Source organism: Narcine bancroftii, chromosome 4, assembly GCF_036971445.1.
Source record: "Narcine bancroftii isolate sNarBan1 chromosome 4, sNarBan1.hap1, whole genome shotgun sequence".
Taxonomy (NCBI): domain Eukaryota; kingdom Metazoa; phylum Chordata; class Chondrichthyes; order Torpediniformes; family Narcinidae; genus Narcine; species Narcine bancroftii.
In genome coordinates, this window is record NC_091472.1 from 126,278,492 (window position 1) to 126,566,849 (window position 288,358).

General features: G+C 40.9%; 2 protein-coding genes across 5 annotated transcripts; both read left to right on the top strand.

Annotated features, from left to right (window-relative positions):
* Window positions 1-4,265: 4,265 nt before the first annotated feature.
* On the top strand, window positions 4,266-28,318 carry tmem119b (transmembrane protein 119b). 2 transcript variants are annotated; one of them, XM_069930425.1, is made up of 3 exons: window positions 4,266-4,573; window positions 24,835-25,786; window positions 27,842-28,318. In XM_069930425.1, the coding sequence occupies exons 2-3, from the start codon at window positions 24,848-24,850 to the stop codon at window positions 27,923-27,925; spliced, it is 1,023 nt and encodes a 340-aa protein (XP_069786526.1). In that variant the 5' UTR covers window positions 4,266-4,573; window positions 24,835-24,847; the 3' UTR covers window positions 27,926-28,318. The 2 variants fall into 2 exon arrangements, with proteins under 2 accessions (XP_069786526.1, XP_069786525.1); XM_069930424.1 differs by having other exon boundaries at window positions 24,835-28,318.
* Window positions 28,319-102,525: 74,207 nt separating this feature from the next.
* ptpn11a (protein tyrosine phosphatase non-receptor type 11a) lies at window positions 102,526-197,116 on the top strand. Of its 3 annotated transcripts, XM_069932767.1 has the most exons (19): window positions 102,526-102,750; window positions 106,726-106,949; window positions 107,298-107,488; window positions 107,578-107,765; window positions 111,577-111,699; window positions 115,013-115,207; window positions 128,758-128,950; window positions 153,980-154,096; window positions 160,772-160,885; window positions 163,859-163,955; window positions 166,595-166,674; window positions 168,398-168,556; window positions 171,591-171,722; window positions 171,838-171,992; window positions 182,377-182,444; window positions 182,838-182,989; window positions 191,176-191,291; window positions 193,524-193,632; window positions 195,925-197,116. In XM_069932767.1, the coding sequence occupies exons 4-18, from the start codon at window positions 107,755-107,757 to the stop codon at window positions 193,591-193,593; spliced, it is 1,782 nt and encodes a 593-aa protein (XP_069788868.1). In that variant the 5' UTR covers window positions 102,526-102,750; window positions 106,726-106,949; window positions 107,298-107,488; window positions 107,578-107,754; the 3' UTR covers window positions 193,594-193,632; window positions 195,925-197,116. The 3 variants fall into 3 exon arrangements, with proteins under 3 accessions (XP_069788868.1, XP_069788867.1, XP_069788866.1); XM_069932766.1 differs by lacking the exon at window positions 106,726-106,949; XM_069932765.1 differs by lacking the exons at window positions 106,726-106,949; window positions 107,298-107,488; window positions 107,578-107,765 and having other exon boundaries at window positions 102,527-102,750.
* The last annotated feature ends 91,242 nt before the right edge of the window (window positions 197,117-288,358 follow it).

Consider the following 288,358-nt stretch of genomic DNA (forward strand, 5'->3'; position numbering starts at 1 on the left):
ACCAAGTCTAGGTGCACATGCTGGAAATGGGAATCCAGAACAACAAAATTGTGTGTCTGGAGACTTTAAAGCATTGACATAGCAAGCCAGTGTTTGCCCATAATCCAGCACACCATTTAACATGAGACCAAGTAAAACATTCTGATTGATGTTCTTCTACCAGGATGCGATAGACTGTGAAGGGACTCAGAAATCTCCCACCTCATAGCCATTGGCACAAAAGGCCCTGTGCACACTAACTTTTCACCCAATTTATCCAGGGTCACATCTTAAAGATGGAGATCAGTGTTGATCCGGTGATACCAGATGAGATGGAGATCGGTGTGCTGTGTGGTGAAATCGATGGCAGTAGTTGTATGTAAGGCGTCAATGTCGCACCTGGAAAGGGCATCGGCTAAAGCATCCACTTTTCCTCAGATGTGCTATTTGTCTGATGAAAATTGTAAGATGAAGTCCAAGTGCCGAATCTCCCTAAGCAAGTAGAGATGTGCACTTGTATTCAGTATGATTTAGAGACTGGTTGTCTGTAAAAATGGTGAAATATTTCTTTCCAATAAAAAGTGGAAATGTTTCACAGCAAGATAGATGGCCAAGAGTTCTCTGAGCCGGTGACAGCTTGGCTGAAAAAAATGCCAGAGGTTCCAATTACCCACGAACTCGTTGTTCCAACATTGCTCCCACAACATTTATAAATGCATCTGTGGTAAGAGTGCAAGGCGTTGGGCTTTTGATGTACAAGCATCGCAGCATTCACAAGCGCAGTCTTCACATTGTTGAAAGGACACACAGCATCGTCTCCAAAAGCTCATGGACTTTTGGACGCGGACTTATCAGATCCATTTAGTAGCTCAGTAAGACTAATAGAGCTGCTGCAACATTTGGCAGGAATCAGCGATAAAAATTCATCATGCCTAAAATTGTCACAACCGGCCAAATACCATGTTCCATAACTCTATGTCCAAAAAATATAAGATTAGCAGCGGCAAAAACGCATTTACTGGGATTGATCACAATGCCAAACTCATCAAGCCTCTGAAACAATGAGATAAGGTGGCACTTGTGCTCCTCTTTATCCACTCTTGCATCCAGAATATTGTCGATGTAAACAAACACAAAATCAAGGCCAGAACCACTGGAATGTCTGATCTGCATTTGTAGATTGAATGGCATCCACAGAAACTAAAAACATGCCGAAAGGGGTAATTACTGCTGTCTTGGCGACACCAGAAGGCTCAGCTGGAATCTAAGCTCATACTGATCTATTTTCATAAATACATGTTTTCCGTGGAGGTTTGCTGTAAAGTCTTGTAAATCAGGGATGTTGTACTGGTCAAGCACGGTAGAATTGTTCAGGGCACAATAATTACCATAAGGACGCCAATTCCCTGGAGATTTTTTTGGAACCATGTGCAACGGTGAAGCCCAGCAACTGTCAGATCTGTGGACTATGCCCAACTCTTGCATGTGGTCGAATTCCGATTTCACGATTTTAAGATGGTCTATGGGTAATTTACTAGCCCGCGCTACTACTGGAGGACATGAGTCTCTATATGGTGGGTTATTCTATGTTTAACGTCTATGTGACAATACGATGGGGTCACTAGACAACACTTGACCAAGGCTTGAAAAGGGCAGGAGCCAGGTTGAAGGCTTGTCAGGCAGCTGACAACATTGGAGGGATGACAGATGCAACTCACTTGCATACAAGAGCTGCGATCCATGATGCAGTGATTTTTCAAATCCACTAACAAAGAATAATGTGACAAGAAATCAGCTCACAAGATGGAATTTGCCACGTTTCCAACTATGAAAACCCACTGAAAATGTTTATTGAGACCGAAATCCAGCGTGAGTCATATGTTTAATTATGAGAATCATTCGTGGCTGAAAGAACACATGACATATTAGGGTGTCTGTGTTCCTCCGTGGTTGTAGGGACCACTGAAATCTCTGGACCGGAATCGACAAGAAATTGAACACTCGAGAGACAATCTTTGAGGAAAAGACGGGAGCTGACCTACCCATCGGCAGCAGTTGCCTCTTCTGCTGGGCCTGGTCATTTCCCGCCTACCATTTGTAGACAGGACCAGGCATCAGCACCAGATCTCTGATGCCTCTAACAAATACACCATCTGTTGCCTCTACCATATCCTCAACCCCACGATTCCAACCAAGTCAACGGAAGGAATTCCATTTCGTGTCCAAAGCCTGGACCTGTGTCGTCAGTGCTGCCATTTGCTTCTCCATCTCAGTTATCTTCGATTGATAAGGCGCTAGTGTTTCACAAGGTGCAATAAGCAATTGTTCCAGTTCCATTTGCTTCTGTTGATTAGGATAAAAGCCAGCCCCTCTATCTTCAATGCAGAGGTCATGGACAGAACAAGGTCGGCATCATCTGCCAACAGATCGAAGGTGGACATTCAAAAGATACTCATACAATGCTTTTGAACATGGCGAGATAAATATCGCAGAACTTCAATTTCCAAAAATCACCTTTGTCAGGATCTGTCCCAGCCTATCTGCGCTACTTCCTCAATATCTGTGATGGTTGCATATCGTCTAGACTGTGCACCACAGTGCGCCACAGAATAGCTACCTTCAGCATGTCATATGGGAGATTACCATTCAGATCCACTAAGACATCCTTCACTTCACAGGCAATCTGCTCTGGATGACGCGCCACAAGTAAACCGTACTTTGTCTTCTGACTCGTCACCCTGAGGGCAGAGAAACACGTTCCGAGGATCATGAACCATGATGGTACATTATTAATAAAAAGGGGGAGAATCTTTAGTTTGACGTCCCCAACCTGCTCTGTAAAGAGTTTATCCTCATCACCATCCATTTTAAATGAGAAGGGTCTGTGAACTCTGGCTTTGGTGGGCTCTAACTCTCCTTGCCCCCACTGGGCATCCATGCTCTTCAGGTCAGACACCCTCCACTCCCCCTCACCTTGCATGTCCATTCCCGCTCTCTCCAGCTCCTAGCTGCCCTCCTGCTCCTTGGTCTCAGCCGTCTTGGTAAAGGAGCGAGGAGCGAAGGGGGAATGGGAAGAAGACATTTTCTGGTGGCAGGAGGGAGTCCTAACCCCAGCGCCAATTACCCTAGTGGTGTGTTATCGCCTGCCCCTGATCAGCCGCATTCAGCAATGTTGCCTTTTTGGAGTGAAGTGGAGCGACTCACTCCACCTATGAGACTACACCCTCCCCCCCCCCCCCACCCCCCCCCCCCACCCCAGACAGATCAGAGTCCACATCTAACATCCGCCGTTGGTGTTTTTATAAAGGTAGTAGAATCGATGTCTAGGTGGAGAATATCCACCTTTACATTTGCTTGTTTTCCGCTACAAAAAGGCCTTGTGTCTATCTGAGCATCATGTAATCATCTACGCTAATTCCATTACCAGCACTTGGTCCATAACCTTCTTTGGCTTGAAAAGACAAATGTTCATTGTTGTGCCCCAGGCAGTGTGTTCCAGACTCCAGCCATACTGAGGGTGAAACCATTCTTCATCAGATCCCTCCAAACCTCCTACCCCTCATGCTACATCCATGCTTTCTGGTTTTGGACACCTCTGCTGTATTCTGTTGACAGTTTAGGGAACTGCGATAAAGATCAGATCATCTGGATTTAGAAATGTTGATTGAGAGATGAATGTCGACCAGCACTTTGTGTGGAACATTTCTGTCCTTCCTTGAATCAGGATCATCTGATCCATCTTCTGAGAATACAGATTGACTTTGGGTCTTTAATCATTTCCGACAGAAATATGACACCTCTGACAATGCTGCTCAGGACCTCAATCTTCGATTATATGGTGAAGTCTGCGCAATGGTGCTTGTAAACTTTTGTTTTATTGGTGAGAGAGCTGCCACTGAAATCACAGTTATATTGACTGCCCCACATTTAAAATGAAGAACAAAACTTAGCACGAGGAATTGGACAAATCGGTTCATCCCCACTGAAATCACTCTATTAGTTTCATCCAATACATTTCATTGCTGAAAATAGTTATTTCTTTTTCACTTGTTTGTCGAACATTGAGACATAATTTCTTTCTTTTGAGGGCAAGTTGAAAAAATATTGATAGCAGAATTTGTTTCTGTTTATCTTTCTTTGTAACCAATTATTCAATTTGTGTGCAATCTTTGATTCTGCTAAAACACAGTCCTCACATCCCCTCCCTCCCTGCAGCTGCCTCAGCAGCACAAAGCAAACGTTTTGGTCTCAGTGCAACACACAGAGGTCTGACAGGAAGTCTGCTGCTGAAGAGTATTACATCCCCGCAGTGCACTCCCCACATTAAACCCCAGGCTAATGAAAACAATCTGGTGAGGAGAAAGAAAGCGAGCGAGAAAGAGAGAGAGAGGGTGAGAGAGGAGAATTTACAAGCTTTATTCCCATCAGATGGAAGGAGGGAATTAAAGACAAGAGGAAGCTTTTGCAGGACCAAAGACTGATACAAAGTTCAGCAACTCCTTCCAACTTTATCCTTTACATCCAAGAACTTCTTCACACCAGCCGCGTGGTGAGAGGACGCTTGTTTTTTTTCCCAAACCAATAGCTCAACAGGGTAAGTTTAAGTTTACATGCTTCTTGTTTGAACTGCCATGAATTACAGCAGATTTTTTTTCTCTATCACTATGCTTGTCTCCAGCTGCAACAAATTATCTTTCGAGGACTGCAATGGAATTCACTGCAAAGATAACCTGAGTATGATCTTGTAATGGTGTTTCGCAGAAGGAGGGAAATAATTATGCAGTTTTCTTCTTTCTTTTTTTACCAGCTCCACTCTTCAACCCACTCTCTTCATTTCTGTTTAGCTTTTGCACACTAAATATGTGGATTTTCAAGCTACTAATAAATATACTGGTGGAGACCCTCTCTTCTGCTCTGCTCAGCCACTCTCTGTGAAGTCAATTATGAGCCACTGTTTATGATTCTCCCGCCAATTAGAAGCCATCTTCACATATTGTTCTTCACTGAACTATCCTCAGCCTCAATCACCTTTTGAAGAGTAATGGGCAACAGTGATATTGCTTTCTACAGCGTGGGCTTCTCGAGGATTAGTGAACTACATAGAGACTGAATGATAAAAATCTGTAACAGCCAGAAGGAGGTGGAAAGAGAACAATCTACCAGCTTTGTGCTCGACTTCCTGCCCTGAGGACTTGTTGAATGTTGTTCCTTTCCTTAATTTCTTTATCCATTCCTTGCTATGTTTTCTTTCAATGTGTTTTGTTATCATCCACTTTTCTCTGCATTCACACTTTCCTATCTTTTTTTCCTCTCTCATTCGTTCTTTTTTGCCCTGCTGTCCTCGTTCATTATTTTGCTTCTGAAATGGAGTTTGCAGCTCAAGGTTTGCTTTTACTCATTTCCCTCATCTTCCCCAGTTCCCCCCCCCCCACCCCCACCACCCTTTCCTCTCCTCCAGTGCCGCTTTCTATTGGGTTCTGTTCTGACTGGAGTTTTGTGGCTATTCCACATAATGAAGTCCAGGCAATGAATATGACCAAGCTATTCCAGGAGAAGAACCATATTAAACCTGTCAAGGTGAGAGTGACTTCTTCTTTCCACTCCGAGGGAGTAGCAGAGGAAATATCATGTAGTTCATGAGTGAGCCCAATGGGAAAGATTATGGAAAATCAGAGTACTGTGTCTTAACTTATGGCCAATAAGTTAACCAAAAACCTCTCTCCTAATTGATCATTGCTTTAAGGACGTCGTACATAAAATAATACTTCCACATCGATTCAAGTATAAAGAGGCCAGTGAACTATGCTGGGAAAATCAGCCTTCACTTTGATGAATTAGGATATTGTCTGAGAACCAGTAATAATATTTCATGTGACTATTTCGGGGGTGATTTGTGGGCTGGAGGCTGATCCTGTCAGTTTCATAGTGCAACCATGTGAGGTTGTCTGAATGCTTTCAGGACATGGATTATTTTGGAAAATAGAAGATTTGTGCTGAGTCCAAATGACAAAGAGCTTTGCTGGTTTGGATTTCTTTCTGCCTGTGGTCGAGAGAAATGGGAACTGATTGCCATAAGGGGCTGGTGAATCCCTCGCTCAGCTCTGAACCTTCCTATGGAGAAAAACCTGACCTGCCACACCCTGACAACAACTGAAAGTTGTGTAGCTGGGGAGAGGAAGCCTGAAAAGGAATGTGGGGTCTCAATGGCTTGGTGTCCTTGGAAAGCACCATTCTTCCTCATTCCCCACTGTTGTCCTGGATTTTCCTGATACTATCATTAGCTCTCAGTGTGCCATCCAGAAGAGGGTGGGGTGAGGATGGAAGCAGGAACCCCTCCCTCCATCAGATGTGCCCCTTTACACGGCCAACAAATGGGTAACCCAGACTTATCCTATGAATATTCTGCTTCCCTCTGATTTTCACCTCTGCCTTCACCTCTACCCCTGCTCATATTTCCCCCCTTGCCTCTTCTCCATTCAGGACTGCAGCCCAGACACAAGTTCTATTACTGAACACCTATTCATTCTATTAAGCAACCAGATGATTGATTATAAAGACAATTATAGGTTAGTGAGTTTGAAAGCAAATGATTTGATCATATTACTTTGGACAAGTCTGGACAGTTCTTTGAATCTATTCCCCATTTTCCTCCAATTTATAACATTAAGAAGTAGAAAAAGGAACAGGCCATTCAGCCCCTCAATCCTGATCCACCATTCAATAGAATTGTTGTTGGTCCAACATTACTTAATCTACTTTCTTCCCTTCCCCCTATAATGCTTGATCTCCTTTACTAATTAGACATCTATCTCAGACTGGAATATACACGAGAACTCTGCTCCTCGCCCTCTGTGCCAAGGAGTTTCAAAGACTCACAACTGCCCAAGAGAAGCAACTCTTCCTCATCTGAGTATTAAATGATCACCTTATTTTGAGTCTATGCCCTCTAATCATTCCGTAGGAGTAACACTCTGTCAATACTAACCCTTACAAGCTTCCTAAGGATTTTACATGTTTCAAAGGACTTGCAGGGTGTGCATTGGGACAATTTGTTTTATGGGCAGGATGTAGTAGAGAGATGGAAGTCTTTTAAAGATCAGATTTTGAGAGTGCAAAAGCTTTATGTTCCTGTTAGGTTAAAAGGAGGGGCAAAAGGTTTGAGAGAGCCGTGGTTTTCAAGGAATATTGGAAACTTGGTTCGAAGAAAAAGGGAGGCGTACATTAGATATAAGAAGCATGGAGTTAAGGAGATGTTTGAAAGATACATTGAATGTAAGAGGAATCTTAAGAGAGGAATTAGGAAAGCTAAAAGAAGGTACGAGAAAACTATGGCAAGCAGGGTGAAAACTAATCCAAAAGAGTTCTACAAATATGTTAATGGTAAGAGGAAAGCTAGAGACAAAATTGGTCCCTTAGAAAATCAGAGTGGAAAACTGTGTGTGGAACCTAGAGAAATGAGGGAGATATTGAACAGTTTCTTTTCTTCGGTATTCACTAAGGAGAAGGATATTGGGAGATGTGGGATAAAAAAAGCAAATTGGGTAAATATGGGGAATATAGAGATTACAAAAGGTGTAGTTTTAAGGCTTTTGAAGAATATAAAGGTGGATAAGTCTCCGGGACCAGACGGGATCTTCCCCAGGACATTGAGAGAAGTGAAGGAGGAAATAGCAGAGGCTCTGGTGGTAATTTTCCAAATGTCATTAGATATGGGGATAGTGCCGGAGGATTGGCGCATTGCGCATGTGGTTCCGTTATTTAAAAAGGGTTCAAGGAGGAAGCCTGGCAACTACCGGCCTGTAAGTTTGACGTCTGTGGTAGGTAAATTAATGGAGAAAATTCTTAGAGATAGTACTTATAAACATCTGGATAGACAGGGTCTGATCAGGAGCACTCAACATGGATTTGTGGGAGGAAGGTCATGTTTGACCAATCTGATTGAATTTTTTGAAGAGGTGACTAGGAATGTGGATGAGGGTAGCGCAGTGGATGTTGTCTATATGGACTTCAGTAAGGCCTTCGATAAGGTACCACATGGAAGGTTAGTTAGGAAGGTGCAGTCTTTAGGTATAAATTTTGAGATAGTCAAATGGATTGAACATTGGCTGAAAGGGAGAGGCCAGAGAGTGGTAGTGGATAATTGTCTGTCAGGTTGGAGGCCGGTGACCAGTGGTGTGCCTCAAGGATCTGTATTGGGCCCATTGTTGTTCGTTATATACATTAATGATCTAGATGATGGGGTGGTGAATTGGATTAGTAAATATGCAGACGATACTAAGATAGGTGGAATAGTGGATAATGAAGAAGGTTTTCAAGGATTGCGAGGGATTTGGGCTGCTTAGAAAAGTGGGCTGAAAAATGGCAGATGGAATTTAATGCTGATAAGTGTGAGGTGCTTCATTTTGGTAAGAAGAATCAGAATAGGACATATGTGGTAAATGGGAGAGCATTGAGGAATACAGAAGAGCAGAAAGATTTAGGAGTGACGGTACATCGTTCCCTGAAGGTAGAAACTCACGTGAATAGGGTGGTGAAGAAGGCTTTTAGTATGCTGGCCTTTATCAATCATTGCATGGAATATAGGAGTTGGGAGGTGATGTTGAGATTGTATAAGACGTTGGTGCGGCCTAATTTGGAGTTCTGTGTGCAGTTCTGGTCGCCTAATTATAGGAAGGATATAAACAGAGTGGAGAGAGTGCAGAGAAGGTTTACCAGAATGTTGCCTGGGTTTAAGCATCTGGAGTATAGGGAGAGATTGGACAGATTAGGTCTTTATTCTTTGGAGCGTAGAAGGTTGAGAGGGGATTTGATAGAAGTATTTAAGATTATGAAAGGGATAGACAGAATGGATGTGGATAGACTATTTCCGTTAAGAGGAGGAAGGTTTAAAACAAGAGGACATGAGTTAAGAATTAAGGGGCAGAGGTTTAGAGGTAACATGAGGGGGAACTTCTTTACTCAGAGAGTGGTAGCTGTGTGGAATGATCTTCCGGGAGAAATAGTGGCGGCGGAGTCAATTGTATTATTTAAGAAAAGGTTGGACAGGTATATGGATGAGAGGAAGATGGAGGGTTATGGGCATTGTGCAGGGAGGTGGGATTAGAAAGGGGTGTTTGGTTCGGTGCGGACTAGAAGGGCCTAATGGCCTGTTTCCGTGCTGTAATTGTTATGTTATGTTATTAATAGGATTGATTCTCATTCTTCTAAATTGCAATAAGTAGAGTCCCAACCTGTTTAAATGTTCCCATTAAGACAATCATCCATACATGGACAATCAATCCCATCAAACCTTTTCTGAATAGAGGAGCCAGACTGTTTGGCATACCCTAGATAAGCTCTCACAAGTTCAGATGCAATAAGAATTCCAAACTTATACACTTCATTTCCTTGAAATAAGAGCCAACATTTCAACAGCTTTCTCTATTTCTGCTGCACCTATGTGCTAACTTTCTGTGTTTCATGCATAAATACTCCAGAATCTTCTTGTGCTGCAGCTTTCTGTAATTTTTCTCAATTTGAATAATGCTTTTCTTTCCCAGGAGAATCACTGTATTTTCCCAAGTAAGACTCCATTTGACAACATTTTGCTTTATCAATTAATCGTTGTAAATCCTTGGAATTCAGTCGCAGAAATCAACCAAAGACAAATCAGGATCCTGTGCATTAATTTACTTCCTCTGGAAAGGGTAATGCAGTCAAAGATGGTGTACATGGGTTTGAGGAAGGCTTTTGGTAAGGTATCACTTAATAGGCTTATTAATAGAGCATATGGCATAAAAGGGAAATTGGCTGGTCACCTTTTGAATTGCTGGAGGGTGAACAACATCAACTCAGAGAGATTGGTGCTAAGCAATTGTCTTTTTTTATTCAGATTTGGGTGAAATCCAAAACTTATAAAGTTGCGGATGGCAGAAAACTTGGCAGTACTGTGAACTCTGAAGTAGATAGTTATAGATAACAGCTGGATATAAACAGCAGTTGTGTAGATGATGTAAGGCATAAAAATATGAAGGTTGGAAGAATGAGGAGAGAGAATGTAGAATAAAGGATACAATTCTATACAGGATACATGGGGCAAAGGGATCGGGGGTATAAATAATTGAAAGTGGGCAGGGCAGGTTGAGAGAGGCATTAATAAGCTTTATATAAATCCAAAGAATATAAAAACTGGAAAGTCATTTTGAACCTTTAAAAATCATTGATCTGAACTCACCCAGAGTGTTGTGTTAAATTGTGGTCATCTCATTATAGGAAAGATGTGGAGCCATCAGAGAAGGTCCAGAAAGATGTAAAACACTGGTTCCTGGGTTGTGAGGCTGCAGTTGCAAAGTTTGTGAGAGTGAGAAAAATTGTGATAGTTACAAAGACTGAAGAGGCTGGGAATGTTTCCTTCATAGAAGAGAGTAAGGGGACATCTGATAGAAGTTTATAAAATGAAGAGGGTCTGGACAGAGTGGTCAGTAGGAGAATTCCCCGTTGGATTCTAGGGTTACGGATTCGAGATCATCGGTATAAGAAAAAAGGGAAGATAATTTATTAGGGCCACAGGGGAAAAAACTTCTTTAATAAATTGTGGCTCGAATCTGGAATGCAGTGTCTACCGATGTGGTGGGGGCTTTCAAGATTCCTTTATCATCATATAATAGTATAGAACATGTAGATTTACACAAAATCCCCTGCAAGCAGTAAGGCAGACAAAGAGTGGCTATCAGTGTTGCCTGACACCCCTTGCAATACGAGAGCAAGAGAAGAAAAGAGTGACTGTGTGTCCATGAATTCACCTCCAGTGCTCCCGCAAGCTCTGCAGCCAACAGAGTCCTCTTCGATCCATTGCAAACCAAACTTTAGATCCAAACCTTCAACACAATCAGGAAGGTTTCAGCGCTTGAAAGTTTCCCTCAAACCTGTCAAGAAGGATAAAGATAGTGAGGAAAAAGGTAAAAATTTATGGAGAAGCATCTGGGAATCAGACAATTGGTTGAGCAGGGAACTGGCACAGACACAACAAGCTGAATGGCCTCCTTTTGTTCTGTAACCCATTCTGTGATTCTGAGTCAATATTATTTAAAGACATGTCCTAACACTTCCCTGAAGCATTGCACTGACCATGGGTGGCCAACCTAGAAATTGCCCTTTAACCCTACTCACTGTTTCCTGTCTTTTAGCCAATCCTCTCTCAATGCTGATATGTGACCACAACCCCATGGACTTTTGTGACTTAACCTTTTGTGAGGCACCTTGTTGAATGCCCCTGAAGATCTGATTACAACGCATCTGCTTGTTCCTCTCTACCCACAAGTCATTTTATAAAAAAAATTGTAATATATGTTTTTTCAAGGTGATTTCCCTTTATGCAGCCATGCTATACTTTTTACATTTAAATTTAATTTAAAAAAATTTAAATAAAGTCATACAGCATGATAACAGATCCTTTAGGTTTATGTGCCTGTGCCATCCAATTACACTCAATTGACCTATACCCATGGTATGTTTTTAACAGTGGGAGGAAACCGGAGCACCCAGTGGAAACCTACATGGGGAGAAAGTACAGGTACACAATCCTTTATCTGGACATCTAAATTCTGGAAAGCTCCAAAAGCCGGCATTTTTTCCTGGTGCTGGTACAGCGGAGGGGGAGAGATAGAGCAGCACGACTAGGTTGGGCAGGGGGGAGAGAGACAGCAGTGCGACTCGGGTTGGCAAGGGGGGAGAGAGACAGCAGCGTGACTCGGGTGGGCGAGGGGGGGGAGAGGCGGCAGCACGACTCGGACGGGCCGGGAGGGGAGAGACAGCAGCGCGACTGGTAGGAGGTGGATACGACAGCACAATTCAGGTGGGCTTAAATCTGGGGCAGCTGGCTTTTGTTCTGAAATCCGAAAACATCCGAAATTCGGAACACACTGTCCCCCAAGGATTCCAGATAAAGGATTGTGTACATGTATTAATTCCTTACAGATAGCGCTGGATTCAAATCCCGATTGTTGGTGCTGTAATAGTGTTGTGCTAGCCACTATGCCAACTGTACCATCCTTGTCTGATTAGATTATGATTTTCCAAATGTGTGCTAGTTCTTTAATGACACTGGATAACACATTTTTTCCAAATGTTTTGAATTGGGGAAGATGAGAGACAATTTCAAGATGAGCATAAAAGTAATTTCAGATTTGCTGTATCACATAGGAAGTTGGAGAAACATTAAATTAACTTTTATTGAATTTAGCACGATTAATACCATAATGATGCTGACACATTGCATTAGTTCAACTGACTTAAAAATGTTTTACTGCTGATTTTCATTTGAACTCAGTGTCTGATTCCTTTTGTCCAACAGTAGTTAACCAGCATTGATGGATTCTAGTTGCCCTGATGAACATGGTCGCAAATCTTTCACCATGTTCATCGCTGACTGCGCCAAGATCAGCAGGGAACAAGTCCAAATGCAAAAGCAGAAAATTAATTACCAATGACATGTTGCAGATCAGGGTTTTGTTGGTTAAATTAGACAAAATACAACAGGAAATAACAAAAATAGATTATGATAGGAACATTTTAGTGACTTCAGTGTTCAGCAGCCCAAAATCCGTAAAATGCACCCAGAAGTGTCAGGAGCAAAATCTTCATTGACCAGTATAACTGTATTATCTAACCTTTTTTTTCTAACCATAGGTGTTAGGCTAATTAGATTTTTACCTCCTTACCTCCAAGGCTGTCACCTTGGCAGTCCTCTTGGCGACGCACCAGAAATTGACCTGCATCAAAGCATTGCTTTAGTCAGAGTGTGGGAGTTTGGTAAGTTACAGGAATTGGATGGAGGGAGAGTGGATGGAAGGGGTGTGTTGCACGGTTGGCACTAAAGGCATAATGTGCAGCTTTCTTTAACTGAGTCAGAGGTGACATCAGCATTTAAAATGTGGCACATAGCAGGGGAGAGAGCTGATTGGCAAGACACATCAGGTGGGTATTACCTTCATTTCTGCAGTTCATTAATTTAAGGGAAAGAACTTTCTTTCTAATAAGTAATGTTTGGGGGAAATGAGGTTGTGTGTGACTAATTAATAACACTTACTTTAAGGGTAATTAATGACAGGGAATCTCTGATCCATAGAGAGCTTTTTGCGGTGTCCGTGGCAATCATGTATGCTGGAAATGTCGCCAGCTGCAGCCAATAGCTCTCTGAGTTATGGTGCTGGAGCTACAGATGGATTCCCTGTGAGGCATCCATGATGCTGAGAACAACGGGGGTGACACTTCAGGGGAGGTAGGGAAGGTGTGACCCCCCCCCCCCCCACCCCAGACAGAGAGGAGAGGAAGGCAGGTAGTGCAGGAATTCCCCATTTACTATCCTCCATCTAACCGATATATTGCTTTGGATGCTGTTGGAGGGAGGGAGCTTCAAAGGGCAATGCACCAGCGGTAGAGAGGTGAGAGCTGATAGGAAGAGGTAGGTGATTTCATGACTCCTGGATAGTATGTTGCCTCCCTGGTGCTAGGGTCAAGGAGTAGCTGCAGGAGATTTTGGAGGAGGAAGGGGAGTTGACAGTGCTTGTCACTAGCGACAATGTAACTTTCACAGAGAGTATGTATAAACTCCCACAGACACCACCGAATTCAAACCCATGTCGCTGGCATTGTAATAGGGTTGCACTAACTGGTCTTGATAGTTCAACGGTAAGATGTAAATGTTTCCAAAATAATAGGTTTATTTTAATCCAGGATGACTGACATCACCTGATAATGCTGGAACTAACAATTTCTGAGAATTAACTTCATTAAGATTTTCCACTTTACAGGAAGAAGTGAATCTGTTGCATTGTTCAAGTGAACTGGCGTGGACATGAAGGGCCGACATGGCCTGTTTCCACGCCGTAAACAGTTATATGGTTATATGGTTAAACAAATTTAAGGAATTAGGGGATAAATTAAAAAACAGGACCTCAAAATATCTCAAACTAATCTTAGGATTAGTGTGAGAGTGACAATGGCGTCAGGGCAATGATGATTCTTGGGGAACCGGACCTGGTCCCTGCAAATCGGGGCGTATTTACCCAGACAGGAAGATGTCTGATGTCTACATGGCTGTGGTGCTAGGGAGAGCTTGATAGAATGGTTGGGGGATGGGAACCTGAGCAGGAAGACCATGGATGGAAGTGTAGAACGTAAAAGGAAAAGACAAGGAAATCAAGGGTGAGGAGCCACTAAAACCATTAGACAAAAAAAGTTATAATAATTAAAATGCCAAAAAGATAGGCTTAAAGGCTTTTTATCTTAATGCATGAGGCACATGTAATAACGTGGATAACTCATGGCATGACTGGGAATAAATTGGGTATGATCTAATAGTCATATTCAAGATGAGAACTAGACATTCCTGGATATTTGATTTTTGGGAAGGACATGTTGGAGGTAAAAGGTAGTGGGGTAACATTGTTAATATAAAGAGATTACCTGGGCTCTGAAGAATGGTGAAGTTAAAAACACCAAAAACAAAGACACTGGTCAGAGTAGTACATGGATGCCCACACAGAGGCTTCACTGAAAGAAAGGGCATAAATTAACAAATTATGGGAGTATGTAAAAAAAAATCACTGCAATAATAATGAAATTAGATATTTATCTCAATTAGGTTAACTAAGTTGGAAAGAGCAGTGAAAAGAATAAATTAATTGAGTGCATTTGAGATAGTCTGCTTGAGCCAATTTGGAACCACGTTATCCTGGGTCTGGCCATGGATAATGAGGCAGCTCTAATAACTTAAACTGAGAGCAAAAGATCTCCTAGAAATCGTGATTGTCACATGACAGAATTTTGGATTCAGTTTGCGAGCAAGAAACTTCTGTTGAAAACAATCATGTTTAACTTAAAACAAATGACAATGACGTAAGGGTAGAGCTGGTTGGAGTGAACTAGGCAGATAGAGTAGCAGAAAAGGCAATCAGCAAGCAGTGGCAAAAGTTTAAGGAGGTAATAGGGTGGCACGGTTAACTGTAGCAGGAAGGCACAGTTAATGTAATAGTTAGCAACACACACCATCAACCCAGGTTCGAATTCAGTGCTGTCTGTAAGGAATTTGTATGTTCTCCCCATGACTTGCATGGGTTTTCTCCTGGCACTCTGGTTTCCTCTCAAAAGGTATGGGGGTTGTAGGTTAATTGGGGTATTTGGGTGACATGGGCTTGTGGGCTTGAAGGGCCTGTTCAGTGCTGAAAAAAATTAAATAATTCATGACTCTCAGCAAAAAATTATCCCAGGAAGGAGGAAATATTTGAAGAGAGAGATGAACCAAAAAAGTTAAGTTAAAAGAGAAAGTTTTTAAGAGGCAAAAGTTGGCTGCGGATCTGAAGATTAGTATAATTTCAGAACTCGCAAAGAAACAAAATCAGAATTTATTGTCATGAACATGTGTCACGAAATTTGTTGTTTTGCAGCACATTAAACAAGGGTAAACATTCCTGTAAATTACATATTAAAAAATAATTCAATGAGGGCAAAAGAAGAGAAAAAGTGAGGTAGTGTCTGTGGTTCATCGTTCATTCCGAAATCTGATGGCAGAGGGAAAGAAGCTGTGTTTGTACTATTAGGGTGTAGCGGGCCGGATCGCTGGTCCAAGATGGTGTGGGCTCCCCTTCACCGGGAAGGAGCCCACGCCTAGCAACACATGCAGGCTAAGGAACCCTCCACTTCCACGTAGCAGCCCACTGGCCGGCCAGAGAGGGACGCGATGACGTCACTTCCGGAAGGCAGAGGGTACGTCACTGGAAGTGGGTGGGCCAGCATGGAGACACAGCAAATTCAAACCAATAAAGTCATTCTTTGCTTCACCCTCACGCTGTGTGACCATCTCTTTATTCAGTAGCACTGCAACAGCAGTCACTACAAGGCATTCATCTTCAGGCTCCTTTACCTCCTTCCTGATGGTAGCAATGAGAAGGGTGCAAGGCCTCGTGGTGAGGGTCATTGATGACAGAGGCTGCTTTCTTGAGACACTGCCTCTTGTCAATATCCTTAACAGAATTAAGGCTGGTGCCCATGATGGCGCTGGTTGTGTAGCCTTTTCCTGTCCTTTGCATTGGCACCTCCATACCAGACAGTGATGCCATCAGTCAGAATGCTCTCCACAGTACACCTGTAGAAATTTGGTGCATTACCAAATCTCCTCATACTTCTGACAAAGTATAGCTGCTGGTGAGCCTTCTTCATGATAGCATAGACATGAAGGCCCCACCCAGGATAGATCTTCAGAGATGTTGACACCCAAGGATTTGACATTCTTTACCCTTTCCACTGCTGACCCCTTGAAGAGAACTGGTTTGTATTCTCCTCATTTCCCCTTCCTGAAGTCAACAATCAGTTTTTTAGTTACGCTAATGTTAAGTGCAAGGTTGTTGTGACACCACTCAACGAGCTGATTGATCGCACTCCTGCATCTTTCCTCATTGCCGTCTGTGATTCTGGCAACAACCTTGGTGTCAATGGAAAATTTGTAGATGATGTTTGAATTGTCCCTGGCCACAGGGTCATGGGTGTAGATAGACTAAAGCAGTGGGCTAAGTGCATATCCTTGAGGTGTGCCTGTGTTGATTGTCAATGAGGAGTTACCAATTCGCACTGACTGTGGTCTTGAGATGAGGAAATCAAGGGTACAATTAGAGATGGAGGTGCAAAGGAAGACTAAATTGATCATAAGGAAATCAAAAATAAACTGAAGCCAAACTAGTGAGTAACATGAAACTGAAAATTGTGCTTCTTTAATTATACAAAAGGAAGAGGGAGGTTCGAGTGAATGTTGGCCCCCTAGAAAGTGACACAAGGGAATAGTTATGGGGAACAAAGATATGTCAGGATTTAAAAATATACCTTGTTTCAACTCTCTGGTAAAATATATCTGTGGTGCAGCAAGCAGACACAAAAACACAGAAAAGACAGGCTTTAAGCCACTAAAAGTCTGTACACCAGTTTCAGTTCCAATGGCTCCACGAGTGACTGGCTCAGGAGGGGCCAGCTCAGCTTTATATCCAAGTGGGTTGATTGACCACCTTAGGTGGTCTTCCTGCAGGTATAGAAGTTGCCCCCTGCAGTAGGCTGGTGGTCATATCACCACAAGCCAGTGGTGATACAGACTTGGTCCAAATTGCATTCCTGGATGCTGCTGAAACTCCTGTTGCATTGCTTGAAATCTTCCTGGAAATGAGGAGAATACAAACCAGTTCTCTTCAAGGGGTCAGCAGTGGAAAGGGTAAAGCGTGTCAAATCCCTGGGTGTCAACATCTCTGAAGATCTATCCTGGGTGGGGCCTTCATGTCTATGCTATCATGAAGAAGGCTCACCAGCAGCTATACTTGGTCAGGAGTATGAGGAGATTTGGTAATGCTCCAAATTTCTACAGGTGTACTGTGGAGAGCATTCTGACTGATGGCATCACTGTCTGGTATGGAGGTGCCAATGCAAAGGAAAGGAAAAGACTACACAACTGATTGAAATATCCCTGGATCCCACTGAAGGTTATAGTTTCCCCTCTGGATATATTGCCTAGCCACGGTACATAATATTGTGCATTCAAGGAGTTCATTCGGCCCACATTTCCAGTACTAGCTCTTTGAAGAGCAATGAACTTTCTCGATGGCAATACAATTGTGTCTTTTTTTCAGAATAGAGAATTGCCATGACTGAGGTGGTAGAATATATCTTCTGCATCAGAAAATTTAGGACTGCACCCATACTAAAGATCTGACCACAGAAAACTGGCCTGAACCTCTGTGGGAGAGTATCACTGTTATAGGTGCAGACCTTTGAAAGATATCAAACTGTGTCCATGTCTGTTCTTCAAGACAGGCATTAAATCTCCTATGGAAAAGGAAACGAAATTGCACTTGCATTTATCTCAGTTCAGCCTCAATAAAATGCTTTATCTAGCTGTTTTCAAATTGCGCAGCAAAGAATGTCTCTTTATTTTGCACTCTAAACATTCCAGATCAGTCAAGCTCACCCATTTGCCAGCATTCTTTTCTGATGAGATATTGAGCTCCAGCAATGATCATTAACAAGCTAACTGACCTCAGGAGGCACTCATGCCCAGACCTGAACATTGTCCGCAGTGGTCTGAATTTGCAATATGGCAAAAACATTGCAGTTCTGCCAATCCAAATAAGATCACAAGACCTCTTGTTTGGTATGAGAGTCCACAATTCTCAGAACTATTCCCTCCCAATCCACAGAATATTTATTTTTGACAGATTTTTTTCATCAGTCCTCTGTTCAGTTAGATTGACTGAACCCACCTCTGCTTGATCAATCTCTGAGGAATAGTTTTTAAGGCAACTTTTGTGGAACTCTGATAAATAAGTTAATTGGGGCTAATTTCATGAAGGCCCAGTTCATTTGTGATGGGCTGAATAGCCTACATGGAAAACTACTGCATAGTACCAGCCCTTTGGCCCTCCATGTCGGTCTCTTGAGTAACAGTATAATCAGTATGATTCAAATGACTCATTGAAAATGAATAATGAATCAGCTACTTTAACAAAAGTCCCTGATCCTCTCCAGCCCCTTTTAGATCTCTGTCCTCCATCCCCAAAGTGCAGATATCGAAAGGGAGACTGTTAAGTTTAAAGGCAGTTGTCCAACTCAGTGCCAATAGCAGCACAGGGGTTAAAATAGTTAAAGGAAATTACAAACTCTGTTCACTTATATTAGATTTTACAAAGCTTCTTTGAAGGTTAATAATGTCTGACAAAGCTTGCAGCTGCTCAATAAAAGTGGAGCTTGACTGCTAATGTGGCTAAGTATAGCATTATGGTTCAGAGTAACTGGTGAAGGACTGGTGTGCTGTGCGTACCTGCTTTCAATGTCTGGATAGCTGATGCCCTCACCTCAATGTACTTAATGGAAATTAATTTAAATGACAGAAAATAAATGTCACTTTTTTTGCTTGAAATTACATATTGCTTTCTGGACTCTTTTCCAAAGATGGGACAGTTCAGATAGATGTGTGGTTTTATAATTTGCTGCCATTATCCTTAGCATATCCTGTGAGGTTTGACAAGAGAATAATTGTTGCATGTAAATAATTTACTCCGTAAGTGCCCTGGCTGAAGCCTCTAAAATGGAAGCTGTGCTTTGCAGACCCGACCTTGTTTTGATCCAGGCACCCCCATTGCTCTCCTTTCCCCAATAACTTCCTGCCCCCACCCCCACTCCCCCATCACTGACTCATTAGAGTCCATAATTTTTTTTTCTTCATCATTGCATAAATTGGAAAAAAATGTATTTGAAAGTTTAGTCATGTACTTAGTGGGTTTAACTCTATTTATTTGCATCTGCTGTCTCTCAGTTAATTTTTGGTTTCTACTTTCCTAATTCCTCTATCAATTTTATTCTGCTGCCAGATCACTTTAATTAATATTCAGTCTCACTTCAGCACATTTGGCTGGTAAATTGTCCATTTCTTTGCTTTATTCTTATTTCTTCTACAGATTCCCATTCCCTTTCAGTGACACCTCTTACTAACCTATCAGAGATTTCATGCAAGTGCCCAATGGCCCAATTTCTTCATGATCTGAGATCACCCATTCATCTTTCGCGCTCTCCATCATGTCTTGAACACTTGTTCCCTGCTCATTTTCTCTCTTCCTTTTTATTTCGCTGTTCTCTTTCATTTGTACTCTCTCTCACTTCTGATCTCTTTCCCTCCCTCTTGTCTGTTTCCTTTATTCATCTCTTTCCTATTCTCTGCCTCACTTATTCTCACACATTCCTTTCTTCTCTCACTTTTGTGGCACTCTCTTTCTCTGTGTCACGTTTTCTTCTTGTGCTCTCTCACTCTCTGCTCCCTGATCTCTCTGTCATATGCTTTATCCTGCCTTTAATCTCTCTCCCCTAATCTAGCCAAATGAAAATAGTAACCAACAGGATCTTAAAACAAAACACGGAGACACTCTTGTACAACCATATTCCTACTGCGCAACCGCACTGTTGACCTCCTTTAATCTTTGGAATCTGCTAGAACTCCATCGATTCACAGAACAACAATGACAGTTCCTGCTCAATTAAACAAACCTTTGACCTGTTCCAACCTTCCTTTCTGGAGAGTTGCCTTTTTTAATTCCTGGTTCTTCAATGACAATTTATAACCGTGTGGGGGTTTTCAGTAAAATTATATTTCCAAACTTGGTGTGGTCTGTTATTTTCTATTTTTCTCAAGCTAAATAAGAAAGCAAAATCTTCAGATAGCCAAAAGAAACTGATTGAAATTGGAATCCAATTTATCTTTTTAAATGTCCTGGTCATTTGAAGTAACTCATGTGCTGTAATTTTCCCAGAAGTGTGTCCAAGAATATGAGAAATCTCATTTGATCCAATGTGTAAGATCTTCCTTCTTTTGGAGTTGCTAACTTATTGTGGTCTGGAATCACAGTCAGGGGGATCCCTTTAAACCTCATGACGCTTGCTAACTTACTGAAATGGCTATTCTTTATGTACACGGGAATATCCAGCACACCAAAGACTTCATCCCTTTTTGATTGACTATCAGGATTGAGAACCCAACCATTTATGCTGCACTGAAAATGAATGAGAATTTATTCTTAACCCAATATTACCTGGGGATTGAATTGACAGACGCTCAGACCTCTATAACTCTGATTTACAGAGTAAAATCCCTCTGAGTTACTGGTGAATTAACCTGTTAGGGTCCAAGCTATCAATGGAACTGAGGCATCTTTTCACCAAATAACCCGCGCAGCCCAATTTGCTTTGGTGTAGCATAAAATTACAGCAAGTTGACAATAGGAACATCAGACCACTCAGCCCAAGAGATCCATGCTGGCAGACAAACCTTCTCCCACCCTCATTCATCGGAAAATCCTTACATTCTTTCCCTTCTTCCTTTTATCTAACCGCTCTTTAAACGTTTGTTCTATTTACCTCAAACACTTCACCTGTCAGCTTCTCAGTGTCATGAAAACATTTTTAAAGTTGTAGCAATAATTTGTCAATGATTGATGAGGCTATTTTTAAAAATGGCACAACAAGGCATTAGAAATTACCATGGTAATTAGGTAAGGACAAGCAAGGCCCTGGTTTGAAGAAGTAAGGGACATGAGTAGATGTTCTATACTTAGATTTCTAGATGGCGTGAGGTAAAAGAGTCACATTAAAGGTGCAGCAAGTAGTTAGGGGACAATTAGAACATTATGCTTTATTATTGTGGAAACAAAATACAAACTGATAATTTTTATAAAGCATCCATGAGACCACATCAGGTGTTCGTATCTAGTAGTGGTCTCCTGGTTTAAGGAAGGGTGCTAATTCATTGGAAATAGATCAGAAAAGATTCACTGGTCTAATACATGTATCTACTGGAATTGCATAAAGTGACAGGCAACTTGATTTCAGATTATTTAAAAAAAGCTTTCAGGACATTGAGAGATCTTGCCAGGAGGGTGTGGAGTGTACATTTACTCCTGTGGAAGAGTCCAGAATCAGGGGTTCACCGTTTAAAAATAAGATGCTGTCCATTTAAAACCAGAGATGAAGCACAAGGGTCATAAGTCTTTGGGATGTTCTTCTTCATAAGACAGTGGTAGCAGAGCTTTTGAATAATTTTGAGTCCAGGATATTAAATACTTTCCTGATAAGTAAGTGCATGAAGACATACTGGGGATAGGTGGGAATGTGGATCAGAGGTTGAAATCAGATCAGCGGTGATCTTATTGAATAGCAGAACAGGCTCAATAGGCCAAATGGCCCTAATCTTTTCCTAAATACCCATAACTGTTCTCTACACCTTCAAACTTGCCAACATTTTTCTACACAAGTCGTGGACATACTGTCACCGACTTTATTCAAGCTGCGCAAAGCACAAACTTGCTGGAGGAATTCAGCAGTTAGGGCATCATCTATGGAGGCAGAGGAATTGTCAACCAGAAATATTTACTCACACTCTGCCTTCACTGATGCTGTCTACCTGCTGAGTTCCTCCAGTGGTTGGTTTTTTAAATTGTTTCTATGCATGTTCTGTCACAGATTCAATGGGCTGAATGGTCTGCTTTGTTTCATATTACTATACTTAAAGAAAAACAAGAGACAATCAATTCTGTTGTTTTGTCTTTGTAATTTGTAATTGGATTTTGTTCCCCTTTCAATTTTCTGCCTGTCATCAAGGGCAGGAGCTCTTCTTGATATCCACTTGTTATCACATTCACTGCACAGCAATCTGGATGTCAGGAACAAGAAACTACAGATATTGGAAATCTAAAATGCAGGGAAAGGTTGGCATCAGTGAGGAGAGAAATGGGGTGATGTTTCAAAGCCATTTTCCAGGCTGTGCATTTGATCTTCACTGTTTACATCTGAAAGTTTTACTTCACTTTTTTCACTTGGCATCCTTCGCTTTCCACTATTCATCCTCCACATTATTTTAAACACGACTGCTAAAAAGACCAGAGGGTTGTTTTGAATTCAGATTATTGATGGCGCGAGGCCTATCTAAGCAGTCAGGTGTTCATTGCAGAGAGCCAGTGCACAGTTTCCTGGTCTAAGGCAAGTTATCGCCTGCTCAAGTTTATATAAAGGCAAATTTACCTTTTATGCAGAGTTGGAAAAGGCAGATAGCACAGTCCTTTTACTTCGCCCAGTGCAGCGTGCCGGCTTCTCAGGGCAAAAGGGCTGCCCTGCAACAGCCTCACCACACCGGTGCCTGACAGCCCCTTCAGGAGTGGGCGGCATGAGAGAGCACAGTGGGGAAGAGCTTGAGAGAGCGGGGTGGTGTGAGGAGTGGGGGACCGTAAATGAATGCAGCATGATAGCTCCACCGGTCGCTCTGTAACAGCGAAGCAGGGCATCGGGGCTGTGAAAGTGACATCAATCGTCTTAACTTCCTGTTTGGAGCCGCTTTCAGGCGCAATCCTTTTATGCAGGAGATGGAGTGACCACTCCACCTCTAAGCATACCCCACTAGGCAGATGGAAGTTGGAGCGAGTTCGAGTAGTCAATCCGCCTTCGGACCTTTTATGGAGGTAAGTGCAGTGATGTAAATGCAGAGAACCTGTCTTTACAATCACTTTCTTTTCTCTATAAATGGGCCTAACGACTCCTGTCAATCCCTGGTTAACAGCAACACCTATAGTAAATGAATGAATGGGCCCAAGTGGCAAAATAAATGTGAGCAGATTATATCATCCACACCAGCTTGCCTTAGAATTATTCCCACATGCTCTGACTGGTATCTACACTGCAGTGCTGACTAGAGGAATCCAGGACACTTTTTAATTTACTGCCCTGTCAAATTTTGGCCCAACAGTTTGAGAAGTGATAATCATAATGGACATACACATTCTGAATCAGGCCTACCTGTGCAGAGATTTTATCTTTCCCATGGCCCCTGAGGTTCCATGTTGTGTCTCAGAGACCAAAGCTCAGATCCTGTTATTTTCCTATGGCTGTGAGGATCCTTTGTATCACCTCTCTTCCAATGTCCACTTGTCCACATCTAAGTTTCTCAACCTATGGGAGCAGTAGTTTTGACTGTTGAAAAATTGGAAATTGCCAGTAATAAGCAAATGCATTGCATGACTTTTTGGTGAATCCTTAAAATAATGCTTTAAACTGGGCACTTTCCTTTGTTCCTTTGCATCGACTTCATTGGAATAAAGCAAAGCGGAGAGAAAGACCACTGTGTCACCCATATCATATAAGGTCAAAGGAGGATCTGGACATTGCTGGCAAGGCCAGCATTTAATGTCCATTCCCAACTGCCATTTGGACTGGCTGCTTCAGAAGTCAGTTCAGCAACATCCCCATTGCTGTGGTCTGGAGTCACAGCAAGACCTGACCAAGTATAGGTAGCAAGTTTTCTTCTTCAAAAGAGACCTCATTCATAGAACATAAAACAGCACAGCACAGTATCAGGCCATTTGGTCCACAAGTTCTATGGTGAACATGATGGCAAATTAAACTAGAACTTGGTTTCCCTCTTTTCCCTGCATATCCATCTAGAAGCCTCTGATCTGCCACTATTGTATCTGCCTCCACTACTATTGTCAGCAGCCCATTCGAGGTACCTACCACTCTCTGTAAAAAGGAATTACCCGCACATCTCCTTCCTCATCTTAAATCCATGTCTTTTAGTGTGTGAAAGTCCTTACATAGAAACTTCAATAATGGACATTACTTAGTAACAAGGACCCAAAATACCCCCTCCCCCCTTTAACCCAGGACTACTGAAGGTACTAAGAGCAAACACGTATCCCAACTAATGCAGCACCTTACGCTGGAACATCCCTAAGGCCATACAGTGTTCCTTCCAAATGAGAATTAAGGCATTTCATTCTGAGAAATTTTGAATAATATTTCAAGCATGAAACAAAACTGGAAGATACTGTAAATACTCTGCAAGTATAGCAGCATCAGTGGAGATATTGTTTCAGGCTGTTGATCTTTCCTCAAAATATTGCCTAAACACTAATGACTGCCCCCACCTCCCCAACCATCCATCACCTTTCACCCTCCCTAGTTCACCAATCCTCTATTAGCCTTTGTCCAAATCCCCCCATCCTGTCCTCAATAGTCTTGTTATCTCTGTACTGCACTCTCAGTCTTGATGAAGGGCTCTGACCTGAAACATGTGACCATTGTTTTTCTCCTACTGATGCTGTTCGACCCACTGAGTTCTTCCAGCAGATTGTTCTTTGCTGCACACTCCAGCAACTGCAGTCTCTTGTGTGTCACCTAAACATAAATTCTGTTTCCCTCTCAAATGATGCTGGTGGTTGGGATTTTTGAGACATTTACCGGTTTTAGAGTCAAGGCCAATCTTGTTTAATTTTAATCAGTTGCTTTGTTCTTTTCTTATTTTAATAGATCTTGGACCCACATGTGGAAGTCAACAATGGCCATTTGGTTGTTCTTATGGCAGCTAGTCCTTGTATGCATATGCCTAAATATGGCCAAATCCCTCCCTATTCCAAATATAACAGCATTGTCTTCTGCAGAAGCATCTGGTAGTTCTGAAATTGAAGTCACAAGTACAGCAATGTTGTTTTCTACCATGAGAAACTCAACAAATGTTGACAGCATCAATGTTAATTTCACCTCCATCAGTATGGACTTCACTTCCACCCCTCACATCATCTCTTCAAAGCACCCCATCACTGGTACAGTCATAATGGCATTTATAAAGCAGTACATGGTCTTCGTCATCATTGGATTTGCTATGGTCCTGCTGCTTATCATTGGGTGCACTGTGGTAATTATGAAGCAAAGCAAGGGTTCATCTTATTATCCAGCCTCTTACCCTACAAGAAAGTATGTGGATGAGCAAGACAAAAAGGGTTCCAGCAAAAACTTTGAGGAAGTCACTGGGGTGGTCAGTGATGAGCCCAAGGAGGATACGGTCAACTCTTCTGAGCAGCTGCAAGTTGACATCCTCTCTGCGACCCACAACCTCAAAAAGAAGGCACCGTCCATAGGAGAGGAGAAGCAAGAGATTGATGCAGCAGGAAATGGAGGGTCCCACCAGATGGTAGGTCAGGAGGGAAGGAATAGTACAGCAACAAGGGAGGATGGCCCAGTGACCAACAACCTGGAGAATAATTTTGCAAAGGCACCTGAAGAAGATTGGAAGAGAAGGAAGGAAGGAAATGGAAACAGGAAAAATGAGGAGGAGGAGGAAAAGGATAAGGACCTGGAAACTGGAGTCCCAGGCATCAGCTTAAAGCAGGAACCTTCCAGTGATATGAGGAGCAAGTCTCTCCAGACTGCTTGTGAACCACAAGCGAATGCAGCTGAAGACCAGTCACAGGTTTTAGACAAGGTAGACAGAGCAAACAGCCAGGAGCAAAAGGAAGTTGGCATGACCCAACCAGATTTAAATGGAGCATTTTGTGTTGCTGAGCCCTGTGTGGATCATTCAAATGATTTAGAGGACATCCCACTGATAACAAAGCCCAATGGTGCACCCAGTGACAGGGCTTTTTAAATGACCCATCACAGATTGCCAAAGCAATCTTAGATTGATATGAGGATTACTTGAATGTTGACCAGGCAAAGAATTTGCTCAGTTTATACCAATGCCACTCATTTTAAATCAACGATTTTCAAAAACATAAGTTTGCAACAGTAGGATATGCAAGAGAACCATTTTCAGTAAATGATAAACTGAGACTGAAAGCAAGTTTTATTGTTTCTCTCCCTACAACAATAAATGTTACCCCATATGTGTAAGATTGATTTTAATTCCCTCCACATGAAGGAGGGAAACCAACCTAAAAGGGGAGAACCTTTAAAAAATTCAACTATTTGAGAGTGCTTGAATTTGCTCTTTGTTTAACCACTTTGAAAATCTCCAGGCCTGATCATCAGGGGTAAGGGTTTAAGTGGGAAGAGTGTCAGGCAGGTCACATCAAAATCCAAACTCCGGCCTCTGATTTGTTAGTTTAAATGTGGAAATATTTCATGTTGCCAGTTTGCTTCCCCAACTCAATTTCAGTCATCCAACTGGGTGTGTGAGATTCATACTGAACAAGAAGCCAACTTGCTTTGGGCCTACCCCACACCCAGGCTCAAGGAAAAGCATAACACCTTGATGGCTCCTATTAAAATTTCCTGCAAACTAGAATGTAGTGAATAAAGATCCTTCTCTCCAAAGTGTTAACACATCAGGGAACAGATCCATAGATTTTCCCTGTTCCATAAAAGCAGATGAAGGGCTCTGACCTGAAACATGTGACCATTGTATCATTGTTCAGCAATCAAAGAATTGCTGGATGTTTTAAGTATCCCATTGGCAGCACCCAAAAACTAAAATACTTGTTATGGTGAGGAATTATCTATCGACACATTGGATAATCGAGTCCTAACATAGTGCCCATTCATACAGAGTCTCAGCACAAAGTATTCCTTTTTAAAGAACTATTATTAACCATGGATTGTTCAGGCAGGATCTGAACAAAATTAGGCATATAGTGATTTTAATAGGGGTAAAGCTCCTAGAAGGAATCTTAAAGCTTGCCAGACTAAATTGCATTAGCCAATCGCTTCGCTAGAACATAACTCTTTCATTTTAGCAGTAACTTTAGCCATGAACTCTACTTTGCTTGTATCATTTTTTTAGTTAGACTAGACACTGTTGTCAAAAGTGCTTTGGAATCGACTGGAATCCAAAAAGCTAGATTACTTAAGTATGTTATTGATGAACATCGAGAGTCCCAGGGTGTTCCCAAAGACAGTGAAACTCAGTACCACTGGTGTGTGAGGTGGCAGGCCTAATCTGTAAGTACCACATACTCAGCAAACCGTAAATCTAGGGAATTATTAATGACCACAATCCAATGGTTTCGTGTTCAGGGAATCCTCTTTTAATTTTTATTTTGAAAGACTGACAAATTATTCCCAACTTCCAGAATGCAGGGCTCCCATTCTCACAAAGAGCTTGGAAGCCTGGAAGTGAGCAGTCTGTGGTTCAGAGTGATCTGGGGAGAATCTTTTTGTGCCTCACTCCTAACTGTGAGTGCTGGAGTCTCGGACTTATTCTCACTAGAACAGTGCATGCTGGAAAACAGAGTGTATATCTGGAATTTGCAAGGGTGGGTGGGGGGGGGGGGGGTTGTGCGTGGGATGGGGGATGGTAGCCAGGGATTGAACTGATAACATTAAAAGCATTGAGATTCACAGCAGGTCATGAGCACCAGGTTACAGTTGAAGTGAGAGTTAGCTGACAGCTTCACTAGGAGGGAAGGCTTCTGGCCAGACTCTTGACTGCTGCTTCTATAATTTTTGAGAAGATTCATGCTGAAAATTGGCAGGTTTTGCATGTTTTATTAACAGTTATAGTATTAGGTATCTTTGATCAGAATATGTCTTTTTCCAGTTCTGTTGGTGCCTCTACCAGCCTGACCTCCTACCTTTGCTGCCCATTCTGCAAGAGATCTCTGAACTGCACAATATTGCTTGAATAAACTGGTGGGAGACCGAAGGGGTTTCTGAGCGAGGATAAAGAATGAAGGTGCAGAAGGAGGCCCTCCAGTCCTTCCTTTAGCATTTTTCCTCCTTCCACTCCCCCTACCCCGCAACCTTTCAACTTTTACCATGCTCCACAGTGGGGTCAAGGGCCAACTGTGTGAGCTGTGGCATTGAACTTCCACTCAATGGTATGTGTCCATACACACACCCTCCCAGGACGTACGCCTTCATAATAACACTCCAATGTCCTGTACTGTGGATTTCGTACAACACCCAGAGCTGGCCAACATGAACCCTTCTGCTGAATGCTTTTTTTGTGTGTTCTGAGATTGCTGTAGTGGAATTTACTGTTGGCATTATACAATAATAAATACTTTTTGATAAACTAATGCCTTTTTCCTATTTTTTATATGTGTAGCATCTCAGCTCTCCAGGTTTCATTCCCATGCCTTTCTGCTTGCTCACCTGGGGAACCTGCCTCTTTTTAAATCCTTCTCCAATGACACCACATGCATGAGGCTGTAGTACCCCATCCTGGATGGTGAGAGGAGTGCGAACCTGAGTCGATAGACTTCTCCCCAATCTGACAAGCAAATGTGCTTTCTAACCAAGATCTCCCCAACAGCACGTGCCAGAGATTGAATCCACATTGGTCCCAACACCCATCTTCTTGTTCATCACTGAGCCATCAGAGAGTCGAACCCTTCTTCCCATTCAGATAACCAAGGCCCAACCCCCTTCCCAGAGGTGATGAATTACAGCACCCCACCATGGTCCTGGATCGTGACTGTTTACTGAGCAAAGAGGCCTGTGTGGGTAATTCACTTATTTTCATCTACTGCAAGACATCTGTGGCCTTCTGTTTCAAGCAGACTATTTCTGTGCACAGGAAGCTGAAGTTTCACAGTCCATGACCTCAGCATTGGTTAATGGGAAGAGGGGAGGTTCAAGCTAGGCTCCTCAATGTGAGCCATTATTATCAGAGAGTCCCGTGACTTCAAGCCAAGCATAAAACATAAAAATGCTGAAGCCACTCGGCAGGTCATGCAGCGTCCATAGGAGGTAAAGATATATAACAAACATTTTGGGCCTGATTCTTCTTCACAGTTTGGATGCTGAATTCCTTTAGCATTCAGATTTCAGGTTTCATCTCAGTATCTGCAGATGTTTGAGTTTCACTCCAGCCAAGCATAAAGCTCTCTGGGGTTGGATGCTGCCCTTTCATTGTGGACCTGGGTTCCAGTCCAGGGCAGATGGAGGGAATCCTCTTTACAAAGGTTTGGGATTCTGTATCAATTTCTCATGGTTCCATTTCTATGCAGCTAACTGCCTCTAATTCAACACAAATGAGCAATGGTCAGTCAACAGAACAAAGGATATTCAATTAGTGAGTTGTTGCAGAATTCAAAAGCGGGCCCTATCACTAAGGTCAGTTCTCTTGGGTTCTGGTGGAAAAATTCTGCCTTAAATAAAAGCTGAACCACTTTTCTGTCTCACCATATACAGTATGTGGAAATGCTAAGAGATCTAACCCTATATTTGTGATTCATTGAAAAGCACCAGGGAAAGTGGTTACTTCCTTCATTGCTGGGCAGAATTATATTCTTCAGGGAAATAGCACAAAGTTCCTAAAATGGACATGCAAAAACACAGCATTGTAATTAGCATCACTGAACGAAGCAAAATTCCTCTAATATTACTCTGGAAATATTTCAACCATTCTATTCACCGCGGTTCAAATATTCTATTTCCCCTACTCACCAGAGTGCAGAATTGAAACTGAAACCCAAATTGAACTGAGCTGAAAACTTCACGGACAGCCAGCACCAGGACCACCTGGTTCCCCTGATGCAGCACCACTTACCCTTGTCTCGGTCTCATTGCCCACTGATGAAATCCTCAGTCATTACTTTCTTATTTGCAGGCCCTCCCCAGCACTCTTCAACTCATTGAGAAGGCTGGGCTTCACACATCTCACTATACTCCTAAATCACACCCATCTCCCAAATCTTGATATCTAAATCCATGAATTTGTTGACAAGTCTTTCCAAAGACTTTCTATGGCTTATCTTTCTTTCCCCCCTTTTCCTGGTCTATGGCAAGGAGTTAGGGAGTACTGAGGAAAAGAGGGACCTTGATGTGCAAGTTCAAAGATCCATGAAGATGACAGCACAGGTAGATAGTGCTAAAGAAGATTAAGGAATGTCCTTACCTGGGACATAGACTATAAGAGCAGGGAAGTTATTGTACAACTTTGTAAAACATTGGCGAGGTCACATCTGGAATTTTGTATGCCATTTTGGCTATCACAGTATGAGAAAGATGTAAACAAGGAAATTGCAGATGTTAGAGAACTGGAACAATATACAAAGTGCTAGGAAAACTGAGCAGGTCACATAGCATCCATGGAAAACAAAAGGCAGTCAACAGTGTGGGAATCCCAGAGATTTTGGAGAGGAGATTCATCAGCATTAATTGCCTCAAATGGAGTGCCTCAGTTATGAGGAGAGATTTGGATTGATTCGGTTTGTTTTCTTCGAAGCACAGAAGTTGAAGGGTGGTGGGGGGGGGGGGGGTGGGTTGGACAGAAATGTAAAAGATTATGGCCCAGCCCAGTTAGACAGTGGTCAACCTTTCCTCATTGCAGCACTGTATGATCAGAGGATGTAGGTTAAAGGTAAGGAGTAAAAGACTGAAAGGGATATAAGAAAGAACATTTTCACCCAGTGGGTAGTTGGAGTTTGCATTGCATTGCCTGAGGGAATGGTGGAGACAGCCTCTCCCACGGTATTTAAGAAGTATCTTGGGAAGTACTTGAATCACCAGGAATTATAAAGATATGGACCAGGTATAAGTCAATGAGATTGGTATGGATGGATACTTGAAAGTTGTGCTGTGGAACCCTATCACTCCATATGACTTTGACTCCATAACTTATCATTTCAGATTTATTGTCAGAGTAGACACATTACATCACATACAACCCTGTTCCCTCTCCATTCCTATTATGAATCCTTGACCTTCAAACCTTCAATTCCAACTCAGACACTCGTTGCCTTTCCTGAAATGCTCTGAATTGTTGACAGTTGAAACCATTGCTGCATAGAAAAGTACACTGTCCATTGCTGTTTATAAGACCTGGGAAGTTACATTTCCCGCTGACAGAAAGATGTATGGCTCGATTTTAAAACTAACTCCTTGGATGAAACAGTCATAGCTCCTGACATTGCCAAACTCAGCACAGATCCTCTGACCGAAGAGTCTTGTGCAGCAGTGGGACAAAGTTTTATTCAAAAGGTCCTTGGTGGAACTACCAGTTGCCGTGCTGGTAACAGTGAAGCAGGCTGTTGGTGAATGATAGCTTGGTGGATGTAAGATCAGTGTGTCCTGGCAGCTTACTTTTTGAGATTACTCTCAGCTTGTTGCAAACCTGTAGTAACAAAACAACAGGGCTATTGTTTTTAAATCAAATCATTTCATTGCTGACCAAAATGTAACCTCTTTGTTCTGCCACTGTTCCTGCATTCTCAGCTACAAAAATCATACTTTGACCTGTCAGAGTCAGTGAACTCCTCAATTAAGCTTGAACAATTCAAATTCACCCTTCCTCAGACCTCTATTTACTTCTGTTTTCCCCAATCACTTAATTTATGCATGTGTTTTAGTAAATGCTTGTTTATAGCCGCACAATTTATTGCCTCTAAGTCCAATGTCATCATAGAGTCATAGAGTAATACATCATGGAAACAGACTCTCCAGCCCAACTCATCCATGCTAACTAAGGTGCCTTCTGAGCTCGTCTAATTTGCCTGCATTTGGCCCATATCCCTCTAAACCTTTCCTATCCATGTAACTGTTCAAATGTCTCTTAAAATTTGTAATTATACCTGGCTCTGCCATTTCTCCTAAAACCTCTAGTTTTAGTCACCGCTACCCGGGGAAAATCTATTTTATCCATGACTCTCGTGATGTTAAAAATAACCTCTATAAATTCACCCCTGAGCCTTGTTCACTCCAGGAAAAGCTGCCCCAACCTATTCCATCTCTCCTTATAATTCAAACCCTCTAGAATAGGCAACAGCTTGTGAATCTTTTCTGCACCTGCTCTAGCTTAATCATATCCTTCCTATAAACTGCATACAATATTCCAAGTGTGGCCTCACCAACAATTTGTATGACTATTACATGACGTTCCAACTCCTGAACACAATGGCTCAGCAGGCTTATCATTTCCCTTCTTCAACATCTTGTCTACCTGTGTCACTACTGTCAGGGAATTATGCACCTGCTCTCTTAGCTTCTCTATTCTATAACAATCTCCAGGGCCCTGCCACTCTGTGTGTTGTGCCCTGGTTTAGCTTTCTGAATTGCATCACTGAGCTAAATTCCATCTGCAATTCCCTTGCCCACTTTCCCAATTGATCTAACCTCTATTGTAACCTTAGGCAACCATCCACCAAATTACCTATTTTAATGTCATTTACAAATAACCTATTTTAATGTCAATTACCAATTTGCATTGTACATTCTCATCTAATTCATTGATGTAAATAACAAACAACAGTGGAACCAGCACCAATTCCTGTTCCACTCTGAACAATAAACCATTACTTCCATCCAGCCAATTTCGCATGCTAATGATTGGCTCACCCTGGATCTCATATGATCTCACCTTCCAGATCAGATGACCATATTGAATCTTGTCAAGACCCTTGCTAATATCCATGTAGAAAATCTCTACTGTTCTACCCTTATCAATTCCTGTAGTGATGTCTTCAAGACACTCAATCAAATTTGTAAGATGTGATTTTCCACACATAAATTCATTACAAGTCCTTGCCTTTCCAAGTACTATCTCTTACAACCCCCTGCAGTAACTTTCCTACCACAGCTGATAGACTCACATTTCTCTAGATTGTTCTTCCAGCAGCTCATCCATGGCCTGGGAAGACACAAAAGCTTCCTAGGGTGCCATCAATTTCTTCCCATACTTCTCACAACATCCTAAGATGCATCTGGTCAAGACCCTGAAATGTGTTCTCCTTTATGCACCTAAGCATCACCAACACCTCCTCTTCATAGTGCTGATGTGTTTCAGAACATCACCAGTCTTTTCCCTGAATGCCTCAACTTCCATGACCTTCTCCACAATAAATACAGACAAGAAATATTCAGTTAGGGCTCTGCTTTTCTTCCATGGCTCCCAGGGCCAGTGCCAGACTATTTGCGCCCTTGGCAAAGCTAACTACTTGCACCTGCAAAAAAAAATCAACTTCGATTTTCGAAAACAGGTGTTTTGTAGAAAAAAATGAAAAGCCTAAAACTTGAAACTCCTAAATGTATTTTAAGTTGCAAGAATAAGTAATACATCAATCTTTAATTATCTTTCTCAAATACAAAAAAAATATTTTGCCACACAAATCATTTTGAATTAAAAGGCACTCGATAAAATGCATATCTCCACCAAGGGCAACACAACATTAAAACCTTTTACTTCACACACCTGTAAGTCTATATACCTTCCAGTGTCCATTTTTTTTTACACAAGATTGATGCAGTATGAAAATGCCCCTTTGGCCCATCAAGTTTGCTCTGACTTTACTGTAACCAATGTAACAAATCTATGTTATTCCCATTTCTTTTTATTTTCCCACATTTCTATCATTCCCCCCCTCCCCCAGATTCTACAACTCACTTACACACTGCAGCAATAGCCAATAATTTACCTGCCCACATCTTTGAGATTTGAGAAGAAATTGAAGCATCCAGAGGAAGCTCACATGGTCACAGGGAGAATGTGCAAACTGCACACAGACAGGGCCAGAGTTCAGGGCAGAAGCCAGGTCGCTGGAGTTGTGAGGTAGTAGCTCTATTAATTGCACCATGTGATACTGCATCAACTACAGCAATAATAAAGCTGGTTACATGTCTCTTTAAGAACTGCCTGGAAGGAGAGTTTCTCCATATAACACAACAACAGCAGTGAGAACTTGCAATACATTGATAGAGAACCCTGAACAAAATGTAATTATATAATTTCAGCATAGCTTTACACACGGAAATTCAAGAATGCTTTTCTGTTCGTCTGCCTTTTGAGGTTCTCATGTTTTATGAAACTGTGACAACTAGGATAAACAAAATCATTGATATTACAACAAAAAATAGTATGGAGTAATTGTTGAGTTGGTTTCTTTTAAGAATTTATTTATTTTTATTTCTCATCTATGAATATTTATAATTATTCTGCTATTAGAAACTAGCTAGTACCTGTCCTGAGCTCCGGATGCCCAACTCCAAAAGCTGAACCCTCCCCTCAGCAGTCGGCCTATGGGCGTACACCAGAGGTCTGAACGCGGACTCTGAACCCTCCCCTTGGCAGCCGGCCTACAATCACACACCAGAGCTCTGAATGCCAACTCCAAACCCTCCCCTCTGCAGTCGGCCTACGGGCGTACACCAGAGGTCTGAACACCGACTCTGAACCCTCCCCTTGGCAGTCGGCCTACAATCACACATCAGAGCTCTGAATGCCAACTCCAAACCCTCTCCTCAGCAGTCGGCCTACAAGTATACACCAGAGCTCCGGACGCCTGCCTCCAAACCCTACCCTGGGCAGTAGGCATACAGACATATACTGTAGCTCCTGACATCGACTCTGAACTCTCCCCTTGAGAGCCAGCCTACAGGTGCATACCAGAGCTCACGATGCCAACTCTAAACCCTCCCCTCGCCAGACGGCCTACAAGTGCACACCAGAGCTCCCGATGCTGACTCAGAACCTTCCCCTGGGTAGTCAGGCTACAGGCGCACAGCAAAGTTCCTGACGCTGACTCTGATCCTCCCCTCGAAGTCGGCCAACAGGCGCACACCAAAGCTCTCAAAGACGACTCTAAACCTTCCCTTTAGCAGTCGGCCTACAGGCACACACCGGAGCTCCTTATGCTGACTCCGAACCCTCCCCTCGGCCTACACCAGAGCTCCCAAGGCCAACTCCGAAATCTCCCCTCAGCCTACCTGAATTGTGGGGCATAATTTGCTCTCTTCAATAGTGCCCCCCTGAGGTCTGCACCCTCAGTGGCTGCCTAGTTAGCTTAATGGCAGTGCCGGCTCTGCAGTACTTACTTGAAAAGTTTAGTGCTGCTTTTCTCCAATTGGTCATTTTGTGAAAGTTCTGCAGTTATTCAACACAGGGTTTGATGCTTGGTGGTGAAAGCATTTGAAAAGATGATTTAGGAAAAACTAAACTGCCTTCTTCCCTATCTTTGAGAGCTGAATCACTGCAAAAGAATCATAACTAGTTCCCAGGTGAAGAAAGGCATGAGTTGGACTTCATAACCATACAGAACATGTTCTGCTGCAATTTCACAAGTAGGAGCAGTCTTCCATGACTCTAGTTTCATCAGATAAAAAGCTGCTCATGGGATTGGAAATTCTAAAGCCAAGTAACTGAGAACATGTCTATTTTCTCCTCTCATTTTATGGGTCAAAGATCCCTTCCCCTCTACAATATCATTAGAAATTCACAAGTGCATGAGATGTTTGAAATCCTGAATCATCTTCTCCTCTTCACTACAGAGCAGCCTGAGAGGCTTTGCTATCTTATTCTGTGTTTGGAAATAGAAGAGGACAAATCAGGTTTCATCAAGACCAATGAAGTGTGAATTTGTTTAAGACAACTCAGCAGCTGTCATTGCAGTTGCAGTGTGAGAAATGCTCTTATAAAAATAAAAATGCATCTTTTGGGAAAATGGAATCTTCAATTCTGTTTCATCTTGGCTTTCTTGAGAAGCTCTACTCAGCTGTACCAGTGCAGTGAACTGGGATTCACTGGTAGTGTGTTGTGCTGATGGCTGGCTCCACCCCCATCTGCTCACATAAAACCCTGGTTTCCTGCCTAAACCCAGAACCCTTTTGAAGACTACTGTGAAACCCTACCCGTAATTATAAACTAATAAAATTGTTTGTTCTCCCTCCAGTTGTGAGAGCTTTTATTCACACTACAATTTTATTAGCTTATTCCCTAAACGATGGAAGCGCTACTCAGGCCTGATATGTTGCTTATAGACCCTCTGTCCCCCGATGTGGCTGAGGAGTTCACATACTGACTAGACTGCTTCCAGGCCTATGTGAACGTGACCAGAGACATCTTCCACACCGATGAATTCAGGAGGTCCGCCCTCGTTTCGAGGGTAGGAACAAAAGGGCACACAGTCATCAGGGACTCCTCTACATATGACGCTGCCATCGAGGCATTGAAGGCTTGGTACCTGAAGTCGCAAAACGAGGTTCTAATGAGGAACCAACTCGCTCTACATTGCCAATGGCCAGGAGAGACCATCGATGACTACCTGCTGAATCTGTGGACGCTTGCCAAGAAGTGCAGGTACATAGCAGCTACAGGCCGCGTTCACGAAGAAGAATAGATTCGGGACACTCTAGACATGGGGGTCCACTCGAGATACATGAGGCAATGACTACTCGAATTGGGAAAGAAGGACATAGCTAGGCACATTGAACTAGCCAAATCATTGGAACAGGCCATGCTTGAGAATGACGACCTTGAAGCCAGCAAACTCGGTCAACCAGGTGGCCCATTCCAAGGACTAGCTGTTCCCGCTATCCCTGCCCTTACGACTGCCACTTCCCATGCTAGGTAGTGCTCCAGTGCTAGGGAGAGCTTTTTCTGCGGCAAGAGCCAGCATCCCCGATCTCATTGGCCGGCTAAAGACTCAGGGTGTTCCAGCTGTGGCAAGAAAGGGCATTGGGCGAGGGGAAGCCCGGAGAAGTCCGCAGCCTACACTGCTCCCGGATCTGATTCCAGTCCCAAGCCATCTGCCCCAAATTCACCTGAACCCACTTGCTGCGCTACACGCCAACGGAAGGTGGCAGTGTCGCAGTGGCACTGAGGAAATGCTGCGAAAATGCTCAGCGGCCATCTTGCCGTGACCCAGATTTAAACACGGCGCCATCATCATCAGAGGAGGAGGAAGGAGGGCGTCCATCTTGCTGCACCACGAGGCCAATGCCATCTTACCCATGCAGGGCAACCCAGCACGGTGGGGGCCACTTGAGTGAGGAGCATGGAGTCTCCAGGATCGTAGCCTTGATGGTTCTAGATCAGGATAGACCTCACCAAATCAGCAACTCCATAGCAACAATGAAGGTAAATGGACATTCCACTAAATGCCTAATCAACACAGAGTCAACTGAAAGCTTCATAGACTCATGGACTGTGCAGAAGTACAACCTAAAGATGTATCCTTCCAATTATCGCATATAACTTGCGTCCCACTCACATTCTACGTGTATTCAACAACATTGTATAGTACATCTGTCATTTGAAGGGGGGGAGAATTCTGTAAATTTCACCTATATATACTTGACGAATTGTGTGCTCTAGTATTGTTAGATCTGGACTTCCTGTGTCACCTTAAAAGCGTGACCTTGGAGTATTCTGGTCCCCTCCCCCCCTGTAACGGTTCAGAATGGAGGGCCCTTAAAATCAGAACCCACATGCAACCTCTCCACACTGAATATCGACCCCCCCCCCCCCCACCTCTTTTCCCGAATCTGTCCTTGGACTGCAAAAGTATTGCTAGCAAGAGCAGGAAGTACAGCACAGCAGATCAAGATTTCATAAAGTCTGAGACACAATGTCAGCTCAACAAAGGTATAATCGAACCTAGCACCAGTCAGTGGAGAACGCAAGTGGTAGTGGTAAAAGGGGAAAACAAGTCTTGGCTAGTAATTGACTATAGCCAAACTATTAATTGGTACACACTCCTGGATGAATACCCTCCTCCCATCGAATTTTAGACATGGTGAATGATATTGCGCAGTGTCTGGTCTATTCGATCATCGACCTGAAAGCTGCTTATTACCAGCTGCCAATCTGAGAACCGTCCATATATTGCATTTAAAGCTAATGGTCATCTCTATCAATTCGGGAGCATCCCTTTCGGTATCACTATGGGGTTTTCATCTTCCAGAGGCAGATGGACAGAATGATGGATGAGTATGGGTTAAAGGCTACCTTCCCCTACCTTAATAATGTCACCATCTGTGTCCACACCTTGAAAGACCATGACACCAGCCTCCAGAGTTTTCTCCATGGGGTGAAAGCTCTGAACCTCACTTATAACTCTGACAAGTGCATGTTCAGGACTAAACGTCTGGCTATCCTTGGCTACGTGGTGGAGAATATATTGGCCCTGATCCCGATAGGATGCATCCCCTGTTAGAGCTCCCTGTTACCAGGATCACAAATGCTTTGAGGAGATGCCTAGGGTTTTTCTCACATTACACCCAGTGGATCCCTCAATACGCTGATAAGATTCGCCCCTCTTGGCTGAAGCCCAAACAGCTTTTAACTACCTCTGGAATCACAAACCAATAGCTGCCATGCACACGGTGGAAGAGAATTTACCTTTCCAAATGGAAAGCGGCACTTCAGATGTAGCCCTGGCCGCTACCCTCAACCAGGCGGGCAGACTGGTTGCATTTTTTTCTCAGACATTACAAGGCCATGAGCTCCGGAACCCATCTGTAGAAAAGGAGGCTCAAGCCATTGTAGAAGCCATGAGGCACTGGAGACACTACCTGGCTGGTAGAAAATTTACGCTCCTCACTGACCAGCGCTCCAAATAACTATATAACCATATAACAGTTTATGGCATGGAAACAAGCCATCTCGGCCCTACAAGTCCACGCCAGTTTATTCAAACAACTCCGCTAGCTCCCCCCGCCTATTCTCTGCCCATAACCCTCTAACTCCCTCTTATCCATGTATATATCCATTCTCCTCTTAAATGAATGATTGACTCTGCCTCAACTATTTCCTCTGGAAGATTATTCCATTCAGCCACCACTCTCTGAGTGAAGAAGCATCCTCTAATATTTCTCCTAAAATTTGGCCCCCTTACCCTCAACTTGTGTCCTCTTGTTTCAACCTCCCCTGCTCTCAGGGGAAAGAGTCTACTTCCATCTAGTCTATCTATTCCCTTCATAATTTTAAACAACTCTATCAAATCCCCTCTCAACCGTCTACATTCCAAGGAATAAAGTCCTAATCTCTTCCATCTTTCTCTGTACTCTCGGTATTTTAAGCCAGGCAACATCCTTGTAAATCTTCTCTGCACCCTTTCCACCTTATTTATATCCTTCCTATAATTTGGAGACCAGAACTGAATACAATACTCCAAACGTGGCCTCACCAATGCCTTAAACAGTCACAACATCACTTCCCAGATCCTATACTCTGTGCTATGATTTATGAAGGCCAGCATACAAAATGCCTTCTTAACCACCCTGTCAACATGGAAATCCACCTTCAAGGAAGGTGACAAGCAATGCCACACCTCCCCCTCGTACCCCGCCAATTCTGTCACGTCTAAAGCAGCAAACTCCTGGAATATTTAGCTGCCAGTCACAACTTTCCTTCAACCATGTCTCACTAATCGCTATCACATCATAATGCCACGTGTCAATCCACACCATTAGTTCATCCACCTTTTTTACCACACTCCTTGAATTGAAATAAATGCATCTCGGAGATCTTCCACCTTTAACTTTCTGCCTCTCACCCTCTCTACAATTGTTACTATGGCCACTATTCCACCTCCAGATTGTGTGAAAAAGCCTTTTTTCTTTGCCTAAAGACTCTGTTCTTGCTCTCCTCCCTGACATGAACCCTTGTCCCTAACCTTACTAGTTTAAAGCCCTAGCAAACACCCCTGCCAGGTGACTGGTACCTCTATGATTTTGATGTAAACCATCCTTACAGTATAGATTCCATCTCCCCCAGAAACAGACCCAGTGGTCCAAGAACTTGAAACCCTGTATTTTACTCCACCCCTTCAGCCACACATTCAGTCTCCACCTGACTCTATTTTTGCCCTCACTATCTCGTGGCACAGGAAGTAATCCGGAGATTAAACCCTTAGTGGTCCTTCTTCTGAGCTCCCTGCCTCACTCCTTATATTCATTTTGCAGAACCTCTTCTTCCTTCCTACCAATGTTGTTGGTACCAACCTGGACCCCGACCTCAGGCTCTTTCCCTTCCCTCTTTAGGATGTTCTGGACGCATGTAGCTACATCCCGGACCCTGGCACCAGGGAGCCAAACAACCATCCGGTTTTCTTTATCTCTTCCACAAAAATCTCTGTCCATCCGCCTCACCAACAAGTCCCCTGTAACTATTGCCATATTCTTCCTAATACTTTCTGGGCTATAGAGGCTGATCCTACACCTCTACCTGCCTTAGCCTCAGTAATCAAGGAGGAGTACCTACTTCTGAGGACTTCAGGCTCAGATGCTCTTTCTGGAGATGCGTTCGGTTGATGTTCAATGATTTCAAGAAGGGAAAAATCAAAAATGACAAGATTGCTATGTGGAGGGTCGAACTCTTCACCTACAATTATGACATTGCCTATCGGCCAGGAACCCTTAATGACCCTCCAGATGCCTTATCCAGAGGAAGCTGTGCCTCTGCACACACCAGCCAACTGTGGTCTCTGCATAATGAGCTCTGCCAACCTGGGGTTGCCCGTGTGGCTCATTTTGACAAGGTGCACAGTCTGCCCTGCTCCATCAAAGATGTCAGGGAAATGACCAAGTCTTGCCAGTTCTGTGTGGAGTGCAAGCCGCTCTTCTACCGCCCCACAAAGGTGTACCTGATCAAGTCATCCAGGCCCTTCAAACGGCTCAGTGTCAATTTTAAGGGCCCTCTCCCCTCCACGAATGGGAACACTTTCTTCCTCTATCATTGATGAGTACTCCCGCTTCCTGTTCACCAGTCCATGTCCAGACACGTCCACTACGTCAGTCATAAAGGCCCTAGATTCCATTTTTGCACTGTTTGGGTATCCCAGCTATATTCATAGCGACCGGGGATCATCCTTTATGAGTGACGAGCTACGTCACTACCTGCTGGTGAGGAGCATCGCATCCAGCGGGACTACTAGCTACGGGGGAACGGGCAGGTTGAGAAGGAGAACGCTACAGTCTGGAAAGTTGTCAAATTGGCCCTGAAGTCAATAGGCCTTCCAGACTCATGCTGGCAGGAAGTCCTCTCTATGGCACTCCATTCCATCTGGTCACTACTATGTACCATGACCAACGCTACTCCTCATGAGCTCCTATTCAATTTTGAAAGAAGGTCAGCATCAGGAACTACACTCCCAACCTGTCCTTCTCAGGAAGCATGTGAGGAGAAGCAAGACCAACTCCCTGGTGGAAAGGGTGAAACTGCTCCATGCCAATCTCACGTAATCCTATGTGGAGTACCCAGATGGCAGGGAGGACAGCATCTCCATCAGGGACCTGGCACCCAGAGGGTCCATTGCCTCAAGTGCCCTGCGAGCCATGGAGCTCATTCTCTCCACCCCCAGTCAGGGCCTCAGGAGATCCGGTTCAGGGGGAAAGCACATCCCCCTCCACTGTTGAGCAGGAGATCCAGCCTGCCTCTTCTCCCTCACAAGGGGACCAGGAGATCCAAGGAGTCCAAGGCCCTCTGGTGCTAAGGTGCTCCACCAAGATCTCCAGACTCCTGGACCAATTAAATCTGAAAATTTGTAAATAACTGTATATTTTTCAACTTTTTTATGAACCCATGTTCTCTGTCTTCATTCACAGACCCTAAATTCTACAGGAAGGGATGAATGCAGTGAACTGGGATTCACTGGTAGTGTTTTGTGCTGATGGCTGGCCCTGCCTCCTGGCTCCACCCCCTGGTTTCCCACCTAAACCCAAACCCTTTCGAAGACCACTGTGAAACCCTACCCTTAGTTATAAGCTAGTAAAAGCATTTGTTCTTCCTCCAGTTGTGAGTTTTTATTCGTGCTGCAATCAATAGATGGGGAATGACGTCATCGGGACAAATAGGGTCATGATTATTAAAATGGAGAACAGCAAACACAGGGGATATGAAAGATTTGAGATTATGAGGACTAGTGAACTCAGGGCTGATGGAAGATGAGATGATGTAAGTTTGGAGTTTCTATTCCGCCATACAGAAGGACATCAAGCACTTCCACAAGAGCTATGGTAGATATTGATATCAAGTAGGCACACACATTTCCTGACAGGAGATGCAAGAGTGGGACTTTGAATAAGAGCAGGAGTGTTTAAAAAGCACTGGAAAAGGGAGGTGCTTGTTAATTTCTACCATTGGCTAATTAGCTGTAACCAATAAAAGGAAGGGGATCTTAAGGGGAGTTGTCATTATAGGAGCAGGATTTTGAGGTATTGGCTTGAGAGGGTTCAGTGAGCTGAGGATGCAAGAGTTGAAATAAGATAAATTTCTTAAGGAGAAAGAGGATTCAGCAAGAAGGCACAGGTAAGAGCTTTTTTTTTGTGCATTTTATAGACAGTGGGAATTGCACCCAGGGCAGGGACATGCTCCTCTTGCTGTATGTGGATTGACATGGAAGCCAGCAGCATCCCTGGTGATTTCATCTGTGAGAAGTGCATCGAGTTGCAGCTCCTTACAAGCTATGTTAGGGAACTGGAGCGGCAAATGGATGAACTCTAGATCATTTGGGAAGCTCAGCAGGGGTAATAGACAGGAGTTACTGAGAAGCAGTCACACTTAGGAGGCAACGGGAAGGTAGCTGGGTGACAGTCAGGAGAGTAAAAGGGAACAGGCAGTCAGTGTAGGACACCCCTTGAAGCTATTCCCTTCAATAACATGTATACTGTTTTGGATACTGTTGAGGGACAAGCCATGGTGGTCAGGACTCTGGGACAGAGTCTGGCCTAGTGGTTAATAAGGGAAGGGAGGGAAAAGTGCTGAGCTGTAGTGATAGGGGATTGGATAGTTGGGGGAACAGATAGTGGTTCTGTGGAAGAATATAGAATTCTGGATGGTATGTGGCTTCCCACGTGCCAGGGTCTGGGATTATCTTTTTTTAAAATATTTTATTTAGATTTCCATACACGTATTAATGTCCAAATACAGAAAATATTAAATATACATCTCAAATCAATGATCCTTTTTTCTGTAACTCAAACCCTGAAACTCTGGCAACATTCTTGTAAACCTTCTCTGCACTCTCTCTATTCTGTTTATATCCTTCCTATAATTTGGTGACCAAAACTGCACACAATATTCCATATTTGGCCTCACCAATACCTTGTACAACTTTAACATAACATCCCAACACTTGTATTAAATAACCCCAAAATCTCACCCACCCCTTCCCCTAAATAATAATCCCAAGACCAGAAAGAAAAAGAAGAAAAGTAGAAGATAAAATAAAAGAAACAAAAAAACATACCTGGTTAGCAAAATATCAGTACACATTCAATCAACTTTTGCCTTTACAATATTAATCATATGTATCCTAAGGAATTGATAAGGTTCTATGAGGTTCGGGGGTACCTTTTAAATTAATACCTACAATATGTAAATATGGGCACCAAATTTTTGAAAAATCTCATATTTGTTCCTTAAATTATGTAATCTTCTTAAGAGGTATACAGCTATGTATTTCAGCATGCCATCTGTCCATTCCCAAATGCAAATCTGATTTTCAAATAACCATAAACATTTACAGCACAGAAAAAGGCTAGTTCGGCCCTTCTAGTCCATGCCGAACAATTTCTCTGACCTAGTCCCACTGGCCCGCATTCAGCCCATAACCCTCCATACTTCTCCCGTCCATATACCTATCCAACCTTTCCTTAAATATTAACATCAACTTCCCTTCTACCACCTTTGTCGGAAGTTCATTCCACACCCCCACCACCCTCTGCATGAGGAAATTCCCCCTCATGTTTCCCCTAAACTTTTCCCCTTTTACTCTCAATCCATTCCCGCTTGTTTGAATCTCCCCCACTCTCAGCAGAAAAAGCCTATCCACATTGATTCTATGTGTCCCCCTTATAAATTTGAATACCTATCAAATCACCCCTCAATCGTCTACACTCCAGGGAATAAAGTCCCAGCCTGCTCGACCTTTCCCTGTAACCCAAACCCTGAAACTCCAGCAACATTCTTGTAAACCTCCTCAGCACTCTCTCTATTCTGTTTATATCCTTCCTATAATTTGGTGACCAAAACTGCACACAATATTCCAAATTTGGCCTCACAAATGCCTGTACAACTTTAACATAACATCCCAATGCTTGAATTCAATACTCTGATTTATGAAAGCCAACATACCAAATGCTTTCTTCACCACCCTATCGACATGTGATTCAAATTTCAGGGAATTCTGTACCATGACTCCTAAATCCCTTTGTTCCTCTGCACTCAATTGCCTACCATTTAATGTGTATGACCTGTTTTGATTAGTCCTACCAAAATGTAGCACCTCACATTTATTAGTATTAAACTCTATCTGCCATCTTCCAGCCCACTCTTCTAGCTGTCCTATATATAATTGTCTGATAATTTTCCTCACTGTCCACAACACTGCCAACCTTTCTATAATCTGCAAATTTACTAATCCAATTTGTTACCCTTTCATCTCAATCGTGGACCCTGCACCAATCCCTGAGGCACTTCACAAGTCACTGGCCTCCAATTCGACAAACAATTTTCCACTACTACTATCTGGCATCTCCCATCCAACCATTGTTGAATCCATTTCACTACTTCATCATTAATAAATAATGCTTCCACCTTCCTTACTAACCTCTTATGGGGAACCTTTTCAAAAGCCTTACTAAAGTCCAAATAGACAACATCCACAGCCTTTCCCTCATCCACCTTTTTAGTAACCTCCTCGATAAGATTTATTATTGCTATGCATTTTCTTGTAACTGCTAATGCAATTTTCATGAATTCCTTTTGATACATATTCAATTTCAATTTTGGTCTTCTCCCTGTTATATCGCCTAATAAAAAGAGCATTGGATTTTAAGAAAATTTGTCTCCTGTAACCCATTATAAAAATGCTCCTAATTCTGTCCAAAATGGACTCACTTTTCGACATGACCATGTGGAATGTAAAAAGGTACCTATCTTTTGATTACACCTAAAACATTTATCTGATAAACCTGATTTTAGTTTGTTTAGTTTTGTGGGGAAAGATATAATTGATGTAAAGAGTTCTATTGAAACAATCTATATTTAATATTTATTGTATTTGTCATACTGTCATGACATAATTCCAACCAATTTTTCTCCCTAATACTAACATTTAAATCTGTTTCCCATCTCTATCTAGATCTATGAATTCCCAGCTTTTGTGTTCCCTTTTGCAGTAATGTATACATAGCTGAAATAAACTTCTTAATAGATCTATTACAAAACAAAGTTTCTATTTCATTCCTTTCAGGCAATAACATTGTTGGACCCAATTTATCTCATAAATATGGTTTTATTTGATAATAACAAAATATTGTATTATTTTGTATTCCATGTTTGTTTTTTAATTGATCAAATGACATTAAGTTTCCCTCTTCAGAGCAATCCACTATTTTCATAATGACTTTAGAAAACAAAATATGGGTAAATCTATTTTGGGTCAATGCCATTTCAGGTAACACAGAGTTCCTTATTCCCATTTCAACATTTACCTTGTTCCGCATATTAACCAAATGTTTCAACAATAGAGTATCCCTATTTCCGATTATTAAACTAGTATCTCATTTATATATATATAAAATCTTCAGATATTTCTCTCCTATTTTATCCATCTCCATCTTAATCCATGTCAGTTTCTCCTTCAAAAAAAAAAGAGATAAATCTCATTTACACTACTCTTAGAATATATATTTTTTTAATTTGGAAGTTGTAGACCTCCCAATTCAAATTTCTAAGTTAATTTTTCTAACAAAGCCCTCAACATCTTGCACTTCCAAAGAAACGTTCTTATATATTTATTTAATTCCTGAAAAAATTCTGTGGAATAAGATATAGGCAATGTTTGAAAAAGATATTACACTCTTGGAAAAATATTCATTTTTATACAATTAACACTTCCCAATTAAGTTATTAGTAATTCCATCCATTTTTAGGTTTTCATCAATTTTCTTGAGTAAATGGGTATAGTTCAATTTAAATATATTATATTATTATCTATTCATATCCCTAAATATTTTATTCCATTCATTGGCAATTTAAATTGGGTATCTCTTTTACACTGTGTATAGTCACCCCTAGCAAGAGGCATAATCTCACTTTTATCCCAATTTACTTTATAACCAGATACTATTCCATATTCTTCTAATCTTGAGAATAATTTATGTAATGAACTTTCCAGTTCTGTAAAATAAATTATTACATCAACTGCAAATAAATTAATATTGTATTCCTTCTACCAACTTTAAAACCTTTAATATCAGAGTCAGACCTAATCAGTTCTGCTTATGGTTCTATTGCTAAAGTAAATAAAGCTGGAGACAATGGTCATCCTTGTCTACTGGATCTTGTCAAATGAAAAGATTCAGACACTTGTCCATTTGTTACCACTTTATCTTTTGGCCCATTAAACAATCCTTTAATCCAATTTGCAAATTAAATAAAAATCCCATTCTAATCTATCAAATGCTTTTTCTGCATTTAAAGCCACTGCTACACTTGTATTTCCTCTCTTCTGAGCCAAATGTGTTATACTCAACAATCTAGTCACATTATCTGCTGACTTTATTTTTGAACAAATCTTATTTGATCCATATTTATTACTTTGGTAAATATTTTGCCAACCTATTTGCTTGTATCTTTGCTACTATTTTATAATATGCATTTAATAAAGATATAGGTTTATATGAAGATAGTTTTATTATTGGTGTATTAAAAGATTCCAGTAAGCTAAGTGTTTCAACCACCTGTCTTAATATCTCCATAAATGGGGGAATTAATAAATCCTTAAACTTCATACAATTCTGGTAGGAAACCATCCTCTTCCAGAAACCCATTACTTTGTAAAGAGCTCAGTGCTTCCCTAACCTCTATTGGTGTGAAAGGGGGAGCCAATTCTCTCTGATCTTCCAAATTTAGTTTAGGTAAGTTGAGTTGTGATAGAAAATTATCTATTTTATTATTTTTTAAAGACTCTGATTTATATAATTTCATAAAAAATTGTTTGCAATTTTCTTTAATTTCTTGAGTTTTGAGATTAAATTAAGATAATTCTTAGTTGCAATGATTTTTTTCGATGCTTGTTCTGTTTTTAATTGCCATACAAGAACTTTATGTGCTGTTTCACCTAATTCATAGTATCTCTGTTTCGTTCTCATTATCAATTTCTCTGTCTATATGTTTGTAAGGTATTATGCTGAAGCTTTTCATTAATAAGGCGTTGGTTGTTTATCCTCTCTGACCCGCCTCTGTAAATCTTTTTCTAAATTTGTTATCTCTATCTCCAATTGTTCTACTTCTTTCATATAATCCTTAATTTTAGAGGTATAATGTATTACTTGACCTCATAAATACACTTTAATCACATCCTTTAAAGTAAATTTATTTGTAACCGAATTAGAGTTAATCGCAAAGAACATTCTTGTATCTTCTAATAAATTCACAAAAATCCTTCCTTTTTAATAACATAGAGTTAAACCTCCATTTATAAACTGATTCTTCTGTATCCATCATTGTTATTACCAACAACAAAGGAGAATGATCAGATAAAATTCTTGCTTTATAACCAGCTTGTTGAATTCTACTCTGAAGTTGTGCAGATATTAAATCAATTCTCAAGTAAGAATCATGCTTATTTGATACTTGAATGAAGTATTCTCCAAGCATTTATTAAATTTAAATCATTCATTAATGATAATGTAGCTTTAGCTGCTTTTGTCCTTACTATAGCTCTTACTACCTATCTAAGACTATATCTAAACAAAAATTAATCACTACCTATTAGTATATTTTCATTTGTCAAATTCAAAAAAGTTTATTGTATACATTTTTCATCATCTACATTGAGTGCATATATATTTATAAGAGTCCAATACTTTGGTTAAAAAAATTTGACATTGTATTATGACATATCTCCCTGCAGGATCAATAATTACATCTTGTATTTTAACCAGAAGTTTCTTATTTATTAAAATAGCTACTCCCCTTGCCTTTGAATTAAATGAAGATGCTGCAACATATCCTACCCAATCCCTTATTAACTTCTGATGTCCTTTTTCAATTAAATGAGTTTCTTGAAAGAAAACTGTATCTACTTTCATTTTCTTAATATGTGCTAATATCCTTTTCCTTTTCACCAGACTGCTAAGGCTGTTAATATTAAACTTAAGACATTCATTGGTATATTTTTAAATTAACCATAAACAGCATCTCCCCATACACCTCTCTCCTCACAACTCCTTGCTATTTCAAATCTTTTATAATTCTTGCAGCAAGGCATATACATTTTATCAATCCAGGTTTTTTTAAAAAAGAAAGTAAAGAAACAAAGTTAAATAACCACAGAAAACCCCAATTAATGTTGTTAAAATAATACGCAACAACATTATCCTCCTCTACTTTATGGGTAGTGGCCAAACCCACAAAAACACACATAATTCAATAGATATCAGTCCATTTCCCTCTAACTCCCACAAATGTTCATTATTACTTCAATTTGTATCCATTAGACAGATTAAATTTATTTTAATTCACTCCTTATAAATCAAGAAGGACTTCAGACTCTTGTTTGCTGTACTTCCCTCAGATCAGCTTCCAGATGAATAATGGGAAGAACATCTGGATATTCTTACACACATCCAGGATCTATAAAGAACTTATTCAGCTCTCCTGCATGAAAATCTTGAGAGTCACAGGGTGGCGTAGAACAAATCTGTAAGCTTTCTTCCAAAGGTATTCTTTACCAGATTAAATTCTTTCTTTTCCTTCAACAACTCAAAATATCAGAATAAAAGATCTTATTTCCATGATATTCCAAAGGGCCTTTCTCTCTTTCACTTGCTTCGCTGCTAACTCTAACACTTTCTCTCTGACCTGATAATGAAGAAAATTTATCAATATAGGCAGTGGTTTTTGTTCTGGTAATAGCCATGGTTTGAAAGCCCTATGTGCCCTTTCTATTTCAATCTCTCCTTGAAGCTTATCCTGTCAAAAAACTCCAGGAATCAAGCGATGGAAAAAGGTTATGATATTTTCCCCTTCTTCACCTTCTTTAAAACCAACAATGTTGATATTGTTTCTTCTACTAAAATTCTCTAATAAATCTACTTTCTCACACAGTTGTTTATTCATAACAATAAGTGCATCGGTTGTGATTTAAACAGAATACCCTCCTTAATGATTTCTTCATATTCTTTCAATCTGCACATGCATGGCTTCTCGTGCATGCACAATGTCTCACTATTTTCTTCCTTGATGCCTCTCCTTAACTGCAGCTGTGATGGGGCTGCAGTTCGCTGCATGATTGCTTTAGGGGCTCTCATTAATCAACTAGGAGCCTTCACTTTCTTCAACTAGTGCCCGGATCCATCTGCGAGGTAGTTCTTAGTCTCGAACTTATTGTTTTCTTTGTTGTGTTCCCCACAAGCCAGTGATGTTTTTATCCTTTTTCGGTGACATCAATAAAATGTTCTCTTTTTGTTTATGAACAGTTTCTAATATTTAAAAAAAACTCCCAATCTGATTCTTAAACTATAAGTAATTTATTCTAATGGTATACAATATGCATTGCAGTATTCCATTTATATATTGTTACAGAATTCTTGTTTTCCACATTATTGCTACATATTTCTTTGCTGTTGCTATTTCTATACTCAGAAATTTTTATTGATATTTATCCAACTTCAATTTTGTATCTGCTTCATGTATATTTCCAAGTAGAAGTATTCTCAGATCTTTTTGTATCTTTATCTTCATTAATTTGTCCTAGCAATATACTCAAATCCTTCTAGAGCCCTTACACTTTTACACAGGATCAAACTGAATTTTAAAAGGTCCCTATTTCCTAATTACATCAGAAGCATCTATCAGAATAATTGGAATTAATTCCATTTAATTTATTTGGAGTGTAAAATAATTAATGTAGAAAACTATATTGAACCATTTGATATTTAACATTAATCATATTTGTCATACTCTCTTGACACAATCTTAATCATATTTCCTCTTGAATTCATATATTTAAATCTTTTTCCCATCATTTTTTTGATTTATACATCTTTTTTCCCCATAGTATCTTGCATTTTTATATACATATTAGTAATAATTTCTTAATAAATGTATCTATAATTAAATATTCAAATTGACTTTGTTCTGGAAGTCTAAAATTCACTCCCAATTTCTCTTTTAAATATGATTTAAGTTGATAATCTACAAAAATTGTATTATTTTATGTCATATTTCTCTTTCAATTGTTCAAAAGTAAAAGAAAATCTGAAAAAAAGAAAATCTGAAAAAAACAATCTTTTATCCTCTGTTTACCTTCACTGTATCAACTATCAAATAAAGAATTATTCAAGTTATTCTTTTATAAGCTGATTTTGTATTAACATCATTTTGGGTATTTGATCACTTTTAATTCCTCTCTCCACATGGATCCCATTCCATATCTTCAATAAATGCCTTGAAACCAGTACTTCTATTTTCCCTTTCAACAATTCACTATTCCACTTACACTAAAATTATTCTGGGATGATTTCTCCAATTTTATTCATTTCAATCTGAACCCAAGCTGTTTTCTCACCAACTTGATAATAGCAGGACCAAAATCTTAATTGAGTTGCTTTATAATAATTTTTGAAACTTGGCCCTCCTTGTTAAAATTTCCAAGTTAGTTTTTCCAAAACATTCTTGGCATTTTACCTTTCCAGGTAGATTCTCATGTACCTTTATTCAAACTCCAGAAAAAAGTTTCCAGTACAGAAATGAATAATGATTAAAACAAATATTGTATTCTTGGAAAAATATTCATCTTGATACAATTGACCTATCCTATTAAAGTTATTGCTAAATCTTTCCATTTCTTTACCTCCTCATTTATCTTTTTTAATAGCAGTAAATAATTTATCTTAAATAAATTGTTTAAATTTCTATCAATTTTTATTCCTGAATATTTGATTGCTTTTTTTTTGCCACTTAAATTTGGTCATTTTTTTTTACATTGCATATAATCCAAGTCAACCATAGGTATCACTTCTCTTTATCAATATTAACTTTATAACCAGATACTAATCCACACTCTGCTAATCTTACATTTAATTTATTCTATGATATTTCTGGTCTTGTTGAATACACTATAACATCATCCACAAAGAAACTAATTTTATAATCTTTATTATCTGTCTCAAAGCCTTTAATTTCTTTATCTCTTTAATAATTATTTCTGCCAAAAGTTCTATTACCAATGCAAACAAAAGTGGTGATAATGGACATTGTCTTGACGATCTTTCTAATAAAAAAGGTTTTGATATTTGTCTATTTGTAACCACTTTAGTTTTTGGTTGATTATATAATTCCTTTTATTCAATTTATAAAAGCATTTGGAATCCCAAATATATTTAATACTCTAAATAAAAAGTCCCATTCCTATCTATCAAATGCTTTTTCTGCATCTAATGCAACTGCTAGAGCTGGTTTCTTTCCATTCTGTGCTACTTTTATCAAACTCATAAATAAAACTATATTGTCTGCTGCTTGTCTATTTTTAATAAAATCAATTAGGTCCATATTTATTAATTTTTGTAAATATTTGGCTAATTAATTAGCTAGTAATTTAGATACAATTTTATAGTCTGCATTCAACAAAGATATAGGTCTATAAGAAGAAGGTTGTCAATTATCTTTTCCTTTTTTGGGGATAACAGTTATTAATGCTGTTTTAAAAGATTCTAGCAAGTCATGTACCTCTTTCATTTGATAAAATACACCCATTAATACAGGAATTGATAATTCCTTAAATTCTTTGTAAAGTTCCAGTGGAAAACCATCTTCTCCTAGAGCTTTGTTGTTCTGTAGTGTCATCAAAGTCTCATAAACCTCTACCTCAGAAAATGAGTTAGACAACTCTAATCTTTCATCTATATCTAATATATGCAATTGAACTTGTTGTAAATAACCATATAACCATATAACCACTTACAGCACAGAACAGGCCAGTTTGGCCCTACTAGTCCATGCCGTAACAAATCCCCACCCTCCTAGTCCCACTGACCAGCACCCGGTCCATACCCCTCCTGTCCTCTCCTATCCATGTAACTATCCAGTCTTAAATGTAACCAATGATCCCGCCTCGACCACGTCTGTCAGAAGCTCATTCCACATCCCTACCACCCTTTGCGTAAAGAAATTTCCCCTCATGTTCCCCTTATAATTTTCCCCCTTCAATCTTAAACCATGCCCTCTAGTTTGAATCTCCCCCACTTTTAATTGAAAAAGCCTATCCACGTTTACTCTGTCTGTTCCTTTTAAAATCTTAAACATCTCTATCAAGTCCCCTCTCAATCTTCTATGCTCCAGAGAAAAAAGCCCCAGTCTGCACAACCTTTCCCTGTAACTCAAACCTTGAAATCCTGTCAACATTCTCGTGAACCTTCTCTGCACTCTCTCTATTTTGTTTATATCTTTCCTATAATTTGGTGACCAAAACTGTACACAGGACTCCAAATTTGGCCTCACCGATGCCTTGTACAATTTCATCATAACCTCCCTACTCTTGAATTCAATACTCCGATTTATGAAGGCCAACATTCCAAATGCCTTCTTCACCACACCATCTACCTGAGTATCAGCCTCGAGGGTGCTATTTACCACAACTCTTAAATCCCTTTGTTGCTCTGCACATCTCAATAGCCTACCATTTAATGCATATGACCTATTTAGATTTGCCTTTCCAAAATGTAACACCTCACACTTATCTGTATTAAATTCCATCAGCCATTTCTCAGCCCACACCTCCAGCCTTCCTAAATCACCTTTTAATCTACGGTAATCTTCCTCACTGTCCACAACACCACCAATCTTTGTATCATCTGCAAACTTGCTTATCCAATTCTCCACCCCTACTTCCAGATCGTTAATATATATAACAAACCGATCCCTGAGGAACTCCACTAGTCACCGGACTCCAATTGGACAAACAATTTTCTACCACTACTCTCTGACACCTCCCATCCAACCATTCCTGAATCCATTTCACTACCTCCTCATTTATACCTAATGCCTCCACCTTTTTTCCTAACCTCCTGTGGGGAACTTTGTCAATTTTATTTTATTTTCAGCTTTCAAAGATTCTGATTGACATAATTTTGCATAAAAATTCTTAATTATCATTTATTTCCTGCATTTTATGTGACTTGACCAGTTTCTTTCTTCATTGCAATTATTGTTCTATAAATGAGCACAGCTTTTAATTGCCATGCTATTACTTTGAACTCTCTCACCTAATTCATAGTACTTCTGTCATGTCCTCATTATAGCCATTAAAAATGGCTTCATATAGACCAATATCTTTATTGAACATGGACTATAAGATTGTGGCAAAGGTATTAGCAAATAGATTGGCTAATTTTTTTTTAACCAAGCATGCTTTATCAAGGGTAGATATTCATCTGATAATATTACTAAATTGATCACAATAATTAATGCCTCAAGATGGCAGCTTAATCAAGCCATGATATTAGCATTAGATGCAGAAAAATATTTTGATAGTGTTGAGTGGAATTTTTATTTAAGAAGATGTTAGAAAAATTTAAATTTGGACCATTTTTTATTGGCTGGGTTAAGGCCTCGTATTCTAACCCTTTTGCAAGGGTGACAACAAATGGACAGATTTTGCCTGCATTTAATTAGACTAGATCAACTAGACAGGGTTGTCCATTGTCACCAGCTTTGTTTGCTTTAGTAATAGAACCCTTGGCTCAAGCGATAAGACAAGATATTAATATTAAGTGAATTACAAGAGGTGAACAAGAGTATAAAATTGATCTGTTTGCAGCCGATGTGTTGATATATCTATCTTATCCTAAGGATTCTTTAGAACCATTACAAACTTTGTTGAATCGATATGGGATGATTTCAGGTTATAAAGTCAATTGGGATAAAAGTGAGATATTATCAGATGAAGGTTATACAGATTGTAAACAGTTTACTAAGTTTAGATGGTCTAATAAAATTAAGTATTTAGGAGTAATAGTGGATAAAGAATACCAAAATTTATATAGTTTAAATTGCATGCCATTGTTAAATAAGATTAAATTTGATTTAAATAGATGGAAAGATTTGCCACTAACTTTGATTGGATGAGTTAATTCCATTAAAATGAATATATATCCTCGTATTCAATATCTTTTTCAGCCTATTCCAAGTGCAGTACCAAAGAAATTTTTAAAGTAATCTGTTTTTTTTATGGAAAGGTAAATTGTCAAGAGTTTCCATGCAGAAGTTGACATGAAGACATGATTTAGGTTACTACATTTTCAATTACTACATTTTCAGAATTACTATGAGGCGGCCCATTTAAAATTTATTAATAGGTTGTTTGATTTTGATCAACTGCCAATTGGGCAAAGATTGAATTGGACCATATTTTAAAAAATAAAATATATCAATTTATATATAAATGGAATCCTTCTCTATTGCTAAAGTATAAACTGCCAGTATTGAGACATTTAATGGACATTTGGTATAAGCAGAATCATATTATTGGAACTAAAGGTAAAATTTAAGCTAAATCACCATTATATCAGAATAAAATAATTAATTTTTCTTTAAATTATCCTTATTTGAAAGATTTGGAAATTAAAGGTGTAAAATTGATGGAAGATTTTTTTGAAGCATGTAGGTTTCTTTCTTTTAATAGATTTTGAGAGAAGTTTAGTATTTCACTAAATTCTTTTTTTGCTTATTATCAAGTTTGAGATTTATTATTATAAAATTTTGGATGAGAATTGATGTTACCGGGTCAAATGAAATTTGAGATATTAATTACTGATAAAGGAAAGAAAGGGTTTATTTTGGAAATCTTGTAATGAAAAAGGTTGTTGTATATAAAATGAAGGAAAAGTGGGAGAAAGATTTGTCTATCACTTTGTCCTGGGAGGAATGGTCGAATATATGTGTTGACAGTGTTACAAAATTAATTAACGTGTGATATAATTTGATTAATTATAACTTTTTACATCAATTGTATTTAACCCTTGAAAAGTTAAAGAAATACGGTTTTAGTTCATCCGACCTGTGTTTTAGATATGGAGAATGGATAGATACTTTTTTTACATTCAGTATGGCATGTAAAAAAGTTAAACCTTTCTGGTAAAAAATTATGAAGTTTTTGAGAGACTTATTTAAAATGGATTTTCAACTTGATCCGTTGGTTTCTTTATTGGGTTATATGAATACATTAATGACAGGACTGTGATTGTATAAATCTCAGTTTGCATTTATACATTTATGGTTTGCAGTAGCAAGAAAATGTATAGCTATTACGTGGACAAATGATGTTGAATTGAGTATACAAAGGTGGCATAATGAATTACAATTGTGTCTGTATTTGGAAAAGATAACTTATAATTTGCAAAATAATTATCCTTTTTTATTAAAATGTGGAGTTTATATTTGGAATGTATGGGTTTGTATATTAAGAGATTTTATGATGTAAAGGGTTGGCACACCAAGCAGTAACCATACAGTAACCCAGTATTAATTTTTTTTAGCTCCGAGGGGAGGTGGGTGGGATAGGATAATTTAGGTGGGAGGTGGGGGGAAGGAGGGGGTAGTAAGGGGTTGTTATTTTTGTTAAGAACATTTTGTATGTAGGTGTTTTGTGAAACTTTTAAATAAAATTTTCAAAAAATATATTTATATATCTAATATATGCAATTGAACTTGTTGTAAATATTCCTCTATTTTATTTTCATCTTTCAAAGATTCTGATTGATATAATTTTGCATAAAAATTCCTAAAATTATCATTTATTTCCTGAATTTTATGTGACTTGACCAGTTCCTTTCCTCATTGCAATTATTGTTCTATAAAATTGCTCAGCTTTTAATTGCCATGCTATTACTTTGAGCTCTCTCACCTAATTCATAGTACTTCTGTTGTGTCCTCATTATATCCCTTTCTTCAGTTATGGCCCAGAGGACCCCAAAACCCAGCAGCAATATAAATTCACCAAGACAAATGGTTACTTAAACAAAAGTTACTTTTAATTATCTTTAAAGTTGAAAACCAAATCACACTTTTACATCACTATTAACTTAACTAACCTAACTTAACCACCTTCTAATTCTAAGCGCATGTGTATGTAATATGTACGTAAGTTCAGAAATTTTTTAATTCACAGTCCAATCTCACTTATCACTCTTCCAAGTTCACTGGTATCTGGAAATTCTTATACTGTGCACAGAATTTAACATTTATGAATCTTCACCAGGCTTTGGTGCTTGACAGGTAAATGATTACTGCTCAGGAAGGTTCTTGCCAGTTTTCAGAGATTTGTTGCTTGTTGAACACAAACTGATTCCTTCTGATCAGCCACTTCAGTGTCTTACTGAAGAAACTTGCCCCATCAGGTTTTCCAGATGATTGTTTCCTTTATTTCAAGTCAAACATTATACAGCCAGCCATCTCTTCTTGTATGGACCTCAAGGGCTTTGACCAGGCTGAACTAAGAACTCACAACCCATCTTCAAAATGAGTTTTTTCTACAAGCTTGTCACATTCCAGTCCCAGCTTCTGTAGAACTGAATTCTAGTGCGCTCTCTGTAGTCCGCTCTCGCTCACACTCTTTCTCTGGAATCAATGCCCCATGAGTTAAAAATCCATTTCTCCTGCAGAAATTTTTGAATCATCATTCAACTCTAAGCTTGCTGACTCTGTGCCAAATTGTACAGAGTTGTGAGGTAGTAATCCAGAGATTATTACTTTTGTATCTCTGCCCTTTGTAATTTTGACCCTGGATTGTTCATTCTCCTGCTGCTGAACCTCCTTTGCCCTACCTATTTTATCGGTCTTTAGAAGGATTGCTTTTCCAATGCCTTATGGAAATCCTCCAACAATAGTGAAATTAATTCTTCTGCCAAAACTGTTCTTATTTAGCTCGCAAATTTAATCCCACCAGTGCCAGAAAGTTTGGCATTTGATATTGGTTAAACTAAGAATAGCATACAAGAAAGGGAATAGCTGATATCCAATTTCCACCTGTTGAGCACCATTCTATGTATCTCAAAAAATACTAATAAAATTACAACTCATTTGCTGATCTTTGAACATCTGTTTCCTTTTCTATTTTTACTTTTACAAGAAAGTTGCCATAACTCTAAAAATAGGAACTTTTAAGAAATATAATCTCTGGAGAAATATTTTTTAAAAGCAGACCTAACACAAGCCTTTCTTACAGGAACCTTTGTGTTCGAAACACGTATCATTGTCTTAAACTGCAACGAACTGTCTAAAATTATCTATTATACAATTGTACTGAGGCTCATTGCAAAGTTATGGTGTGCTGTCATTGTTATAAAAACAGTAGCCAATTTAATTACAGCAAGTTTCCATAAACAGCAGTTTGTTAATTGACAGATAAAATGCTTTTTTTTTTCAGTGTTGTTGACTGAGGGATAAATCTTGTTTATGTTATCAGAGAAATGCTGTCTTAAATTATCTTGATTTAAATTGTATTTATTTACCCATTACTTAAGATAAAGAGAGATTATTCTTCCAAAACCAAACCTCTAATTCTCTCATTCTGAACTGTGCCTATTGGCAGATTTTCCTAATTGTACAAAATATTTCTGTTTAATTCTAATAACCATAAATATTCATGTAATCGTCAAATTTTTTGGACCACCTTTTGTGTATAAAAAAAAGTGGGGGGGGTCAAACTTTTGAGGGGATAAAATTCACACAAGAATCCAAAGGTACCGTGTCTGCAGCAGAAGTCTAAATGATCTCTAAATGAATTAAGAACTAAAACACAATGAATTAAAGTGATAATACAGAGTCTGTGCTTTGAAACTAGCATAATACTCTGCCGCAACCAAACTGTACCTGCTGGCATCCCACAAGCTTTAACCACAATTTCATATTTGGGGCTATGGTATCATTTTCTTTACTGCATTTTTGTTTTTAATGCATTTGATGCATATTATATAAATAGATAATGATAATATAAATAAAAATAATTATCAGTACCAAGTTTTTATTCATGGTATGCATGAAAAGCATTTTTTTTTTTTATTAAATTTTTTATTTTTCACACCATAAATCACAATAGCCATGATATACACTTTTTCTTTTCCACACATTTACAGTGACTTTTTCTCCCTCCCCCCTCCCTCCTCCCAAGCCACCCCCCCACCCCCCCCTCTCATCCATTTTAGGTAAACAATCTAGGTTGCATTAATTCAGTCAGACAATGTTGTCATTCAACAAAAATACACCAGAAATTCTACTGAGTCCATTCTTTTCTTTTCTTCTCCTTCCATCAACTTAGGTAATGTTTGTTCCCGGTAGGTTTTCGCTATTGTATTTAATGTAAGGCTCCCATACTTGTTCGAATATTTCAATATTATTTCTTAAACTATATGTTATTTTTTCTAATGGAATACATTTATTCATTTCTATATACCATTGTTGTATTTTCAAATTATCTTCCAATTTCCAGGTTGACATAATACATTTTTTTGCTACGGCTAGGGCTATCTTGACAAATCTTTTTTGTGCATCTTCCAAGTCAATTCCAAATTCTTTATTTTTTATGTTACTTAGGAGAAAGATCTCTGGATTCTTTGGTATGTTGTTTTCTGTTATTTTATTTAATATCTGATTGAGATCATCCCAAAATTTTTCTACTCTCTCACATGTCCAGATTGCATGAATTGTTGTTCCCCTTTCTTTTTTACATCGAAAACATCTATCAGATACTGTTGGGTCCCATTTATTTAACTTTTGCGGTGTAACGTATAGTCTGTGTAACCAATTATATTGTATCATACGCAGCCTCGTATTTATTGTATTTCTCATCGTTCCAGAACATAATTTCTCCCATGTTTCCTTTTTTATCTTTATATTTAAATCTTGTTCCCATTTTTGTTTAGTTTTACCATTTGTTTCCTCATTCTCCTTTTCTTGCAGTTTGATATACATATTTGTTATAAATCTTTTGATTAACATTGTATCTGTAATCACATATTCAAGGTTACTTCCCTCTGGTAAACTCAAATTGCTTCCTAATTTATCTTTCAAGTAGGATCTCAGTTGGTAATATGCCAGCGCTGTGTCTCCAGTTATATTGTACTTATCTCTCATTTGTTCAAAGGATAAGAATCTACTTCCTGAAAAACAATTTTCTATTCTTTTAATCCCTTTTTTTTCCCATTTTCTAAAGGAAAGGTTGTCTATTGTAAAAGGGAGTAGCTTATTTTGCGTCAATATTAGTTTTGGTATTTGGTAATTTATTTTATTTCTTTCTACATGAATCTTCTTCCATATATTGAGGAGATGGTGTAATACTGGAGAAGTTCTATGTTGTACCAATTTTTCGTCCCATTTATATAATATGTGTTCAGGTATCTTTTCCCCTATTTTATCTAATTCTCGTCTCGTCCAGTCTGGTTTTTCCCTTGTTTGATAAAAATCTGATAGGTACCTTAATTGTGGGCTCTATAATAATTTTTGAAGTTTGGCAATTGTAAGCCTCCTTGTTTATATCATTCTGTTAATTTATCTAGTGCTATCCTCGGTTTCCCCCCTCTCCATAAAAATCTCCTTATTATTTTCTTTAACTCTTTGAAGAATTTTTCTGTCAGTTGTATTGGCAATGCCTGAAATAAGTATAGTATCCTTGGAAAAATGTTCATTTTAATACAGTTTATCCTTCCTATCAGTGTTAGTGGTAGCTCTTTCCAATGCTCTAAATCGTCCGGTAATTTTTTCATTAGTGGATTGTAATTGAGTTTATATAATTGGCCTAGATTTTTGTTTATTTGCACACCTAGGTATCTTATTGCCTGCATTTGCCATCTGAATGGGGATTCCTCCTTAAATTTTGAGAAATCCGCGTTATTCATAGGCATTGCTTCACTTTTATTTACGTTTATCTTGTATCCCGACACTTCTCCATATTCCTTCAATTTCTTATATAGTTCTTTTATTGATAGTTCTGGTTCTGTTAAGTACACTATCACATCATCCGCAAATAGACTGATTTTATATTCCCTGTCTTTTATTTTTATTCCTTTTATATTATTATCTATTCTTATCAATTCTGCTAGTGGTTCTATAGCTAGCGCAAACAATAATGGTGATAGTGGGCATCCCTGCCGCGTTGACCTGCTTAAGTTAAATTGCTTTGATACATGTCCATTTACTGTCACTTTCGCTAACGGTCCCTCATATAATGCTTTAATCCAATTAATAAACTTCTCCGGTAAACTGAATTTTTGCAATACTTTGAACAAGTAATTCCATTCTACTCTGTCGAAGGCCTTCTCTGCGTCTAAAGCAACTGCTACTGCCGGTGCTTTATTTCCTTCTACTGCATGAATTAAGTTAATAAATTTACAAATATTGTCTGTTGTGCGTCTTTTTTTGATAAATCCAGTTTGGTCTAAATTTACCATTTTCGGTACCTGTTCTGCTAATCTGTTTGCTAATAGTTTAGCTATTATCTTATAATCTGTGTTTAGCAGAGATATTGGTCTATATGACGCTGGTGAGAGTGGATCTTTCCCTTGTTTTAGTATCACTGTAATTATTGCTGTTTTACATGAATCTGGTAAGTTTTGTGTCTCATCAATCTGGTTGATTACATCCAGGTGGGGCGGTATTATTAGATCTTTAAATGTTTTGTAGAATTCTATTGGGAGTCCATCCTCTCCTGGTGTCTTATTATTTGGTAAATTTTTTATTATCTCTTGTATTTCTACTGTTCCAAATGGTTCTGTTAATTTATTTTGTTCCTCTATTTGTAGTTTTGGTAGTTCAATTTTAGTCAAAAATTCATCTATTTTCCCTTCTTTCCCTTCGTTTTCAGTTCGGTATAATTGTTCATAGAATTCTCTGAAGTTTTCCTTAATTTCTTTTGGATTATATGTAATTTGTTTGTCTTTTTTCCTTGTTGCCAATACCATTTTCTTAGTTTGCTCTGTCTTAAGCTGCCATGCTAAGATTTTGTGTGTTTTTTCACCTAGTTCATAATATTTCTGTTTTGTCTTAATTATATTCTTCTCCACCTTATATGTTTGTAATGTTTCATATTTTATTTTTTTATCCGCCAATTCTCTTCTTTTGGTTGTATCTTCCTTTATTGCTAATTTTTTTTCTATGTTTATTATTTCCCTTTCCAACTGCTCTGTTTCCTGATTATAGTCCTTCTTCATCTTGGTTGCATAACTTATTATTTGCCCTCTAATGAATGCTTTCATTGCGTCCCATAGTATAAACTTATCTTCCACTGATTCCGTATTTACTTCAAAGTACATTTTTAATTGTTTTTCAATAAATTCTCTAAAATCCTGTCTTTTAAGTAGCATGGGGTTTAATCTCCATCTATACATTCTTGGAGGGATGTCCTCTAGCTCTATTGCCAATAACAGGGGTGAGTGGTCCGATAATAGTCTAGCTTTATATTCCGTTTTCCTAACTCTCCCTTGAATGTGGGCTGATAACAGGAATAGGTCTATCCTTGAGTATGTTTTATGTCTAGTCGAGTAGTATGAGTATTCCTTTTCTTTTGGGTTTTGTTTCCTCCATATGTCCACAAGTTTCATTTCTTGCATTGATTTAATTATAAATTTGGTTACTTTGTTCTTCCTGTTAATTTTTTTCCCCGTTTTATCCATATTTGGATCCAAATTCAGATTGAAATCCCCTCCTATTAGTATGTTCCCTTGCGTATTAGCTACCTTCAAAAAGATATCTTGCATAAACTTTTGATCTTCTTCGTTAGGTGAATATATATTAAGTAGATTCCAAAGCTCCGAATATATCTGACATTTTATCATAACATATCTCCCTGCTGGGTCTATTATTTCCTCTTCTATTTTAAAGGGCAATTTTTTGCTAATTAATATAGCCACTCCTCTTGCTTTTGAATTATACGATGCTGCTGTTACATGTCCTACCCAATCTCTCTTTAATTTCTTGTGCTCCAATTCAGTTAAGTGTGTTTCTTGGACAAATGCTATATCTATTTTTTCCTTTTTCAGTAAATTTAGTAGTTTCTTCCTTTTAATTTGGTTATGTATTCCATTAATATTTAGTGTCATATAGTTCAGCGTAGCCATTTTATATTTTGTTTATCTTCTCTTTCCGTTTTTCCATCATTACCTTTCCTCCTTTTCCATTTCTGTTTTCTTATTTTCAACTCTTTACCAGACAACATTCCTACAACATCCAACATTTTCCTTATTCTCCTATTTCTATCTTCTTTATCCCCAATCTCCCCTTCCCCTCCTGAGTTGTCCTTTATCCCTTGTCGGACAACCACATCTCCCCTCTCCATTTGGATTTGCGAATCCACTCGCAAGCGTCAACTGATTTTGCAGTGACCGCTCTTTTCCCCCACCCAGCCCCCCCCAGAAAAGATTTCGCTTTTTATATGTCACAAAGGTCACTCTTTTAATTCCCTCCTTATTCTCTCTATTCCATTACCTTCCCTTATTAATTCTTGTCTATATTATCTATGTTTTCCTCTAATTACAGATACTTTCACATATGCCCATTGTCTCTATTCACTCTTATACCTCTTTACCCGCATACATATCAATCGTGGTCATTTTTACCCTCATTACCCGTCTTCATCCCTCAGTCTATTTTTGTCTTTACCCACATACATATCAATCGTGATCATTTTTGCTCTCATTACCCGTCTTCATCCCTCAGTCTATTTTTGTAATTGTTCTGCAAATTTTCGTGCTTCTTCTGGATCCGAGAATAGTCTGTTTTGTTGTCCTGGAATAAATATTTTCAATACCGCAGGATGCTTCAGTGTAAATTTATATCCTTTCTTCCATAAAATCGCTTTTGCTGTATTGAACTCTTTTCTCTTCTTTAGGAGTTCAAAGCTTATATCTGGATAAATGAAGATTTTTTGCCCTTTATACTCCAGTGGTTTGTTGCCCTCTCTTACTTTTTCCATTGTCTTCTCCAGTACCTTTTCTCTTGTAGTATATCTTAGGAATTTTACTACAATAGATCTTGGTTTTTGTTGTGGTTGTGGTTTAGGGGCCAATGCTCTATGTGCCCTTTCTATTTCCATTTCTTGCTGTAGTTCTGGACATCCTAGGGCCTTAGGGATCCATTCTTTTATAAACTCCCTCATATTCTTGCCTTCTTCATCTTCCTTAAGGCCCACTATCTTTATGTTATTTCTTCTGTTATAATTTTCCATTATATCTATTTTTTGGGCTAGTAATTCTTGTGTCTCTTTAGTTTTTTTATTAGATTCCTCCAATTTCTTTTTTAAGTCTTCTACCTCCATTTCTGCTGCTATTGCCCGTTCTTCCATCTTGTCCATTTTTTTCCCCATTTCTGTTAAGGTCATATCCATTTTATTTATTTTCTTTTCTGTGTTGTTTATTCTTCTTCTTAAATCATTGAATTCCTGTGTTTGCCATTCTTTAAATGACTCCATGTATCCTCTAACAAGAGCAAGTATGTCCTTTACCTTGCCTTTCCCTTTATCTATTTCACTGTATTCTTCCTCTTCTTCTTCCTCTAGGTTGGCCATCTGTTGTTTCTTTGATGCCCTTTCCTCCTCTTTTCTTGTTTCCATTGTCTTCTGTGGTCTCTTCTTGCTGCAGGTGTTCTGCAGCTGTCGTTGCCGGCTGTGGAGATCGACTCCCCAGCTGGTCCCCCCTCCCGTCGGTGTGTTTTTTTTCATGCGCATCGCGCATGCGCGACTCCTCGCGCATGCGCGGTTGCGCACTTTTACTCGGCTCTGTGAGCCATTGTTGTAGTTCTTTTTCTACCGACCTGAGGTAGTGGGGTCCTCTCTCCACAGCGGGCCTCTTCGGACAGGTAAGGCCTTCACCTTTTTCCTCCGTTGTCTTCTCTTCCTCTCTTCTTTCCGTTGATTTTGATTTTTCTCCTTTTGTCTCCATCTTCTTTCCACCTTTATACTCACTTTTCTTTAACTTGTATTTCTGTGCCTTTGTATTTTCTCTTGTTTTTCCCGACTTTTCTGGAGAGGGCTGGAGTTCACCGTTGGGCCACTACTCCATCACGTGACTCCCCCATGCATGAAAAGCATTGAAGTAAACATTTACTGTAACTTTCAAACACAAAAGTTCATTTAACATCTTCAGCACCAAATAAAGCATGTCATCAGAATGAATTATATCATTGTACAGATCCTCTTTATCTGTGTTGTTTGTAGTCTGCAAGTCTTCATCATCCCAGTACCATCCCATAGATAATTGTCTTCAAAATTCCACATTTGAATGATATGACCAAAATGTTGTTTTTCATTTCTTTCCGTGAATCAATGACCCATTCACAGATCTGACACAGTGATGAAGCCTGCAAACTGCCTCCTTTTGCATATGATTTTTTTTCTCCTTCATGCATCCAGTTACTCCTCGTCATTCTCAACATGTTTTTAAATGGCTTATTGATAATCCATTGGTTGCAAAACACTTGCAAGTCCGTAGGGAATGACAGCCATGTGAACCTTTTCTAATCAGAATTCATCAACAACATTCTTCACTAGATGTCCCCTAAACTGATGCCAGATGAGTAAACTCTTTTGCTTGGTCACCAGGACACAAGTTCCAAACTGCCTTTATCCATTTTCTACATCTGCCTTCATCTCACCAGCCTTGTGGATGTACATGCATGACAATTCCTTTTGGCAAAGTTTTCTCTTAAAAACGGCCATCAGCTTTAATTTAGCACCATTGGCTAGACAACAAAGAACTAAAGTAAGCCTATTGCTCTCGTAACTGTTGGTTCATTGTTTGATTCTCTGAAATGCTAAGTGTATTTGGTGTTTCATCCATGGTCCTTCCAATGTCTGATTACAAACTGGTGAAACTATGATATTTTATCATCCTGATCAATGAGCAGCTTTTGTGAAATCATAGTTCTCTGCTGAAGTGCAATGTCACACCGCCTCATGAACCTCTCGTGCATCATCCAGCACTTCCCATAAAATATGAAATTCTTTTCTTCCTTGCTACCTTTCGTGGATGGATTCAAATGGTACCACGAGTAACACATCTTCCATTTTTCCAATTTTTTTTTCTTCTTCTTCCCCCCCCCCCCCCACAAATCAATCAGTCAGCAACTTATTTTTCTAACTGTGGCTACTTGCTAGAATTACCTCTGTTAGCACACTTACTTTTTGGTGTGTAGTGTAAATAAAAGCTCTCACGACTGGAAGGCGAACCTATGCTTTTATTAGCTTATAACTGAGGGTAGGGGTCTTGTAGTGGTCTTCAGAAGGGCTCAGGGTTTAGGCAGGAAACAAGGGTTATAAATGGGTAGATGGGTGCAGAGCCAGCCATCAGTATAACACACCACCAACGAATCTCAGTTCACTGCATAGTGTTGTCTGAAGTTTGTTTGATATATTTCCCCAGTCTCACGTTTCTCTGATACACACATTGTTTTTGCTGCTTCAGTTATTTGTCTTTTCCGCAATTTTAATTATGTATAGTTTAAATTCTGATGCATATTTATATTTTCTGGTGTGCATTTTGAAACAAAATGGAGGCAAAGTTTTGAAACCATGAGTTTGAGATGTGACCCTTCCTCGCACTGATGCATTTTTACATATTCATGGCAAATGATGGGAAAGCTCCACAGGGCCCAACTGACTCTGTGATGCCAATGGCTCCATACAGGATTTAAATGCCTGTTAGAGGAGCCAATAGTATTTATTTTAAATCCTGCAACAGTGGAGGTCTCCATGCCCAAAAAGCAGTGCCTGTGTGGGGCAGTGTACCATGAGGGGTTGCATATGTCGGGGGAGCAGCGAACCAGCGCTGTACACCAAAAATGTGGAGAACAATCCCTATTGAGAAGAAGCAATGGAGATATAGATAGGTGATCATGGCAGTGGACCGACAAGAGGCTCAGTGACTGTAGGACCCACACGGGCTGCGGGCTGTTGGCAATTTGCAGTCAAAGAACTCACACAGGCTGCGGGCTGCTAGAGACTGGCTCATGGGAACCAGGTATCGGAACCGGGATTCAAGTGGGTACTGAGGGAAAGAAAGGCTCCTGAAGGGCCTCAAGTGCTGAAAGCACTCATATTGGATCATACTGGATTTGGATCTGGAGCTCTAGTTGTCAATGGTTTTGAATAAGAATCTGTGGGAGTTCCGGAGGATTTCCTTTTGCTTCTCTTTCACTTGTTGTTAGGGGTGCAAGGCAATGTTCATGGCAACTTTTTGCCTTGTGGCGGACAAAAGTTGAAGCATATCATGTATATTAGATTTTTTAAATATATTATGTGACAATAAAAGGAACCTTCATGGAAATCCCTGCCACATGACTGCTCCAGATCGACGAAGAAGCAGCAAGCGAAAATTCACTGAGTATGTTAAGTCTGTACTGCAGGAGCATGTAGAAACCATGCCATCCTGCAGCAGGAGAGCACAACATCCCAAGCAAACTCATCTAGAGGGTCAATGATAAAGAAAATCAAGAAAGATATGTAAAGAAGAGCTAAATCACTTTGTCTGCATTATAGCCATCCTTTAATATTCAAATTACTTTCAAAGACTCGATGACCAGCCAGAGCAAGTGCCCCTTGTCACTGCAATAGATAAAGGAGAGTGACAACAAAAGGAAAGGAGTAATGCTGGATTTTTACAAAACAAATGGCTAAGTCCCCAATGCAGTACAATTACAGAGCACCCCAATATCAAGAAGATACCAGGAAACTGAGCATCTTTCTTTATATATAGATAGAATCACGAAATCCTAGAAAGATACAGCAGGGGAACAGGCCCTTCTCACGTCCAGTCTGCACTGTCTTGTCTTATTCTAATTTTATCCATTTCACATGTCCTCCAGAATCAGAATCTATTGACATGAACAAATCATGAAATTCAGTGTTTTGCGGCAGCATCGTGGAGTGAACATTCATATTATAACCTTGCAACAATAATATAAAAAAACAAAAATAGTGCACAAAGAATAAGGCAGTCTTTGGTTATTCAGGAATCTGATGGTAGTGGGGAAGAAGCTGTCCTTATGCTGTTGTCTTTAGGCTCCTGTAACTTTTCCCCGATGGTAGCAGAGTGAAGAGGTCATGGCCTGGGTGGTGGGAGTCTGAGGATAGTGGCTACTTTTCTCATGTAGTTGTCCTCGATGGAGTGAAGTCTGGTGCCTGTGATGTCGCAGGCCAAGTTAACAACCCTCTGGAGTTTATTCTTGTCCTGAGATTTGGCGCCTCCAGTGATGCAACCAGCCAGAATGCTCTCTATGATACACCTGTAGATGTTTACGAGAGTCTTCGGTGACCTATCAAATCTCAACCATCTCAAAGTATAGCCCCTGGTGAGACTTCTTCGTGATTGCATCGACATGGAGGCTCTAGGACAGATCCTCAGAGATGTAATCACTCAAGAATTTGATGTTCTTGACCCTCTCCACTACTGGGCCTTTGAGGACTGAGCCCCATTTATTTTATTATCTCCACTCAACCTCCACCCAGATTCTACCACTCACCTACAAACTAGAGGGAATTTGCAGTGGTAAATTAACCTACTAATCTGTACATCTTTGGCATATGGGATGAAGCCCATGCAGGAGAGCATACAAATTCTGCATAAACAGCAAGATGTTCCGATAGCTCAGTGGTTAGAGCACTTGTTAACCAAAGGTTGCGAGTTAATTCCTTGCTGGGGCCTCATTTCTGTGAGAGGCACTTTACAAAGTGGTGACTCTCTATCTTCCTTATGGTAGACAAAGTTAAATAATTTCATGTATGTTACATTCTAAATATGGTATTATGTGACAATAATGGAACCTTTACTCAAGGGTGGGACTAAATCCCATTCTCAGGCACTATGAAGCAGCAGCTCAACTAGCTGTCCTTCAGTTTGCAATAGTTAGCCAAGAGCAAGAATGAAGGCGAGCTCTCACAGAAAATGGCCACGTTACCTGATTTCAGGAACATACACTAAATAATAAATAGTGCAATAAAAGTTTTGTGAAAACTTTTTATTTTTCTGGAAATGAGAGCATTAATGGAGATGGAACAGGCATCTTCAACATTTTAAAAGGAGATAATTAGTAGTAAATAGTTTCCACTAGTTAGCAAAGTGGTAATGAAGTTGCATACACAAAGGATTATTCCTGGAAGAATAAAAGGCACGAGAAAATTCCTTTTCAATCAGAGTCCTTGCAATTGGAATGTTTCACCATGTGTCTACTGAATTACTGTTATACACACACACAGAGTTGTGTGTGTGTGTGTGTGTGTGTGTGTGTGTGTGTGTGTGTGTGTGTGTGTGTGTGTGTGTGTGTGTGTGGTTCATGGTCTGCAGATGTGAAATTGGAAGCAAGTTTTCTTTTTGGCTTAATGCAGTGGAAATTCTCATTGCAGCTCATGTATTATGCTGAGCTTTTTATACTAGAATTTTGAGTGCCTTTGGCTGGCTTAGGAAGTTATTCTGAGATGTCAAAGAATAATATTACAGCATAATGTTGGCAGCCTTACTGAATTATAACAAATATGATATGTTGCCACCACAATTATTTGGCAGTGTGCATTTCCAACTTGAGATCTTAAGGCCAATTCAGTTTAGATTAGCTGTTTCCGAGCATGGTCTACATTAAAACAAAGCTTCCATTTTTCAACTTCATTTCACATTTTATATAGTTTCATCTGAAGTATCAACCATCACTCAGTAGGGAATAGTGCACAGATATTCCTGACTAACACTCCATTGCAGCAGCAGGAGTGCTGCACAGCTGGAAGTTCGAAGAGGCATTAAACTTAGACTACATCTTCTGAGGTGGGCAAAGATCTCATGATACAAAGTCAGCCACAACTGATATAAAATCCCTGAAAAACTAAGAGGTTATCTCTTATCTATGGGAGGTGTTACGAACTGTGCGTAACGAGCAGCAATAGACAATGAACCAGACGGTGTTTAATTTTAAAACACTAATTAGTCTTAACTCAAACTATCCTAACACTGTGTCTGTGTGTGTTATACCCAAACCATTACAGTCCAGGTCAAAATTGAGAAAGTTATTTCAAAGTTCAGTCTTTCAAATTCAGTGTTGAAGTGTAGGCCTTTGAAATTTGATGCCCAGAATTAATGTTGAACTGATAAAAGACTAGAATTGTGGCTGCTACAGACTCTCAATTCTTCTTGTGTTGCCTTTGAAGAAATGTCCATCCACATGAGCTGTGGTCACAACACTCCTGGTCCTTTTTGTAGGCAAGACTCAAACTGGGCAGCTTCCACAAAACTTCCAAGACCCTGGCATTGGTCTCTCCAAGTGACCTTCACTGTTAGCCACAATCAAAATGAAGCTTCCCAAAAGACCCTCCTGGCACAGGTCAATCCACCAAAAAGCCCCACTCATTCCCAGAGCAAGCTTTGCTCTGAATTCCACCAAATGGCTGGCCACCAGAGCTGCTTCAAAAAGGTATTTCCTCTCCAGCAGTCAGAATGGTTCTCCGTTGCAAAATCACCATGTCTTTGAAAATGTATCGAATCTGGAATGGACTGTGACAAACCTTTCCTCAGTTCTTACAATGAATAGAATTGTCACTGGGCTGTGACTTGTGATGGTGCTTGTGTTAAATGTTAACTGTAACCATTCAGTTCTTCCTATCCATACTATCCCTTACAGTGATAATCCCATTTTACTAAAACAGGAGCTCATAATAGAGGATGCTGAGTGTACATTTATGGCCAAACTTCCTTGTTGCAGCAATGTCTACATTTCATATTATTTCCTGTAGGTATTCATTTTCTTCATGTCAGAACTCAGCTCTCTGTGTACATTCTTCCTCTTAAAAAAAAGTAAATATAAGGACAGTGAAATTGCTCTACTTCCTCAGAATGTGGGATAGAATGTATTGTGGTACTATGGTGGCTGTGAAGGATGCTTTTTCTTCCTCTCTCAGACAGCAGATGAGAAGTTGATCTCTTCAATATCCTCTGTCAATATTAGTCTGAAATGGACCATCAGCAATTAAATGGCAATGAGCAACTGCTTGTCTCAGTGGAGTGACCACTTCTACAATATTGATGCAGTTCTGCATTGATAGTTATTGTGCTGTAGAGTATGAACTCTTCTACTGCTGGTAGAGCTGCTGTTTGACGATGCCACAAATCCAGGCGCAATCCTGATTTTTGAGTGCTGTTTGTGTCCTCCCTGTGACTGCATGGGTGACTTCTACTGGTGCTCCAGTTTCCTTCCACATCCCAATGGCATGCTGCATGCCAGGTTAAATGACCAGCATAAATTGCCTTTGATATGTTTATGATGGTAGAATCTGGAGGGAGGGGGCAGTTGATGGGAATGTGGGAGAATTAAAAAATAAGAATTTAGTAGGATGCATGGACTGAAGGCCTGTTTCCATACTAGATCTTTGTATGACTCTTGGCATCTGAACATGTTCTTTTAACCAGTTATGTACTTTTAAAATTTAGTCATGTGCAATATAGGATGCTCAGCAGTCAACTGATACATACAGTGCCTCCATAATGTTTGGGACAAAGACAGTTTATTTATTATTTATGACTTCACCCTGTTCTCCATGGTTTTAAATTTGTAACCAAACAATTCACAATTTAAAATGCACATTTCAGCTATTATTCAAGGTTATTTGTATACATTTTGGTTTGACCATGTAGAAATTACAGCACTTTTTAGACATAGTCCCCTCATTTTTAAACATAGTCCCCTCATAATGTTTGGGACATTTGGCATCACAGGTGATTGAATACTTGGGTATGTTTAATTGTTTCATTGGTGCAGGTATAAGGGGGCTAGGCTTGCTTCTAAGCTCTTGATCACCTTTGGAGACTGTAGTTGCCATTTTTCAACATGAGGAACTGAGTTGTAGCAATGAAATTCAAAGAACCCATTATGAGGCTGAAAAACAAGAATTACACAGTAATAGACATTGACAAACTTTAGGATTACTAAAATCAACAGTTTGGAACATCATTAAGAAAAAAGAGCATACTGGTGAACTCAGCAAAGGGACTGGTATTTCAAGGAAGACCCACTACTGATGGCAGAAGAATTCTCATCATAATGAAGAAAAATCCTCAAATGTATGTCCAATAGATCAGAAACACTCTTCAGAAGGAAGGTGAGAATATGTTAATGACTACTGTCTGCAGAAGATTTCATATACAGAAATATAGAGGCTACACTGCAAGATGCAAAACTGATATGCTATAGTTGGGCCATTCCTTTACACCTCCATACTTTACTCTTGCCATCCCTCTAATACAGATTAATCTTGGTCTCGTATGTCCACAAGACCTTTTTCCAGAATTCTGCAGGATCTTTTAAATACTTCTTGGCAAACTGTAATCTGGTCATCCTTTGTGGCAAATTAGTGGTTTGCATCTGGGCTAACTCTGGTCCTCATGTCGAAAAATGGCAACTGCAGACTCCAAAGGTGATCAAAAGCTTAGAAGCAAGACTATACCTGCACCAATGAAGCAATTAAACATACCCAAGTACTCATAAACACCTGTGAAGCCAAATGTCCCAAACATTATGGTGCCCTGAAATGAGGGGACTATGTAGAAAAAGTGCTGTAATGGTCAAACCAAAAAGAATACAAATAATCTTGTATAAAATCTGGAATGTGCACTTTAACTACATGTGAATTGTTTGATTAGATTTAAAACTTGGAGCACAGGGGGAAATAAAGGAAAAAAGTGTTTTTGTCTCAAATATTATGGAGGGCACTGAGGCAAGGTCTTACACACTGCAACATGGCCAGCAATAAGCCTGAACTCCTTCACATATTGCTGCGAGATCTCAAAGTTTGTCTCAGAGGAGTGGAGAGTAGTAAATATTACTAATTTCTTCAAAAATGTGAGGATAGCCCAGCAACTAAGGGGAAATCAATTTAACCTTGGTTGTTGGAAAGTTTTTTTTAGAAACTGGACTCTCAATCGTCATTTGGAAATTGTTTTAATACAAGTCAACATAGATTCATAAAGGGCAACTTGTATTTACTCAACAGCATTTACGCTAAAGGAAACAGAGTTGATGAGGGTAATGCAATTGATGTGAGATCACAGACTTCAAGAAAGTTTTTGATGAGGTGCAATGTGACAGCTTATCAGAAAAGTTGATGCACACAGCCTAAAATAAATATTGAGCATGGATATAAATTGGCCAGGCAATTTGCAACAGAAGATTGCAATAAGTGGTTTCTTTTCATATTGGAGGAAGATAAATCAAGTAACTGGATATTGAGATCAAAGACATTGCTCTTTTAATCTTCATTAATTATCTAGAAGTAGGGGTGCAAGCTACAATCACTAAATTTCCAGAAGACACAAAAGTTTGTGTTCAATTCCAGTTACTGCATTTTAGGAAGGATGTGAAGGTCCTTGGGAGTATCCAGAGAACATATACAAGCATAGCTCCTTGGATCAGGGACTATATTCCAAGGATAGATCAGACTATCTGGTAATATTTGGTTTGGAGACTAGAAGATTGATGGTAGATTTGGTACATGTTGTGATAGTACAGATCTATCACCAATGTATATAGTGTATATAGTTACACTATCTAGACTGTGCTTACAGCGATTGGCTGAGAGCTAAGCCACGCCTATTGTCTGGGCCTTAAAGGGTTGTGTCCCTAGCCAGGTCGGATCATTCTGGACTGGTCGGCCACCTATGAAGAGTTCCTGTCTTTTGCTAATAAAAGCCTTGGTTTGGATCAACAAGTCTTTGGTTCCTTTGAAGAGCTCTACACATGTATAAATAAAATAATGTGGAGTCTGAGACTGCTCCCATTGGTGGAGGGATCAAAGGTCACAGGCACAAGCAGAGCCTTGAAAGGGACTGAGGATTGTAACAGTATTAGTTGGCAAACACTAGAGCACCTCGGATGCCCCCCAAAGTTCCTCAACATGGTTATCCTACTGCACGAAAACCAACAAGGTCGGGTCAGATACAGCAATGAGCTCTCTGAACCCTTCTCCATTAACAATGGCGTGAAGCAAGGCTGCATTCTCGCCCCTCTTTTCAATCTTCTTCAGCATGATGCTGAAATAAGCCATGAAAGACCTCAACAATGAAGACACTGTTTACATCCGGTACCGCACGGATGGCAGTCTCTTCAATCTGAGGCACCTGCAAGCTCACACCAAGACACAAGAGCAACTTATCCGTGAACTACTCTTTGCAGACGATGCCGCTTTAGTTGCCCATTCAGAGCCAGCTCTTCAGCGCTTGATGTCCTGTTTTGCGGAAACTGCCAAAATGTTTGGCCTGGAAGTCAACCTGAAGAAAACGGAGGTCCTCCATCAGCCAGCTCCCCACCATGACTACCAGCCCCCCCCACATCTCCATCGGGCACACATAACTCAAAACGGTCAACCAGTTTACCTATCTCGGCTGCACCATTTCATCGGATGCAAGGATTGACAACGAGATAGACAACACTCGCCAAGGCAAATAGCGCCTTTGGAAGACTACACAAGAGTCTGGAAAAACAACCAACTGAAAAACCTCACAAAGATAAGCATATGCAGAGCCGTTGTCATACCCACACTCCTGTTCGGCTCCGAATCATGGGTCCTCTACCGGCATCACCTACGGCTCCTAGAACGCTTCCACCAGCGTTGTCTCCGCTCCATCCTCAACATTCATTGGAGCGACTTCATCCCTAACATCGAAGTACTCGAGATGGCAGAGGCCGACAGCATCGAATCCACGCTGCTGAAGATCCAACTGCGCTGGGTAGGTCACGTCTCCAGAATGGAGGACCATCGCCTTCCCAAGATCATGTTATATGGCAAGCTCTCCACTGGCCACCGTGACAGAGGTGCACCAAAGAAGAGGTACAAGGACTGCCTAAAGAAATCTCTTGGTGCCTGCCACATTGACCACCACCAGTGGGCTGATATCGCCTCAAACCGTGCATCTTGGCGCCTCACAGTTCAGCGGGCAGCAACCTCCTTTGAAGAAGACTGCAGAGCCCACCTCACTGACAAAAGATAAAGGAGGAAAAATGCAACACCCAACCCCAACCAACCAATTTTCCCCTGCAACCGTGTCTGCCTGTCCCGCATCTGACTTGTCAGCCACAAACGAGCCTGCAGCTGACGTGGACATTTACCCCTCCATAAATCTTCATCCACGAAGCCAAGCCAAAGAAAAGAAGAAGGTATTTGCATCACAAACATTGTGAAGATAGGATTGAAAGTTAGACAGTTGAGCTAAGTGCAGACATAAATGAATTTGGAGACTTTTTTAAGTGACTTAGATAGAAAGAAATGGATTGAAAATGGGATTGCTGATTGTAAAAAGTAAGACTTGTTGAGATGGTAAGGTCAAAGGAATGGTCATGGAAGGCTTAAGGCAGTTAAGATGGCCAGAATCTGTTCCTATTCCTTCCATTGTCCCCTTGTTTATTTCCAACAAGGATTGCAGGAATCGTTCACACCGTTGTCCGACTGTAAGGTGTTTGTGAGCATCTTTATTCATAGATGTTATTCCACATCCATGCGGTTTCCCATGAACTGGGGAACTGCTTACTGGTCATCCCATAACCAGTTGCAGTTTATATTAACTCACATTGAAAGGAAGCATGATTAACTGAACCGTCTTCTTTCTTGTCATAATGAATCAGTAATTTAACATCACCTAATTCCATTTTTTATCAGGCAGCATGATATTAGAACGGCTGTGTTTGATGCAGTTGGAAAGTGTCTAAACCCAGTGAGAAAAATCAAATGTTAATTTCAAAATGTTATGAAACAATTTTTGGAAATTAGCTTGCTGGATTGCCAAACAAATAGTTCCAGGAAGAAAACATTTCCTCTTTCCATTATTTCAATGGACTATAAATATTGACTTTGTAAAGTCAATTCTTGACTGTAAAAACTTTGTCAAGAAGAAACTAATGGCTGAGAAATCACTGCATTCTTGGCAAAGCTGGATAATCATCAATCTGTAAGCTAGCTGGAGAATGTCTCAGTGCAGTCTTGCATGCTGAAGGACTAATGCTGACTGTGGGGAAATTAAATAGCAAACATAGTTGAACAACTGAAGATGACATTCAAGACATTAATCAGTAGCTCATTATCAATGTTCCTGACATATCAAGCATTCATTAGGGACGTAATTCCAACAATGCATACCTTTTGCAAATTTCTTGCATGCGATTTAGGATATGTAGTCAATGCACAGCATCCTTCTATGATCTACTTCAGCTTCATCAACCCCTCCCATTATGGCATGATGTAGCAGAAAGACCCTCATTCTCCTTTTCCTTCCATTCCATTATCAGCAGAGACAGGAATCCTCACAGGATTTGGAGCCCCACCCTCTGGGCAGGGAACAGTCAAACCAGAGAGAGGAGGAGGAAACATGCTCAGAACATTTGTCAACAGACAGTGTAGTCTTCAGGCAAGGATGTGAGCAGGGGTTGGGGTCCAGCAGAACAACCCAACAGTCATGAAGGATATTAAGCAGGGGCATCTGCATTAGAAAATGTGCTAATCTTCATGTATAAGGATAATTGGACGAAGAAGTCCAATGTAATTCAGTTCCATTTGAAAGGTGTGCCTTTAGCTCCATAATATTTAGATAATATTTTCACAGAATGTACAGATAACTGTTTGAGAAGAATTCAGAAGGTAATACAATAATCCTGTTTTTTAATGTTTTTCCTTTGCATATCCTGCCACCAGTCCCAGTCATAAATCTTCCTATTAACAGGAAAATCGTGAATTGAGTCTGCCTCTTATTGCATTTGCAGGTAATACACTGTGGCCCATTCCACTACATCAGCTATTGATTGGCTAATATAGTCACAGAAGTAGTTCAGAGATTCCAGGTGTTCCATTTCACCAATCCACCCACAGGAAGCTCCACAGTTGCCCTGTGACTCACGTCAGGCCCTGCATATAATGCCTGGTTACTTTGTCTTTACGAAGGTTCTTCTCCAAGACAGTGCCCCACTGCAAGATTCCAACACCAGGCAAGTATCCTCTGTCTGACAGGGAGGGATAAACCTGAAAAGCCTCAGAACTGATAGAGAGGGTGATGATAGGATGACAGGCAACTGGTTGATTTAACAATTTCCTTTAGAAAATGTTGACACCATTGAAAATAAAATTGATTTTTGAAGTAGGCCTTTTCATAGATATTATTAAATTTTTTTTTAAAAACACACACTTTAAAATGTGTAAGATTAAATTAGTTTTAAATTTTTCAATCAGTATCAATAATCAATAGGACCATGAGGGAACAAAATTTGCGTTATTATAAATAAAAGTAGAAAATGCTGCAAACACTTGGCAAATCAGGCAACAAATGTGAAAGAGAAACAAACAGTCTCGGGTAGAAGATCTTTCATCTTAACTGAGAACGAGATAAAATAAGTTTGCTTCAAGTTACAGAGAGAGTGAAGCAGGGAGGGATAGGACATAGGGATATCGCTGTGAGAAAATTTTGAAAATTGAGAATCATTTTGAATGTTGAAAGGACTGGACAGAGTAGATGTGGCAAAGTTGTTTCCCATGTTAGGGGAGTCTAAGACAACAGGTCACAACTTCGGGATTGAAGGGCCCCCATTTGAAATGGAGCTGAAGGGAATTTCTTGAGCCAGAGAGTGGTGAAACTCTGGAATTTGCTACCACAAGCAGCTGTGCCAGCCAAGTCATTGGGTATATACAAGGCAAAGATTGACAAGTATCTGAATAGCCAGGTTATCACGGGTTAAAGGGAGAAGGCAGGGGAGTGGGGCTAAATGGGTGAATGGATCAGCTCAAGATGGGATGGAAAAGCAGACTTGATGGGCCGAATGGGCTATATCTATATGGTCCTATATCTTATGATCCTACAGCCCACAACCTCTGCTGAATGTGAAGCCAAGTAGAGCATGGCCAGGGTTGCTAGGGTGATATGCTACTGATGTAACTATCAGATTGATAGATCAATGAAAGAAGTTGGAAAGAGAGAAAACAAAGCAAAGAGAGCCATTGTGAAATATGGCTCACGTCTATAGGAAATACCTAGCGCACAGAGTAGTTTCAGTAAACAGTGAAAAACTGAGTAATACAGATGGATAATTTACCACAGAACTAGACAGTTCTGATAGAGAGAAATTAACATAACCAAGAGTGCCATGCAAAATCTAAATTGCAGGAAGACTTCAATAGGTTAAGCTGCATCTGCATAGAGAGAAACAGGACTAACCTCTGGGGTCAATGCTACAATATATTTCATATGTTCTGGTATTTAAATACGCCAAAGAAATGATTTTACTATTCATATTTAGTATCGCTATTGATATTGAAAGTTCAAAACATTCTCCAGAAACTTTAACACAAAACAATTGGCAAACATTTCAGGACAATGCTGCATTGTGTTAGGTGCTGTCTTTAGATAAGAAATAAAACTGAGGCCCTGCCTGCCAACTGATGTGAGTGTGAAAGATTCCATAGTAATATTTTGAAGAGAATGAATGCCATCTGTGGGATTTTCTCAATATTTATCGCTCAATAAACAAATATGGTCTGCCTAATAGAACATTCTTCTGCTATCTGCAAATAAGATCTTTTTTAAGGGAAAAATTAGGATGGTCTGTGACCCTGCCTAGGTCTAGTAATGAGATTTTAATTCAACAAAGGTATGTGTGTAAATTTATTTCTCAAATGTATTACATATTCCAAAAGTGAGGGCCAAAAGCCAAACTTAAATAGGTGATGGGAGTTGGACTTGGACAGAACAATCAATGAAGAATGGTGGCAAGACCTGTTTCTGGACAGAGTGACTGGGGTCATTAATGCCAGATACAGGTTGGTGCAATATAACATGTTCCACTAGCTGAACCTCGTACCACAAAAATTACATAAATCAAAGCCAGAAATGTGCTTTAGGTGTGGTGTAGAGATTGGAACCTTTGTCCACTCCACCTAGCTATGAGATCCTTCTGGGAAGAACTGGGAGACATTCTGAAAAAAATTTTTTAAAAGTGGATTTTCCACAAGATTTGGAGTTTTACCTTCTGGAAGATATTGGAAATGTGAGTTTTCGACTGTCCAAATATATTCACACTGCTGTCTGACTGTAAGGTGTCTGTGAGCATCTTTATTCATAAATGTTATTCCACAGCCAAGAAATGAATAATGGTTATGCAGAAGTCCGACAACCAAGTAAATACTACAAGATGGAATATGGAAATATAGAATTGCATTCCCATGGAGAAAATCACTTACAACCTAAGGGGAAAACATGACACATTGTGACAGCCATATCTGAATTACATGGGTATGTAGATTGACTAGCTCCCCATCCCCGTGAAATATGAATATAATAAAAGCCTGTCTTAGTTGTGAAAGGATTGGAGTTAAGGAAATGGAACATGGCACAGGTGACATGCGTGTTTTCTTTTTAGCCCTTTTGTAGTTCGCTTTTGTTTTTTTTAGGTTTTTTTTATTCCTTTCTTGAGTTGGTTAGTTCATTTGTTTGTTCTTTTTTTTAGGTTTTCGGTGGGGGCTCTGAACCCCACTTGTATTTGTATAATGTATATGGCTATGTGTTTGTAGGCAAGGGAGGGGGGAAACAAAACAGAGACTCTGTACGTTCCATGAATATTGAAAAAGATTGTATTGATTGTTGAAATTACTTTGTCTGTTGAATCAAAATAAAATATTCAAAAAAAATTATCCCTCAATCAACATTACACAACTAAATGATCCCGGCTCTTGAAGGTGGTGTGAATTTATTTTGCACCCATTGTCTGCTGTGCCTCCCATTTAGCAATGTTTCAAAAGGCACACAATTAACTGTAACTTTCTCTTGTGTGTCAGGAGATCCTGAAAGATGTTAGCATTTCTCTTCTAAATTAGATAACAGACAAAATGACAAAAACAAGTTGTGCTGGAGCCACTGTATAGCTGTTAGCACTGTCTGTATGAATATACTGTGTGGGATGGTCCACCCCTGTATTTGTGACTTCTCCCCTCAGAATCCCCATAAAGACTGTTACACCCAAACCCCTCCCTCAGTACCTGCATTGGTATGGGGCCTGCAACATGTGAGACATGCTGATGTCTTATCTTTGGCTTGGCTTCGCGGACGAAGATTTATGGAGGGGGTAAAAAGTCCACGTCAGCTGCAGGCTCGTTTGTGGCTGACCAGTCCGATGCGGGACAGGCAGACACGATTGCAGCGGTTGCAAGGGAAAATTGGTTGGTTGGGGTTGGGTGTTGGGTTTTTCCTCCTTTGCCTTTTGTCAGTGAGGTGGGCTCTGCGGTCTTCTTCAAAGGAGGCTGCTGCCCGCCAAACTGTGAGGCGCCAAGATGCACGGTTTGAGGCGTTATCAGCCCACTGGCGGTGGTCAATGTGGCAGGCACCAAGAGATTTCTTTAGGCAGTCCTTGTACCTTTTCTTTGGTGCACCTCTGTCACGGTGGCCAGTGGAGAGCTCGCCATATAATACGATCTTGGGAAGGCGATGGTCCTCCATTCTGGAGACGTGACCCATCCAGCGCAGCTGGATCTTCAGCAGCGTGGACTCGATGCTGTCGACCTCTGCCATCTCGAGTACCTCGACGTTAGGGGTGTGAGCGCTCCAATGGATGTTGAGGATGGAGCGGAGACAACGCTGGTGGAAGCGTTCTAGGAGCCGTAGGTGGTGCCGGTAGAGGACCCATGATTCGGAGCCGAACAGGAGTGTGGGTATGACAACGGCTCTGTATACGCTTATCTTTGTGAGGTTTTTCAGTTGGTTGTTTTTCCAGACTCTTTTGTGTAGTCTTCCAAAGGCGCTATTTGCCTTGGTGAGTCTGTTGTCTATCTCATTGTCGATCCTTGCATCCGATGAAATGGTGCAGCCGAGATAGGTATGGATGGAATCCCCCCAGAAGTCTGGAAGGCTGGCGGCAAAACTCTGCATGCCAAACTGCATGAGTTTTTCAAGCTTTGTTGGGACCAAGGTAAACTGCCTCAGGATCTTCGTGATGCCACCATCATCACCCTGTACAAAAACAAAGGCGAGAAATCAGACTGCTCAAACTACAGGGGAATCACGTTGCTCTCCATTGCAGGCAAAATCTTCGCTAGGATTCTACTAAATAGAATAATACCTAGTGTCGCTGAGAATATTCTCCCAGAATCACAGTGCGGCTTTCGCGCTAACAGAGGAACCACTGACATGGTCTTTGCCCTCAGACAGCTCCAAGAAAAGTGTAGAGAACAAAACAAAGGACTCTACATCACCTTTGTTGACCTCACCAAAGCCTTCGACACCGTGAGCAGGAAAGGGCTTTGGCAAATACTAGAGCGCATCGGATGTCCCCCAAAGTTCCTCAACATGATTATCCAACTGCACGAAAACCAACAAGGTCGGGTCAGATACAGCAATGAGCTCTCTGAACCCTTCTCCATTAACAATGGCGTGAAGCAAGGCTGTGTTCTCGCACCAACCCTCTTTTCAATCTTCTTCAGCATGATGCTGAACCAAGCCATGAAAGACCCCAACAACGAAGACGCTGTTTACATCCGGTACCGCACGGATGGCAGTCTCTTCAATCTGAGGCGCCTGCAAGCTCACACCAAGACACAAGAGAAACTTGTCCGTGAACTACTCTTTGCAGATGATGCCGCTTTAGTTGCCCATTCAGAGCCAGCTCTTCAGCGCTTGACGTCCTGCTTTGCGGAAACTGCCAAAATGTTTGGCCTGGAAGTCAGCCTGAAGAAAACTGAGGTCCTCCATCAGCCAGCTCCCCACCATGACTACCAGCCCCCCCACATCTCCATCGGGCACACAAAACTCAAAACATGCTGATGTAATATGGTGATTAATGCTTATTAATCACTACTTCTAGTCTAATGTACTTAATCAATAGAGCATCAATTTAATCATCATAATTTTGTGCTATGAATAAGGCAATATGGGTGGGCAAACTGGGCACCGCCCTGAAAGCCCTGGAGACCTCATCAAATGTGATCAACGGCTGCACTGCCTCAACGGATTCATGAGACACAATGACGCACAAAGTGAGGAAGATGAATGGGACCTGCTCTTTGCACAGGTCGGTCACCACATTTTTCAAAAGATCAGAAACTGCAATATTTAATCGGCCACTATGGAGCTCCTGTAGAAAAGATATTGGACTCCAACGAACGTCATCCGTGCCAGGCATCTTCTGGGCAATCGTAGACAAGCGCCTGGTGAGTCAGTGGATAAATACATGCAGATCCTGTGGGAGCTGGGGTGAGCCTGCAGCTGGAGAGATGTCTCTGCTGCCTTATACTTAGAAGAACTGATACGAGACACGTGTGTTGCTGGCTTCAAGTCTGATCATATCTGATGGAAAGGGCGATCAAAGCCTGCAGGAAGTCATAGACTTGGCCAACTTGCTTGAGATATCGCAGCTAAATGCGGAGGTCTTCTGGCAACGCAGCTACCACATGGGGAGCGTGGGTACCACCATCTTAAAATATGGGGTCCCAGGTCACTGCTGCTGCCATCAAGTACCCACGGTGCTATTTCTGTGGCCACGCTAAACATCCTCGTAGGAACTGCCTGGCCTGAAACATGACATGTTCCGCCTGTGGGAAGAAAGGACACTATGGGGAAGTATGTAGGTCCCAACTTTCCTCCAGCAGTGCCAATTGCGGTCAGCAACTTTCACCATCTTGGACTGCATCATTCCAGTGCCATTTCCAGTCACGGGAAATGGCTCGGCAGGACCATGGGACAACAAACCGGAACAGTACCACTTCTGGCGTCACTTACAATGGCAAGGAGCAGAACCGTGTGCATGGCATGGGGTAGTCATCTTGAGGGGTGAATCAGACAGCGACCAGATGTTGGCCTCGATCACCCCACACCAGGACAGCCAACATAAGCTAGCCAGGGCCATGATGGACATTGAGGTAAATAGTCACATCACAAACTGTCTGTTTGATACTGGGAGCTTGGAGAGATTCATACACCTGGACACGGTACAGCGCTACCCCCTCATGGTGACTCCAGCTAAGGGCAAAATCACTTTGGTCTCCAAATTCCACTTGGCCAAGATCCACGGCTGCTGCACCATGACATTGACTGTGCATGACACTAAGTTCAAGAACTTAATATGCCATAGCTCTGCACACCAGTCATTCTGGGACTGGACTTTCAGTGCCAACTTAAGAGTGTCCATATGGAATATGATGGGCCCCATTCCCCCCCTCCACAATTCACAACTACCATTTTTTAAACCACCCGCCCTCCCCTTCGAACACAACCTGTGGTCTGTCCACTGTCCAGGTCCCACCACCACCCCTGTTAGAGAACCTCACCCCCGACTGCAAGCCTGTCACCACCAAGAGCAGATGATACATCCCTGGGGATAGAGTCTTCACTAAAGCAGAAGTTAAACGATTTCTGGCTGAAGAGATTATAGAACCTAGCACCAGCCCCTGGAGAGCACAGGTGGTAGTGGTAAAGAGTGGAGAGAAACACCGCATGGTCATAAACTAGTTAGATCATAAACTGATTTACTCAACTGGATGTTTACCCCTCCCCACCATTGCCAACATGGTGAATGAGATCTCCCAGTACAGGATCTTCTCAACCATGATCTTAAGCGGGCATACCACCAACTCATGATCCACCTGGAAGACAGACAATATACTACTTTCAAGCCAGAGGGCCACCTCCACCACTTCATCCTGGTCCCTTCGGGGTCACCATTGAGGTCTCTGTCTTCAAGAGAGAGATGGACTGGATAGTGAAAGACTTCTGACTAAAGGCCACAGTTTCCTATCTGGACAACATGACCATCTGTGGCCATGACCAGCAGGACCTTGATGCTGTGGATGAATCCATCCCATTCCAGGTGGAAAGTAATCCATCCAACTTTTCCCTGGCTGCCACGCTCAACCATGGCATTTTTTCCCAGACCCTCCAGGCCCCTGAACTCAGCCATTGAAAAGGAGGCCAGAATGGAAGCTGTGCACCACTGGAGGCACTCCCTAGTCGGCAAATCATTTGCCTTGCTAACTGATCAATGGTGCAGTCACTTTTTTGTTCAATAACAAACAGCAGGGAAAAATTAAGAACAACAGATCCTGAGGTGGAGAATTGAGCTATCCATCGACAACTAGAGATCTTGTATTGATGCAGGAAGCTCAGAGCCCCCTGATGCCCTGTCCCGAGGGATATGGCCAATGTGCAGTTGGTCCATCTGCACAACAGCCTCTGCCATCCTGCGGTCATCAGACTCTACACTTCGTTAGAACTCACAACCTCCCTTACTCGGTTAAGGACATCAGGGTACTGACCCAGAGCTGCCCGGCCTGTGCAGAAAACTCAACTGATTAAAGCCAGTCACCCTTCCAAACCCTCAGTACACTCTTGTGGAGTACTAGGATGGGTGGAAAGACACGGTTTCCATCCGGGAGCTGGTACATGCAGGGGACCTCCTTGATCGACCAATCAGTACCCCACCCCCCCCATGACCACCAACGACATAACCGGGCACCTGGCCCCACTAATTGCATCTGGCACCCCACCCCAACCACAGATCAAACAACTTCACGGTCCTATTAATTCTTCTCAGCCACCGGAGATCAGGCCTGTTGCGCAAAACACTGCCCAGGAGCCAAGAGCTGAGCCACAGCCAGCACTGCGATGGTAACAACAACAGATGAACTTGTAATGAACACTGATCCACTTCACCCCGCCAGACTCTGTTTTAAAAGAAGGGGTGAATGTGGTGGAGCCACTGTATAACTGTTAGCACTGTCTGCATGGGAAGGCCAGCCCCTGTACCTGTGACTCCTCCCCTCAGAGGCTATAACACCCAAACCCCTCCCATGGGCCAGTAACATGTGAGATGTGCTAATGATTTATAGTGATTAAAGCTGATTAATCACTACTTCTAGTCTAATATGGTTAATTTATAGTGGATCAGAAGTGCAAGGAGTTCAAAATTAATTTTTCAAATCTGTTTTTATTTGCAACTTTCAAGTTTGTAGTCCATAAAAAGATAGGACACCACTTGGCTTTAATCTAGCACTGGGAAGTAATTTTAGGAAAGACATACCTAGTAGCATGGGAAAACAAGTGTGAATTATGGCTTTAGTTGTACTTTTAGCCCAACCCTAAATCTCGTGCTTAAGTCAGCAATGTGTGATCATCCACATTGGTAGTATCTGAGCTTAAGTAACAAAGAGATGTTAAAAAGCAATTGCATGGCTCCACCCTTTACCAGAGCTGCTGATATTATCTGAATAAAATCACTATGGATACTGGAAATCCAAAACCAAAAAAAGACTCAACAGATTAGACAGCATTGGCAGAATGGGGGTTGGATAACAATAAATGAATGAACTTTTCAGACAAAACATGTTCTGAGCAAGGCTAAACTGAAATTATAATCCTAACTTATTTTTTCCACCTACGAGTGCCTCAAGGTTTTATTGTTTTGGTAAACACTGGAGATATGAAATTTTCACCTTCAGAGCATATAGCTGAGGAACATTCTTCTACCCGACGCAAAGACACAATTGAAAGCGTTAAGCTTTTCCTCTCCTCTTTTCCATCATATTTTAAACCTTTGTTTACCCTTTATAGAGGACCTTTGAGGGAGGAAAACTGCATTAGGGGATGCTCTGGTCTGTTGTCTCTAGGCACAGCTTAGCAAGGCTGCCAGATGTGGAGAGAAGGCTTGCAAAGATGTCGGTCAGAAGAGAGCGTGGAGGAGAGTTTACAACTGAAAGATGAAAAGAAAGTGCTGGGAATATTTGGCAAGTCAGGCAGCACCTGTGGAGAATGAAAAATATGTTGTGTCTGCTTGTGGTGTTGGATGAACGATGGAGGGACTTAACTATAACATGGGAATGAGAACCTGAAAAATGCTAGGCTTTAAAATCCAACAAGGTGCTGTAAGAGCAAAGCAAGTGGGATATGCAGCAGAGGTTTGGATGCAGAAAGGCAGGGTGATCAGGACAACATTGTAATAGCACAAGTGAAGGTCTCAGCGTCAGGGGAGTGGAATGTGGCCAGATATGGGTATTGTTATGCTCAGTTACAGAAGAAATGCTTGGCCAAATCAGCATTGGGCGAAATAGGATAATGATAATCAGTTTATTGTCATAAACATTGTACAATGTACCTATGCACCGGAAAGAACATTTAAAATGCAAAGTATCGCATTCAACCTGTGTGACAGGGAAGGAGTTCAGAGTTTGTACAAGTAAGAAGAGACTGCAGTTCCTCAACAATTGGATTCCAAACAAGAAACAAGCATGGAGTCAGTTGAGGGGTCAAGGGAGATAATGGAGAAGTGTTGTCCATGGACACATGGAAAATATTAGCATAAAGGTGGATCATTGCAAGATTCCAAAGATACAGTACCTCTTCTGGAAGTAAGAGAGGGACAATGGTATGGTAGCCCCAGAAAAAAAATGGAGGAAAATTCAGAAATTCTAATGAGGAAGGTCACCAAACCTAAACATTCCCTGTGTTTCTCTTTCCACTGATGCCAGCCAAATTGCTGGTATTTCCAGCATTTTCTGCATTTTATTAACATAGGGAGGGTGATGTGTTTGTGACTGGTTCAAAGTCATAGAGCATGTTGAGGACAATCAACTGCATTTAGAGTACTTCACTGTGACCTTTGCTACTAAGGACTATAAAATCTGCAGCTTTTGCTCTGGATTTATGAAGGGAGAGCCTATATCTATAGCTGAAACTATACATCATGACTGACCAAAAGGATATCACGAACAAAGGCATGGAATTTGTTGAGGAAATAATACTTCACTCCAGATTAGCGTCTCAAGAGAAAATGTTTTCTTGCTGTCTGATATTCAACATATATGCAAAATGGCTGCAGTCATCCATACCTACGGAGTCAACTCAAAGGATTGAAACATTTTTGTGAAGAGACACGAGAAATAACAGATGCTGGAACCTGAAGTTGAAAACAATCTGCTGGGGAAATCCAGCAGGTGGAGCAGCATCCACAGGAGACAAAGAATGGCCGGCAGTAGTGATGAAGGGTCCTGACCCAAAGCATCAACAAATATTTTTCTCCCACAGATGTTGCTCGATCCACTGAGTTCCTCCAGCAGAATGTTTTTCACAACCACAATCAATACTTATATACACATTTAGCCCTGATGCTAAAATCAAATTTCTTTTTCTATTTCGGTACTTTGTTGTTCCCTAATCTCTGATGACAGCTAAGCTGACGCTGCTGCAATTATAAGTCTTCACGGATGCACAGGTATGAAACAGAAGGTAATCCTAAACTTGACTGATATTGGATCAATCAATTAATCCACACTTCCTCTGATGGAAGGTGGATCTGACCCCACCCACATTACACTCAGTCAAGCTCAAAATTACCCTATGGTTTTAATTTGCATATTTTATAAAGAATAGGGAAGTTCTTCAGTTTGAAAGTACTTTCCCACAAAGAACTGTTTCCTGTTTAAATACAAATTATTCGGAGCTTTTTTTTCAAGTTCCCCTTAAACTAAACTGAGCCTGAACTTTCTCATTACAGTTTAAAACCATTTTCAATGCCAACATTTACTGCAGTTTTGCAAAATGTCAATTGTTTCCAGCCCACCTCCATCTGAGATACCAGAGGCTGCAAGTCCACAAGAAGCACTTTCGCCACCTTGAGGCGAAATGACATATTTCAGCTCTAACTCCAGAGTAAATCACTGAGTCACAGAATTCTGCATTTGGTTCATCAAAGTGTAATTAAAATACTAATACAGTGGTCGGTTTTCTCTTGACCCTTATCCCATAGCATTTCAAATATTTCTCAATAAATGTTGACTGTTTCATTTTTGATAATCGTTATTGAGTTAAACCAGTGGGCTTTAAACTTTTTCTTTCCACTCACTTACCACCTTAAGTTATCCATATTACTGTGATTAGTCAGGGATTACTTAAGGCGGCGAGTGGGTAAAAAAGGTTGAGAACCACTGCTCTGGATCCAATGATTATTGAAATATTTTGCTTGAGAAAAATCGTCATTCATCCATTTTCTTTGGAGTTATGAAACCTTGCACATAACGAGTCAATTAGGTACGATTAAAACAGTGATTGTCTACCTTTTTCTTTCCACTCACATATCATTAAGTAATCCCTTACTAATCACAGAACACAGGGATTACGTAAGGTGGTAAGTAAGTGGAAAGAAAAAAAATTTGACAACCGCCGAGTTAGACAAAACCATGTGACATAAAAACTGACACAAGGACACCAGAAAATAGGAACAGTAGGTTACCACCCTGTCCTGCCATTCATGTCTGATCTGTCACAGGCTTCATTTCCTCTTCTGTGCCAGTTCCCCAAAGCCCTTGATGTTTTAAAAAAAAGTCTTTACCTCCTCTTTAAATACTTTCAAATATCCAGCCTCCACAACTAACTGCAGTAGAGAAAACCAGAGATTCACCACCCTGACCTAGATTCAGCAACCATCTTGTTAACTTACCTTCCTTAATAATTTCTGGAGCAGGCAAGCATATTCTGCAAAAAGCTAGCACACTTGTGGAGACCAAACTACAGCACACTTTGTGGATGAGTACTTGCTGAGAGAGCTCAATGACTACTTTGAGAGCAACATATCGTCACACAAAATCACACCACTTACCTTGTAATACAAGCAAATGAAAAACAAAATGAATGAATGAAATTAATTTTGATTCCAACAACATTTGTTCTTATGCAGCAGTTGAATATACGGGTTTCTATTACAGGCTCAGCAATAGGCCTGGAGATCAATGGTGAGGTCTGACTGTCACACCATATTCTGTCTAGTTCCCAGACTGATCACCTCATATTCAGGTTAATAAGCTTCCCATCTGGCATAATGAACCCTCAGACTCACATCTGTATCTCATAGCTACCAAGGCTGCTTCTTCATTTGGCACTGGGTAAGCAGTCTATAAAGTCAAGTTTATTGTCATCTGATCACATAAGCACAATCCGACCAAACAGCATTCTCTGGTCCTTGGTGTAAATACACAGACACACATTCAGACATAATACACATACTGACACAATACATATACGGGACTAGTATTCATATATACAAATAAATATAGCTTTGTAAATATAAGTGTCTTGGACTGTAAGTATGAGCAATTCCTTTGGTCATTCCGCATTCTCACTGCCCATGGAAAGAAACTGATTCTAAGCCTGATGGTGCTGGCTCTTTCCCAACGGGAGCAGGTGAAAGATTCTGTGTGCAGGGTGGAAGGTGTCATCAATAATTTTGAATGCCTTCATCAGACAACTAGGCCAGTAGACTATGTTGATGGTTGTGGGGGGGAGGGGGGGGTTGTTGGGGGAGACTCCAGTGATCCTCTCTGCCACTCTTATGGTCTTGTGGATTGACCTGTAATCCATTTATCTGCAGCAACTGTACCACACTCTCATGGACAAGGGTTTCACATGGATCTTCAAGGCTATCCATTCTTGAACCAACTGATAGTGAGCAGCCTTTCAGAAAGCAGATCCCAGCTAAACACGGATATGGCAACACGATGCCAAGAACTGCAGGCCCTCATATAACTCTACTCATTACACACTGTACGGCCAGGCACAATTTCAATGCTATCTACAAGTTGCCAATGACACCACAGTTGTCGGCAGAATCACAAACAGCAATGAGGAAGAGTACAGGAGGGAGATAGATCAGCTCATTGAATGGTGTAACAACAACAACCTTGCACTCAATGTCAACTAAACCAAGGAGATGATTGTGGACTTCAGGAGAAAGTCAGGGGAACACAACCCAGTCCTCATCAAGGGCTCAGTAATGGAGAGGGTCAAGAACTTCAAATTCCTGGTGTTATACAGTCAGGATAATGTGAACTATTTTGTAACCGCATAAGAATACACCCTTCTCACTGTATAACTGTAGTGCACCACTATATGTATATGTGAGAAGTGAACTATTTCCTGAGATGGTGGAAGGCATCAGTAAGTAAAGTTTCTTTTGTTATTTGAATCTTGTATCTCTAAGTTATTTGAAAGCCTCCCAAGTAACTCCAGAGACATTACATGGTGGCAGTGGTATAAGAGAGCAAGAATAAAGCCATACAATTGATTGTAAGTCGTTGAAATACGAAAGGGAAGAAGAGAAAAAATATGGCTGGAGCAACAGCAGTTCACCCAGTGATGAACTGGGAGGCGGAAGATATTGTTGAATCATTTAAAACGTTTCAGCAGGAGTTCAAATTATCAGTCAAAAGCTATTTTAAAAAGGCAACCAGCAGAGGAGAAGGTCAGTTTTTATATTTCTCTGGAGAGGGGAGCAAGCCTCGACTTAGTTAATAGCTGGGAACTTACAGAGGTAGAGAAAAATGATCCAGAGCGTATTTGCAAAGTTTGCTTCTCACCTTAAACCTAGGTCTAATCATAGAATTAAACACTATGAATTTCAAGGCTTAATGCAAGAGACTGATGAGACTGTTAATAACTTCCTCACTAGACTAAAAATTTTTGCTGCAAAATGCAGATTTAAGGATATAGAGGAAAGATTAGTTAATCAACTAATATGGGGGAGTGCCTATCCCAAGGTGCACAAATCACTTATAGGGAAGGATAGCTTGAAGCTGAGTGAAGCTATAGACACAGACAGAGCCTTCGTAGCCACGAGGATGCAAATGAAATCATTATCTATGCAGACCCACCCACAGCAAAGAGAAGGAAGGGTTGATGCTGTAAAGAACACAAACAGAAAAGTGCAAACTCCAAGACCTGAGGAAGTGCAGTGGACAACACCCTCTCAATGACCGAAACAAATGCCCCGCATACGGTTCTGAACGTAGAGCCTGTGGTAAAGCAAACCACTGGGCGAAGATATGGAAGTCTGGTATGAAGAAAACAGTAATACCAGTGAAAAAGACAAGATCATCCACCACATAAAGGGAAACAACAGTGAGGACTCCAACACCCAGATACTGGACATAGAATCCATACACCTTCACGAGATGTCGGGTGAGATGAAAGAAGGAAATGAGTTGCACACAAGGATCCAAATTCAGAGGACAATCCAGAACAAGCCTACGATTTTTAACCTAAAGGTGAAGCTGGATACTGGATCACAAAGCAACATCCTTCCACTCAGACTCTACGCCAGATTTTCCCAGAAAACATGATAAAAGAATATCCAAAAGACAGTGCATTGGAAACAGAAAATTTCACATTAACGGCCTATGGTGAACCCATGATCAAGTAGCTAGGGAGAGCTAAGATCAATGGCTGCTATAAGGAAAAGAACATCCTCTGTACATTCTACATGGTAGATGCAAATGGACCAGCCATTCTAGGTCTGGATAGCTGCCAGGAGTTGCAGTTGATCTCTGTCAATTATGAGATCCAGATGAAGAAGATATCAAAAGGATCAACAGAAACACTCAACAAAAAGAGGAAATGATTTCCACAGAGGTACCTGCCAGGCCATGGCACACAGAGAGAGCAGACTTGTTCACCGAGAATCAAGAGTGGTATTTAACAGTACCCTGTTACTACTCTGTTTACATTCATCAAAAAGTTGAAAGACCTGAGAGTGTCAACTATCACCTCAGAAATGAGAGCACTCCTTGCTGAACAAGGAATACCTGAGCAAGTAATATGTGACAATGGAACAGTTCACGTCACAAGAACTCAGAAAACTGGCTGGAGAATATGGATTTATTATCACTACACCATCCCCATACTACCCCAAAGATCATGGGTTCATTGAAAGACATGCCAAAACTGTGAAACACACATTAGATAAGTGTTGCAAAACAAAAGAAGACCCATACCTAGCTCTTCTATCATTATGACCAACACCTTTAAGGGCTGACGTGAAGTCCTAGGCAAAACTTCTAAATGGCAGGAGACATAAAACAACTTTGCCAAGCAAAATACACCCTCCAGAAGACCAGGAGGAAACCAGAAGAAGACTGGTTGACATGCAAGAAGGATGCCAGCATTATAACAAACATGCAGAAATATTGCCAAAACTCTTCAGAGGACAGCATGTGCAAATTCAAGAGCCGATGTTGAAAACATAGACCAGTAGCACTGCTAAAGGCAGAGCTGCTGAAATAAATGCTGTCCACACCAAGCAAGTAAACCAGTAAATGTCATTTATTCAAAGCACGCAAATTCTTTTTTAGGGGAGGCGACAGGCTCACGGGAGTGATGTCATAATGCTGCTGTGAGGCTTGGCCATTCCCCTGGCAACACGCTCCTGCAGCCTGGAACTTCTGTGAGGTGGAAGGAAAGTCCCTGCCCTGTGCCCTGCTATGCTGGCTGTTCGCTCTGGCAATTCAGCTCGTCATTTACGGGGTTGACACAGCCCATTACACCCCACCCCCCCCCACCCCCCAAGAATTGCAGTCTCTTTGGCTGAGGTTTGGGAGATTGTCTTTTGATGGGTGCTCCTGGTGCCATAGTGTCAGGGCAGGGAAAGGCTCTGAACAGTCCAAGTGAACTTCCTTGAGGCGGTAGACTGTAAACATGTCGTGCTTGCCTCCAATGTCTAGAGTATATACAGCCCTCTCCCTTCTCAGTACCTTGAAAGGCCTTTCGTAAGGGCACTGCAGGGGTACCTGGTTTTCCCTGTCTTATAAAGACAGAGTCCACAGCTTTGAGTTCTTGTGGGATGTGGCTGGTTGGCGCCCCGAGGGTGATGTTAGGGTGTGAACATGGGTAGGTGATGTGGTTCGTCAGCTGCTGTAGGACACCTAGAGTGTTCTGTGGTGGTTCCGTGGAGCCAAAATGGAAGTTGCCTGGGGTGGAAAACTGTGCACCATAGACCATTTCCGCCAATGAGGTGGGGAGGCCCTCTTTAGGTGCTGTGCAGATGCTATGGGAGGTCCTATGGGAGTTCATCTATCCAGTTAGGACCATGCAGCCGTGATTTGAGGGCTGCTTTTAGATGGCAGTGAAAGCACTCTACCAGCCCAATGGATTGTGGGTTGTTGTGTGGTGTATTTGGCTGCTGCAGAATTTGGCCATGGTCACTCAGAGGGAAGAGGTAAATTGGGCTCACTGGTGCAAAGTTAGTGGGAAGGAACACCAAAACGGGCGACCCACTGTGAGATAAAGGTTCTCACATAGGACTCTGTGTCGCAGGCCGTCATTGGCACTGCCTCTGGCCAGCGCGTAGTGGTCAACCACGGTGAAAAGGTACCTCATCCCCGGGCTGATGGGAAGGGGCACTACAATGTCCACATGCACATAGTCGAACCTGTCCACTGCGGGCTGGAAATGTTGCACTGGGCCTTTAGTGTGCTGATGGACTTTGGCTCACTGGCATTGTACACAAGTTTTTGCCCAGAGTGAAACTTCACACTGAAGCCTGTGCCATACAAACCTGTCCAAAATGAGGCGGAGTGTTGACCAGATGGAAGGATGAGAGACTCCATGCACTTGACTGAATACCCACTGTCTCCAGGTCGTGGGGAGGATTGGCCTGGGGTGGCCTGTAGACATATCACACAGGAGAGTTGGGCCTCCTGGGTAAAACGCGAACTCTCAATTTGTAGGCTGGTGATGGCCGTGCGGTAAGCCTGTATGTCGGCATCTTCAGCCTGGTCCCTGGCGAGCTGAACTGTGCTGATGCCACCCGTCACCTCGGAGATCGTTGGCCTGGACAGTGCATCAGCTACTTCATTGGATTTTACCCACTACATGGAGGACGTCCATTGTATATTCAGAGATGTATAACAGGTGCCGTTGTTGCCTCACTGACCAAGGGTCCGAGACTTTGCCCAGCACCTACACCAGCAGCTTGTGGTCCGTGTAGGTCGTGAATACTCAGCCTTCCAGGATGGCGTATGACCAGGTACATTGCCAGCGTTCAAAAGCGCTATACTTCAGCTCGGGTGGTCAGAGGTGTTTGCTGAAGAAAGCGAGTGGTTGCCACTGGTAATCCACCCACTGATGCAGCACTGGGCCCACTGTCCGGTCTGAGGCATCTGTCATTAATGACAGTCTGGATCCAGGTGTGACAGGAATGTGGCTTTGGAGAGTGCTGTTTTGGTCTCCTTGAATGCCTGAGTGCTTCTGCAGACCAGCTGGGCTCCTTGTTACCTAACTTAATGAGGTTGAAGAGAGGTTGTATGTGGCTGCTGCTCCTGGGAGGAAGCGATGATAGAAATTCACCAGCCCAAGGAATTCCTGCGGCTTTTGAGGGTTTTGGGCCTGGGAAAGTTCTTAATGGTCTCGACCTTGTCAGGCAAAGGTGTTGCTCCTTCTCTGGAGAAGCAGTGCCCAAGGAAGTCGATGGTGGACCAACCAAACTGGCACATGGATGGATTGATGGTTAGCCTGAAAGTCTGCTGCTGGGCAAACAGGTGTTTTAAATATTCTTTGTGGATCCTGGTGTCTGGGCTGCAAAATGAGGATGTCATCCAGGTAAATGAAAATCCCCTCCAGGTCTCCTGCCACTACATCCATGAGGTGCTGGAATGTTTGGGCCATGTTTTGCAGCCCAAATTACATTCTCAAGAACTTGAAGAGACCAAACGGGGTGATTATGGCCATCTTCTGGATGGCATCCTGGTGTACTGGGATCTGGTGGTAGCCCTTCACCAGATCGATTTTGTAAAAAGTCTGGGCCCCTTGGAGTAGTGTGGCAAAGACCTCTATGTGCAGGATGGGGTATCTGTCTGATACCATTGCATCATTGAGCCTGCAGTAGTCTCCACAGGGACGCCAACTGCCAGAGTTCTTCGGGAACATGTGTAGTGGCGAATGGTGGATGATCACCAATTCCTCCATCGTGGTAAACTCGGCCTCGATTTGGAGGAGCTTATCTTGTGGCAGTCAATGCACCCGCGTGTACATAGGTGGTCCGGTGGTCTCAATGTGGTGTTGCAAGCCATGTGCTGGTTCTGCATTGTGAAAGTTGGGGGCCAGTAAAGCAGGGAAATCAGCGAGCAGTATGGTGTACTTGCTTTATTCAAGAGCATAGATTCCTAAAGGCCGGAAAGTGCGTTGGTGCAGAGTGAAGGGGAAAACCTGGAAGGTGGTGGCATTAACCAGCCAGCATCCATTGAGGTTGACCAGGAATTTGTTCACCCAAATGAAATCCACTTCCAGGAGAGCCTGACCTACTGAAGCAGCAGTACAGTCCCACCCGAAAACAGCATTCCCGGTATGGTCATCCAACGTGTCCCATAGGTGGGAATGGTTGAATCGTTGGCAGCCTGTAGGGGTAGGCCTCTGGCATTGCTCTTCCGCTTAAAGAATATGGGTGGAACTAGGCTGATTTCTGCACTGGGCCTTCTGGTCACAAAGGTAAAACAGACCTTTTCTGGTGCTAACCATCGAGGCCACCAACGGTGGCCGGCTTGCTCGTTTCCGGCATCAGACTGGGTTTGCTGCATGTAAAGGTGCAGGGCAGTACACACACCTGGGCTTTGAGGTCCCACCAATGGTAGTAGTAGCAGTACCTTGATGTTTTGTCGCTGCGTTGTGGCTGGGCTACTACAATGGCCGTCTTGGGAGCACACGAGGTGACCGAGGTTTGTGCTGTTGCTCCCACTGTGCAAATGGGCTGCATGTGGATGGAGTTGGGTGCAGAGTGTGGAGGAGTCAGTCTGCTTCTCTTGCTATAAGGTGAGGTATGGGAAAATCTATGTTGGAGATTGCAGTGGCAACACAGACCAGCAACTTGGAAAGGAACAGGGCTGCAAATGGGAAGCACTTTGTGTGTCCATCTGTGAGGGTCACTAGCTCCTGCATCAGTTCTGAGGAGTTGCGATCACCTAGGCCCTGTAAGTTAAACATGTGAACAGCACATTAGTGCCAAATAAGTTCAAATGACTCAAGCAAAAACCATTTAAACATTGTGTTCTTGCCGACCACGGGTGGGTTGTTGACAAACAGGGCAACTTTCGCTGCTGTGGTGGGGTCCAGGGCACTGACCACGTGCCAGAACTTTGTGTCCTTGGCTGTTATTCCTCGCAGGGTGAACTGTGATTCTGCACGTTGCAGCCAGCTGCATGGATGGTTTGCCCAGAATGGTGGCAAGTGGATGCTTTATGACTTAAACTCCCATGGGAAATCCATTGGTGGCAGCTGCTAAGGCTGTGGACGATTCGGCAGGATTCATCTTGGTGCATGTTGTGGGTTCTAAAAACGTTAGAACCTGTTCAGGGTCATCTCTATAGCACTGCTAATGGCAGAGCTGCTGAAATAAATGCTGTCCACACGAAGCAAGTAAACCAGTAACTGCTGTTTATTCAAACCACGCGCGTTCCTTTTTAGGGAAGGCGACAGGCTCACGGGAGTGATGTTATAATGCTGCTGAGGCCTGGCCATTCCTCTGGCAACATGCTCCTGCAGCCTGGAACTTCTGCACGGTGGGGGGAAAGCCCCTGTACCCTGCCGTGCTGGCTGTTCGCTACAGCGATTCGGCCTGTCGTGTGCGGGGTTGACCCAGCCCACTACAGACCCCAGCAAAGGTCATTAGAGAAGCTGAGAAACCAAGATTATACATTGTTGAGACAGACACAAAATGTGATGAAGCAGAAAGCTTTAATACCAGCAAAGCCTGCAACACCAATAGCAAGTGAGGTATCAACCACTGATACCGAAACATCAACACAGCTGTTGTCAGGTGAAGCACAACAAGCTACATCACCTACACGTGTTCCAGCAACACAGAGCCCAAAGGTCGCAGCCAAATCTACAAGGTGGCGAAACAATATATTGCCACCATTGCAATATCGATAAGAATTATTTAAAAATAGTTGTGTAAATAAATTCGCATACAAGGTCTGGAAAGAAAGTAATAAAGAACATTGATTTTTTCTTTATCTTGAGATGGAGCGATGTTAAATAGTCAGGATAATGTAAACTATTTTTTAACCATGTAAGAATACACTCTTCTCACTGTAGTAACTGTAGTGCATCGCTGTGGGGTGTGTGAGGAGTGACCAGTTTCCTGAGATGTTGGAAGGCATCAGTAAGTCAAGTCTCTTTTGTTATTTGAAACTTGAATCTTGAATTTCCCCATTCATTATGTTTAATTCTTATCACGCTAGCCACTTCTGTGATAGGGACTCCTACAAAAGTAGTAAAATATGTGAGAGGTTTTATTTGGTGCAGAAATTAAGAATTGCCTGCAATGTTACCTTACTGTAACAGATTCCTGCTTTGATACTTGAGAGTTGCATATTAATTCATGGATGGCTTGCTGAGAGCTGTATGATCTAGAGTTGTTCAATAAATTATAATCAATTGAAAGAGATTTCTCTGTGTGCTTCCTGGATTTGAGAGCATGCATGAGATATGGGGAAAGATTATTTCCTCTGGAGTATTGGAGGGTGAGGGGAGACCTGATAGAAGATTATAAAAGTATGAGATGAGTAGACCGTGGAGAGTCAGAATAGTTTTGCATGGTAAAAATGTCACATTCAAGAAGACTCGCATTTAAAATGAGGAGAAAAGTATAAAAGAAATATGTGGAGCAAGATTTTACACAGAGAATGGTAGGTGCCTGGAATAGGCTGCCAGGACAAATAGTGGAAGCAGAAACAATAGTAGCCATAAGGGGCTTCCGTATATATACACTTGAATATGCAGGGAATAACGGGATATGTAATCTGTGAAAGCAGCAGAGCTCTAGTGTAATTTGGACATCATGTTCAGTGCAGATATCATTGGCCAAACAATATGTCCCCGTGCTGTACTGGTTTGCTTGTATATATTCCCAACACACACCAAAATATGAACTCTAAACAATGGATTTATGTTGAACATAAAATATTCTGATTTGGAATCTTGTCTGGTTTTTCTTATTGATAACTGGGTTGCAACTAGAGTGCCTGGAAATGCTGATTTTTGAGGATCTCCATTCCTTTTAATTGCTCAGCAGATTTCATTGCTATTATGTATACTTCTCACAACTGCTGTGTGGTTATCTGTTTTCTACCAAACATCTATTCTGATGAGCAGTACACAGGTTGAATGATTGAAATGTTCCCCATCCTCACACTTACTGCTTTTTTAAGCAATGCTATACTTCTTTTTATTTGAACCATCCAGCCTTTAACTCCCATAGTCATGAATGGACCATTGCCATTTTTTGTTTCAGAAGGAACATATTTTTAATCAGAAATTATATATTAATTTTTTATATTTAAACATTTGTTTGGAGATAAGATCTTTTACATCAATCTTGGAGATCTTGATTTAATCTCACCTGAAAGGCTGTACCTCTAATGTAACAGCTTTCCCAACTGAGGCACAGTGCATCAATATCGGGTACAGAGCATAAAGGGAAGGGCCAACACCTAAAGCCAAATAATCAAGCTTCACGTATCATGCAATGGAATTAAGCCAAGCCAGCTTTAAAATACCTGTACCATCTAATGCTCTAGATGCTGATCCTGGTACAAACACATTCAAATAAAATTCTTCAATAATTCCAGTAATTCATGGGTGTTGCATCATTACTTGACCTTTTCCAGCTCTACAGCACAAATATACAAGGGTGAGCCAGTTGAAAAATGCATCTGGTCTTTCAGTAGTCTTCAATTGAATTGAACTGTTTAATGTCTAGAAAATAAGATTTGACAGTCTGTAGAGCTCAGAAAATTAAGTTCAGTTAATTACATAAATCCTGAATTAAAAAAAAAATCTAGCATAAGTAACAGTAATTACAAAATTACTAGATTCTCATGAAAACATTTCTAGCTCACTACTAGATATAATTCATGAACTACAGCAATTTAGTTTTCATTTAAATGTTTTTTGAAATGGCCTGACAAGTCCAAGGGCAATTAATGAAGGGCAATAAATGTCTTGTTGGTGCATCCAGATTCCATGAATGAAAATAAATCTTCTTTGACAGTACAAGCTGTATCCATGACAGTTCTGTGGATTCTGAAGTAACTATCAACTCCTATAAAATAAGACAATAAGATCTTCATTTTTCCTTCATCCTCTCCTGGATACATGGCTTCTACCATCAGTTCTTCACTCAACTGGCATCCATCGAAGATCAGAAGCTCTCTAGAGACTGCTGCCTCTGCAACCTTCAACTCCTTGGCCACAGCTGCCAACATGCTGGAGCCTCCATCGTGAATTCTTCACTCAGCCATGCCACCTACAGGCTGGAGCTCTCAAAGCCTATGATACGGGCTTCCACTCCAGCCCCAAGGCTCCCAATGCCTGACTCTAACCCTGGTCCTGGCTGCCCACATACTGGAGCCCCCGATGCCTCCATCGATGTGATTCTGACCACCCCGTTCCCACATCCATGACAACTCCTTCACCAGTTCCCACACTAACCTCAGCCTCTGCAAGGTTGTCACCCTGGATTCTACCACTGCTGGATCCCACAGCCTCATACACCCAACCACCCTCGTCCTTACCCTTCCCTATCCCCTCACACCTCTCCTTAATCACCCATATCAATTTTTTTGAGCTTCTTCTATCTTTCTAACCCTCAGCCCTCAGATTCTCTTGCCTCCCAAATCTCCTACCTGCCACCTTCACCTTCTGACCTCAATTATCCACCTTCCCTCTCTGATTTTCCCAACCATCCATTCCCCTACTCTACTCCCTGCGACACCGTCAACCCCACTGACCCCCACTCTACCATGTCTTTACCATCCCCTCTGTCCTTCCCCACTCAGAGATTAAACTCACTGTCCTCAGTAGAGGCTTCACCTTCATCTCCCTTCACCTACACCTCAGTGAGTTCTGTCCTCACTATGATACTGAACTGTTCTTGCGTTGACTCAGATCACTTCTTCCACCATTATTCTCACCTCCCACTGAAGACTCCTTCTCCTGCCTTCTCCCTCCTCTTTGACATGTCATCCTGGCCATTTGCCAGCTCTAGATCTTTTTATTTTCAACTGCCACTGAGACATCAACCATCTCAACCTCTCCACTCCCTTCTCTTATTCAAATCTCATCCCCTCAGATCACTCTGCACTCCACTCTCTCAACACCAATTCCAACCTCACTATCAAACCCACAGTCATGGGTTGTGCTATTGTGGACTGGCGCACTGACCTCTACCTTGCCAAGGCCAGGAGACAGATCTCAGACACCTTCTTATTTACCCCTTCAAGAGGACCCCACCAAAGAACATCAAGTCATCATCTCACATACTATCTCTAACCTCAATCACTTCTGGTTATCTCACTCCCAAGCTCTCCAACCTCATTTTTTCCCAACCCCTCATTGCCTAGTTCTACCTCCTACTCAAGATCTATAAACCCAATTGTCCTGGTTGACCAAAATGTTTCTACATGCTCCTGCCCCATTGAATTGGCATCATCTTACCTTGACTTCATTCCCCTCACTGCCCACCCCCCCACCCACCCCAGTCCAGTCCCTCCCTACCTATATCGAAAATATCTCACACGCACTCCATCCTCTGCTACTTCCGTGGTTGACATCTTGGACAGCACAGTTGGCATAGCGGTTAGCGCAACGTCTTTGCAGCATCAGTGATCAGGACTGGGGTTTGAATCCCATGCTATCTGTAAGGAGTTTGTATGTTCTTCTTGTGTCTGCAAAGGTTTTCCCTGAGGGCTGTGGTTTCCTCCCATCGTTCAAAACATACAGGGGGTGTTGGTTAATTAAGTGTAAACTGGACAGCAGGAATTTGTATGTCAAAATGACATGTTACTGTGCTGTATGTCGAAATTTTTAAAAATATATGTATATAATTTATGCTTTATGTGACAAATGTAAAATAGGTGCTGCTTCTGGACTTGCCCAAGGGTTGAATTCTGCAGAGAGTCAAAAATGAAAGAGAATTTCAAAGATATGAGGGCAGTCATCAGCTTCTGGATGCTTCAGCATACCCCTTAGCACATTGTCTTAGACCAGGGGTGTCAAACTCGAATTCACGGAGGGCCAAAATTAAAAACTTGGACTAAATCGAGGGCCGAACTAAATATTTATTGAAAATTTTCAACAACATCTGCATGTTTTCTTTTCTTTCAACATATGTAATGTTAAACTTTTTCTTATTAAAATAAATGTTTAATAATAGTTTTGGATAAACTCTTTCCAGAAGCATTATCAAATGAGAAATAAAATATTCAATAAATAATATTTCTCTATAGAGGATTTGTCAAATGTTGCTAGTGTGCTGTCGAATAGTAAAATCTGAGGGCTATTGAGAATGTAGGAGAATAACATGATTCCTGAAACAATCAAATGGGTGACTGATTGTGGGCATGAACTCTAGCAGGGTTATTTGCCATGCCATGCCCTTTTTCCATTGGTACAGATATCCTTTGATTTACACACTTTTCAAGTTTTATGCCTAATGAGCTTGTATCCAGGTGCAGGACCATTTTTAACCAGGAATATATTTATCACTGTGACATGAAACTATTGGAAGATCGTTTTATCCTGAGATTAAAGTTCATAATACTTACTCAGGCCTGTGTGCGGGAGGGCAGGGTTTGCGGGCGATCGGGTTGGAAAATGACAGTGCGGGGCATCGGCTCTCGCTGCAGGGCGGCATCTCGGCGGATCAGCGGCCCCGTCACCGTGAGTCGCGGGGCGGCCTGCGGCAGGGAGGGGAAGTGGGCAACGGTCCTGGCGAGGTCAGGCCCCCCTGAGTCTGCCAGACTCCCCTTGACCTGTTGAGTTTCTCCCGGACCCCCCTTGACCTGTTGAGTTTCTGCCGGACCCCCCTTGACCTGCTGAGTTTCTCCCGGACCCCCCTTGACCTGCTGAGTTTCTCCCGGACCCCCCTTGACCTGTTGAGTTTCTCCCGGACCTCCCTTGACCTGCTGAGTTTCTCCCAGACCCCCCTTGACCTGAGTTTCTCCCGGACCCCTCCCCCTTGACCTGCTGAGATTCTCTCGGACCCCCCTTTGACCTGCTGAGTTTCTCCCGGACCCCCTTTGACCTGCTGAGTTTCTCCCTTCTGGTGTTTTTACGAGAACCACAGACTTTCGCTCATACATTGATGAGGGGGATCAAGGTCCAAACATTGTCAGGTACCTCTCTGCTGGATAAAGGATACAGTTTAACCCGCTGAGTTTCTCCAGTGTTGGGTTTTCACGAGGTAGAGTCAAAGGGCCGAAGGGCCTGTTTCTGATCTGTAATGTTCTACGGACCCTGCTCTTCTTTCCTTGCCGGTGTCCCAGGACCTTTCCAGGGCAGTCTCCATGCTCAGGACCGCGCTGGGATCCCGGTCAGCGGTGGAGGAACAAGTGAGCGCGGCTAATCCCGATCCAGCCCATGCTACTCCCGAGATTGGCGGGGGGTTCCACCCTACCTGCCCGACCAGCCTCGCTCTCCATGTGTACTCCGGGCACCCGCCGCTGGTCCGGTGGGAAGGCGCAGGGTGGCCGGCGGCCGGCACCCCCATCGCCCAGCAGGAAGCCCCAATCTTCCCTCCGGCGTCCCGACTCCATCTGCAGCTCCAAAAAACACTGTGCCACTGGGGTTCTGGGCGCTGGGAAGTGGCCTTGGCTTCCCCTGACACCGGCCAGGCCGCGCTGCGGTGGGCAGGGGGACACGACAGCGTGTTTATAAAACCACCCACCACTACTTTTCAAGGACCAGGATTTTTCTCTCTCTCTCTCACCCTGGGACACAGCGGTTTACTGTGCATGCGCTATACTGGCACGGCGGCCAGCGGGCCACCTCTAATACATTTTTGATATGATCTTGTGGGCCAAATATATTGGCCCACGGGCCAGAGTTTGACATGTGTGTCTTAGACTTTTGCAGCACTCAATCTTGATCCCCATCATGCTCTGGAACATTAGCCTATTTCAGGCATTCCAGCAGAGGCTGACTTCACTGCATCCTTTTTCAGCCTGACAACCCACAGTATGGTGCCAACCTAATAACTAACATTGACAATTGTGGCGCTATCAATTAGACCCAACAGAGCAGAAGTCAAGATTAATAGGCTTTAATGGCTATTAACTTACAGTCATATCTTACATGCTGTTGGCCCGATTCCAATGCAGAACTGAGGGAGAGGATTGGGTGATATTGCCTTTAATAGGAATCCTGGAGGGGGAGGAGTTACAGTATCAGGGGTTGGCCAGCCAGTACAATGTCTGTAATAATGTTCCACCACATCAACTGTCTAGAATTTCCCTACTACATAACCCTTAATTTTTATCAGTTCCAGGTACCTATTTTAAAATATCCTATTGTATCTGCCTCCACCTCCATTTCTGGCAGCTCACTTCCATGCACCCAAAAACGTTCAAAAACGTCTGCAGCAACTTCTGGAAATACCAAGCACATCCTTGGATCCAAAATGGAAAAGGACCATAGTAGCTCAACTCGGATAGCCAACGAAACCGATGGAAAGCGCAGCTGTCCCATGCCATCCCCGCCTCTGCCAGAGTTTGTGGATCATCAGCCGCCTGGGAACCCACAGAACTGGAGAAGACCCATCTACTTCCACCCTGAGGAAACTCCCAATAAGGGGCCTCCGGTGTTTATGGGAGTTGCCTGCGAACACACACAACCTCATCTGTCAAAAGTATGTGAACCCTTTCCCAGGGGAGGGTCTGTTCAACGTCATCATCCAGCGCGGAAGCGACGATGACGCCGTGTACCGCGTCGCTGCCTGGTACGGGGCGGGTTACGGTGACGTCTTTCCCTCCGCGCCGCAGCTCTGCGGTATTCGTTCTCCGAGTCAGCAGAGGGGTCGGGGGGAAGCGGCTTGCTTGGTGAGGGGACTCTCGGCTGAGTCACTTAGTGACGGAGGGTGACTCATCTGAGTGTGTCACTCGGGCAGAGTGGTCCGCGGAAGCGACGGGTGCCGTGGATCACAATGACATCACGAAGGTGAGCCTGGGGGGGCGGAGTGGAGTGGAGTGGTTGACGGGGACATCCCGCCGCTGGGACTCACACACACACACACACACAAATAAGGAACCAACACCAGACCTAGGGGGTCAAGGAAACCGGAGGGAGTGAGGACAGTCAAACTGAGTGACAGACATTAGACACCAGCACTAACCTTACTACTGATTGAGTGGAAGGACAGTGGAAAGTGTAGTCCATGAAATTAGCTTGAATATGTCCAGCAGATCTAGTATAGAAGATATTACCAACCCCCATCAGTGTATAAGAGAGTAACAGCCCACTCAGCCCCTTAAGACTTTCTTCAGTGGTAATCCCGGTATTCCCACTCCCCTCCCTCCTCATAACCCTGAAAAATATCGCCTGGCAAGGCATTTGGACCCTAACCACCCATTCTGTAAAAAGACATTTTCTCATCTTTGTTTTGCATATTTTGCCAGAATACACTCACCCAGTAAACCTTGAGGTGAAGTAATTTGCAGCAGGTAACTGTATACTTAATTTTGCTGAAATGCATTGATTGCACCCAAACATTGGAAACACAAATGTAAACAGATGTGTATTGGAGCAACTGCCTCTGTTTGAAAGAGTGAGAGGGAATCTCTTTGTTTCAAAGTCTGAAATTCACTTAAATTATATGGAGGTAGCTGTGTTAATATTTTATAACACTTTTGATGTGATACAAGAATTGTGAAATGGGTAACTAATGGGTATTATTCTGAACATGCAGGCCAAATTATGTTACATTGGATTAATTGTAAATGTCCTCAATACATGAAAGCAATTCTTAAAAATATTATAGACATGGGAGATGCAGGAAGCTGAACATGAACACAATCTGTTGAGTTTCTCCATAGCAGGAAGGGGCATAGATTTTCAAATATTTGGAAATTGTTGACTCTGCCTATTTGTCATTGTAGTTGTTCATTGCTTTTTTTGTTTATTTATCATATCATTGCCTAATACAGTGAAAAGGGTTCTTCTTCAAGCTGTTGAATAGATTAGCTCTAACATTCATACTGCCAAACAAATTACATAGTTGCAATGAAAAATATAATTTATTACCAAGGGCAGCATGATACAGATTGAGTGATTCATTCAGGAGACTAATGGGTGTGGGAAAGTATCTATCTTTAAGCTGTTTTTGAGTGCTTTAATGTTTTTCTGTTGGAGGTAGGAGAAAAGAGGGTGTCTGTAGTGTGATGGGTCTTTCAGTATGCCTTTCCTAAGTAGTGTGAGTCCATGAAGGAGAGGAAAGTTTGTGTTATGTCCTCGGATGCATTCACTGTCTTCTGCAGCTTCTTTCAATCTTGAGCAGAACAGCTCCTATACCAGACTGCGATGAATGCAGCAAGTATGCATTCAATGGTGCACCTCTAGAAGTGATTGGAGGACAATGGGATATGCCAAATTTCCTTAGTCTTCTAAGAAAGTCAACCCATTGACTGTCATGTCAAGGCATTTGGCCAGTCATTGAAGATGTTTACAGACAGCACCAGATTCGAACGCCGGTCGCTGGCACTGTAACAGCATTGTGCTTACCATGCCACCTAATCTCCATCACCTGAGAGAAGGCTTGTTATGTTGGCACCATGCCACTAGACTTTGTCTCCTTATATTCTGTCTTGTCGTTACATGATTCTCTGTCAACTATTGTGATGATGTTGGCAAATTTGAAGATGGAGTGACATATTTGTGGGTGTAGAGAGAGTAATAAGGGACTGAATACACATCCTTGAGGGCCACCGGTGTTGAGTTGTAAATCTGGAGATGTTGTTAACCATCTTCACTGACTGCAAACACTTTTTGCAGTAGTCAAGGTCGTGTATGTTGAATAGTTTCTTTTCTGAAAAAGTGCTATGTTCTTGTTGCATAGAATTGGTTTAGTTTTCAACATATGATGTAAATTAACAGGATAGGTTGCAGAGAAGAGGAGCAAGACAGATTATTATGGCTTAAATCAGTAGTTCCCAAACTTTTTCAGGCTCCACTCCCTTGGCTTCCAGGTCACATCCCTAGCGCCCCCCCTCCCCCCCGCCCCCTGCAACTTGCAACGAACACACACCTTTTTCTTGGTATTAGGTCTACCACAGATTTCAAAAAACACTATATACAAGCTTATTTTTTTCCACAGATAAAACTTTTCATAGACCAATTTATTTAGCAATATTTCAACTGTTACTACATTGTCTTTGGGCTGTCAGGAGCTAATGGGCGGGCAGCTGGGCAAAGATCAGCCATTGGGAGCTCGATAGGTGGGTGGTCACGGTGAGGAACTGTGATCGGGCCATCGGGAGCTCAATGGGTGGGCAGCTGGGGCGAGGATCAGCCATTGGGAGCTAGGTGGACAGGCGGTCGGGGTGAGAATCAGCCATCGGGTGCTGGATGAATGGGCAGCCGGGGTGAGAATCTGTGATCAGGCCATCGGGAGCTCGAAGGGTGGGCGATTTGGGCCATAAGTAGGGAGTGGTCAGTGAATTTATATGCAATTTAAATGTTACTTACAACCTGAAGATAATTTAAAATTCTTACAAACCTGAAGGCTTGGCCCTTGCAGATGTGAATTGGTGCATGTCCTGTCCTGAGCATGTTCTCAAGAAACAAACAAATATTCACCACCCTTTTTCACCTCCCCTTTTCCCCTCACTGCCCCCTTAGATCTTTCCACTACTCCCAGTGGGGTGGCAGTGCCCACTTTTGGAATCATGAGCTTAAATTGTATGATGAATGACAAAAAGAAGAATGGAAATAAAGCATAATCATACATTATATTACCTGGTGCTATTGGATAGGATGGATTCGAATAAGTTTATGTAGCTTAATCTGGGACTAGAAGACAAAAATAGAAGATTAACAAGACTTTAGTGAGACCACTAATGTGAAGGATCTTTCCTCTTATGCCTTGAAGGTCAATCACTATATAGTTGAGAGCTGTTACTATCTTGTCAGCTGTGTCTCTTTAAAGCTAAGTATGAAGGTTTTCAGCATAAAAATGGTTTGGAATAAGTAGGTACAAGATTAATTAAATCCATCATAAATGTTTCCATGAAGCATAGTATTAGCATGAAATTAAATATGGTATTTCAACTCCAAAAAAAAAAGTGTAACCAGGCCACAGGAGCATTGGTTCTACAGTGTTCACCTGGAAATAAAACAATTTCCATTCATTTCATCCACGTATCAAGATGAAATGCTTTTTATTTGCTTCTTGGAATTTGTAGTTCTGATAAAATGCCACAGAATTTATCAAAAATTATGCTGAACTTTGATTACAAACATCATTTTTGAGTGGAGGTTGTGGGGTTGATTCAGCTTTCCATGGTTGCCCATTTCTGTAAAATTCTGCGTTGCTGATCATGACCAAGCTGCTTTGTGGGATTTTGACATTGCTAGAGGGAATGCCAGCACAAAAAACAGATGCCACTGCAAGTATGTTGAGACATGACTGAGCAGATGTAACATCTACTTCTTGTAGTGAAATGAACCATTTCAGTGAATCCTTGTCATTCGAAGTGAAGAGCTCTGACAAATAATGACTGCATGACTTGGAGCAGTAATGACACTTTTTAAAAAAAAAAAAATCACTTTATAAAATACAAAGAGGTGCAAATTGCAGATACAGTGCCCTCCACACATTTTTTCTTTATTTGCCCCTGTGCTCCACAGTTTAAAATTTGTAATCAAACAATTCATATGACTAAAGTTCACATTCCAGATTTTATTAAAAGGTATTTGAGTACATTTTGGTTTGACCATATAGAAATTATAGCACTTTTATTACATAGTCCCCTCATTTCAGGGCATCATAATATTTGAAACATAGCGATGGTATATATATATTAAAGTAGTCGTGTTTAGTACTTTGTTGCATATCCCATGCATGCAATGACTGCTTAAAGTCTGATTTATAGGCATCACCAGTTGCTGAGTATTTTCTCTGGTGATCCTCTTCTGCAGCCATTTTCAGCTCCTGCTTGTTTCAGGGGTTTGTCACCTTAGGTTTTCTCTTCAGCATATGGAAGGATTCAGATTGGGTAACTGACTTGGCCATTCAAGAATTTTCAAGTTTCATCTTTGGAAAAACTCCTTTGTTGCTTCAGCAGTATGTTTGGAATCATTATCTTGCTGCAGGATGAAGCGCCGTCCAATGAGTTTGGAGGCATTTGCTTGCACTTGATCAGGTAAGATGTTTCTATACACCTCAGAATTCATTTTGCTAATGTCATCAGCAGTTATATCATTCATGAAGATAAGTGCACCAGTACCTGTGGCAGCCGTACATGCCCAGACCATAACAACCCCACCACACCACCATGTTTCACAGATGAGGTGGTATGCTTTGTATCTTGGACATTTCCTTTACACCTCCACATTTTGCTCTTGCCATCACTGTGATACAAGTTAATGTTGGTCTCATCTGTCCACAAGACTTTTTTCCAGAATTCTGCCGGCTCTTTTAAATACATCTTGGCAAATTGCAATTTGGCCCATCCTGTTTCTATGGTTAACTCGTGGTTTGCTTCTTGCAGCGTTGCCTCTGTATTTCTGTTCATGACGACTTCTGCGGACAGTAGTCATTGACACATCCACACCTCCCTCCTGAAGAGTGTTTATGATCTGTTGAATATAATTCTCTGGATTTTTCTTCATTATGATGAGAATTCTTCTGTCATCAACAGCAGAAGGTCTTCCTTGTAATATCAGTCCCTTTGTGATCAGGGTATGCTCTTTCTTCTTAATGATGTTCCAAACAATTGGTAATCCTAAGGCTTGAGTGATGTCTCTTACTGTTTTATTCTTGTTTTACAGCCTCATAATGGCTTCTTTGATTTTTTTTTTTATTGGCTCAACTCTGGCCCTCATATTGAAAAATGGCAACTACAGACTCCAAAGGTGATCAAAAGCTCATGCAACAATGAAGAAATTAAACATACCTGATTGATCACAAACACCTGCGAAGTCAAGTGTCCCAAAACGAGAGGGTCTATGTATAAAAGGTGCTGTAATTTCTACATGGTCAAACCAAAATGTATACAAATAACCTTGAATAAAATCTGGAATGTGCACTTTAAACACATCTGAATTGTTTAATTACAAAATAAAAACTGTGGAGAACAGGGACCAATAATGAAAAAAAAGTTTATTTGCTCTGAACATTATGGGGAGGGCATTGTATCTTAATAGACCAGCAACTGAGAGATGCGAGTTCAAATCTAATCACGACAGCTGGGCAAATTAAATTCAGTTTCCGTAATAATGATAAAACTGATCACTTATTAGTCACAGTTACCATAAACCAGCAGATTGTCTATTTATGCAAATCCACATGATGTGATTGAGTCTTAACTGTCAACAAATGGCATGTTTGCTCTTATTGGAAAACTATTTGAATCATATTTTGCTGAAGCTTCAAGGGGTCTTGAAACAAAATCTGGAGTTTCTTTGGTCATCATATGTGAAAAAGGAAGTCCTGCTACTGAGGGAATGCAACAAATGTTTACTCGACACTGGGATGACAGGACTGAATATGAAAGGAAGTGGAATGATAAAGTGTACATTTGCTGCAGTTTCAAAGAATGAGAGGGTAAACCTATAAATTTCTGACAAGACTAAATGCAAGGAGGGTATTCCCAATAGTGCCAGAATACAGGATATAAGATCCAAGATCAGGAGAAATTTCTTCACCCAGCAGATTGTGAACTTGAGTTCCCCATCAATGGGGGCCATGTCATTATATTCAATAAAGTGTCATATTTTTTCATGCTAATTGGATGAAAGGATATGGGGAGAAGGCAGGAACTGAGTATGAAATGTTGATAATTGTGTTGAATGGTGGAGCAGACCTGAAGCACTCAAAGGCTTCCTAGTTCTATTTTCTCAATTTCTTATTGGAGATTAGCAGTATTTTGCAGAGTTTTGCCAAAGGCATCTGTATCTAATAAATGAAAAGGGAAAAAAAAGTTAAACAGCACCACTGAACAGAAATAATAGCTGTCCATTAATAGGAGAGCTCCAGGAGAAGGTGCTTAAGGCAGAAGAACTGAGCAACTAAAACTTGGTTTTATTTCAGTGTGTGCATTATTGATGGTGTTAATTCAATGGAGGGAATCATTGAGGTCAATCAACACCAGTGGAAATTCACAAAAGCCATGGTTATCTGAACTCTGGTAGATTTCAGTTTATTAATGCAGGGTACAGAGGCCAATTTTAGCTGACGGAAATACAGTTGAGATTTTCTATTGGTGCAGTGATAACCAATAAAATATGGTTGCTGTAAAACATGGAAGTAAAACAGTGAACAGCCATGGGTACCTCCATGGGTATGCCTGCCTGTTTGTGGGCTTTGTGGAGCAATCCATGCTGCAAGCCTATTCAGGCAAGACCCCCAACTCTTACTCCGCTATATTGATGATGAAATAGGGGCTGCCTCATGATAAACTTGTCAACTTCATTCACTTTGCGTCCAACTTCCATCCTGATCTCAAACTCACCTGGTACATCTCCGTCAACACACTCCCCTTCCTGGATCTCTCTGACTCCATCTAGGGAGATGAGCTTTCCACTGACATACATTACAAATCCACTAACTCCCACAACTACATTGACTACACTTCCTCACACCCTGTCCCCTGTCTCCGCCATATCTGTTCCCAAGATGAGGTCTTCCAGTCCAGATCTTCTGTAATGTCTGCCTTCTTCCACAGACATGGCTTCCCCTCCACCACCATCAATCAGCCCTCACCTGAACCTCTTCCATTTCCTGTCTATCTGCCTGCCCCAGACGTAACAAACACAGAATTTCGCTTATCCTCACTTACCACTCCACCAGCCTTCGCATCTAACTTCTGGAATTTCCAGCACTCATCAGGATCCCACTACCAGACACATATTCTCCTCTCCTCCCCTCTCTGCCTTCTGTAGGGACTGCTCCCTCTATGAGTCCCTCATGCACTTATTTCACCCCCCCCCACCCACCCCTGTCACCTTTTGCGCCCACATCTCTTCCCTCACCACAGTCCGGGGTCCCAAACAGGCCTTTCATGTGAAGCAAGACTTCATTTGTGTATCCACAGGATTGATCTACTGCATCCGGTGCTTTGTGGTCTTCTCCATATCAGAGAGCCAGGGTGTAAATTGGGAGATTGCTTCGATGAGCACCTTTGCTCCGTTATCCAGTTTAGTTCCGTGTCACACTCCCATACTCACATGTCTGTCCATGGCCTTATGCACTGTCCCACCAAGACCACTTGTAAATTGGAGGAACAACACCTGATTTTATGTCTGGACACTCTCCAGCCAGACGGCATTCACATCAACCTTTCTGGTTTCTGCAAACCTGTTCTCTATCTCTTTCCCCACCCCCGCCCTTCCCCCCCTTCCCTTCTAGCTTTCCTCCCCTTCCCTCTTTATTCACCTACCCATCCCTCCTCCCCTTGATCACTGCTGTCCCCTCCCTCCCTTCTCCACCTATCACCTCCTGCCTTTGCAACCATGCCTCCTCCAAACTCTTTTGTTTGGATACCTGCCTACATTTTTTCATACCTTGTTGAAGGGCTCAAGCCCGAAATGTCGGTTATTTTTATTGACCGTTGCTATATAAAGGACACTTTTTGCCCTGCTGAGTTTCTCCAGCATTGTGTTTTTATAAAAATATGGTCGCTGCTTGTGTGAACTTGATAAATTTATTCACTACAGATCTAAGCCATTGAAGTTATGAACAAGTCAACTGTAGAATGCATACTGTATGTTTGCAACCATTCACTTGTGAAAGACTCAGTCTGAGCACACTGAAAGGTATAAATTAATGTGAATGTAAGGATTTGTGTATACTGTATACTGTGGGAATTAGAAGGCAATAATATAAAATTCACTCCAAGAATAAAACCAAATATTTTATTTCCAGATAAGTTAATTACTTCTGAGTATACATTGGAAATCACTTTTGGTCAGGTTGAAGTTTATTATCATCTGACTGGACATATACAACCCAATGAAACAGCGTTTCTCCAGACCATGGTATACACACAAGATGCACAGCACATAATAATCACATGCATACATAAAGATATATGAATTTTAAGATTATTTACTTGATTATAGAATAGTGTGCATAAATCTCACTGCCTGCAGGAAGATGCTACTTCCCAGCCTGGCAGTCCTGATTTTAATGCTCCTGTACTACCACCTTGATGGTAGTGGATCAAAGATGCTCGATAGTGGATGGAAAGGGTGCTCTATAATTTTTGAACCCTATTTAAGTAATGCTCAGGGTTAATGTTTCAAGAGAGAAAGGGATCTTCTTGGCCGTTTTGATGATCCTTTGTGTTGATTACCTGTCCGGTGCTTTGCAGCTACCATACCATGCAATGATACAGCCAAACAGGACATTCTCAACTGTGCTTCTTTAAAATGTCAAGATCGGGGTCGAAAGCTTTTTCCTCCTTGACCTCCTTAGGAAGTGTAGGTGGTGCTACACCTTCCTAACTAATGAGGAGGTGTTCCTGATGAATGGTTGATCAAGAAACTGATTTTGCGGATTAAAAAAAAGATTGAAAAATAATTATAGGAATGTTTAAAATCAGCTTTTATCTTAGGAATTGTGGGGGGGTGGGGGGGAGGGGTGGTTTGGTCCATAATGATTATTGGTGTTAACCCATTTAATTTTGTGTTATTTTGATTGGATTAAATGTAATGTCAAACCTATATGGAGATGATAATTAATGATAAAATACCTAAAATCATCTTGGTTAGAGTCAGTGTGTTTGAAAAGATGGAAATGGTTTCCAGATGAGCTTTTTTTTTCTCAAGGTGGTTTCATCCCAATATCACTGGAGTGGAAGCAGAGAACTTGCTACTGACTAGAGGTGTTGATGGAAGTTTCTTAGCTCGACCAAGCAAGAGCAATCCTGGTGACTTCACACTTTCAGTGAGGTAAGTGAGGGACTTTTATGTGCATATCAGATATCATTGAAATGATGCGATGAGAGTGTACTGTGTTTATAACAATAAAATTTACAGATGCACTGAATTTTTTGTTGCAGCCAGTAGCCACATTAAATACACTAGCTACAATAGTCTAGATTAAATTAGCATGACATACCAAGTCAGAAAAATAGATAAATATGGAAGGATAGAAAAATAAATATTCAGTTGCAATTAATGGAAAAATAAAGTGACATTTCAGTGGGTAAGGAAGATAGCCTTGATGCTACTCAAACATTACTATCCTGCATTGAGGATCTTGCTTTCTAGTGCAGGTTATTGAAATGCTTTTAATTAATGGTTGAAGGTGACGGGGAGTCACGTGATGGAGTAGTGGCTGGTCGGGTGGAAACAGCCCTCTCCAGAGAAAATTTTAAAAAAGTGTGAAAAAGCAGAGCTCAATAAACATCAAATACAGGAAGAGAAAGATAAAGTTACAGAGAAGAGACAGAAGATGGCACCCAAAAGAGAGAAAGTAAGAATAACAGAGAAAAGGGAAAAAGGAAAATCACTGGAGAAGAAAGAAGAAGGCCTTACCTGCACGTCGGAGCAGAGAGCTACTGTGGAGAGGAGCGGCCAATCTCCGGTGTTGGTGAGGCCCCGGAGGAGCGGTGTCCTCCCGACCGGCGGACTCCAAAAATGGCTCTCAGAGCCAAGAAGAGGTGCGCAATGATTTAAGAGGGAAGTTGGAAGAGAGTGAAAAAAAAATTAAAGAGACACAAGATTTATTGTCACAAAAAATTGGCGTATTGGAAACTACAGTTGGCGAAACAACATAAAAATAGTGGGCCTGAAAGAAGGCAAAGAAGGGTCAGATATGAAGGAATTTATAAAAGAATAGATCCTGAAGGTGCTGGGAATAACAGACTCACATGAAGAAATAGAAATCGAAAGGGCGCATAGAGTACTAGTACCGAAACCGCCACCACCTCAAAAACCGAGATCCATAGTGGTATAATTTCTAAGATATACGACAAGAGAAAGAAGGTGCGAGAAGACAATAAGCCGTTGGAATATAAGGGACAAAAAAATATTTTTTTACCCGGACATAAGCTTCAAACTTTTAAAGAAGAGGAAGGAATTCAACACAGCAAAAAAAATCTTATGGAAGAAAGGGTATAACTTTATATTAAGGCATCCAGCGGTACTCAAAGTATTCATTCCTGGGGAATGGAATAAACTGTTCTCGGACCCAAAGAAAGCCCAAGAATTTGCTGAACATTTGCAGGACAGGAGAAGAGAGACAAGAAGGATGACCAGCAAGAAAATATACAAAAATATGTAATAAATATAAAGTAAAGATAATGTATATATAAAGATTTAAAGATGGATAAGAGAAGGGTTAGAAGGAAAAAAAAGAGGGAGACCTTTGTTATAAGTATAGGAAAATAGTGTTCTCGGGGGGGGGGAGGGGCTGGGGGGTAGAATAAGGGTCACTGCGAAATCAGTTGACGGTTGTGAGTAAGTTCGCAAACCGAATGGAAAGGGGAGTTATGGTTGCCGCCAAGGGACAGGAGGCAATCCAAGGAGGGGCGTTCATTTGGGGTTAAAGAGTTATTGCTTGTGGGGATTGTTGGGGTATTTCATGTCTTAAATGCGTTGTCATATATTGAGATTAAAAAGGAAAACTTAAAAAACAGTAATGGAAAAAAGGGATGGAGGTGGTGAAGAGGCACAAAAGAAGTGAAAATAAAGATATAAGATGGCCACATTGGACTAAATGACTATAAGCATTAATGGAATATATAACCAAGTTTAAGTGTATCCCGTTGGGGGGAAAAAACAATCACATATAATTTAAAAGACAAAGTTACAATGATTGAAAAAACCTGGGAACCATATATGGAACATAACAGAAAGAGCAGGCCTCAGACCACCACCACCTAAAATGATAAGAAGATAAACACGATCAGATTTAATGTGAATAAGTAGATGATATGTCTTTTTTGTATAAAGATATTGTTTGATTGTATTTTATATGTCCAAAATTTACTGTTTTTGGAGGGGGGTGGGAAGGGGGAAGGGAGGGATGGGGCAAAAAAAGAGAAAATGTCACTGTGAATATTTAAAGAGATGCATCTGTAAATATATTGGTTGATATGGTTCATTGTGCGATTAAATAAAGAATTACCAAAAAAAAAATTTTTTTATGCCAGCAATAGGTATAGAATCAAATTTAATATCTTATCAACCTTAAAATGATTATTACTTGTCATGATCTGCATTACATTTTTTTAATGGTTGGAGTACACAAGCAATTGACTAGCTAATTAGCTGGGGCTATTGCCACTGAATGTGGGTCCAGGCTTGCAAGAATTGTCTAAGATGACGCAAGAAGAACCACAAGTAGGTGCCATATGAGTACTTGAAATACTATAATTTAAAGCAACATTCAAAATGCTGGAGGAACACAGAGGGTTAGGTGGCATCCATGGAAGGAAATCAAGAGACGACATATTGAACTGAAATTTTAACAGTCTATTGCCTTCCATGGAAGTTGACTGACCCAGTGAGTTCCTCCAGCGTTTGTGTGTTGCTGTGTTTTCCAGCATCTGTAGTCTCTTTTGTTAATTTGAAATCGTCAAGAGTAAGAATGTGTTGCATTTCTGAATCAGTAGCTAGACCCTTAAAAAATACTATAAAGCTGTTCCATTGATGTACTTCGGGGAGGTTTAGGAATGCATGAAAATGTACAGCCACATCTCATCTTCCTTCACGAAGGTTTAAGCTTCACTGTTCAAAAACCCTTTGCTGATGCACAGCAACAAGAAGTGGACTTGAAATATTGAAAATGTTTTTTGAAAATAGTCTGGGGGGAATTTTATATACTTTGCAGTCAGTTCATAGAGACATGTTTGTATTTCAGAATACAGTACATCCCCTTTAAAATATGTTCACTGTCCAAATGTTTCCCCTCAGTGCTTCTGTCTATTTAAAGAAGGTATACTGCAAAGCGTTAGTAGCCAGTGAATTACTTTGAAGTGCTGGTCAATCTTTAAAGAGAGACACATGGCAGCCAACTTGCGCATAACAGAGTCTCACAAATAGAGTTATAAGAAGTACCAAGCAACCATGTTTTGATGATGTGGTTGAGAGGTAAATGTTGGCCACAGTGCTGTCTTGTACAACTGGAGGAAGTACAGAAATAAAGGTGAGGGATTTGAAAACAAAAATGCTCATATGTAGAGGGAGAGGAAGCAAAAGAATGATTTTAAGTAAATTGTCTAGGTATGAAAAGTGACCCACTTTTAATTTTTAACAGGCGAAATGGAGCTGTCACTCACATTAAAATTCAGAATACAGGTGATTACTATGACTTGTATGGAGGGGAGAAGTTTGCAACCCTGGCAGAACTGGTGCAGTACTACATGGAGCATCATGGGCAGCTCAAGGAGAAGAATGGTGATGTCATTGAACTGAAATACCCGCTGAACTGTGCCGATCCTACCTCTGAGAGGTGAGTCAGAAGCTGACATTGAACCAAGTGCAATAGCATTTTTGTTGTACATGAAAGCTGTTGCAATAACTTGGAAGCTAAAATTGAATCTTGCTTTAGTGCCAAATATTTTCAATCTGGAATGCTTGCACAGATTATTTTTCCTATCAGTGACGAGGTTAACTTTTCGGGTATAATATACTAAATTATAATTTGCCATTGGAAAAAATGCCACCCAAAAATAACATGTCCACACCTGGTTCAAACAGAGGTTTAAACTCCCCAAATAATAACATGAATTCATCAAAAATGTAAGTTGTACTTCACAGAAACTTGTCTATGCTGACCAAGTTGTCTTCCTAAACTAGATCCATTTGCCTGTGTTTGATCCATATCCCTCTGAAGAATTCCTAACAATGTCTTTTAACTGTTGTAATTATACCTATCTCTACCACTTTCTCCAGCAGCATGTTCCACATATCTGTATAGGGAAAAAGTCCACCATGTTTAAAAACATAACACTGGTTTTAAAGGACTTTTATCAAACTAAAACTTGTTTTTTTCCACTTAAGATTGTGATAGTACAGATTCTATCACCAATGTGTATTTGTATATATTGTGGTATAGGATGGTTGTGATTGGCTGAGAGTGTAGCCACACCTACTGGCAGGTCTTAAAGGATTGCTCCTAGCCAGACCAGGTCATTCTAGACTGGTCGACCTACTTGTGATATGCTCCAGTCTTTTAGTTAATAAAAGCCTTGGTTTGGATCAACAAGTCTTTGGTTCTTTCGACGCACTCTACAAAGATATCAGCTGATGCTACATGGATAAAATGATAACTTAAACAAAGAAAAAGTGGAGAGGTTTGCAAAACAAAACTTTGGCAGAACTTTTTATTCACTGACAGGACAGGGGGATCAACCCCAACGTACTTCTGATCGCCCTTGAAAGTGACTGTTAGCTGCCTTCCTGAACTGTTTGGTGAATATTTTCTCATAGTGCTGTTGGAAAGTGGATTTTAACTCCAACAATGGAAAAAAAATCAAGTCAGTTCTTTTCCCATTTGCCTTTGTTTCTTGGTTGTAGAGGTTGTGGATTTGGATGGTTGTTGTGGAAGAGCCCCCTAAGAGTTGCTGGGATTTCATTATTTATATGTAGTGCAACCCTTTTGGGGGAGTGACTGTAAAAGAGCTCCCAGTCAACTCAGAGTTTTTTTTTGTTCTGCATGATTTTGAGCCTCCCAAGTGTTGCTGAATTCTTGGATATCAACAGACCCACGCATCTCCCTATGCTTGGCAAAATGGCTATTATGGGAATTAAGGCTATGAGGAATTGAGAGCATGTCGCTCCTTCGCACAACATCTCTGTCACTTGCTCAGTTAAAAGGGTGAGCTTAACTGTAGTGAATGCATCTATTCCCCATGCCCATCACTCTGACAAAGGATGAGAACGGAGAAATGTTTTTCCATCTTGTGCACCTGATTTTGACCTCCGACAACATTGCTAAAGTTAAATGCCAATCAAGTGCTCCTCATGTAAGTATCTTAACAATCAATGTTTGACAAGTGGCCCCCACTGTGAGTGAGACTGCTGCAGCAGCTAGCTTAATGGATGTTCTGGAATTTTAAATCATTGTTACATTTTCTTTTCTGTTTAAGGTTGAACAGGGTTGGAATGACCTAAACATTTATGTGAGAACATCTCTTCATTCTCAGCTAGGTCTAGAGCCAAACCTGTGAGCAAAATAGAAAAGGGGGGGGGGGAATTCATTTCAATCTTGACTTTTATATCCTTGTAATTGAATACTTTAGGGAAATGAGAAAGTCTCTCAGAATCAAGGATGTCTTTCCCTCTGGTTCGGAGGTGATGAATGAGCCCAATGGGGCAACTGCAAACTGTTCCACAGAGAAGACAGGAGGTGAGAGATGGGTGCGTGGGCAGTTAGTGAGGTGATGCTTCTGGGCTTGTGTGCTCTAACACGTGGATTTGGAATTCGCCCCACCATCCCAACATGTGGCGTGATGATGAACCAGAGATTCCCAGGAGGTGGTGAAAATGTTGCATTTCTTCAAGGAAGCTTGGAGAACAAACTTGAATCCTCATCTACTTGGCAACCTCTTCCCAGGACATGGCTTGTAAAAGAAAAGTTTCTGGTGCTTGTTGTCAGGCTTGTAAACAACATTGAGAGTCTTTCAGAGCTGACTGAATGTAACTCTGCTCTCAAATGAGAACCTTGGAAAAGACATTGACATTGGTTTCCTTGTCCATTGATGAGTTTGATGTGGAGACAGCATTTTTGTCTCTTGGGCCTTAAGGTGCCTGATGCACATAGTCTAAGTCTCAGAAGCATATAGAAGAGCTGAGGTTATTGCTGGCCAATTGACCATGAGTCTTGTGCTAGGTTTGAGATATTGAACTCCATTTCCAAAGTTTTTTAAAAAGGTGTACTGGTGCACTGAAGACAAATGTAAACATAATCAGTTCTTGCTTAAAGGTGGCTTCCAAGGTATGGAAAGTGTTGGGATAGTACACAAGGCCATAGACGACATGTGAGTATGGGAGTGTGACACAACTGAAATGGTTGGCTACTGGGAGGTCTCTGTCACTATAGCAGATGGAGTGAAGGTGCTCAGTGAAACGATCTCTCAATCTGCACCCAGTTTCTCTGATGTAGAGAAGGGACTTCTTAAGGGATGCTGGCCAGGAGCTCTCCAAACAATTTCATCTAAAAACCTTTAAAAACACCCAAACCCACTTTTAATTTGGCCGGACAGCTACAGTATGGACCGGAGACAAAGGAACAAGCAATTCGATTCAACTAGTGAGCAAATTTCGACATCTGCAGAGAAAACTATTTTCAAGGCTGGCGACCTTAAAGCTCACATAATGGTGCCGGCACAGGAACATCTGAGCAGAGGACACTCACTTATTCTTTAAGAGATAAGAAATGGTATTCAAGCCCTTTCCAGTAAACTTGACATTAAAACTGCAGAAATTAATCAATCTATCTCTGGACTGAAAACTATGCTGGATAAGTTGAGTTCCTGCATAGCCGAGGCGGAGGAGTGTGTCGGCACAGCGAAGGACTAGTTGGTGGAGTTGGGCTCCTGTGTTAACAAGTTGAGAAATGAAAATGACAGTCAATGTAACAACGTGTGTCATTAATTTTCAGGAAGGCTGCGAGGGAAATATGTAAACTTTTTTTGCGAACTGGATTCCAACCACCCTGGGACAAGAGTATTTCACTGAGCCCCTGATAATAGAGTGAACACATCAGGCTCTTGCGCTCTATCCACCTTCAGACCTGCGACTGAAATGTGTCCTGATATGTCTGCTAAAATACCAAGATGGGCAAAATCCTACGTATCGCTGCACAGTATAATAAGGGTCCCATCATGTAAGATGATAAGCCTGTGGTGTTTTTTTTTCCTGACCTGAATGTGAGTTGAATGAAATGCACAAAGAAGAATGACCAAGTTAAGCGAGAGCTTCGATCTAAGGATATTCCAATTTCCCCATTCCATCCTGCAACACTGAGGATCATGCTTCCTGATGGAGGGAGAAGATTCTACAAAACACCTAAGGAAATGGCAGCATTCCTGTGTGACTTGCTGGGAGAAACATAATGAATGAAAACTGGAGGATGAAAACTGGACAGACAGCCATCATTTTTACAAGCTGCCATGTCTATATACTTAAAATTGTCATCACTCTTGTTATGTTGAAGACGTTCTAGACAATGTGATGACAACACTCACATCTTACACTTGATAGACTGGTTTCAGCTTAAGTGAACTAATTGCTATAGTAACAATTGTTGAAATTAGTGTTTTCAGTATTTGTAATAATTAATTGTTTCTATTAAAATTGGATATTTTTGTATGGTAATTCAAGTTTTCAGACAGAGCCCTAGGCTGGATAAGATGTTTATGATTCAGCCAGATATGTCATGCTTGACAAGTGCAAAGTGCATATTCCAGTTTGATAGGGTAGATGGTGCCAAATGTTCAGTAGTCAGTACTGGTGGTGGTGGGGGATCTGTTTTTTTTTCCTTACTATTGACAGTGCTTTATCTTATATTTTTGATATTTTACTACAAGAGACACATTTTTGCTTGCACAGGGATTCCACAAAGAAGTCATAAAACTGATAGATGTATTCGCTTGTTGTTAATGAACAGGGTAGTGAAATTTGTCAGCTTTAATGTGAATGGGCTAAACGAACAGGTTAAAAGGAAAAGTCTTGACAAACCTGAAAAAACTGCAAATTGATGTTGCTTTTATACAAGAAACCCATCTTACCACACAGGAGCATAAAAAAACTGAGGAGAGAATGGAAAGGACATATTATCATCATCCTTTAACTCCAAAGCCAGGAGGTGGCTATTTTGATAAATAAAAATACTCCAGTGACGATTGGAGAAACTATTATTGATCCCTCAGGCCAATATGTATTAGTTAATTGTCTGATTTACTCAAAACCCTGGACACTGTATTCAGGATATTTTTCTCAAGATATGAGGTGGACGACAAAATATACTACAGGGGGCGACTTTAACTTTTGCTTGGATCCTGTACTGGATAAGTCAACCATGACAGTATCCAAAATAAAAGTGGCCAAAACTACCTTGGCTTTTATGAAAGATCTAAATTTGACAGGTGCATGGAGACAAATGCACCCTCAAACCAGGGACTAGTCTTTCTATTCCTGCCCCCTAACTCTCATACTAGGATTGACTTTTTTCTATTGTCAACACAGCTAATTCATAGAACATTACAATCTGAATACTTATCTAGAACCCTGTCAGATAATTCACCTTTCACCCTGTCGATCTTGATGCTAGAAAAACCAACTAATTAATTTAGATGGCGTTTGAATTCCACCCTTCTTCAAAAACCAAATTTTTGTAAGTTTATTAGGGACCAGATAAAGCTATTCTGCAAGAAAAACTCCTCTCCTAATAGTTTTATATTATGGGACATGCTAAAAACTTATTTAAGGGGACAAATAATCTCACATACAAAAGGTATTAAGAAGAAATAGAAGAATTAGGAGCAGAAATTTTGAAATTGGAAAAAGGAGTTCCAACAGTCTGGTTCCAAGGAATTATATCAATCGCTTTTAAATAAAAAACTCAAATGCAACACATTACACACTTATAGAATTGAAAAAGCCATTTTAAGAACTAAACAAAGATGTTATGAATTGGGAGAGAAGGTACACAAAGTCTTGTCCTGGTAACTGTCCTGAGAACAGAACCATTAATGCAATTCAAACTGAAATGAGTTCAGTTACATATAATCCAATAGAAATTAATGACACGTTTAAACAGTTTTATATAAATTTATATAAATCGGAATCACCAGAAGACCTGACTAAGATTGATGAATTTCTGTCCTCTGTTGAATTGCCCAAACTTGGCCAAGAAGACCAATGAATCTTGATTTTCCCTTCACTCAAAAAGAAATTGAAAAGGCCCAAGGCTCACTGCAGTCTAATAAATCACCAGGGGAAGATGTTTTTTCCCCTGAATTTTAGAGAATTTAAGGATTTACTTCTCCCTCTCTTTATGGATGTTATTGACGTAGCATCTAAAACTAAACTCTCCCCGAATCATTGTCTACTGATATAATCACCGAGATTCATAAAAAAAATATGGAGACCCATAAAAGTGCTCTTCATTTTGGCCCATTCCATTATTAAATTCAGACTATAAAGTGATCTCAAAGGCCCTGGCTAACAGGCTTGGCCAATATTTGCCAAAATTAATAAATCTAGACCAGAGTGGCTCTATTTTGAAATATCTTGTCAGCTAACAATTTATGTAGGCTGTTTAATACTATCCATCTATCAAAATGTAAGACTAAACCCAGTATAGCTGTAGCGTTAAATGCTAAACAGGTTTTCAATATTTATTCATATTTATTTAAAGTCTTGACCAAGTTTGGGTTTGGACAGTTGTTTATGAATTGGTAAAAACTCTCATGAACCTGGGCCAAATAGACAGATCTCGACAGTGTTTCCCTTCAATTGATTGAGTTGACAGGGCTGCCCTTTGTCTCCAGGACTCTTTGTCTTGGGTATTGAGCCCCCTAGCTGAAAGAATTAGGATCCTGTTACGAGTCCAGAGGACCCAAAAACCCAGTAGCAATAAAAAGTCACCAAGACAAATAAGTTACTTAAACAAAAGTTGCTTTTAATTTTCTTTAAACATAAAAACAGGATTAAACTTTAACTTATTACTATTAACAACTTAACCCCCACCCTTCTAATTCTAAGCGCATGTGTATGTAATATGTATATGTTCAGGAAAATTCTTTTTAATAAACCAATCATTCACTTCTCACTTCTCCAAGTTCATCAGTATCAGGATTCTTATACTGGGCACAGAATTTAACATGTATGAATTTTCACCAGGCTCTGGTGCTTAAAGTTAAATGGTTACCACTCAGGAAGGTTCTTGTCGGTTTCAGAGAGATATTTGTTGCTCGTTGGACACGCACACACTGATTCCCTCCGATTAGTCACTTCATTGTCTTGCTGAAGAAACTTAGCCCATCATGGGTTTTCTAAATGATAACCTCTTCTTCCAGGTCACCACAGAGTTCCTCTTGGTTTCCCTTATTTAAGGAAAAACACTCCAGTCAGCCATTTCCTCTTGTAAGGACTAGAAGGGTTTTGAACAGGCTGAACTCAGAACTCACAACCCATCTTCAAAAATGTGGTTTACAATAAGCTGCCATGTTTCAGCCTCCAAAAACTACTGCAGAACTGATCTCTCCCTCTCTCCCCAAGAGAAGAATCCTGTTTGGGTTTTTTTCCCTCTCTCTCTGCTTGTAAAAACCAGAACACCTCTCCAAGGCTCCAAAACGCAATCCTTGAAAGATCTGATCAGCACTTTGTATCTGCTTTTGAAATTCCTTCCAAAGCAGTTCCATTGATTTTTGCAAAGCCACTGGTGCCTTCAGCTAAGCTCTTGCATTTTAAATGAGATGTGAAGTATCTATTTGTGAAGTGACCTACACTGAACCCCTACAATCTATCTCTTTTAAAGATATTTATATATAATATACCCCATAACAATCGTGATATAAAAGGTTTCAAAGAAAATCAGACAAATCATAAAATTAACCTCCTGGCAGATGACGTAATTTTGTACTGAACAGACCCTGCTAACTCCCTCACCAAATTACAAACCTTATTGAATGGCTATGGTGTTATTTCAGGATATAAGATGAATTGGGGGAAAAAAAGTGAAATTATTCCACTAATGAGTTTTGATTACACTGAGTATCAGAGAACAAGCCTTTTTAAGTGGCTTTCAAGAGGTATAAAATATTTTGGAATAACTGTAGATAATTACCTTAAAAATTTGTATAAACTTAATTACCTCCCATTGCTCAGTAGAATTGAAGATGGTCTACGCAGATGGATGAATTTGCCCATTACTCTAATTGGCAGAGTCAACTGTGAAAATGAATATATTACTGGGGTTACAGTATCTTTTCAAGTCCTTAACCATTTCACTAACCCAAACTTTATTTAAAACCCTCCACAAACATGTTAGACAATTCATAGGGAATTTTAGTGTCCAGAATATCTATGGGAAAATTAACATGGAATTATAGATTAGGGGGCCTTCAATTACTCAGTTTTAAAAATTATTATTTAGCAACTCAAATGAAGTTTATTTCATTCTTTTTTGAGAGCAACGATGTCCCCTCCTGGATACAAATTGGATTGCATTCCCTGAAAGGAAAGGTATTCTGTGATTTTATTTATAAATGGAACTCCAGGATTATATCCAGCCTCCTGGATACAAATTGGATTGCATTCCCTGAAAGGAAAGGTATTCTGTGATTTTATTTATAAATGGAACTCCAGGATTATATCCAGCAGGACAGACAATCATTTGATTTAAAATATGGAAGTCTTGGACTGAAAATGGGACTGTCACCAAAAACACCTCTGAGACAAAATGAACTCATACCCTATGACTCTTAAACAACAAGATTCTGGAGACTTGGCATCGTAAAGGGGTCCAACATTTGGAAGACTGCTATGAAAAAGGATCTTTCATCTCCTTTGAACAATTGAAGAAATATGACTTCTTCAGTTATCTTCAGTTAAGATCTTTTCTTAAAACCACCCTGGGCCCTGAAATGACTATATGTACTTACTGATGTAGAGAAACTGCTTCATGGGGGAAATGAATGCATATTTATTTCTAAAATGTATTCCTGACTGCTGAATGAAGGCCCAAAGCTAGATTTACACAAATGTAGAGTGAGTTGGGAATCAGATCTGAACATAACAATTGATGAAAGCTCTGGTCAGATTGATGTCAAGGCATTTTGTCAGCTACCATTAATGCCTGATAACAGGCTGGTTCACTATAATTTCTTCCATCAACTGTTCCTCACCCCACAGAAACTATATAGATCTAAACCTGCACTCTGCCTGGCTTTGTACAAAGGTGAGGCCCTTTTGGTACAAGATCTTGACCAAGATCATAGGAGTCACCTTCCCATTAGATCCAGAGCTTTACTTATTGGGGAATTTAACGAGTATCAGTAGATCTTCAACCAATTTCCAAATTAAATTCATGGAAATCACTTTGTGTGGCCAGGAAATGCATAACAGTGACATGAAAATCTGATTCCCCTCTTCTCAATGATAGATGGTCTTTGGAGATGAACAGTTGTATTCCTCTTGAAAAGATCATGTATAGAAAAGGATACAACACCTTTCTGAAAATTAGACAGCCTTACCTAGAATATATAGGCACTTCACTGATGCCACCATAGGGATGTGATCATTTCTGGTTAGCCAGAAGGCCTCTTTAAAGGAAAAAACACTGTTAGTATAGTGTCTCTACGTGTTTCACTGTATGCACTGGTTTTTTTTTAAACTTCAATTGGGTTTATTTCGGAAAGGTAGGGAAGTAGAGTTTCTTTGGTGTTTTGTGTTCTGTATAATTAAAATAAGTTTCAAAATGAAAATGAAAAATGTATCTTCTTCTTTGGCTTGGCTTCGCGGACGAAGATTTATGGAGGGGTAAAGACCACGTCAGCTGAAGGCTCATTTGTGGCTGACAAGTCCAATGCGGGACAGGCAGACACGGTTGCAGCGGTTGCAAGGGAATATTGGTTGGTTGGGGTTGGGTGTTGGGTTTTTCCTCCTTTGTCTTTTGACAGTGAGGTGGGCTCTGCGGCCTTCTTCAAAGGAGATTGCTGCCCGGCAAACTGTGAGGCGCCAAGATGCACGGTTTGAGGCTAAGTGGCTTCCAAGTTATGGAAAGTGGAACATGTTTTCTAGAGTGCTACCATGAACCTTTATTGTTGGGGGTTGGTGTTGTTCAATTTGGTTTGGTGGAGGAACTTTTGTATTATAGACTGAACAGTAAGATCCACCCTCTTGGATGCTTTCAGTGAACAAAATCACTATGATTTAAAGCTGCTTTCAAACGTATATATATATAATCATCGGCTATAAATGCCACAGCCTGATTACTGAGGTTGGAGAGACTTTGGCACTGGAATGGAGGCAGCATAATTTGAAGTTTTTTTTATTCGCTCTGCTCCACCAGGAAGGCATGGGAGCTTGGCACAACTCTGTAGCAAGAAAGAACTTTGTAGGACTTTGTATCTGTGTCAAAGCAGATAAGCCCAGAAGCATCACCCGTTAAACCCTTGCATTCGAGTACATGAGCCCAGCTGTATCACCTTCCACAACATGAAGCCTACATTTATCGAGATTAGCTGCATTGTGAACCCACTGGTTCGATTCATGACTTTCAAGCTGTCATGAAACACATAAAAGTTCAAGTTTATTTATCATCAGATTGCAACAGGACAACTCAATGAAACAGCATTCTCCAGTTCACGATGCAAACACCCATAAGGGCATTACACAGGTACAGAGAAAGAATGCATATGCACAGCATCTATCTTCTTTTCTTCTTTGGCTTGGCTTCGCGGACGAATATTTATGGAGGGGTATGTCCACGTCTGCTGCAGGCTCGTTGGTGACTGACAAGTTCGATGCGGGACAGGCAGGCACGGTTGCAGCGGTTGCAGGGGAAAATTGGTTGGTTGGGGTTGGGTGTTGGGTTTTTCCTCCTTTGTCTTTTGTCAGTGAGGTGGGCTCTACGGTCTTCTTCAAAGGAGGTTGCAGCCCGCCGAACTGTGAGGCGCCAAGATGCACGGTTGGCGGCGATATCAGCCCACTGGCGGTGGTCAATGTGGCAGGCACCAAGAGATTTCTTTAAACAGTCCTTGTACCTCTTCTTTGGTGCACCTCTGTCTCGGTGGCCAGTGGAGAGCTTGCCATAGAACACGATCTTGGGAAGGCGATGGTCTTAATTACACATTTTAGAAATAAATATTACTAATATATAGTAGAGTCACAGCGAGTTGAGTTAGCAGCTCAGCAGTCTCACCTCAACATGGTGGATCTGATTTCGGATGAGAGTAGCTGGAAGATGCTGTATGGGATTGTAGGGGTCCTTGCAGATTTTGTGAGCTCTCTTTAAACAAAACTCCTGGTAAATCATATCAATGGGGGAAGGGAGACTTCAGCGATCCTCTCTTCTGCTTTTATGGTCCTGTGAATTGACCTCCGATCTGATGCTTTGCATCATCTGTACCACACTTTAATGCAGATGGCCAGGGCTCTCTTGATAGAGGTCCTGTACAAAATTAACAGTATGGTGGTCGGCATTCTTGCTCCTCTCAGCTTTCTAAGTACGTGGTTTGCTGCTGCTCCATCCTGATGTGAGGAGATGTTGTGTGTCCAGGATAGGTCACTTCTTAAGTGGATTTTGAGGAACTTAGTACTCTCCACTCTCTCCATTACCGAGCTATTAATATGTCATGGAGGGTGGTCATCTCTGATCCTCCTGAAGTCCACAATCATCTTCTTTGTCTTGTCCTCTTTGAGACTGGGGTTGTTATTCTTGCACCATTTCATGGGATTTTCCACCTCTTCTTTGTACTATGACATGTTGTGGCTGATGAGGTCAGCAACTTTTGTGTCATCTGGTAACTTGATGACTCTGTTAGAACTGAATCAATGATGGGCAACAGTGTGAACAGGAGTGGGCTGAGCACACAGCCCTGAGGTGCACCAGTGCTCAGAGTGAAAACTGCTGGAGAAATTCAGTAGATCAAACTGTCTTTTATATAGCAAAGGTAAAAATACATAACCAACGATTCGGGCTTGAGCCCTTCATAAAGGTACGGAAAAATGTTGGCTGGTGTCCAAACAAAAGAGTAGGGGGGAAATGTGGTGGCAAAGGCAGGAGGTGATAGGTGGAGAAGGGAGGAGGGGACAGCAGCGATCAAGGGAGAAGGGATGTCTGGGTGAATATAGAGGGAAGTGGAGGAGGGAGAGCTGGAAAGGGGAAGGGGGGGAGAGAAGAGAGCAGGTTTGCAGAAAATGGAAAAGTAGATGTTAATGCCATCTGGCTGGAGCGTGCCCCGACAGAAAATCAGGTGTTGTTTCTCCAATTTATGGGTGGAATAGGTCTCAGTCCTAAACAGGAAACCCCTTATCCTAAGACCAAGCAGCCGTGGGCAGACATGTGAGTATGGGAGTGAGACACAAAAGTGAAAGGTTGGCCACTGGGAGGTCTCTGTCACTGGTGCGGACGGAGCAAAGATGCTCAGCAAAGCAATTTCCCAATCTGCGCCCAGTCTCTCCAATGTGCCCTCCCTCCCTTCTCCACCTATCACCTCCTGTCTTTGTGACTCAAGCCCAAAACATTGGTTATGTATTTTTACATTTGCTACACAAAGGACACTGACCTGCTGAATTTCTCCAGCATTGTATGTTTTACTTCAACCAGTGTCTACAGATTTTTGTGTTTTACTTCTAGTGCTCAAACAATGGTGCTTGTCATTCTGCTGCCAATCTGGGCAGGCTGTGACCTAGTCATAAGATGAAGTTACAACCTGAAGGGAAGTTTTCACACAGTGAAGATGACATTAACTGTGCCTTCAGATGGATGGAATCAATGCTGCAATTTGGGAAGCAGTTCTTTTGTTTGTGACCAGATACTTCAAGATCCTGGCAATATCTATGGTGGTCAGCAGAGAAATCTCTCTAGTTTTTGCATTTAGATTTCTCAAAGATGATTATACTGTAGATGCTAAAATGTGTACTTGTATGTATTGATTGTTTAAGCTACCAGGACCAATGCCTGAAAAGGGCGCACAAAATCAGTGAACCGGTGCGGACTCGAAAGGCCAACATGGCCTGTTTCCGCTCCGTAACTGGTTATATGGTTATATGATTAGAGTAATTCTGAGGCCATCGGGTATCTCCAAATGTTCCTAGAGTATGTGCTGAGGTTGAGTATTTGTGACAAAAGCTCCTCACAGCAGAGTTTTAAAGCTTTACAGGCTATACTATTAATGCCTCCTTTTGCCTTTTTTGGTGAGTTCTTTAGAAGCAAGGTGGGTTGGAGAAATTGTTGTAGGATAGAATCAAGGGTTTTTACTTCAGGATATAGTTGAGATTGATTGAGATTTCCTCTTGGCAAAGGCTGACTGTCTTCTAAGTTCATTTCAGTTCTGTGTGATGGGATCCTGAGTGTTTGGATCATAGATAGCCATGACAAGCTGTTATTGAGTTGACAGGCTTCCTATAAACTTTCCACACACCATCTGTAACCAGAGCACTGGTTTTCTGTAGGACCTTGGCCTTCAGGTGCCCTAGAGCTATTTGTTTCCTAGGAGAGACTTATATCGTTTTTACTTAGCCTCTGTTTTGTGGTCATTTTCAACAAAACAGTCCTGGCTCTTTTGGAAGAAGAGTAAATGGTGTCTTTTTTTTCTTAAAATCTCATCTGAAAGAGATCATCACACACAATGCACAGTGATGTGACAACAAGGTTAAGGTTCTCGTTTGTTGCACTAGGGCTTAAATTGACCTTTGGTTTACCTTGGGTATTGTCTTCTAATCTAGTTTTTTCCTCTTTATTGACTAACCCGCCAGTTCCCCCCCTCTCTCCCAACCTGTCCAAATTCTCCCCTCTTTGTACTTCTGTTTTGTTGATGTGAAGAGTAAACTTTCTTTATCTGCAGGATCTGCCAATGTTTTGGCCATCATCAAATATCCAACATTTCATCCATTTCTCTGTCGTAAGTCACCTGGCCATGTGTCATGCTTCGGAGTAACATTATTTGGGAGACCATCTAGGAACGCCAGGTGCTCTAAGTTTCTGTGAGGGGCGCTGGATAAAGTGACGACTCTCTGTCTGCCTTATGGTAGACAAATGTTACTTTCTAAATGTAGTATTACATGACCATAATGGAACTTTAACCTTTACGTTAACACAGTCAAAAGTACGATGTGATCACCTATGTAATAATTTATAATGACAAATTTGTTTTTTTTTTTCAGAAATCTATTCGCATTAATTTTGAACTCTTAGGAGTTGGCTATGATGCTGCCCTTAATATCAGGCTCTAATTGCTCCAAGGCCTGAGCATGCCACAATCTGTTGGTTTGTGCGTTCACTGATGGCTATTCATTTTCTCTATTAACACTATATTTTTGGAAAAGGTGGTTCCATGGACACCTCTCTGGAAAAGAAGCAGAGAAACTGTTGACAGAGAAAGGAAAACCTGGAAGCTTCCTTGTGCGAGAAAGTCAAAGCCACCCTGGAGACTTTGTTTTGTCTGTGCGGACCGGGGATGATAAAGGGGAAAGCAGTGAGGGGAAACCAAAAGTCACTCATGTGATGATCCGATGCCAGGTAAGTGAAGTTTAAGTGGTCAATTTTGTGCAACAAATGTTAATTTGACTCTTCGTGCTTACAGGTAACTGTAAGCAATTGCTGTTAGAGGAATTGCTGTAATATATAGTGTTGGTGCTGGGAGGTGTACCTATGAATATGAAATTGATCTGCTTAAAATTCCGATTTTTGGGAAAAAAAGAACTCAGACAGGAATAGGGTGAATAGCCTCTTGAGTCTTCTCCTTCTATGCAATGGTTGATTTGATCACTGGCCTCAATTCCACTTCTTGACTTTTATTTTGTAACTCTTGATTCCCCCTATGGAACAAAAATCTATCAGCCTCTGCATTGGGTATGTACATCAAATCACATCCAGATTTCTCTTGGGTGGAGAATTCCTAAGATATGCAAATCTCAGAAACGACTCCTCATCTCAATCCTAAACAGGAAACCCCCTTACCCTAAGACTGAGCTGCCCAATTTTAGACTCCCTGTGAGTGTAAACGTCCTTGCAGTATTTATTTACTTCAATGGGTTTGCTTTTTTATTTTTCTAAACGTCATAGATTTTGCTCAATTTTTCCCCATAAGGCTAATAAGGCTACCCCCTGCCAGTCCCGGAATAAATGTGGTGAGCCTTCTCTGCATGACTTGAAGTCAAACAGAACTCCATTATACTGTAGAAATACTTTCTTATTCTAGTGCTCCATACTGCTGCAGTAAAGACTACCTAATTTATTTTCTGCTCTTCCAGCATGCTAACTTTTGAGTTCTTTGATAAGTGAGTACTCAGATCTCTTTTAACTCTTAATAGATTAAACTAAATGTTTAATCATTTTGCATAATTTATTTTTGTATTCTTCCGATCAGTGTGGATAACCATGCTCTCACTGTTGTTGCCTCCTGTCTACAATATTTTTATCCACTTTCAGCTGTTAATGATTAATGTATTGGGTCTTGACAAATTAATTGTCGTATCATTTTGTATCGTCAACAAACATGGATGGATCAAAGTCATTAATTAATACAGATTGAACAATCAAGTCAAGTTTATTGTCATTTGATTGTACAAGTACAACCCAACAAAACAGCATTTTCTGGTCCTCAGTTCAAAACGAGCAGAAATGCTGTAATGACTGCCAGATAGATGTTAATTAAGTAAACCATTAAAAGAACACACTCACCTGTTCTTCAGGTAAAAAAAAATGGCGTAGACATTTTATTATTTGCTTCACAACCACCCCCTTCTGCTCCATAGATCCCGCACCCCTGTGTAAACTTCACATTGTTTGAATGCCCGTTTCGGCCCACGCACGCATTTATCGACTTCGCCACCCTGGATGCATCATCGGTGGTGACCGGCTCATGCATGCGCATTACATCACCAGCAGTGACCAGCTCTACTGTAGGCCCTTGCAAGTACGTGACGGCAACAATACAACCAAACACAACTCTCAGACAAACAATACATATGCAGGAAAAGTATTTCATCTGTATAAATAAATAAATAAACATTGTTTCATGATATGAGAGGCTCAGATGGTTAGTGTGAGCGGTTCCTTTGGTCGTTCAGCATTCTCACTGCCTATGGGAAGAAGCTGTTCTTCAGTCTGGTGATTCTGGCTCAGATACTCATGTATTTCCTTCCCAAGAGGAGCTGCTAAAAGATGCTATATGCAGGATGGAAGGATGAATGATTTTGTGCACTCTCTTCAGGCGATAATCCTGGTAGATCACATCAATGGGAGGTGGGATGCTCCAGTGATCCTCTCTACCACTCTTATGGTCCTGTGGATTGATCTCTGATCTATTTGTTTGCAGCAACCATACCACACTGTGATGCAGCCGGCCAGGACGCTCTTGATAGAGCTCCTATAGAAAGTTGGCATAATGGTGGAAGATAGCCTTGCTCACTTCGGTCTTCTCAGGAGGTGATGTTGCACCTTACTGACAAGTGAGGAGATGTTGAGTGTCCACATAGGTCACTATTTAAGTGAACTCCAAGGAACTTGGTTCTCTCCACTCTCTCTACTATAGAGTTGTTGATGTGTAGTGGAGGCTGGTCATTCCTGGTCCTCCTGAAGTCCACACTCATCTCCTTCATCTTGTCCACATTGAGAATCAGGTTGTTACTCTCGCTTCATTTCGCGAGATTTTCCATCTCTTCTCTATTGTGCGACTCATCATTGTTGCTGATGAGGCCAACTACTGTTGTGTAATCTCCAAACTTGATGACACTGTTGGAGCTGGATCTGGCGACGTAGTCGTGGGTCAGTAGCATGAACAGGAATGGGCTGAGCACAGAGCCCTGAGGTGCGTCAGTGCTCAGCATGAGGGGGCTTGTGACAGTAACTCATTGGTTCCATGGTACTGAACACTAACCTCTATTTTCTTTAATTAATCAGTCCTCTGTTCATGGTATTGCCCTCGACACCTGTGCAGTTTGTTTTATTGGTTTGTTTTATTGAATGATGTGGAAATCAAAATACACAAAATCCACTTGTTCTCTTTTATTAATTCTACTAGGTAAGTCCTCAACAAACTGTAATAAAAATGCTGAACTCTATTTTACTTCAAAAAAAATTTTTACCTAATCATTTTATTTTTTTTAAGTAATGTTACTGTTTCCTTTTCAACTCAACCGCAGACTGTTGGCATGTGAGCATTAATTCCAATTATTTGCATGAGCTTTCCTCATATTTCTGCTATTCACCACATGTCCAGCAACGCCTGACTTGATTTTGTTTCATCAATTTAATATATTGAACTCTTTGAATATATTGCATCTTTTGCCTTGTCTTCGCTGAAATCCCTTGCATGCAAAAATTAAACACTTCCATTAGGCTGAAAAAAATTGGGTTACATACTAACCATATTCTTAAATCATCTTGTAAATGTTATGGTTTCTAAAACTCTCCCAACCATCAATGCTTTGCAACTTTTAGGCCATTTGTTTTTTTAGCAATTTAATATTGTTCATGCCATACTTGATGGCTGCCTAGGTATGTTCCATTGGCCCACATCAAGAACATGTGCTTCAAAGCTTTTCCTATCCAAATGCCTTTTAAAAATGATCATTGTATCTGCTTCCACCACCACCTCTGGCAGCTCATTCCAGATATTAGCAACCCTCTGATTGGAAAAGCTTACACCTCAGATCTCCTTTAAACTTCTCCCTTCTCACTTTATAACTGTGCCCTCAAGTTCTAGATTGACCTGCCTGTGAAAAACATTCTGACCATCTCTTCCATCTATGTACCTCATAATATTATTAAGCTTTATCAGATAAGTCCTGCATTAAAGAGTAATCCATGAGATAAGTATGCATGGAGTTGAAGGTAATATATCAGCATGGGTAGAGGATTGGTTAACAATAGAACCCAGAGTGTTTGCGATAAATGGTCATTTTTCTTGTTGGTGATCAGTGCAGCAGGGGTCTGTGCTGAGCCCACAGGACCCACAACTGTTCATAACATACATTAATGGTTCACAAGAAGGGATTGAAGGCAGTGTATTTATATTTACTGATGACACTAAATTAAATGGAAAAGCAAATTCTGCAATGGATGCAATCTACAGAGAGATGTAGATGGATTAAATGAGTGGGCAAGGGTCTGGCAAATGGCATACAATGTTGGTTAATGCAAGTTTAACACGTTTGGAAGGAACAATGGAAGATCAGATTATTTGAATGATGAAAAATTGCAATAGCCCTTAGAGACACTCATGAGGTTCAAGGGATTGTCAGAAACCGAGTTACTCATAAGTTTCTTTGTATGCGGTGGCATATTAGTTTATATTTCAGATGCCAAAAGGTCTATCCCAATTCAGCTCTTTCTCTGGATATAAATTAAACTTTAATAAAAATGAACTTTTTCCAATTAATATACAGGTCCCTATCGACACTCAAGTTCCATTAAAGATTATCAGAGATAATTTCACATACTTGAGTGTTAAAATTACCAAATGATTATGGGGCGGTACCATATGAAAGCCTGAGACGTGTTTTGATCAAGCGCTCTGTGAAGAATATAAAAAAAGATGGTTTAAAATCTTAAAATTAAGATTTTTTTCACCAAAAAATTGACAAAATAAGTATTAAGAAACCAAAGCAGCCGAGAACAAAATATAAAGAAGTTTCTACTCAGCCAGAAACATCGAGCAAAAGCCCGAAAGGGAGCAGCATAAAAGTGGCATCAGGACTGTTGGACCCTGGCAGAGCTGGGGAGTTGGGACAAGAACTAAATATTATCCTGGAGAAAATGGAAAACTTGAGCAATTGATTTGCAGGCGTCGAAAATATAATGAGAGACATGACTGAAAGAATGATTGAAATTAAAGAAATCATTAAAGACTTAATGGAACCAATGAAGTAAACTTGGTAAAAACACAAGATGAGCTAAAAGCTTTGGAAAAAGATGCAAAGAAATGGAAGTTGGACAGACAAGGACTGCTGGTCAAGATTGGCCATGTGGAGAATTTTAGCAGATGTAATAATGTTCATATTATCGGACTGTAAGAAGGAATTAAGGAAAGAGATCGGTGAACTTCTTTGAAACTTGGATCTGGCGAGTGCTGGGAGAAGACAAATTCAGAGAAAAATTACACATTGAAAGTGCTCACCAGATCCTTGGACCCAGGAGAGCCAGCAATCAGCAACCACACCCTGTCCTGGTAATACTTTTGAGTTACTGGGAACGGGGGCAATTCTGGGAGCAGCATACTAATACTCGAGCAAAATAATGGCCCATCTGAGATTGATTATGAAAAAGTTCTTTTTAAAAAGATTTTAGTCCTACTTTGATTAAATAAAGGAAGGAGTTTGATGTTGTAAAAAGACAACTGCGTCCCAAAAAAACGTGAAATATTTGAAGATATTTGTGTCTCTGAGGATCGAAGTAACAGAAGGTAATCAGTGATTTTTTTTTCAAGACTAAGTATAAGGTGGAAGACTTCCTGCGATATTTATGAAAAGGCTAAGGTCGCCAAAGAGAAGACTGTGAAGAATATTTACAATGGACCAAGTAAAAGTTGTATTTTTTTAAAACCATCAGGTTTATTGTTGAAAAGTAAATTTTATTGAAATGTTCAGAAAGAGCTCAGTAAAGAGTGAAAACTTGGGAAAGGTTGTAGCAAGGTTGAGACTCCGGTCTAAGAGGGAGAATGCAGGCATTTTTCGCAGGCTTTCGGGGTTTTCTGTTTATGTCACCATCAAGGCAAGGACATTGTATGTGTTTTTTAAAGGGGAAAGATCACGATTATTTAAACAATCAAAAAGGGTTTTTTTATTGTTAAACAATATTTGTTTAAAAATTAATATGGATAGAATGTTAAAATTTATTAGTCTTAATTTTAATGGGATAAATGGACAAGTGAAAAGAAGCAGGTCTTCACACACCTAAAAAAAAAAAGCAGATATAATCTTTCTTTAAGGAACACATCTTACCAAATTAAGATGCTAAATTAAAAATAGGATGGGTGGGCAAGTAATATTGTCTTTATTTGCTTCAAAAGCAAAAGGAGTAGTGATTTTAATTAATAAAAATATACTAATAATAGTCAAAGAAACACTGACTGACCAAGCTGGAAGATTTGTAATGGCACATTATAAAATTTATGTAGAATCTTGGATATTTATGAATATCTATGCATCAAATTGTGATGATGAAGCCTTTATGAAAGCTATCTTTTTAAAAACTGCAGAGGGAAGACAAAATATTCTGGTCAGAGGAGACTTCAATTTCTGTCTAGTTCCAATACTGGATAAATCAGCCAGAACAGTAACAAGGGCAAAAGCTGCAAAAACGACACTATTATTTATGAAGGATTTAAATTTGATTGATAGATGGAGACAGCTTAATCCTGTGGAAAGAGTCTATTCATTCTACTCAAGGAGTACATGACTCACATACAAGGATTGATTTGTTTTTAATGCCTGCCCAGGTAAAAACTGAATATTTGGCGAGTCTTGTATCAGATCATTCGCCGTTAACTTTAACTGTTGCAATAATGGAAAAACAAGGAAGTGGGCATCATTGGCATGTCAATGCCACACTGTTAAAAAGGAAGGACTTTTGTGAGTTTATTAAGAGACAGAATTTTAGATAGTTTAGAGAAAGACATCACAAAATTGGAAAAAGAATACCAGAGAACAGGATTACAAAAAATATATAGATTATTAGAGAATTAAAAAAAACTGAAGAATAACACATTACAAATGTGTAGAATGGAAAGAAAACTATCTTAAAAACCAAAAAAAAATTATGAATTAGGAGAATGGGAGCATAAAATTTTATCTTGCCAGGTAAAGGCAGAGAAGTCATCTAGAATGATAAATGCAATAAAAACAGAGGGCAATATTATAATCAAAAATAAATAAATAATATTTTAGACAATTTTCTATGAATCTATATCAATCAGAATTTTTAGGAGATGAAAATGAGATGGATGTATTTTTAACAAATGTTGAACTTCCAAAATTAGAAGATAGAGAACGGGTTGATTTAGATGCCCCTTTCATAAGAGAAGAAATCGAGAAAGGTTTGAGTATTTTACAAGCTGACAAATCTCCAGGGGAGGATGGGTTTCCTCCCAAGTTCTATAACAATTTAAAGATTTGTTTATGCTTCTTATGATGGATCTACTGGACTGGGCGGTGGAGACCCAAACCATATACAGCACAGAGCAGGCCAGTTTGGCCCTACTAGTCCATGCCGGAACAAATCCCCACGCTCCTAGTCCCACTGACCAGCACCTCGTCCATACCCCTCCAATCCTCTCCCCTCCATGTAATTATCCAGTCTTTCCTTAAATGTAAATAACGTCCCTGCTTCAACCACCTCTGCCGAAAGCTTATTCCACATCCCAACCACCCTTTGTGTGAAGAAATTTCCCCTCATGTTCCCCCTCCCAGAATCTTTCTCAACTGCTATAATTACAATCCTACCAAAGAAAAATAGAGACCCATTAAAAATTTCATCATATAGACCTAATATCACCTCTGAATGCTGATTATAAAATATTGGCAAAGGCACTAACTAAGAGATTGAGACAATATCTACCAAAATTATTACATACAAACCAGGTGAGATTTGTTAAAAGAAGACATTCTTCAAATAGTCTGAATAGACTATTTAATATAATACATATGGCAAAATCAAAGTTAAATCCAAATATAACCATCTCCCTGGATGCAGAAAAAGCATTCAACTGGTTAGAAATATCGGATATGTGTTTTAGGTGTGGGAAAGAGATGGGAATGTTTTTATATGCTTTGTAGTCATGTGTGAAGGTGAGACCTTTTTGGCAGGATATTACCAAAATATTAACAAGGATAACAGGGGTGGCCTCCTTGGGCAACCCAGAGTTTTATATTTTGGGCAACTTCATTGAAATAAGTAATAAACAAAACTCCAAATTTCATTTGTTAAAATAGCCTTAGCATTGGCTAAGAAATGTATTGTAATTCACACACACACACACACACACACACACACACACACACACACACACACACACACACACACACACACAAAATAACAAAAAAAAATTGAAAAATAAAGGAAAATTGCAACATGGTGTGCAGAGGAACCTTGGAGTTCTTATACTTGAATTGGAATAGGTTGTCTTGCAGTTAATCAGGGCAAATGGAATATTTGCCGTCATTGCAAGAAGGATTGAATTTAAAAGCAGGGAGTTTTGCTGAAGCTATACAGGGTCCTGATGAGGTCTCGTCTGGAGCATTGTGTGCAGTTCTTGCCTCCTTGGAGGCAATGCAGAGCAGGTTCACGAAGTTGATTCCAGAGATGAGTGGATTAGCCTATGAGGAGATATTGAATTACGTGGTGTTATACTAACTGGAATTCAGAAGAATGAGAGTGGATCTTGTAGAAACATACAAAATTATGCAAGGGATGGATAAGATGGAAGCAGGAAAGTTGTTTCCACTGATGGGTGATATTAGAATTATAGACGTTGCCTCAAGATTCAGGGAGTAGATTTAGGATGAAAATGAGGAACTGCTTTTCCCATAGAATAGTGAATCTGTAGAATTCTCTGCTCAAGGAAGCAATGGAGGTTAACTCACAGTTAGAATTTTAGATACTAGGAATTAAGGGTTATGGGGGAAAAGGCAGGTAGGTGGCCAGATCTTATTGAATCATGAAACAAGCTTGACGGACCAGAGGGCTTATTCCTGCTCTTATTTTTTACATAACTCCTCAGTTTGCTATGTTCCAATGAGAATAATCCCATCCTCTCTAATCTCTCCTTGTTACTACATCCCTCTGTTCCAGGAAATATCCTGTGCATCTCTATACATCAATCATCCCTGCCTTTAACTATACATATCTTACCAGAAGTTGATGTTCCAGTTCATTATTTAATTTTTTAAAAAATGTTTAATTTAGACCTACACAGCAGTAACAGGCCTTTTCGACCCACAAGTCCATGCTGCCCAATTTACACCCTGTTAACCTACATCTCTGGTACATTTTGAATGGTGGGAGGAAACCAGAGCCTACGGGGAAAACCCACATAGACATGGAGAGAATGTACAAACTCATTACAGACGGTGTGGGATTTGAACCCTGGTCCCAATTGCTGGCACTGCAAAGGTGTTGTGCTAATTACTACACCTCTCATACCAACTGTGGTTAAATTCCATCTGCCGCCACTCTGCCCAACTATCTAGCTGATCTATGTGTAACTGTATCCTAGACAATCTTTTTCACTGTCTACAACTACCAATTTTTGTTCTCTGCAAACTTACTGATCATACCACTTGCATTCTTATCCTAGTTGTTTATATGTATTATAAACAATGATGGTTCCAACACCAGTCCCCGTAGTACACCACTTTTATTTTACAGATTTCCTGTCATAAAAACATCCAGCCATTGCTATCCTCTGCAAAAAAAAACCATGGAGCAGATCGCTGCCGATGCTGGAGACATGAGGAAATCTGTTGGAAGTGCTGTGCAATAAGACACCAGCATGGCAAGTGGTCCAGCATCTGGGTCAGACTAAAAGTTGACCCTTTCAGACCTGTGCTCCCGACGATCTTACTCACAAAAGTCAGACGGCTAGAGGAGAAAATGGATTACCTGAGTGTGGATCTGAATCGGAAGGAACTGCAAGGCTGCTCAGGTAAATGCAGAAATGTGGCTCCAGGACACCATTCCAGATTCAGCGATCTAGCTAGATGCCCTTATTTCCTTCAGGGCAGACAGAGAATCTGCTGCTTCTGACAAGACAGGGAGGGTGTCTGTGCATTTACATCAGTGACAACTGGTGCACAAATGTTTTTTTAATTGTAAAGGCCTTCTGCTGGGACTCAACCTGGATTTGAGAGGGTGCTGTGGACAAGAGCTTCTGAAGATGCTGAAGACTGAAGGCTTCCTCATCCTGTCGGAGGTTTGAATTTGGGCTTGAATTGCTAATGGTTTGAACTGGAGTCTTGTGTGGCTTCAAAGACTTTGAGAGCACTGGAGGTGAATCCATGGACACTTGATGATTCTGGGGGACACTCTTGCTTCTCTTTCTCTGGCTGTAAAGGGCACCGAACAATGTTAATGGCGAATCTTTGTCTGCCTTATGACAGACTAAAGGAAATTTAATGTAATATTAGATTTCTGTTTTGTTACATGACAATCAATAGTATCTGATCTGAGTACCTGATGGTGAAATGCAGTCCCTTTTATCTGCCCAGGAAAGTCATGACTGCGCTGATTGCCACAGTTTACATTTCTCCTTTGGCAAATTAGAGTGAAGTAATGAATGAGATTTATGGTGCCATCTGTGAATCCCAGATATCCCATCCTGACTGTTAGATAATTGTAGCTGGTGACTTCAGCCATGTCAACCTGAAACCTGTTCTTGCATTGTTTTAACAGAATGTCAGCTTCACCACCAGAGGAGAGAACCAGAATGTCCCTTTTGGATTCTGTGACCACATCTTCATCCTGCTAACCCTGGTGTACAGATCTCTGCCAAAAAAATGAAGCCAGTTCGTAGGGAGATCAGGATATGATGGTGGAGGTTGGGGGTGGGGGAGGGTTGGTACACAGCAGTACTACAGGACTGCTTTGAGACCATGAACTGGAGCTGTTTCAGGGAGGTGGCCACCTGCAATGGTCATGTAAACATTAGGGAGTACACAGCCCAGTGACTGGCTACATTAGCAAGTGTATCCTGGATGTCACAGAGATCAAATGCTACCCAACCAGAGCTAATCAGAAACTATGGTTAGACACAGAAGTCGAGATTCAGTCTGCAGGACAGGAGGCAAGTTGGCACTAACATCAGCTAGGTCTGAACTCTCCAATGCAATCCAAAAGGCAAAGCGTGGGTATGCACAGAGGATCCATAGTCGGCTGTGCAACACCAGCAACAAAAGGCACATGTGCCAAGGTGTCAAAATAATAACAGATCGCAAGACAACCTTGCGATGCCAAAGAAAGCTCAGGCCCCTTTTGCTTTGCTGTGACCAAGGTGAGGAGAAACCTATCAGGGTGATCCCACACAAGACAGCAGGACCAGACAACATACCCAGCCAGATACTGAAGGACTCTGCTGACCAACTGACTGAGGTGCTCATCAATAGCTTGAAACCTGTCATTGCAACAGTTCATCATCCCATGGGTTTCAAGGTAGTCACTGACATCCCAGTACCAAAAAGGTGACAGTAATAGGCCTCAAAGTTTACCCTCCAGTGCCATGGACCTCCACCATTATGAAATGCTTCGAGTGCTGGTGATGGAATGTATCAAAGCATACACCTCCCAGAGATGCAGGACCCATTTCAAATTGCCTACAGATGAAACCATTCCACTGACTATGCTATAGCCTTTCCCTCCACTCCGTCCTGACCCACCTGGAGAACATCACTTCATATGCCAGCTCAGCATTCAATACACTCATACCCCAGAGGCTGGTAGAGAAGCTGTCTTTGTTGGGACTCAGCACTCTTCTCTGTATCTAGATTCTGCATTTCCTAACAGAACAAAAAAGATGGCAGCTTACAGCCACAACTCCATTCGTACAGCTCTGACAGGAATAATCACATATTTCCGTTTAAAACTATAATACCTCGAACCCACAGCTACAGAAACCAACATACCTGCAAGTAACATTGTATTAAGAACGTTGGCAGAATTAGTGATAGTCAGGAATAGCAAACTGGCGGACTGTGGATGGAAAGTGAGGCGACAGGTTCAACTTAGACGCCAGGCCCTGAGGCTTCAGCTCCATACCAGCTTTCTGGCCAGCAATATCAACTGAATTTGGAGCCAGATAACAGCAGCGGAAGGACATCAGAGTTAGCTGTGTGATGTGCTTCACTGAGACATGGCTAAATGAGAGCATTCCAGATACAGCATTACAGCCTGAGAGCTTCATCTTCCACTGTGTTGACCGGACACTGATGTCAGGTAAAGGCAGAGGTGGTGGTGTTTGCTTCATCATCAATTCATCATGGTGCACAAACATAACGGTTGTATCCCAGTCTTGCTTTCCCAATCTGGAACATCTAGAGATCAAGTGTCGTCCATTCTATGTTCCAGGAATTCTCCACTAACATCCTGGTCGCTGTGTACATTCTGTCCCAGGCAGGAACTGGTGGGGCGGAGCACCATAATCATCAGGCAGACCAACATGAAGTCTTTGACAAACTATCACCAACTATTACCTGTGCAACCAGAGGAGCCAATGTACTTGACCACTGCTTCACCACCATCAAGAACATCTATCAAGTCATCCCACACCAACACTTCACCAAGTCTGATCATCTGACTGTTCTTCTACTCTTGGTGTTCAAGCAGAGACTGAGGAGTACAGCATCACTGGTGAACACGGTGAGGGTATGGTCAAGGATGCCGGAGGAGCGTCTGCAGGACTGCTTTGAATTGGTGGACAGGAACGTATTCAAGGATTCATCTTCAAAATTGAATGACCATGCCATAGCTGTCACCGACTTTATCAGGATTTGTGTGGATGAATGTGTGCCCACATGCACACATCTTGAGTACCTCAGCCAAAAGCCGTGGATGAACCAAAGGATTTGCAACCTACTCAAGGCAAGGTTGATGGTGTTTAAGACCAGTGATTCAGATCTCTACAGGAAGTCCAGGTATGACCTACAGAAGGCCATCTTAACAGCAAAGAGGCAATTCCCAAGTAAAAGTAGAAACAGAATCAGATACACGCCAGCTATGAAAGGGCTTGCATCCTACAAGGCAAAGCCTAACCACCAAAATAGTTATGATGCTTCACTCTCTAATGAACTAAGCATCTTTTATGCTCACTTTGAAAAGGAGAATTCAATGGCGTCAATGAGAATCCCTGCAGTAGCTGGTGACCCTGTGATATCTGTCACTGAGGTCAACGTCAGAACATCTTTCAAATGGGGGAACCTTCGCAAGGCATCAGGCCTTGTTGGTGGGCCTGGCAGGGTACTGAAAATCTGTGCCAACCAACTAGTTGGAGTGTTCACGGACATTTTTAATCTCATTAGTGCAGTTAAAAGTTACCACCTGCTTTAAAAGGGCATCAATCATCCCAGTGCTGAAGAAGAGCAGAGTGAGCTGCCTCAATGCCTATTGCCCAATAGCACTCACATTTTTTCTTTGACTTGACTTCGCGGACGAAGATTTATGGAGGGGTAAATGTCCACGTCAGCTGCAGGCTCGTTTGTGGCTGACAAGTCCGATGCGGGACAGGCAGACACGGTTGCAGCGGTTGCAGGGGAAAATTGGTTGGGTGTTAGGTTTTTCCTCCTTTGTATTTTGTCAGTGAGGTGGGCTCTGCGGTCATCTTCAAAGGAGGTTGCTGCCCGCCGAACTGTGAGGCGCCAAGATGCACGGTTTGAGGCGATATCAGCCCACTGGTGGTGGTCAATGTGGCAGGCACCAAGAGATTTCTTTTATCTTGTCTTTGGTGCACCTCTGTCACGGTGGCCAGTGGAGAGCTCGCCATATAACACGATCTTGGGAAGGCGATGGTCCTCCATTCTGGAGACGTGACCTACCCAGCGCAGTTGGATCTTCAGCAGCGTGGATTCGATGCTGTCGGCCTCTGCCATCTCAAGTACTTCGATGTTAGGGATGAAGTCGCTCCAATGAATGTTGAGGATGGAGCGGAGACAACGCTGGTGGAAGCGTTCTAGGAGCCTTAGGTGATGCCGGTAGAGGACCCATGATTCGGAGCCGAACAGGAGTGTGGGTATGACAACGGCTCTGTATACGCTAATCTTTGTGAGGTTTTTCAGTTGGTTGTTTTTCCAGACTCTTTTGTGCAGTCTTCCAAAGGCGCTATTTGCCTTGGCAAGTCTGTTGTCTATCTCGTTGTCGATCCTTGCATCCGATGAAATGGTGCAGCCGAGATAGGTAAACTGGTTGACCGTTTTGAGTTTTGTGTGCCCGATGGAGATGTGGGGGGGCTGGTAGTCATGGTGGGGAGCTTGCTGATGGAGGACCTCCGTTTTCTTCAGGCTGACTTCCAGGCCAAACATTTTGGCAGTTTCCGCAAAACAGGACGTCAAGCGCTGAAGAGCTGGCTCTGAATGGGCGACTAAAGCGGCATCGTCTGCAAAGAGTTCACGGACAAGTTGCTCTTGTATCTTGATGTGAGCACTCACATATATTGTAATGAAATGCTTTAAGAGGTTGGTCATGGCCAGAATTAATTTGTGCACAAGTAAAGATCTGGACCCACTGCAATTTGCCTTCTGCCACAATTGCTCCTCAGCAAATGCAATCTCACTGGCTCTCTAGCGACAGCAACATGTTCATCAGGCTGCTAATCATTGATTACAGCTCAGCTTTCAACACCATTATTCCCTTAGTACTGGTCAGCAATCATCAAAAATCTGGGCCTTTGCACTTCTCTCTGTAACTGGATCCTCGTTGGAAGACCTCAGTCAATGCAGATCAGTAACAATGTCTCTTCCTCATTGACAATCAATATAGGCGCTCCTCAAGGATGCATGCTCAGCCCACTGCTCCACTCACTCTACACCCTGACAGTGTCTCTAGACACAATTTAAATGCCGTCTATAAATTTGCCAATGACACCACTACTACCTGCAGAATCACAGTTAGCAATAAGGAAGCGTACAAGAGTGAGATAGATCGGCTAGTTGAGTGTGTCACAACAACAATCTTATACTCAACTTTAGCAAAATTAAGAAACTGATTGTGGAATTCAGGAATGCGAAACCAGGAGAACACAAACCAGTCATCATTGAGTGGTCAGCAGTGGAAAGGGTAAAGAACGCCAAATTCAACATTTCTGAAGATCTATCTTGGGGCCATCATGTTGATGCAATCATGAAAAAAGCTCGCCAGTGGCAGTACTTTGTTAGGAAGATTTGGTGTGTCATCAAAGACTCTTGTAAATTTCTATAGGTGTATCGTGTTGTGGAGAGCATTCTGATTGGTTGCATTAATGTCTGGTATGGAGTTGCCGTTACACTGGACAAGAGAAGGATACAGAGAGTTCTGAATTCAGCCAGAGCCATCATGGGTATTAGTCTTCACTCCATTAAGGACATCTACAAGAGGCAGTGTCTCAAGAAAGCAGCCTCTATCATCAAGGACTCTCACCATCCAGGCCATGGCCTCTTCTCTGCTGACCAGGAGCCTAAAGACTAATACCTAACAGTACAAAAATAGCTTCTTCTCCTCTGCCATCAGATTTCTGAATGGACAATGAACCACAGACACTACCTCATTTTTTTTTCCTTTTGCTCTAATTTTTTTTAAATAGTGTATTTTTGGAATTTAAAGCAATTTTTGCACCTGTAGTGCACAATAATGCTACTGTAAAACAACAAATTTTATGTCACATACTCATGACAATAAATTCTGATTCTGCAAGTCCACAATCCGTCTGGATTAGCAGCAGAAGTCGAGCACCATCATGTTGAGCACTGGCACTCCTCAGGGATGTGTGCTCAGCCCACTCCTCTACATGGTATTGACCCAAGACTACAACGCCAGATCCAGCTCCAACAGCAGCAATGAAGAGTGGCACTACAGTGGAGAGATGCAAAGTCTCGTGAAATGGTATAAGAATAAAAACCTGAGTCTCAACATGGACGTGACAAAGGAGATTATTGTGGACTTCAGGAGGAAGGAAGACCAGGGATGACTTACCCTCCACTGCACATTAAAAGCACAGTAGTGGAGAGCACCAAGTTTCATTGAGTTCACTTAAGAAATGGCCTATCCTGGATGCACACCATCTCCTCACTTGTCAAGGAGGCACAATAGCGACTGCACTTCCTTAGAGGCTGAGGCATGAAAGGCTACTGGCCACCGTCCTGTCAACTTTCTACAGGAGCTCTATCAAGAGTGTCCTAGCTGGCTTCATCACAATGTGGTATGCTTCCTGTAGGGCATTGGATTGTACCCTAAAAGCAGCAGAGAGGATCACTGGGGAAGATCCCTGGTTTCTCCCTCTCTTCTCCCCACCCCCCCGCCCCCTCTCCCAAAATCAATGTGATGTATTAGGATCATTGTTTAAAGATGGCTTGCAAAATCAAGGAGGACCCCTACCACCCCGCAGGCAGCATCTTCCAGTTACTCCTGTCAGAAAGGCACACAGAGCACAGAATTAGAGTCAGAAACACCAGGCTGCGGAACAGCTTCTTCACACAGGCAGTGAGACTACTAAATGATGGTTAAACTGAGGAAACAACTCTGAGACTCTACTATTTATTCATAATATTAATTTTAATATATGTATGTGTACTGTGTATATAGTATGTTGTGGTGACGCACGTTTGTGCGGCGAACCGACCCTGCTTGTCACACACAGTCGGCGGGGCAGCCGTGGGAAGGATGGTGTCGCGAGACCATCTCTTCCGGTCCAGACCGGAAGGGCATGTGCGCTCATGTGTCATCGTGACGCAAGTGCCAGGACGTTGGGGCCGGGACCAGAGATGGACTTAAAGGCTGCAGCACGGAATTTAAATTAAAACATTTGTGATGCTTGAGCTCCCAGCTTGTTGTCTCAGTCTCTTCGCTGCGCTCACTCACAACACGCTACATTGGTGACCCCGACAAGTCTCCACATCCTGAAGACTCAACACAATGGAACCAGCAGCTGTAGGCACCTTTGCGTTGAAGCTACCAACATTCTGGACAAACAGAATTTGGCCAAGCGGAGGCCTAGTTCCAGATCAAACAGATAACCTCCGATTCGACGAGATACTTCGATGTCGTCAGCTTGCTTGATCACGAAGCTGCCTCACAAGTCGATGACCTCATCCAGGCGCGCCAGAGGAAAGTAAATACATGGCTCTTAAAAACTTCCTCATTAGTATGTACGGCCCCTCACAACATGAGAGAGCCACCAGGCTCCTTCACTTGGACGGCTGAGGCAATCGGACTCCCTCTCCCCTCGTGGACAAGATGCTCACACTGGAGGAAGGGCACAAGCCCTGCCTCATTTTTGAGCAGACGTTCCTTGAGCAGATGCCCGAAGACATCAGACTCCTGTTGTCTAACGCAATGGCGCAAAGCATCAACTACCACAATCTGGCTCATGCTCAGCAAGACAACCCAGAGACACTCAGCTTCAGAACTGTGATCATGGGATTGTGGCTCCAAGTCCTCCCACTTGACACCAATGGCATTACACTCCTCGACAACGCCTCCACAGGCCAAACCCGACTGCTAGTCGCCACCCAATGGAGGAGAATGGTTTTCGACATAATCCACGATTTGCCACACCCCTCAATCTGCACAACAGTGCAATTGGTGTTGACAAAATTTGTTTGGCATGGTCTGTGTAAACAGGTCACAGAGTGGGTGAAAACCTGCACAGACTGCTAGTTTGCCAAGGTCCAGTGGCACACCAAGCACCAACTCCAGCAGTTCGATGCCCCATCCCACAGGTTCCAGCACATCCACCTCGACGTAGTTGGGTCCTTGCCAGTCTCCCGAGGGTTGCACTACAGTGCTCACAGTGGTGGACTGGTTCACTTGTTGGCCAGAGGCAATACCCATTTCGGACTTCTCACAGAAATGTGTGCCAGAGCTTTCCTTACCACCTAGGTCTTCCGATTTGGTGTCCTAGCGGACATTACGACCAACTGGGTGGCGCAGTTCACCTCTGCCCTGTGGTCAGAACTCGCTAAATTCCTGGGCACCAAGCTGCATCACACCACGGCTTACCACCCCCAAGCAATGGGCTAGTCGAGTGCTTCTGTCGCCACCTCAAATCAGTGCTGATGGCACACCTTGAAAAGCCCAACTGGGTGGATGAACTACCCTGGGTTCTCCTGGGAATATGCACGGTGCCTAAGGACAACCTTGGAGCCTCCTCTGCCAAACTAATCTATGGTGAGGCTATTGCAGTCCCTGGCCAATTCCTCCAGCAGCCAAACAGGACACCGACACCGCAGTCGTCCTCCAGAGGTTTCAGGCAAACTGGGCTTCCTTGCACCACCGCCGCCATCACAACATGGTCAGCTGCCCTGCAACTACCCCCCGGACTTGTCCTCCTGTGAGTATATATTTGTGTGAAGGGGCATGCACAGGACTCCTGTTCAGCAACCTTATGAGGGACCATACAAGGTGCTGCAAAGAAACACGTCCACATTCACGCTTGACATTGGGGACAAGGAGGAGTTATTCACACTGGACCATTTAAAACCAGATAGTACAGGTCCCCCCACCGGTGCTTAGGGGTCAGCTGCTGAAACAGCACACCTCACCCTTGACGCATCACAAGACCATCGGTGCTGATTCCAGGTGGGGGGGGGGGGGGGGGGGCGTTGTGACGATGCACATGTTTGCAACAGCGAAATGGCCCAGTTTGTCACGTGCGGTCAGTGGGGCATCCGTGGCAAGGTTGGTGTCGCGGGACCATCTCTTCAGGTCCAGACCGGAAGGGCGCTTGCATCATCATGACGCAAGTGCCGGGATGTTGGGGGCGGGACCAGGGACAGACTTAAAGGCTGCAGCACGGAATTCAAATTAAAGCAGTTATATTAATTGAGCTCCCAGCTTCTTGTCTCAGTCTCTTCACTGTACTCTTGCTCAGCCTGCTACAATGTATCATTTGTCTGTATGTGTAGCATGTCTGTATCTTTGCATTGTTGTGAACTGGAGTACACTTTTGGTGGGTTGTACTGCTAAAATCAGATGGATAAATCAGCTTGAATTGCCCTGATGTGCAGCTTGTGCCTTGAGTGCATGTCTACAGCTGGGATGTTATTTGGTCCCATAGCCTTTGCTATATCTCATGCCTTTAGCCTTGACATGGTGTGAAATTAATCAAATTGGCTGAAGATCAGCTTTTATGATAGATGAGTTTTTGGAAAGAAACATAATTCTGCTCAGCAATTCCCATTGAAAGTGGTTGCAAATAGTACTCCATTTTGTTACGAGCCCAAAGGACCCCAAAACCCAGCAGCAATAGATATTCACCAAGACAAATGGTTATTTAAACAAAAGTTGCTTTTAATTATCTTTAAACATGGAAACAGGATCAAACTTTAACTTATTACTATTAACTTAACTAACCTAATTTAACCCCCTTCTAATTCTAAGCGCATGTGTATGTAATGTGTGTGTAAGTTTGGAAAGGTTCTTTAATTCACAGTCCAATCTCACTTCTCATTCCTCCAAGTTCACTGGATGTAAGCAATTCTTATACTGTGCACAGAATTTAACATTTATGAAGTTCACAGGGCTTTGGTGGTTGAATGGTAAATGGTTACCGCTCAGGAAGGTTCTTGTAGGTTTTCAGAGAGAGATTTGTTGTTTGCTGGACACAAACTGATTATTTGTAATCAATCAGTGTCTTGCCGAAGAAACTTGCCCCATCAGGGTTTTCCAGGTCACCACAGGTGATCTTTCTTTCAGGTCACCACAGAATTCCTTTTTGTTTCACTTATTTCAAGAGAAACATTAGGCAGCCAGTCCTCTCCTCTTGTATGAACCACAAGGGCTTTGACCAGGCTGAACTAAGCACTCACAACCCATCTTCAAAATAAGGTTTTTCCACAAGCTTTCCAGCTTGTCCTGTTCCAGTCCCAGCTGTTGCTGCTGACTGTAAAACTGCAGAACTGATCTCTCCCTCTCTCTCTCTCTCTCTCTCTCTCTCTCTCTCTCTCTCTCTCTCTCTCTCTCTCTCTCTCACATACACACTCACAGAAAAGCCTGTTTGACTCCCTCTCTCCTTGCAAGAAACCACATGGCCCTCTTAGAACAGCAAACAACACTCCCAGACAGCCTGCAGCTCTGAACCAACTCCTCCGAGTTCTTTCATCTGTTGCTTTTCAAAACAACAATTCATTAGTGAAGTCTCTTGGGCACTCTCCTAAGCTTTTGCAAAGGCTCTTTGAGCCGGACAGTCTAACATGAGCAGAGCTCCAGTATTTTAAATGAGATCTGTTATAAAGTGTTTTCCCCATTTTATCTCCTAAAAACATATCTATATTCTGTCACAATTTTCATTCATGGAATCCAAAGGAACTATGATTAACCTACATTAATCTATCAAAGTATATTGCCTGTTTAATATTCTGAGGTCACAATTATTGCGATCTATTGGACATATTTATTGCTATACAGTATGTAGTTAAAATTAAGAACTAACATTATTGGTTACTGCTCCATATTTCCATTGAAAACACTGGTCATGGTGTGGATGTTCCCTGGAGTAAGGACAAATGCAGTTCCATCAATTGGTTAGGGATGAACTAAGATCGAAAAAACAACAACAGCAGAGCCTTGGACTTGACACTTTACAAAGAGGCCCAGGTGGACCTCTTCAACTGTGAGCCCTTGGACAACGCCACCCTGAAATGGTGGAGAGTACCTTTCCTTATGCACCCCAATAACATTGTCATTGTCCACTTTTTGCCAAGGTTTTTCTCAGGGTGGAGGAGCAGTGAGGAGGAAGGGGCAGTCACAAGAAAGTTGAGGGGGGGTGGGGTTGGTGCTGTGTAGCAAGAGAAAAAGGAACCTTTGGCAGGTTGCAAGAAAGGGAGTGGAACTGAGGATTAAAGGATGTGTTTGTGTCAGTGCCACAGAGCCTAGTCTCCAGTTACCTTGAACCTCCTCGCTACTGGACCTAGACCTACCACTTTCAGGTCTGTGTGGTAGATGGTGTGCAATGGAATTTCAGCATTAAAAGTCGTGGTACATAGGTAGCATATCAATATTGAATTAATTCACCCAATTATTGCTTGGTCTCACAGTCTACGTATAAAATATTTATTGTTGAGACAGAGGGCTATCAACTTCAGCATCTGGCAAATACTTAATTACTTGTAATCTCATTGTAGGTTAATGGATAAGAGTAATGAAGCTTCACAGCAGATCTGCTCTTGTATCAGAATTTCTGAAATGCACCACAAAAGAATATTGACCAAACATATTGGAAACAGCCTGGAAAGTTAATTGGTTTTGATTGTGTATTATGATAGGAAATTAGAGGAAGTAATAGAGAGGTTTGGATAATTTAAATACAGATATTGTACCATTGATCTTCATGCAAACAAGAGTGCAATAAAGTTCTTGGGTTGCATACATCTAAAATGTGTGTGATTGTACGTCTGAGCAGGTGAAAATTAGGTATACTTGCTCTTTTAATGATCCAGTAATTTGAAACTTGCATGCAAGTAAATGGGTATGAAGGATATAATTTCATAGTTAGTAGATAGAAGAATATTTGGAGAAATGTAATACTGTAAATGATGAGATTTGTAACAATATGAGATTTGCAGACACAAAGCAAAGTTTAATGTCGGCATTATTAGAGTGAAGAGAATAGTGTAATTATAATGAGAATGTAGAAGCAAAGACAGTTCATCTAAACTATTGTTAAAAATTATTTGAACAAGGTAAGAAGGCTGAATTTTGAAAAATAACCACATGGAATTCTTGTTTTTAATCAATAAATAAACACGTGGTTGCCATTCAAATAACATTGGTTTTTGTCTCACCTGGAACACATTCAATCAGGGATGATGCAGATATTATTTGCCAGGCATATTGCAGGGACCAGCAAGCTTCATGCTGAGAGATTGAAGAGGTTGTTCGCTGAGTACTGGAGGAATTCCAGAAAGTGCAGCATTAGTTGGGAGGTGAGGGTGGGGAAAGCATGGTCTCCTGTGTGTCTTCTGAAGAATCTGTGATGGAAGCAAAGAAGATTAAGTACATAGAAACATAGAAGATAGGAGCAGGAGTAGGTCATTTGACCCTTCGAGCCTGCTCCGCCATTCAACGAGATCATGGCTGATCTTAAAGTTCAGTACCCCGTCCCCGCCTTCTCTCCGTAACCTTTAATACCCTTATACTGAAGAAATATATCTAATTTCCTCTTAAATATATTTAATGAACTTGCCTCTACTGCCCTCTGTGGCAATGAATTCCACAGATTCACCAAGCTCTGGGTAAAGAAATTCCTCCTCATCTCGGTCCTAAATGGTTTGCCTATTATCCTCAAACCATGGCCCCGAGTTCTGGATTTTCCCATCATTGGAAACATCCCATCTGCATCCACTCTGTCCAGTCCTGCCAGAATTTTATATGTCTCTGAGATCCCCTCTCAATCTTCTAAACTCCAGCGAGTACAATCCCAATTTGCGCAATCTTTCTTCATAAGTCATTCCTGCCATTCCAGGTATCAGCCTGGTGAATCGCCTCTGCACTCCCTCCATTGCAAGAACATCCTTCCTTAGATAAGGTGACCAAAACTGCACACAGTACTCCAGGTGGGGTCTCACCAAGGCCCTGTACAGCTGCAGTAAGGTATCCTTGTTCCTATACTCAAACCCTCTTGATATGAAGGCCAACATACCATTTGCCTTTTTAACCACCTGCTGTACCTGCATGCTCACCTTCAGAGACTGGTGTACAAGTACCCCTAGGTCTCTCTGCACTTCCTCATCTCTTAATCTATTGCCATTCAAATAGTAATCTGCCCTCCGGTTTGTATTACCAAAGTGGATAACCTCACATTTATCCACATTGTAGTGCATTTGCCATGTATCTGCCCAGTCCCTCAATTTATCCAAATCACACTGGAGATTACTGACCCCCTCTTCTGTGCACACAACCCCTCCTAGCTTAGTGTCATCTGCAAATTTGGAGATATTACATCCAATCCCCTCATCCAGATCATTAATGTAAATTGTGAACAGCTGGGGTCCCAAAACAGATCCCTGTGGCACCCCACTGGTCACCGCCTGCCACTCAGAAAACGAGCCAACTCTCTGTCTTCTACCTGCCAGCCAGTTCTCAATCCACATCAATACTTTTCCCCCAATCCCATGAGCCTTGATTTTGGAAGCCAGTCGTTTATGCGGGACCTTATCGAAGGCCTTTTGGAAGTCCAGGTACACCACATCCACTGGCTCTCCCCCATCTATTTTACCTGTCACCATCTCAAAGAATTCCAATAAATTTGTCAAGCACGATTTACCTTTTGTAAATCCATGTTGACTCCGTCCGATCCCTTCTCTGCCAGTCATATGCTCCGCTATTACATCCTTAATAATGGATTCCATCATTTTGCCCACTACTGATGTAAGGCTCACTGGCCTATAATTCCCCGCTTTTTCTCTACCCCCCTTTTTAAATAGTGGGGTAACATTAGCTACCCTCCAATCCATGGGTACCGATCCTGAGTCTATCGAGTTCTGGAAAATAATTCTTAAAGCATCTGCTATCTGAATGGCCACTTCCTTAAGTACCCTAGGATGTAGATTATCAGGCCCTTGGGATTTATCTGCCTTCAATCCCATCAATTTCCCCAAGACCATGTCCTTAGAGATACTGATTTCTTTCAGTTCCTCCCTTGCATTAGTCTCTGTTTCCCAACATCCTTGGGAGGTTATTTGTATCCTCTCTTGTAAAAACAGAACTAAAGTAAGAATTTAATTGATCTGCCATTTCCTTATTCCCCATTATATATTCCCCTGATTCCGACTGCAAGGGACCTACTCTGGATTTCACCGATCTTTTCCTCTTGACATATTTATAAAAGCTTTTGCATTCGGTTTTTATATTTGCCGCAAGCTTACTTTCGTAATTTATTTTTGCTCTCTTGATTAATCCCTTTGTCCTCCTTTGGTGCATCTTGAACTGCTCCCAGTCTTCGGTTGTGGTACTTTTTTTGGCCAATTGATATGCTCTCTCTTTGGACCTAATGCTGTCTCTAATTTCCCTTGTTATCCATGGTTGAGTCACCTTTTTTGGTTTATTTTTATGCCAAACCGGTATAAACGATTTTTCCAATTTCTCCATTAGATCTGTGAATGTTTTCCATTGTCTATCCACAGTCAACTCCCCCATAAACACCACCCAATCAATCTTACTCAACTCCCGTCTCATACCATCATAATTCCCTTTATTTAAATTTGACAGGATCATGAGGGTTGCAGTGGAATAAATAAAGTAAATCCATTTCTTGTGGCACTAGGGTGATCATCTGAGATTTTTAAAATTTGGCCAAAAATCCAGATGTGGTAAAAAGCAAACTTTCACCAAAAGAATTGTGATCAGCAATACATTGTATGAAAAGATCATGAAAGCAGGTTCATTCACAGTTTTCAAAAGCAAATTAGACAAATTCTGGCAAAAGATGGTTGGGGCAAGTGCAGGTAATGAGATTATTTGGACAGCTCTACTGCATAGTTTGCTAAACTCCAGTGAACTCCTATGCTGTATCGTTCTTTGATCCTGTATCGTTCTTTGCTTCTGTACCAATGATGGTGTCATGAAACATGAAGGCATTGAAAACAATTGTGTAAAAAGTTTACTGTAGAGCCTTCATGTACAGTAGTTTTTTCAGAACATATGAGATAACCATCAAAATCCTATTATTCTCAGCAAGTGCCACAGATTCGTTTCTGAAGTCTGAAGAAACAATCATAACTGCTTGCGCTCTAAAACCTAAGTCTACTCTCCTCCACTGTCTTACCTTTTGATTCCACCATTCCTCAACCTATCCAAACCATTTCTCAAATTGGTTGTCACAAACATTGGTGTCTTTATAATTATTAAATTTATAGTCAGAGAGTCAAGTTATATCAGTATAATTAAAAGATGCTGCAGGTTCTCTCACCTTATTGTTGGCCAAATTAATAAATCTTGTAAGGTCTTATCTGCAGGAATAGATTGTTTTCTCCATAACTGAGTGCAGGGATGAATCTGGTATTAGCATTTCCTTCTTGAGATTGATTGCTTCTTGCAGTCTGTTTTTATTCTACATTCTGGCAGTTTCACATAAATCATTATCAAACAGTTTGGATTTTTGTCAAAACAGCAGACATTCACACATTTAGCTTGAATGATTCTTTTTCTCATGCAAAGTTTCCAGTCTCCTTAATGATCTGGTCTGCATGTATTCTTTGGCTTGGCTTCGCGGACGAAGATTTATGGAGGGGGTAAAAGTCCACGTCAGCTGCAGGCTCGATTGTGGCTGACAAGTCCGATTCATTAGTGTGCCATACTCACAGCTGAGATACCTTTTTTCACTGGTACCAGTGTTATGTGATATGTTGATTGTAGATTCTCAACCCTGCTAATTTCTTCCTTTTTTCCCTGTATTTCTCCCTGCACAAAATCATATAATATCATGGCCTTTCTGCAAGAATGGACTCTTTCAAGCGTTTGCTTTTAGCTGTGGAGAAACCCAGCACCGTTCAAATCAAAAGGCACAGGAGCAATACAAGATTTTGGCTTTAATTTCATTTTTTTTCCACACTCTGTATTAGGCATTAAATAATTCCAAATTATTTTAAAGTGGAAAAAATTACTCTTTTGACAAAGATGATAGATTTGGAGTCGTGGGGGAAATTGAGGGTTATGGAGCACGGGGAGGTAAGTGGAGCTAAGTCCATGGCAAGATCAACCATTACTTTATCAATGGCCTACTTCTCTTATTTGAAATGTTCCCTCCCTCCATGTGAGTACCATTTGCATCTGTGGTACCCAGATGAATGTGAGTATTCAGCCACGTCCACAAATGTCAAGCACATGAAATGTTCAGCTTTCCCTCTGATCATTATTTTCTTTTACTTTATATAGGATGGAAAATATGATGTTGGTGGAGGAGAAAAGTTTGATTCCCTGACAGACCTGGTGGAACATTACAAAAAGAACCCAATGGTAGAAACCCTGGGCACTGTCTTGCAGCTTAAACAGGTAATAACAATCTAAAGCAGGTGAGGGACCAAAAAGTGCTGGTGTAACTTAAGGGGGAAGCATTAGTGATAAATAATGCATTTAGGAGAGACGAATATGAATTCTGTCCGAAGGTCTTGGAACTGAAATGTTAACTCTGTTTCTCTTTCCATAGATGCAGAGCATCTGCTGAGTATTTCCAGTATTTTCTATTTTTGTTTTAGATTTCAAGCATTGGCATTTTTTTTTTAATTCATTATTCTGAATAATTTGATTCATTTTCATTGAAAAAACCCATATAATAGCAGTATTAGTTTCTACCACCAGGGGTGAGCCAAGAGTAAATATTTCAAATCTTGCTCCAGTAGTAAAGGTGCATTGGCAATCTAAAATGCTGCAAGATGGCAGCATGCAAGACTTCAATTCGAGTGCAACATTGAATTCTCAATGTATAAACTCTTCTAAGGAATACATACCTGGTAAAGCCTTTCTCAAAATCTCATGAACTCCTGCAGCACCTCAGAAATATTTTGAAGTGTAGACTCACTTGGATCATAGGAAGTAACAAGAGCCAATTTGATGCATCAACCTCTGCCATGTACGCTGTAACGTTAGAGAGGCACAAAACTGCAAATGCTGGAATCTGGAACATGTAATGAGCTGCTGGAGAAACTCAGTGGGTCAGGAAGCATCCTGGGGTAGAAATGGTAGTTAGTGTTTTGGGTTGGGATATTTATCAAGACCAAAGTATGTGGACGACACAGTGAGTGCAACCCGGGTTCAAATCCAGCACTGTCTGTGAAGAGCTTCTACCTTCTTTCCATGTCTGCTTAGGTTTCCTCCAGTTGCTCTGGTTTCCTCAAAATGTATGGGGGTCGTAGGTTAATTTGGGTATTTGACCATGCTGTATGTCTAAATTTAAAGTAAAAGGGGGTATTATTTCCTATATAGATGGGGGAAAGGAGCCAAAAAGTTATGGGGTATTGAGCGAAAAGTGGGAGAGGTGGAGAAATCATTGGGGAAAGTTTAGGAGAGAAGTAAGATCAGGAGTGGATAAAGAAGAGATGGAAACAGTGAAACCATATCGATGCAGGGGTTGCCTAATAAGTTGGTGTTTATGCTATTGGCTTTAAGGCTGTCCAAGAGGAATTTGTGCTGTTAGGTTTAAGGCTGTCTTAGATGAGGATCCTGCTGGACATTCTTAAACCTTAATGGCATTACATTTTCTAATTTTAGGTAATCTCCATCTCCACATGGTCCCACTTTTTCCATATTCTTTAGCTACTCCTGTTCTTTTCTCTCTAGCTTTCTCCTCACAAGCCCTCCTTCATGGAGTCTCCCTGTCTCTCCACTTCCACCTTCCATACAATTCTCCATCACCTTTTGGTCCCTCCCCAGCTTCTTGTCCCCTTCATATACGAAATATCACCCCTTTTTGCTTTGGACTTAACATTCAACGGTCCTTGCATAAAATGTTGACTGGCCTTTTCTATCCGTGGATACTTTGTGACCTGCTGTGTTCCTTCAGCAGCTCATTCTTTACACTATTATAATAACCAGGTAAACTGTTTTAGTGATATTGATTTAGACCAGTGCTTTTCAAACTTTTCCTTCCCACTCACATACCATAAACAATCCCTATGACATAAGTGCTCTGTGATTATTAAGGGATTGCTTAAGGTGGTATGTGAGTGGAAAGAAGTTTAAAAACCATTGTTTAATCGTACCTAATTGACTTGTTATGTGCACGGTTTCATAACTCCAATGGAAATGGGCCAATGACAATTTTTCTCAAACAAAATAGTTCAGTAACAATTGGGTCCAGAGCAGTTCCCTTCCCACTTACATGCCACCTTAAACAATCTCACAGAGCATCAATGGCATAGGGGTTTCTTCAGGTGCAATGTGAGTTTAGGGGGCAGTTTGAAAACCACTGATTTAGAATATGTACCAACCGAGATACAGAAACTGCTCTTCAAAGTAATGCCATGGATTTTTTTTATATATCCATGAGAGAGAGAGCAGATGGAGTTTTGGTTTAATTTCTCACCCAAAAGGACGAATGAAGGCTTTATCTTTTACTTCTCACTGGAACAAAGGGATAAAAGTCAAAATAACAAACACAGCTGGTGCACTCTTGCATGTAAATGAATGTCAATAGGAGGATTTTGATCGCAAAGAGCTACATTTTCTTAAAAAAATATGTTGAGTGTCAGCAAATGAGGGAAATAAATCAGGGTAGGGGTGGTAGAGAGGGTGCTTCAACAACTGAACTCCCAGTTGGTATTAATTGTAGTAACATATTCAAGACATGTACTATCCATCAGAAAATAGAGCCTTTTGTTACTGCTTTCTTCTCATTTTGTTTATTATCGGAATGAATAGATGTGTTGAAAGCTCCAATGATTTCCAATTAAAGCTTAGATTTAATATAATGGAGGTACTGCTTCAGGGGCTTTCCACAGATTGATTCCTAATAAGACAAGCTGTGTCCTTATTATGATTTAAATTATACAAGGTTTGCAGGGCCATTGCAGTGTTTATCGATGTCACGTTGCCTAAAACACAAGGGATTACTGCTGTACTCCTGCAGGTCTGCTCCCACACAGGGTTCTGCAGCACATTACAATTTTTTTTTAAACTTTCTTGCGTCAAAACATGGGTTGAGATGCAAACAGCTTCAAATGGAGTCATTATTGCTCTTCTGCAGGGAGAAGTGGGAAGAAGACCAAACAGAGGGCTATGGGGTAGGAAGGGTTGAGTTTTTTGGGAGGAATACTGTATAGGTTGACACAACATCGAGAGCTGAAGGGCCTGTAGTGTTCTATGTTTAAGAGTTTACAATGTAATTAGTTTATGAAGTTTGCTCCAAATATCCAGAAACATGCAAGTGTGTGACCCCAGCATTCTTATAAAGATTGGAAAGAGGTGCCTTTTTTACTTCTATTTTCTCCACAAAGTATTTGACCATTAAGTACTATCAGTGCAAAATTGAAATTGTGAAACATAAAAAATTGGAGATGCTGGAATAATGAGCAAAAAATGGAGGAACTCCATGGGTATAAATGGTCAGCCAACGTTTGGGTTGGGATCCTCCATCGGTTCGCAGGACCTTTAAACAGCTGGTGCTCAGGCAAGTACAACAACACTGTGGGAGTTTTAAAAAGCCAGTGATCGGGCCATTTAAGCTTCATGGGTGTCGCAAACAGCAGATGATCAGCACATTAAAACATCGTGAATGATTTAAAGTGATAGTGCACAGACCATTTAAACACTGCAGAACTACCACCAGTGGACTCACGGGCCAGGTAAAGAAGACCTGGACACAGAGAGGTGCTACAGGTCAAGCTGTGATGCTGGGATCTGAGGCTTTGGCTCCCTACCATCCTCCTGGCCAACGTTCAATCTTTGGAGAACAAATTTGATGAACTCCAAGCCTGGCCTCAACATGAAAAGTCATCAGGGAGAGCTGCATGAGGTGCTTTACAGAAACATGGATAAAAGTGGGCTGCACCCTCCATTGTTCTGACTGAACACCAGCGTCTGGAAAAACCAAGGGAGGTGACGTTTGTGCCATCATCAATTCATCGTGGCACACAGACGTGTTTGTCATGTCCCAGCCCTGCTCGCCCAACCCTGAACATCTGTCGCCCATTCTACCTGCCGAGGGAGTTCACCACCTTCATCCTTGTCGCAGTATACATTCTGCCCCAGGCTAACATCAGGCTGGCACTGGAGGAACTGAGCACTGTGATTAACGGCCATAAGACAGCCCATCCTGATGCCTTCCCGATCATTGTGGGAGACTTCAATCAGTCCAACCTGAAGAAGACTCCACAACACGTCACATGCGAGACCAGGGAACCAACGCACTAGAGAACTGCTACACCATCATGAAGAACGCATACCAAGCCATACCACAACCGCACTTTAGCAAGTCTGATTACCTTGCAGGACCTCTACTCCCAGCGTACAAGCAGAGACTGAGGACCACAGCAACATTAGTGAAGATGGTGAAAGTATTGTCAAGGGAGGCGGAGGAGTGTCTGCAGGACTGCTTTGAATCAGTGGATTGGAACATATTCAAGAACTCATCCATAGACTTGAATGAACATGCAACAGGTGTCACTGACTTCAAGACCTGAATGGATGAGTGTGTGTCCATGCACACATACAGGGTGTTCCCCAACCAGAAGCCCTGGATGAATCAGTAACCTGCTAAGGGTGAGAACAAGGGTGTTTAAAGCAGGGGATCGGGATCTTTACAAGAAGTCCAGTACAACCTGCAGAAGGTAATCTCTGAAGCAAAGTGACAGTTCCAGAGGAAGCTAGAGACAGATAGACGGCAACTATGGCAGCGAGTATAGGCCTCTGCAGCCTACAAAGAGAGGGCAAACATAATTGATGGCTGTAATGCTTCATTACCCAATGAGCTGAACATCTTCTATGCTCTCTTTGAGAAGAAGAACCAAACAGTGCCTAATAGAATCCCTGTAAAGGCTTGAGAAACCTGTGAAATCTGTCTCTGAGGGTGACATCAGAACATCATTCAAGAGGGTGAACCCTTGCAAGGCGTCAGTCCCTGACGGCATATCTGGCAGGGTACTGGAAATCTGTGCCAACCATCTAGCTGGAAGGTTCACGGACATTTTCAACCTCTTATTGCTGCAGTCAGTGGTTCCCACTTATGCTTCAAAAGGATATCGATCATCCTGGTGCCCAAGAGGAGTAGTGTGAGCTTCCTCAATGACTACCACCCAGTAGCACTAACTTCTACTGGGATGAAATGCTTTGAGAGGCTGGTCATGGCCCAGGTCTTGGAGTTTGCTAATCAGCTTTGAGGGAGTGATTGTGTGAATGCTAAATTGTAGTTGATAAAAAGCATCCCGATGTATGCATCTTTGCTGTCCAGGTGTTCCAGGGTTTTGAGTAAAGCCGGTGAGATGGCATCTTCCATAGACCTGTTTCTGGGGAAGGCAAAGTGGGATGGATCCATGTGCATCAGCCTCTCAAAACACTTCATCACTGTTGATGTGAGGCCCACTGGTCATGATTATTTAGGCAGGTTATCACACTCTTCTTGGGCACTGATACGATTGAGGCCTGTTTGAAACAGGTGGGTACCACACCCAGATGAATTGAGATGTTGAAGTTATCCATTAATACATTGGCAGTTGGTCACCATAGGTTTTCAGTACTCTCTCGTGTACTCCATTCAGCCTGGATGCTTTCCTTGGATTCACACTCTTAAAGGCAGTCTGCACATCCTCTTTGGTTACTGACCATAGAGAATCATCAGGGGACATGGTGTTGTTCAGTGGTTCTTCCTTGTTCTGGTGGTCAAATCAGACATTGATGGCATTGAGTTCATCTGGGAGTGAAGCTTTGCTGTCTTCAACTGCACCAGATTTGGTTTTGTAGCAGGTTAAGTCATTTAGGCCTTTCCACAGCTGTTGGGTATCTTTTGTTGTTTCCATTCTCATCCCGAATCTCCAATTTTCCTAGATGACTTTCTAGGTTGTACCTGCTCTTGGTATAGTGTTTTGGAAATCTAGACTCAAATGCCTCAATCAGGCTCTCAGCAACTTCCATATTTCATTGTTCTTCCAGGGCTTCTGGTTGGGGAAAACTCTGAACGATTTGGTGGGGACACACTCGTCCACAGATATTTTGAAAAAGTGTAATCATTCAGATCCTCAGCTTAGTTCTTGAACTCTGATTCAGGCAGTCCTGTAACCATTTATCAGACTCCCCTGACCACCTTCTGGCTCTCCTGATTTCTGAAGCATCTTTTTAGGCTCTGCATTTGGATTTTTTTTTTTAGAATTTAACATGCAGCATGGTAATAGTTACAACCAATTAAACTACAACCCCTGTACATTTTTGAAGGGTTGGAGTAAACTGGAGAACACCGAGGAAATTCGTGAAGATATGGGAATAATATGCAAACTCCTTACAGCGTCAGATATGAACCCGGGTTGCTAATGCTGTAACAGTGTTGCACTAACTGTGACACCCCTTATTTAAACAGTAGGAGTACTGCCAGGTTATCCAACTTGCCAAACTGTGGTCGGGGAAAGAATGGAAGGCCTTCCTTATCGTAAACCTGTGCTGAATCAGTGTGTCAAAGCTTGAACTTCCTGTAACCAACCATTACAATACCCCTTCCACTCACGTAGTGACACATCTATCCTTGGCCGCATCCCTTGAGAGGAACTACACATTATATTCCGCATGGACATCCTTAAACCTAAAGGCATGAATATCAATTTTTCTAATTTTGGGTCACTCCACCATCATCTGTTTCCATCCCTTCTTTACCAACTGCCATTCTTAATTTTATTCCTTACTTCACTTTTTTCCCCACTGCCCTTTTTTCCTGCCTCTGCTATCTTCTGTTCAACACTATCGCCTCTTGGCCCATCCACACCTTTCTCCCCCTTCATATATGTAATATCACCCCCATTTTACTTTAGTTTTGTTGAAGGGTACAGACCTTAAAACATTGACTGACCATTTCTGTCCATGGATGCTGCCTAACCCGAGTTCATCTGGCAGCTCGATATCGAAATGGTCTCTGTTTTGTGCAGCTGAAGAAAATGAAAGAAGTGTGCGTGTCACAGTGCTGGAGAATGCAGCAATGGCTTGTTTGCAGAAAGAGAATTTATCTGCATTTGCCTTTTCCCATCTCCACAGCCACTCAATACAACACGAATTAATGCAGCTGAGATTGAAAGTCGAGTGAGGGAGTTGAGTAAGCCAGCTGAGATGATGGACAAGGTGAAGCAAGGATTCTGGGAAGAGTTTGAGGTACGTATTTGTGTCTGTTACTGAGAGAAGCAATAAATTGCACTGAGAATAAATGATGCATTTATTGGATTCATTATCCCTCCATTCATTTTTGGGAATAGGATTTCAATGATGGAATTACAACATCAAAGATTTCAGGGAGAATTAAAATCTGGACCCATTTATTCATTACATAAATTCTGGCAGACTTTAGGCGGACATTTGGAAATGTGTAAATTAGATTATTTTGATTGGCGAAACATGAACTGCAGACGTTGGAGTCCTGAGCACACAATGAGGAGCTGGAGGGGCTTAGCGAGATGGGCAGTGGAGAGAAATGGACCATCAGCATTTTGGATTGGGTTTGTTGTCTGTCCATTTTTATCCATGGAAGCTACCCGTCCTGCTGTAAATCACAAAATTCTGTGGACACTGTGGTTGAAGTAAAAACACAAAATGTTGGAGAAGCCCAGCAGGTCAAACAGTGTCCTTTATGTAACAAAGGTAAAGATACAGAACTGACGTTTCGGGCTTGAGCCCTTCATCAAAGTATGAGAAAATGCCAGCAAACGTCTGAACAAAAGAATGGTTGGGGGGGGGGGGGGGGGAGGGTGGGAGGCAAAGGCAGAATATGATAGTGGAGAAAAGAGGGAAGGGACAGTAGCAATGGGGGGCCGGGGTGATAGGGCTGTGTGGGTGAAAGAACTGGAAAGACAGGGAAAGGGGGAGGGGAAAGAAAAGGCAAACAGGTTTAATGGAAAGCAGTAAAGTCTATGTTCATGCCATGTGACTGGAAGGCACCCAGACATAAAATAAAGTGTTGTTCCTCCAGTCTGATAGTGCAAAATGCCATGGACGGACATGTGAGCACGGGAGTGTGACTCAAAATTGAAGTGGTTAGCCACTGGGAGGTCACTGTGGTTGTGAACGGAACGGAGGTGCTGAGTGAAGCGATCTCTCGGCTGTGGTTGCAAATGGAGCAGAGGTGCTGAGTGCTTATTTACTGCATACAGAGCACCCTTTGTCGCATTCTCTACATCAGAGAGACCGGTCACAGACTGGGAGATCACTTCGCTCAGCACCTCCACTCCATTCGCAACCACAGCAACCTCCCAACCATTTCTCAATTCCGGATCACAGTACCATGCTCACATGTCTGTCCATGGCCTTATGCACTGTCCAACCCTGAATACCTGCAGGTTGGAGGAACAACAACTTATTTTCTGTCTGGGTGCCCTCCAGCCACATAGCATGAACATTGATTTTACTGCTTTCCATTAAACCTGCTTGCCTTTTCTTTCCCTTCCCCCCTTTTCACCCACACAGCCCTACCATCTCCCCTCCCCCTCATTGCTGCTGTCCCCTCCCTCCTTTCTCCACCTATCCTCTCCTACCTTGGCACACCCCTTTCCCACTCCTACTCTTTTGTTCGGACTCTTGCCGGCATCTTCTCACACTTTGATGAAGAGCTCAAGCTCAAAATGTTGGTTATGAATCCTTGCCTTTGCTACATAAAAGACGCTGTTTGACCTGTTGAACTTCTCCAGCATTTTGTATATTTACCCAATATCTGTTGTTATCATTTTGATTATTTACTGTGTTTTCATGTATTGCTTAACTGGTGTTCCTTAATTGAGGACTTCATCAAATGCGCTGATAAGAAGGTCACTGAATTTGTCAGTACCATGAAACAAATTGCTTGTTAAAGTTGCCTCCTGGTTTGTAATTGAGATTTTTTTTGGCCATTTTAATGTCTTTCGTTAATTTGGCATCCTTCATCTGTGAGGGTCAGTCAGTCAATTAACATTTGCTTTAACTCTCATTTTAATGGTGGAAAAATAAATCCTCCAAAGAAGGCTGGAAAGGAGAAGAAAAATAGAATTGTTAATTATCCTCTCTATCCCGTCCATAACAAGAATCATTTCAAGTGGCAGGAAGCAACACTTTTATTTCCACACCCTGAGTGATTAAGTGGCAGATAATTCTATGTTAGGTACTGTCTTTCTCCTTCATTTGTGGAATGCAGTCTTGAAACAATAAATGCACAACAGTGTCTTAAAGTCCCAATCAGTGTCACAGACCTTTGGAACTGTATATTGGTCGTCTTTATTTTCAGTAGATTCTTAATCCTTGAGCGGCTCACTCAAAAACATTGTAATTATACTTTCATTAGGTCGACTTCCTCAATTATAGAATGTATCTCTCCGTTATTTGCTTCAGGTCATTTGGAGATCAGCAATAAATAATGCTTTTGGCAATGATACCCACAAATTTTTTAAAAGATTTTGTAAAAAATTGCAAGCAAAAGACTTGCGATTGCAGGAGAAATGAAATAACGACAGAAGTGCCCTAGCAGATCATCATTTTCATAAGGAAATTATTGGATTTGGATATAAAATGCTTCCAGGTTCTAAAGGCAGCTCGTTTGCTGTTTTCTAACAGCAGTTTGCCACTGTATTTTAGATGGCACTGCGGAAAGCACAGATGTTTTATGACTCGGATCATCATGTTCGGTAGATTCTGTCAGTGTTCATAGATCCCTTGAGTAATTTGGAAATGGCAGTCAGCTGTTTACAGTCAAACCATCTGCATTGCTGCCAGAACATTTCATTGCCTAAATCCTCTGGTTCCCTTCCAACTGCTTGACCGCTGCAAACGTTTCCATTATAAATAATAATGCCAAAAATCTTGATCTCGTTTGAAAACCCTACTATGTTATTTTTTTCTCTCCATTTCTTGGTATGGTTCCATTGATGCCAGTTGTTGCGCTCATCATCCAGCTGAGCATCTGTGTGCAGTCTAACTTTGCAGAACATCACAGCCACATCTCTCTTTAACCTCAGCTGGATATTACAATATCTAGTTTCAGCAGGATGTCTGTATAATGGATGGTACCAGTGGCTGCCTTTTTGTTTCCACCCCCTGTGAGTCAAAGAGAACGTGACTCCACTTAAAGTTTTTGGCTACTTTTTGAACATAGTTTTTCTGTTGCAGACACTACAGCAGCAAGAGTGCAAGCTTCTTTACAGCCGAAAGGATGGTCAGCGGCAGGAAAATAAAAATAAGAACAGATACAAGAACATCCTGCCTTGTAAGTATAGAGGTATCCTACTGGTACCTATTTCATACTTTCTCTCATTCCCCTACCCCTCCATTCTTCCATGTGCAAGTTTCATTGTAACTATTGAATCTTCAGCATCTATTGGATGCCTGTCCAAAAAACAGTTGCCTTTGAATTGTAAACTCTTTCTTGTATGCTTTGGCTGGTTATCTTCATAGTTGGTGATCCAGATCTCTATAGGAGGATGAGGTATGACCTATGGAAGGCTATCTTAACAGCAGAGAGGCAATTCCAAATGAAATTAGAAACCGAATCAGAAACACGTGAGCTATGGAAGGGCTTGCAGGCAATGACATCCTTCAAGGTGAAAACTAACATCACTCCCCGATAAGCTGAACACTTTTTATGCTTGCTTTGAAAAGGAGAATTCATAAAAATAAAAAAATTAAAAAAAAAAAGAAAAGGAGAATTCATCTGTACCAGTGAGAATCCCTGTTGAAGCTGGGAACCCTGTGATATCCGTTTCAGAGGCCAAAGTCAGAATCTCTTTCGAGAGGATGAACCCTCACAAGACATCAGGCCCTGATGACGTACCTCCAGATTACTCAAAATCTGTGCCAACCAACTAGCTGAAGTGTTCACGGGCATTTTCAATCTCTCATTCCTTCTGTCTGAGGTCCCCACCAGCTTTAAAAGAGCATCAATCATCCTGTTGCTCAAGACTATCAACCAGTAGCACTCATAACTACTGTGATGAAATGCTTTGAGAGGTTGGGCATGACCATAATTAACTCCTAAGCAAAGACCTGAACCCATTGGAATTTGCCTATCGCCACAATTGTTCCACAGCAGATGCAAATTCACTGGCTCTCCACTTATCCATGGATCACCTGCACAACAGCAATACCTACATTGATTTGCTTTTTATCATTTATAGCTCAGCTTTCGACCCCATCAGTGCTGGTCACCAATCAAAACCTGGGCCTCTGCAATTGGATCCTTGACTTGCTCATGGGAAAAGTATAGTCAGTGTGGATCGGTAACAACATCTCCTTGCTAACAATCAACACAGGTGCACTTCGAGGATGTGTGCTTAGCTCACTGCTGTGTGGCCAGGCACAATTCAAATGCCATCTACAAATTTGACGATGACTCCAAAGTTGTTGGCAGAATCACAGATTGCAATGAGGAAGCATACAGGAGTGAGATAGATCAGCTAGTTGAGTGGAGTCACAATAACAAACTTGCATTCAACATCAGCAAAACTAAGGAATTAATTGTAGCTGGAATGAGAAACCAGTACACAAACCAGTCCTCATCAAGGGATCAGTAGTGGAGAGGGTAAGAAGCTTCAAATTCCTGGGTGTCAACATCTCTAAAGCCCTATCTTGGGCCCATCATGTCAATGCATTCATGAAGAAGGGACACCAGTGACTATAACCATATAACAATTACAGCATGGAACAGGCCAATTTGGCCCTTCTAGTCCGCACTGATCCAAGTACCCTCCTCTAATCCATGTTTCGTTTGGAATTTGAGGAGATTTGGTATGTCATGAAAACTCTTTCAAATTTCTGAAAGTGTACTGTGGAGAACATTCTAACTGATTGAATCACTGACTGGTATGGAGATGCCAATGCATAGGACAGGAATAGGCTACAGAGGGTTGTAAAATCGACCAGCGCAACCATTAGCCTTTACTCCTTTAAGGACATCTTCAAGAGGCGGTGCATCATTAAAGCAGCTTCAATCATCATGGACTCTCACCACCTAAGCCCTGCCCTTTTCTCACTACTACCATGAGCCTGAAGACACACACCCAACATTACAATAACACCTTTATACCCTCTGTCATCAGATTTCTGGACAGACAATAAAACTATGGACACCACCTCACTTTTTCTCTCCAGATGGTCCCCAACATACGTCTGAGTTCCGTTCTGACAGACTGGTCGGATCTCGAAATGGACGCAAGTCGGACGTATGTTACTCCAGGCCGACACGTTCTTAAACTGGAGCCATGGCCCTTCGTCCACAGCCCAGCCCATCCAGCTCTGGAAAGACCCATTGTTCACTACCACTGGCACCTGACCTGTGCTCACCTCCCCACCTCAAACACTGGATTTGCCATTGCCTTCATGTCCTGAAATAGAACACAGAACTCTGCAGCGGAGTCTCAGTGCCTTTCTGACCCGTGGCCGCTACTGTGTTGGTCCATCAAAATAAACAGCCCCAGGATCCCTGGGACATGACGTGCAATTTTTCTATTTACATCTATTTTTTCTTTATTTAAAAAAAATTATCCAGCTTTTTTGGTCATATGTACGATGGTCATTACCTGCATAGGTCGTAAGTCGGGGACTGCCTGCAATTGTGTAATTTTTTAATATCTTGTATTTATCGAATTGTAATTTATAGTAATTTTGCACTGTACTGTTGCCTCAAAACAACAAATTTCGTGGCGCATGTTCATGACCATAACCCTAAATCTGATAATGTCCATCCATTCTAGGGCACAGTACAATGTGAATGAAGAGAAAATTATCTGCATTCTCAGAAAGTTTAAAGGAATAAAATTTCCTTCAATTCTCTCATAAGTGAGATTTCTGTTTGCATTTTCCCTGTGTTCAGTTGTTTGGATCCTAATATCAATGCTTTCTTCTTTCAAGTTGATCACACTCGGGTAGTCTTACATGATGGGGACGTGACTGAACCTGGTTCTGATTACATCAATGCTAATTTCATTACGGTAACTATTTAGTGTTTTGCCCATTTTAACATAGAATTTATACAGAATTTTTTTTTTAAAGTTAAATCGAACGAGTTCTGCAGGAAGACACTTAGCTGCTGGGAATAATGTATCAAGACAATACGAAATAGGTATTTACAAATGATAGAAGTGAGAATGTCAATGTTCAGAGGAAGACCAGATGTAATATGATTCACCAGAGAAAGGCATTTGGTCTTTATGGAAGTATAACTGGGTGAATAAATATTTGGGTCCTGACATATATCCCTTGATTTGCTGAACAAAGAGAGTATGAAAAGCTTTGTCAGTATCTTTGTTCTCAAATATTTGTGGGTAACCATTACGATATAAAATAACATCCATCATATCAGTTAATGGTAAATTGCACTTGACTGATTTTTGATGGCTAAAAGGAATGCAGTAAGAATGGTTAGAAAGAATACATTGAATATAATGTCTCTTGACAGGCCTTTTAGAAAATCATTGTGAACAACTGTACAGCACAGGCCCTTCAACCTAACATGTCCATGCTGACTGCATTAGTTCCCATTTGCCTGTGTTTGGTCCATATCCTTCTAAGCCCTCATTATCCATAAATCTGTCCTACTGTCTTTAGAATGTCAAAATTGTGCGTGCATCTACAGCTCCTGTGGCAGCTTGTTCCAGATATGGACTAGAGTTTTAAAAAATTGGCCTTCTTAAAATTCACCCTCTCACCTTAAACCTATGGTCTCTAGTACAAGAATTGTCCACCCTTGGAAAAGACTAAGCATTCACTTTATCTCTCCCTCTTCTGTAAGATCACCCCTCAATCTCCTACATTCTCGGGAATTCAAACTTCATATATTTTATGAGAAGTATTGAGTGGTGGAGAAAATACAAAGCTTGGATGAATGGATTCCAAACTAAAACATGAATGCTGGAAATCTGAAATTAAAGCAGAAAATGCTGGGAATACGTCTGGTCAGTCACATCCACGGAAGGAGAAAGAGAGTTAATCTATCAGGATGATTAATATGGAAGAGGAGCTAAAGATGGCATGCCCCAGGATCACAAAAGATGCACACAATTTACACTTAATTATACAACAGCTTCTTGAAAATTCTTGTACTTTAACACAATATCCCAAGGAACAAAAGCTGTGAATTATTACACCACTGAGTTATTTTAGAAATGTAGCCATTTATGAAGGAACTTTTGAGACATTTTTAGGACTATAAATCTTTTCCATATATTATTTATTATTCTTATTCCCCTACCTCCATAATTAGATATATCATCTTTGAAGTTTTTTAAAAAATGGCTTTGAATTGTGGTGACTTTTTACAAACTGCACCCTGCAGACCTCCTCCTTTTAAACCATTCCCTATCCACTCCTACACAAAGAAGATTACCAACTCTGCTCATTTAAATTTTCTTCCTTGCCATTATCAGACTCCTGAATAGACCTTGCAAAAGCACAATTGTGTTGCCTTTGCTCTGTACCATCTGATCTCTGTAACTGCTCTTTCTATGGTGTTTTGAACTATGTATGAGATGTCTAGCTGGGCTGCTTACAAAACAAACTACATCTTGGTGTATGTGACAATAAATGAAGATTCTTACCTTCCATAATTGCCTTGTGGATCATGAGAATCCATTAAATGCAAGTGACTCAAAATCTTTAATCGAGCAATTATTAATCAGGTATGATTCATTAATACACTGCATTTATTTGACCCAGCATGACATCGAGAGCAATCGAACCACAACAAAACCAAAGAAGAGTTACATTGCCACGCAGGGATGTTTGCAAAATACAGTAAATGATTTCTGGAGGATGGTTTTTCAAGAGAACTCGAGAGTAATTGTCATGACAACAAAAGAAGTGGAAAGAGGAAAAGTAAGTCTTAGTGAACATGAGGCTTTTTATTTTATTGTGCGGCTGACCTGAGGTTCTTATAGTTGAGGTAATGGAAAGACAAACTACAGACACCAGAATCTGGAGTAAAAAAAATTGTTTGTATTTTTGGGTGAGATTAATGAATTAGGCAAAGACATCATAATCAACATCTGATGTGTTCCCAGTCCTGATTCGGCAAACACTGGTGTCAAATGCCACAGATCTATCACTGTATTAGCTGCATTATTTTTATGCATTTACTTGAAGCACTTCTCTACTGATCACATTAATTCAGCTCGCCTGAGTTATCATTCAGTGTATGGGGAACATTGGCAACTTGGGAGATGGTGCCTGTGGAGGAGCAGAAGTGTAAAGTAACCAATTTTTCCTCCTTCCTTTAGCAACAATTTCCAGCATAATTCACTGCCCCTGTTCTGGCTCGTTGGAGTTCAAGCACAAAAATCTGTAATAGTTGCATGTGCTTAAATATTCCCATCTTAAAAGCCCCAATCTTTTCCCCAATTATTCTGCAATAATAAATATTATGAATTCTTTAGTGCATACTGTTATTTATGCCACTGTACATTTTCTTCTTGAATTCCTTGGTTAGATCAGATCTTTTTTTGAATACTTTATTTTAATTTTTATTTTTTTATTTTTTTATTTTTTATTTTTTGGTCAAAGATGTATCAAGAAATAACCATTACCTAAAGACATATTTTGAAATGAGAAAATCAATGATAAAGGTTGTCCATATTTCCAAACAGCCCCTTTCCCCCCCTCCCGCCAAACAAAACCCCAAAATATAAAAATAGAAAAGCAAAAGAGAAAGGAGAAAATAAATCAGAGAGAAAGAAGCAGGAAAAGAGGAGGAAATGTCAGTATCTGGGATTCTCTTCAGATAGATCTCAAATAGAGGAAAGAATAAGGACGTAGAACTCAAGAACAGAATAAGTGTCCCTAAATATTCAACCCTGTGTTCTGCAAGGACAGCTGCCATACCTGCAAAAGCATATTATACTTCTTCCTTAGATTATAAGTAATTTTCTCCAGGGAAACACAACTCTGAATTTATACATTCCATCAGACTATATCCAGAAGGGAATCAGATGTCCAAGTTACCGGAATACATTTCCTGGCTACTGCCAATGCAATTTTAAGAAATTCTAATTGGTACTTAGTATCATGTTTGGTCTTACGTCCACAATATTTCCTAGGAGAAACAGTTCTAGACTTTGTGGCAATTGTTTCCCAATAATCTGGTCTAACAAAATTCTTATATTTTCCCAAAGAGGTTTCACTTTAGAACATGACCAGGTGGAATGTAAAAAGGTTCTTTTTTCTTCACTGCATCTAAAACATATATCCAATATAATAGAATTTATGTAATTTCTGGAGAGCAAGATATAGCTGATGCAATAAGTTGTATTGCACCAATCAATATCTTACATTTATTGTATTGCTCATGCTGTCCTGACATAAATTGGACCAGTTTTTATCATCAGTACTAATATTCAAGTCTGATTCCCATCTTTGATTTGATTTATATAACTCCTGCTTTGGAGTTCCTGACTGAAGTAAGGAATACATGGCAGATATAAACTTTCTTATATTACCCTTTCGAACCAGAATCTCCATTTCACTGCACTCTGCTAACTAACATCATGGCCAGTCCTAATTCATCTCTGGGGGGGGAAAAAATATCTTAATTGAAAGTAGCAGAAGATTGTGTGGTTAAGAATATTATATCTATTTTTTAACTGCTCAAATGACATAAGTTGCCCTTGCATGCAACAATCTTTGATACATCTGATCCATTTCCGGGACGAGGTATGTAGAATCTTAACATACATTGTTAAAGGAATTAATCTATTTTGAGTCAAGGGCATTTTTGGAAATATTTTTCCTTTTGTTCCAATTAAATTATTCATTTTATTCCAAATATTCAAAATATGTTTTGTTAGAAGAGCTTCTTTTCCACCTGAAATAGATCTAGTGTCCCATTATATACAAGATCTCCTGCTACTCTCTCTCCGACTTTATGCAGTTCAATTTCCACCCATGAAGGCTTGTTTCTTCCATCAAAGAGGGAAGTGGCAAATGTCATCTGGGCCACCCAATAGTAATATTTAAAATTTGGGAGATGCAAATCTCCCCTATATGATATTTCCAAGTTAATTTTTCCATGGAGACTCTGTATCAGACCTTTCCTGACTTTATTCTTTTTGTAGCTAAGTTCTTGAGCATTGATCAATTGACAATGCCAATTAATGTCACAGTTTTCTCCTATTGGGATTTACAGCCTCTGTGTTGCTTTGTAAACATAGCTGGATACATGTACTGATTGCTGCAGAATAGAGTGTTTCCACAAGGAAGTTGTTGGGGCAGAGTTAAAATTGATAACTATTTTTAAATAGACAGTTGTAAAGCTGTGGGAATGAAGGTACAGGTATACCCCGCTTTACTAAAGTAGAGCATTCCTATGAAACCTTTCGTAAGCCAAAATGGTGTAATGACTACTATTGAAGGCTATTTTCATAAAAGCGAAAATCCATTCAAATTTCTTTTGGATAGTTAACAAAGTTTTCTTCGAAAAAGTGAATTTGTGTAAAGCGAGTATTTGTAAAGCAGGATATACCTGTATATGGGCATGGGTGAGAAAATGGCCTGGACACGAATATTAGGAATAAAGTTGCATGAATTAGTGGTCTCACAACTCTTCCTCACACCTTCTTCCTCATGACAGCCTAGTGAATTTCTATATTTTTACATTTTTTTAACATGCCCTTCTGGCCCATGAACCCGTGCCACCAAATACCCCAATCAGCCAACAATCCCCACACATTTTAAAGGGTGGGAGGAAACCAGAGAACACAGAGGAGACATAGGAAGAACATCCAAACTCCTTATAGACAGCACCGATTCAAACCTAGGTCGCTGGCACTGCAATAGTGTTGCACTAACCCCTATGCTAACTGTGCCACCCCAATCTGATTTGTAAATTTATTATTATTATGTGATCCATTTATTTCAGAGCAAGTGTGTGAAATACTGGCCGGATGAGATGTCCTTGAAGGAATATGGTGGTATGCGTGTCAGAAATGTTCGTGAGAGCCCAGCACATGATTATATTTTAAGAGAACTCGAACTTTCTAAAGTAGGACAGGTGAGGATGGCGTTAGGAATTGACATGTGGCAAAGTGTGTTTGTGTTTCCTTGTCCTAAATTTAGTGTTTGCTCTTGGAAGATTGAAGTGATTTATATAAAGATCTATGTTTTAGGGAAGCACTGAAAGGACAGTGTGGCAATATCACTTCAAAACATGGCCAGATCACGGTGTTCCAAGTGATCCAGGTGGTGTCCTAGAATTCCTGGAAGAAGTTCATATCAAACAGGAGAATATCCCAGAAACTGGACCAATTGTGGTTCATTGCAGGTATGAGAAAAGTGGGTTTGAAAGTGCATATTAAAACTTGGTGATGAATGATGCTCATTTCTTCTGTCGCAAGTCATCTATGAATCATCTTCATTAGACTGAAACTGCAAATTTTTTTGCAGTATTTGCAAGTGAGTTGGAATATGTTAATTGGTGCATTATGAATGATGTACAACAAACTTAAAATATTGAATCTACTCTTTTTCAGTTGAGTGCAAGGATTTTGTGAAATGAGTAAATTTGCAGCTTAATTCCCAATGTCTCCATGTTCCCCTTTAAACTATAATAGGTCTCTGTAGGACATATTTGGGTTTGACAGGCCAAATAAATTCTTATTGTGAAATTACAGGCTTTGTAAGGTTTGTGTTGTAAATGGTTGAAGTGGATTGTTCTCACTTTAGTCAGTCCTTCAGGGTCAAGGATAACATCCTGGCCCTCTGGATCGGTGTTTAGAGATGGCAGATAAAAGCTTCTGTGTAAGCAACAATATCAAATCATTAGAAAGAATTGACATAGGATCCAAAGAGGTAAAATCCTTATCAGTTGAGTTAAAGGTAAAGATAAAAGGACCCTAATGGCAGTTATATACAGGCCTCCAAACAGAAGCAACGATATGGACTACAAAATACAACTGGGAATTTAATAAAAAGGAAGGCATGTCAGAGGGACAACGTTACAAAAATAGTGTGGGAAAGTCAGGTTGGTACAGATTTCCAGAGAGTTTGTGGAATACCTATAGGATGGATTTTTGGAGCAGCTTGTTGATGGTCCCACCAAGGGACTGGCTGTTTTGGATTGAGTGCTATCAAATGATCCAGAGATGATTAGAAAGCTTAAGGTAAAGGAAACCTTAGGAGGCAGTGATCACTATATGATTGAGGAAATGAATGACTATTTTGGATTAATCTTATGGTAGAAGATACTAGTAGCTTATCAAACTCTCAAGGTTCTTTGGGAGGTAAAGCAAGTGCTGTCAAGATCGAGAGAGAAGGTACTTGGGAAGCTAAATGGTCTAAGGGTAGACTAGTCTCCTAGTCTGGATGGAATGCACCCTCGAATTCCAAAGAAGGTTGTTTCAGAGATTGTGGAAGCATTCATAATGATCTCCCAGAAATCAATGGATTCTGGCATGGTTCCAGAGAACTGGAGCATCGCAAATGTCACACTCTGCTGCTTAAAAAGGGAAGGAGGCCATCAGAAAAGAAGCCTTTTAGTCTGACGTTGATGGTTTGGAAGATGTTGATGTTGAAATCAATTGTCAAAGATGAGGTTACGGAGTACCTAGAGAAGCATCACAAGACAGATGCAAGTCAGTATGGTTTCCTTAAAGGAAAAACATGTCTGTCAAACTTAATACAATTTTTTTGAGGAGATAACAAACAGGATAGACTGCAGAGAACCAGTGGATGTTGTGTACTTGGACTTTCAAAAGGCCTTTGACAAGATGTCACATACAAGGCTACTTCACAAGATGAGAGCTCATGGAATTACGTGAAAGATACTAGCATGGGTAGAGCATTGGTTAATAGACAGGAAACAGAGAGTGGGAATAAGGGGATCCTATTCCGGTTGGTTGCCTGTTACTGGTGGTATTCCACAGGGGTCAGTGTTGGGGCCACTTCTTTTTACATTGTATATAAATGATTTGGATAATAGAATAGATAGTTTTGTGGGTAAATTTGCAGATAACACATAAATAGGTGGTAGAGATGGTGGTGCTGAGGACACAGGAGCGATTAGGAAAATGGGCAAAGAGATGGCAGATGAACCACACTGTTGGGAAGTGTACAGTCAAACACTTTGTTACAAGAAATAGACAGGCCACCCCTGTTATCCTTGTTAATATTTCTGCAATTTGGAATTTAGATGGGGAGAAAATTCAAAATTGGAAGGTCCAAAGGAACTTAGGAGTCCTTGTGCATGATACCCTAAAGGTTAATTTCCAGGTTGAGTTGGCAGTGAAGAAAGCAAATTCAGCATTGACTTTCTTTTCCAGAGGAAGAGCACACCAAAGTAGGGATGTAATGTTGACACTCAATAGGGTACCGGTGAACCTCACTTGGAGTAATGTGTACAGTTTTGGTGCCTTATTTGAGAAAGGATGTGTTTACATTGGAGAGGGTTCAGAGAAGATTTACTAGAATGAAACCAGGAATGAAAGTTTCTCCGCTCTTGGACTGTACTCATTGGAGTGCAGAAGGATGAGGGAGAACCTCATAGTGACATTTAGAATGTTGAAAGGCCTGGATAGAGAAGATGAGATAAAGTTGCTTTCCATGATAGGGGAGTCTAGGACATGGCCACAATTTCAGGATAAAAGAACATCAATTTCTTTAACCAGAGGGTCATGAATCTGTGCAACTTGTTGCCACAGGCAGCAGTGGAAGCAAGGTTGTTGGGTGTATTTTTAAAATATTTTATTTTTCATTTTTTAAATAAATATACATAGTAAAATCTTCAATTTCACAATATATTAAAATTTTCATACAAAAAAAAACAAGAAAAAGTCCCTCTCCCCTCCAAAATATAAAACCACATACCATCAAAGCTCACACCCATACCATCCAAAAAAAATCTACAAAAAATCTTTGTGGGGGAAATCACATCTGTTTATATTGTAACAACATCTGTTATTATCATTATTATAATTGGGCCCCTATATGGTCCAAATATGGCTGCCATAACTTGACAAATATATCGTACTTGTTTTTTTAGATTGTATGTAATTTTCTCCAAAGGTATACAACTATTCATCTCCACAGTCCATTGTGCTTTGAGTAATGGAGAGTCGGACTTCCAAGAAATTGCAATACACTTCTTAGCTACTTTGGCAAAAGGAATTTGGAATTTAGTTAATTTATTACTTATTTCAATAAAATTACCCATAAGACAATGCTCCAGATTGTCTATAAAGGCCACCCCTCTTATCCTTGTTAATATTTCTGCAAAATCATGCCAAAAAGGTCTTGCCTTTACACACGATCACATAGCATGTAAAATGTTCCTGTTTTAATCCCACATCTAAAACACATCTCCAATATTTCAGATTTTGACCTGTGTAGCTTCTATGGTGTAAGATATAATTGATGTAGGAAGTTATAATGAACCAATCCATATCTTGCATTTATAATTGATGTCATACTATCCAAGCACCAATCAGATTAACATTTTTTTATTTTATTTTTCCATTTGCATCAAATACAAACATATATTCCTACATCTTGAATTATACATTATAATAAAAATGATGCAAAATTATACATAGTTTAATTTTTATCCCCATTGCTCCCCCAAAAGAAAAAAAGAAAGAAAAGAGAGAAAACAAAAGAAAAACACCTGAATAATTTTACATGAATCAATGTTTATATTTTCTAACATATTAATTCTATCTTGAACATATTAATTGGGAGGAGTGGGTGTAGCGAACGATATGGATGGACTTTTAGCAACAAAATCCATATATGACTTCCAAATCCTATAAAATTTTTCTAGTTGATTCATTAAATTATAAGTAATTTTTTCAAATGGTGTACACTTTTGTATTTCCACATGCCATCTATCCAACCCAACAATATTGTCCGACTTCCACGTTATTACCATACACTTTTTAGCCACCACTATTGCTACACTCAGAAACTTTCATTGACACTGGTCTAGCTTCAATTTAGTATCTGTTTCATATTATTCACCTAGCAAAAATATTCTAGGATCTTTTGGTATTCATATCCTCATAATTCATCCCAATAATACACACAAATCTTCCCAAAACTTTCAAACTTTTTCACACAACCAAACTGTATGCAGTAAAGTTCCTATTTCCTTGTTACATCTGAAACACATGGCAGAGCAATTTGAATTAAGTCTATGTAATTTATATGGTATAGCTGGGGCAAAAAATTATATTGTACCATTTGATATCTGACATTAATTACACTCTCTTGACACATTCTTGACCATACCTCATCTTGAATTTGTATATTTCAATCCTTTTCCCACTTTTGTTTTGACTTGTATAAATCCTTTTTTTGCATTGTGTCTTGTAATTTTATGTACATATTAGTAATAAATTTCTTTATAAATGTATCAGTTATTAAATATTCAAATTGGCTATGTTCCAGAAGTCTAAAATTTTCACCTAGCTTCTTTTTTAAGTGTGATTTGAGCTGAAAATATGAAAAAATTGTATTATTTGGTATATTAGATCAACATCTTTCTGATATTACAACATCTAAATCCAACTCCCATCTCTCCCTTGACCTCTGAACCTGGTTTTGCACTTTCACTCTGGAGAGCATAGTATATTTTTTAAAAATTTATTTATAAATTTAAAACCACAAAAAAACTTTAATTATTTTATATTACAAATATATGTGGTATCTGTATATAAAAAGAAAGAAAAACACAAAAAAAAAGAAACCCTCTATTATCACCCCACCCCTCTCTAACCCTTACAAAAAAAAAACCAATTGTGTGTACAGATAGGTATATATATTAGGACAAGAGACCCTCAACAGAAGTCCTCCATACGATAAAACGTCCTGTAATATGTGGAGACCAATTCGGAGGAGGGGAATGTTGGAATTTCATTTAAATATTTATACCAATACTTTGTAAATATGGGCTCATATTTTACAAAATATAATATTTATCTCTTAAATTAAGTAATTTTCTTTCAAGCAATATACAATTTTGAACTTCTGCATGCCATCTCTCCAGTCCCAATGGAATAGATGTTGTCCTTCTTGACATTAAATCTCCTCCTCCAATCTGTTTATCAATCTTGTTTCAAAGATCAATTAAACATTTCAGTATTGGAGTTTCTCTCTTCTCTGTTAACATTCTAGAATTCCATTTATAAATAAGGTTTTGTGGATTTGATTCTCCAATTTTATCAAGTTCTTTGTTCACCCAAGCTGGAATTTTATTTAAATCATATATTACACTAATAAATTCCAATTGGGCTGCTTTATAATAGCTCATAAAATTGGGGAGCTATATCATAATTCCACATTAAGTTTTCCAAAGAAACCTTTTCCATTTTCCCTTTCCACAAAAATTTTCTTACAGAAACATTTGAGGAATCGAAATTGGAATTGATTGAAAAAGATTTTGAATTCTTGGAAATACATTAATCTTAACACAATTTACTCTACCTATTAAAGTAATAGGTAACGTATTCCATCTTTCCAAATCATCTCTTATTTTCTTTAATAATGGTAAATAATTTATTTTAAATACATTTTTAACTGTGGTTCCACACGAATGCCTGAATATTTTATTCCAGTATCCACCCATCTAAATTCAATGACTCTCTTATATTGTGCATAATCTTCATTTACTAAAGGCATAACTTCACTTTATCGCAATTAATTTCTATAGCCTGATATTTCCCATACTCTTTTAATCTAACTTTAAGATGATACAAAGAATTTAAAGGCTCTGTTAAACAAATCAGAACATCATCTCCAAGCAAATTTATTTTATATTCATCTTGATTCACCCTAATACCATGAATCATTCAATCTTGTCTTATTAATTGAGCTAAAGGTTCAATTGCTAAAATAAATAAAGCTAGTGACAATGGACGACATTGTCTACTTGATCTAGTTAGCGTAAAAAGGTACTGAAACCTGATCATTAGTCACTATCTTTGCACTAGGATTCTTATATAACATTTTAATCCAATCTATAAATATTGATACAATTTATAAACATTTCTCCAAAACTTTAGAGGAAATCCCATTATAGCCTATCAAATGCTTTTTTCTGCATCTAATGCTGCAGCAACACTTAAATCTCCTCTCTTTGGAGCTAAATGTGTTAGACTAATTAACTATGCCACATTGTTTGCAGATTTCCAACTTTGCCAGCCTGTTTGCTAAAGCTTTAGCTACTATCTTATAATCAACATTTTACAATGAAATTGGTCTATATGATGCTGGTCTTAATGGATATCTATCCTTATTTGGTATCACAGTAATAATTGCGATTAAAAAGGAGTCCGGCAAAGAATATACTCTCAGTGCTTGATTTAACACCTCCATAAATGTAGGTATCAAAAGATTTTTAAATTTCTTATAGTATAAACACAAAAAGCTGGAGAAATTCAGCAGGTCAAACAGTGTCCTTTATGTAGCAAAGGCAGAGATACATAACTGACATTTTGGGCTTGAGCCCTTCATCAAAGTATGAGAAAATGCTGGTGAGCATCAGAATAAAAGAGGGAAGGGGAGTGGAAGGGCAGATATGATAGGTGGAGAGGGAAGGAGAGGACAGCAGCACTGAGGGGCAGGGTTGAAAGGCAGGGGCGTGTAGGTAAAAGAACTGGAAAGGCAGGAAATGGGGAAGGGGGAAGAAAAGCCAAGCAGGTTTAATGGAAAGCATTTGAAGTCAATCGGCCCTTTCAAACTGCATTGTAAAATGGAGTTAACCAGGCAACTTGACTGGTTAGTGCCCTAGTTACATTGCAGTTAGAAAGGGTCCAACCTGGTCAATCCCGTCAAAATCCAACTGGTTCACTGACCTACCTCAGAGATAGTCAGGGAACCCAGTTAAACTTACTTAGGTCATGTCCACAGGCAATTTGAATAGGAAAATGGCCGACCCTCTTATTCCAGTGACATCACTGCTTGTGTGCGTGCGTCACTGGGCAGTCAGCTTCTGAACATCTGGCAGTACTTCTGGTGAGTGCGTGACGCATTGTTGTGGGGGTTAAATTGCCAGGTTGGCATTTTAATGGGTCAATTCCCCCTGAAATTTAAAAGGTGCTTCCAACAGTTTTGCCCCAGCAATTTCACCTGAGTTCTTGGAGGGCTACCCAGGTGCTGCAATTTAAAGGGGGCCAATGTTCATGCCATCTGGCTGTAGGGTGCCCAGACGAAAAATAAGTTGTTCCTCCAATCTGCGGGTGATCAGGGTGGGACAGTACATAAGGCCATGGTCAGACATATGACCCCGGGAGTGTGTCTTGGAAATGAAATGCTTGGTCACTGGGAAGTCGCTGTGGTTGCGAACAGAGGGGAGGTGCTGAGCGAAGTGATCTCACAGTCTGCGACCGGTCTCTCCAATGTAGAGAATGCTACAAAGGGTGCACCGATGCAGTAAATAAGTCCTCTGGATGTACAGGTGACGTGTTGATTCATGTGAAAGGCCAGGTTCTATGTTGGTTGTCTGGGGGCAGAGGGGACCAGGGCAGATGAGCAGGAAATGGAAGAGATGCAGTTGGAGGTGAAGCCACATTTGTGGAAGAAGGCAGACATTTTGGAAGATCTGGATTGGAAGACCTTATCTTGGGAATAGATGTGTCATAGATGGAGAAATTGAGAGAAGGGGATGGAATCCTTGCAGGGGGCAGGGTATGAGGAAGTATAGTCAAAGTAGTTGTGGGAGTTGGAGGGTTTATAGGATATGTCTATGGAAAGCTGGTCTCCAGAAATGGAGACAGAGAGATCCAGGAAGGAGAGAGTATTATCAGAGATGGACGAGGTGATTTTGAGGTAAGGGTGAAGTTTGATGTGAAGTGGATGAAGTTGACAAGCTCATTGTGGGTGCATGAGGCAGCCCCAATGGTAGTTGTAGAGGGTGACCGGTTGGGTCTTTGGTATACCCTCAACTACCACCCTCCTCCACCGAATAAAATACAGGCTTGATGGGCCGGATGACCTAGTCCTGCTCCTGTTTCTATGATCTTGTTTTCTTATATACTTAGCCTGGGAGAAGATGATGATGTTGATTTGCTTATCTTGTCAATGGTTTGAAAGAATTTTTGGGAGACTGCTCTGAGGTACCTGCTGTAATTAATCCCTATCTCTGTCATATCGAGGGATCACTTCAATCTCATAAGTAGTGAGCTTGTTACTGGGTTTGAGATTGAAATTTCAAAAATTCTCTTCCTCTGAGTACATTATATACCTTATTCCTTTAAGATCTCACCCATCACTGGTTACAAAAAATGGTATTAGTTTCACAGCACAACTGCCTGTGAATTTTTATCTGTAGGTTTTTTTCTTAACTGCCTCCTCACTAGGACAGTGCATTTTATAGTTCCTATCTACAACCTGGTAAGGATTTTAGTGTATTGGAGGAAGAAGACATGGACTTACTGGTCCTCGTTCCTCAAGCTATCTAGACTTAACTTTTTCATTGCCTTTGCAACTCGTACACAGAAGTCCAAAATCAAACCAGTTTCCTTGCTCTGAACTGAAGAGTTGCTTCTCCTACCATCCGCAGGATTATGACTTAATTGTATACCATTAATATTGCACAGATTTCATCCTATTTTTAACATTCAGCTCTCGTCCTGTAATGTAATTACTTTATATTCTCTCAAACTGCCACAATCCTTTGTTTAATTTTGCATCAGTACAGCATTCCAATCCCAGAAACCAATCTAGTGAATCGTATTCAGTGCAGATGGTGTTCTATGAATTTTAGCTGCATTGCAACTGGCAAATATATCCTTCCCTAAGAATCCTTCCCTAAGAATCCTTTGGGATTATACCAAGCTCTGTATAATTACACCAGATATATAGCTGTGCTGTTGTACTCCACCACTTTGCAATAAAGTTGAATGTGCTTGACTGTTTCCTTGGTGCTTGATGTACTTCCTGTTGACTGGTCTACAAAATAAAGAAGGTTTACTTTAAGGTCACAGGCAAACCACTCAAAGTGAATCTCCTAATGCGATGAATGTTCACATTTAAACGTTTCTTCACTTGAGTCCCAAATTTAAAATTATATGATAATGTTGTGATTTTTATTTTCTTCCTAAAGCCAGTGAATCCAACTTCCCAACAGCTCTCCTGTATAGAAGCTGGTTAATTCAGTACTTAGCAAAAATATTGAATTTCCGGTAAATTCCACAGGGAGTGGTGATAGCTGATCCTGTGTTTGCCCAATATCTGTTGTAGCAGTGTTCATTTTATCTAGCATTGTCCATTTGATCAAATTAGTACAGACCAGAACTGAAGTTTAGAATTCATTATCTAATGGAGAGTCAACTCTATGTTGTGGGAGAAAAATGGAGACCTGATCCAAACATGTCACCCAGCCACGCTGGATTGTAGATTGGTGTAGTTACTGTGCAGAGGCCTTTGACACATGGCGATTTATATAGCGACAGCAATCTTTCAGAAACACTTTGTCCCCTTGTCAGTTAAAAAGGAAAAGAGCACTGTGATACACCTAATGGAATTAGGGAAATGAACATTTTAATATTATTAACTTTTGCCAGCTTCAAAGGAATACTGGTCAAAAATGAGTTTCATTATGGGTTTAAAAACCTCCAGAGCAATGATCATGTTGCAGTCTCACTCACTTGGTGAAATTGTCTCTTTAAACATCAATATTCATCTCTCTTGAGGCTACTGATTCAATAGGAGAATTGTGTCATCAGCTTAATCAGATGTTTCAAACCTCCCAGAAAAGTGATGCTGACTCACTTGAGACATTGGTCTTGTATCCCTAATGCCTTTTTCTACATGGACAGAGAAATTGTCACTACCGGTGACAAGGGGGCTGGGCGGCAGCATGAGAAGGGAGAAGGAGGAATGGATTGAGATGCTGGTTTAGGTTATTGAGGAAGAGGTTTTGTGAGCTTTGTGAGAGAGAGAATGGAAACCCAGTCAACTTGAGAGTTGGGAATTGGAATCAGGATGGCAGAGCCAGGGAACAAGTAAAATTTTTGAAGGATCCATGCTTCAGAACATCATAGCTGTATATTAGGTGGAAATCTCAGCTGTTCAAGAAAGGGCTGCTTTCCTCTGCTATCTTTAGGTTAACAATGCTCAACCAGGTGTGATTTGTAAGTGTGTGTGTATATATGTGTGTGTGATACTTCTGTACATAAGTCTGTAATACTATCATACCCAGGGTAAATTTTGCAGTCTTGATGACCTCCATTGCGAAGCAAAAATATTCTAGGATACTGAATAATCATAGGGGCCCAGTTCTGTCCTGGTTCATCTGCACCCTTTCTAATAGTGCAACAAGAACTTTTTTTTTCTTTATGTTTTTCTGTTTCAACATCTTTACCCACTCTTTCTTCCTTCTCATTTCTTCCTCCCACCCCCATTTTAACCTCCTCACTATTGTTTGACACCACCATCACATCATCTTTTGCCGTCTTCAAATAATCTCCCTCTCCATGGAACTTCAATGTGCTGGCAGTGTAACATGGATTAATTATTTGTTGCAGTTAATGTGAGAATCAATCAATCCTTAGATTAATGTTGCACTTTTGCAAGTAAAACTTTTCATATGTTACCCGAGTATGAACTTCCTGCCTAAGTATATTGAACTATGAAATTGAGTTGGTTAATATTTTAATATCTTCACTTTAAAGCTAGCTTTAAATACTAACTGACCTCATCTTTTCTGCCAATAGTGCGGGGATTGGTCGCACAGGAACTTTCATTGTGATTGACATCCTGATTGACATTATCAGAGAGAAAGGTGTGTATGTACTTTACCTGCAAGATTCCCTATTAGTGTGGATTTGCACTCGATACCGAATTACAACAGTTTTAGTGCTGAACATTTTGCTCTTTGCATCCAGTGTGCATCACATTTAAAGGCAGATCCCTTGTGCCACTCTTTTCTTTAAAAACCTACGAATACCTTTTATCCAGTATTTCACTATAAATACCAGTGTCGGTGAAATAGAATAACATTGGTGTTTCTTTGGAGCTGTGTATGAAAGATGTCTCTTGAATATGGTTATGAGTATGCTTGTTTGAATATTGCACTGAAATCCATTGCAGTATACTTTACAAATTTTGTTTTGGGGTTGGCTTGTTGTATAAACCCTTCAGTGGGACATTTTGTAATGTGCATTGCACACTTTAGGTGTGGACTGTGACATTGATGTTCCAAAGAGTATCCAGATGGTGCGGTCACAGCGGTCCGGGATGGTTCAGACGGAAGCTCAGTACAGATTCATTTACATGGCTGTTCAGCACTATATCGAAACATTGCAACGTCGAATCGAAGAGGAACAGGTAAAAAATGTGCAGCAGGGAGCAATGATGACTACAAATTCTGTTTCAAACACTGTGTTCTATAGACTGTCTCTTTTCACTGCTGTTTAAAGATTGTTCATTAAAATAAACAATTTTAGAATGAGCTGGACAGACATCCGACTGCCCATTTAGCCACCCTTCCCAGCTCTTGCTCAGCACAGAAGCTTAATATGTTTTATCTTTTCTCATGGCATAAGTAGGAATAAACAATATCTTCATTGTTCTCTGAAAAAGCTTCACAACCACTTGCTTAGCATTTTGCATCTGTAAATTTACATTGCAAAGAAAAGTATAACATCAATGGGCATTTCACGCCAGTGCATTTTCCGTTGTGAGATTGACCAAGTATACCATCTTCAAACACCTGAATTAACTGTAGTCATGATATGTAGAATATTGCAATATTCCTGTCATATTAAAGAAGAAAATAACCATTTATTCCAACCCAGTTTGTGCATCAAGTACTCTAATAACTTTTGGTGAAAAATGTGTTTATTTTTGGATGTGTGGGTAGGACAAGTCAGGTAGTTTCTTCACTGGTTGTGTTCGGGCTAGAATATTAGCAGCATGCATGAGGTGCCTACGGTATCCCACTGTTTTTATTAAAATGAGAATTTTAATGAAAGTACTGTATTTCTAAGTTTCCTTTGCAATACACAGGATTTTTACTACTCACGTTACCTTTAAATATAATAGGCCTGAATTGGTACAATTGCATCACAAGGTTAAGGAGCCCTAAAATTGAGCTCACCAAGAAAGGGATATCCACCAACTGTTGTATTGTGACATTATGGCTTATACCAGAGAAAAGAAGCTATCTAAGCATTTAGTGTTTGGTAGAGTAGGTAGATAAAATAATTGATCAATTTATGTTTTCCTGTAGAATTGTTTTGGAAAAGATTAAAGTGATTGGGTGAGAAAGGAAACACAAAATATCTTTGGCAAGTCTCTTCTTCTTTGGCTTGGCTTCGCGGGCGAAGATTTATGGAGGGGGTAAAAAGTCCACGTCAGCTGCAGGCTCGTTTGTGGCTGACCAGTCCGATGCGGGACAGGCAGACACGATTGCAGCGGTTGCAAGGGAAAATTGGTTGGTTGGGGTTGGGTGTTGGGTTTTTCCTCCTTTGCCTTTTGTCAGTGAGGTGGGCTCTGCGGTCTTCTTCAAAGGAGGCTGCTGCCCGCCAAACTGTGAGGCGCCAAGATGCACGGTTTGAGGCGTTATCAGCCCACTGGCGGTGGTCAATGTGGCAGGCACCAAGAGATTTCTTTAGGCAGTCCTTGTACCTTTTCTTTGGTGCACCTCTGTCACGGTGGCCAGTGGAGAGCTCGCCATATAATACGATCTTGGGAAGGCGATGGTCCTCCATTCTGGAGACGTGACCCATCCAGCGCAGCTGGATCTTCAGCAGCGTGGACTCGATGCTGTCGACCTCTGCCATCTCGAGTACCTCGACGTTAGGGGTGTGAGCGCTCCAATGGATGTTGAGGATGGAGCGGAGACAACGCTGGTGGAAGCGTTCTAGGAGCTGTAGGTGGTGCCGGTAGAGGACCCATGATTCGGAGCCGAACAGGAGTGTGGGTATGACAACGGCTCTGTATACGCTTATCTTTGTGAGGTTTTTCAGTTGGTTGTTTTTCCAGACTCTTTTGTGTAGTCTTCCAAAGGCGCTATTTGCCTTGGCGAGTCTGTTGTCTATCTCATTGTCGATCCTTGCATCTGATGAAATGGTGCAGCCGAGATAGGTAAACTGGTTGACCGTTTTGTGTGCCCGATGGAGATGTGGGGGGGCTGGTAGTCATGGTGGGGAGCTGGCTGATGGAGGACCTCAGTTTTCTTCAGGCTGACTTCCAGGCCAAACATTTTGGCAGTTTCCGCAAAGCAGGACGTCAAGCGCTGAAGAGCTGGCTCTGAATGGGCAACTAAAGCGGCATCATCTGCAAAGAGTAGTTCACGGACAAGTTTCTCTTGTGTCTTGGTGTGAGCTTGCAGGCGCCTCAGATTGAAGAGACTGCCATCCGTGCGGTACCGGATGTAAACAGCGTCTTCATTGTTGGGGTCTTTCATGGCTTGGTTCAGCATCATGCTGAAGAAGATTGAAAAGAGGGTTGGTGCGAGAACACAGCCTTGCTTCACGCCATTGTTAATGGAGAAGGGTTCAGAGAGCTCATTGCTGTATCTGACCCGACCTTGTTGGTTTTCGTGCAGTTGGATAATCATGTTGAGGAACTTTGGGGGACATCCGATGCGCTCTAGTATTTGCCAAAGCCCTTTCCTGCTCACGGTGTCGAAGGCTTTGGTGAGGTCAACAAAGGTGATGTAGAGTCCTTTGTTTTGTTCTCTACACTTTTCTTGGAGCTGTCTGAGGGCAAAGACCATGTCAGTGGTTCCTCTGTTAGCGCGAAAGCCGCACTGTGATTCTGGGAGAATATTCTCAGCGACACTAGGTATTATTCTATTTAGTAGAATCCTAGCGAAGATTTTGCCTGCAATGGAGAGCAACGTGATTCCCCTGTAGTTTGAGCAGTCTGATTTCTCGCCTTTGTTTTTGTACAGGGTGATGATGGTGGCATCACGAAGATCCTGAGGCAGTTTACCTTGGTCCCAACAAAGCTTGAAAAACTCATGCAGTTTGGCATGCAGAGTTTTGCCGCCAGCCTTCCAGACTTCTGGGGGGATTCCATCCATACCTGCTGCTTTGCCACTTTTCAGTTGTTCGATTTCCTTATATGTCTCATCCAGGGTGGGAACCTCATCCAGCTCTAGCCTTAGGGGCTGTTGAGGGAGCTGGAGCAGGGCGGAATCTTGGACTGAGCGGTTGGTACTGAAAAGAGATTGGAAGTGTTCTTTGGCAAGTAAGATTAAAGAAAATCACAAACCATTCTATAACTATCTCGTGAGTAAGAGGGTAGCCAGGGAAAACGTGGGTCCCCTTAGAAACTATGGGGTAATCAAAGTGCGGAATAGGTGAGGCCCTAAATTAATGTTATTCATCTATATTCACCAAGTAAAGGGACATTCAAGATAGTGAGTGCAGAGAAAGATGTGTGGATAATCTGGAGCATGTCATGATTGAGAAATAAGGGGTGTTAAATGTTACAGGAAATGTAGGGTTGATAGTTTCTCAGGGCCAGGTACGATCTGTCCCATAATGCTATAAGAAGTAAGAGAGGAGATAAATGATAAAGATTTTTGCACCTTTGATAGCCACAGAGGACACGTCAGAAGACTGGAGGATTTTAAAATTAAATTTAAATTTAGACATACAGCATGGTAACAGGGCCTTCCAGCTGCACTGGATTCAAATCCAGATTACTGGCACTGTAATGCCGTTGCTCTAATCCCTATGCAAACTGTGCCTCCCTAATTGCGAAATGTTCTTCCCTTATTTAAAATGGGCTGCAAAAATAAGACAGATAACTACAGGCCAGTGAAATTTGTATCAGTGGGAGGCAAATTATTGGAAATCCTGAAGGGTAAGATTTGTATACATTTGAAAGACGGACTGTTCAGGGACAATCATCTTTGTTTTGTGTAGGTAAAGTCCCTTCTTTTTTTATTGGCTAGATCTAATTGGCCAAAGGAGAGACGTATTCTTAACGATGAGCTGCCGTTTCATCTGCTTGGAACCTGCATACTCAACCCCTCCCTTGCAGCTTGTTCCCACACTCCCTAGTCGAGATCCAAAAGGAGGCTAAGGGTAGTGGCAGAATGATGCTTCTGTGACCAGTGGTGAACCACTGGGATCAGTGCTGAGACTCATGTTTCTGATGCAATGACTTGGATGTAAACAAAGAGTTTGTATATGGCTTGATAGTGGTGTTGTTGATAGGATCAAAGGCTACAGCAGAATATAGATCAAATGGAAAGTTGGGCAGAACAATGGCAGATGGATATTCATCATGAACCATGTGCGATGATGCATTTTGTGAAGTCAAATAGGTTAGGACATGTACAATAAATGATGGGAAGACGAGGAATGTTGATAATGGAGTTCAGGTTCATGGTTCTCTGCAAGTGGCAGCACCAGTTGATAGGATGGTGAAGAAACAAAATGGTTGAACAAGCTAATGTTCAGTGGTTTGTGTCTAGGTCTGCCCAGCTGTCTCTTAACATACAACACCTTTCAATCTCTTGCCATTGAAATAATTTTTTTTAACCAAAGTAGTTTTTTCTTTCTTTTTAATTTTTTTATTGATATATTGTTTAGATATTAATTATAAAGCTTATATATAATGTAATATGGAATATGAGTCAAATATAAATTACTTTACACATTGTCGTATATGATTCTCAAAAAGTGAAAAATCCTTGAGAATTTCACCTTATTCTAATATTGAGATCTATATTGTGATTATCTAAATAGACCAATCTCTTCTAGTTGTAAAAAAACCAAAATAAGAACAAAAGAAAAAAGGAAGGAAAAAACCATACTAATCTAACCCCTCCCACTAAACATGGTCACCAGCAAATAAATTATAAAGAATCTAGTATCGGCTCTCGAACATCAGATAGAAAATCCCCAGAGCTTCCCTGCCTAAGTAATAAAATTATGGTAATAGTCCATGAATGGACCCCATATCTTGTCAAATTCAACCTTGATCTCCTTAACATTCTAAGGATTTATATATTCAAGGCAATTTTGCTTCATTTGAACAATTAACAGTTAAATTCAACCTTCCTAATAGGTATTTTTTTAGATATTGGTATATACAAATTAGCCATTTTGTTCAGTCTAAATTCTCTAATTTTCCTTGAATTCCCAATACCAATGTGCTTGATTTATTTTTTTGATTTAGTTTTCCCATGGTGGATCGATAGCAATTATTTATAGCAATTTGATGGACCTAAGAATATGTTCAGGGTCGGAAATCAAGAATGAATGGGAACAAGATTTGAATGCATCAATTTCAGACGCAAATTAGATAACACGCTTGATCTGATTAATAATACTTAATTCCGTGCACAACATTGTTTAATACAATTTAAAGTTGTACATAGAATACATGTATCCAAAGTTAGGTTACCTCATTTTTATCCTGATGTTGATCCATTATGTGACAAATATAAAATTTTTGAGGCCTCTCTGATTCGTGTGTTTTGGGTATGTCCAGAGCTACAAGAATATTGGGAACAATTCCTTAAAACTCTTATCACAGATTCTTAGAATTAAATTAGAACAGTGTCCTTTTATTGGTTTGTTTGGTTATTCTCTAGAAGAGAGAATTTCCTTGAATTCAACTCAAAAGAGAATAGTAGTTTTTCCTTCAGTGATGGCCAGACAAGCAATTTTGATAAGATGGAAAGACAACATAGTACCAACTCCTATGCAATGGTTACAGGATGTTATGTCTTGCTTGAGTTTGGTAAAAATTAGATATAATGTCAAAGTATTTTTTAAATAATATATTCCATCATCCTGTGTTTTCACCTGTTCATTTAGCCTACATACATATCCTTGAATGTTCTGCAAATCCTTCTCATGACCTAGCTTCCTTTTGGAAAACTTGGATATTTAACACTTGGTCAGTTCACCCAAACATTAATGTAAGTGTGACCAACTGGGGTCCAACATTAATTCTTGCAGGGCCCACTAATCACAATCTGAAAAAAAAAAACCTTTATTCTTACTGTTTTCTACCTATTAACTAATTCTGAATCCATGACCGTATTCTACCCCAGATCCTATGTACTCTTATTTCAGTTTAATAACATCTTGCGAGGTGCCTTATTGAAGGCCTTTGGAAAGTCCGCATATGCTAAACCATTTATTTCCCCATATCTAATCTTCCAGATACAAATTCAGAAAAACAAACCCAACTGCTTTGTCAAATATGATTTTCCTTTCATAAATCGACCTTGACTCCACTACTGAGCAGTTGCTACTAAACTGTGGGGCTATTCAACTACAGAGATGAGTTGTGAAATTTCCTTATTGTCTAGCTCTCCTTTCCACTGGACAACAAAGATTTTGCTTCCTGAACATTTTTGAGTGTACTTTATGGATTTTGGCCACTTGATCACGAAAATCACCTTAAATTTTCCCCATTGCATACTGTTTTTTAAGTATAACCTATTTTGTGGTTTCCTTTTTTAGATTTTATTTAAATTTCTATACATGCATTAATGTCCAAATACAGAAAAATATCCATCATACATCTCAAATCACTAATGCACGTTGTTATATGCCCCCAACACCTCCCATTCCCTTCCCCTAAATAATAACCCCAAGACCAGAAAAAAGAATATCAGAAAAATAAAATTTCAATACATTCAATCAACTTTTGCCTTTATATTATTCACCATATACTAATTCCAAGGAGTTGATAAAGTTCTCTGAGGTTCAGGGAATACGTTTCATAAACTAATACCTATAATGTGTAGATATGGGCACATTTTCAAAAAAGTATCATTTATTTCTTAAATTACATGTAATTATCTCAAGAGTTAAACCACTATGTTTTCTTGTAACTGCTAATGCAATTTTCATAAATTCCTTTTGAAACATATTCATTTTTTTAATCTCAAATTAATTTACCTAAATTAACTTTGGATGATCAGAGAGAGTTGGCTGTTCCTTTCACACTAATAGAGGTTAGGAAGGTACTGAATTCTTTACAAAGTAATACATCTCTGGAAGAGGATGGATTCCTGCCTGAATTTGATAGAGTTTATTAATGCCCCCATTTATAGAAGTACTAAAGCAGGGGATAAAACACCTTACCGAAATGATTTAAAACCGAAATAATAATAGTGATTCCAAAAAAAGTAGAGATCCTTTAAAGCCATCTTTATATAGACCTATATCTTTATTAAATGTAGATTATAAAATAATAGCAAAAATGTTAGCAAATAGGTTGGCAAAATACTTACCAGAGTTAATAAATATTGGATCAAACTGGATTTGTTTTAATAAAAAGTCAGCAGATAATATAATTAGATTGTTGAGTATAGTACATTTGGCCCAGAAAAGAGGAGATATGTGTAGCACTGGCTTTAGATGCGAAAAAAGCGTTTGATAGATTAGAATGGGACTTTTAATTTAAAGTACTTGAAAGTTTAGACTGGGGAAAACATTTATAATTTGGATTAAAGTCTTGTATAATGGACCAAAAGCCAAAGTGGTAACAAATGGACAAGTTTCTGATTTTTTTTTTTCTCTATTAATGAGATCCAGCTTTATTTATTTTAGCAATAGAACCATTGGCAGAATTGATTAGGTCAAATTCTGATATTAAAGATTTTAGAGGTGGTAGAGAGGAACATGAAATTAATTTATTTTCAGATGATGTATTTTGTGATTTCCTGTCCTATTTTAAGTCTACTAGTATATTGTGCACAAAGCAAGCTATTTTAGTCAGGCCAAGCATGCCTGGACATGCACTCAGTGCAGGTGCTATGCAAATATTGTCTTGGGTCTGGGCATGCTTAGTCAGGATAAATGCAGACAAGTTGTAAAAGCAGATCACATAGACAGATACTGTGCATTTCATTGATATAGATTGAATGCAATTTGAGTGTACTTAACATTTATTGTCTTCAGGAAGATTCAATACAGCAAAAATGTCTTGTCAATGTCGTAGCAACTGCGATATATTCTGTTACATTTGTGGTGAGTAAACGCTTAAGGCTCAAAGACACAGTATGACGGCACTTATTAAGAAAGCCTACAAGCTCTACTTTGGTTGTAAAATTGGTGACCAAGGCAAACCCTGGGCTCCTCACATTTGTTGTGCACCATGTGCAGTCAACCGAGAGCTTGTGTCAGCATCATCATGTGATTAATCATGTTAAATTCAATAAAAGTCAATTTAATGTTTCTCCAACATTCTACATGAAATAGCAAATCTGAAATTATATTTGTATTCATTTTGAAGTTGTTTATCATAATCCGCAATTTTTTTTCAGGAAGCAAACATTTTGAAATAAATTATTGTCATTGTTGCTAGTCAGTCAGGTACAGATCAATTTTGGTTGAAATTCTAAAAGACGTAGCAGTCTCTTTTTTGGGTGAATGCAGTTGTTCTGTCATTAGACTGCATCACAGGTGGTTTGACTGAGCTGAGAAATATGTGTGGGGTGCCGCAGAGAGTGTGAAGGACATCGTGAACAAATGGTTGTGTACATAATTCTCCATCATACTCTGACAAGGACACTGCCTCTTTTCCAGAAAAGCAAGATAAAAGGTCGGGAATATACAAACATCAAATATTCCTTATCAGATCTGACGTGTGGAGGAGATCAGAGCCCTTTCCCTCCTTGCACACCCAATCCAATGTACACAGAGTAAGTGCAGTCCGTCACCTTGGTATAATCTTCAAAATATTTTAATAGTAGTTGTAAATATGGAATGCAAAACTGCTCTTGGCTTGTTTGTTGCCATTTGTCATTGAAGTAACCATAAAGAAAGTTGGGGAAATACAATTTACTGTGAAGCAGTACTCAGTGCCCTTCCTACAATTGAGGTAAAATAGAAGGAGTCTTATTCTGTGCAAGGTCTCCATTTATGGTGCTGAATGCCGAAATTGACAACTCTTTCCCTGTAAGATGTTTACAAGCCCATGTATTGCCAAGATGAACAAACACGAGCCCATGACTTTTTAAACCAATGGGATGAAAACTTCACACTGGTGATTACATGTTGATTATATTCCCTGGTGACTCTGATAGATCAACACTTTCCCAAATAAATTGTTTTCATTGCTCTGTGTGTCTGGTTGGAGATAAAATTCCCCTAATCTTAAGGAGCCACTCACCCATTTTTGTACTGAAAATTACTGAGTGTGCATTCTCATTCCTTCAGGTTTCAAATTTTTTGTGGTGATTTTAAAAACTTTAAATTTATTTTTTCTGTTTTCTTATTCTTACACTTTCTCAGTCTATTTTTGCTATCTATGCTCCTCTCTACTCTATTTTGAACCAGTCTTGGCATTTATCCCCCCCATCCTATGTCACTAATGCACTCCCCTTCCTAATTCTTCTGCTGTTGATTTATCATTCCTTTAGTCTTATTAGTCAAGGAATAATTGTTTTGCTCATTCTGGACCTAGATTCCCCTTTTCCCCTTGCTACATACTTACCAGCAGTGATGTAAATTAAAAATACTTCTTTCTAAAATGAGCAGGGGCAAGTTTGATTAATGGCAGGCGCTGCTTTATACACTGCTGCAAGAAGTTCTGGCCCTTTGTTCCCTTGGCGTGTATTAAAAGCAACATTAATTTCAGGTTCATCTGAAGTTTCAGATCATTACTTGCACTGAAAGTGGACAAGCTGCTTGGAGACAAGTAATGATGCTGTCTGTGGTGCCTGTAATTTATTGGGCCTTTCTTAAGTTTCCCTTCTGTTTGGGCAAGTTTTATTTGCTTTTATCATATAACTTGGTAAAGCATTCCTTATTTAACATATTCTGCAGCATATTTATAAAGGATAATTAACCATATTCTGTTCAAAGATGCAAATAGTCCTGTAATTCTCACTGGGAGGGTAATTAATTCATCATTTGTAAAGGGAGTTGAGGTGAAAGTTCACCATCATTAACAGGACTTATAGACTCACTAATGTTGAGCTGTGCAGAATACATTGACTGAAAATTAATCTCTGTGATCAATTTGAGAAATGTTGGGAGTAAAATTGATATGTTTTTAATGAAATTGTTGGGTATCATTAATGGCTTAATGTTAACCCATTGTGTGCAAGTTCCCTCCCTGGCTGCAGCTGCAGATTTTTTTTAAAAATAATTTGTAAAGAATTAGCATTTAACTATGACCAAAAAAAAAGTGAATTCAATCATTATCACTTGATAACATTAAATTTTTCAGCTGTTATTATTCAGTTCTGCACAGTTGTTAAGATGGTTAACTTTGCAGCAATTCACATTGTATTTAATCACATATGAATAAGGAATGGGTATTTGTCTAATAAGTTGCCAGGGATGTATTCATTATGGTAGAACAGCTGTAAATTAACCATCAAATTCGGACATGAAATTTACTATCTGAACATTTTGAGAGAGTGAGGGACCCAATTAAGATGTTAACAACATGAGGGAAGTTGTTGCTTTGATTCTTTTCTCTCCACCCCATCTCTTAAAATGCACTTTTACAGGTACTTTTCATGAAGTGTGTTACCTGCCTGTACCATGTTCTCCAGACTGCATTCAAAGTACAACAAGTCTGTTACCATCAGTCCTGACAGTGATCGAGTTCAAAGAAAAAAAATTCCATGTTATTATGGAGTAAATGAGATAAACAGTCAGGGGATTGATTCTATGTGGTGTAGCTGGGTTGGAAAAGAATAGATGGGCATGGAACAGCCAAGTGATTGCTGTTTGAGATAGAGAAATATTAGGCTTAACACCATTAAAGGAAGCAAGGGATGTGGCACTTAGGCAGGAAAGTGATGCTGAGTTTAAAACTTTGCTGTGGTCTTGGTGAACAGCAATGCATGCATGGGGGATGGAATGACGAACTCCTGCTCTTTTTTTTTTAAATCTTGTGTTCTTGTGTGGTCTTGGTGCAGGATGAAAGATGAAGGTGGCAGGATATATGAAAATGTTGGTCTGATGCAGCAGCAAAAGGGCCATAGATGAAAGTGTCCCAGTGTTTGGAACAATATAGAAAGAAAAAAGGTAAGATTTATTACTCTAATGTTTACTACTTTACTTAGTTTTACTTAAACTATACCCAAGATTAGTGGTTGCTAATAAAAGGGTTCATTATTAGTCGCAGTTCATTATAGTCTCTCCTCTGCCATTAAGTAAAACCACATTCTGTCATGTATCTAAACCTTCCTACGTATTCCCTTGGTGTCCAAAAATCTTCGAATATATCCAATGACTAAGCACCCCTAACCCTCTGAAACAGAGACTTCCAAACATTTACAATTATAAAAATAATTTGTTCCTCATCTTGGTTCTTAAAACAATAACTTAATTTCTTGAGATTTTGTTTCCTAGTTCTAGACTGTTGGACTAGAGGAAATGGCATCATGGCATCACATACTATTGTTCATGAAATCATCTTACACTAATCCTGACAAAATATATGACCCTGACTCTGGTGGTCTATTTTACAGTTTTTTCATTTCTTCAAGTCAAGTTTATTATCAGTCCTCGGTGCAAAACATGCAGACGCACAACCAAACGTAACACGTACAGACAAATAATACATATGCAGAACAAATAATTTATCTATAAAAATAAATAAATATTGTTTTGTACAAATGAGAGTCTCAGAGGGTTAGTGTGAACAGTTTCACTATTCTCACTGCCTGTGGGAAGAAATTGTTCCTCAGCCTGGCAGTGCTGGCTCTGAACTCCTGTATCTCTTCCCTAATGAGAGCAGCTGAAAGATGCTGTGTGCATGGTGAAAGGGGTCAAAATCCCAGTAGATCACGTGGATGGGGAAGGAGGAGGGAGATTTCAATGATCCTCTCTGCCACTCTTATGGTCCTGTGTTTTGACCTCCAGTCCATTTCTCTGAAGCAACTGTACTACATTGGGATGCAGATCTTGAATATTGGTGTCACATTCTCCCCTACAAATCTAGTGAAAAGATTTAATTCTTTTGGATTTTCTTATTAATTCTGTCTACTGTTAATTAAGCACTATGTACGTTGATATGTCTTTTATTATTTTGAAGAGAGTGACCCCTCTTCAATGTCTAATCTGATATGAGGGTGACATCACCACATGTTTGCAAAATGATTCAACCTTTATCTTCTTGTGATAGTACAGATCTATCTCCAATGTACATAGTGTATATAGTTACTGTATCTAGACTGTGCTTACAGCGATTGGCTGAGAGCTTAGCCACACCTATTGTCTGGGCCTTAAAGGGTTGTGTCCCTAGCCAGGTCGGATCATTCCGGACTGGTCGGCCACCTGTGAAGAGCTCCGGTCTTTTGCTAATAAAAGCCTTGGTTTGGATCAACAAGTCTTTGGTTCTTTCGACGAGCTCTACACTTCTGAAGTATAATTTTTTTTTTTCTTATCCAAAGATCAATGAAGCATTTTCATGATATTTTCTATTGTGTAAGGGATCACACTTAACACAGTCCTAACTGCAAAGGCACTTTTTTTAATTGTGTCACTGGGTACAAATGAGAGTCAAGAACCTCTGTTCCCTCCCTAATGGCATAGTTGAGGAGCTAATGCCAAAGCTTCGTATCAAGTCTGATCGCAGAATAGAGGTCCTGTGAGGAGTTGAATCGTGTATTATTGCTAGGGTAGGATTTTTTTTGATAAACATGAAGGGAGATTTGAAACAATAAAATTGGAGTTTATTCATGGGCTTTTAACTTGGAGCAGAGTTGAAGAGAATTGAATCCAGGATTTGAAAATGATCTGGGAGCAGGATTCTGCTCAGCATGGAGTAATATAATAAATGAATCTTGCCATAATAAGCTCAGAAGGTAAAATCATTGATGGGGAAATGGAGACTACCATATGTGCTACATTGCAGTTTTGCAAGTTTTAAATAGATTTACTGAGAAAGTTGCAGTGTAACAAGTTTCAACTGTGTCCTTGTAAGTGCAGAATATAATAAGACTCTAATAAAAACCTCTTGCATTGTTCTGAAATTTTGATTGTTCAGCATTGGCTTACAAGGGTATCATTTCCCACACACCCTTGAAACTTGCTGAGAAATGTATTATACTACTGAACAACATCTTTAAAAAGTGTGCTTGGGTATGCTTGAATAGTACTCAAATTCCAACTTGTGCTTGATAATTCTGTCAGTTGGAATATAATGACCATAGATAGAAGCACGTGTTTCCCTCTTTTCGGCTCTTCTAGTACAATAATCCATTGTGAAATAGTTTACAATAGTTTACATTTCTACCTTATGTCAAGAGTGTTGCTTGAAATTTACATTTTTATTTGTATGCTTCTTTCTCCCCCAACCCTTGCTTCCTTTAGGAGCATTGAGCTGGCTGTGAAAAGCAGAGGAGAAACGAAAACACTTTGGGTGTGAGTAAAATGGAAAAACAACCATTGAAGGCTTAGTTCAGAGCATTGTGGAATTTCTTTCTTTCACCACCCCTCCCCATTTAAACACTAAAAGTGAACATTAGCCTCCATAATTCTTTCAGAAGATACTCTGTGCTGGTACATAAAGCATCACCATACTTTATGCATTGCTTTACAGTATTTTACTGATGTGGAACCCAAGTGCCTTTTTACAGTCATGGCCTCTCTGCAGTCATTTACTTCACATAATTCTTTGAGAACGAACTCTTTTTTTTCTTTAAATGTTGAATAAAAAATCCTGATAAGGTTAAGTTGAAAATTGTACATTCATTTGGATATTTTAAATAGTTTCCCTTTAACAACATGTCCATTGACATTGATGTAGACCATTGAAGTATCATGTATTGTACCTTTTGATTTCCTTGTTTCAATTAACACGTTAAAAAGAAAGATTGTTGGCATTTGCACAGAGGATTTGTCCTCTAATTCCTTCCCCTTGTTAATTTGCTGGAAATAGTTTGTTTTAAATGTCTGTTTATGAAAATGATTCACTGGGCATAGCCTTGCTTTGTTGGAGAATAGATGTGTGCTAATGTGTATTTTTGTTTAATATCAAAAATGTTAGTTTTCATTCCGTGCCAATAAGGTTTCTTTCCCTTGTAACAATGAGAATCCAGCAGCCTTAGTACTGTTTAAATCTGAAGGTCTTGCTCCCTAAGGAATGTGACACATGGTTGGGGTGCCGGAGGGATTATCTTTTAAACTAGTTTGCATATTAGTCATCCTATAACAATTCATTCTTAGTATTCTGTGCAGCGTGTGGTAGGCTGAGTCTGGGCCAGTCTAGGATATGCCAGTCTGTAAGAGAAGTCCACCCAGAAACAAATGATCTTCCTCCCTTGTGCCTCTGAAGCATGATGTCTGTTTAGATCCCTTACTCCCACCCATTGTGTTCCTGAATTCTTTGCCATTTGGTATTACAGGATGTGTGTTCCACATCAATGATTCAAAAACTGATTTATTTGATTTAAACATTTTATATGTAAATTTACATCTTATTTTCTACATAGTTTTTATGACACTTTTCAATCCTCAAATTGGGCACAAAATAATGGTTGAATGTCTAATAATGGGGGGGGGGGGGGGGGTAATGGATCAAATGGCTATACTAGTGAAACTGAATGTTTAAGCCAGCATCACCCTGGTTTTTCTCCCTGAAACCAGCACAGCATGAGGCTTCTCTGAAATGCTTGGTTCCGGTAATTGTGGAAGTGGAGTCACTTAAAGAGGAAATTATTCCACAAATCAATATATACTCCCAAGAGGAAGATTCAAGTTGTTTGTCTCACTTCCTTTCAAGAGAGGTGAGGATACAGCCCAGAGAAGCCAAGACTTTTTCAACCCAAGTGTTGCTGGTATCATTCGAGGGAGACGTACCATCCAGATTTCTGCCTGTCTATTTCAGACAGCAATGGCCCATGCCCTAAATTAAGAGCAAGCAGCACGCTTAAATTGCCCACAACACCAATGCTGGGCCTCTTACGACCAAGTCCTGGCAGAGCCAGTGTTACCTTTCTCCTTTTTATTCCTATCACCTCCAGAACTTTGTGTAGGATAGTAAGCCATATTCCAGACCCAATGGAAATTTCTACATGGATTTGCAGATTCTTGGTGAATGGTAAATGAGTGGACAACATTATAGCCCAGTAGCTTCAAAGCATTTGTAAAGGAGAAAGTGATGCTCTGTGAGACCATCTGCTCTTTCATTTTGTTCTTTTCTACGGGAAGGCATTAAACGGGTATTATTGAAGCTGGAGTGCCCATTATAAAACAAAGCAGACACTTGGCATTATTCAACTTAACAAATGCTCACAAAAGTCATTGTTTATTGACCCTGAATTTTTCAGGGTTCCGTTTTTTTTTATCTTGAACCACAAGCGTTTAGTCCATGTGCCAACACAAAATGGAAGAAGTAAGAGTTCCTCTGTCTTCCCCCGTTCGCTCAAACTACATGTGGATGATGATGTGACTTGGATAGTTTTTCCCCCGTAAGATTGTTGTATCAGACAACAACTAAATGTATTTTGAGGATATCAAAACTATTTTAAGGCATTAAAGTGGAGCTCTAAACATTAAGGCTTTGGAGAAAACTAGACTGAGTAAATTTTCCCTGAACAATATCATGCCAGTGTCTAAAATGTGATCAAAATTTTCATTAATTTCTGAACGTGACTGTTGTCTGAAGGATTTTATGCGTGAATTAACTTGTGTAATTTTAAGAGAGTAAAATCTTCTCGCACCACACTTAAGGCTGGAGCATGGGTTGTTTTGTTACCAGGCCTTGAATGTCGGTCTGACACCCATTTGGAAGAAGGACATTCCATGAATGAATCTCTTCACTCCTTAGTACATTTTTTTTCCTGCCTTTCATCTGTGTGGAGGATACTGGCTTCCACTCACTGTCTCTATGCTGGCTGAGAGCAGGAATCCTCATCTGGGAATGAATCCACATTGCCCAACTGCTTGTGTTGAAATTTTAATTCATAAAACTAGTAACAGCTCATTGAGCTGTTCTGTTTGAGCATTAATTGGGAATTCTGCACTTGGTTCATTACTGCATTAATCTAGAGCTGTATTGTCTTGTAAACAAGCTTTCAACTTCATAACATTTATATTGACAAAATTAAAGAGGGAATAAATAATTTCAGAAAGTCCTGGATGTAACCAGTTGACCTATGAATGTGAATTGAATTATTCTAAAGTGTCAGATTGTTCATCTGCAGAACTTCAAATGGAATAACCTATTGTAAAAGATCAGAATAATGGTGCAATGATTATAAATTACATCTGCTTTTTATTATGCATCCTGTAATTTCATGTTTTGTCTAAATTCAAACCATTCAGATGTCTAGTTTATGTATTGACACAGCAAATTATTTCCTATATTTATAAAAGTATCTGGGTGGTAGTTGATTTCATTTTGCAATTCATGCTGTGATTTTAAAGCTACGTAAGCTGATTATCAATATAAATGTATTTGTAATGTATCAGATCTAAAGTTAGAAATAAAGTCATTTTATATTAGGTGAGTATCTGCTTGTCTTTTTATGGAGTTGCACACATTAAAATTAATGTTTGTACAAGTTTCAATTTAAATTGAGCTTGGAATTGTCTGCTTCGGTTTGGGAGGAACAATTGCTTCCAGGAAACAAAGCCTGCCAAACCAAGGAATGCTCCTCATGAGCAGTTCTGATTAAATCCATGACATAAACCTGCCTTCCGTTCACTATTATAATTGAAATTATTTGCAAATTCCATTTTAATTATTCCTGAACAGTGTGAAACAATATGATTCTTCAGTCATTTTCTCCATCTTCCATTTACAAGAAAGCATTATCACATAACCTCTGCATTTTTGTTGAAAAATCTTCTTGTCACATATGGTAATCTGAGTTATTTGATATGATCCTAATCCCTAGGATGTTTTGTGTTATTTGAGCCAAGCTGTAACTTATTGGTCTATGGCATAATGAATTAAATTCACCCAGGTGGGGAAAAAAAATCCTCTTGACCCGCAGTAATTCTAGGTTTCCTGCAATTTACTCTGTTCCACTGAATTTTAAATTGGGTAATGTTAGCAAGGGGCATAGTTTCACGCCTGTATTCTTTGCTTAGAGTTGACATGTTGACTTCTGAGTTATTTTCCATTTATTGAGCTTGATGTCTACTCAGTGTGGATCCAATGGGAACCATCCCAGTGACTGACATGCTCCTTGTCTTTGAAATTGACTGAGCTGCTATGCCTGATTTATATCTGGTGACCTTCGCTGCAAATGTGAATGCCAACGTTACATGAGTGGCCAAGATGTGTTTTCATTGCAAGGCTGACTTGAGTAACTTGTAAATACTTAACTACTTTTAGGGCAGATTTTAAAATCCTCCGCACATTGACATTGTAACACAATAGAACTAAAACTTCCAGAAGAGAGAGAAAGAAAATGAATATAAATAGTCTTACAGCTGTCTCATTACCTGTGCTGCAATCTTCACTCATTTTCTATAAGTGGATTGAAATGCAGCAATATTTCCCATTTTTAAACTACTTACCTTGTTCACCAACTTCCAGGCTATCATATCAGTTGACAATTTTCTCCAACTAATTTTACAATTTGAATCAATCCTTTGAACTACATCATGCCTGGACTGCATTTCGATTGCCTTTATCTCTTCAGACTTGCTACTTTAAAAAAAAATCTCCCTCTCTTGTTTGATCAGGAATTCACAATCTTGGTGGGGGTTGGATAGGGGAAATGTTTCATTATCCCACAACTAGTTTCATGGAAAATGTAGTTATGAATTTCAACTAAGAATTTTTTGTTTTTTTTAGTGCATTTTAGTTCATTTAATAATTTATGGAGCACCTGTACATTTTCTCACTGGTCAAGATAATACAGTAGTCACAATATATGGAGATATTAAAAATGTCTTGGTAATCACAAAATTTGCCAACATCTCAGATTCCCCCATCAAAATTTTTTTTTTAAATTTTAAAAATCTGATGCAATCTGAAATAAAAACAGAATACTGAAAATGTTCAACAGGTTAAGCAGCATCTGAGTATCTGGAAATGGAAATATTTCAGGTCAAAGACTGTCCGTACTGGGATAGAAGAAGCAGAGAGAGTCAGAAAGGGATGGATAATACAAGGGGAGTATAGTTGTGAAAGTCTGCAGACTTGATCACATTGCAAGCCCACAAACTCCCATAGCTATAATATATTAATTATTCTTGCCACCCAATTTCGGTAAATCTCCATTCCATTCTTCCAGATCCTCCCTTTATCGCTTCTGCCGTTAACAAAGTCCTGCTCTAGTTTGATTTATCTAAAAGCAGAACCATGCATTTGTCAAAGTTGAACTGCTTCTGCCTAATTCCCCATCTGATCTAGATCCTGTTGTAAACCCAAGTAACCTTCTTGTCTACCATACCTTGCCATAGACATTCTTGTACAGATCATTTATGTGTATTACAAAAGGGAAGGGTCCGAGTACCAAATCCTGAGATACTTCACTGGTCTTAACCCTTCAGTTGAAAGTCTGCTCTACTCTCTGACTTGTATCACATTGCCAATGTTTATGGCCTCCAATCATATGTGCCCTAGCCTTCCATACCATCCATACCAAATGAGGGACATTTGTTTAAATCCTTGAAAATAATATCAACAGCTGTGCCCTTGTCTACCCTCTTTACCACATCTTCAAAAAATTCTATCATGTTTGTGAGACACAAGTTCCCATGCACAGATCTATGCTGGCTCTCCTTAATTTTCCCCTGGCCATTCAAATGTTGATAGATTCTTTCCCACAGAATTTTCCTGGTGATTTATTGATACAAAGACTGCTAACACCTGTTCACTACTGACAGAGATGAGCTCCAGGCTATCTTTAGTTACCTCCCTCCCCTCCCACTCCTCCTGACACTGCTCCACACTAAACACATTCACAAAATATTTATTTTAGACCTTCCCCATCTCTTCTTGTTCTCTCTGGTATTGTCGCCCACCCTAATCCTTAAGATAACCTATTCTTTCTCTCATGACCTTTTCATTCTTAAAATACTTTTTTTAAAAATTTGAATTCTGCCTTGTTTTGTCACCCAAGGATTTTCTTTTTGCTCAAGGGATTCCCTTGAACCTGTCTGCCAATACTTGATATTTGTCTCCTTTTTCTTTATCATCTGTGTCTCTGTATCACTTGTTATCCAGGATTTGTTTATCTTATCATTACTGCCCTTTTTCCAACTGGGAACTTGTTTGTCCTGGACCTTTTGTCACATTTAAATGCTTCCTGCTTGACAATCATGCTCTTACCCTCTAACATGTCCAATCATCTATTGCTATCTCCTGCCTAATCATGTCCAAATTGGCCTTACCCAATTTAGGATTCTAATTTGAGGACCTGTATTATCCTGATCCATGACTATCTTAAAGCAAAAAGAAATGGGGTCACTGGTCCAAAAATGTTACCTGACCAGCTTCATTCCCCAGTACAAGGTTCAGTATGGTCTCTTCCCTTGTAATCCTATCCATATATTTCTCCTAGATGAGTTTAATAAAGTTCACCCCGTCCAATCCTCTACCACTGGCATTCCCAGTCAATGTTGGGGAAATTGAAATTTCCTAAAATAACAGCTTTGTTATTTTTATAGACAGTAGCAATTTCTCCACATACTGTGTTTGATCCTCTGGTTCCTGGTGGCCAATAGAAACACACATCAAAGTGACTTAGATTGTAGATTTCCAACCACACTGGCTAGTTCTCTGGCAATATTCTCTCTAAAAATTACTGTGGTTAATATTGCAAACTCCTCCCTCTCCTCACTGTTCGTACCATACTTGTAAATATAGCATCCCGGAACACTGAGCGGCTGGTTCTGGTCCTTCAACTATGTCTCTCTGTTGTGGGTACAACATTCCATTGTTCTGTCTTGATAAAGGGTTCACATCTGAGACGCTGTCTGATTACTTCTACCTATGGATGCTATCTGACCTGTTGAGTTCCTCCAGTAATTATTTCTTTACTCAGGATGTCATGACTTTTGTTAGACTCCACTTGGAATGTTGTCTTCACTTCTGGTCAGCTTACTACAGGAAGGATGTGGATGCTTTCGAGAGCATGCAGAGGAGATTTACAAGAATGGAGAGCATGACTTGTGAGGTTAGGTTGAGTGAACTTGGTCTTTTTGCCTTGGAGCAATGGATGATGTGTGGTGACCTGCTGGAGATGATGAGAGTCATTGATCATGTGAATGACCATTGTTTTTTTTTCCCCAGGGCTGAAATGGCTAACGTAAGGGGGCATAGTTTTAAGGAGTTTGGGATTAAGTATATGGGGGTGGGGGGATGTAAGCAAGTATGGGTGGGTGCATGGAATGTGCTGTTGAGACTGGTGGTGAAGACAGATACAATGGGATATTTTAAGAAACTTTTAGATAGGTACATGGAACTGAGAAAAATTGAGGGCCATGCAGTAGGGAAATTCTAGGCAGTTGTTAGAGTAGGTTATTAGATCAGCTCAACACTGTGGCCAGAAGGCCCTGCACAAAAGAGTTCTGCAGCATCCGCAGCTTTTAGGTTTCCCAACTTTCAAAAACTTCCTCGGAAAATAGTGTACCTATTGGAATCCATGCTATGATATATTTAACAGTTGGGTCGATGGCCTGTCTCATGATGTCAAAAAGGCTCCACATGAGATGTAAAATGCTCTGCTGTTCTGTCGCCCTTGAATGAACAGCTACTGCACATCAGGGTGAATTACAAGTATTCAAAAGGAGATTGAGGAAGGATTGGTGCTTTATAGGCTTTGTACCTAAAGCAATTTAAAGGGGATAAAAGAGGTCACTTGCAGTCCACTGAAGAGGAATCCCGTGGAAAACAATGATCACTTGCCCATCACCTGAACAAAACCTGAGTATTGACATCATAAATTCCAAAATATATACACCCTCAATTTTTAAATGTGCCATGCTACCCAATTAGCTGTCCAGCTGTGGTATCTTTAGAAAATTAAACATCAAAAGGTTCCATTCGAAAGAGGTCCCAATGAAACAGTGGGGAAAAGTCATTGAGTGGAGCCAATTGGCGAATGTGGCTCAGGGTTTCCGGAGGTGATCCGCAGGGACCTATCACTCAGTGAGCATGCTCTCACACGGTGCGAGGTGACTGAGGAGAGAACAGACTGAACAGGACCAACTTGTCAGTGAGCGGGGCGGAGGAGGAAGGTGCTAACAGCGACTTCACACTGCATCACGAAGTGGAGAAGGTAGGGCCAGCGGGAGAAAAAACCCCCCCCACTGCAGCTGTGGAAGAGAAACGTGTTCATTTATGATTTCGGTCACTTTCCACACGCAGTGGATCGCGGAATGCAGAATGGTTTGCAACCTGCGCGTGTACGCTTTGATGTTTAAAGTATTCAGTCGGTTCCCAGGGACTCCGGGCCACAGATGAGTGACGGCACCTGACCACCTGCCTCTCGGGCTGGAGCAGAAGGAGCCGGGGAAGAGGGAAGGGGAGGGGGATTCATAACAAAGAGGGGGGCTGTACTGGATCCGAAGGAAGATGCCACAACGCTTGAACCTGTGTCTGCGTATTTGTTGCTGACGAGCATGGGAATCCCTGGAGAGAGCAGGATACGAGGTTCCTGGGGGGAGAGAAAGTATCACCAAGTCTATCTCGGCTTCACTTGCCTCTCCCAGATGCAGGCGCCCGCTTCATTGTTGAGTGTGTTAGTGAGAGGCAGCGATGGCGAGACTGGGCAGTGTCTGCCTTCTTCCAAACAACTTGCCAGTAAAGTGGGAGTCATTTCACAAGCTCCTGGGGGGGGGGGGGGGAGACGTGACGAGACGCATTTCCCTCACTCGACCCAGATCCGACATCCAATTCGACGGTATCCCTGGCCATGTGCCCTTGGGCACCTCCCCGAGCCTGTCGAGGTTCGGCTCTGACCCGCAAAACCTGCCGGCAGAGACCGTAGGTCGACTCTGGAATAGAGACAGACGCCTGCTTTCGCCTCCACGGAGGCTGAGTGACCCGCTGAGTTCTCCCGCGTCCTTCGTGTGGAGCTCGCTCGTCTCCCCGCAGCCATGTCCTGGGGAGAAACTCCCGGGATCACCATCCATCGGCTGATGGGGAGCAGAGGCTGTTCAGGTCAAGGTGGGATGAGCCTTTGGGGATGGAAGGTTGGGAGGAGAACGAAGAGGTTGGGGATGGACAGGTAGTGCCACACTTGTGCTTGCACCCCCCTCTCTACCCTTTGGAGCCCTAAACAATCATTCCAAGCAAAGCAATATTTCACTTGTGGATCAGTAGGAGTCATCTATTGCATCCTTCTCGACCTTGGAGAGGCTGGACGCAGACTGGGAGACCTTCGTTCTATCTGCATCAGTGACAGGGATCTCCCATTTCAATCCTGCACCCCACACCTGTACTGACATGTCTGACCATGGCCTCATTTACTGTCAAATCAAGACCACCTATAAATTGGAGGATCAACACCTAATATTCTGTCTTGGCACTCTCCAGCCAGATGGCATTAACATCGACTTCTCCAGTTTCTGCTGGCCTACTCTCTCTCTCACGCTCTCTTCCCCATTCTTCTGTCTTCTTTACTCCAGCTCTCCAATCCCTTCCCTCTCCATTCACAGAGTGAGTAATTCTCCTCCCATTGTTTACTGGGGTGCCCTCCCTTTTTATTACCTCCTGCCTTTGGGACTGTGCTACTCTTCTTGCCCCCCCCCCCCACCATTTTGTTCAGAAACCTGCCCACAGTTTGTCCAAGCCCAAAATGTTGCTATATAAAGTACATTGTTTGACCTCCTGAGTTTCTCCAACACTGTGGTTTTACTTCAACCATGGTGTCTGTAGGCATTTGTGCTTTCTTTCAATAAATAAAGGTCTGTGATTTTTTTCGTGCTTTTCTAATTTTTTTCTTTGGCTTGGCTTCGCGGATGAAGATTTATGGAGGGGTAATGTCCACGTCAGCTGCAGGCTCGTTTATGGCTGACAAGTCCGATGCGGGACAGGCAGACACGGTTGCAAGGGAAAATTGGTTGGTTGGTTGGGTGTTGGGTTTTTCCTCCTTTGTCTTTTGTCAGTGAGGTGGGCTCTGCGGTCTTCTTCAAAGGAGATTGCTGCCCGCTGAACTGTGAGGCGCCAAGATACATGGTTTGAGGCGATATCAGCCCACTGGCGGTGGTCAAAGTGGCAGGCACCAAGAGATTTCTTTAGGCAGTCCTTGTACCTCTTCTTTGGTGCACCTCTGTCACGGTGGCCAGTGGAGAGCTTCCCACAATCTTGGGAAGGCGATGGTCCTCCATTCTGGAGACGTGACCTACCCAGCGCAGTTGGATCTTCAGCTGCGTGGATTCGATGCTGTCGTCTTCTGCCATCTCGAGTACTTGGATGTTAGGGATGAAGTCGCTCCAATGAATGTTGAGGATGGAGTGGAGACGACGCTGGTGGAAGGGTTCTAGGAGCCGTAGGTGATGCCGGTAGAGGACTCATGATTCGGAGCCGAACAGGAGTGTGGGTATGACAATGGCTCTGTATACGCTAATCTTTGTGAGGTTTTTCAGTTGGTTGTTTTTCCAGACTCTTTTGTGTAGTCTTCCAAAGGTGCTATTTGCCTTGGCGAGTCTGTTGTCTATCTCGTTGTCAATCCTTGATGAAATGGTGCAGCCGAGATAGGTAAACTGATTGACTGTTTTGAGTTTTGTGTGCCCGATGGAGATGTGGGGGGGCTGGCTGATGGAGGACCTCAGTTTTCTTCAGGCTGACTTCCAGGCCAAACATTTTGGCAGTTTCCGCAAAACAGGACGTCAAGCACTGAAGAGCTGGCTCTGAATGGGCAACTAAAGCGGCATCTTCTGCAAAGAGTAGTTCATGGACAAGTTGCTCTTGTGTCTTGGTGTGAGCTTGCAGACGCCTCAGATTGAAGAGACTGCCATCCATGCGGTTCCGGATATAAACAGCGTCTTCATTTTTGAGGTCTTTCGTGGCTTGTTTCAGCATCATGCTGAAGAAGATTGAAAAGAGAGTTGGTGTGAGAATGCAGCCTTGATTCACGCCATTGTTAATGGAGAAGGGTTCAGCGAACTCACTCCTGTATCTGACCCGACCTTGTTGGTTTTCGTGCAGTTGGATAACCATTTTGAGGAACTTTGGGGGGCATCCGAGGTGTTATAGTATTTGCCAAAGCCCTTTACTGCTCACGGTGTCGAAGGCTTTGGTGAGGTCAACAAAGGTGATGTAGAGTCCTTTGTTTTGTTCTCTGCACTTGGAGCTGTCTGAGGGCGAAGCCCATGTCAGTAGTTCCTCTATTTGCATGAAAGCCGCACTGTGATTCTGGGAGAACATTCTCGGTGACGCTAGGTATTATTTCTATTTAGGAGAATCCTAGCAAAGATTTTGCCTGCAATGGAGAGCAGCGTGATTCCCCTGTAGTTTGAGCAGTCTGATTTCTCGCCTTTGTTTTTGTACAGGGTGATGATGATGGCATCAAGAAGGTCCTGAGGCAGCTTTCCTTGGTCCCAGCAGAGCTTGAAAAACTCATGCAGATTGGCATGCAGAGTTTTGCTGCCAGCCTTCCAGACCTCTGGGGGGGATTCCATCCATACCTGCTGCTTTGCCACTTTTCAGTTGTTCAATTGCCTTATATGTCTCTTCCCGGGTGAGGACCTCATCCAGCTCTAGCCTTAGGGGCTGTTGAGGGAGCTGGAGCAGGGCGGAATCTTGGACTGAGCGGTTGGCACTGAAAAGAGATTGGAAGTGTTCTGACCATCGGTTGAGGATGGAGATCTTGTCGCTGAGGAGGACTTTGCCGTCTGAGCTGCGCAGCGGGCTTTGGACCTGGGGTGAGGGGCCGTACACAGCCTTTAGAGCCTCGTAAAAACCCCTGAAGTCGCCAGTGTCCGTGCTGAGCTGGGTTTGTTTGGCGAGGCTAGTCCACCACTCATTTTGGACCTCCCGGAGTTTGCGCTGAAGATGGCTGCATGCACGACGGAAGGCTTGTTTCTTCTCTGGCCAGGATGGCTTTGCAAGGTGAGCCTGGTGGGCAGCTTGCTTCTTTGCCAGCAGCTCCTGGATTTCCTGGTTGTTTTCATCGAACCAGTCCTTGTTTTTCTTGGAGGAGAAGCCCAGTACCTGTTCAGTGGATTGCAGTATGGTACTCTTCAGCTGATCCCAGAGGGTTTCAGGGGACGAGTCCATGAGGCAGATTGCATCCTTGAGCTTTACTTTGAGGTTTGCCTGGAAGTTTGCTCTCACTTCATCTGACTGCAGGTTTCCAACATTGAACCTCTTTCTGGGGGCTTTACTGTTCCTGGACTTTGGCTTGAAGTGAACGTTGAGCTTGCAGCGAACCAGCAGGTGGTCATTGTGGCATTCCGCGCTGGGCATGACCCTGGTGTGGAGCACATCTTGTTTGTCTCTTTCTCGCACCAGGACGTAGTCCAGGAGGTGCCAGTGTTTGGATCGGGGATGCATCCAGGTAGTCTTCAGGCTGTCCCTCTGCTGAAAAATGGTGTTTGTAATGACAAGCTGCTGTTCTGCGCAGAGCTCCAACAGGAGGCACCCATTGTCGTTGCACTTGCCGACACCATGCTTGCCCAGGATTCCTGACCAGGTTTTTGAGTCTTTGCCGACGCGAGCGTTGAAGTCGCCAAGGATGACAACCTTGTCGGCTGTAGGGGTGCGTTGAATGAGGTTGCGCAGATCAGTGTAGAACTTGTCCTTTTCTGCTTGTTCCGCCTGGAGGGTTGGAGCATAGACACTGATGAGGGTGATGCGACGCTTGTTTTGAAGGGGGAGTCGCATGGACATGATCCGGTCCGAGTGGCCTGTCGGGAGGTTTTCGAGTTTGGAGGCAATGGAGTTCTTGACCATGAAGCCTACACCAGATAGACGTCGTTCATCCATAGGCTTGCCAGACCAGTAGGGTGTGTAGCCCGCGCCGTGTTCTTGGAGGCTGCCTACATTTTTTTAATTGCCTGATTATTCACATGGTGGTAGTTTGTTTGAAAATTGTATTTCTGTAATTCTCCACCCCTGAGGCTGTGGATTTTCAGCCATTGAATATAATCCACGTTGGTATTGGCAGGTTCGTTTTGGACACCAAGTCGCATAGAGTTGGGGAAGTTGGAATCTGAGGAAAGATTTACAGTAGATGAACACCTTTTTGAATAGAAGGTTAGCCTTTTAGGCCTTCTCATTTTCTTCATGTTCTTGGATCTCTTAACAACACATGGACTCTCTGGTTTTAAACAAATGTCTGTGGGATTTACCTTGTTTATGGAAAGTTCTTCATGTCCTCTGGGATTGTTCGCAGGTTCGGTTTGCTGCTTCACTCTTGATTCAGTCAGTACACCGGCTCCCTTTCACAACTTCCATTGAAAATGCCTACTCCAGCTGAGCCTCTAAATCCTCTTGGCTTTTCAATGAATATATTCAGTTAGTACATGGATGAATGCCCTCCACATACTGCAAGAGAGCTGAAATCAACTTGATTTTGGCTTTAGATTTTTTTAAGCTCTTGTTCTAATTCCCACAGTTGCATCTGAAGCTAATACCTATCGGACTGACTGTTGTTGCTACTCTAATCCACACCTTACACCTCATCTTAAAGTGTTAACTTCTGCCAGGAAACACAGGAGGGAGATTGAAAACTTGGCCAACAACAACCTTGTTACCAAAACCAAGGAGCTGATTGTTGACTTCAGGAAGGGAAAACCAGAGGTGTATGATCCAGTGATCATTAGGGAATCAGAGATGGAGAGGGTGAGAAAATTTAAGTTCTTGGAAGTTACAATTTTGGAGGATCTTTCCTGGACCCAACACACCAATGGCATGGTGAAGAAAGCACATCAGTGCCTCAACTTCCTCAGGAGTTTGTGGAGGTTTGGTATGACATTGGAAATCCTGGCAAATTTCTACAGATGTGTGCTGACTGGCTGCATCACGAGCTGGTGTGGGGACACCAATCCTCCAAGCATAAAGCCCTCCAAAAGGTAGTGGACACAGCCCAGGACATCACAGGCAAAACCCTCCCCACCTTCGAGAACATCTACAGGGAATGGTGCCATTGGAGAGCAGCAGCATCATCAGGGATCCACATCACCCACCACGCATTTTGTTCTCACTGCTACCATCAGGAAAGAGGTATAGGTACTACAAGACTTGTGTCACCAGGTGCTACCCCTTCACCATCAGGGACTCATTTAACGACTTACTTTTGCATTTTATTGATTTTTTTTTTCTTCTCTGTATTGCAGTCATTGTTTATGTGCCTTTATTTGTGTACGTATGTACATTGTGTACAGTTTTATTTTGCACTACCAATAAGTAGTAATTCTGCCTTGCCCACAGCAAAAGAATCTCAGGGTTGTATGTGATGTCATGTATGTACTCTGACAATGAATCTGAAATCTGCCAACATGATGGCATTTCACCCTTCACATAACTCTGAGACTCTGTTGGTCCACCATCAGCTGCCATTTCAGTTCACGGCTGGTTTCAGACCTGCTTAATAAGGGGATTACAAATTAGCATGGAATCATAAAAATGTGCCAATTAAGCAGTTCAGCACATTTATTCTGTGCCAACCAAAAAAATGATGTACAGGTAGACCCTGTTTTACCGATACTCACTTTACAAAAAATCACTTTTTGTATGAAGAAACCTGTTCTCCATCAGAAAGAAATTTGAATGGGTTTTCACTTTTTCAAAAATAGTAGTGAATGGCTTTACGCCATTTTGGCTTATGAAAGATTTCATTCAAATGCTCGAGTTTCATAAAGTGGAGTATACCTGTATTTGAACACCCAATTTCCCAGCTCTTTATCCAAGATGCTGTAGATTATGATTCTTTACATGTTCATAATCATGTATTTTAAATGCAATGAAAGTTTGTCTTCACCACCCTCTTGAACAATGAGTTCTAGACCCTACTATTCATTGAATGAATGAAGCTTCTTCAACTCCCTTAATTCACTACCATTTCTCTACCATTTAAATGGCGTAAAGCAAGGCTGCATTCTCACACCAACCCTCTTTTCAATCTTATTCAGCATGATGCTGAAACAAGCCATGAAAGACATCAACAATGAAGACGCTGTTTACATCCGGTACTGCACGGATGGCAGTCTCTTCAATCTGAGACGCCTGCAAGCTCACACCAAGACACAAGAGCAACTCGTCCGTGAACTATTCTTTGCAGACGATGCTGCTTTAGTGTCCATTCAGAGCCAGCTCTTCAGCGCTTGACGTCCTGTTTTGCGGGAACTGCCAAAATGTTTGGCTTGGAAGTCAGCCTGAAGAAAACTGAGGTCCTCCATCAGCCAGCTCCCCACCCATGACTACCAGCCACCCCCTCCCACATCTCCATCAGGCACACAAAACTCAAAACGGTCAACCAGTTTACCTATCTCGGCTGCACCATTTCATCAGATGCAAGGATCGACAACGAGATAGACAACAGACTCGCCAAGGCAAATAGCGCCTTTGGAAGACTACACAAAAGAGTCTGGAAAAACAACCAACTTAAAAACCTCAAAGATTAGCGTATACAGAGCCGTTGTCATATCCATACTCCTGTTCGGCTCCGAATCACGGGTCCTCTACCGGCATCATCTACGGCTCCTAGAACGCTTCCACCAGCGTTGTCTCCGCTCCATCCTCAACATTCATTGGAGCGACTTCATCTCCAACATCGAAGTACTCGAGATGGCAGAGGCCGACAGCATCGAATCCACACTGCTGAAGATCAAACTGCGCTCGGTAGGTCACGTCTCCAGAATGGAGGACCATCGCCTTCCCAAGATCGTGTTATATGTCGAGCTCTCCACTGACCACCGAGACAGAGGTGCACCAAAAAAGAGGTACAAGAACTGCCTAAAGAAAGCTCTTGTTGCCTGCCACATTGACCACAGCCAGTGGGCTGATCTCACCTCAAACCGTGCATCTTGGCACCTCACAGTTCGGCGGGCAGCAACCTCCTTTGAAGAAGACTGCAGAGCCCACCTCACTGTCAAAAGACAAAGGAGGAAAACCCAACACCCAACCCCAACCCACCAATTTTCCCTTGCAACCGCTGCAACCGTGTCTGCCTGTCCCGCATCGGACTTGTCAGCCACAAACGAGCCTGCAGCTGACGTGGACTTTACCCCTCCATAAATCTTCGTCCGCGAAGCCAAGCCAAAGAATAAACATCATAACTTTTCTGTCATCTTGGCAAAATAATACCTTTTGTCCAAATAGATTATTCTCTTTGGCCTTGCATGTTTAAAAGAAAACTACTCTATTCTCAACAAATTTTCCTCATAATTTCAATTGTCCAGCGCTGGTGATATCCCTGCTAAGCTCCTCTGGTACTTTCAAATCCTTCCAGTAGTGTGATGGCTAGAACTGTTTTGTAAGATGTCTAGCATAGCCTCCCTCCATACTGGGTATCTTCTCTCTCCATAATCAGCTTTAATGAAAGGTTGATAGTTCCATCCTCCCACCCTACTGAGGCTGCTCATTCCAGTGATTTCCTCTACCAGATAGCTTTATCTCCACATTTCAATAGCTTTGGTCTCTTGAGTTACCTTCCTAGGGTTTTCAGGTGGTATAAAGGCAAGTCCTGTATTTGTTATGCCATTTTGACCCATGTCAACCTGTTCTGCTGCCTTCACTCATCTTTCGACAATATCCGTCTGTTTTTCTTTTTGCATTTCTTTGTGTCTCACTATTTAATGGTGTCTTACTTTTTTATGTTGGCCATCCCCAAAAGTATTATCTTTAGACCCAGCACAGTAACAGGCCCTTCTGGCCCATGATCCCATGCTGCCCAAATTCAGCAATTAACTGACAAAATCCCAAAGTTTTGGAGGCTGAGAGGAAACCCACGCAGGTCACGGAGAACTTGCAAGCTCCTTACAGCACCAGATTCGAACTTGGGTCGCTGGTGCTGTAATAGTGTTGCACTGTGCTGTTTCCTTGGTTCGCTATGTTAAATTCCAATCTTTCTTACTGTTCATTTGACCAAATTATTATCTTTCTGCCTTGTTAACAGCCATAATGCCAATAATGGCTGCATTCACCCACATTTGACATAGCATGTGCAATCTTGACTCCTCTTCAGTTCCCTTTCCAATTTGGTTAATGCTCATAGTTATCTAAATTTTGATCCTGTGAGGAAGAGGGGGTGAGTGAGGTAAAGGAAAAGAAGCACTTGTTCCACTCGAGTGACATTTCCACTGAGCAGATGCTGTCAATGTCAAATGTTCAGCTGATTTGGTGCCAATTAGTATGAGTTAGGGGACCTGCTTTCAGCTCGTACCCAGAATTGAGCTGACACTAAGTTAAGATTGTTAACGTTGAAATTGTAAGGTATAATTATGAATTTCATTGAAAATTCTGAAATCCTTTAATGGTCATCTGTCATGACAAATGGGTGTTCTCTAAGCACTGATGTAAAGATGGGCCAATTGATCACCTTCTGTTTTGTCAAACAATCTGTTCTGGGTCTAAATCTGGTTGAAAACTAATGGGGGTTTGGATATGTTTGTAAAAAATGTTGAATTTGTATATACATTTGAGGTTGAAATCCACAAGAAACTAATTCCACAAATGTAAATCTTTAACACCACCACATTATTTCTCCGTGTCTAACCAAAATGAATATTGAATATTTTAAACAGGTGGCATTGATTGTTGCAGATCATATTCAAAAGGGTTCAAATGGGTGGGGTCTGAGCGCTTAGTGTTAAATTATGCCATAGTGTTAAATGGGAAAAAGTGTGAAAACCATCACTACTGGATATTCCTAGTTTTAAAGTAAAAATGCCAGGAATGTTTGTTTTTATTCCATCCAGAGCAGCTTCTTGTTTCTCATCCATGACTTCTCCATAGCTCTCTTGGTTCCAGCATTTCCTGCCAAATAGGTAACTGGGTTTTAAGCACTGAAGAGTCAAATGTACATATTGCATATAATAATGTGCAGCTTGTAAAAGCTTGAATTCATTTTTTGATTAAGTAGACACTTCCACACTCTTGCAAGCATAATATTGGAATATGTATTGAAATGGGTAATTTTAATTTGCACAATGTCTGGTTAGCATAAGTCTTCAATTTGTCTCAAGCCCCTTGCCCCAGTATCATTTATAAGCTCTCAGTTTCAGAGACTATGTTCAGTTTGAGAAGTAAACACTCTTAGATTGCATTTTGTAGAAATAGATAAGAGCAAATTAACATAATTAAACCTCTACAATAATGCATTGTTTTTTTGAGATGGACTCGTAATGTTCTTTAATGCATTATAAAGGGAAAAGCTTGTGTTAGAATGTGCATAACTTGCGCACAAACACACAAGACCAGTTTACCATGCTCTGGTAATAAGCTATCTAGAACAAAATTCACTATCCATTGGAAGAGATGCTCGTTATTGGGTTTTGCAGGACAGGCCACTTAAGGCCCACTTCTAATTTGCCTAGGAAATTATAATTCATATTTTACATCAAATTACTTCCACAAATGTATTGCATTGAAATACAAGAGTTATGATAGATTCCCTTTTCTATTCCTGTGGTCTTGTTAAATGAGGAAAAGTCATACCAAGAGGTGCAAGAAATATTTAGTGCTGAAACCTTAAAAGAAATCCGGCAACATTTCTAATGCACTGTTACTAAACTCTGTCAAATTTATTATCATCTGACTATGTTTAAAACCCAACGAAACTGTTTCTCCACACCTTGGTGTGCACACAATATGCAGTACATAATAATCATAAAGCTATAATTTTAAATGTGTAAAAATATTTTTGGATTATTTGTTTATCAATCTCACACCCTATGGGAAAATGCAATTTCCCAGCCTGCAGTCCTGATTTTGGTATTATGATGGAAGGCTGAGAGGGGAGGAGAAGGAAAAATGTGTCTAGTGGTGGGGTCCTTTAGTAAGTGCTGGAAATTCCAGTGGATAATGTGTTAGATGTGGAGGTTGATGGGGTGGTAGATGAGGAGGATTCTGTTTATTGTTTCGGGGGTGGGGGGGTCAGGGCAGATGAGTGGGGACTAGAGGAGATATGGGTTGAGTTAATAGTGGTGGAGGGGGAAGCTACATTTGTGGAAGAAGGCAGACATTTCAGAGGCTCTGGACTGGAAGACCTCATCTTGGGAGCAGATGCGGTAGAGACAGAGAAATTGAGAGAAGGGGACGGAGACCTTGCAGGGTGTGAGGACAAGAAGTCCAGGTAGTTGTGGGAGTTAGAGGGTTTGTAATAAATATAAGTGGAGAGTCTACTTAAGATGATCCTTTTTAATTTTAGAATAACTTATTATTTGACCCCTGGCACTTTTAGTGTCCCATAAAATAAATTTATTATCATTTCAGTATTATATCTAAATATTCCTGGATTTGCTTTCTTGTATAGTTACAAAAATCAATATTCCTCAATAATGAAAGATTAATCCTCCATCTATAAATTGAATTAGTTTTTTCAGAACCTATACCTGAAATCAAAAGGTGAATGATCTGATAAAATCCTAGCCTTGTTTCATCCTCTTCCTTATATTGCAGTTTGTTATACATGTTGGTTATAATTTTTTACTATCATTGTCTGTGGTTAAATATTCATAGCTGTTACTTTCTGGTAATCTCAAGCTATTTCCCAATTTATTTTTTAAATAAGTTTTCAACTGGTAATACGCAAACATTGTACCTTGTGTTATTCCGTTTTTATCTTTTAATTGCTCAAATGTTAATAAATTATTTCCCAAAAAGCAGTCTTCTATTTTCCTGATTTCCTTTTCTAGTCCATTTCTTGAAAAATAAATATCTATTGTAAAAGGGATTAATGGGTTTTGTCAATAACATTTTTGGCTTTTGATAATTTTTTTTTCTTCCAGGTGTATTCTCTTCCATATTTTATGATGTAATACTGGTAAATTGTTGTATTGCACCAGCTTCCCGTCCCATTTATAAAGTATATGTTCCGAGACATTTTCTGCTAATTTATCTAATTCTATCCTCATCCAGTGCGGTTTTCTCCCCCTGATAAAAATCTTAACTGCGCTGCCCTATAATAATTTTTGAAGTTTAGTAGCTGCAGCCCTCCTTGTTTGTATCTCCATGTTAATTTTTCTAGCACTATTCTTGATTTCTTATCCTTTCATAAAAATTTCCTTTCTATTTTCTTCAGTCCTGCATGGAAAAAAAAATCTGTCAGGGGAATCGGTAACATTTGGAACAGATAATGCACCCGTGGAAACACATTCATCTCAATACAGTTTACTTTCCCTATTAAAATTAACAGTAGCTCTTTCCAATTCTCTAAATCCTCCTGTATTTTTTTAAAATTAGTGTTTGATAGTTTAATTTCTATAAATGTTTTAAGTTATTATCTATTCTGATACCAAAGTAACGTATCACCTGCAATTGCCATTTAAAAGGGGATTTTTAAAAAAATTCTGCATAATCAACTTTGTTAATTGGCATCACTTCGGTTTTGTTGATGTTAACCTTGTGTCCTGATATCTCTCCATATTCTTTCAGCTTCATATATAGCCTTTTTATTGATCTATCTGGCTCTGTTTAAAAATACTATGATGTCATCCACAAATAGGCTGATTTTATATTCTTTCTCTTTTATTTTTATTCCTTTTATCATAGTTTCCTTCCTTATCAGTTCTGCCAGTGATTCTATAGCCAAGGCGAACAGTGAGGGGGACAGTGGGCATCCCTGTCTAGTTGACCTGCTCAATTTGAAATGATCTGACACATATTCATTTACCACTACCTTTGCTAACGGTCCATTATATAGTGCTCTAATCCAATTAATTTTTTTTCTGATAGTTTAAATTTATGTAGCACTTTAAACAAATAATTCCATTCTACCCTGCATCTCTGCATCTAGTGTAACAGCCACCATTGGCATTTTATTCATTTGTGCTGCATGGATTAAATTAATAAGTTTACAAACATTTATTTGCTGTTTGTCTTTTTTATAATAAACCCAGTTTGATCCTGCTTTACCAATTTCAATATACAGTCAATCTGTTTGCTAATAGTTTTGCTATTAATTTGTAATCTGCATTAAGGACATTGGTCTGTATGATACTAGCGACAGCGGGTCCTTTCCCATTTATGGAATTACTGTAATTATTGCTGCTTTACTTGATTCGGATAGATTTTGGGTCTCTTCCAACTGCTTCATTACTTCTAGGAGAGGTGGGATTAATAGGTTCTTAAATAGTTTATAAAACTACAAGGAATCCATCTTCACCTGGTGTTTTATTGTTTGGTACTTTCATTAATATATCCTGTACTACTTCAATTTAAAGGGTTTTGTCAGTTTGTTTTAATCTTCTACTTATAGTTTGATATTGGATAAAAACTCGCAAATTTTATCGTTCTTTCCTGTGTTTTCAGTTTGATACAATTGTTTATAGAATTTTTAAAAATTTTCATTAATATCTAATGGATTGTATGTTGATCTGTTTATCATTTCTTGTCACTTGTATAGTTTTAGCTTGCTCTGTTTCATTTTCCAGGCCAATATTTTGTGGGTTTTCTCTCCCAATTCACAATATCTTTGCTTTGTTTTCATTATGTTTTTCTTCACTTTATACGTTTATAGTGTTTTGTATTTTAGTTTTTTCTCTGCCAATTCTCTATTTTTCTCTATATCTCTTTTCACTAATTCCTTTTCAATAATTGTTATCTCTTTTTCCAACTATTCTACTTCCTGGTTATTTTTTAATTTTACTTGTATAGATAATTATTTGTCCCCTCATAAAGGCCTTTATTGCGTCCCATAGTATGAACATATCTTTTACTGGCTCTGTATTTATCTCGAAATATGTTTTAATTTTGTGTTCAATATATTCCCTGACCTTTTTAACAATGTAGGGTTTAGCCTCCATCTATATGTTTTTGGTCAGATATCCACTCATTCAATTGTTGTTATAAGGGTGAGTGATCAGATAATAGTCTTGCTTTGTATTCGATTTTTCGAACTCTCCCTTGGATCTGCGCCGACAACAAAAACATATTTATGCTTGAGTAGTTCTATGTCTATTTGGGTAATATAAGTACTCTTTCTTTTGGATGTTGCTTCCTCCATACATCAATTAATTTCATATCTTCCATTGACTTTAGCATGAATTTGGTTACTTTATTCTGTTTGCTGATTGTTTTCCAAGTTTTATCTATCACTGGATCCAAGTTGAAGTTGAAATTTCCCCCCCACCCCCCAAGCAAGATATGTCCCTGTGTATCCGCTATCTTTAGGAAGATGTCCTGCATGAATTCCTGATCATCTTCGTTAGGTGCATAAATATTTAGGTAATTCCAAAATTCTGAATAAATCTGGCACTTCATCATTGCATACCTGCCCATTGGATCTGCTATTATTTCCTTTATATTAAATGGCAAATTCTTGTTAACTAGTCGAGCTACTCCCCTGACTTTTAAATTGTATGATGATGCGACTACATGACCTACCCAGTCTCTCTTCAATTTACTATGTTCTATCTCGGTTAAGAATGTGTTTCTTGCACAAATGCAATGTCTACTCTCTCCTTTTCAGTAACCTTTTCCTTTTAGTTTGGTTGTGTATTCAAATAATATTTAAGGTCATATAATTCAATGTACCCATCTTGTACCTCCATTTTCAATTTTCTCTCACCTCTTCGACCCCTCCATCCCCTTTTTTCAGTATTACTCATTTAAATTATTCTTGGTCATCCCGATGCACAACGAGATGACTAAAAAAACAAAATACCCCAGAAACCCCCACAAAAACTAACATAATATATAACCAAAATAACATTAACCCCCCCACCACATTGGGTTGTTTTTGACTCCTTGCCAGACAACCACAACTCCCTTATCCACTTGGGTTGCGATAATAACTGCAAGCGTCAACAGATTTTGCAGTGTCAGATCTTCCCCCTTTCCCAGCACCCCCCAGAGAAACACTATACATTTTTCTATAAATATAACAAAGCTCCTTTTTTTCTTTTCCCCTTATCTTTTTCAACCTTAAGCCTCTATATTCACATGATCATCTTTACAACTTATTTCTATACATCGTCTTGGCAGTCTTTCTTAATTCTCCTCATCTCATTGTCTGTTCAACAATCGTTCTGCAAAGCGTTGGGCTTTTCAGATCTGAGAACAGTCTATTCTGCTTCCCAAGAATGAATACTTTTAGTGCTGTTGGCTGTTGTAGCACAAAATTATAGCCTTTTTTCCACAATATCTCTCTTGTCAAGTTGAACTCCTTCAGTTTCTTTGAGTTCGAAACTAATGTCCAGGTAGAAAAATATTTTCGTCCCTTGTATTCCAGTGGTTGTTTATTTTCCTTCACTTTATCCTTTGCCCACTCCAATATTTTCTCTCTTGTCATGTGTCTTAGTAACTTTATTAATATGGAGTGTGATTTTTCATGTGGTTGCAGCTTTGGTGCCAATGGTTTGTGGTCCCTTTTGATTTCTATTTCCTCCTGTAATTCTTTCGCTCCCAAGACATGTGGGATCCATCTTTTTATAAATCCCTTTGTCTGTTCCTTCTTTGCCTTCTTGCACGCCCATTATTTTTATATTGTTACATCTGCTATAATTAACAAATATTGCATCTCCTTAATTTCCTTTTCTCTATCTTTCAGCTTTTCTTTTAGTTCATTCATCACTATTTCCACAGCTGCCTGACTTTCTTCTACTTCAGCTACTCTTTTTCCTATCTCTGCTATGGCCAGCTCCATTCTCTGCATTCTGTCTTCTGCCTTTTCCATTAAAAAAAAAATTGTATTAAATTTTGGCGTTATAGTGTCTTTTAGTGTCCTCATTTGTTCATCAAAATAATCCCCATCTATTAACTGCTTGTCATTTTTTACCTTCTGCTTTCCTGTGTGGGTCTTTTTCTTCCTTCTCTGGCTCCTTCTCTGGTCTTAGTGCCTCATCTTCCCTTGATGTTACCTCCCCGGCTCCCTCAGCTGTTTCAGTTGCGTCCCACTGCTGGGTCCCTCTCCCGTCGGTGCCTTCTCTGTTATGCGCAGTTGCATTTCTTTTTCTGGCTCTGTGAGCCATTTTTGCAGTCCGCTCAGGGAGAGGTCGCCACTCTGCTGGGTGCCGGATGATCTTCTTGACGAGAGCTCCCTGCTCCCATGTGCAGGTAAGGCTTACCTCTTTTTGGCATTTTTCTTTCTTTTTGTCTGGCTCTCTGATCTTCTTCTTTGGAGCCATCTCCTGGGTCTTCTTGGTTACTTTATCTTCCAGCTCCTCTTTTTTCAACTTTTTTTTCCTTTTCTTTGTGGAGGGCTGGTTTTCCACGACCAGCCACTACTCCATCACGTGACTTCCTCTCCTCCTAAGTCTTTTCTTGCGTTCCTTCCTGGCTGCAATATAATTCTTGTGAGACCTTCCTTTTTTTTTGCTTTGAAATTAAGATTTATTGTCAGAGTGCATACATGACATTATATACAACTCTGAGATTCTTTTTTTGCTGAGGGAGAGGCAGAATTACCTCTTAGTGGTAATGCAAAGAACTGTACTCAAGAAGATGCATACACATGTAAACAAATAAAGAAATGTAAACATTTGACTGTGTAATACAGAGAGGAAAAAAAATCAATAAAGTTCAAAATTGAGAGTCCTTAAATGAGTCCCTGATTTGAGTTTGTTGTTGAGGAGTCTGATGGTTGAGGGGTGGAAGCTGTTCCTGAACCTGGTGGTGTGAGTCTTGTGGCACCTATACCCTCTTTCCTGATGATAGCAGCGAGATCAAAGCATGTGCTGGGTGGTGTGGATCCCTGATGATGCTGCTGCTCTACAACAGCAGTGTTTTCTGTAGATGTTCTCGATGGTGAGGAGGGTTTTGCCTGTGATGTCTTGGGCTATGCTCACTACTTTCTGGAGGGTTTTCTGCTCAAAGGTATTGGTGTCCCCTTACCAGACGGTGATGCAGTTGGACAGTACACTTTCCACCACCTATCTGTAGAAATTTATTGGGGGTTTCCTATGTCATACCAAACCTCCAAAAACTCCTGCTTCCTTCTTCCTCTTAACGAGCTGCCTCACTTTTTTTTTAAACCACAGAAACTGGCAAAGAAACTCAGTCTTTCAATTTGGAAGATATCCATGGCTGGAACCCAATTGAAAATGTGAGAGGTTACTGAAATATGTCAGGAGAAAGACTAAGGCTGCAGTTGATGGTTCATTCTCTTTATGTTTGGACTTGACTGATGTATACACTAAATGCATTTTGCTTCTAATCTGGACTCTGAGCATTTGCAATATTTAACCACTTGGAGTTGATGCAGTGCAGATGGTTAGATAAGAGTCCAGTCAGTAGATGTGAGGCACCTTGCCAGATTGGAGTTGTACTCTTCTGCAGTGAACTGGGATTCACTGAGAGTGTGTTATGCTGATGGCTGGCTCTGCTCACACATATAACCCTGGTTTCCCACCCTTCCGAAGACTACTGTGAGATCCTACCCGTAGTTATAAGCTAATAAAGGCGTTTGTTCTCCTCCAATCGTGAGAGCTTTTATTCGAGCTACACCCTCACCTGACTCTCCGTTTCTCTTTTGTGTCCCTGGGTGATCCCTTGCTTCTGAGTCAGAAGATGTGAGTTTGAGTATTCAAATGTCTTGGGAAGCCAACTTGGATATTTTTGTACCAAGACACGCTGAGTAAGTTCTGCACAGTTCGAGGTGCTGTCTTTTGGTTGAGTTGTTAAACTGAGGGCACCCTTGTGCCGTTAGTTGAATGCACGAGGTTGCATGACACTATTTTTTTGGAAGACCAGTTATACCTGGTTACCTGGCTAGTATTTATTTCTCTGACATTTAAGGTTAGGTAACATAGCCACTTCCATATTGCTGTGCAAAAGTTAACTTTTTCCTCTTCACGATGACATCGACGTTTCAGGAAGCACTAAGTTGTCAGGTGCTTTGAGAAAACAAGATATGATCAAAGGTATACAAATGCAAACCTTTCTTCCTCATGCAGTGCACCATTTTCAGAGCTTTGTGTACCACACTGTGTCATGTCCTGCTGTCTCCATGCATTGCTTCACCCTGCTCACAATGAACCTTGCCTCTGACCACTGTTTCCTGCCTCATATTTTTCCTATTTTAACTGAATCTCCCGGGTTTACAAAGAATTAGCAGTAGGATTACCTCTGCTTATGTGCACTGATTCTTTTTTTCTTCTTTGGCTTGGCTTTGCGGACGAAGATTTATGGAGGGGTAATGACCGTCAGCTGCAGGCTTGTTTGTGGCTGACAAGTCCGATGCGGGACAGGCAGACACGGTTGCAGGGGAAAATTGGTGGGTTGGGGTTGGGTGTTGGGTTTTTCCTCCTTTGCCTTTTGTCAGTGAGGTGGGCTCTGCGGTCTTCTTCAAAGGAGGTTGCTGCCTGCCGAACTGTGAGGCGCCAAGATGCACAGTTTGAGGTGATATCAGCCCACTGGCGGTGGTCAATGTGGCAGGCACCAAGAGATTTCTTTAGGCAGTCCTTGTACCTCTTCTTTGGTGCACCTCTGTCACGGTGGCCAGTGGAGAGCTCGCCATATAACACGATCTTGGGAAGGCGATGGACCTCCATTCTGGAGACGTGACCTGCCCAGTGCAGCTGGATCTTCAGCAGCGTGGATTCGATGCTGTCGGCCTCTGCCATCTCGAGTACTTCGATGTTGGTGATGAAGTCGCTCCAATGAATGTTGAGGATGGAGCGGAGACAACGCTGGTGGAAGCGTTCTAGGAGCCTTAGGTGATGCCGGTAGAGGACCCATGATTCGGAGCCGAACAGGAGTGTGGGTATGACAACGGCTCTGTCGCTAATCTTTGTGAGGTTTTTCAGTTGGTGGTTTTTCCAGACTCTTGTGTAGTCTTCCAAAGGCGCTATTTGCCTTGGCGAGTCTGTTGCCTATCTCATTGTCGATCCTTGCATCCGATGAAATGGTGCAGCCGAGATAGGTAAACTAGTTGACCGTTTTGAGTTTTGTGTGCCCGATGGAGATATGGGAGGGCTGGTAGTCATGGTGGGGAGCTAGCTGATGGAGGACCTCAGTTTTCTTCAGGCTGACTTCCAGGCCAAACATTTTGGCAGTTTCCGCAAAACAGGACATCAAGCGCTGAAGAGCTGGCTCTGAATGGGTAACTAAAGCGGCATCGTCTGCAAAGAGTAGTTCACGGACAAGTTGCTCTTGTGTCTTGGTGTGAGCTTGCAGGCACCTCAGATTACTGAAACAGTAATACCTGCCCCTGGAGCAATTGTTTCTGGTAGGCTGTGTTGCAGCTGCTCCCGAGTACTCTTTAACATGATGTCCTGAAACTGATGCAAGAGATGGTGCCTGGGGTCTAGGAGATTGTGATTCACACTGCTTCATTTACATTAAGTGGTGGTGAATTTTGTAGCAAGGGATCAATTTACCAGACAGCAGTAACTGTCTAAATTTCACACAATTGATGAAGCAATGTGAAGTTTGTCACTGTTTAGACCACAGATCAATGAACCGTTCTAGGAACACTCACCTGATCTAGCAGTACATAGTCACATAGGATACTTAAATATACAATTAAAAGAATGTATTCTGGGTTTCAAAGTTGTGTAATAACTGAAGTCGTTTTTGATGTGGCGATATGAATGCACTCAGTCTGGCCCTGCTCCTGTTGAATTGGCCAAATTTGTGCACTGCTCTTTGTGCCAGTGGGCTATCGATTCACTTCCTGCAACCATTAAGTTCTGATCTGTAGGATACTGATACATGATGTTTGGGCTCTCATCCCTCTCACGCCACCTCTTGGGGCTGAGAAATTGATTTTTTCCTTCATCTCATGTAGACTCTCATAATTGCAGTCTCTCAGCCTTTCTTTCCTCACCCAGCAGAACTTTATTATTGTGTTAATTAGCCAAGAAAAAGAATGAGGATTTTTTTTCCATCATAGGGTGGCCATTTCAAAATGGCCGAAATGAAGGCCAGCTCTCTAAGCTGTGTGCATGTGCGTACACCTAAGTGGAAGGGCTGTGTGCACATTTGGCATGTGCACACTAGGTTTGTGCAAGTGTGCACACACAAAATGTGTACAGCCTAGAGAAAACACAGTGTCAGAAAACTCGGAAGAAAATAATCAGCCATCTGTCTCCAATTCTCAACACCTCTACTGACCGTTGCATTAACACAATGTAAGTTTTTTAAAATATTTTTTAATTGAAGTTTGAACATTTCAACTCATAGTATACCCATGTCATATATTCATATTTGCCATGATTTTATACATAATATTTCTCTGAGGTGTACACTTAGAGAGAAAAGACAACAAAAAAAATCTATGTACAAATGTTATGAGGCCAGAGGACCCCAAAACCCAGCAGCAATAGATATTCACCAAAGCAAATGGTTATGTAAACAAAAGTTGCTTTTAATTATCTTTAAACATGAAAACAGGATCACACTTAACTTATCACTATTGACTTAACCCCTTTCTAATTCTAAGCGTACATGTATGTAATGTGTGAATAAGTTTAGAAAAGTTCTTTGGTTTACAGTCCAATCTCACTTCTCATTCCTCCAAGTTCACTGGTTGCAGGCAATTCTTATACTGTGCACAGAATTTAACATTTATAAATTTCACCAGACCTTGGTGTTTGAAAGGTAAATGGTTCTTGTCGGTTTTCAGAGATTTGTTGTTTCTAGACACAAACTGATCCCTTTTAATCAGCCACATCAGTGTCTTGTCCCCTCAGAGTTCTCCAGATTATAACCTCTTTCTTTTAGGTCACCACAGAATTCCTTTTTGTTTCTCTTATTTCAAGTGAAACATTACGCAGTCAGTCCTTTCCTCTTGTATGGACCACAAGGGCTTTGACCAGTCTGAACTAAGCACTCACAACCCGTCTTCCAAATGGGTTTTTTTTTCCACAAGCTTGCCAGCTTATCCTGTTCCAGTCCCTGCTGCTGCTGAACTGAATTAACTTTCACTCTCTCTCTCTCTCTCCATTTTATAAATGTTCATTACAATTTCCTTCCACGTGTTTGAAGTTGGGGTCTCCTGTAGGGTGTAATAAACTATCTTATCAGGTTTTTCCACCCATACTCTCTCCATTTCTGTAAACTGGTCACTTCCATTGATACCTCCAATACTTGATATTATTATCCATTCTTCCTCAGATATAGTTATCTCTACTTCCTTTTCCCATTTTGATTTAATGTATGAAGCAGAATAGGTTTTCAGATTTGACACTTTTATATACACAACACTTATACTTGAAATGATTTTACCACCATTATTTGAATTGTATGGTTCTAAACAGTTTGATCAAACGTGTACTTGCCTTGATTACATTTTTAACTCCTATTAACATAATTTGCAATTTTTTAAAAAAAGTCTTGCTTTTCTAATAAGATTTTCTCTTTGAGCATTTTCAAAGTTTTGAAATGCTTTAAAAAAAACATTTATTAGAAAATTTTAAAAAATTGAATCAAAACAGAATTACCCTCCTTCAAAGATCACAGTCCACAGACACCACATGCCACAAGTACACACATGTGCCCTGCTAAATGTTCCCGGCCTAAATTCCCTTCTTTCCACCACCCCCACCCCCCCTCCCCCCACAGTCTGCATGCAGGCCCACAGTGCATGCGCAGGCCAGTCCTGGTACTCAAATCCATCACACATGTGTGACTGCTGGCTGGCGCGTGCACACCAGAAGAAACATGGCTGCGCATGGCCTTCGGACCACTAGATGCTGCAAATTGACTGGTAAGTTCTGTGTCCCTTTTTGTGAATTCTGCCATGTAATTTGTCCTCCATTTGGGGGCGTATGGCCGACACCCCCAAATGGAAGATAAATTAATGCCCAGCTTGAGGTGGTACTGGATTGAGGACAGAGTCCTCAAAAGCTGGATTGTCCAGCCTAAATCCAGACATCTGGCCATCCTATTCACAATATATAGACATTACATACAAGCCATGCATTTATTCCACATCTGTAATTGAAATTCAGACTGAAAGGTTTTGTTGGTTATTTCAGAAGGCAGTTAAGAATCTGCTTCTTTGCTGTGCACCTATGGCGATATATAGAACATTACAGCGCAGAACAGGCTCTTTGGCCCACAATGTTTTGCCGACCAATACACAACAAACTAAACCTTCCCTACCTTACACCCATTAGTTTTTTTTTGTATCCATGTGCCTGTCTGAGAGTCTTTTAAATATCTGTATTGTATTAGCCTCTACTAGCAGCTCTGGCCATGCATTCTGAGTGCCCACTACTCTGTGTAATTTAAAACAAAAAGCACTCCTTATCATCTTCCCTGAACTTTCCTCCCCTCACCTTGTTTTGATGTCCTCTGATGTTTGCTTCTCTATCCCCAGGAAAGGGGTTCTTGCTGTCCATCCTGTCTATGCCTCTCATAATCTTGTAGACCTCTATTAAGTCACCTCTCATCCTTCACCCCAAAGAGAAAAGCCCTAGCTCTGTTAACCTTGCCTCATAAACCAGGTTCTCCAATCAAGACATCATACTCGTGAATCTTGTTTGCACCTTCTCCATAACTTCCACATCCTTCCTGTAATGAGGCGACCAGAACTGTTCCAAGAAATATTCCATGTGGGCTAACCAGAGTTTTAAAGAGCTGCAACATTACCTCATGACTCTTAAACTCAATCCCCTGTCTAATAAAGGCCAGAATTCCATAAGACGACTTAACTACTCTATCAACCTGCATGACAACTTTGAGAGTGCTGTAGATTTGGACCTCAAGGTTCCTCTGTTCTTCAACTCTATTAAAAATATAGAGCAGATGGATAAGGATGGCAGATTCCCTTACCTAAAGTATAGTAGCATGAACAATGTGTTTTTAGAATCCAGTCCTAAATGGTTGCCATTGCTGATGCAAGTTCTTCAGCTCCCCAGTTGCCTTGACTTTCTATGGTGATACCAAGGTCTACTAAGAAAATCAAGGAACTTTCAGCTGATTTTCAACCTCAACAACAGAGTGCAACAGCAAAATGAATGGCTGTTTCAAGTTGTTGTTGAATTCTTGAATTTGGCTGTAAAAATTCCATCAAACAGGGAAAAGATATTTACATGAAATATTCTACAAATCTACCAACTCCCACAGCCACCTCTACACACCTTATCCCCTGAAATGATTCTATTCCTTTCTATCAATCCCTTTGCCTCCATTGCATTTGCTCCCAGGGTGAAGTCTTTCATTCCAGAACATCCAGGATGTTCTCCTCCTTCAGAAAAGGTGGCTTCCCTTCAACCACTCTTGCCTGCATCCTGCCATCTGCCCTGGCCTCCTTTGCCCCAAGTTTCAATAAAGCTAAATTCTTCTTGGCCTTGCCTACCACCCTGCCAGACTTTTACCAAACAATGTGATCCCTCCACCAGACACCTCTTTCCCTCTCCGCTTTCCTCAGGGACCACTTCCTTGGGAATCCTTCATCCATTCATCATTTCCTAATAATCACCCCCCTCAGTACCTACCCCAGTAGCTACAAGAAATGCTACACTTGCACCCACACACCCCTTCCTTGCCACCATTTGGGGCCCCAAACAGTCCTTTCAAGTGAAGCAACACTTCACTTGTGAATCTGCAGAGGTCATCTGCTGTATCTGGTCCTGTTGTGGCCTCTTTTACAGCCCAGTGACTGAATGCAGACTGGGAGATCATTTTTGATGAGCACTTCGCTCTGTCCACTATAATAACACGGACCTCTCAGTGGCCAACCACCTTAATTCCACACAACATTCCTGCACTGACATGATCATCCAAGGCCTCGAACGCTGCCAAACCGAGGCTACCCCAAAATTGGAGGATCAACACCTAATATTCCGTCTGGGCACTGTCCAATTAGATGGCATTAACATCGGCCTCCAGTTTCTGTTAAACCTCTCTGCAGAGTATCTCTTTCCCTTTCGCTCTGTCCCCTCCATCTCCTGACCCCCCCCCTTCCCTCTCCATTCAGAGAGCCATCTGCTCCCCCATCACTTCTCACCTATCCTCCCACCTGTGACCTTTTGCCTGTTAGCCTATACTGCACCCCCTGCCCATCCTGCTTCCTCTCCTATCTTCTCCCACCTTTTTATTCAGGCTGCTTTTGCTCATATCTTGACAAAAGGCCCAGGCCTGAAATGTTGGTAACCCTTTACTTTCTGTAGATGCTGTGTGACCTGCTGAGTTTCTCCAGCACTTTTGTGTATTATTACATTCACAGTATCTGTAGCCTGAAATAAGGAGAGCTTTGGCCAGTTTATTTTGCTTTGTGTTTTTAGACAGCCATTAACCCAATGGAAGGAAATTGCTTCATTTCTACCTAACAGTGGCTAGGAATGTTACTCTAATACTTGAGCATTGTTGGTCAGAGGGCAGATTTAATTAACTTGCAGTAATTTTGGCTGATTCTTTTTCCCTTGGATACAGTAATAATAGTCAGGGTTAAGCGTCCAATCCAATGGTTCCTGCTGGAAAATGGATGTCCCCTATCAGCTCCTACAGTACCAAATTTGAGGTCTAAAGCAAAAGTATCAGTAAAGGGTGGTGGGGAGTGTGAAAGTAATTTTTAAAAAATTTAGACAATCAGCATGGTAACAAGCCATTTCAACCCACAAGTCCATGCTGCCCAATTTGCACCAATTAACCTACACGTTTTGATCACTGGGAGGAAACCGGAGCCCCCCGGGGAAAACCCACGCAGACACAGGGACAATATACCCACTCCTAACAGTGTGGGATTCAAACCCGGTCCCAATCGCTGCCACTATAAAAGGCATCACACTAACTGCTATGCCAACTGTGGTGCTCCAGTTATCAATATTTGGTAAAGAGTGTGCTGCACAAGGAAGGTTTTTGAATGATGTGACCATTTGGGAAGAGTCAGTGAACGGGCAGAAAATCCACAACCTTAAGTGCCATGCTGAGCTTTACATTGAGTTTAATAGGGAATGAACAAAGGTCTGAAAGGTTAAAATTATCCTGAGCTCATCCAAAATAATCAGTACTCCCAGTAATCATCCAAAATTATTCAGTGGATGTAATGTTGTATGGAAACCTACCCTTTCAGCATTGGCTGAAGGGCCTAGTTCAACCCTGTGACTTAACGGTCCCACTCATAAATGTAGTTTGAGGATGCTTAGATGACCAGTTCAATATCATTTGGCCCCAGAAATATAAAATTTTTGAATGATTTTTTAAAAATTTTTTTATTTTTCACACTATAAACCAAATTGATCAAGATGCATACATTTTCTTCTTAAATATATACAGTGTCATTTTCTCCCCCCTTCCCTCCTCCCCTCCCTCCCTCCCTCACCTCTCCTCCCATTTATTTAAAGTTCAGAATATAAGATACATTAAACAATGTTGTCACTCAATAAAAATAAACACTGAGTCAGTACTTTTCATGATCTTCTCCTGTCATTTTAGGTGGTGGATGTCCACGGTAGGTTTTCTCTATTGTGTTTCATGTATGGCTCCCATATTTGTTCAAATATTGTAATGTTATTTCTTAAATTATGTTATTTTCTCTAATGGAATACATTTATTCATTTCTATATACCATTGTTGTATTCTCAAGTTGTCTTCTAATTTCCAGGTTGACATAATACATTTTTTTGCTACAGCTAGGGCTATCATAACAAATCTTTTTTGTGCTCCATCCAAATCGAGTCCAAATTCTTTGTTTCTTATATTACTTAGGAGGAAGATCTCTGGGTTTTTTGGTATATTGCTTTTTGTGATTTTATTTAGTATCTGGTTTAGATCTTCCCCAAATTTTTCCACTTTCTCACATGTCCAAATTGCATGAACTGTTGTTCCCGTTTCCTTTTTACAGCGAAAACATCTGTCTGATACTGTTGGGTCCCATTTATTTAACTTTTGAGGTGTAATGTATAGCCTGTGTATCCAGTTATATTGTATCATACGTAGCCTCGTGTTTATTGTATTTCTCATGGATCCGGAGCATAGCTTCTCCCATGTTTCATTCTTTATCTTTATGCTTAGATCTTGTTCCCATTTTTGTTTGGTTTTACCATTTGTTTCCTCGTTCTCCTTTTCTTGTAGTTTAATATACATGTTTGTTATAATTTTTTTGATTATCATTGTGTCTGTAATCACATATTCAAAATTACTTCCTTCTGGTAACCTCAGACTGTTTCCCAATTTGTCCTTCAAGTAGGATTTCAGTTGGTAGTATGCCAACATTGTATCGTAAGTTATATTTATCCTTCATTTGTTCAAAGGATAATAGTTTATTTCCCGAAAAACAATTTTCTATTCTTTTGATCCCTTTTTTCTCCCATTCTCTAAAGGAAAGGTTATCTATTGTAAAAGGGATTAGCTGATTTTGCGTCAGTATTAGTTTTGGTAGTTGTTAATTTGTTTTATTCCTGTCTACATGAATCTTCTTCCAAATGTTGAGCAGATGATGCAATACCGGAGAATTTTTACGTTGTACCAATTTTTCATCTCATTTATATAATACATGTTCAGGTATCTTCTCCCCTATTTTATCTAGTTCTAATCTAGTCCAATCTGGCTTTTCCCTTGTTTGATAAAAATCTGATAGGTATCTTAATTGTGCGGCTCTATAATAATTTTTAAAGTTTGGTAGTTGTAGGAGAGGAGTCACGTGATGGAGTAGTGGCCGGACGGTGAACTCCAGCCCTCTCCAGAAAAGTCGGGAAAAACAAAGGAAAACACAAAGGCACAGAAATAAAAGTTAAAGAAAAGTGAGTATAAAGGTGGAAAGAAGATGGCGACAAAAAAAGAAAAATCGAAATCAACGGTAAGAAGAGAGGAAGAGAAGACAACGGAAGAAGAAGGAGAAGGCATTACCTGTTCGAAGAGGCCCGCGGTGGAGAGAGAAACCCGCTCCCTCAGGTCGGTAGAAAGTGGACTACAAAAATGGCTCGCTGAGCCGAGTAAAAGTGCGCATGCGCGATGCGCATGAAAAAAAACCAGCTGGGAAGTCAATCTCCACAGCCGGCAACGACAGCTGCAGAACACCTGCAGCAAGAAGAGACCACAGAAGACAATGGAAACAAGAAAGAAGAGAAGAAAAGGGCAACAAAGAAACAACAGATGGCCAACCCAGAGGAAGAAGAAGAGGAAGAGGAAGAGTACAGTGAAATAGAAGAAGGGAAAGGCAAGATAAAGGTTGTACTTTCTCTTATTAAAGGATACGTGGAGTCATTTAAAGAATGGCAAACACAGGAATTTAATGATTTAAGAAGAAGAATAAACAACACAGAAGAGAAAATGAATAAAATAGATATGACCTTAACAGAAATGGGAAAGAAAATGGACAAGATGGAAGAGCGGGCAGTAGCAGCAGAAATGGAGGTAGAAGACTTAAAAAAGAAATTGGAGGAATCTAATAAAAAAGCTATAGAGACACAAGAACTGTTAGCTCAAAAAATAGATATAATGGAAAATTATAACAGAAGAAATAACATAAAGATAGTGGGCCTTAAGGAAGATGAAGAAGGCAAGAATATGAGGGAGTTTATAAAAGATTGGATCCCTAGGATCCTAGGATGTCCAGAACTACAGCAAGAAATGGAAATAGAAAGGGCACATAGAGCATTGGCCTTTAAACCACAACCACAACAAAAACCAAGATCTATCTTAGTAAAATTCCTAAGATATACTACAAGAGAAAAGGTACTGGAGAAGACAATGGAAAAAGTAAGAGAGGGCAACAAGCCACTGGAGTATAAAGGGCAAAAAATCTTCATTTATCCAGATATAAGTTTTGAACTCCTAAAGAAGAGAAAGGAGTTCAATACAGCAAAGGCGATTTTATGGAAGAAAGGGTATAAATTTATACTAAAGCATCCAGCGGTATTGAAAATATTTATTCCAGGACAACAAAACAGACTATTCTCGGATCCAGAAGAAGCACGAAAATTTGCAGAACAATTACAAAATAGACGGAGGGATGAAGACGGGTGAAGAGAGTAAAAATGATCACGATTGATATGTATGTGGGTAAAGAGGTATAAGAGTGAATAGATATAATGTGCATACGTGAATGTATCTGTACTTAGAGGAAAATATAGATAGTATAGACAAGAATTAATAAGGGAAGGTAATGGAATAGAAAGAATAAGGAGGGAATTAAAAGAGTGACCTTTGTTACATATGAAAAGTGAAATCTTTTCTGGGGGGGGCTGGGTGGGGGGGAATAGCGGTCACTGCAAAATCAGTTGACGCTTGCGAGTGAATTCGCAAACCCAAATGGAGAGGGGAGATGTGGTTGTTCGACAAGGGATAAAGGACAACTCAGGAGGGGAAGGGGAGATTGGGGCTAAAGAAGATATAAATAGGAGAATAAGGAAAATGTTTGATGTTGTAGGAATGTTGTCTTATAAAGGGTTTAAAATAAGAAAACAGAAATGGAAAAGGAGGAAAAGTAATGATGGAAAAACGGATAGAGAAGATAAACAAAGTATAAAATGGCTACGCTGAACTATATGACTTTAAATATTAATGGAATACATAACCAGATTAAAAGGAAGAAACTACTAAATTTACTGAAAAAAGAAAAAATTGATATAGCATTTGTCCAAGAAACACACTTAACTGAATTGGAGCACAAGAAATTAAAGAGAGATTGGGTAGGACATGTAACAGCAGCATAGTATAATTCAAAAGCAAGAGGAGTGGCTATATTAATTAGTAAAAATGTGCCATTTAAAATAGAAGAGGAAATAATAGATCCAGCAGGGAGATATGTAATGATAAAATGTCAGATATATTCGGAGTTTTGGAATCTACTTAATGTATATTCACCTAACGAAGAAGATCAAAAGTTTATGCAAGATATCTTTTTGAAGGTAGCTAATACGCAAGGGAACATACTAATAGGAGGGGATTTCAACCTGAATTTAGATTCAAATATGGATAAAACTGGGAAAAAAATTAACAGAAAGAACAAAGTAACCAAATTTATAATTAAATCAATACAAGAAATGAAACTTTTGGATATATGGAGGAAACAAAACCCAAAAGAAAAGGAATATTCATACTACTCGGCTAGACATAAAACATACTCAAAAATAGACCTATTTTTGTTATCAGCTAGTATGCAAGATAGAGTAAGAAAAACAGAATATAAAGCTAGAATACTATCGGACCATTCACCCTTAATATTGACAGTAAAGCTAGAGGACATCCCTCCAAGAATGTATAGATGGAGATTAAACCCCATGCTACTTAAAAGGCAGGATTTTAGAGAATTTATTGAAAAACAATTAAAAATGTATTTTGAAGTAAATACAGAATCAGTGGAAGATAAGTTTATACTATGGGATGCAATGAAAGCATTCATTAGAGGGCAAATAATAAGTTATGTAACCAAGATGAAGAAAGACTATACTCAGGAAACAGAGCAGTTGGAAAGGGAAATAGTAAATATAGAAAAAAAATTAGCAATGAAGGAAGATACAACTAAAAGAAGAGAATTGGCGGATAAAAAAATAAAATATGAAACATTACAAACATATAAGGTAGAGAAGAATATAATGAAGACAAAACAGAAATATTATGAACTAGGTGAAAAAACGCACAAAATCCTAGCATGGCAGCTTAAGACAGAACAAGCTAAGAAAATGGTATTGGCATCAAGGAAAAAAGACAAACAAATTACATATAATCCAAAAGAAATTAAGGAAAACTTTAGAGAATTCTATGAACAATTATACCGAACTGAAAACGAAGGTAAAGAAGGGAAAATAGATGAATTTTTGACTAAAATTGAACTACCAGAACTACAAATAGAGGAACAAAATAAATTAACAGAACCATTTGGAACAGTAGAAATACAAGAGATAATAAAAAAATTACCAAATAATAAGACACCAGGAGAGGATGGATTTCCAATAGAATTCTACAAAACATTTAAAGACTTATTAATTCTGCCCCTCCTGGATATAATCAACCAGATTGATGAAACACAAAGCTTACCAGATTCATGTAAAACAGCAATAATTACAGTAATACTAAAACAAGGGAAAGATCCACTCTCACCAGCGTCATATAGACCAATATCTTTGCTAAACACAGATTATAAGATAATAGCTAAACTATTAGCAAACAGATTAGCAGAACAGGTACCGAAAATGGTAAATTTAGACCAAACTGGATTTATCAAAAAAAGACGCACAACAGACAATATTTGTAAATTTATTAACTTAATTCATGCGGTAGAAGGAAATAAAACACCTGCAGTAGCAGTTGCTTTAGACGCAGAGAAGGCCTTCGACAGAGTAGAATGGAATTATTTGTTCAAAGTATTGCAAAAATTCAGTTTACCGGAGAAGTATATTAATTGGATTAAAGCATTATATAAGGGACCGTTAGCGAAAGTGACAGTAAATGGACATGCATCAAAGCAATTTAACTTAAGCAGGTCAACGCAGCAGGGATGCCCACTATCACCTTTATTGTTTGCGCTAGCTATAGAACCACTAGCAGAATTGATAAGAATAGATAATAATATAAAAGGAATAAAAATAAAAGACAAGGAATATAAAATCAGTCTATTTGCGGATGATGTTATAGTGTACTTAACAGAACCAGAACTATCAATAAAAGAATTATATAAGAACTTGAAGGAATATGGAGAAGTGTCGGGTTACAAGATAAACGTAAATAAAAGTGAAGCAATGCCTATGAATAATGTGGATTTCTCAAAATTTAAGAAGGAATCTCCATTTAGATGGCAAATGCAGGCAATAAGATACCTAGGTGTACAAATAAACAAAAATCTAGGCCAATTATATAAACTGAATTATTATCCACTAATGAAAAAATTACAGGACGATTTAGAGCATTGGAAAGATCTACCACTAACACTAATAGGAAGGATAAACTGTATTAAAATGAACATTTTTCCAAGGATATTATACTTATTTCAGGCATTGCCAATACAACTGACAGAAAAATTCTTCAAAGAGTTAAAGAAAATAATAAGGAAATTTTTATGGAGAGGGGGGAAACCGAGGATAGCAGTAGATAAATTAACAGAATGGTATAAACAAGGAGGCTTACAATTGCCAAACTTTAAAAATTATTATAGAGCCGCACAATTAAGATACCTATCAAATTTTTATCAAACAAGGGAAAAACCAGACTGGATGAGATTAGAATTAGATAAAATAGGGGAAAAGATTCCTGAACATCTATTATATAAATGGGATGAAAAATTGGTACAACATAGAACTTCTCCAGTATTACATCATCTCCTCAATATTTGGAAGAAGATTCATGTAGAAAGAAATAAAACAAATTATCAATTACCAAAACTAATATTGACGCAAAATAAGTTACTCCCTTTTACAATAGATAACCTTTCCTTTAGAGAATGGGGGGAAAAAAAGGGATTTAAAGAATAGAAAATTGTTTTTCAGGAAATAGATTCTTATCCTTTGAACAAATGAGAGATAAGTACAATATAACTGGAGATACAGTGCTGGCATATTACCAACTGAGATCCTACTTGAAGGATAAATTAGGAAGCAATTTGAGTTTGCCAGAGGGAAGTAACCTTGAATATGTGATTACAGATACAATGTTAATCAAAAGATTTATAACAAATATGTATATTAAACTGCAAGAAAAGGAGAATCAGGAAACAAATGGTAAAACTAAACAAAAATGGGAACAAGATTTAAATATAAAGATAAAAAAGGAAACATGGGAGAAATTATGTTCTGGAACGATGAGAAATACAATAAATACGAGGCTACGTATGATACAATATAATTGGTTACACAGACTATACATTACACCTCAAAAGTTAAATAAATGGGACCCAACAGTATCTGATAGATGTTTTCGATGTAAAAAAGAAATGGGAACAACAATTCATGCAATCTGGACATGTGAGAGAGTAGAAAAATTTTGGGAAGATCTCAATCAGATATTAAATAAAATAACAGAAAACAATATACCAAAGAATCCAGAGATCTTTCTCCTAAGTAACATAAAAAACAAAGAATTTGGAATTGATTTGGAGGATGCAAAAAAATGTATTATGTCAACCTGGAAATTGGAAGATAATTTGAAAATACAACAATGGTATATAGAAATGAATAAATGTATTCCATTAGAAAAAATAACATATAGTTTAAGAAATAATATTGAAATATTCGAACAAATATGGGAGCCTTACATTAAATACAATAGCGAAAACCTACCGGCGACAAACATTACCTAAGTTGATGGAAGGAGAAGAAAAGAAAAGAATGGACTCAGTAGAATTTCTGGTGTATTTTTGTTGAATGACAACATTGTCTGACTGGTTTAATGTAACCTAGATTGTATACCTAAAATGGATGGGGGGGTGGGGGGGTGGCTTGGGAGGAGGGAGGTGAGGGGAGAAAAAGTCACTGTATATGTGTGAAAAAGAAAAAATGTGTATCATGGCTAATGTGATTTATGGTGTGAAAAATATAAAAAATTTAAAAAAAAAATTTGGTAGTTGTATGCCTCCTTGTTTATACCATTCTGTTAATTTATCTAGTGCTATCCTCGGTTTCCCCCCTTTCCATAAAAATTTCCTTATTATTTTCTTTAAATCCTTGAAAAATTTCTCTGTTAAGCATATTGGTAATGTCTGAAATAGGTATTGTATCCTTGGGAAAATGTTCATTTTAATACAGTTTATCCTTCCTATCAGTGTTAGTGGTAAATCTTTCCAATGCTCTAAGTCGTCTTGTAATTTTTTCATTAGTGGATAATAATTGAGTTTATATAGATGGCTGTGGTTTTTATTTTTTGTATACCTAGATATCGCATTGCTTGCATTTGCCATTTGAATGGTGATTCTTACTTAAATTTTGAGAAATCCGCATTCTTCATTGGCATTGCTTCACTTTTATTTGCGTTAATCTTGTACCCTGACACTTCTCCATATTCCTTCAATTTCCGATGTAATTCTTTTATTGATATTTCTGGTTCTGCTAAGTATATAGACTGATTTTATATTCCTTGTCTTTTATTTTTATCCCTTTTATTTTATTTTCTGTTCTTATCAGTTCTGCTAGTGGTTCTATGGCTAATGCGAACAATAAAGGAGATAGTGGGCATCCCTGCCTTGTTGATCTGCTTAAGTTAAATTGTTTTGATATATATATCCATTTCCTGTCACTTTCGCCAATGGCCCCTTATATAATGCTTTAATCCAATTAATATATTTCTCTGGTAAGCTGAATTTTTGTAGTACTTTGAATAAATAATTCCATTCTACTCTATCAAAGGCTTTCTCTGCGTCTAAAGCAACCGCTACTGTTGGAGTTTTATTTCCTTCTACTTCATGAATTAAGTTAATAAATTTACAGATATTGTCTGTTGTTCGTTTTTTTTAATAAATCCAGTTTGGTCTAGATTTACTATTTTTGGTACATAGTCGGCTAATCTGTTTGCTAATAGTTTAGCTATTATCTTGTAATCTGTGTTAAGTAAAGATATTGATCTATATGACGCTGGTGTAATTGGATCTTTCCCTGTCTTTGGTATTACTGTAATTATTGCTGTTTTACATGACTCTGGTAAGCTTTGTGTTTTATCAATCTGGTTGATTACTTCCAGAAGGGGAGAAATTAATAAATCTTGAAATGTTTTATAGAATTCTATTGGGAATCCATCCTCTCCTGGTGTTTTATTGTTCGGTAGTTTTTATTATCTCCTGTATTTCTTCTATTTCAAATGGTTTTGTGAATTTATTTTGTTCCTCTGTTTTTAATTTCGGTAGTTCAATTTTAGTTAAAAATTCATCTATTTTATCTTCTTTCCCTTCGTTTTCAGTTTGATATAGTTGTTCGTAGAATTCTCTGAAGTTTTCATTAATCTCCGTTGGATCATGTGATTTGCTTGTTTTTTTTTCCTTAATGCCAATACCATTCTCTTAGTTTGTTCTGTCTTAAGCTGCCACGCTAGAATTTTGTGCATTTTTTCTCCTAGTTCATAATATTTCTGTTTTGTCTTCATTATGTTCTTCTCCACCTTATATGTTTGTAGTGTTTTATATTTTATTTTTTTATCTGCCAATTCTCTTCTTTTAGTTGTGTCTTCCTTCATTGCTAATTCTTTTTCTATATTTGCTATTTCCCTTTCCAACTACTCTGTTTCCTGGTTGTAGTCTTTCTTCATCTTAGTTACATAACTTATTATTTGCCCTCTGATGAACGCTTTCATTGCGTCCCATAGTATAAACTTATCTTTCACTGATTCCGTATTTATTTCAAAGTACATTTTAATTTGTCGTTCAATGAATTCTCTAAAATCCTGCCTTTTAAATAGCATGGAGTTTAATCTCCATCTATACATTCTTGGTGGGATGTCCTCTAACTCTATTGTCAATAACAGGGGTGAGTGGTCTGATAATAGTCTAGCTTTATATTCTGTTTTCCTAACTCACTCTTGCATGTGAGCTGATAACAGGAATAGGTCTATTCTTGAGTATGTTTTATGTCTGCCCCAATAACATGAATATTCCTTTTCCTTTGGGTGTTGTTTCCTCCATATATCCAAAAGTTGCATTTCTTGCATCAATTTAATTATAAATTTGGTTACTTTGTTTTTTCTATTAATTTTTTTCCAGTTTTATCCATGTTTGAATCCAAATTAAGATTGAAATCCCCTCCTATTAGTATGTTCCCTTGCATGTCTGCTATTTTCAAAAAGATATCTTGCATAAATTTTTGATCTTCTTCATTAGGTGAATATACATTGAGTAAATTCCAAAACTCTGAATATATCTGACATTTTATCATTACATATCTCCCTGCTGGATCTATTATTTCCTCTTCTATTTTGATTGGTACACTTTTACTGATTAATATAGCTACTCTTCTAGCTTTTGAATTATATGATGCTGCTGTTACATGTCCTATCCAATCTCTCTTTAATTTCTTGTGTTCCACTTCAGTTAAGTGTGTCTCTTGTATGAATGCTATATCAATGTTTTCTTTTTTCAGTAAATTTAACAGTTTCTTCCTTTTGATTTGGTTATGTATTCCATTAATATTTAAAGTCATATAGTTCAACATAGCCATTTCATACTTTGTTTATCTTTCCTTTCCGTTTTCTCATCATCACCTTTCCTTCTTATCCATTTCTGCTTTCTTTTTTTGAACACATTATAAGACAACATTTCTAAAACATAAAATATTTCCATTATTCTCCTATCTAAAATTCCTTTAACCCCACTATCCCCTCCCCTTCCTGAGTTGCCCTTTGTCCCTTGTCGGGCAACCACATCTCCCCTCTCCATTTGGATTTGCGAAATAACTCGCAAGCGTCAACTGATTTTGCAGTGACCGTAATTCTTCCCCACCCAGCCCCCCCAGAAAAGATTTTAATCTTCATATATAACAAAGGTCACTCTCTTAATTCCTTCCCTACTTCCTTTCTTCCCTTACTTTCCCTTCTTAGTTCTTATCTATACATTTTTTTTAAAAATATATATACAGTTTGTGGTCATTTTTGTTCTTGTTACATGTCTTCATCTCTCTGTCTGTTTTGTAGTTGTTCTGCAAATTTTCGTGCTTCCTCTGGATCCAAGAATAGTCTGTTTTGCTACCCTGGAATAACTATTTTAAGTACCACTGGGTACTTTAGCATAAATTTTATCCTTTTTTCCATAGGATCGTTTTTGGTGTACCAAACTCCTTCCTCCTCTTCAGGAGTTCAAAACTTATATCTGGATAGAAAAACATTTTTTGACCTTTTGTATTCCAGTAGGTTTTTGTCTTCTCTTATTTTCCTCATTGCTTTCTCCAATATATTTTCTCTTGTTGTATATCGTAGGAATTTTACTAGAATGGATCCTGGTTTTTGTTGTGGTTGTGGTTTAGTGGCTAATGTTCTATGTGCCCTTTCTATTTCCATTTCTTCCTGTAATTCTGGTCTTCCTAGGATCCTGGGGATCCATTCTTTTATAAATTATCTCATATTCTTGCCTTCTTCATCTTCCTTAAGGCCCACTATCTTTATATTGTTTCTTCTATTATAATTTTCCATTATATCTATCTTCTGAGCTAACAGCTCTTGTGTCTCTTTAACTTTTTTATTAGTTTCTTCTCATTTCTTTTTTAAGTCATCTACTTCCATATCTATGGCTGTTTCTCGTTCTTCCACCTTGTCCACTCTTTTTCCTATATCTGACATGATCATCTCTAATCTATTCATTTTTTCTTCTGTACTTTTTATTTCACTGAATTCTTGTGATTCCCATTCTTTTATTGATTCCATATATTCTTTAAAAAATATATATATCCATATACTTGCCCTTCCCTTCTTCTTCCATTTCTCTGTGTTCTTCCTCTTCTTCTGAGTCCACTCCAGGATCTGTGTCCTTTACCTCTGTCTCTTCTGGTTTTCTTGCTGGGTTGTTTGTTTTATCCTGTTGAGTATTTTTGGTCTTCTTATTTTTACTAGAAGTGTCTTGCTGCTGGTCTTCTTCCTCTGGGTTGGTCATCTGTTTCTTTGATTTCTTTTTACTCTCTTTCTTGTTCTCGTTATTTTCTATGTTCTCCTCTTGCTGCTTTGTTGTGGTTGTCAATTTCAGCTGTGGAGATCGACTCCTCAGCTGATACCCCCTCCTGTCTTGCGCATCGCGCATGTGCAACTCCTCGCGCATCATGCATGTGCACTTTTGTTTGGCTCCACAAGCCATTTTTGTAGTCCTGAGCTCGGGGCTTCAACTGACCTGAGGGAGTGGGCTTCTCTCCACAGCGGGCCACCTCGGACAGGTAAGGCCTTCACCTTCTTCTTCCAACGTCTTTTCTTCTCTTCTTCCTGTTGCTTTTGGGTTTTCTTTCTTTGCTGCCATTTTCTCCACACCTTTATTTTCACTTTATTTTAGTTTTTGTGTTTGTGCCTTTGTTTTTTCTCTTTTTTAACTTTTCCGGAGAGGGCTGGAGTTCCCCGACCGGCCACTACTCCATCACATGACTCCTTCATTTTTTTTTGAATGATTTCTTGAAATAAAATTTCCGTTCCCTCTGCAACAGAAAAGCTGCAAACTAGAATAATGACTTTTTTTAAAGGAAGCCTGTCACACTACATTTAATAAAATTTACCCATCCATTGCCACAAATATAAACAATACTATGGTGCCCGTGTGGTATTATAGAGAGAAAGAAGGAGACAAGGAAACAAAGAAGATTGATTTCCTTTCCACTAATGTCTGAAGCAGAATGCAGCATTATAGGAATTATACAGTTTGATAAAGAAGCTTGTATGCACTGGTTTTGTTAGGGACTTGCAGTGTAATCTGTCATCAATAAATGGGGTTTCTGATTGCATTCCATTCTCTGTAAAATAAACATAATTACTGTAACTGCATTCATGTAATCAACTGTGCTTTAGACATTTTCAATGAAAGATGAGTAATGGGAAGAATTCAAATCACAAGCTTTTTTTTGCATTCTTAATGTGGTGTGTTGGTTGTTTTCCACTGCAAAACCTCGATGAAAGGCAATGTCCCTTTGAGAAAGGTTCTAACAAAGGTGTGATATTTATTTTATTGTAATTAAGAAATCTGGGTTCTTTTAAAACAACTATATTAGCTATATTCATGACTGTGTGGAGGCATCCATCTTGAATCATCTTTAGTTGCAACAAACCAACCTCCAACTCTTTCTCATGGCCAGGAGGATCACTGGAATGCTATCATTACATCCCCTTTTGTTGAGATGTTTAATATAACAACATGACACACTAATACAGTATTCTTTTCAATTTAAAGTTCAACACAAATGTAAACACAAACATCAGCAGCACAAACATTTTAAGTGTGCTTTTCTTTTAGAGATTCAGTCTGTTATGTGCTTTGATAACACGTGTGGATCTTCTTAACACAGGTGCTTGTGTCGGCTCTGGTGGTTCACTACTGTCTTGCACTGGTGGTGTTTCCTCTGTTGATGTGCAGGCTGGATTTTCTACATTTGTCTGTTCCTACAGTGTCTCTCATGTTTTCAGCAGGCTCTTTCGATTCCTTCTCAGTATTTGACCATTCTCTGTTCTGACAGTGAGGGATCTTGGATTTACATCCTCCAGAACAGTGACCTTTTTGTCCCAAGTGTTGGAATCTCTGAGTCTCACTTTGTCCTGTGATGCCAGTGACCCTAAGCTTCTTGCTGACTTGGCGTAGTTTTTTTTTCTTCATTGCAGATGCTTTTGTTTCCATTTGACATCTCGGTTCTTGTTTTGGTCTGTAGAGTATGGAAGTGTGGTGCATAATTTACCTCCATCAGAAGCTCAGGGGTGACGTGCCATGTTCAAGTGGTGAAGGTCTGTAACTCAATAGAGCTAAATACAGATCTGAGCCACTGTCTAGTGCTTTCTTGAGCAACTGTTTAACTATGTGAATTCCTTTCTCTGCTTTGCCGTTTGACTATGGATGCAGAAGACTCAAAGTCACATGTAGAAATCATACTCTTCTACAAAATTCTGGAATTCTCTACAGCTGTAGCATGGTCCATTGTCACTGTAGACAATTTGAGGAACTCGTGTCTTGCAAGGATTGATTTCTTATATTTGATCACATAAGCAACAGACATGCTAGGAAGCAGCAATAAACAGCAAGTAATTCTTTCTCTCTACGTGGAACAGATCAGTCCCAACCTTCTGACATATGTTCTGCTGGTACATCAGTTATTATCATAGGTTCCTTTGTCTGCTTTGGGTGATGTTTAAAGCTGGTCTCTCAGCTTGAAACCATCGTGTCAGCACTTATCCCTGCCCAATAAACAGTTCTGGCCGCCTTGCATTTTTCCATTCCAAGGTGCCCCTCGTGCACTCTTTTCAGCATCTCTTGTTGCAGTGATTAAGGAATGACAATTCGGCTCTCTCTAAGTAAAAGCCCATTGACAACACTCAGCTCAGCTCTGATGTTATAGTTTGGCTGACATTCACCTCTAGGCCATCCTTCATTCAGATTCTTGATGACCTTCTGTAGAACTGTCCTTTTCTGTTTCAGTTGTGATCTGCTTGGATTTCATGTCAGATACAGGAAATGATTCAGTAATCAGGTTCATGTGGAAATTCACATCTATCCCTGTGGAACTCTCATTGTGTGCTTCACTCTGCATCATTGCACTGGATAATGCATCAGCTAACACATGGTGTATACACCAATTCAAAGTCATAACGTAGCTTCATTATCAGTCTTTGGATTCACGGTGACATTTCACTGAGAATTTTTCTTGATTATCGCATTTAATGGCTTGTGGTCTGTCTCTGCCATGAATGTTCATAGACCATACACATAACTGAAATTTCTTGAATCCATTGACCAGATCTAGACACTCTTTTTCGATCTGTGCATATCGACATTCAGATATTGTCATCGTCCTTGATGCGTATGCTACTGGCCTCCAAATTTCTCCCACAGCCTGAAGTAGTTCGGCACCTATTCCATTTTTTTGAAGCATCCGTAAATATTTCAGTCCTGGATGTGTCAAAGAATGTCAAAAGCATTGGTTCTGTAGTTAGAATGGTTTTCAGTCGTCCCCATTCTTCCTCGTGGTTTCTGTCCATTTGAATTCATATTTGTCCTGTAACAATTTCCTTAGGTACATTGCTTTGGAAAACAGGTTTGGTGTGAATTTAGCAAAGAAATTGATCATTCCCAGCATTCTCAATATGCCCTTTGTCAGTGGGTCTGGGCATCTTTAAAATTGCTTTCATCTTGCTTTTGTTGGCTCAACACCTGGCCCTGACTGTTTATCTCACAGAAAAGTGATTTCCTTCACACCAAACTGACATTTCTCTCTGTTTAATTTTAATCCACATGTTGTAGCACTTTGATGAGCCTATCCTTAGTGCCATCATTGAGTGGAGTTCCTGGTTGAGCTTTTCTTTTAGTGGTGTTGGAATCTGCCTTGGGTCATGCACTATTGATTTTGACCTCCTTTAACTGCACCTTGTATGTGAATGGTAGAACTCCAAATGCTCTCAGTGAAGTCACCTTGCAGATGTAGGCAGCCTCCAAGAACGCGGCGTGGGCTACACACTCTACTGGTCTGGCAAGCCTATGGTGTAGGTTTCATGGTCAAGAACTCCATTGCCTCCAAACTCGAAAACCTCCCAACAGGCCACTCGGACCGGATCATGTCCATGCGACTCCCCCTTCAAAACAAGCGTCGCATCACCCTCATCAGTGTCTATGCTCCAACCCTCATGGCGGAACCAGCAGAAAAGGACAAGTTCTACACTGATCTGCGCAACCTCATTCAACGCACCCCTACAGCCAACAAGGTTGGCATCCTTGGCGACTTCAACGCTCGCGTCGGCAAAGACTCAGAAACCTGGCCAGGAATCCTGGGCAAGCATGGTGTCGGCAAGTGCAACGACAATGGGCGCCTCCTGTTGGAGCTCTGCGCAGAAGAGCGGCTTGTCATTACAAACACCCTTTTTCAGCAGAGGGACAGCTTGAAGACTACCTGGATGCATCCCCGATCCAAACACTGGCACCTCCTGGACTACGTCCTGGTGCGAGAAAGAGACAAATGAGATGTGCTCCACACCAGGGTCATGCCCAGCACAGAATGCCACACTGACCACCGGCTTGTTCGTTGCAAGCTCAACCTTCACTTCAAGCCAAAGTCCAGGAACAGTAAAGTCCCCAGAAAGAGGTTCAATGTTGGAAACTGGAGTCAGGCCAAGTGAGAGGAAACTTCTAGGCAAACCTCAAAGCAAAGCTCGAGGATGCAATCCGCCTCACGGACTCGTCCCCTGAAACCCTCTGGGATCAGCTGAAGACTGCCATACTGCAATCCACTGAAGAGATACTGGGCTTCTCCTCCAGGAAAAACAAGGACTGGTTCGACGAAAACAACCAGGAAATCCAGGAGCTGCTGGCAAAGAAGCGAGCTGCCCACCAGGCTCACCTTGCAAAGCCATCCTGGCCAGAGAAGAAATGAGCCTTCCGTTGCGCATGCAGCCATCTTCAGCGCAAACTCTGGGAGATCCAAAATGAGTGGTGGACTAGCCTCGCCAAACGAACCCAGCTCAGCGTGGACATTGGCGACTTCAGGGGTTTTTACGAGGCTCTAAAGGCTGTGTACGGCCCCTCACCCCAGGTTCAAAGCCCGCAGCGCAGCTCAGACGGCAAAGTCCTCCTCAGCGACAAGATCTCCATCCTCAACCGATGGTCAGAACACTTCCGATCTCTTTTCATTGCCAACCGCTCAGTCCAAGAATCTGCCCTGCTCCAGCTCCCTCAACAGCCCCTAAGGCTAGAGCTGAATGAGGTCCTCACCCGGGAAGAGACATGTAAGGCAATTGAACAACTGAAAATTGGCAAAGCAGCAGGTATGGATGGAATCCCCCCACCAGAGGTCTGGAAGGCTGGCAGCAAAACTCTGCATGCCAAATTGCATGAGTTTTTCAAGCTCTGCTGTGACCAAGGAAAGCTGCCTCAGGACCTTCGTGATGCCATCATCATCACCCTGTACAAAAACAAAGGCGAGAAATCAGACTGCTCAAACTACAGGGGAATCGCGCTGCTCTTCATTGCAGGCAAAATTTTCGCTAGGATTCTCCTAAATAGAATAATACCTAGTGTCGCCGAAAATGTTCTCCCAGGATCACAGTGCGGCTTTCGCGCAAACAGAGGAACTACTGACATGGTCTTTGCCCTCAGACAGCTCCAAGAAAAGTGCAGAGAACAAAACAAAGGACTCTACAGCACCTTTGTTGACCTCACCAAAGCCTTCGACACCGTGAGCAGGAAAGGGCTTTGGCAAATACTAGAGCTCCTCGGATGCCCCCCAAAGTTCCTCAACATGGTTATCCAACTGCACGAAAACCAACAAGGTCGGGTCAGATACAGTAATGAGCTCTCTGAACCCTTCTCCATTAGCAATGGCGTGAAGCAAGGCTGCGTCCTCGCACCAACCCTCTTTTTAATCTTCAGCATGATGCTGAAACAAGCCATGAAAGACATCAACAATGAAGACGCTGTTTACATCCGGTACTGCACGGATGGCAGTCTCTTCAATCTGAGACGCCTGCAAGCTCACACCAAGACACAAGAGCAACTCGTCCGTGAACTATTCTTTGCAGACGATGCTGCTTTAGTGTCCATTCAGAGCCAGCTCTTCAGCGCTTGACGTCCTGTTTTGCGGGAACTGCCAAAATGTTTGGCTTGGAAGTCAGCCTGAAGAAAACTGAGGTCCTCCATCAGCCAGCTCCCCACCCATGACTACCAGCCACCCCCTCCCACATCTCCATCAGGCACACAAAACTCAAAACGGTCAACCAGTTTACCTATCTCGGCTGCACCATTTCATCAGATGCAAGGATCGACAACGAGATAGACAACAGACTCGCCAAGGCAAATAGCGCCTTTGGAAGACTACACAAAAGAGTCTGGAAAAACAACCAACTTAAAAACCTCAAAGATTAGCGTATACAGAGCCGTTGTCATACCCACACTCCTGTTGGGCTCCGAATCATGGGTCCTCTACCGGCATCACCTACGGTTCCTAGAACGCTTCCACCAGCGTTGTCTCCGCTCCATCCTCAACATTCATTGGAACGACTTCATCACCAACATCGAAGTACTCGAGATGGCAGAGGCCGACAGCATCGAATCCATGTTGCTGAAGATCCAACTGCGCTGGATAGGTCACGTCTCCAGAATGGAGGACCATTGCCTTCCCAAGATCGTGTTATATGGTGAGCTCTCCACTGGCCACCGAGACAGAGGTGCACCAAAGAAGAGGTACAAGGACTGCCTAAAGAAATCTCTTGGTGCCTGCCACATTGACCACTGCCAGTGGCCTGATATTGCCTCAAACTGTGCATCTTGGCGCCTCACAGTTCGGCGGGCAGCAACCTCCTTTGAAGAAGACCGCAGAGCCCACCTCACTGTCAAAAGACAAAGGAGGAAAAACCCAACACCCAACCAACCAATTTTCCGCTGCAGCCGCTGCAACCGTGTCTGCCTGACCCGCATCGGACTTGTCAGCCACAAACGAGCCTGCAGCTGATGTGGACATGGGGCATTGTTTTGGTACTTGTTGAGTGCCACATTGTTTACAATTGGATGTCTCTCAACCTTTTTGTTTCCTATATCTCAATTTTTGTTTGTGTGTGGGGACACACACTGTGGCTATACCTTTGTTTTCATAGGCTTTTGCACTCTCATCAAACTTTTTCGCATGGCACATCTTCACAGCTCCAGCTCTCACTCGCAGCAACCACTCTCTCATTTTCTTATCAATAATCCTGAATACAATTTGATCACAGATAATTGAATCTTGTAGCGATCAAAAGTTGTGTGTTTGTTCAAGCCCATTTATTTATTTATTTTTAGAATATCAAAGCTTTCTCCCTGCAGCTGCATGCCCAAGCAAAACATACCTCTCAAAACATTTCATTTTCATTTGGTGAATAGTGTTCATCAATCATCTCAATAACCTTGTCAAACTTGCCCTGGTCTTCTGTCTCAGCAAAAACCTCTAGTGTTTGAGGTCCTGCCATTAAGTAGCAGAGCAATCTACTGCTACTCCAATGGCTGGCAAGTACAGCATGAATCTTTGTTTGAACAGCCTCCATTGATGGTCGACATTTCCACTCCAATTTATAGCATCAGGAACCTTCACACTTTACATTTCTCTGCTGTTATATCAACTAATTGTCACTCCTGGTACCATGTAATGTTTCTTCCATTCCAGGTACTATGTAATGTTTCTTTTATCATAATAAAAAGCCAGGGTTATTTTAAAACAACTATATTAGCTATATTCATAACCATGTGGAGGCATCAACCTTAAATCATCCTTAATGGCAACAAACTAGTCTCCAACTCCCTCTAGTGGTCGGTAGTATCTCTAGCACTCCATCAAAAGAGAGTAGAAGTGAAATTAACCCAGATTTGATTTGGTTAACTCAATCATGGATATGTAAAACTGCAGATTGTAGGAGTAAAAGAAAACTGAGGGAGGTTGGAAGTTTTACAAAATGGGCTGTTGAGAGAGTTTGAGGGGGGGGAAGTTGAAGAAAACCAACTTGATTTTAACATGGATGGCAACATCTTTTTTAATGGCGTGCATTAATTATTCAGATCTAAATGTGAAGCCATTGCTGGGACCTTTGCACATGATTCTAGCCTTGGCTGGGTGATTGGTAGTGAGGAATAAAGCTATAGATTGCAGCACCAATTAGATGAGAGCGATGGACGGAAATGCATGCAGAAACTCTGATTAATTTTAAGTTATGTTCTCATTATTGTTGAGAATATTGATCCTGCAATTTTTTTAGCAACTTTGATGGGATTATCTGAATATTCTGATGAAAGATTTGTAAATGAAATCCCAACTAATTGGAGAAAGTTCCTCTAAATTCCATCCCTTATCAGAAGCTGCGGCTGCATGAAGTTGACTCGTGAGGCCACATGAAGTTGACTCGTGAGGCCGCATGAAGTTGACTCGTGAGGCCGCATGAAGTTGACTCGTGAGGCCGCATGAAGTTGACTCGTGAGGCCGCATGAAGTTGACTCGTGAGGCCGCATGAAGTTGACTCGTGAGGCCGCATGAAGTTGACTCGTGAGGCCGAATTCTTAAACAATTAAACTTAGTGTTTGTACAACTCACAAACAACTACAATATGAAGAATCAGTGGGGACGATATAAAAATAATTTATTGCATCAAGTACACCACCCACCCACTCACAGCTTGTCAATTGTCCTGCTTAGTAATTCACTTCAGTAACAGTGTGAGTTTCAATGCATTCCACCTGTTTAGGGAATAGGATCAGCACCTGTTAGAGAATACAGACACAAATACTTTTGTCATTGACACCAGAAAAACCTAAAAGTGAAATCTAAATCAAATGAAGAAATTCAGTAAAATCTCTGAATGATCTCTTCTGACCTTTTGAGTTTAGTTGTGAGAGCACCCATTACTTGCTTTGAACTATTAACATTGTTCATCCATGGAGTCAAATGTACAAAAGTTGATTTATGATTTTGCCAGACTGTTACGTGGAGCATTCATTGAGTATAGATGTGGATGGAATTTGGCATTTCTGGGTGGTTAGGAGATTAAATTACTCGAGTAGTTTATTTTTCTCAGCTTGTTCCAATCTCACCAAATATAGCACAATGACTACCATGGAGGTGGATAGTGTACAACTCTGTAGGAGTTTATAATGCATTTTGAGTACCTTTTCTAGTTTAACTTTGCATCAACAGATAACTATACAGAATTCAAGCATTTGGCAGACTCAAGCCACTGGCAAAAAAGTTGCTGAAAATAATTGTAAAAAATATCAAAGTTTAAAATTGAAATCCCCAAGCTGTTGATTTGTAAATCACACAACACAATTTCAAGCAACCAGCAAATTCACTTATCTATCATCTACCAATCCCAGGTGCCAGTTATTGGGGGGATTTAATGTACAACTACTGTTATAACTACCGTATACCCCAAAGTTCCTCAACATGATTATCCAACTGCACGAAAACCAACAAGGTCGGGTCAGATACAGCAATGAGCTCTCTGAACCCTTCTCCATTAACAATGGCGTGAAGCAAGGCTGTGTTCTCGCACCAACCCTCTTTTCAATCTTCTTCAGCATGATGCTGAACCAAGCCATGAAAGACCCCAACAATGAAAACGCTGTTTACATCCGGTACTGCACGGATGGCAGTCTCTTCAATCTGAGGCGCCTGCAAGCTCACACCAAGACACAAGAGAAACTTGTCCGTGAACTACTCTTTGCAGACGATGCCGCTTTAGTTGCCCATTCAGAGCCAGCTCTTCAGCGCTTGACGTCCTGCTTTGCGGAAACTGCCAAAATGTTTGGCCTGGAAGTCAGCCTGAAGAAAACTGAGGTCCTCCATCAGCCAGCTCCCCACCATGACTACCAGCCCCCCCACATCTCCATCGGGCACACAAAACTCAAAACGGTCAACCAGTTTACCTATCTCGGCTGCACCATTTCATCAGATGCAAGGATCGACAATGAGATAGACAACAGACTCGCCAAGGCAAATAGCGCCTTTGGAAGACTACACAAAAGAGTCTGGAAAAACAACCAACTGAAAAACCTCACAAAGATAAGCGTATACAGAGCCGTTGTCATACCCACACTCCTGTTCGGCTCCGAATCATGGGTCCTCTACCGGCACCACCTACGGCTCCTAGAACGCTTCCACCAGCGTTGTCTCCGCTCCATCCTCAACATCCATTGGAGCGCTCACACCCCTAACGTCGAGGTACTCGAGATGGCAGAGGTCGACAGCATCGAGTCCACGCTGCTGAAGATCCAGCTGCGCTGGATGGGTCACGTCTCCAGAATGGAGGACCATCGCCTTCCCAAGATCGTATTATATGGCGAGCTCTCCACTGGCCACCGTGACAGAGGTGCACCAAAGAAAAGGTACAAGGACTGCCTAAAGAAATCTCTTGGTGCCTGCCACATTGACCACCGCCAGTGGGCTGATAACGCCTCAAACCGTGCATCTTGGCGCCTCACAGTTTGGCGGGCAGCAGCCTCCTTTGAAGAAGACCGCAGAGCCCACCTCACTGACAAAAGGCAAAGGAGGAAAAACCCAACACCCAACCCCAACCAACCAATTTTCCCTTGCAACCGCTGCAATCGTGTCTGCCTGTCCCGCATCGGACTGGTCAGCCACAAACGAGCCTGCAGCTGACGTGGACTTTTTACCCCCTCCATAAATCTTCGTCCGCGAAGCCAAGCCAAAGAAAGAAAAAAACTGTTATAACTACCGTATATTTAGGCGTATAAGTCGACCCCAAATTTCAGCCTAATTTTTAGTTTTATGGTATATCCAGTATATGTCGACCCCAATTTTCTGGATGCCTAAAGTTGGCCCATTGATTGGCACCTAAGTCAACCCCCAAATTCATGAGGCCTAAGATAGGCCTTTGACCATATATGTCGACCCTTTCCTCCTCCCCACCCCCCCCCCATAGATTGCGTGGATGATCTCCTGGGCGTTGGCTTGAGGTGATTGCTGTCATGGAGGGTCCATCGACACAATGCAACTTGCGACAAAAATATAAAGCAAGTTTTAAATTGAAAGGGATAGAAATGGCCAAGAAAACCAACTGCTGCTGCAAGAAAATTTGATGTGCATGAGAAGTTGGTAAGAGATTGGAGGAAGAAAGAAGAAACTTTAAGAAAAATGCCAAAAAGGCAATGTTCTTTGAGAAAAGGAAACACTCATTTTCCAGAGTTGGAAAATCACATTGCAGAAGACAGGGTCTGATCAGGAACACTCAACAGGATTTGTGCGTGGAAAGTCATGTTTGACCACTCGTGTTGAATTTTTTGAAAAGGTGACTAGGAATGTTCATGAGGGTAGAGCGGTGGATGTTGTCTATATGGACTCAGTAAGGCATTCAATAAGGTTTCGCATGGAAGGTTATTTAGGAAGGTTCAGTCATTAGGTATTAATTTTGTGATAGTCAAATGGATTCAACAGTCGCTGGAAGGGAGATGCTAGAGAGTCGTAGTGCTTAATTGTCAGATTGGAGACAGATGACAAGCGGTGTACCTCAGGGATCTGTATTGGGTCCATTGTTGCTTTTCATATACATAAATGATCTGGATGATAGGGTAGTAAATTGGATTTGTAAATATACAGATGATACCTAAAATAGGTGGAATTGTGGATAATGAAGGTTTTCAAAGATTGCAGAGGAATTTGGGCTGCTTAGAAGAGTGGGCTAAAAGATGGCGGATGGGGTTTAATGCTGATAAGTGTGAAGTGCTTCATTTTGGTAGGAATAATCAAACATGGCATATGTAGTAAATGGGAGGGCATTGAAGAATGCAGAGGAGCAGAAAGATCTAGGAATAACGGTGCATCGTTCCCTGAAGGTAGAATCGCATGCGGATAGGGTGGTGAAGAAAGCTTTTAGTATGCTGGCCTTTATAAATCAAAGCATTATAATACAGGAGTTGGGAAGTGATATTATGACTGTACAAGACATTGGTTAGGGAGAATGAAGAGGTAATTAATAGGACATACAGGGAAGTAGTTACCCCTAGATTAGAGGTGTCAGTGAAGTTGGCAACTGTCAGGGGAGGGAAGAAAAATGCTAGGATAGTGGAGAGCACCCCTATGGCTATTCCTCTCAGCAACAGATATATTGTATTGGATGCTGTTGAGGGGGATGGCCACAGAGACCCGTCACTGGCACTGAGCCTGGTGCTGTAGTGCAGAAGGGAAGGAAGAGGAATTCAGTGGTCATAGGGGACTCTATTGTCAGAGGTACAGACAAGGGATTCTGTGAGCCTGATAGATATACCTGCATTGTGTGTTGCCTCCCAGGTGCCAGGGTGCGAGATATCTCAAATCAGGTCCAGAGTATTCTGAGGAGATGGTGAGCAGCCTGGTGTCTTGGTACAAGTGGGTTCCAATGACATGGATTTAAATAAAAGGGAGGAAGGAGGTCTTTAAGTGGGATTACAGTGAGTTTGGATGGAAGCTAAGAGACAGGACCTCCAGGGCAGTGATCTCTGGATCGCTACCTGTGCTGAATACAAGTGGGGGCAAAAATGGATGGATGAATGTGTCTGGTGCAGAAGGCAGGGTTTCAGATTCTTAGACCATGGGGATCTCTTCTGGGGGAGGCATGACCTCTACAAGAAGGACTGGTTCCACCTGAACCCAAAAGGGACCAATATCCTGGCAGGCAGGTTTAATAGAGCTGTTGGGTACAGTTTAAACTAATTTGGCAGGGGGATGGGAACCTGAGTGATAGGGAAATGCATAGAAAAGAGAAAATAGGGAAAGTTTGGAAAGGCAATGAAATTAAAAGGGCAGAAGGAGCAGCAGAAATGGATCGGAGAGTATGGTCAAGTACGTCAGGTAACAAGGTGAAGGGTGTGGGGAGTAACAGAATAAAGGCATTATACATGAATGTACAGGGTATAAGAAATGGACAGCTTGAAGCTCAACTGCATATTGGAGGAGGGCATGATGTTATAGAAATAATGGAGACATGGCTGCAGGAGGGCCAGGATTGAGAAATTAATATTCCAGGATATACATCCTTTTGAAAGGACAGATGGGTGGCTCTGTTGGTGAGGAATGATTTTCAGTCCCTTCAAAGGAGTGACATAAAAGCAGGTGGAGTAGAGTCTGTTTGGATAGAGTTGAGGAATTAAAAGGGCAAGAGGACCATAATGGGAGTCATATACAGGCCCCCAAACAGTAGCTTGGATATAGGTGGCAGAATAAATCGGGAGTTAAGATTGGCACGTCAGAATGGAAATTATACAGTTTTTATAGGAGATTTCAATATGCAGGTAGACACTGAAAATCTAGCTGGTGCAGGACTGCAAGAAAGTGAGTTTATAAAATGTCTCCAGGATACATTCTTAGAGCAGCTTGTGATGAACCCTACCAGGGGGAAGACAATTCTGGATTTGGTGTTGTGTAATGATGTGGATTTGATAAGGGACCTTGAAGTAGGGAAGCTATTAGGTAATGGTGACCATAATAAGGTGAGTTTTAATTTGCAATTTGAAAGGGAGAAGGAAAGAAAGTCGATGTATCAGTATTTCAGTTGAATAAAGGGGATTTTGCAGCCATGAGGGCGGAGCTCGCCAAAATACAATGGAAGGATACCCTGGCTGGGAGAACTGTGGAACAAAAATGGCAGGTATTTCTGGGCATTTTTCAGAAGGTACAGGACCAGTTCATTCCAAAGAGGAAGAAAGGTTCTAAGGCGAGCAAAAGGCAACCGTGGCTGACAAAGGAAGTCAAGAACAGTACGAGTCCAAGGAGAGGAAATATAGTATAGCAAAGAGGAGTGGGAAGTTAGAGGATTGGGAAATCTTCAAATAGCAACAGAAGATATGAGAGGAAAAAATGAAGTATGATGGTAAACTAGCAAGTAATATAAAAAGGGATAGTAAAAGCTTCTTTAGCGATGTAAAGAGGAAAAAAATTAGTTAAGACCAAAATTGGGCCCTTAAAAACAGAAATGGCTGTAATTATTACGGGAAGCAAGGAAATGGCTGAAGAGTTCAATGGATACTTTGGATCTATCTTCACGAGGGAAGATACAGGTAAAGGTCAGATAGGGTGTAGAGGTCCTGCGGTATCGAAGGTATCAATTGAAATTCCAACGGTAATGGAGGAATTGATGGAAATTCAGATTCGGAAGCATGTGGTCTTGAGTAGATTGAATAGACTGAAGGCTGACAAGTCCCCAGGGCCTGATGGACTGCATTCCAGGGTGATTACAAAGGTTGCTCTTGAAATTGTGGACACATTGGTCAACATTTTCCAATGTTCTATAGATTCAGGAGAGGAGGTGCCTGTGGATTGGAGGGTGGCAAATGTTGTTCCACTTTTCAAGAAGGGAGGGAGGGAGAAAATGGGAAATTACAGACTGGTTAGCCTGACATCAGTAGTGGGGAAGATATTAGAATCTATTATTAAAAAAAGAAATACCCAATAACAGAACATAGACAGAAATAATAGTAACATTACAAGTTTCTGAAGGGAAAATCATGCCTAACTCATCCTCTGAAATTTTTCGAGGATGTGACAAGGAGGGTGAACATGGATGAGCCAGTGGATGTGGTGTACTTGGATTTTCAGAAGGCTTTTGATAAGATCCCGCAAAGGAGATTAGTAGGCAAAATCAGAGAGGATTATGTTGGGGGTAGGGTGCTGACATGGGTGACATGGATAGAAAATTGGTTGACAAAGAGGAAACAAAGAGTTTGGGTTAACGGTCACTTTTGGGGTGGCACGATGTGACAAGTGGGGTCCCGCAGGGCTTGGCGTTGGGTCCCGCAGGGCTTGGCGTTGGGTCCCGCAGGGCTTGGCGTTGGGTCCCGCAGGGCTTGGCGTTGGGTCCCGCAGGGCTTGGCGTTGGGTCCCGCAGGGCTTGGCGTTGGGTCCCGCAGGGCTTGGCGTTGGGTCCCGCAGGGCTTGGCGTTGGGTCCCGCAGGGCTTGGCGTTGGGTCCCGCAGGGCTTGGCGTTGGGTCCCGCAGGGCTTGGCGTTGGGTCCTCAGTTGTTTATCATATTTATTAATGATTTAGATAAGGGTATTATAAATAACATAAGCAAATGTGCAGATGACATGAATTTGGGTGACAGTGTGAAGTATGAGGAGGATTTTAGGAAAATGCAGGAGGACTTGGACATGTTAGGTGAGTTGGCAGATGCATGAAAGATGCAGTTTAATGTGGATAAATGTGAGGTTGCAAGAACAGGAAGATGATTTTTTTTTAATGGAGTCAAGTTAGGGAAAGCTAGCATGCAGGTTCAGCAAGCAAATGGCATGTTGTCCTTCTTAAAAAGGGGAATAGAGTAAAGATGTCCTTCTGCAATTGTACAGGGCCCTGGTGAGACCACACCTGGGGTATTGTGTCCAGTTCTGGTCTCCTAATTTGAGGAAGGACATTCTCACTATTGAGGGAGTGCACCGTAGATACACAAGGTAAGTTCCTGGGATGGTGGGATTGACGCATGCCAAAAGGTTGGATAAACTGGGTTTGTATAATGTTAGAATTCAAAAGGATAAGAGGAGATATGATTGAGGTATATAAGATTATTAAGGGATTGGACACAATAGAAACTGATTATATGTTCCTGATGTTGGGAGAGACTAGGACGAGAGGCCATAGTTTAAGAATACAGAGAAGGCCCTTTAGGACAGATATGAGAAAAAAATGTTTTTTTTACACAGTTGTTGGTCTGTGGAATGCTTTTCCGGGTTCTCTGGATAAGTTGAAGAGGGAGATAGATAAGGTTCTTGTGGACAGGGGAATTGAGGGTTATGGGGAGAAGGCAGGGAAAGGATATTGATAGTGGAAGATCAGCCATGATCTAAATGAATGGTGATGCTGACTCAATGGGCTGAGTGATCTACTCCGGCAGCTATTGTCTAAAGACCATGTGCGCAAGGAATGGAATACATGGATGTTGAGTGCAGAAAAGTAATTTACAAAGGGAGGGTGATGTGTGCTGCATCACTTGATGTGCTGTGTAATTTCGTGCTCAAGGCATGGGACAAAGTTAAAGTAGAGACTGATGAAATAGTTAAAAAGTGTGGTATCTCTTGTGCAATTGATGGCATAGAAGATGATTTATTGTGGGACGCTGATGACGAAGCTGAAGCTGCCTCATCAGATACAGACTGGGACCCATATGATGACTACTTAAACAGTGAGAGTATGGATGTGGTTGCCGCCATCTTTGCTTCAGACGATGATAACGAGAGTGATTTTGAAGGGTTCTAATTGTGTTGTTGTTTCAATAAAAATATCAATGAAAATCTGTCGCAGTTGGTTTCCTTTTGGTTTTTCAAGAGCCAACTTGTATGCCGAATTGGTTTTTCAAGGGTCGACGTACGCCAGATCAGCATAGATTAGATTTTGAGCTGAATATAAAATCCCAAAAGTATTTCTGGCATACAAATTGACCCCATTTTTGAGAGAATGTTTTTGTTTCACGACTCGATTTTTATGCCAAAATAAGAGAGCCATGCATGCATGGAACAGTTAATTGATTATTAGCAAAGGTCACTTTATAATTGATGCCAATCTAGTGCTTGAATCTAGAAAGATTCTGCATAGTTGGCATCCTAACACTAACTAATACCTTTCACATTAAATCTTGGCAAAAGTTTGTGCTGTTCTGTTCTCAGTTCAATAGTGCTTGTTTGTGTTCAGAAGTTCCTTCAAAGAAATCTAGCTAGGATATCTTGACCTATAGGAAGATATGGAAACTCTGACTATGCAAAAGTATGGGCAGATATAGATATCCCAAACTAGAGGTTCTCAGCTCTTTTTCACCCTTAGGTTACCTTATCGCAGACCATCTATAACAAACTCATGGGGTATCACTCAAGGGAGGACAGGGGAAGAACTGGCCAGCTCAACCTCCTCCTCAGCTCACCTGGATTGTTGTTTAAATGGGGAAAGTTTTTGGAACTGTTCATTTTTCTATCGTCAACCATGTTTATCATGTAGTACATTTCCCCATATCCGAAAAACTTGGGACAGGACGTTTTTCAGTTAATGGGATTTTTTGAATATCGAAATAATGGCTTTAAGCAGCCCAGTAGCACCTGCAAAATACTTGTATCAGTGATTAAACAACAAAAAACTATGGAAGGCTTTTCAAGCATGAAATAATGTTTAATTCTTACCAAAAAACGTGATTTCTACTTTCTGTTCTGTAGACAAACACAAACACTTCCTCTTTCTTTTCACTGATATCGACACTGCTATCTGCAGACCTTTTTGCCAATGTACAGTACAATACACGAGAGCTCTGTTGGATTAAAAATGGTGCCAACAGTGTGTCAGAGCCCCACACGGGCAAGTTGGATAACATGTCGCCTCCGAATAAAAGTTTGGATAATAGAACTTGTCAGTTAACATAATATCAGATACTATATTACTCTTTTTATTAGTAAAGTTTGGATAACCATGTTGAGGAACTTTGGGGAGCATCCGATGCGCTCTAGTATTTGCCAAAGCCCTTTCCTGCTCACGGTGTTGAAGGCTTTGGTGAGGTCAACAAAGGTGATGTAGAGTCCTTTGTTTTGTTCTCTGCACTTTTCTTGGAGCTGTCTGAGGGCAAAGACCATGTCAGTAGTTCCTCTGTTTGCGCGAAAGCCGCACTGTGATTCTGGGAGAATATTCTCGGCGACACTAGGTATTATTCTATTTAGTAGAATCCTAGCGAAGATTTTGCCTGCAATGGAGAACAGCGTGATTCCCCTGTAGTTTGAGCAGTCTGATTTCTCACCTTTGTTTTTGTACAGGGTGATGATGATGGCATCACGAAGGTCCTGAGGTAGTTTTCCTTGGTCCCAACAAAGCTTGAAAAACTCATGCAGTTTGACATGCAGAGTTTTGCCGCCAGCCTTCCAGATACAGCAATGAGCTCTCTGAACCCTTCTCCATTAACAATGGCGTGAAACAAGACTGTGTTTTCGCACCAACCCCCTTTTCAGTCTTCTTCAGCATGATGCTGAACCAAGCCATGAAAGACCTCAACAATGAAGACACTGTTTACATCCGGTACCGCACGGATGGCAGTCTCTTCAATCTGAGGCGCCTGCAAGCTCACACCAAGACACAAGAGAAACTTGTTCGTGAACTACTCTTTGCTGACGATGCTGCTTTAGTTGCCCATTCAGAGCCAGCTCTTCAGCGCTTGACGTCCTGTTTTGCGGAAACTGCCAAAATGTTTGGCCTGGAAGTCAGCCTGAAGAAAACGGAGGTCCTCCATCAGCCAGCTCCCCACCATGACTACCAGCCCCCCCACATCTCCATCGGGCACACAAAACTCAAAACGGTCAACCAGTTTACCTATCTCGGCTGCACCATTTCATCAGATGCAAGGATCGACAACAAGATAGACAACAGACTCGCCAAGGCAAATAGCGCCTTTGGAAGACTACACAAAAGAGCCTGGAAAAACAACCAACTGAAAAACCTCACAAAGATAAGCGTATACAGAGCTGTTGTCATACCCACACTCCTGTTGGGCTCCGAATCATGGGTCCTCTACCGGCATCACCTACGGCTCCTAGAACGCTTTCACCAGTGTTGTCTCCGCTCCATCCTCAACATTCATTGGAGCCCCTTCATCCCTAACATCGAAGTACTTGAGATGGCAGAGGCCGACAGCATCGAGTCCACGCTGCTGAAGATCCAGCTGCGCTGGATGGGTCACATCTCCAGAATGGAGGACCATCGCCTTCCCAAGATCGTGTAATATGGCGAGCTCTCCACTGGCCACCGTGACAGAGGTGCACCAAAGAAGAGGTACAAAGACTGCCTAAAGAAATCTCTTGGTGCCTGCCACATTGACCACCGCCAGTGGGCTGATATCGCCTCAAACCGTACATCTTGGCGCCTCACAGTTCGGCGGGCAGCAACCTCCTTTGAAGAAGACCGCAGAGCCCACCTCACTGACAAAAGACAAAGGAGGAAAAACCCAACACCCAACCCCAACCAACCAATTTTCCGCTGCAACCGTGTCTGCCTGTCCCGCATCGGACTTGTCAGCCACAAACGAGCCTGCAGCTGACGTGGACATTTACCCCCTCCATAAATCTTCGTCTGCGAAGCCAAGCCAAAGAAGCCAAATAGTAAAGTTTGTTTTTGCTGCATCATCACGGACAACCTCTTACAAACCCACAGAGTTATGAAATACTACTCTAAAATATCCATATGATTCGAGCAACTCTCTATTGTTCAGCCTCCAACTTCAAAGGCTTGGCACCCTGCAGTGTGTAAGCCATATGCAATGTTAGTTGGTGTCGCTTTAAGAACAGATGCAACATTGATGAAAGATGAGGATTTTTGCTTTCTTGCAATTAGCTGAAGGAAGCTTGTGGATGTGGTTGCTATATTCTGAGGGTGATTGCGCTAATGCTATTTGGACCAGAGCTGTAGGAAGTCTAATCCATTGTAGCCAGAGCCTGATGCTTTCATAAATGTAACCTCCCTTAGCAGCTCGGCAAAGCATTCATTGATTAAATCATTATGGTTCAAACATGAGCACAAATTGATAAATTGTTCAACATAATTAACACCAGTCTCTGAACTCCAGACCTTCCCTCGCTTTGCAAAATACAATGAATCCAGTGTTCCATGTCATTCGGAAGCCAATGTCATGTAATGTCTGGGACCTGAACAGACAGAATAAGTAAATGCATGGCTCAATATCAAATGCACCATCATAAGCCAACTTTATCAGACTTCCCTTCAACCCTGGTATTCTCCAGTTACTGGTTGATTGCAAATCAGTCTCTCTCTATTGATCATGGAGTGGAATTTAAGCAACACTTAATTCATCCATTTTGCTGCTTCCTTGGGTCCCAGTGTGAATTAATCATGTTATATATTAATTTCACATTTTTACTCCACACTGTTCCCCCAAAACACAATTTAAGCCATTTTAAAATTAAATACATTGCTTCTGGTCTGCAAAAAGTAATAGACTGTTCAATAAATTGTTCCACAGATTTCCTAAATGTCTTACCTTAATATTCAACACATACCTTCTCAACAATGTGGAAATTTCTCTGACTTGTCCTGTCCACAAAAAAGGGATAAATCTAATCCAGCTAATTCAGCCCACTGTCAGTCATCAGCAAAATGATGGTGTTAACAGCATTGCCTCTTCTTGTATAGTCTTAAAATCCAAAAAAGATTGAATTCTTAAGGTGTAAGTGAACAGCCGTGACATCAAAGCAGCTATGGCCAGGTATGGCATCAAGGAGTCCTTCCTGTTAAGATTGGAATCTTGCCTCCAAAAAAGGAAGATGGTTGTTGGAGGTCAGGCATTCCAGCCCCGTACATCACTGCAGGAGTTCCTCAGGGCAATGCCCTAGCCCCACCAACTTGGATGCTTCCTCAATGATATTTTTCTTATGTATTGTCATCTGGAAGCATGTTCACAATATAGGAGCAGAAGTAGGTCTATTGAGTCTGCTCCGCCATTCTAATCATGAGCTGATCCATCCACCTGCTCAGCCCCACTCCCCCTACTTTTCCCTGCAACAGTTGATGCTCCGACTAATCAAATACCTGTCAATCTCTGCATAAATACACCAAATGACCTCACTTCCATAGCTGCCTGTGGCAACAAGTTCCACGGACTCACGACCCTCTGACTAAAGAAATTTTTCCACATCCCTATTTTAAATTGACACCCTTTTTATCCTGAAATTATGCCCTTTTGTCCTAGAATCCCCTACCATGGGAAACATGGTTGCCTTAGCTACTCTGTCTAGGCCTATCAGCATTCGAAATGCCTTTTCTGTACTTCTATCAGTACAGTCCAAGAGCCGACAATTGTTCCTCATATACTAACCCTTTCATTATTGGTATCACTTGAGTAAATGTTCTCTGAACCCTCTCCAATGCCAGCACATCTTATCTCAAATACAGCACCCAAAACTGTATACAGTACTCCAAATGAGGTCTCACCAGTGCTTTAGAGAATCTTTACAGCCCTGTTATTGTATGCTATCTCTCTAGAAATGAAGCCAACATTGAATTCACTTTCTTCACCTACTGGCGGTTAACATTTAGGCTATCCTGCACGAGGACTCCTAAGTCCCTTTGCACCTCCGAATTTTGAATTTTCTCCCCATCTCAATAATCGTCTGCCCGACTATTTCTTCTCCCAAAATGCACGACCATACACTTTCCAACATTGTATTTCATCTGCCACTTCTTTGTCCATTCTCCTAATCTATCCACGTCTCTGTGGCCTTTCGGTATCCTCTGCACCACCTCCCCTACTATTTTGGTATCATCTCCAAATTTAAACACAAACCACCTATTTCATTATCCAAATAATTTTTATACAATGTAAAGAGAAGCAGCCCCAACACCGACCCCTGTGGAACACCGCTGGTAACCAATAGCCAACCATTTATTCCTGCTGTCTGTTTCCTGCCCTAGACATGCGAGTATTCTTCCTGTAATTCCATGAGCTCTCATGCATGTTCTGTGCATGTTGGTTGATGATTGTGTAACTTTTTAGTTTTCAAGATTGGCCTCTTACTGGCAAGGCTAGTAGGTGTTGGCTATCCTTAATTTCCCTTGAAAATGTTAAAGTCAATTTTATTGTCACACATATAGGTACAATGTACAGATGCAGCAAAATTCTTGCTTGCTGCAGCTATACAAGAATGTTAAATACACCAATTACAATAGAAAACCATTTAAATTTTCCACAAATGCCAAGACAAAAAAAAGATTATAAATATCAAAGGATAGATTAATATTCACTCTTCCAGTTAGGGGGAGGAGGGATTATGGTGGTGGTTTTGAAGCCTTCATCATTGTCCCCATGCCAAAGAAGTCATCTGTGTCCTGCCTCATTGATTACCACCCTGTCGCACTCACATCCCTTGTCATGAAGTGCTTCGAGAGGCTCGTCTTTGGGAACATCAAGCTCCTGCTGCCCCTGTCACTGGACACCCTGCAGTTCACATATAGATCCAACTACTCTATTGTCGGTGCCATTGCCACCACCCTCCATTTAGTCCTCACCCACATGGAAAATAAGAACACTTATGTTCGAATGCTGTTTATTGACTTCAGTTCGGCATTCAACACAATCATACCACAGTACCTGATAGGTAAGTTGAGTCTGCTGGGTCTAAACACTTCCCTCTGCAATTGGATTCTTGACTTCCTGTCGTGGAGACCTCAAGCAGTCCGGATCAGAAACAGCACCACCAAGACCATCACACTGAACAAAGGGGCACCCATGGCTGTGTGCTTAGCCCACTGCTGTTAACTGTGCTGGCCCATGATTATGCAGATAAACATAGCTAGAATCACATCATCAAATTCGCTGTTGACAAGTTCCTCGGAGTGAACTTGGTGGAGAATCTCACCTGATCCCTTATCCCCAGCTCCATTGCCAAGAAAGCCCAGCAGTGCCTCTACTTCCTGCGAAGGTTGAGGAAAGTTCATCTCCCACCCTCCATCCTCACAACATTCTACAGGTATCGAGAGCATCCTGTTTAACTGCATCGCCGTCTGGTTTGGAAGATGTACCACCTGGGACTGCAAGATCCTGCAGAAGATAGTGGAGTCAGCAGACAAGATCATTGGGGCTCTCTTCCTACCATGAAGGATGTCTACAACACTGATGCAGGTGAAAGGCAATAAACATGTTAAGGACTCCACACACCCATCATGTAAACTGTTCTCCCTTCTGCCATCTGATTGGAGGTACCGTAGCACTCTGGTCGTTGTCCAGATTGGGCAACAGTTTTTTTCCCCCCAAGCCATCAGACTCCTGAATTCCCAGAACATTTGTGGATAGGTATACCATCAGCTTTTACTGTATACATCTTAATATTTTAATATTACAATGTGTTTAACTTCTATTTTAACTTGTATTTATGTAAATATGCTCCATGGTCCTGGGAAAATGCTATCTCATCTTTACTGTGCGAGCATGGTATGAACAATAAATAAAGGTGACTTGGCATTTCAGAAGATCTTTTGGTGGTCCCAGGGTAGTTTATGGTTAAGGTAGTATAGGGAGGGAGGTTCAAGAACATGATAGCTGTTGGATAAAAACTATTCTTTAACCTGGATATGCTAGACTTCAGCCTTCGGAACCTTCAGCCTGAAGGGAGCTGTGATCAGGTTGTTGAGGATTCTTTATGATGTTGGCACCTTCTTGAGGCCTCACCTCACATTAGTGCTTTCAATGGCTGGAAGGTTGGTATCTATGATGGATTTAGCTAGGTTTGCCTCTTTCTGCAGCCTACTGTGTTTCAGGGCACTTGAGTTTCCAAACCAGGCCGTATGCAATTAGTCAGTGTACTTTCTACGTTTCTGTCATGTCCTCACCTATTTACTTGGCTTTTCTGTATCTCTCTGGAACCTTTCACCATCTTCTTCCAATTCACTCTGCAACCAGAATTGTATCACAAACAACCCTGGATTATATACAATAGAGTATTCAACGACATAGCAGATCTCTTCAGACTTCTTTAAAAAGTAGAGTCATTGATATGGTTTCACAGTTGCCTCTGTACTGGCTTCAGGAGGTGTCTTCTGATATGTGGAATTTGAAGGTACTTGTACTCTCCACTGCCATCCTGTCCTTCAGTCTCCCCTTCCTAAAGTCCACAATAGCACCTTGGCATTGCTAACATTGATACCAAGATTACTATTCTGGCTCCACACAACCAGATTTTTGGCTTCCATTCCACATTCTATCTCATCAATTTCTATTATTACATGCTTTTTAAAGCTGCAGTCTTTCTGATAATATTCCTACAATGCTGTGAGGGAGGTGGTGAGGTGGGAGAGGAGTTCCAGGCTATAGACTCAGCAACAATTAGTTCTAAGTCATGATGGTGTGTGAGTTGAAGGAGAACCTAGTGGTGAAATTCCAATACACCTGTTACCCTTGGTAGTAGATGTCACAGATTTGGGAGCTGCTGATTTAGTAATCTGGAAAAATAATTGCTGTGCATTTTATAGATGGTGCAATTATGTGCCATTAGTTGAGACAATAAATATTTAGGGTTCCTCTCAAGTGGACTACATTGTCTTAATTAATTTTGAGTTGGATGAGAGTTTGGAACTGCATTTATCCAGGCAAGAGGAGGGTACTTCATCACACTCCTAATTCGTGGATTGGAATGTCAAGAGCTGAATCACTTGTCAGAAGATACCCAGGCTTTTTTCTGTTCTTGTTGCCATGGTACTTGTATGGCTGATCCATTTGGTTCCACCCAACATTCCTCTCCTTGTGGATGATGCTTGGCCACTGAGTTCCTCCAGTAGTTTGTTGCTTTCTCCATGTTCCAGCATCTGGAGTCTCTTGTGTCTCCAGAACTCACTTTCTGACAGATTCGGGAGTACTTCACTGGAAGGATTATGGCTGTTCACAAAGGCAGTTCATCAGTACTATTTCAAAGGCTATTAGTGAACGGCAACAATGCCAACCTCCAGGTAACTCAATAACCCTTTAATATTGAATATCATAATTCCCAGAGCTCAAATTATCCTGTTTTAAAAGTCAATATTTTGAGCCTTGGGTTTCCCATTCACTTATTTTAGTATTCAACTCGTTATAATCCAGGTCCCTTTTTAGCTAGTAAGTTATAAATAGGAGATAATTTGGAATCCAATTATGTGGAATTTTTATATGGAACTTTGGAAACCTTTGGATAAGGTGCCACGGGAGATCTTAACAAAGAAAATCAGAGCATTTGGATTGAGATTAAACACTGATGTGGATTGAGAATCATTAATGGTCAGGAAACAATTGGAATAAAAGGGTAATTTTAGGTTTGAAGTCTGAAACTAGTGGGGTACTACAGGGAATGACACCTATTCTGTCTTTTTCAGTAATTTCAAAAAGGGGATTAAGTGTATATAATCCAGGGTTGCAGAGTGAATTGAGGAGAATGGTGAAAGGTTCCAGGGAGATATAGAGAAGCCAAGTAAATGGGTGAGGACATGACGCATGAAATATACTTTTGAAAAAATTGTGACTCATCAACTTCACTGAAGGAAGTAGGAATGCAAAGTTTATTTTAATCAACCTGATAGATTGACAGGTATTTGTGTTCAGAGGAATATGGGAATCTGGGTATCCTGGTTCATGAATCATGGATAACCAAAAATTAGGTGGGAAAAATCACTTTACTAAAACTGCATAAGACTCTGGTGAGATTATATGAAATATTGTACACAGTCTCATTTTCCTACCGAAGGTAGAATACATTTGTGATAGAGGAAATATAACAAAGGTTCACCAGATTTATTTTTGGAATGGAGGGGAGACGAGTGTTGTCCTGTGATTAAATCACACTAGACTTCGACTTCGCAGAGTTTAAAAGAACAAGTGACAGATAAAATTTCTGATGAGGCCTGAGTGGTCAGATGTAGGAATGATATTTCCCTTGAGAAATGCAGAACTGCAGATGCTGGAATTTATGAACAAATGAAAAACCAAAGGAACACAGCGGGTCAGGCAGCATCCTTGGGGAGAAATTCTGTCTCATTTCCCTTATTAACCACTTCCTAATATTCATGATACTCTACCCCAGGTTGCCAATAATGCCACTGTGTTGTTCAACACACCATGTCCCAGTTCTTCACATAATCCCTGTTTTTATATTCAGCATACTGTACCCACTCTGTGTACCGGATATTCAGCAAACTGTACTTCACTTCATTTCTTCCATTAACAGCAATTTAATATTCCAATGAATTTTTACTGAATACATTCAGATTTAGAATCATGAATATAATCTGAACACTAAAAAGCTGTAAGCTTTGTCCCCAAGGGCTATTTATCAAAGCTATGAAGGATACATGCACTTAGTTTACTGTATATCACTGTCCTAGTTGTAACTTAAATAAGTGCATATCAAGTGAAACTGGCAATCCATCAGTCCCAGCTCGTTCTCAAAAATCTGGTAAATGAATCTCCCTCAGTTGCTTGCACCTTTCCCTTTTGAAAGTATGAACCTTGTTCGTGTGCTGCAATTCTGCAGTCTTGTTTTTGATTGAAGTGTTTATTGTCACGCACCAAGATACAGAGAAAATCTTTGATTTGTGAGTTCTCCAGCCAAGTCAGCCCATACTTAATTATGACAGGTTATGCAATAATAAAATATAGGTATGGTGTTACTCAGACAAAGTGCAAAATATAGAGAAAAGTACAGTTAAACAGTGCAGGGAAATTATCTTTCACCGATTAGAGGTCCATTCAAGAGTCTGATAACAGCAGGATAAAAACTGTCTTTGAATCTCGATGTTTGTATTCAACCTCATGCATCTTCTTTCTGACAGAAGGGAGTGTGATGTGGATGCCTTGGAATAGCTATCCACTGACATGGATAGCTATTCCAAGGCAATGAGGGGTATAGATGGATAAATGGAGTCAGTGGAAAGAGTCAGGGGTTATGCTTTCCCAAATGGCCCAAGCTGTGTTTATAACTTTCTACAGTTTATTGTAGTCTTGGACAGAGCAATTCCCATGCCACACTGTGATTCACCCAGACGGGATATTTTCTATTGTGCATTTATAAAAATTGGTAGTAGACATTAGGAACATGCCCAATTTCCTTTGGCTTTTGGGGAAGTAGAGTCATTGCTGTGCTTTCTTGTCAATGTGGTTGGATATTCACTCCTAGGAACTTGAAGCTGTCCACATCTCCACCTGAGCACCATTGATACAGCAGAAGTCTGTGCCCCTAATACCACCTCCCCCCCAACCCATTTCCTGAAGTCAATGACCAGCTCCTTCATTTTGAAGACATGTAGGGAAGGATAAAGGACTCAGACATTGAAATTGTACTGCAGGATCCATTCACTGGAACTCTTGAGGAATTTAAGTTGTAATGGTGGCAAACCCCTCCTGTTCTGGCTCCCTTTCCCTTCATCTTAAAAATGATCAGAACTTTTAGGATTAACAGAAGAGTCTAATATTGATCCATTAGCCATGATGCACCACAAAGGAATTGCCTTGAGTTTAATGTTCACTTGCACAATAATGAAATGCCATAAATAATGTTGTAGTTATATCAACTGTGTGCCACAAAAAAAATGTAGTCATTATCAAATGGGGTCTGAGTCAGGATTAAAATCCACTTTTACGGATTAATTAATTACTTTTAATTAGTTGTTTATTTTATAAAGCTTTTATTTTTCTGCTGTGCAAGAGGATATGAGCTAGCAATAAAATGTTTATGGAGGTAATTCTTTAAAAGTTTTCAGTGAACTGGAGAGGTTTCTGACAATATCATAGATGCATCTCAGGAAGGTTCTTGTCAGTTTTCAGAGAGAGATTTGTTGTTCCAGGACATCTACAACTGATTCCTTTTTAATCAGCCACTCTAGTGTCATGCTGACAAAACTTGCCCCCTCAGGGTTCTCCAGATGATTACTTCATTCTTTCAGGCCATCACAGAGTTCCTTTTTGTTTCACTTATTCCAAGTGAAATATTAGACAGCCAGTCCTCTCCTCTTGCATGAACCACAATGGCTTTGACCAGGCTTAAATAAGAACTCACAACCTGACTTCCAAATAGGGTCACGATCTCTCTCTCTCTCTCTCTCTCTCTCTCTCTCTCTCTCTCTCTCTCTAAAAAAAAAAGCCTATTTGACTCTCTCTGCTTGCAAAACCACATGACCCTCTTAGAACAGCTCCAGACAATCTGCGGCTCCGACAAGATCTTTCATCTGTGCCCTTTTTGTAAAGAACAATCCATTAGTGAAATCTCTTGGGCACTCTCCAAAGCTCTTGCAAAGGCTACGGGGCCAATATGTCTAGCGTTAGCAGAGCTCCAGTATTTCAAATAAGATCTCTTTTAAAGTGTTTGTATGTAATCTTCTCTAACAAACCTTTCCCAATTTATCTCACAAAAACATATCTATATACTCTGTCACAGTATCCCTGCCAAACTTTGCTAGTTGAGGTGAACGATTCCTGACTCACAAGTGAATGTTTTCTACACACAGTCTGTGATAAAATGTATAAAGTTACGAGGCACCAAGAGTTGTCTCCTTTTTGTCACCTAGTTTCCGTGGTAATGTGGTACTGCCATGAAGTTTGTGATTGCAGTTGGCCTACTGGGGGCATGTGGATCTCCATGTAGCTTCAAGCCCCAGTAGTTTATATTCCTATTTTTAGCTTTGCTACATCACAAATGATATCTCAAAGGTATATAAGCTGACTTTTCAGGATCAGGCTGTCTACTGATCTTCCCAGACCAAAAATAAACACTGTGGTTGGTACATATGAAATATATTAGACCTTCCATATAGATTGGACCAGAAAGTTTTTGGATGTTCTCAGGTACTCTTGCAGTGACATCAGCAGTGATACTGGACCCAGGTGAATCTACCCACCTCCTGGAGCAACTTAATTTTGATACACTCAATTAGATAAGGAAATGTGGATTTGTAACTGGGGGGGAAAAAATGACACCGTTGGTGGGCTGGGGTTGAATCTATGGTCTGGAATCTCAGCAGGACGAGTTTGATTGAAAATAAAGTCAGGAAATTGTCCAGTGTACAGACAATCTCTCCCACATATTTCAATACATTTGTTGCCCTGAAAGCCCAATTGAGAAAGGGAATAGATGTCATAGTCATGCATGAAGATTGGTTTTTCAACCCACTGAGTCCATGCGGATCATCAAGCACCTACTTACTCTCATTTATTTTTATTCTCCCCACATTTCCATTAATGGTGCTAGGACAATTTATAGTTGTCAATTAACCTACCAACCCATACAAAGAAACTAGTGGCAAACTAATGTTAACAAATTTTGTGTATTGTGTCCTTGACAATAAAAGAATCTTGGATCTTTGTGATGTGGGAGGAAACTAGAGCAACCAGAGGAAACTTGCACAGTCATAGGGAGAACATGAAAACACCACACGTATAGCACTTGAGGTCAGGATTGAGCCTGCACTGTTGTATCTCTGAGGCAGAGGCCATTCCATAGAATGCAGTCAATGGATTCTTAGAGCAGAATATGTAGTTCAGTAGTACTAAAATACTGCCTTCCCATGCTCAATTTCATAAAGGAAGAGCAATAACCAGAGGAGTCCAATGCAATGATGTTCTGCATGTGAGGTCTGAACCCATGTCCAACTATATGTATGCTGACCAGTATGAGTTTATGGCTTGAAAATAATTGAGCACTGTTGCTTCATTAGTGGGTGAACCCTCAATCATATTGCCGAGATCTGCCAACATCACCAATTTGCAGAATAGCCAATTAATGGCATCACTGCGTGAATTTTACATTTTGCTCTTTGCCTCTCTGTCTAGTCCTTGAGGCCAAATGATTGGCTTCTCGTGCCTGTAACCATGGCAACCCTTCAAATAGGACTTAATTGGCTGTCAGGCTGTGAAGCAGAGGGAGGTGATGCTGTCCTGAAAGATACCATAGAAATCAAAATCTATATTAATGTTTACCCATCTGTACTTGTAGGGAAGAGACATGGAAACAAAGGTGGGCCACAGAGAGCTCTGAAACCCTACCATCAATTATTGAGATCATTGGAGATAGGTTTGCCTATTGCCCCCTTATGCCTTAGATTAACAAATATCTCTTCCTCTGACCTGAATCCTAAAATTAACCATTGATTTCCTAATTTTATGGGCATACATGTAAAACATCTCCTTATCTCATTGCTGAAATGTCTGATCCTAAATCTTAAGCATTGATCCTTAGCCCAATGTTTTGTAACCAGTATGAAATAGGATTTCTGGGTACCCCTGAGGTTTGCCCAAGACACTGGTAGTGACATGAACTACTGGGCTGGAAACTTCAAGCTCTAGGAATGGGTCCCATTTCATTTTCTGTTTGTCTAAGAGGGGTGAGAGGAGACTAACGTGCTACTTGTGGAAATGTACCAGCTGTCATTCAGCAAGGGCCCAGACATGACGAATGTGGGCAAAGAGGGATCCTCCATGACAGCTTCCAAATAATTGATGTGAAAGTATACTTTTTAATAATTTTTGCATATCCTTAAATCTTGTAATTATAATTTAATTATGTTTAAATTGAACATTTAAAACAATGATTTTACTGCCTTTTGATCAGTGTTTCAGTCTTCTGTGTTTGAAGAATGCTTACAAATACCAACAAGTGAAAATGTATTGATTTATTTCAGACCAAATGTGTCTAATACCCTCCTGCATGTTCCAAACTGATGATCAAAGACTAATTTCCCCTCCACTCTTTTCCAGTTAGAATTGTTTTCACTGCTTAGTTACCTTTATCATTAAGGACTGTTTATCATTAAAGATCTTTCGTTGGAAGAGCTATTTACATATGTTGAGAACTCGGCAAAGTTCCAGACATGAGGTGTTGTTCACTGTTATAAAGTGGAACACTCCATGAGTTCTCAAGAATCCTATGTGAATGGCCAAAAGGCCCGTCTCTGTGCTATATCTCTTTCTATGTCTCTATTTAGCAAGTAACCACATAGAAGATGCTGTTTGGCAAATTCGGGCCCAGTGGAATTAAAGGGATGGTGAAGGAGGTTTCTGGGGAGGAGGATGTTCAACCTGAGAGATGTGTATAAAGTTGAGGGACAGGGGTAGGGCTGATAGTAGAAAACATTCACCCGTAGCAGAGAGCATCTGTTTAGGTAAAGGGATAAAATTTTAGAGGGAATCGGAGGAAGATTTTTTTTCAGCATTGGGGTGTTTAGAATCCAGAATTCACCCCCTGAGGGGTAATGGAGGCAGGTGTGTAGCACGAATAAAAGCTTTCGTGACTGGAAGGAGAACATATGCTTTTATTAGCTTGTAATTGAGGGTAGGGTCTTACAGTGGTCTTCAGAAGGGTTCAGGATTTAGACAGGAAACTAGGGTTATATATAGGTAGATGGGGGCGGAGCCAGCCATCAGTATAACACACAGTGAATCTCAGTTCACTGCATTCACCCCTTCCTGCAGAACTTGGGGTCTGTGGATGAAGACCGAGAACATTGATTCAGTTAAAAAAAATTGAAAAATATACATTTATTTACAAATTTAAGCGATCTGAGGGGTCTGGAGATCCCGGTGGAGTGCCTAAGAACGGGAGGGCCTTGGGCTCCTTGGATCTCTTGGTCCTCTTTGTGAGGGAGAAGAGGCGGGCAGGGTCTCTGGCTCTATGGTGAAGGGGGATGCACTTTCCTCCTGATTCGCATTCCCTGAGGCCCTGACTGGGAGTGGCGAGAATGAGCTCCATGACCTGTAGAGCATTTGAGGCAATGGATTGGCCTGGAGCAGTTTCACCTTTTCCACCAGGGCGTTGATCTTCTCCTCATGTGCTTCCTGAGAAGGTCCAGACCAGGAGTGGTGAGCCAGGTTGGGACTGTAGTTCCCGATGCCAAAATTGAATAGGAGCTTGTGAGGACTAGCGTTGGTCACTGTACATTGTAGCAAGCAGATGGAATGGTGCACCATAGGAAGAACTTGCTGCCAGCATTAGTCTGGAAGGCTTCTTGATTTCAGGGCCAGTTTGACAGCCTTCCAGACCATGACATTTTCATTTTCAACCTGCCTGATTTCCCCCGGGGGTTATGGCTAGTAGACCTGCTGGATGCGATTTCCCCCTTTCCAGCAGGTACTGACGTAGATCTTCACTCATAAAAGATGAGTGGAGCCTCTATGACTGATGAAGTGGATGTGTCTGGACATGGGATGGTGAACGGGAAGCGAGAGTACTCATCAATGATAGAGAGGAAGAAAATGTTCCCATTCGTGGAGGGGAGAGGACCCTTGAAATTGACACTGAGCCATTTGAAGGGCCTGGATGACTTGATCAGGTTGCGCCTTTGCGGAGCGGTAGAAGTGTGGCTTTCACTCCGAGCAGACCTGGCAAGACCTGGACATTTCCTGACATCTTCTGTGGAGTCGGGCAGATTGTGCACCTTGACAAAGTGAGTCATGCGGGTAACCCCTGGATGGCAGAGCTCATTATATAGAGACTGCAGTTGACCGGAGTGTGTAGAGGCACACCTTCCTCTGGATAAGGCGTCTGGAGGGTCGATATGGGCTCCTGGCCGATAGGTAATGTCATAATTATAGGTGGAGAACCTGATCCTCCACCTAGCAATTTTGTCATTCTTGATTTTTCCCCTCTTGACATGGTTAAACATGAATGCGACAGAGCGCTGGTCAGTGAGGAGCGTAAATTTCCTACCAGCCAGGTAGTGCCTTCAGTGCCTCACGGCTTCTACAATGGCTTGAGTAATGCAATTGGCCTGTCCGCCTGGTTGAGGGTTGCAGCCAGGACCACATCCAAAGTGTTGCTTTCTACTTGGGAAGGTACATTCTCACCCATTGTGTGCTTGCCAGCTTTCCCAATGCGGTTTCGGAGGTAGTTAAAAGTTGTTTGGGCTTCGGCCAGGAGGGGAAAGGAAGTAGCTTTTAAGAGGGGTCTTGAGGTTAGAGGGGAGCTCTAACAGGGGGTGCATCCGATCAGGATCGGGGCCAATTATGCCATTCTCCACCACGTAGCCAAGGATAACCAGACATTTAGCCCTGAACACACACTTGCTAGAGTTATAAGTGAGGTTCAGGGATTTCACTGAGAGGAGAAAACTGAAAGTTGGCGTCATGGTCCTCCAGGGTATGGCCACAGATGGTGACATTATCAAGGTAGGGGAAGGTAGCCTTCAACCCATACTCATCCACCATTCTGTCCATCTGCCTTTGGAAGATATAAACCCCTTTCGTGATACCGAAAGGGATCCTCTGGAATTGATTGAGATGAACGTTAGCTGCAAATGCCGAATATGGATGGACCTCAGAACAGATTGGAAGCTGGTGATAAGCAGCTCTCAGGGCGAATAGACCCGATATTCACCATGTCCAAAATTCAAGGGAGGGGGAAAGCGTTCAGGAGTATGTACCAATTAATAGCTTGACTATGGTCAATTACTAGCCTGGACTTGTTTTCCCCTTTCACCACCACCACTTGCGCTCTCCACAAGCTGGTGCTAGGTTCGATGATACCTTCATTGAGTAGACATTGTGTCTCTGACTTTATAAATGCTCGGTCTGCTGTGCTGTACCTCCTGGTCTTGGTTGCAATAGATTTGCAGTCTGAGGACAGATTCAGAAAGGGAGGTGGGAGGGGTCGATATTCACTGTGGAGAGTCTGCTTGTGGGTTCTGATTTTAGGGGCCTCCATTCCAAACTGTTATGGGGGAGGGGACCAGAATGCTCCAAGGTCATGCTTTTAAGGTGACACAGGAAATCCAGACCCAACAACACCAGAGCACACAATTCATCAAGTATATACAGGCGAAATTTACAGAATTCCACCCTTCAAATGACATATATACTATAAAATGTTGTTGAATATACTCAGAATGTGCATGAGACGCAAGGAATATGCGATAATTAAAAGGATACATCTTTAGGTTGTACTCTTGTACAGTCCATGAATCTATGAAGCTTTGAGTAGAGCCTGTGTCGATTAGGCATTTAGTGAAATATCCGTTTACCTTCACAGTCACTATGGAGTTGCTAAGCTGGTGAGGTCTGTCCTGATCAAGAACTATTGAGGCTAGGACCCAGGAGACTCTGTACTCCTCACTCGGGTGGCCCCCCACCGTGCTGGGTTGCCCACGGGTAAGATGGCATCAACCTCATGGCGCAGCAAGATGGCTGCCCTCCTTCCTCCTCTGATTATGAAGGTGGCAAGTTTGAATTTGTATCACGGCAAGATGGGCACTAAGCTTTTTTACGCCATTTTCCCGCAGCTACCCTCCTTCAGCGTGTAGCACAGCAAATGGGTTCAGGCAAATTCGGGGCAGATGGCTTGGGGCTGGAATTGGATCTGGGAGCAGTGCTGGCAATGGGCTACCCTCTGCACAGCAAACCTTCACCCAATGTCCTTTCTTGCCACAGCTGGAGCAAACTGAATCTTTAGCTGGGCAACAAGATCAGGGATGCTGGCTCTTGCTGCAGAAAAAGCACTCCCTAGTGCGGGAGTGCTCCCTAGCATGTGAAACAGCAGCCATTAGGACTGTGGTTGTGGGAGCTGCTGGTCCTTGGAGGGAGCCACCTGGGTGAGCAAGCTTGGAAGCTTCGAGGTCGTCGTTCTCGAGCTTGGGCTCTTCCAGCAACTTGGCCAATTCAACGTGGCTAGCCAAGTCCTTCTTACCTGACTCAAGCAGTTGCTGCCTCATGTACCTTGAGCGGACCCCCATGACTAGAGTGTCCTGGATCTGTTCTTTCTCACCAACGCAGCCTGTAGCTGTTTTGTATCTACACTTCTTGGCAAGCATCCACAGATCCAGTAGGTAATCGTCGATGGTCTCTCCTGGCTGTTGGCGACATAGAGCGAGTCGATGCCTCACTAAGACCTTGTTTTGCGACTTCAGGTACCGAGCCTTCAAAGTCTTAATGGCAGCGTCATATGTAGTGCAGTTCTGATGACACTCGAAACGAGTGCTGACTTCCTGAGTTCATCAGTGTGGAAGATGTCTCTGGTTGCGTTCAAGTAGGCCTGGAAGCAGTCTAGCCAGTATGTGAACTCCTCAGTCACATCGGGGGCCAGAGGGTCTATCGGCAGCATTAGGCTTGAGTAGCGCTTCCATCGTTTCGGGAATAAGCTGAAAAATGGTAGCGCAAATAAAAGCTCTCACAATTGAAGGGAGAACAAACACTTTCATTAGCTTATAACTGAGGGTAGGATCTAACAGTGGTCTTCAGAAGGGCTTAGGGTTTAGGTGGGAAACTAGGGTTCTATATGGATTGATGAGGGCGGAGCCAGCCATCAGTACAACACACCACCGGTGAATCTCAGTTCACTGCAAGGTGTTCACATTTAAAACAATCTGGACGAGCACTTTAATCACCGTGGACTATAGGTGCTGAAAAGTGGATTAGAAGAGAAGGCCACAATGACCAGTAAAGGACATTTCTGTTTCTGTGCTGTGTAGCTCTATGAAAATGGCTTATAAGATGAAATCAGAGCTCGAACTGATAGATGGTGGACAGTGGTTTACCGTAGAATTGGGACAACTGGTTGTCCTAATAACTTGTATGTGGTGTAATGAACAAAAATTCCAAATTAGCAGATGGCACAAATATGGAGGTTCAGTGAAAGAGTGAGAAGGATAGTAAAAGACTGTAAGAGGGCATAGGCTGGATTAATGGGCAGAGAAGTGGCAGATACAGATAATAGAGATGTGTGAGGTGATCTCCCCCAACCATGCAATATAGATGATGTGATTGCGGGAGGACAGTACAAGGCTCCTGCACAGGCTGCCTTCTTCTCTTCTGTCCACCCTTTGTTGAGAAAGGGAGTGGACTTGAAGGGCCGAGATGGCCTGTTTCCATGCCATAAACTGTTAAATGGTTACATGTTGACAGAAAGTATGAGAAACAACAATGTGGACAGATAGATTAGTAGTGTGCTAGAATAGATGGACCTGGGAGTTTATGGATATAAATCATTGAAAGTAACAGACCATGTTGAGAGAAGGTTAGTAAGACATATGGACCTGGGATTCAAGGAAGGCAGGGAGTTGAAAATGTACAGAAATGCTTCAGGAAGGCCCAGCGTAAAAATTGTTTTTAATTCCGATCACTACACTTCAGGAAGAAAGTGGAAGTTTTAGAGAGGGGACAAAAATATAAATATGGTTCCAAGTTTGAGGGATTTTGGCAAAAAGGTTGAACTGGGACCTATGTTTTTCTTCTTGGTGTACTAAAGGTTGAGAGAAGATTTGATAGCAGTGGGTTTGGATAGGCTAAAAAAAAAAGAGGAATATTTCTATCAGAAGACGACCAAAGAACCAGGGAGCACAGATTCAAAAGTGATGGCCAAAAGAAACAGTCACCATGTGAGGAAAAGTGTTTTTATATCTTGGAAGAGGAGTGGAAATGAAATCAAGCAGGGCTTTCAGGAGGAAGTTGGGTAGGCACCGAGGAAAAAATAATTGTCTGGGCAACCTGGAAAGGGGCAGTAAATAGGACAAGCTGATTTTCTCAACAAAGGGCAGGCAGAAGAGAAGAAGGCAGCCTGTGGAGGAGCCTTGTACTGTCCTCCAGCAATCAGATCAACTATGTTGCATGCTTGAGGGAGATGACTTCTCAGCAAGAGCCAAGTCCATGGCACTATGAGTGAAGGGAAGAAGGGTGGGAAAACTGCAGTGATAGGGATTAATCATAAGGATAATGGCGTAATGGAGGAGCTTTTGGACATTCTGGAAGGAGGAGGTGAACAAGTGATTGTCATACATGTTGATTTCAACCACATAGGTAGATCCTGCAAACAGAATATGGAGAGTTTAAGTGATAAATTAAAAAGCCTGACTTCATTACTTCACATGCTGGTGAGAGCAGAACTGAATGAACTGAACGTGTCAAGAGGAACGTTGACAGAGATGGGACTGAGATTCCTGAGGCTGTGGGAGCAGTTCTGGGGAAGATGAGCTATCTGCACGCTGGACTCCTTCAACCTAGGTAGGACTAGGACCAAAGTCCTTGCTGGAGTGATGCCAGCATTGTTGGGGAGGATTTTAAATGGAATACCAGGGATGGGCTCCTGAGGAGAGAGTTAGAGATGTAAATAGGAATAGAAAAGAAGATAGAAAAATAGAAAGCAAACGATGAAGGAAGGTTGAGAGCAAATCAAGCCAGAAAACACCTAATAAGCTTAGAATAATGTAAGGGAAGGTGATGAAAAGATAAAATAAAAAGCCTCACATTGAAGTGTATATTGATCCCAAAATGAAATTAATGAGCCAAAAATATAAATAGAGGTAAATGGGTATGATAGCCATTACAATGATCTGATCACAAGAAAATCAAAGGTAGGATATTGGGCAATATAGGTGGGAAGGAAAGGGTGCTCTGGTATAAGAGATAAAATAAGTAATGTTGAAAGAGCTAGCTGGGCTCTGTCAATGAAGCCTCATAGGTGGAAGTAAAAATAGCAAGGGAAGAAAATAATGGCAGTAGTGTCAGATCCAAACAGTGAGCTACGCTGTAGGAAAAAGGATAGATAATGGGGATGTAAGTAAAGGTTAAACAGGTTATGTTTGTACTTGTGTAAGTTTAGAAAAATGAGAGACAATCTTATGAAACACAAGAGATTTTAGGGAGCTGGCCAGAATAAATATTTGTGGAACTTTCTATTTTCGGCATATTCCAGAAGCAGATGACAGAGCCTCAACATTAGATTACAGATTCAAGATTCCTTTATTGTCGTGTAGTAGAACAGAACATGTAATATTACACAAAATTGCCTTCTGCCTACTGTAAGGCAAAGAGTTGCCTGGCTCCCCTTACAGTATGAGAGAAAGAGAAGCAAAAGAGGACAAATAAAGGTGGATAAATCCACGGGACCTGACAAGATATTCCTTCGGACCTTGAGGGAGGCCAATATACAAATTGCTGGGGCTCTGGCAGAAATATTTAAAATAACTTTAGCCACAGGTGTGCTGACAGAGGATTGGAGGGTAGCTCACATTGTTCTGTTGTTTAAAAAAAGATCCCAAAGTAACCCTGGAAATTATAGACCAGTGAACCTGACATCAGTTGTAGGTAAATTATTGGAAGGTGTTCTAAGAGATTGGATATTCAATTATTTGAATAGCCAGAAACTGATTAGGGTTAGTCAACATGGCTTTGTGCTTGGTAGATCATGCTTAACTAATCTTATCGAGTTTTTCAAGGAGATACCAGGAAAGTTAATGAAGGAAAGGGGTGGATGTTGCTTTATGGATTTTAGTAAGGTCTTTGACAAGGTCCCACATGGGAGGTTAGTCAGGGAGGTTCAGATACTAGGTATTCATGGTGAATTAGTGAAATGGATTCGATAATTGCTGGACGGGAGAAGCAAGAGAGTAGTGATGGATGATTGCTTTTCAGACTGGAAGCCTGTAACTAGTGGTGTGCCTCAGGGATCAGTGCTGAGACCATTGTTGTTTGTCATCATATCAATGATCTGGATGATAATGTGGTAAATTGGATCATCAAGTTTGCAGATGACACTAAGATTGAATGTGTTATGGACAGCGAAGAAGGTTTTTAAAGCTTGCAGAGGAATCTGGACCAGCTGGAAAAATGGCAGATAGAATTTAATGCAGACAAGTGTGAGGTGTTGCATTTTGGAGGGACAAACCAAGAAAAGACATACATGGTCAATGATAGGGCACTGCGGAGTGTGGTAGAATACCAGGACCTAGGAATACTGATACATAATTCCCTGATAGTGGCGTCACAGGTGGATAGGGTTGTAAAGAGAGCCTTTGACATATTGGCCTTCATAAATCAAAATATTGAGTACAGGAGTTGGGTTGTTATGTTAAAGTTGCATAAGACATTGGTGAGGCAAAATTTGGAGTATTGTGTGCAGTTTTGGACACCTACCTACAGGAAAGATATCAATAAGATAGAAAGAATGTAGAGAAGATTTACTAGGATGTTGCCCAGTCTTCAGGAACTGAGTTACGGGGAAAGGTTAAACAGATTGGGACTTTATTCCCTGTAGCATAAAAGAATGAGGAGATATTTGATAGAGGAATTTAAAATTATGAGGGGGATAAACAGAATAAATGTAGATGGGCTTTTTCTACTGATTGAGATACAAACCAGAGGATGTGGGTAAAGAGTGAAAAGGGAAAAGTTTAGGGGAACGTGAGGGGGGACATTTTTAATACAGTGAGTGGTGGGAGTGTGGAATGAGCTGCCAACTGAGGTGGTGAATGCGGCACGATTTTAACATTTAAGAAGAATTTGGACAGATACAGTACCTGGATGGGAGGGCTATGGACTGGGTGCAGGAAAATGGGACTAGGTTTAAAAAATAAATGGTTTGGCACAGACTAGAAGGGCCAAAGGGGCCTGTTTCTGTGTTGTAGTGTTCTATGGTTCTATGGCTTTCGCGTCCTTTAACTCACTGAGTGATTGTGGATTTGCCTCTAGCGCTGCAGCAGCCTCTGCTTCTGCAAAGACTCCTGTTCGATCCATCAGCAACCCAAGCTCCAGATCCAAACCTCCAACATGATTGGCAAGCCTCCAGTGTCTGAAGCCCTTCAGGAGCCCTTCTTGCACCCTCTCAAATCCCAACTCCGATACCTGGTTCCCATGAGCCAGTCTCCAACAGCCTGTAACCCATGTAGATCTCCCAACCGCAAATTGTCTCTATGGGCCCCATAGCTGCTGAGCCTCTTGCTGGTTCGCTGCCATGGTCACCATCCTGTAGGGTCGCCTCCTCTGCTTCTCCTTCTCAGCAGGAAGCGTTCGCCCATTTCAGATGCCTTGTGCTGCTCCCCAGAGGCTACAACACCTCAAAGCCACTGCCAAGCACAGGTGCCCCCATCTTGGGCACAGACCTGTGGTTGCAGGATTTTAGTTTAAAAACACTGAATGCTCCTCTATCTTTTTTCAGTGGGTTGTAAGTCTTTAGAATTTCTTGCCCCAGAAAGCTGTGGAAACCGATTACTTTAATACATTCAAAGCTAAGATCATTTTTTTTAATTAGTAGTGGTATCTTAGTTAAGGGGAGAGGATTCCTTCTCCTCCATCTGTAGTTGATGAGTTGAATGGCTTCCTTCTGTTCGGTGACATTATGAGGATCTATTTTTGCTTTTCCCCCTACAATATATTCTTCACTTTCTCGTGTATTTACCTCATGTCCCTTTAATCCAAAGTTAACCAGCAGGGCTGTGGCCCAGACTGGGAAGTGAGTGAGACTCTTGGCATCACAGGAGCCTTGGTTTCTTTTCTTTGTCTGCCTAGGATGTCTGCACCAGAGCATTGTAATTGGGCGATTCAATAATCCCTTCCTGATCTTGTATATCCATTCAATCATCTCTAATCCCTTGAACATTGTCTCTGGGAAAGACAGGTTATAAACATTAATCACTATGTAAGCGATTACAAGCAATCTCTTCGAAACAATGCACAAATACATCAGTCTGATTTTAACCCTTTGCACCTGATTGAAAACAAAGTGAGTGAGGGACATTTAAGGAGGAGAGTGGCATGTAAGTGCCGCATAAGTGTTCGTACATTGGACTGTGACCTAATTTTTTTATCTTGGGCACATCGTTTGAACTGAGGAAAGCTCTTCCAAATGGATTTCAAGTCAGAGAGAATAGCCTGTGGCTGTTGGCCAATGTGGGAAGAATCAAGAGAGAGAACTGATGGGAAAGGAAGAAGGAAATGAAACTTGAAGATAAAAGATTTTCCTTCATTAAAAAGCATTTCCCTTGTAAAATGTCTAAAAAATAAGCTCCTCAGCTCAGTGAGCCAGAGAACAGTTCCTGGAAGACTCCACCTCAAATCCCCTTTGTGGATGTGACTAACCTTTTAAATTGAGAACATTAAATTGACAGAACATTTTTTTGCAGATGTGATTGCCCTTTAAATTAGGGAAACCTGGAGCACCAGAATCACACTAATGAGGTCAGAAGCTCGTTTCCAATTAAGATAGAGGTACAGGAAGATGCAGCAACGTAGCAGGCTTAAAATCAAGCCAGCAATAATTCTCTGCATTACTATGTCACTAGACTTTAGAAGTGATTTTTATTTGCTGATTGGTAAAAGAGAAGAAATGATGAGTGGACTCATCAGTAGGAGAGAACAGGACAATAATTGATGACTATTTTGACAGCAGCTGCAGGATAAATCAGTTCCACAAAGAGGATGGGTAATGTTTGAGAAAGCTCATTGTCCAATCTGCTGAATCAACACCAGCATGCTTCAACTCGTTGACTTTGCAGGGACACAGACTTTGCTTTATTATGGGGGGGAATCAGGAATCAACAGGTGTGTGAGTCCATGGATGTCATCTGAGAAATGTAAATGTAATCATTTTATATAAACAGTCTAACTTGAAGGGTCCTTTGGGGTTCCTAAACATCAATGGAGATTTTAGACTCATTTCACATCATCAGAACCCACGGACCATTTGAGGACACAGGTGCGAACTTTAGACTTTAGATGTATGCATGGGGTGTGTACTAATGGTGTTAGATGATACAATGGGGCAGCTAATAGTCACTGCCTCACAACTCTTGTGACCAATGTTCAGCTGACTGCTGTCTGTTTGGAGTGTGTGGGTTTCCTCTGGGTGCACCAGTTTCCCCTCATATTGCAAAGGTTGGTAGGTTAATTGATCAATGTAAATTGCCTCCACTAAGAAGGTGAGTGCAGAATCTCCAAGGAGTTGATGGAAATGAAGGGAGAAGAAATTGGGATCATGTTGGAATGAATGGTTTACGTGATGTACACAAGCACAATGTACAGATGCAATGAAAATCTTACTTGTTGCAGCTTTCTAAGTACCTGTATTAAACAATACTTAAGAGAAGATGCCAGCAGGGTGACAGTGTTCAATGATTCTGATCCTCTGTTGCCAGGGAGTTAGGTGTACATGTGTGATATTCTTGATGTACATGGTCATCTCTGATTACTGTGTAACCTTTGCATTGGCATTCTTTTGTCACTGTTCTCCCTGCTTAACTTTAACTGGGACACAGGAATAGAATGCATGGGAGCAGCAGCCCTTCTGTGAGTTCATTCATTAACCCAGTTCATTCTCTCTTCCCCTACCAAGGGGAATCATTGTTCAGGGGCTGAAGCCAATGACATGCTCCCTCTGCAGCTTCAGTTAAGGTCAGCATAGCAATCAAATAAGAAAAGGTCCCAGGCTCCTTCTAAATGTTGCAAAAGCATCACCTCTGAGCTTTTAAACAAATGTAAACTCAATGAGGAAAGGAATTTGAAAGCCATGAATGTAGTATGTCCAGTGGGATTTCAGGTTCCCGGAGAGAGTGGAGGTTTGACACTGGGAAATGTAGGATTAGCATCCATAACTGAAAAAAAACCCAGATACTGTCACAAATTAAATGAATTAGAATTGTCCAACATAACCAAGGCAAGGTGCTTAATAAATGGATGTCAAGCATGAAGAAATGTTCAGATGTTTGGACATGTAATTAACTTGTTTGGTAAAGGTAGTGCTATTGATGGATCCTCCTATTCAGAAAGTAATTAGAACCATAAAGCACTACAGCACAGAAACATGACCCTTTGGCCCTTCTAGTCTGCTGAACCATTTTTTCCTTAATCCCACTGACCTGCACCCAGTTCATAGCCCTGCATACCTCACCCATTCATGTACCTGTCCAAATTCTTCTTAAATGTTAAAATTGAGCCACATTCACCACTTCAGCTGGCAGTTCATTCCACACTCCCACCACTATCTGTGTGAAGAAGTTCCCCCTTCATTTTCCCCCTAAATTTTTGCCTTACCTACCCTCAGTGGAAAAAGCCTATCTATATTTACCTTGTCTATCCCCCTCATAATTTTAAATAGCTCTATCAAATCTCCTCTTATTCTTCTACACTCCAAGGAATAAAGCACTAACTTGTTTAACCTTTCCCTTGTAACTCAGTTCCTGAAGTCCAGGCAACATCCTAGTAAATCTTCTATGTACTCTTTCTATCTTATTGATATCTTTCCTGTAGTTAGGTGACCAAAACTGCACACAATACTCCAAATATGGCCTCACAATTTCTTGTATAACTTTACAATAAGATCCCAACTCTTATACTCAATACTTTGATTTATGAAGGCCAATATGCCAAAAGCTCTCTTTACAACCCTATCCACTTTCAGGGAATTATGTATCTGTATTCCCAGGTTCTACTGCACTCCTCAGTGTCCTACCAACTACACTTGTTTGCATTAAACTCCATCTGCCATTTTTCCAGTTGGTCCAGATCCCTCTGCAAGCTTTGGAAACCTTCTTTGCTATACACAATCTTCGTGTCATCTGCAAACCTGTTGATCCAATTTATCACAACATCATCTAGATCAGTGGTTCCCAACCTTTTTTATGCCCCACACCCCTAAAAAAATTTATGTTCTCGCACCCCTTAAAGTAATAATTTATTTAAGAATAAAGGTGATGGGGACCAAAACAAATTCGTATAATCAATTTTTAATATATAAACAAAAATGAAACATATGGAAAAGAAAAAATATCACAACAAATTAAAAGTTGCATAAACCCTTCAAAAAAAATTAAAATTTCATCCATTTTAAATGTCCTGATTTTTTTTTTAAAAGTTATAGGGCGATGCCATTTAAAATGAAACAGCATGTTGAAACATGCTAAAATTCATAGAGAATCTCATTCTATTGAATAGAAAAAAAAAGAGGACATCCCCATCTTTAATTTGGACTTTTTAAAAAAAAATCAATATTTTTATCTTGAATATATAGGACAGTACCCTTAATATAAACAAAAAAACTTAAATGTTATCTCGCACCCCCTGGAATGCTATCGAGCACCCCTGGTTGGGAAACCCTGATCTAGATCATTGATATAGATGACAAACAACAATGGTCCCAGCACTGATCCCTGAGGCACACTACAAGTCACAGGCCTTCAGTCTTAGAAGCAATCATTCACCACTACTCTCTGGCTTCTCCCATCCAGCCATTGTTCAATCCAGTTCACTACTTTACCATGAATACCTAGCATCTGAACCTTCCTGACTGACCTCTTATGTGAGACCCTGTCAAAGACCTTAAAGTCTATGTAAACAACATCCACAGCCTTTCCTTCGATAACTTTCCTGGAAACCTCCTCGAAAAACTATTAGATTGGTTAAACATGACCTACTTCTCACAAAGCCACGTTGACTATCCCTAATCAGTTTCTGTCTATCCAAATAATTGTATATCCGATATTAGAAAACCTTCCAAGAATTTACCTACTACTGATGTCAGGCTCACCGCCTATAATTTCCTGAGTTACTCTTGGAACCTTTTTTAAACAATGTGAGCTATCATCCAATCCTCTGACACCACACCCATGGCTAAGGAAATTTTAAATATTTCTGCCAGATCCCCTGCAATTTGTACACAAGGCTCCCTCAAGGACCAAGGGAATATCTTGTCAGGCCTTGGGAATTTATCCACCCTTATTTGCTTTAAGACAGCAAGCACTTCCTCCTCTTTAATCTTTATAGATTCCATGACATTACTGCTTGTTTTTGTTACTTCCCACGACTCTGTGCCTGTTTCCTGACTGAAAACTGATGAAAAATGATATTTAAGATCTCCCCATCTCTTTTAAAAGCCAACCATTCTGATCTTCAAGGGGACCAATTTTGTCCCCTTACTCTCCTTTTGCTCTAAATATACCTGTAGAAACCCTTAGGATTTCCTTTCACATTATCTGCCAAAGCAACCTCTTTTTTGCTGTCCTCATTTCTTTCTTGAGGTTTTTCTTGCATTTTCTAATGCTCCTCATGTACCTTATTTGCACCATGTTGCCTATGCCTGCTGTAAACCTCTTCTTCAAACCAGATCCCCAATAGGTTCCCAGTGCCTGATAACTTTTTCTTTAATCCTGACAGAATCATACCAACTCTGGACTCTCAAAATTGCACCTTTGAAGGTCCTCCACTTAACTCAAACATCCTTGGCCGAAAACAACTTATCCCAATCTATGCATTCTAGATCCTTTCTTCATTTCCTCAAAATTGGCCCAGATCTATCCTTCTCCATAATTAACTTGAAACATTGGTAACATTCATCACAAGATCTAATCAAGGCAAGGCTCAAAGTTAAGATGAAAGGTTCAATTGGGAATTGACCTAAAAAAGAAAGAACAGCAGTTGCTACAGGTGGTCCTCATTTGATGTTTGTGTATATTTGACAAGTTGAGTCTCCCAGGAATCCATTGCTATTCAGAAGTTTTATTAATAACCTTGGCATAAGGATAATGAGCAAACTATCACAACTGCAGATGATCCAAAAAATATTCCCAGTAGACACATACATAACATCATCAGAAGTCTGAAAATCTTGAAGTATTTGGAAGATTGTTGCTTCTGTGTGGAAATTTAAAGATGCAGCCAGCCATCACCAATGAAGCAAGTATCAGGACCCAGTTCATTTCCTGCAGATTCATTTCCACCAGGGTCAATTTTGTGACAAATTTATGTTGTATGAAGTGGGCCTAGGTTTGCCACAGTAAGATGAGGGAGCACAATGTAATTGTTTCAGCAGAAGGGGCAGAATGGACGGGTGATGGGCTGGTGGAAAATCATCCTTTAATCCCTGGTGGATCAAATTCACTTCCATGTGTCCTTTTGACACTCTGCACTCAGACTTGCATAAATTGACCATCCTTGGGAGAGCAATGGGCCCTGAACTTTTAGTGTTGTTCCAGAGAAGAGGGGAGTTAGCTATACCCCTGAGGGTATAATTTGGCATATGTTCATTTATGGGCATTTCATTGATAATCACACCAAACAGCCAGGAAGGCTAGTGGGGCATGGTAGCACAGAGAACCTTATTCCTCACCAATATTGATGCAACTTCAGCATATCCAAAAGGGTAGTTGATGACACAGGTTGTGTTCTCACTTGGTTATCTCTTTGCATCTGCTTCACTGGACCTACTGTACTTCCTTATCTACACATCTTAACCCTGTGATCCCTGAGACTTAATGAAGATTTCAGATGGGTTGATTTTTTTTCTACATACTCTCCAGGATCATTTTGAATTTTTATCCTCTGTCTTGTGAGCCTTTTCCCTTAATTATTTTAAATCCTGTTGACCATGTTATGAATCCAGTATTCATAATGGACCAGTGAATCCTCAAAGGGCGTAGCGAACAACTAGCAGGCTGTACACCAGGTTGTAAATGATTATGCAGATTAGTTTAAACTGAAAGCTTGCTTGGAATTCTCATAGGTCTCCTTAAAGTGAGATATGATGTGTTATGCCTACACACACAATTGCATCTTTAAAATAAACAAAATATACAATTGAATATTAGGTTGCCCATTTTTGAATTTGTTCTAACTTCTTTACAGCTATGCTGGAGAGGGTTACTACTTGTGTCTCTCTTTAGCAAAAGTAAGCAATACCGTGAACCTGAAGCTAAGTTGCATCCTGGCCTGACCTGACTTCAGGTTTCCATTCACGGCCAACAATTTTCTGACACAGGTCTCCACTCTTATTCCTCTCCATGATTCGTCCTTCACCCACCCCACACCTCCAATGTCTGAACTTCTCCGTCGTTGTTTTCTCCCCACTACCCCCACCAGAGGTTACTATTTTCTGCATGGACCCCACTCCAGCCTGGTTTCGCCCGTCACTAAGGGTTGCTACAGGGCCCTGACCAATCCTTGTACGACAATGTTTTGTTCATGAAGCTTGGGGCCGAGCAACAGTATCCAGCATTCATATTTCTATTCCATAAATGTTGTAAAAATTATAAATCAATATTGTACCATTTGACAGTGTTATAGAAAAGATTAGTGGGGGTGAGTAATTTATTGAAATAAAACACCATGTCAGTGAAATCTATAAAGGCCCCAGATTTGCTTCAGGGTCATAATTAATTTTAACAAAGAAAATTAGTTACTCCCATGATAATCAAAGAATGCCGAGTGTTATACAAACCAAAATAACCTGCCTAGAAGGATAAGAGAAGCAGATTTTGTTGTAATATTTCAAAGGGATTTGGTGGAAAAAAGTGATAGGGGTTGGTGGAATTATAGATTATGGGAAAGGATGAGTTGAATAGCTCTTTTAAAGAGCCTGCACTGGCATAAAGAGCCAAAAGACCAAATCCTATTCTCAAGAACAGATGATGAATGCTATGATACTAACTCTATGTACAATACAATAATGACCACACCAGAGAATAGTTATACACAGGGACTGGCCATTCATCCCATTGAGTCTATAACCATCTCCATGCAAAAACCATTGTCCGTTTAATCTCCCCTGCCCTCACTGCATGCCTCTACAGGCTCTTTCCTTTCAGATGAATATGTAGCTAGCTCCCTGGGAATTTACAATTCTTGCTGTCTACAATGTCACTACTGTCTCCACAACTGCTCCAGGAAATGCATTTCAGACTCTTGTATGGTTTTTTTGTTTCCACTGTAATAAACTGATGTTCAGCCAATTGTGACCATGCCAGTTTTATTGGTTCCATTCCCTATCTTTTTTCCATGCATTAATGCAACTTGCTCTCTCTCTCTCTCACACCCATCAATTCCTCTTAAATTTCTTTTGCCATTTAATGTACATTAAGGGGTAACTTAACTTTAGACTATGCCTTTGGGATGCGAGGGGAAACCAGAGGAGGTAGAAGAAATGTTTGCCCTCACTCCTCACATCCAGTATCCAAGCATAGGATTGCATCCCGGAGCTGAGAGCAGCACACAAAGTACTGTAGGAGTTCGGTGGGCCAGGCAGCGTTGAAGCAGGAGGCAGTTGACAACTTGGCCTGATGAATTTCATTTCAGACAGAGTTTTCAGCCTGCTACATTGACCCACCCACCCCCCCCATTGCTTTCCATGGATGCCACCTGACTTCCTCCAGCACTTTGTGTGTTGTCAGCATCTGCAGACTTCTTGTTTACCTCAGCATTGAAGCAACATCACTAACTGCTGAACCACATTCTGTTTGTATCCACTTACTATAATTTTGTTTTAAATCCTCATGTTACTTTTTCTCTGCCAGTCAACCTCTTTCCTGGTCTTTGACCTTTGGTCAATGGGAATAATTTCTCTGAATTTACACTGCCTCTACCCCTCACTATTTTAGATGCTTTTGTTGGATCCTTCTTTCAATGATTTATGTTCCAAGAGAAAAAACTGCAATCTCTCCACATAATTATCCACATAACTGAACTGTCAAAATCCTGGAATCTAGGACAAATCACCAGAACTTCTTTGCCCTTGTTCTTCATGACTCTCTCCCATGTGCTTGGGAAACAACTTCCTCTCCCTGCCTTACCGCTATCAATGAACAGTACATTTATTCCCCAGATCTCCATTATTGTACCCCATTATTAAAAGTGCTTTCCAGATTATATTTTCTGTTATGTTTTGTACTACAATGTAATACTTTTTGTTTAATTGTTGAAGCACTTGGTTTCATCTATTCCACCAGTCTTCATGGTTCACTACACTTTGAAGTTTTGTCACATGCCAGTTTGTACACAAGTCATTAACATATGCAAGGGAAAGCAATGAATCCTGATGCCAATCCTTGGGCAACTCCACTGTCCTGAAGGCTTTTGAAACTAATTTTCTAGCCATTCTCCTATCTGTGCTGCTCCAGCCTCTTTATTTTGGGTTTTAGTCTTGATGACCAGCCTACAATGTTGTGCTTTGTTAAACACTCTATTTTTTAGACAGATGTGTAACATGGGTTTTCTTTTCTCTTCCGCCCCCACCCCCCCCCCCCAACTTCCCCCAGTCTTGAATGTACAAAGAAATGTAAGATTATGCCAAAGGTTGTTGGAATTTCCTCAGTTCCCCTGAGCAAACTATAATACATCCCATCAGGACCATAAATCCACCTTGTGTTGCAAGCCTTCCTCACTACTCTTTAGGAATATTTAGCCCAGCCAGAATCTTAATTATATCCTCCTTTACTGAGATTTCATCAACATCATCTTTTGTAAAGATTGATGTGAAGTACTATTTTGGTAGCTGAACCTTTGGGCTTTGCTTCCTTGAATAAATTTTCTTCTTGTTCTCTAATCAACTTCCTTCTCAATTCACAGAGCCACCCCCCTCCCCTTGTTTGCTGGTGCATGCTCCCGCCCTTATCGACATATTACCTCCTCCCTGCGAGACTGTGCTCCTCCCGCTGCCCTCCCCCCCACTATTTTGTTCGGGCGCCTGCCTACATTTTCCTCATACCTTGATGAAGGCCTCAAGCCCAAAATGTTGGTTATGTATCTTTATCTTTGCTCTATAAAGTACACTGTTTGACCTGCTTAGTTTCTCTAGCATTGTGTTTTTACTTCAAACATGGTGTCTG

Bases quoted from the DNA above. Each gene is read 5' to 3' on its own strand.
- tmem119b (XM_069930424.1), top strand. From the start codon at position 24,848: ATGTGGAAGTCAACAATGGCCATTTGGTTGTTCTTATGGCAGCTAGTC.
- ptpn11a (XM_069932765.1), top strand. The intron at 160,886-163,858 runs GTACGTATTTGT...TTTCTGTTGCAG, and splicing joins GATTCTGGGAAGAGTTTGAG to ACACTACAGCAGCAAGAGTG. The intron at 182,990-191,175 runs GTAAAAAATGTG...CCTCTTTTCCAG, and splicing joins GTCGAATCGAAGAGGAACAG to AAAAGCAAGATAAAAGGTCG.